The sequence below is a fragment of the Castor canadensis genome, chromosome 4, assembly GCF_047511655.1.
Source record: "Castor canadensis chromosome 4, mCasCan1.hap1v2, whole genome shotgun sequence".
Taxonomy (NCBI): Eukaryota; Metazoa; Chordata; class Mammalia; order Rodentia; family Castoridae; genus Castor; species Castor canadensis.
In genome coordinates, this window is record NC_133389.1 from 127,449,968 (window position 1) to 127,652,552 (window position 202,585).

The following is a 202,585-nucleotide window of genomic DNA, read 5'->3' on the forward strand; positions in this document are numbered from 1 at the left end:
TTTTTAAATCTTGCTTCACATCTTTATGTCTAGCAACTTTACATTATCTTCTTAATCTCTCAGCATTTTCAGTGCAAAGTTGAAAAACTAGATTACTAAGAAAAATCACAGTAAGCTAAGGGTAGGTTAAAGGTGAAAGAAAAGGCTTGTGTCCTTTTTTTTTTGTGTTCACTTCTTTTTTGTTCCTTCTTTGTCATCTTCAGTTTTAACTGCTTTGTTTTCATTGACCCTGTCTACTTAAAAAAATCTTATTAATAGTTCAGTTATCTCAAGGCTAATGGATTTCTGTTCTGAAAGTATGAAGATTAATTCAAGTAAATACTTAAGATTTGACTATTAAAGACTACTGAAAGATAGACCTAGGCATATAAGGTAGAGTCAACCTATAGGAGATTACTGAGTTTAATCTTAGATTTTGAACCTTATCCTTTATTTATTTGTTTATTTTTGGTGGGACTGGGGTTTGAAATCAGAGCTTTGCATTTGCAAAGTGGGCACCCTAGTGCTTGAGTGACACCTCCAGTCCTGAACCTTATCCTTTGACCACAATAAAACCATTATATTTTTTCCCCCATAGGAACACATCATAATGATCACAGTATTTTTGAATGTGTCATCTGGAAGCTTTCCCAGGATTAGTTAAAAAAAATTGAAAGCAAGAAAAACCATATGGTGACTTTGGGAAGAACCAAGTCATAAGGAAATGAAGACCTACTCTGGAGTGATAGCAGTGAAAATAATGGAATGGACTTTTATTACACAGCAACTGATAAATTCAGTTACTGATAAGGCTAATGGAGAAGGAGGAGTTAATAAGTCTATATATGTTCTCATCCCTTACAGTAATGAAAAGAAATTGGGTTAGTTTCTAATACCTTTCTAGTCCTAAAACCCATTGTTTTGTATCATTCTGTTATCTGAAGGTGAAAGATATATTTCAATGGGGGAAGCAATTAAAAGGAGTAGAGTGAATGTGGTTTTAGATCTAGAATCTAAAACTGTAAGAAATTATCTTCTATAGGCTCTCTTCTTGAAGAAATTGTCTCTGCATCTGAGGGCCTGGGAGATTAAGCAATTGTTCTAAGAAAATCCAGTTGGTAGGTGAGAGAAAATGTGGATGAAACATACCATTGTCCTGTGAGCTAACTGCTCATGAAAGATTCAGCACGTATGTGTACATTGAGATTTCTGGTAAAGGGCTGGTGATGTCACTCAGTGGTACTTAGCATGCTTGAGGCCCTGGGTATAATCCCCAGTACCATTAAAAAAAAACCAAAACCTTTGGTAGCTACTGAGAGATAAAAGAGATGCTCAAGAGAGAGAAAGGGCAGAACTAAAGATGTTGGTGTGAAGAGATAATCTGCATGGTGAATGAGTTTTCTAAGAAGAGCAGTTCGTGGAGGGAAACTCAGAACAAAGTATACACAGAAATGAAAGACTTCATTGAAAAGTCATCCTTAAATTTAAAAAATACTGATGAATGCCACAAGAAAATCATTTGATTCCACAATCACATCTACTAATTATTTTGTGGGATGCTGACCACTACTGGAAAAGAGGAAGAAACGATAAAGCTATGCAGATCAGTGGGGAGAAAACTATAAATTAATCTTAACTCTCACATAAATAAATGGCACCTATAGCTCTCAAACACACTGCCCTATTTATTTTTTTTTATTTTTTTTCCTTTTTCTTTTATTATTCATATGTGCATACAAGGCTTGATTCATTTCTCCCCCCTGCCCCCACCCCCTCCCTCACCACCCACTCCACCCCCTCCCTCTCCCCCCCCCTCAATACCCAGTAGAAACTATTTTGCCCTTATTTCTAATTTTGTTGTAGAGAGAGTAAAAGCAATAATAGGAAGGAACAAGGGTTTTTGCTGGTTGAGATAAGGATAGCTATACAGGGCATTGACTCACATTGATTTCCTGTGCGTGGGTGTTACCTTCTAGGTTAATTCTTTTTGATCTAACCTTTTCTCTAGTACCTGTTCCCCTTTTCCTATTGGCCTCAGTTGTTTTTAAGGTATCTGCTTTAGTTTCTCTGCGTTAAGGGCAACAAATGCTAGCTAGTTTTTTAGGTGTCTTACCTATCCTCACCCCTTCCTTGTGTGCTCTCGCTTTTATCATGTGCTCATAGTCCAATCCCCTTGTTGTGTTTGCCCTTGATCTAATGTCCACATATGAGGGAGAACATATGATTTTTGGTCTTTTGGGCCAGGCTAACCTCACTCAGAATGATGTTCTCCAATTCCATCCATTTACCAGCGAATGATAACATTTCGTCCTTCTTCATGGCTGCATAAAATTCCACTGTGTATAGATACCACATTTTCTTAATCCACTCGTCAGTGGTGGAGCATCTTGGCTGTTTCCATAACTTGGCTATTGTGAATAGTGCTGCAATAAACATGGGTGTGCAGGTGCCTCTGGAGTAACCTGTGTCACAGTCTTTTGGGTATATCCCCAAGAGTGGTATTGCTGGATCAAATGGTAGATCAATGTCTAGCTTTTTAAGTAGCCTCCAATTTTTTTTTCCAGAGTGGTTGTACTAGTCTACAGTCCCACCAACAGTAAGAGGGTTCCTTTTTCCCCACATCCTCGACAACACCTGGTGGTGGTGGTGTTGCTGATGATGGCTATTCTAACAGGGGTGAGGTGGAATCTTAGCGTGGTTTTAATTTGCATTTCCTTTATTGCTAGAGATGGTGAGCATTTTTTCATGTGTTTTCTGGCCATTTGAATTTCTTTTGAGAAAGTTCTGTTTAGTTCACTTGCCCATTTCTTTATTGGTTCATTGGTTTTGGGAGAATTTAGTTTTTTAAGTTCCCTATATATTCTGGTTATCACACACTGCCCTATTTAATTCAACTCCAGCTGATTAAGATTGACAGGAGGAATAAACCAAATGTTTTGACACAGTGACAAAGGTTGTGTTAAGACAATCTGATGAGTGTGAAGATTTCTGGTAAATTTTATTTTTTTTCCAAAATGATGTAGTTCTAATTTTTTCTGATTATTAAAGTGATAAATAATAATTATAAAATATTCAGGTAATACATAAAAAGGAAACAAAGTGAAAAACATTCTTAGAGGCAACTTCTGCTAATGTCATAATGAAATATCACTTCTATGCACATAGATTAAGAAAAATGGATTATATAATATGTATGATTTTTATACACATTTTAGTAATCTATTTCATTTAATAATAACATTTTTCATCAGTAAATACAGATCTATAGCATCATTTCTAATGTCCATCAAGTATCCTCTTGTGAAATTCTGAGGATGATCTTCCTTGAAAATGTGGAAACTCTAGGCCACTTTAAAAGCAAGTATAATCAAAGTTGACTAAAGAAGAGAAATTTAAGCCTGGGCACCAGTTTCTCATGCCTGTAATTTTAGCTACTTAGGAGGCAGAGATCAGGGGGAACAAAGTTCAAAGCCAGTCTGAGCAAATAATTCCTAAGACCCTATCTTGAAAATACTCAACACAAAAAAGAGCTGGTGGAGTGTCTCAAGTGGCAAAGTGCCTACCTAGCAAGTGTGAGGCCTAAGTTCAAACTCCAATACCACCAAAAAAAAAAAAAAAAGAGAGAAATTTCAAAAATGACTTAAAATGTGTTGTTTGAATATATTTAATATGTAGTTTCCTATAAAACATTTAGTTTCTTTAAAATGCCTTCCCAACAGCACCATTTTCTCTAGGGAGTTGTATTCTTCCAGTGACGCTGATTTCACTCCACCTTCAGGTGTGATGTACTTAACCTGGTCTATGTAGTCAGTGTGTTGCAACCATAATGGACTTAACGATTGAGTCAGAATGGGCATGACCATAAGGTAGTTCAACAGAATGACTCTTAGGACTTTTGCAGAGAATGTCCTCTTTCATGCTGGACAAGAGGAAGATAATGCTGGTAGCTATCTTGGGTCCATGAGAGAAGCTTAGAATGATGCAAAGACCAAGTTGGCACAGCAGAAAGGAAGAGGTAAATGGGGATTTGTGTGTGTGTGTGGTACTGGGGCTTAAACCCAGGGCCTCACAAATGCTAGATAACACTCTACCACTGAGCCACAATCCCAGCATGTAAATGGGGACTTTGATAATATATTGATTTGTGGGACATGAAGCAGTCTCCCCAGTCTTCAGTCTATCTGTGGATCTTTCATCCACATAAACCAGTGTTGGATTTCCTGTTACTTGAAATCAAATTCATAGAAAAAAATTCTAAAAGAAAATGTCAACAGTGATTATCTCTGATAAGAGTGCACATTTTTTTCTGCATAGAAAAGTTCCTATGATTTCTATTTTAAAATGTGTATTAATTTCACCAAGTAAAAAATCTGGAATAAAAGTCATTAAGTGTATGTTTTGGTTGTATGGAATGGTGAACAATACTTAATAATATATCTAAACAACTATGTATAAAATAGAACAAGATAAGACCATTGGTTTAGTACAGTATATAAGCTTAGAGAAGGCAAAGGTTTTGTATTTGTTAATATCTGTGTCCTTAGACTAGGGCTTTCTCTGGCACATTGTAGGCATTCCATAAATGGCTTTTGTATGACTGAATAAAACATAATTGCTTACCAGCTGTCCAGGAGGTTGAAGTGTTCTTCTATTCAATAGGAGCTATTTAATATAAGCAACTGTGATATAGTTCTTTTACAGCAACTAGATTTTGTAATTTTCACAGCTTTTCACTTGACCTGGGTTGATAGCCTTATTTAAATACTCCTCCAAATTGCTGACTTTTGTTACTGTAAATTTTTTAACTTAATAATTTAATTTCTTATCTGTCAGATAAAGCCCCGAAAAATATCTTTTAATACATGCATCTATGTATATGTGCGTTCACAAACACCTAATAGTTTTTTTTTCTCCCTTTCAATTTGCTACTGAAGTAATTATACTAAAGCCATAAAAGAAAGTGGAATGTAACCGTTTCACCTGGTTATTGATCTTGTTATTGACCTCTGGTAAGATTCAAATATGGTTAAATAGATTGAGGCTTTTGTCTGTCCAGCATTTAAGAAGTTAAAAAGGAAAACAATGAAATCAGAATTAGGTTATGAAATTAAAAGTTAAATCAGTGACTTAGATAAGACAAGTTGCAGAAATCATAAAAAGAAGCATGATAACTTTGGGGGCATAGCCTATCTATTTTACAACTTGGCTTCTCAACACTTGTGATTTTGTTTTGACCATATTTTTTTCTGAAAGGTCAAATCAGGAACATGGAAGTTAAAAAAAATACACTTGTTTTTATCCTACTTTGTTCATTTAAAAACAGGTTCACTGACAAATTTAGTAGACTTTTTTTATGTGTGTGGTGTTGGGAATGGAATTCAGGACCTCACACATGCCAGACTGAGCTGTATCCTCAGTCATAATAGGCAAAATTTAAAGAAAGAATCTTATAACTGCAGAGCATTTTCTAATTTGAATAGTGTCTAAGATGAAATACTAAAACGAACCAATAAAAAGAGGAAGTGGAGAAAACCTCAGATTTTAACGTTGACTTTGAAGTGAAAAGTTTTTTAGCTACTTCTAGGTAGACTGTAGATAGAACTGTTCAAAAAATAGCTAAAGGAGAAGATAGAAAAGAGAAACGAAGAACCTCTCACATCCTCAGCCTAATAACTAAGCCCATTGGAAACACTCTCCTGGCAGAATACACGTTTCAGGTTCCAGTCTGCACTGATTGAAGGGGAAGTTCCCTCCTCTGTGTTGATTTCTGTAATATTCTCAAGGTCCAGAACAGTGCTTGGCACATGGTAGGCACTTGACAAATACTTGTTGACCTCTTAACTCTTGGAATACAAGCTAAACAAATTTGTAAATTTCTGTATTTAGAGAATCGCTTAAAAATGGAAACACCTGCTTTCTTAGCCTGTTTCTTTCACTACCAATGAAAGCAACTGACAGAATCAGAACTCAGGTCTCTGTGTAGCAGCAGAGGAATAAAGTCATTTTTGTGACTGATAATGGCTGAAACAGAATAAATGATGAAGACTCATCATGACTATGACATAGACTAAGCATGATAACCCAATAATTAATTTTCTAGAATTGCAAACGTTACTGAGACTTCCTTTTACCCTAACTCTTCTGTGCAAGCTCTCCCTAAACCTTTACAAAAAGTAAAAGCAAGAAAGAAAACTTACAACCTCTGAACTACAGCAGCATTAGCCAGACCTAGCCACCAAAAGGCCTGGGTTTAGGATCTTTGTTGTTGGAATGTGAAGTTGATAAAAGTAAGCTTCCTGGTGCAGTGTTAATCGAGGCCTAGGTTTCTATAGTCTATAACTGTCATGATTAACTAGATCCTCAAGTCTGGCCAATTATTTGTCTTAATGACCTAAACTTCTTCCCCCACCCCCACTCCTCAAGTAGGCTTATTATATACATATATTTTGGAGACAATGTTTGCAGTCATGTTAACTTTGGTAACATTCCTAAAAAATCTTAAAGTTTTTATTTCATACGTTGCCTCCATAGTTGTTCAAGGATTTTTTCTCTCTCTCTCTCTCTCTCTCTCTCTCTTTTTTTTTTAACCCAACAGTCTTTTGTCAAACCAAGAATTAGTTTCTTGGTCTGAGAGTACATAGCTCAGTAATAAAGCACATATTTAGCATGTGTGAGGTCCTAGTTTCAATCCTCTTTCCATAGTAAATTGAATTGTTTGTCTTAGAGGCAAAAGGAGGAAATCCCTGAGGGCACGGAAACATTTTTAGAAATCTTCAAACCACGGATATTCCAATAAAATGGAATATTCAGAGAAGCCCCTCTGAATCGCTCCTTAAACACTGCAGTCTCACCCATCAGCCCATGAGTGTTGTAAGTATGACACTGGAGGGAGCGACTATGGTTCCAATTTGCCCAAAATCTCTCTCCTTACTTTGGAAGGTGGTAAACAGGGAAGTGAGCAGGGCCTCTGTTAAGGGCATGTAGCCTGTGAAGGAAGTTGGAGAGAACAAAGTCTTCATGGGAACAGCTAGACATTTTCAAATTATGTAGAACATTAGTAAACATACTTACAAAACAACTAGAGAAAGGAAATTTGTCTCCTCAGTTCTTGAAGAGGAAAATAAGACCTTTTATCAGTCCCGTTGAGGCGGGCCACCAATGGGAAGTTGTTGTAAAGAGAAAGCTGCTTGTAGGGAAAGTTCTACAAAAAGATATGGGTGGAATTTAATCATTTCCTCCCATTTGACAACAGTTATTCTTTTGTTTCCTCCTTTAGGCTTCAGTCTTGTGCTTCCAGGAATTCATCATTCTTTCCGTTTCTCAGCATTTTCTCACGTTCTCAGTCTTCTTTCATCATTATTGCATGTTAGTGATCTGGTGCTAACTGGCTACCTGTTTGTGCCACACAGTATTTATTCAATGTGATTTGCATTTATGGTTACTAGCCAAGGACCTAGGAAAGTCAAGTGAGCAAACAGAAGGAAGAACATGGGGTGGAGAGCAGTCATAAGGACTGAGGACTATAATTAAGCAGAATTCTTAATCACAACAGGGAATTCAAAGGTCTGTCCCAGTAGTTCAAAACCAGGCCTTCAAAGCAGAAACATCCAGGGAAAAAAATTTCTAAAAATACAGACTCTAGGGTGCCAGACAGATTTTCTAAATCAACATCACTGCAGTTGGGTCCAAGGTGTGTGTGTGTGTGTGTGTGTGTGTGTGTGTGTGTGTGTGTGTATGTACAATTTTTTTTCAGATTCTGCAGATGATTCCAATGCTGATTCTTGGTTAAAAGCTACTTATTCAGGCAATAAAGTAGATATTATAAATTGGTCTTAGCCAGGCCCTGGTGGTTCATGCCTGTAATCTTAGCTACTCAGGAAGGAGAGATCAGGAGGATGGCAGTTTGAAGCCAGCGGGGCAAATAGTTCATGAGACCCTATCTCAAAAAAACCCTTCATGAAAAAGGGTTGGTGGAGTGACTCAAGGCGTAGACCCTGAGTTCAAACCCCAGTACCACAGAAATAAATAAATAAGTTGTTCTTAAGGGCAATCGGGCATATTTGTAGAAGAGGAAGGGAGAAAGCTTTTCTAGAGTCTTATTTGGGGGTGGGGTTTTGAGATCAAAGATTCCATCCGAGAGACAAAGAGTGCTAGCAAAGCAGAAAGGTTTATTGAAAGTGAAAGTAATGCCATTAAGGGAGAGAGACGGTGACTCAAGCAATGCAGCTCAAGAGCATGTTGTCTGAATCTATCTGGTTTTTATGTGGTTTGAGTCAGTCTGGGGCTAGGGGGAGAAGAACCTGAGCATCTTTACAGGAGGAGTTAGTGTGATAGATAGGCAGATTTGATTGACAGCCAGATGTTACATAACTTATTTCTGACCTTGTATGTCCCTACCCACAATTCACTCTGTTATAATTGTATGCATGAGATGCAAGTAATATTTATGAAGTCTTATGGAGGGAAAAACACCTAAAAGGTTACTAAAGGTGACAAGTGGGTACATGCTTTCAGAACTGGTTGGAACCGGTTATCTTCCCATCCCCTCTTTGCAGGATGCAGGGGACCATAAGAACTGCAATTTTAGCTGCAAACAGGGCTGGGTGGTTTGGGGGAGGTTCAGCTCTTCTCTCCCCTGCTAGTCTTCACATTTATCTATGTGTCTCAGATGGCTACATCAGCCTTAGTGATCTGTGGGGACAAATGTGGGATTTTTCGTTTGTTTTTGATGTGACTGAGTTTTTGAACTCAGGGCTTTGCACTTGCAAAAGCACTCTACCACTTGAACTACATCTCCAGTCCATTTTGCTCTGGTTATTTTTGAAGATGGGGTCTTGTGAGTGATTTGCCTAGGCTGGCCTTGAACCTGATCTCTGCCTCCCAAGTACCTAGGATTACAGGGCTGAGCCAACAATGCCTGGCTGACAAATATGTTCTTATAGGAAAAAGGCACATTGAATCTGACATCTTCAGAAACCATTTCAGTAGCTGCTCCCATTTCTTTTTGGTTTGTGCTTTATGGGGGAAAGCAAAACAAAACAAAACAAAACTAACCACTGACCTCATCTCTTGTAAGTATACATATTCCATGTCTTCACTGTAGTGCTGTTTTCAAATCCCAGTTAGAAAGTTTATGTTATGGGTGAAAATGGGTAAAGTAATTTTCTGGCACATTCAAGAACTAAGCCAATACATTGAACATATTGTAGATTATGTAGCAAAACCCAATGCGATCATTTTACCATCTCTTAAAGCTTCAGCTTTTGAGAAACTATCATAATTCCTCTAATCTTTCTTCAGAGATGTTATTTTCTAAAATATGGCTTTTTGCTAATCTTTTCCTTTATAGTTTATGCATTTGGTATTTTATTTAAGATATCCTTCCTGCATCAACATCATAACAATATTCACCTACATTTTCTTCTAAAAGTTAAATGTCTTCTAAAATTGTTATTCTTGGTACCAGTTTAAAATCCCCATTTGTTATTGGAGCTCCACTCTAGATCCAAAGTATAGAAAGTTCCTGCCCAACACAGGAACAACTCTGCAGCTCCGCTGCAATCGAGATCAAAAGACCCTCAACAAATAAAATAGGAATGTACAAAGAGATTAAAAAATTTATAAAATGGTGTTCAAAGAAGATAGCAGAGTAGTATCAGCTACTGAAAATATAAACTATCTTAAAGTCAATGTATTTTTCCTGTACTGAAGAAATAAGGCCTACGGCATATGTGGTCGAATGACTAGCAATCACTCCTGCTGTGAATAAGTGTACCACATGTTCGTCAAATGTCTACCAGGGATCTGCTTATCATATGTTGAAATGTCTATCAGGGCCTTGAAGTTACCCTTGAGCAAAAGTCACTTCACAGTTCATACCAGGTCTAACGAAAAAAAAAAAAAGCCATCTCAAAGAAAAAAAAGAACTCTCTGGAAGAAATTCCTGGAAGGTATTCCCATAGCTAAACCCTGGTTTGGAGCTGGGTGTTAGATTTGGGGCTCCAGATCTTACATTGCTTTGTGAATACTTATTTTCTGCTGTCTTCTACCTGCCCCCAGGATTGCCTCAGATACCCAGTTGTGCTCATCTGTTGCTGACTTGACCCACTTATACACTGCTCCATCCCATCAGAATCAGAAAGACTCAGGGTAGGATCCTCAGTACCTTTCTCAAGCTGATAAGAATAAGCTTCCAGCATTACTCCCTACTGGAGACTACTTCTTATGCTAGCCAAGCCATACTCTAATGTGGTCTGATTGACAATCATCCTAGCAAAAGAGGCATCTCCATGGCAATGAATTCCTGTGTTTTCAAACTGTGAATAATATTGGGCTTCCCTGGGCTGAACAGCACTAGCCTTTGTGGATGGACCCTGTTTCTTCTCACCTGGTGACTCTGACACTTGGGTGGGCACAAAGGATGATCCCTCTCTTCCCCAGGAGCAGCTTTCCCTGCTGTCTACTATGAGAAGTGTCACTGCAACTCTACCCAGTTAGGGTGGGCCTGTGGATGTGAAAGTGAACTGACAGGCATGATGCAGTTGCCTTGGCTATAGAAGTGGATGACCCTTTCTTTTTTTTCTCCTCTTACTCTTTGTACTCTTTTTTTTTTTTTTTTAAACTAAGTCCACCTCCTCAGTCAAAAGGCAGACTGACACTTTCACATCGCTGCCACCTCCAGATTCTCTACCCTAGAATAGCCCAGGAATCTGAGGCCCTGACATCTTGCGCCGTGCCCCCCCCCCACACCTACCCAAACCACTGGTTTTCATGTGTGTGTTGTGCTAAACTTTCCCTGCTCACCCCCCCCGCCCCGCCACCAGTGGTTAGCATTGTACGTGGAGATAAGTTTTGTTCCTCAGGAGTCCTCAGGTCATATAGATCTCATCTGTCACCAGAGCCCTGGCTACCTTATTAGTTTCAAGAATTGTAGGTCTGGAGTTCTCTGTGTTTTCTTCACAGTCCTAGATAGACTACTACCACTCTCAGTGTTTCCTCTCTGCAGGTGAACCTCAACCCCACCAACCCGAGTTACAGACTCTCTGCAAGCCCCATGAGACATTCCAGTCACCTACAGTTTGTAGTTCTGTCCTGGGCATACAGATTGATCTCTTGGAAGATCATCATACTGTGGGAATGTCCTCAGTAGTTTTATGTATCTTATGCCAGGACCCAATGTGTGCTCATGACCCAGGTGAGTGGGCCTTCTGCCTGCACAGGAAATCCCCCAACTCTAGTAGAGAGATATGCACCAAGGCTCCCCAGATGATGTTTGTCCTGAGAGGAACCTGGTCTTCAAATAACCCTTTATTATTATTCAGAGTATACTGAAAACTTTGGGTCCCTCACCATCTGGGAAAACGTGCATATTATGTTCCATTGTTGATGTAATGAATTTTAAGCCACAAATTTAGTGGCTTAAAACCATAAAACTATTTTATTACAGTTTTTCAGGTCAGAAGCCTTAAATCTGTCTCAATAGGTTAAAGTCAAGTTGTCCACAAGGCTGGTTTCTTTTGGAGGCTCTAGGGAAGAATTGCTTTCCAGGTTTTAGAGGCCACCCACATTCCTTGACTTGTGACCCCTTCTTTCACTTTCAAAACCAGCAACGCTGCATCTCCCTGATCTTTCTTCCCATAGTCATATTTCCTTGTGACCTCAGTTTGGGAAAGGTTTCCACTTTCAATGATCACATAATTAGATTGGGTCCATCACAGTAATCCCAGATATTTTCCCCATCTCAAGGTCCTTAATTTAATCATGACTATTTTGAGTACTTTTTTCCAAATTTCTTGGTTAAGTTAACATGCTCACGGGTTATGAATTAGAGCATGGACGTCTTTGAAGGACTAGTCAGCCTACTATACATATAGCTGTGCCCACTGTCTTTGTATTAACACATTTGTTTTTTCAGCACTGGGATTTTCACACTTGCAAGCCTGGTATTTTACTACTTGAGCCACTCTGCCAGCCTTTTTTGCTTTGGTTATTTTTTAGATTAGGGGTTCACTTTATGCAGGGCAGGCCTGGACCACAACTCTCCTATGTGCTTCTTTGCATAGCTGGGAATGACAGGTGCACACCACTGCACTCAGGCATTGGTTGAGATGGAGTCTTGTGAACTTTTTGCCCAGGTTGTCCTTGAATGACAACCTTCCTGACAGCCATCCTCCCAATCTCCACCTCTTGAGTAGCTAGGATATAGGTTTGAGCCACCACCACTCCCAGCTATCAATTATATATTTTAAAAAAATTTTTTAGTGATTGCCCAAGTATTTGCAATATATATTTACAATTAACCCAAGGTTGCTTTCAAATAATACTATACCATTTCATGGGTTGTGTAAGGACCTTATAATAACAAAATAATCCTAACTCTTCTCTCCCATCCCTTATATCATTCCAGTCATTCATTTCACTTATACATAAGAATATATTTATATAATATATACATAAGCATACATAATCAAATGTATCAGTGCTGTTACAATGTTGACAAAACTTCTCTTAGACCAATTAAGAATAAGAAAAATAAAGTTGGGCACAGCGGCATGAGCCTGTAGTCCCAGCTATACGGGAGGCTGAGGCAGGAGGTCACTGAGTCCCTGAAGTTGAAGGCTAGCTTAGGCAACATAGCGAGACATCATCTTTAAACAACATTTTAAAAAACAAAAAAAGATTTTGAATTTACTCCCCTTTTGTTGTCTTTCTGTATGTAGATCTTAGTCTCTAGCCTATATTATTTTCCTTCTTCTCTTCAACACTTTCAAGGCATGTTTACTGGAAGCAAATTGCTTCTACGTTTGTTTGAAAACATCTTTAGTTCTCCATCACTTTTGAAGGACAATTTCCCAAGGTACAGAATTCTAGGCTGGTAGTTACTTTCTGTCAATATTTGAAATATTTACTTCATTCCATTATTTTCTGTTCTTTTTTTTTTGTACTGGGGCTTTAACTTAGGGTATCATGCTTGCTAGGCAGGTGCTCTGCCGCTTAAGCCATTCCACCAGCCCTTTTTTGTATTGGGTATTTTCAAGATAGGGTCTCATGAACTATTTGCCTCGGCTGGTATCAAACCATGATCCTCCTGATCTGTGCCTCTATTATTTTCTTGCTTGTATGTTTTCTGGGAAGAGTCAAATGTAATTTTTATCTTTACTCTTCAATTGGTGGGATGGTTTTCTACTCCCTTGTTTCATTCAGGACTTTGTTCTTTGATTTTCTGTAGCTTAAAAATGATACTGCTAGGTATAGATTTGGGGCATTTATCCTTCTTGGTATTGTCTAACTAAGCTTTCTGAATTTGTGGTTTTGTCTCTAACATTAATTTGGGAAATTTTTGGTTATTATTGCTTCAAATATTTCTTCTGTCCTTTTATCTCTTTCATTTCATTCTGACATTCCTATTATATGTATTTATACCTTTTGCAGTTGTCTTATGATTCTTGGATATGCTATTTCTGTTCCTTTTTTCATTTTGATTTTCAGTTTTGGAGGCTTCTACTGAAATATTTTCAAGTGCAGAGATTCTTTCCTCAGTCATGTCCTGTCTACCAATAAGTCTGTCAAAGGCATTCTTTATTTATATAACTGTGAGGTTTTGTTTTTTTTAAGAGTTTCCATCTCTCCATCTCTCTGCTTACATTGTCTATATGTTCTTGCATGTTGTCTGCTTTATACTTTAGAGCTCTTAGCACATTAATCACAGGTACTTTCCATTCCCTCTTTGATAATTCTAACATCTCTTCCATCTAGTTCTGATGCTTTGCCCTGTCTTTTAAATCGTGGCTTTGCGACTGTGACACAGGTTACTCCAGAGGCACCTGCACACCCATGTTTATTGCGGCACTATTCACAATAGCCAAGTTATGGAAACAGCCAAGATGCTCCACCACTGACGAATGGATTAAGAAAATGTGGTATCTATACACAATGGAATTTTATGCAGCCATGAAGAAAAACAAAATGTTATCATTCGCTGGTAAATGGATGGAATTGGAGAACATCATTCTGAGTGAGGTTAGCCTGGCCCAAAAGACCAAAAATTGTATGTTCTCCCTTATATGTGGACATTAGATCAAGGGCAAACACAACAATGGGATTGGACTTTGAGCACATGATAAAAGCAAGAACACACAAGGAAGGGGTGAGGATAGGTAAGACACCTAAAAAATTAGCTAGCATTTGTTGCCCTTAACGCAGAGAAACTAAAGCAGATACCTTAAAAACAACTGAAGCCAATAGGAAAAGGGGACCAGGAACTAGAGAAAAGGTTAGATCAAAAAGAATTAACCTAGCAGGTAACACACAAGCACAGGAAATTAATGTGAGTCAACTCCCTGTATAGCTATCCTTATCTCAACCAGCAAAACCCTTGTTCCTTCCTATTATGGCTTATACTCTCTCTACAACAAAATTAGAAATAAGGGCAAAATAGTTTCTGCTGGGTATTGAGGAGATAGCGGGGAGAGGGAGGGGGCGGAGTGGGTGGTAAGGGAGGGGGTGGGGGCAGGGGGGAGAAATGACCCAAGCCTTGTATGCACATATGAATAAAAAAAAAAAAAAGAAGCAACACTTCGAGTGAGAAAAAAAAATTGTGGCTTTGCCTTTTAGTACGCCTTCTCATTTTCTTCTTAATGGCCAAACATGATGTGTTGTGTAGAAAGAACTACAGCAAATAAGCCTTTAGTAATATGATAGTAAGGTAGAAGTAGTTAGGAAGCATTCTGTGGTTTTATGATTAGGTTTCAGTTTTTTAGTGAGCCCATGCCTCTGGACTGTGAACTTCAGAAATGTTTCTCAGCTTTTTTTCTCCCCACTTAGGTGAGACAAGATGACAAGGCTAGTTTGGATTGGAGTATTTCTCTTCCTTCAGGTTAGTTAAGTTCTGATAAAACAGCAGCAGGTAGGCTCTGGTGAACTAAATTTTCCTGAAGTCAGACCTGAAGAACAAAGGACTTTGCCATACTTCAAAATGGGTTCTTTTTCCTTTCCCCTACCAGAGGCATGTAGAGATTTTTTCAGATATTTGATATGAGAGCCTGGTTGAGCACTGGAGATAACTCATAAGAGTATGGGGGGCTCTTGATGACTGGGTCCCTCTGGAGTTCTTAGCTCTCAGACTCGTCCATGCAAGCCCTCCAGCAATTTGTTGGTTAAAGTCCAGATTTTCCTACCCCAACACTGGTTGGTTCCTGCAGAGGTTTCTGCTCTAGGCAAGTTGCCACCTATATCCATCTGTCTGTCTCTCCAATTTTAGAGGCAGTAGTTTACCTGGGGATTCTGTTTCTCTGAAGGATCTAAGAAGAGTTGTTGATTTTTCCATTTATTCAGCTTTTTACTTGTTAAGATAGAGTGGTGACACCTCCTTACATATGGAACCTAAAGCCAGAAGTCTCCAGCTGTCTTTTAAATACCTTCTTTTTAATGTTTCATCTGTTACTGCTATGTGTTTAGAAGCTCAAAGGATAAACTTACAGTGTCAGCTTACTGGGTGCCATATATATGTTTTCTTTATAAGTTTTTCACATTTAAAAATTTCTAATAATTTTAGCCTATTGCTCCCCAAGGCCTAGCATTATGACACTTTAAAGTTCAGTTCTTCCTTTGGATTCCTCTTTTCATGCTGATGTCTCAAGAATGTTATTCCCCAGCTTTAAATCAGATGAGTTTAGAAGATATTCAGAATTAAACGATACTTAGAATGAACTTAAGGTACTTTTTAAGGAAACAAACTCCATGTTACCTCATGCTTTCCTAACTTTAGGAACAACAGTACCCTATTCCATGATTAAGTGAGGTAATTTCAAAATAACACTTGTCTAATTTGGCACATCACAGACAGCTACATTAGGTCCTCACAATTGTCTTTTCCCCACTCATTCCCTGAGAAATGGACTTCCTATGGATGTATACCTTAATTACTTCTTCTGGAAATGCTCTTCCTCTATTAACAATCCCATACTCCATCCTCCACTCATTCTTTTCACATTTGCCACTGTCCTTCTTTGATTGCTTCTTCTTTTAAGCAGAAGCTCCCTCTTTATAAGTCTTTTCAGTTGTTCTCATCCACCTTTTCATCCCTGAATCGTTAAAGACTAAGTAATTCTGTGTGAGCCGTGGCTGGGCCTCTTTTTTCTAGCAACTCATCTGTTTCCTTCATTTGCCCTCTTGGTCCATTGGGGCTCCAAAAGAGTTATATGTCAATGGACTGCGTGTCTTCTAGCTAAAAATATGAAAGTATGAATAACTGGAATGGCTCAATCAGTCCTACCCCGGCTTCCATAAGAGCTTCATTATCTGTCAGCCAGTCACCCTCCTTTTCGTCCCTTTTGTTCTTAATGTGATGCCTCCTCCATGCCAGACACAACCTAAATGTTTTCACTAGTGACTGTGTTTTCACAGATGTTTATTTTTTTCTCCTCTTTTACCATAATTATGGTTTTGTACAGTGTTTTATGGACCCTGGTCTTAGCTTTTATGGTGTGTTTTTATATGTTCTAAGTAGTTACTGCCTTTCTTCTTTAGTAGCCAGAATAAGATCATCTGTTGGACTAGGATTGGACTAAGCCTTCAAATAAGAGTCTGTTTCATCTTTAACATTTCAGTTCTGTGTCTTACATGTATTTCTTTGTGAGTGGGCTGAAGTTCCCCATTCCATGTTCCTTAGGTTTTCCCCTTCGTCTCATCTTTAAAAGTGCTGGTCATATTGATGTGGATCATATTCCTGTAATAATTCTCCTTTTCTAATGATGCAGGCTGCCCCTCTCCCCCTTCTCATTGCCACCCTGTGCCTTGTCACTTCAGGCCTAGTCTTCCATCTGATTTAATTCCCTTTGGTGACCACATTATTTTGCTGTGACAGAGAACTCAATTCAGATGGATTCCAGCATTCAAAGTGATTTATGTGCCAATTGAACTAAAAGTCCAAGGTAAGATAAGCTTTGGGATTGGCTTAACTTAGTAGTTCAACCATGTCATCAAAGACCTGACTTCTTTGACTTTCCCTGCTCTGCCTTTAGTGCTACCAGCTTCGTTCTAAGACTGGCTGCTGTCAGAATGGCAAAATGAATCCATACATCCAGGTTTTATATCTATATACTATCTACAGAAGGTTAGAGCGTGTACCATTTTGTGGCTCTCTCCAAGAGGTGGGAAGCTTCTTTCACTTCAGAAGCCCAGGATACTTACTGGACAAAATTAGGCCAGATGCCCTCCATGAAACAATATCTATGCTAAGAAATGATATGTACCAGCTGGGTTAAGTCTGGGTTGCATGAAACCAGGGCTGTAGAAAGATAGGTGGGATAACCTGATGGACTTACACTTAGAGACCACTCCTAGAACTGGTTGGTCAATCAACTTCTCCCTACGAATGTGAAAGAAATAGACATCTGACAAAAGCCTGGAAAGCATGAGGAAAGAAGCTAGGGGAAATGGCTGCTGACTAAGCAACTAAACAATGCACACTGCTTGTATGTGGTTACTTCAAAAGTCCTAATAAAACACCATTTTTATTTAGTTGCCTCACTTCTCTAGCCTGAGGGCCAAGTCTGGTCTGCCACCTATTTTCATAAATAAAGTTTTAATGAAACACAGCCATGCACATTTAAAAAATATTGTCTATGGCTGCTTTCGTGATATAATGAAATAGTTAAGTAATTGTATGGCCTATAAAATTTTAACTTTACTATCTGGCCCTTTCAGAAAAAGTTTGCTGACCACTGCCAGCCTAGAAAATTAAATTTAAATATGTCCTGGATTTCAAAGCTTTGTTGCCAATCTTTACTTTGCTGATATGGCTTTATTTGCATTCTTCACTTCGTGGAGGTGCTCCAATCAATTAAACGAGTTATTCACCTACCCTAAATATTGGACATGCATTGTTCACACCTTTTTCAACCTGGAAAGTTCTCCTCTTTCAATCTTATGTATCTTCAAAGGCCCATCTCAGCTGGTAGAGTGGCTGAGGTTGTAGAGCACCTGCTTAGGAAGCGTGAAGATCGGAATTCAAATGCCAGTACTGCTGAAAAAAAAAAATTTCAAAGACCCATCCCAAATTTATGAACCCTCCCTTGTCATCTTTGCCCACACTGGAGCCTTCTTTCCTACATTCATGGCCTCTATCACACTATGAAGCATTTTGAGTCTTATATGCTTTATAATTTCATTTTATGTATATATCCTATGTGTCTAATTAAATGTAAAACTCCTGGATTATGTCTTATAAGAGTTTTTGTATCCTTAATAGAATTTTGAGTAATGGTGGACCAAGAGAAGGGATATAACTAACACTTTACTAGAGCTGTCAAACTCTACCTCACACATATACATATCTAGTCCACTTTTCTACAACCCCACTAAACTACCTAAATCTGAGTTCCACTCCCACTCATCTAGCCTAAGCCTACATTTCCCAAGCAGCCCATGCTCCTTATGCCTCATTGTCCCCTTTTTCCTAAACAGCATGATTGACTTTCCATGTTGAAATTAGATATTACTCTCTTACTTAACATCCTCTGCTTTCAGATGTCTTAAAAAATAAATCATCTCTGTCTGGATCTCCTAGTTTACCAACTTCCACTCATCGGTGGTCATTCTGACCTGGTTCTCTGAGTTTACTCTGCCCTGAATGCTCTTCCCTAAGGTCATGAATATCTGACCCATCTCACAATCAGATCTTAGTTCTCTCTTCCTGTCTTACCACCCGGTCTAAACAGGCCCTCCATTCCCCATTTGTCATTCTAGATCACATCATCCAGTTTTGCTGATCTCAACCCTAACATGTCTTGTTTGCCTTTTTCCCTTTGAATGTAAGCTCCTTGAGAGCACCCATTCAGTCTGATTATTCACCCTTATGAATAGATTGATGTCATCTTGCAGGAGTGGGTCAGGTCTCCTGTGACTAGATAGTGCTCTTCAGAACATGTTGTTACAACATAAAGCCATCCCCAAAGGTTAGCCCTTCTGCATATGTCTGTTTACCTTTCTACTTCAGCACCATGTTGTGACACAATCTAAGGGTGGGGTGGAAGATGCTCTCACCAGACTCCATACCATGCTGTTTGGATCTTTAGACACTGGAATCGTGAGTCAAATAAACCTATTTACTTTTAAAATACTCATCTTCAGGCATCTTGTTATAGCAACATAAGACACTGTTAACACTGACTTCCATTGTGTTACTTCTTAGGGTTTTACACAAAGAAACTGTTCTTACAGGTTTCATTAGTTTCCAAGAACTGCCATAACAAAGTACCACAAACTGAATAGCTTAAAACAACAGACATATATTCTGTTACCATTCAGGTCAGAAGTGGGCAAGGTTAATTATTCATGGAGACTCTGAGGGAGAAAGTATCCCCTGCTCTCTCTTAGCTTCAGGTGGTTGCCAGCAATCCGTGGCATTCCTTGGTTTGTAGTTATATCATTCCAGTCTCTGCCTCCATCTTCACATGGCCTTCTCTGTGTGTCTCTGTGTATTCTGTTCTCTCTCTTATGAGGACACTCACTGGATTTCCAATTCACCATAATTCAGTAAGATCTCATCTTGAACCATATGTCTGCAGTTACTGTATTTCTAAGCAAGGTCACACCCCGAGGTTCTGCACCCTGGGGGGGGGACACTGTTCAACCTCCTATAGAGTTTTACAATACAACTCAAAAATATACAATCTACTCTTTTTTGTTTGTTTCTTACATTCTACCCTTGCTACAGTGGTGCACATGGCTGTTTTTTTAATAATAAAACCCCATAAAACCTTTCCTAGGAGCACTCAGTTTCTTCTTCCCGTTTGTGGGCAGTCTTGGTGGAAATGTAAATCAACATTTCTTATATCACTGCATCAAAGAGCTACATGTGACCAAAGGTAAGACAACTGGACTCCTAGAATGTTTTCTTTTTGTAAATATATATATTGCCTCATATTTTGTCAACTTTCAAGAGGTACCTTTTAATCCATACTAAATTTCCAGTATTTTTAGCACTATAAATCTATGACTGCACAGGACACATTAACAAATCTGGATACTAGGCAATTTTCATCTTGAGTAGAGGCACACCAGGTTAAGGGGAAAAAAAATGAGAATACATACATTGGAGCAGTAGCACCCAGACAAGATCCTGAAGTTGTTCTTGCTGCCTAGGCTCCGGGAGCTGCCCTTGTTGCTGTCCTGTGTCCAGCTTTGGCTCCTGGCTTCTTTCTATCCTATGACTTCCTGGCTAGCACTCTATTGTGCTTAAGTTAGCCAGAATCCATCCTATCATTTGCATCAAAGAAATCTGACAGTCACACGGATCTAAGACTTTTTCAGCTCCGTGGCTGTTTTGCATATTTAGCTTTGAGTTCTGACAAGATGAGTTTACTACTGCATAAGATACTACCTTCAAAATGTCAATTTCCTCCTAAACCCACGAATTAGTGCAATTACAAGACAGCATATTAGCATTATTATTAATTTATTTATAACCCATCTTGTTCCCAAAGAGTTTCTTTGTGTTAAATTATCCCACAAAGGTACAGCAAGAAAAAGTACATTTAAAATAAGGAACAAAAATTGAAACAAAAGGAGAATAGGACAGAAAAGTGAGAGAGCCACTAGAGAGCCAAATGCATGAAATGGTTGCTGGGAAGGCTGACAGCAGGTAGAGGAATAATCCAGTAACATGAGAGGGTCTGTAGGCTACAGTTGCTGCCATGGTATTTGAAAACATTTTCTTGTTTAAATAGGACCTTTTTAACTTGCATCTCTGTTAAAAGCTATAATCTCACTACATAAAAGTGGGACCATGAACAACTTGCCATATGAACTGCCTAATTGCATAACAGAAATGTATTTGTTTAAAGTCTTTGTGTTAGTACTTTAAAGATGGTGAACTCATGAGATATCTGTTTTAAATCCTTCCTTTCTTCCTTCCCTCCTTCCTTCCTTCCTCCTTCCCTTCCTCCTGCCCTCTCTCTTCCTCTCTCTCTTTCTTTCCCTTTGTTGATTTTACTCAAAAGTCATTAAGTCATAATGCTTTATTTTAAATTAATGATGACCACTTATTTTGGTTTACATGATAGATGGATCTTGAAATGCATGTTTTGTAATCTGTTTTTTACACATTGAAATATTCCAAATGGGATAGAGGAGCTATAAAAAACACCTTTAGTTAATATCTGTGTAAATCAAACATTATTTTCTTTTTAAAAAATTGTCTTAGTGATGTGGGATTTTCATATATTATAGAGATCTCGGTTTCTCTCTTGCTGTTTTTAGAAAGCGAAGCCTGGATTTTAAATGCAAGCACTGCATAAAGATATCACTCATACATAGTAACATAGTAAACACAATCATAAGATTCTGATCATTATTATAATGATGATTTCCCCATTTTAATATTTATTGCATTTTTTTCCCTATCAAAACCTTTTCCAAAAAGGTTCTGAGGCAGTAACTATTGAATACGTCACAAGTGCCATCTAGTGCTTTCTGTGAAAATAACGTTCTTTTTCCTTCAAAAACAAAAATATGTAAGATGTAGAACACATATACACCTAGGCCACAGTGGCTTTAAATAACTCTTAAAAATGAATCTGTTTGTTGTCAGTCAAGTGAAAGAAAAATTTAGAAGTGATTTTCCTTGACTACAGTCAGATCTCCCAATACTGCTTGGTTTTAATTCCGTGTAGGTAGAGATGGAATTCCAAAAAGGAAGCAAGTTAGAGGAAGAAAGAAGTAATAGCAATGCTTTCAGAAAGTATTTTCTTCAAACTCCCAATAAGGCATCTCGCTATACTTTATTTCCATCACTCTTCCCAATTTTCTCGTCTTTAAGGCATTGACATCACTGTCATCATCACTAGCAACCACAAACATGAGCTGAGTGACTATTGTTGTAGGACCCAGTCTTGGCATCAAGGAAACAAACATGAGCTTAGTCTCTGTCACAAAGGAACGTAAAATCAACTTGGGGGAGGAATAGGAAAAGGAGGAGGACAGGGCAAGGGTTCAGAGAAGTGGGTGTGTAATAATAAAACAGCAATTCTAGAAAAAGTCTTCAATATTTTTCCTGCTCACAGACTCAAAAACCTTGGTGACATTCTCACCCTTTTCTTCAGCGTTAGTACCTGAGTCCTGCAGACTCCTCCTCTGAAAGGCCTGCCTGATAGTTCTCTGCTCCTTATTGTGGATCTATTTTCCTCCTCCTCCTCCAGCCTGGAAAATTGCAACAGACGCATCCTTTGGCTTCCTGCCTCTCCTCCTGCAGGCTGACATTACTAAAAAGCTGCCTTTGACCTTTTCACTCTTTTCTTCAAGAACAGGTTATAGTTCTCTGGGGCTAGTCAGACCATGGGCACAAATGGGCATAACTTTGAAGACCTTTTACAATCTACACAGACTGTTCAACTCCACAGGCCACTCACTCCATCCCCAAACTAAACTTATCCCAGAGCATAGGTCTCTCTTTGTACTGAATCAAGGGCTATACTATGTTTTTATGCTTTCATTTCATTTTTAAACTGTGGGGCTTTATCCCCTCTGCTATTTCTATCTTTTTTGACTTCTTGGTCATTTGTCTTTATAATATGTTTTATTTCTTTTCCAGATAATTCATTTTATTAGTTATTCTATTGAGGCAGGTTAGATTAGGGAAAATGAGGCATGGGAAATAGCAGTCAGAAATTCAGAGATAAACATAGTGGTAAAGAATAGCTTGAATAAAAGCACACAGGCACTATTTTCTTTGGTTTATGCCTTGCACTCCTTCAATAAGCTGCAACATTAGTAAATTTTTAAAAAAGGAAAAAGAATAGCTTTTTCTTTCTGGCTTTGACTGCTCACCCAAATAATTAGTGTGCTTTGGAAACTGATCAAGGATATCTTAAAGAAAGACACTTATCCTCGGGAAAGAAACACCTGGGAAAATGAGACCATTGGTCACAGAAGTATTTGCAAAGGAAAATATTTATCTCAAGGTAGGACACCTGTCTTTACGGGAGCATCTGACAGAGCCCATTCTTTGTTTAAAAGGGTGCTCAAGCCTCTATGTCATAGTAACCCAAGCTTAATAAAAAGACCAACCTTGATATCTCTGGGCCTAATTGATAATAATGTAACAGTAAGACAAAGGGGAGCACTTCTCCTAAGGCAAATTTGAACCAAACTCCTAACCCACATTTGCACCACAAATAGCCCTGATATCAGAGCATTCGTTGCACCTATTATATATGTGCCTGCACCCATATCTGGGTTGTGTACTATCATTTCTTTACTGGTAAGCTTTCTTGATTTCTACCTCGATATGTCCTAAAATTCTTTTTTTGTGACAACATCATGAACTCAACAGCCAGGTAGAGGCTTCCTCCCTTTTGCAGACATCCTCCCTATGGCCTCACTGGTTCCAGTAACAATATCACTTACCATATCTTCTCCAATCTCTACTGATGACTTTTTAATCTTGCTACACAGCAAGTCATACTGGAACTTCCCTTTCCTGCTTTTTGGGGTTGTCTTTCTGCTTCCTGGATCTTCCCCTTTCTTTTCTCTTTGTTTTACCACAGAAGAATTTCAATCAACTTCCCCAAACTGGGCAGGTAGGAGATAAATGTTCCAATTCCATGTGTGTTGGTGAATGTTTCTATTCCATCTTCCACTTACTTGTATCCATCTTGGTATGGTATTCTAGTTTATAATCTAGTTTATAATCATGTTGCCATGTTGCTGATGAGAAGTCTGTGGTCAATCTGACTGTTCTTTTGTAACATGGAAGATTCTTTCTGTTTTAGCTGGTCAAATTCTAACCATCGACTTTCTAAAACTGAGCCTGCACGTCTGCATTCTGTTTATAATGCTAATGGATGACAGATCAGAGCCTGGCTCTGAAAATACAGAAACTTCACTATTTAAAAAAGTCTAATGAAGAGTTTTGTTTTTTTAAAGTTTCTTTTCCACTGTAGCTGTAAAGTGAGAGGCATCTTTCTGCATCTTCAAATGTGGCCAAAGGATCCGATGAGGTCAGGTGTAAAGTGAACTCTCCCAAGGTCTTCAGCCTTTTCTCTTGTGTGATATGAAATATTGTGCAAATATTCACAACTGCTACCAGCTCATTCTTCCCTTCTTAAAAAAAGTTCACCATTGAAATTATTATTTGAACAAAGGAGTCTTTCAGATGTTGGAGATTTTAGAAATTGTTGCCATGTGTTAGCATAACAATGACACCTGTAATTCTGATTTAGAGGCTTATTTGTTGGCTTGTTGTCCTGCTGATAATGCTGTAGTTGGCACTTAGGTTCCCAAGGTATATAAATACTAGCAGGGTTGCTCAATCAAATTAGAAGAGGATCTTTGGTCATCTCCTCTTCCTATTTACATAATGGACAAATAAAAGTCTAAGATTCCTTAGAGTAACAAAGAGTTTAAGAGCCTTGTGATGTTTACATTTCCACATAGGTACACAGTTGCTTCAGCACCATGGACCACAGTGAGACTTTCTCACAGTTAGAGTTGATTTTATGAGATGTTTCAGCTCTAATACCTGAGCCCTATTCACAACATGGTGTCTTTTCAATGCCCTTCAGAAACTTTGGAGAAGGGAGGTATATTTGACAATAAAATAAAAGGCATAGTAACAGTTCTTTTAAATTTTAAGTTACCCTTCTCTTTCCTCCTTCCCCCAGACACACACCAAGGTACAGTACAACAACTTTCCAGAAATCTTTTTAAATAAAGTGAAAAGATTCCTAAGAAAACTTAAAGTAGTCTCCATAGATAATACCTATTGTATAAAGTAATCACCTCCAGGACACAGCAGAGCAGAAAAACATAATAATGTGGGATTGAAATTTTCCTTAGATCCATATGAACATCCCTGTCATCACTGAAACAGAGCTAATAGTTGTGATAAAACAGAATGGAGTGTAGAAACAGACCTGCACAAAAGGATCACTTAAGTCATCACAGAGGTGACACAAAAATCCAGTGGGGAAAGGAAGGGCCTTTCAATAAATGGTACTGGTTCAAAGAGTATTTGCATTTTAAAATTGAATAAATATTATCAATTAGGCATTAGAAAGCTTACACTAATTTATACTCTCACCAGCTTGGTTGTGCTCTCATCTTTGTTTAAGGATATTTGAAACAATTGGATATACTGTTTATTGAGCACAAAGTTCCCTTTCTATATGTGACTATAAAGCAATGTGCTCAGTATTCAATCAACAAATGTTGACTGCCTCAGATATAATGAATGCAAAATCAGATGTAAGTATATGGGGAATGTTCACAGGAAGCATTTACTTAGATAAATGGGTGTGGACCAGGCAGGTAGGATATTTTTATCAGTCGGAATTCTTGATTACAAATAACAGAAACTGGCTCTGGTCAGTTTATGCAGAAAAATAATTTATTGACAAGCTTTTGGGTTGCTCACAAGATTAACTAGAAGGTTGAGAATCAGACTTGGAAAACCAAATTAACCAAGGGGGCCACAGCAAAGGCTACTTTGCAGAAACAGGCTGGTTACGTACTGCTGCCAGCTGTGGGAGACATCATTTCAGCCAGCCTTCCAACTGCCAATCCAGGATGCAGAGGCATCTGCTAGGTGCCCAGTAACCACATACTCTTGGCAGAATAATCCCGAGTATGTAAACATGTTCCCTTGCATGGCAAAGAGGACTTTGAATATGTGACTAAGCTGAGGATTGGAGATAAGGATATTTTCCTGGGTCATCCAGGTGGGGCCCACTCAGAGGATTCCTTGAAGATACATTCCCTGTTGTGCCCAGAGGGAGAAGTGACCATGGAAGAAGGTCAGACAGATGTTGCAATGCTGGCTTTAAACATGGTAAAAGGGCTCAGGAGCTAAGGTGCTCTGATAGTCACTAGAAAAGTCTCTAGAGTCTTTAGGAAGGAATGTATCTTCCTGACATCTTGAATCTAGCTTGGTCAGACCTGTGCCATACTTCTGACCAACAGGACTGTAAAACAGTAAGTTTCTGTTGTTTTAAGTCATTACATTTGTGGTCTTTTGCTCTGATAGTGACAGAAAATGGATACCATACTCCTATAGGGTTTCTTTACCATGATGCTAAAGTAAGGAGGGTTTCTCTCAGGTGTTAGACTGTGCAGCTGTCCTTCCTTGTGAAACTGCTTTATCTTCTCCTAACATCTCTTCCTGCACATATGCCTCCTGTGCCCTTTTTCCTTCTGCCATTTTCAGGGGCAGGGAAGGCCAGGGACCCCATGCCCTGAAAATAGTTCTATAAAAAAGTGTACTGACGGTTGATTCAGAACCTTCTTCTGTATTATCTGAAATATCCTTCTGAGTATGAAACTTCTCTAAATTTGCTCTTATCTTCCCTTTCATTTGTTTGTTTGTTGAGACAGAGTCTCACTTGTTAGCCCAAGCTGCCCCCAGACTCTCTAGTTCTCCTGCCTCAGCCTCCTGAGTGCTCAGGTACTTTGACCATTTATTAGCTGTGTTTTCTTCAGTCAATTTTAGGATGTGAAATCTCCCCTCCCACCCCCATACACTCTTATTGATGTTGATTTCATTTAATCTATCTACTAGATACATCAAAAACTTTTTGATGACACACTTCCTGTTTTCCAGAGTTGTATATTCTTTAAAAGCACCATTCCCTATTCCTGTTAAAAAAAAAAAAGAAATTTGGATGGAAGGGGACACAGTTTTATGAGCTCAGTTCACCATCTTGAGGCAATTGTTTATTGTTTAGATTGGTTGTTCTGCACCAGGGACTCAGACAGAAGGGAAAGGACTAGGATATTCATGAAAGAGCAGGCACTTGGTCCAGGCTCAGCCACAGGCAATGAGAGAAATGTGGATAACTGGTGGGTTATCACTAGGGCAGCCCGGGCAGAGGCAGAGGTTGGGAGGATCCACATTATCATCAGGGAAGTCTTTCAATAGGAAAAGACAAGACAGACCTGGGTTTGAATCCTGATTTCACCCCTTGTCAACTATGCAAATTTAGTCTGTTGGAGCTCTTCAGTTTGTTCACTTATAAAATGAGGGTGGACAGCATCTACCAGAAGGTCAGCACATGGATTATAGGAGATAATATTGGTAAAGTGATTACCATAGGCTTAGTATAGAATAACACTATTGGATACTTCCTGAGTGCATTTACATGGATTAACCTTATTTAATCCTGATTATTAAGCCTGTTACGTAGATCAGAAAACTGAAGAATAGAGAATTTAAGTAAGCTGCTTACAGTTATAATTGTTAGTAGCAGAGCTGGGATTTGAACTTATGAAGCCTGGCTCTGTCATCTCTGCATATAAATCCTAGGCTGCAGGCCCCCAGTAGAGGAGAGCTCTTGGGCCGCATGCTCTCCTCATTTTAAAAATTTTCTGTACTATTTTGGGTAGGAGTTAGATTTATCTTGGGAATTGGGATGAGACTGAGTCAATGAGAGGGATAAGTAGTTCCAGGGATAGTCAAGGGGGACTTAGCAGGTAACTGTTCATTCTTATTTAATATGAGTGTTTGTTTAGTGGCTTGCTTGTTTTTATGATATATTTACTTTTGTGGAGGTAAGATTTACATAACAGTGAAGTACAACTCAATGGATTCTTATATATGCATGCAGCTATGTGATTGTAACCTAGTCCCCATAATGAAATTAACAGTTCTTTTCTCTTGTAAGAGATTTAAGTCATTCTTTCTTCCTAGTTAAAATTTAAAAATCAGAACACATCCTTGCTTTTAAAACTTGGTCAGGAGCCTGGGAATGATGGTGCACGCCTGTAATACCAATACTTTGGGAGGCTGAGGCAGGAGGATTGGGAATTCAAGGTCAGCCTGGGCTACATAGTGAGACACTGTCTCAAACAACAACAAAAACAAACAAAAGCATCCAGGTGTTCAGTCAGGGAACATCTGAATGGACCCTGTTATCTTTATTACAGATAACACCTCTGGTGCATTGTCATCTTGGTAGGAATTGTTTGATTTTTTGGGCTAGGATCTACTATATTGCCCAGGCTAGTCTTGAACTCCTGGGTTCCTCTTTCTGTTTCAGCCTCCAGTGTAGCTGGGATTCAGTCTCATAAAACCATACCCTGCGGATAGTGATTCTTTTAAGGAATTTGAGGAAAATCCTTGTAGGGCTCAAACAGGTTGATACCATGACCTTTTGATGTGAGAAAGTGCCCATGGGCGACCTTTTGATGTGAGAGGGGCAAAACCACAAACAAGAGGTTGACAGGTTATGAATCTGTAAAGAGATGACCACACTCTGTAAGATGACAGCTAAGATATCCCAGTGTGACCCCCAGGGCACTATACACAAGTACTACAAGCCCTGGCTACCTCTTGAGGGACAGCTAGCAGTGGGGGATTGAGACAAGGAAAAACCAGATCTGGCCACCATCTGCTCAACACTCCCTGTAGGCTCTGCAGACTCCCTGACCCTCAGCGAAAGTGGTCTTGGAACATTTCAGGTGTGCAGTGACTATTAGTCACTTTCTTGCTGGAGTTCCCCAGGAGTCAGATTGTACTTTAGACAACTGCTAAGGTTTGGCTGAAAGGTGGCATGTCCCTTGGCCCTTTGCAGCTCTGGTGGAGGGAAAGCTTTGAATTGCCTTTATGCACTGGGCACAGGAGCTGTCTATACCTCCCTCTAGCCTGGGGAACCCCATCTCTCTGGAGAGGGCATATCTTTCCTTCTCCCATTGGAGAGAAGCTTTGGCTTCCACTACCTTCCTTTTTAGGACAATCCCACTTTTTTTTTTTTCCAAGAAAAGAGCCAAAAACTCTTTAAAGTCCTGGTTGGGCCTATTCCAGAATAGGTTTTGAAACACAAAAAGGCCCTTAAAGCTCTTAGACTGGGCATATAAGGGTATTAAGCTTCCCGACAAAAGCCAGGTTTTCTTTTAAAGAGGAAAAGAAGGAGAAAATCACCTTTTCCTTCTATTGGTCTCAAACAGAGATAAGAACGTGGGCACTGGGTTCCACATCTCTGCTCTGTGACACCCCTCAGGGGACCCTGACAAGATCACACATCAGTTCTGTGACATGTTTCTTCAACTGCAGAATGGAGCTGCTACTAACCTTACAAGGGCATTGTAAAGAGTAAATGAATTAGCTATTTGCAGGACTTAATGCCTGGGGTCTTAACAAGTGTATTTCCTCTTCTTGTTTCTCTCTCCAATGGTTGCTTAGCCTTTTGGCTAAGATCATATGTGTTTTACCTCCAGGGGAAGAATCACCTGCTTTTATGGAAGTATGGACATCTGAACCCAATCACCCAGATTACAGGGTCTGAGAACAGAGAATTGTTGAACTGTGTAAGTAGGACGCCTAGTGAGGTTGGATTTTGCTGACTGTGTCCCTGTAGTGATGTCTACTATGTTACTGTTTCCCATACTTCCTATAAACTGGGTGTTAGATCTAGAGGCTTAATCTGATCTGCTTTGATGGGTTTTTTTCTTTTTTTGTGTGTGTGTCAAGAACACTTCACAGGTGGCATTATATACTGTCAGAGGAAGGCATATAAGGCTTGCTTTTCTCTGTTTTTGTGAGGGTAGCAGCAACTAATCATCACTATATAGATGATTTTCTTCTTTTGTTTTTGATCACCCTCAATCCAATTGTCAAGCTACATACCCCCTCAGACCCACCTTCTCACACATGCCCTCTCCTTTGTATTGCTTTTTTAAAAAATTTTTGTTTTTAATTTTTTTAGTAGTAGTAGGGTTAGAACTCAGGGCCTCATGTTTGCTAGGCAGGTATTCTACTGCTTGAGCCACTCTGCCAGTCCCAGCTTTGTACTGTTTTAACTGGGTAGAAAATGGCTCCTTGGTTGTTTGCTCATTTCACAGATATTATCTTCTTGGAAAATAGTCAGAAGGCTCTGTTAACCTTCATTATATGTAAGTGGAATTTTTCTAAATTCCCATCCATGGCAGACATCCTTGGCTCTGTTTATTCCCATCCCACTTCTCCCTGCCTTTTATGTGCTGGTGTTGCTCATCTCCCACTGTGGAGACTGACCAGCTACTCATCTTTTGAAGCTTGGAGAGTTTCTAGAAGCTCTTTCTCTTCTTAACATGTGCCTTTAAATGTTATTTGTAATGCTATGACCATATTCTGACCATAGGGGGCAAACTTGAGGACTAAAACCAATGTGCCCAGGATGATGTGTTGGAAATGTGGAAAGAGTCCAAGTTCTCAGTAAGTCATTGAGCCTGGAATTATTAAGTAGGAGAATTGGAATTTCTGATCTGAATCATCTCCTTTGTAATGAAACAGTACCCAAATTTCAAACTGAATGCACAAGATTAGCAGGCAGAGCCAACCTGCAAATGGCCAACTTCTAGTCTTCTTATTCAGGGCAATTGTGAGTTTATGCCACTTTTAGTTGATTACATTGACCATAAACAACCTAACAAATACAGTAGGTATATTCAAATAAATTTTTTATGCTGTTGTTTGTTAGTTATGAAGGAAAGCGACAGACACAGAGAGAAGCCTATGTATCTTTTCCTTGAACTCATAAAATTGAACTCTTACCACTCTAGGGATTGGATGTAGCTCAGAAGTAAAACATTTGCCTAGCATTCCCAAAGCCCTGTGTTCAATACCCAGCACTACAAAACAATTTTTTTTCTCACTTTAATACAAAGTACTGGGTCATCAAAATTAACCTATTGTTATGATGCTTTTAAGTAAAATCAGCTTTTGATGGGATATGAATTTCAAAATACACAGCAACTTAAAAGTGGAGATGGAGGCTTAGAAACCTCTGTGCTGGTGATATGAATTGGAACTAAAATATTTTCCAAGGATAACTTTCAAAGCACATAACTGAGAGCTGACGTTGAGTATTGGCAATAGAGGGAAACTTATCTCATATTATGCTGGATATAACATTCTTATTAAGTAGGATAATTGGAATTTCTGACTCTCCTTTGCAACAAAATAGCTCCCAAGCTTCAAAATCAATGTAGATGATTAGCAGGCAGAGTGATGAAGATTTAATTTAAAATCCATGGTATGAGCTGGGGATATAGACCAGTGGCAGAGCAGTTGCCTAACGTGGCATGAGGCTCTGGATTTGCTCCCCATGTAAATATGGTATGCTGTTTGAAATCTGTTTAAAACCAGCCAAAGAACTGAAGACCTAAAGGTCACTGACAATCCATACTGTTCTTGATTCCTGCTTCTCATATTTTGCCTTCCCAGACTGTGTTGTTTGGAAGCAAAACATTGTTGTTTTTCCATTTACCTTTGCATCTGCAGATGAGGAGATGACAGCACTGGTTCCAGGAAATCCTTGGTAACAAACCTTCTTTGTGTTGGGTGAGGAAGCTCTGGCTTCTAAATGGATGACATCAGCAAGCTTCCCACCCACTTAGCTGGATCCCTCAATTTACAGAGATTCATTGTTCATGACTTTCTCTCTGAACAGCTGCTGGCTTTTGCTGGCTTCATTCACTGTGGTGATGATGATCAAATACCCCAGATATCTAACGATCTATCTGTCCTATTATCAGGCAGTAGGACTTGGAGTCTGATTAGGAAAGTCTGATCGTGTAACAGTTTCCCTGCTTTCCCATTGTTTTAGACTATCACCATATGTGGCATCTCATCTCCTTTGCCCAATAAGCAAACTTCCCTATGTGTCTTCAGGGATCCCACTGAGAAGGGATTTCCATTTAGTCAATATTAAAATTAGACAAAGTAAGCCAGGAGTGTAACTACCTATGCAAAGCTACCTGCTCAGAATTGTAAGGGAATTGTGTTCATTATCACAACTTTGAAGCCTTTAAAAATGAATCATGCAAGGCATTCAAGTGGTAGAATATAACTGGTCTTGGAAAAGTTACTGAAGGGAAGAAGGCCGGCTAAAAGTTCATCTTTAGAGATTATAGAAGAGCAAAAGCAACTTCAAAGACTTTGGAGCACAGCTTGTGATCTGTGAGTGGTGGGGCTCTATGAGTGATGGGGCAGGTATGAGTTCACCATTTACTTCTATAATACTTAATGTAGCTAGCCAGGTACATCAGAGGTGCTCAGGAGATATTTGAGGACCTGTTTTTGACAATAATTTTTACTTGGATTGAATGTGTTTGCCACACAGATCATGCATTTGCTACCATCTTTCTGGTCTGGAGTGCCTGAAATACCACTAAGAATGTACTTGAAGATAATTTTTCAGGAGGTTAGGGACTTGATTTTCCTGATTTTTTTTCTTTGTAACCTGATTATGTAGGAAGGATATAAGAGTACATCTTGGGAGAGGACAATCCTTGGTGTAAGGCAATAACTTGGGACAGCTGAATAAATAACACATATTTATCCTGCTTTCTGGGTCTTACCTAAGCCTTTTTACAACTAACAGGTGTGTTCTAGACACATTTTTCTATGAAGTAGTCAAACTGTAAACCATGTAAATCCTGAGTGATAATTATGTCTTTAAAAAAAAAAACAAATGAAAAGCAACTGAGGCCAATAGGAGAAGGGGAGCAGGAACTAGAGAAAAGGTTAGTTCAAGAAGAATTAACTTAGAAGGTAACACCCACGCACAGGAAATCAATGCGAGTCAACTCCCTGTATAGCTATCCTTATCTCAACTAGTAAAAACCCTTGGTCCTTCCTATTATTGCTTATACTCTCTCTTCAACAAAATTAGAGATAAGGACAAAATAGTTTCTGCCGGGTAGTGAGGGGTAAGGGGGGTAAGGGAGGCAGGGGGATAAGAGAGGGGGCAGGTGGAAGGGGGGAGAAATGACCCAAATATTGTATACACATATGATAAAAAAAATGAAATAGAAAGAAGAGAAGCACTGCCAATTTCCCAAATGAAATGTCTTTTGTCTTTGTCTTCAGAAGCACAGGACCAAGGGAGCTTGCAAGCTCCCTGGGTACTGTCACAGGGCATTTGTTTTGGGCTCTGTTTAGGTCTGACTTTCACATATAACTGTGGTGCTCTGAGAGGTCACTGTACTCATCACACCCAAAGCACAATTCCAATGATTCTACCTTGGTGTTTTGTACACAGAATGGGAGGTACTTAGAAGATGTTTGCTGGGTAAATAAAGCATCATGTTTGGTTTTAGCAATATTTATGAACAGGCTAGGTTCTCCTTCATGTTTATAAGTTCCTTGGGTCAAGGATTACAACTCATGCACCCAAGTACCCTATAGTGTACCAATAACTGTTTGAAGCTGAGTGAGTGGAGGAAGGGACAGGTTCCTGCAGGCCACAAGTGTCCTGCATTGTTGATCTCCATGCCTGTATCACCATCCTTGCCTACTGGCAATAGAAGTGGTCTCCCACGTCCTTGCCAGGGCTCACAGATTCGTGGTAAGAGTTAGAAAAGGACCCAAGAGACTATTTAGACTAAATCTTTTATTTTATAAATGATGAAATGAGGGTCTGGTAGGTGGAGCAACTTAGTGGTCTTTTGCAGAATCAAGAAAGTATCTGAGTCTCCTTGAAAACCATTTTTTCCCCTGGAATATTTTAAAAGTTTATCTAAAACATCTTAATTTCACTGCTATATATGTTCTCAAATAGTTGCTATAATCAGTTACTTCTTAAGAAAACTCTAGAAGCTTTTAGCTAGTTATTTCCCATATGACACATTTCAGAATATTAAACAGAAAGTTCTCACCAAGTCACCAAGGTAGGATATATAAGACAAGCCAAAGAGAGATGTCATAAAAAGAAGACATTTTCAAAAAGGTAGCATGACTCAAATCTTCCCTGCCTACTACCTTCAACGTAAAAAGATGCTGGAGCTCTGAGGGGCTCAACAAGCACCACTTCTCTTCCCCTTCTAAGTTATGGACAAATTAAAAATCAAAATAAAAGGTAGCAGATGGAGCAAAAATATCACCTTCATTACTGAGAGAGGACAAGCTGAAGGGCAGACATGGTGTGGTAGCCAAGAAGGTGGAACCCCAGATTTTGGTTGGCCAACCTTTCGAGCAGAACAGGGCACAACTAGTGCCTGAGGCAGGAGGAGGAAGTCAGGGCTTGGTGAATATGTCAGTGTTCTTACAGGACTCTTCACAGCATTCTCCATAAGAAAAACTCATGGGGAGGATAGTGGGAGAGTGTGAAGTGATCCCAAGAGGGAACAAGCTGAAAGCTCCCACCCCAAACTGGCTTTCCTATGCAAAGGGCAGACATGGAAGGTGCTAGGGACTAGCATATGGTTCTTGCCTACAAAGGAAAGTTCCCAGCTTAGGAAATTTCTGCCTAACAGCAAAAGAGAGTTGGCTGGATTGAATGGGCCAGGGTTGGTTGAAGGGGGTGACGGGTGTGGAGGAGAAGCTTTGCTCCTGTTCAGCAGAGCCAGCTAGAAGGGACTATTAAGCGTCAACAGGGAGAAACCATAGTTTTGCTGCAGAGTTGAGGGCATTTTAGCTGATCAAGGGAATGTCAGGTGAGAAGTGTCCAGAAATGGTGATGGTAGTGTTTCTGAAGAACCCATTAGATCGTCCCACAAAGGAAGAGACAGCTTTAAATATCTGAACCCATCCCAGAAAGAGAGAGGCTGCCTTATGAGACAACCAATTAATTTAGAGCCTCCTGCTTGAGCCTGGAATAAATCATGGCTAATGAAATAGGGACAGAGAGTTGGAGCAGTAGGAAAAGATGGGCCTTGCTCCATTGCCTGCCTTTCTGGCTGCAAAAGGCTTCAGGTGAGCAATGGGAGAAGTTTCAACTTTAAATCAAATTTCAAGCATTGACTATTACACAAGACTGGATATTCTGATGTTTCATTAGACTGTTGGAAACATAAAGTGACTGTGGGACTTTTTTATTACCTAAGAATGATAAGTCACAAGATAATGGAAGCTTTCATTCAGTGGCAAGGAAGAACTTTCCCCCACTGAACAATTTGAAAAGAGACAGTGGGAATTAATTTGAATAGATTATTTTCTTCTTCAAATTGAAAAGCCTATTTTGTCAATTTTTTTTTTTGGCAGTACTGGAATTTGAACTCAGGGCTTATGCTTGCTAGGCAGGTTCTTACTGCTTGAGCCACTCCACCAGCCAGTCATTTTGTCAACTTTTTTATTTCTCTAACTCACCAATACATAATTGCTTTTGGTATCTCTAAATTTATTAAGCATGGTTCCTAAATCAGCATTTGGGACACAAAGTACCCTGGACACTTTAACCAACCAGGGCCCAAATTCCCTGGGTGGCACTTGCTACAGTTTCCCCACATGGCATGGGGCATTTGCAGCCATGCCAGGGCTCTTCCTTTAGCAAGTTATGCACTCAAGAAGGAAGGGATACATGCATTAGAGTCAGTAATGTTTTCTGATTTACTATGAGGCACTCTTAAAGATGATCTCTTTCCTCTCAAAACACTCTCCCAACAAACAACACTGCTCTTTAACCTGTTGGTGGGCGAACCAAGGAAACTTGCTAAAAGTCTCTGTCCAATCCTGTCCACAGCCAGGCAGAGGAGGCCAGCTGGCATTCTCACTACCATCTCATAGCACCCTTTGTTGTTTGATCTGAATAGCTTCCCTCTGTAGGATGTTAATGATCTCAAGCCTGCTTTAAGAAGTTTCTCTATTATCTGGGAAGTGATTGAAAACTGCCAATCACAATTCTGGCAGTCCCTGCTCATGAGCTTAAAGACTGTTCTGATTACGATAATTACATTTTTATGAATATCCTACCTAGAGAGTAACAATTTTACTATGTCAGGCTATACCACACAAAGATGCATCAATTTCATCTGCAATGAAAAATAGAGCCTAATAGCACAGTTCTATTTATATGATAGTCAAACATCAAGATGCAACATAAGTACTTCAACTAAAAGAATTCTGATCATTATTTAACCTTGAGATGATTAAGGGTGAAGGCTTGTCAGCTTTCATGAATTACTTTTTTCATGATTTTGGCTGTTTTGATTTGATTTTTAAAAATCTGTAATTAACATTTATTAACTTTTGGATTCCATTCCAATCCTCATGACATGTGGGCAAGGCAAAAAACAACAAAAAAGATCAATAGATATGATTAACGGTTGAAGAGAGAGCATTGGGTAGCTGTACGGCACAGTTATGTCTGGGATACAGTGATGCCATGCTGACTGTTTTTCTCTTTTCATCAGCTGTCTTCAACTATAATGCAAATTATGGACAACATATTTGTGTTTGATGCTATATGTATGTATTAGTTTAATGCAAAGAAAGCTGTTTGATTGCTACAGAACTGCACTCTTGATAGTAGATAGATAGGGCTACTTAAATTGTGGTGGTCTGAGAGCCAGCAGTACCAAGTACCATCTCAGGGGCGACTGGAAATGCAAATTGTCAGGCCCCATCCAGACCCATTGAGTCAGGATTTCCAGGGGGAGGTCACTGGATGGCAGGACTCTGCTCTAACAAGTCCTCCTGGTGTTTCTTTGAGATGTGAGTGCTGTATACCTGTGTTTTGTGACGATTTCCTCTGGCTACAAGAAGCACATAGGAATTCCCTGTGCAAGGGGCCTTGTCCCTGGCCAGGCGCCCAAATGAACAGGCTGGTTTTTGACCTAGTCTCTGAGGACAGATTCCTCTTCAGTGGATTTTCTCTTCTCTTTAAATCTCCTGAAGTTGCACTGTTCTTCAGGCCATGGTTTCTTCCCATTACCAGTCATAATCGTAACTCCATCTTTCCTGGTAGAAAGGGTGTTTACTATAACCTTCTTAACGACCAAAGACTTCTACCACCCCAAATCACTGTCAATCCGCTTTGTTACTGACCATTTCCTTGAAGTCATCGTTTAACTCATTTGTACGTTTTTGTCTTTTGAGACAGGGTCTAACTGTGTATCCCATGATGTCCTTAAACTCGAGATCCTTCTTCCTCTGCCTCTCAATTTCTGGGATGAACCACAATGCCTAGCTCTGAAGTCATTTTGAGCTGTTTTTTTTTGTTTTTTTTTTTTTAACCATCCATGGGTGGCAGAGATTAGGAGGATTGTGGTTTGAGGCCAACTTGGGCAAAAAGTTTGTGAGACCCCATCTCAACCAATGGCTGGATGCAGTGGTATGCACCTGTCATTCCAGATGTGTGGGGAAACACAAACAGGATTTCAGTCTGGGTTAGTCCAGGCATAACCAAGCAAAGAGGGCTGGTGGCATAGCTTAAGTGGTAGAGAGCCTGTCTAATAAGAGCATAGGCCCTGAGTTCGAATCACAGTACTGTCAATTTTTTTTTAATCATCCAAGACAGTATTCTGTATTTCTTTATGGCAGAATTCCTACTATTACCTTTTGATAGCATCACAAGTTATTTGCTAGAACTCATTAGAAGTCAACATGAAGAAGGCCACACTCTGTTAGCTCAGTCACTGAAAGACACAGTACAGCATGTACTCAGTACTGAGCACTGACACCCACTGGCCAGGTCTGAACAGTGCTGTTACCACACAAGTTGTCTTTGGCAGTTTTCTGAGCATGAGAGAAATGTCATATCAGAATTTAGTGATAGATAAATATAATACAGATACAATTCTTTATTGAGATTAAAAAGCATATTACAAAATTTACAGCCTTCACCATTTTTAAGTGTACAGTCAGTGATGTTAGGTGTATTCACATTGTTTTATCTAAACTGTTTCATCTCCCAAAACTGAAACTTTATACCTCTTAAATAATCGACTCTCTTTCTCTCCTTCTTCCACCCCTGGCAGCAACCATTCTACTTTCTGTTTTATGAATCCCTTTAGAGACCTTATAAAAGTGGAATCATACAGCGTTTGCTTTATTTTTGACTCATTTATTTCACTTAGAATAATGTCCTCAAGGCTCAGGAAAGTATTTTTGAGACAAATACTATTCTAATGAGTCGCACACAGAGCAGTATTAAATGTAGTAACACGGCAATCAGTGAAGGCCTTCGGGTGATTTAGCCTTATTGTTTCATATATGTGCTGTATCTGAATGTGTTACTTTTAAGTGCCAGGCCAAGGGCAAAATCTTTAGAACCATGATTCTGAAAGTTTGTTCCCTGGATTCTAAAGATTTTTATTTTGGTGAGTCTGAGGTGAGCCAGGAATCTGCATTCAGCAAACACTACAGGTGATTTTGAAGCAGGTGGCTGTTCCCTCCATTGTGAGAAATGCTGCAAGTTCTAGGCCAGAGAGGTGAGGACCACACATGAGCAAGAGCAGTCAGGCTGCACTGTGCTCACAGGAGCTGGACTTCTTTGGATCCTCGTGGTGCATTATTTCAGGCTTTTGAATAACACTTTGTGTATTCTGCCTAGCTCTGGAGTTACTTGTGTACCCTCCTCCACTACAGACCAGGCTTCATGCTGCTCAGATCTTTCAGCTGAGCTCATCCAGTGTCCTCTCAGTATTGAGAGGACAGTAAGAGTAAAACTGCAATGGAAAGCGTGTGAGTGACATGGCCAGAGAGAGGTTTGATCTTGGCGCTCTGTTACCCAGATAAAAGCTGTCCAACCTGAGGGGGTCACTTCATTTCTCAGTCACGTGCAGCATGAAGAAGGGTTCGCTCCCCCTGCAGAGGGCTGCTGGGGGAACAGATAGGTGACAATAGAACAGACATTGACACCATGGAGACACTTGTTTCAATTTTGTCAAATATGAACATGACTGTTTTTCTGCTTCTAACCTCATTTCCCCTATGAGCAAGTGCCAAGTTGTATGATGAAGGCACCCGAGGTTTACTTCTGCCTTTTACAGAAAGCAAATCCTATTATTTAGTGTTTAAAAGAGCCCTGCGACTTCCAACTCCAAGAAGAGTAAGAAATAAATTCAATAACACAAATGTATGATGAGAATGGTAGATGTACCCTATAAATAATGGACAGTACAAATGAAGGGAGACACACAGAAAAGAAAATTAACTTCACATTACAGTTTGACTCTGCCATGGGGACTTTCAGAAATCTGCACTGTTTAACCAAATGACACCTGAATTTTAGCAGCTCCTTTGAGATCACCTTGAAAGGTTGCAGGTTTCTGACAGATGAGCTGAAAAGTTCAAGAGTATACTATCAGGGATTATAACCACCCTGTAAACTGTGGAGGGAAAGAAGTTAGATTACATACAACAAGCAGTGTGCAGCTAGGCATGATGGGACAGGCCTGTAATACCAGTGCCCAGGAGGTTTAGGCAGGAGGATCCAAAGTTCCAGCCCAGCCTGAGTTATTTGACCCAGTGAGCAAACCAAGGACAATGTTGAGAGTTTTCCATGAAGCTAGATTTATCCACTTGAGCCTGTGATTTTTTATTCTAAGATTAGTTCTTCCCTTGTCGTGGCTTATTAAAATGTCCTTGCTTTTGTGATTGTCAGTATTTTTGAATTTGAATCCTGGATCTAGTCAAGGCAAATGGCTTGAGGTAAATGCCTAATCCACTCGGGCCTTGATTTCTTTAAGTGTAAAGATGTAAATGTTAGCAATAAAATCTGCAATAATATCTGCAAAAATCCTAGCTCAAATTGTAGTATGAAGTAGATGATTGTAGATGGTTGTGTGGGGAATAAATACAATTTGTAAATGTTGTTATTTAAGTAAATAAATCAGGTAGAGGATTTTTGTTTTGCTTTGTTTTTGCTGGGGTTTAAAGACAGGGTCTTGTGCATGCTAGGCAATTGCTCTACCCCTTGAGCTATGCCCCTAGCCCTTTTGTTCTGTGTTTCAGATAGGATCTTGCTGCTATCTCTGCCCTGGCTGGCCTCAAATCTGAGATCTTCCCGCTTCTGCCTCCTGAGTAGCACGGTTATAAGATTGTACCACATGCCCACCAGGCAGAATGTTTCAATGGCATAAAATCATTGTGTTCTCATGACTGCATTAGATGTTTTAACCTTTTTCTCTGGTGGTCTCATTTGGGACTTACCCCCACTTTTGCTGTAAAAACAATTCTCTACAGAACAAGGACAAAAGGGAATTTCCCCTTCATGTGAGTGCTCAACCAGACAGCTCTGTGTCAATAGTGAGGAGCATTCCAGACCCAGGGGTAAACTGTCCGAAGGTGCTGTTGGACCTGCAATTTAATCTCATACTCTTGGTTCTTACAACATTCTGTTGTGTAACATATCTTTTTATTCCCAGTGCTTAATAAATCAGTTTCTCTACCAGCGTTTATTGATGATTTGAATGGATAAATGTATAACAGGTCCATAAAGCATTTGGGCTTTCCAAATTATCTGCTGCTAGTGTGTTTAGGAACTATCTATTTTAGATGGCATTTTGATGAGTGACCTTTAAGTTACTTAAGACAGGCAGACAACGGGAAAAGGGTGGGAAAAATGACTACGTCACATTTATGTTACATCCATGACATATATTCCAGGAGTTCTGGCAGGCATCTTACTGGTCAAAATTTAAGCTAAATTGGAGCTTGATGTCTAGTACCTCCCAGATGTGTTTCCCAGGCACCTGAAAAGTCAGTCATTTTTCTGGATGGGTCACATTGTAGGGCCTTTGATTCTAATGCAACGTGGGGAGCTCAGTGACCAGATTATTTTGGAATATTTACAGGCCATGTGAGTACAAAAGAGGAAAACACTTCGGTCATCTCATCTCTCTCTGGGTCCTCACGGGAAGCTGGTAGTTTAAGAAAGTTTTTGAGACATTCATTCTATGTGAGAAGCTGAGGTGAACAGTAACACAAGGACAGATCTAGTTTTGTGAGGCACAAAGCTATGACACTTTAAGATGCCTGCCTTATTTAAGAAAAATAGATCACAAATAAAAAATTAGGAAAGTCCTGAATTCGTAGGGCTCCCCTCGCAAGTGGGAGTGCCAGCTTGAGCTTAATTAGCCTTTTGAAAATGTACCTCTGTAATCATGGAAGCCATTATTTCAAGACAAAGGAATTTGTGCTGTGCTGTTGATGGGTGGAACATTTCTTAACACAAGGAAAAGAAGCATGTATATGCTACATGGAGGTCCGGAGAGAGGCACTAAATGCTGTGTTCAAAGTGGAAGGAAACAAGGCTGTGTGGCTCAAGTGGCACTGTGACACGTGAAACCCAGAGTTCAATTCTCGGTACCACCAAAATATAATAATAATAATAATAATAACTGGTGACAATTACATGTCCAGGAAACTGGGAGTCCTTGAATTTATTTTTGAACTTAATCAAAACCAGACACCTATTAGTCATTGAAAACCTAAGTACTGTTCTCCCTCTCCCATTTTCTAGTAGGTTAAAAATTAAAAAAACAAAACAATGTAGCATGCAGGGGGTGGTACACATCTGTAACCCAGCACTCAGGAGGTTGCAGCAGGAAAATCACAAGTTTGAGGCCAGCCTAGGCTACATAGCAAGACCCCATCTCAAACAAACAAACAAGCAACATATCAATGTAAATTGATTAGTCCATTGAGACAACTGACTGGGTGAGTGCAGTCAGGCCCATGCATGGGGAATGAGTGGGCGCTGGCCTCCTGACTGCCACCCCCAGATCCTTCCACTGACACAGATGTGGTGGGAATGCCACTTTGTTTGCCAAGAAGCTGGCACACGGTAAATGCTCACTGAAAACTGCCGAGGGGATGAATGAACCAAGTAAGTGATTCCAGTTTGAGTAAATGAGGCCAGATTTGAAGTAAACTTTTTACTTCTGATTCTGTAATTAAATTGGCAGACTTTTTTTTGCACTGAGCATTCCTTTCTGAATATGGCTTAGGTTTGCTAGCTAAAGGATTAGCAAGTGAAATAGAACTTTCATTGAATGCTAAGCATATGCTACTTTCCTTGACGTCCGTATGTTTAAGCTTTGTAACCACTGGATGATAGAGACAAATCAGAGAGCTTAATTAAGCTACCTGTGGCCTCACAGGGGGAAGTGGCACAGCCAGGATTCAAAGCCAAGTTAGTGTGTGCAGAGCTCAGTCTGACTCTGCAGCCTCTTCTTTGGCCTTTTCTTTTCAATAAACGTGAGACACGTGTAACAGTGATGGAGGCACAACAGATTATAAAGCTGGAAGTGTGGGGTAGTAAGAGGCTATACTGCCTGCCACTAGTGTGTCATCTGGGATATTAAGCTGCCCATCTGTGAGACAACAGGACTGGACTGGATGACCTCTGAGTGGGATGACCACATGGCCCCGGCTGCCTGCTGGCAAAGCCCCAGTGGGTATGTGCTGTGCTACAGCAAGCACTACTAGGACCCTTTCTGTTCTCTGAAGTGTCCCATTGTGGAGTGAGGTACTTTCTGGCTCTTAATTTGTGCAACTTCAAATCGAACCTAGTATTTCTTTTTTTTTTTTTTCTTTGCAGTACTGGGGTTTGAACTCAGGGGCTATACCTTGAGTCACTCCATCAGCCCTTTGTGTGTGTGTGTGTGTGTGTGGTTTTTTTTTTGCAAGATAGAGTCTCACAAACTATTTGCCCAGAGCTGGCTTCAAAACACAATTCTCCTGATCTCTGCCTCCAGAGTAGCTAGGGTTATAGGCGCAAGCCACCAGCGCCTAGTAAACCTAGTATTTCTTTGGTGACTGAAGCAACATGAGTTCTTGTTTTCCAGGGAATCAACAATAGCTTGTATAGAGATTGCTCTGCATTTCTGATACTCTGATATTTTTTCTACTAGTGCTTCTTTTCTTTAAAAGTACACTGTAAGTCTCCTTCTAGCTGATTTGGTTCTAGTCAACTTGGGATTATTGCATTGCATAAGTATTTGTTTCCTGCCACTTACTGATTCTTGCATGAAGTCACTGCTGAGTGCCTCATCTTGTCTAACAAACATATGGATGCTGTCTGACAGTTCCTGTAGAATCAAAACAGGTTTAGAGAAGTGACTTTGCAAGAAAGAGATGGTGCCAGGTCTTCCTGCGCTCTCAGTTACTGTGCTATGTTGAGATATGTGCATACATCATGCATGCCCATACACGCACGCACAAGGTAAGTTCTAAAAATGATTAGGTTTCCTAAATCTCCAGAAGCTTTCCTAAAGTTATCAGTGTTCATGCTAGTCTTTGTCATGTCATTTTCTATTGCTCCCATACTTATTTAATAGACAGACTAACGTGTAGATTCTCAGAAAAAATAAAGAAAGGGTTAGTGAGGAGGCTGCAATGAATGCTGTCTTACTTATGAGGACCTGTTTTTAGTTTCTCTTTCTTTACTACAGTATAAAACAGAAAACAGACACTTGCTTTTTTGTTTATATTTCATAGACAATAAAGAAAAACCACCAATTTGACATCATATCATTCTGCTTTTATTTATTGTCTGGATAACTTACAAAGATGTAGATGTCTAGGGTAGATTCTACTTTACCATTTCAACTATCCTGATGACACAGAGACCACAATGTGTCTGTTTACACAGTGCAATGGTATGAAAAAATACTTTCATACCAAAAGTTTTGGACACTTTAACAACATCCCATTTCTGCTACTAAAATAACAAAATTGGCATTACAATTAAAATATAAAGGCCTAATAGTTTTTACAAATATGCAAATAATCTGTTACTTAGACATAAAAAGTTGGTTTTTTTTCAAATCACAAAGTAAGGCACCATTGGATTAACCATTTTTACTGAATTAAAATGCATAGTGAAATAAATACCATTGTATTTTAATACTGTAATACCTTTTAATATAAAATGATAGATGAATGTTGAAATACCGTATTGTGTTTTGAATACATTTACCTGGAAATTTTATGGAAAAAGCATACATATAAGCTCTGATTTCAAGGAAGAAAATACTCATTCTTGTAATTTGCCATAGTTGAAGATTTTAGCATAGAACTCATTTAAGGTTTTGGATGTAAGTAGGTTGTTAACTTTCAAAGAAAGGGTGTAAGTATACAAATGAAATAGTCCCTTAAAAATACATTCTGAAGCATCTTTATTCTGGATGAATGGCAAACTTTGAGCTGTGACCCTGTTTCAAACTTTAGAAAGGTACCTGCAGAGTTGAGATATACAAAGAACTGCCCAGTTCTCACAGCCCCTAATAAAATTAGGTTAGGCTTTTCTCTGCCATATCTGCTAGTCAGGCTAAATTCCATCTTTTGTGAAGTGAGTCATTAGGGCCTGTCATAGGGATATTCACATTGCTGACATCAGATCAAAGAATCCAAAGTAAAAGGACGCTGCTAAATGACCAAAATGTTGCAATTTTTAAAAAAGCTTTAAATTTTTTCCAAACTTGTTATAGCTTTTTATTTCTTGATTCTCTTTGGGTAAGAGCCCCAAGTGACTATATGAAAGGTAGATGAAGACAGACGAGAAGGGGGAAAACAAGTTCTCTAACGTACGAATTCCAGAGCTTTGGCAAGGAGAGTTAGAAAAATACGATATATTTAAATCAGTAACTTTATAATTTATTAGACATTCCATTTATTAGAACCCTAAGTTCTGCTTTTATATAAACAAAACAGTTATTTATTCTACAAATAGGAATGCATCCTTGAAATTTGTCTTTGGATTGATTTCTTGTTAGCATTTCCCAGTAATACACTGAAACCATGATACAAAGTTTAGGTAGACATACATATACATATGTGGTCATGTGCTTTTAAAAAATAAGTAATGATAATTTTTAAACATAACCATATAAAACATTAAAGTGGAAATATTTTTGCAACTCTACAGCTAGATTTAAAAGTCCCAGTAAAATTTTGTAAACAAAATCATATATAAAAAAGGCAAATCTGGCTCTTCCTTACGGTTCTTCACTAGAGCTTTACTTGCATAGATCCAAGACAAATGAGTCTCCTGAACAGATTCAAAATACATTTCCTCTAATTTCTTAATTAGCAAGATCCTAACTCACTCAACCCCAGAGTTAGGTTTTTAGAATTTTGCCCCTCATTTCAAATCTGCTCCCTTCTTCCATGATTCTGATTTGATCCCTTCCCTTACTGTTTTCCACACTACCTGGACTTCCTACTTCTCCCAGCAGGCCCTGAAGAGTCTGCTGGGGGGTGGGCAGGGGAAGAACAAAGACCATTTCAAATCTGCAAGGCAGGCCTTCAACTGACAACTGAGCATATGGCCAGCTGGTTCTGAGGGCAGAAGCCCCCACAGCTTCCAGTTTCTTTCCAATGGCTTTGTTCCACGTGACTGTAAACCATACCAGATCCTTTTCTGACCTGGGTACTGTGAAGCAACACTTGCACAGATATTGAGGGAAGAGAAACGACAAAGGACCAAAATCTAAGGTCAAGCTGTCTACCAAATAAGGTATTGGATCCTAACCCTACTTTTAGGAACCTCTTGAATTGCTAAAGATTCCTTGTTTTTTAAACAAGAGGTTTTGTACTAGCTTCTCTCTTCCAGAACCTGTGCTGCCCAATAGGGGAGCCACCAGGCACATGGGTCTCTAAGCACTTGAACTGGGACTAGTTTGAATGGAGATGTGCTCTAAGTATAGAATGCACAATGGATTTTGAAGGTTTAGTACCAAAAAAGAATGTAAACTATCTCATCAATAATTTTTATATGGATTATAGGTTGAAATGATATTTTGGATGTATAGGATTAAATAGAATATATTACAATTAATCTCACCTGTTTCTTGTTATCTTAAAAATGTGTCTACTAGTCATTTTAAAATTGTGTAAGGGATCACATTATATTTTTATTGTATAGCTCTGACCTGGAGCCAACCTCAGACTGCTAAAGACTGGACATCGTAGCCACAAAAGCTTCACGTGAGCCCTAGCTCAGCAACTTGCTTAGGTGGTCTGTGGTTCATGGAAACAGACAGGAGGCCAAGTGTGGGACAAAGGCCTGGATGAAAACAGCTCTCAGGGACTTTAATAATTATAGCCTGTAGAAACTAAGCAGTGAATGTTCGAGTTTGTTTGGTTGAAAGCTGGGATATAATTCATCTCTGCCTACTTGCCACAAAAGCCTATCGATCCCAGCAGCCAACACTGGCGGGCTGTAGCTGAAGCAAGCAATAGCTCTGAGAATATATACAACATAAAAAGCTAGGCACATTTCTTTACTGGATCCCCCCCGCCCCAACACATAGATCTTCCATCATCACCCTCTCTTCCTCCATCCTGCCATAAATGAAGGGGACAAGGAAAGGAGAGGAGGGTGTGCAATTCTCGAACAGCAACAGAAGCAGCTCTGGAGCATGGCTAGAAAGGAGCAGACAAAGATCACCTCTGGACGGGAGGGAGAGGTGGGGCACCCCTTTCTCTTCGGCTGGATCCACCTTGAAAAGAACAGACAATATAATTTTGGTTAGAAAGCTTATGTCTTTACTGTGGAAACTTAGGTGGTTGCAAAGGTGCCTACTACCTCACCTGCTGTGACCAAGGCTGTAAGCTAATTGGCACACGTGGATGGGAAAAGAAGCATGGAATGACGAGAAGAAACACAACTATAAGTAATGCCCACCACCGGCCACTGAGTGCTTACACAGAGCGTTTGTAAAAACAAATGCTTTTCTTCTGATCACAGTGTTGATTACAGATTTAGAGAATACAGCTGAACAAAAACAACAAAAATTCACCCAGGCTTGCACTTCCCAGAGATAACTAAGAACACTATGTGTAAATTTTTCAGTTAAATATGGTTCTCTTTTCCCCACCCCAGAAATAGGATGATACAGTTACTATTATCAGTACTAACTTGCAAGTACATTATTAATGGCGTGCTGCATTCTAGTCACTATACTACTGCTTATCTAGGCAATCTCCTTTGTACGGTAAGGCATTAGGTGAGGTCAAATCTCATGGGCTATTTACATCTCCACAGTGATTAGTGACGCTGAGCATCTTTTTATGTGCTTAGCAGCCATCTGTATATCTTCTTAAGAAATGTCTATTCAAGTTTTCTTTTTTTTTTTTAAATTTTATTTATTTATTTTGGCAGTACTGGGGTTTGAATGAAGGGCCTCATGCTTGCTGGGCAGGAGCTCTACCACTTGAGCCACTCCTCCCAGCTGTCTATTCAAGTTTTCAATCCATTTTTAATTATATATTTTTAATTGTTGAATTGTAGGAACTCTTTATAGATTCTGACTATTAATCCCGTCTCAGATACATGATTTCCACGCCTGCCTAGCAAGTGTGAAGGCCTGAGTTCAAACCCTAGTACTACTAAAAAAAAAGAAATAAAATTTCCAAATATTTTTTCCCATTCTGTGGGTGGCCTTTTTATTCTGTCTATGTGCTTTTTTAAAAAGCTGTGCACATTGATACATTCATGGGCTATCACTGCACATTTACCCCACACATATTTTTTGAGAGCTAACAGGTATAAGGCATCGAAGTCAGGTGCTCAGATGCCATGGCCAGGTCTGCCAGAGGCTCATGTCAGTGACAGGTCTGCTTGGCTACTGCTCTTGAGACTCAGTGGGCGGGCGGGTGGGCACTGGTGGATTCCTCAGCAAGCATCCTGATAGAAACCCTGTGGACTCAGAGACTTCTGAGACACAGCCAAATCTCTGACAAGGACAGGAGTTTAGAGGAAAACATGGCATTCCACTCTTTTGTCCCTTTCTTTTACCATCCCAACCAAATCTATTCTTGAACACGAGTAAAGACTTTTCTGGATGTAAACCAGACATCTGTCATGGAACTGAACTGTCACTGACACACCACAAGTGGCTACAGAAGGATAGCTGGCCTTCAACAGTGCAGTGGGGTGGCACCCAAAGTGTGCTGTACACTGCTCAAGGCTCTCGGGGTGTCCTACCAGGCAGACTTGGAGGCTGAGGCAGCTGTCAGAGCAGAAATAAAACTGGTACTTGATAGCACCTTTTTTTTTTCTACATTGGGGTTTGAATTCAGGGCTTAATCCGTGAGCCACATTCCCACTCCACCAGTCCTTTTTTGTGATTTTTTTTTTCGAGAAAGGGTCTCACGAACTATTTCCCTGGGCTGGCTTTGAACGCCAATCCTCCTGATCTCTGCCTCCTGAGTAGCTAGGATTACAGGCATGAGCCACAGGCACTAGCTCACCTTACTTTTTTTTGTTACATGATGTGTTATCACTATAATACATTAAACATGACCAAATGCTAAAAATATTTAAAGCAAATCTTCAAAAAATAAATTTCAGGTGCAGTAGAAATCTACCAATTAAAAAATATTTTTAAAATGCCTACTCTAATTCAGACTTTGTGACACTGAAGGAAGATGCAGTAGGGGGCAGGGCACTGTTTTAGCCCTAGATTGCTAACTCAAATCTTTTTTTCTGGTGGACTTTGAACTTAGGGACTAGGGCTTGCTAGGCAGGTGCTCTACCACTTGAGCCATGTCCACACCCCTTTTTGCTTTAGCTATTTTTCAAATATGGTCTGGCATTTTTGTCCAGGCTGGTCTGGACCATGATCCTCCTATTTATGTTTCCTGTGTAGCTGGGATGACACTGTCATGCCCAGCTTTAATTGGTTCAGATGGGCTATCTCCAACTTTTTGCACAGGATGTCCTTGATCCACTATCCTGATTTCTGCCTCCCAAGTAGCTAGGATTATAGGCCACCAGCATGGCTGGCTGCTTACTCAAATCTTGAAAGGGGGATGAGGAGAGAATGTGGTTAGCTATAAATTTAAATATCTAGGGGGTATGGGGAAGAAGGTTCAGTTATTGTTTTAAAAAATACAAGTAACATTCAAATTATATTAAGTATACTTATAAGCAAGTCAGGGAAAATATTAGAGTTTACATGAACAACTCCTTAAGATGAATCTATTTTAGTGCCCAAGAGTGAAGAAAAATAGGCTGTACTCATTAGATGGAGGCCCCTTCTGATGAAAACACAATCAAATCACACACACAAAAACACTTCACTTCCACGTGAAGACTTCTTTTTCAAAAGAATTTTAGTTGCCACTTTTACATGATAATTTTACTATACTTACACTTTTTTATCAGGCATTGTCTAGGAATGCAGTATCTTACCTAAATTGATTTTTCTAGGAACTGGTAGTTTCTCTTCCAAGTAGCAATGTTGGTTACTTTTAGCTCGGAAATTTTCCTAAAACATTTTCTAACTCTTTGAACTGTTGACAGAGGCACAAAGTGAAATCTAACTCACTTAATTTATCCTAATAGAAATGTCTCCAATAGAAAGTGCTTGTATTGTCCTGTGCAGGAACACTGAGCCCAACTCTGCCCAGCATCGCCTCTGACCTCAGCTTGCACCCGTCAGTTCTCCCCAGTGTCAGTGACTTGCTTCTAACTGGCCTTCACTTCAGCTGACATTAACCTCTGGGGTTGCAGACCAACCAACCAAAAGTTACTTAAGAACTGCATGTTTAGAGAAATCAGTAGGTTCTGAGTATGTGTAAGGTGCTTTGCTAGGGAGTAAGGTCATGGCTAGGGACATTGTGACCATTATTTGACTTGCTCAGTTTGGCTCTGAGGCTAAGCCTGAGCTTCTGAGGCAAGCCTGAACCTCCTCAGTAATATTTGTTTATTTAATGCTAATACTTTCTTAGTGTTGTGCATTTATTGTTGTGAAATTCTAGTGTATCTTTTTTTCCCCTTCTTGTTCACACTTCTTCTTCACCAGGGGAAAATTATCTACTTCTTTATGACAGCATTACATATATTAGCAAGCACAGAAGCAGTTCAAATGTGCAATGATAAATTAGTGTATGCTCACTTGATGGACTCCTATGAAATACAAACCATGTGATAAAGTGAGGAGGTGTTTACTAAGCAATGTTATGTAAAACCTACTATCAAAAAACTGTACACTGTCACTATAACTATATAAAAAAATCAGAATTATATGAATAAGAGTGGGAAGAGAATCTGGTAAAAGGAAAATATTTATTCCTTAGAGAGATTATGACATACTTAACACTATCATATAATGCACACAAAGCTATGGCTATAATACATTTATAAGATCAAGGAAGTTAGTGTGAGCTTTTGTTATAATTAAGACATTTTTTGCCAGCTGCAAACTTGTATGAATGGAAGATGACTCTACTTGTATTTGATCTCAGGAAGACCAAATGAGGGAAGACTGTCCAAAGAAGCAAAATAACAGGATTTACTCCTGCAAACCAAAGGTCTTTTGAGCTTGTAATGACACCTTAAGATAATCACTTCTCATAGACATTTCAAATATCTCAGTCTCCTTACTGCACTCCAGGCAAGAGGCCTGGGTTTCCTATACAACCCAAGTAATCCAGGCTATTCAAGCATGAATCTGCCAAAAGCTCTGGCAGAAATACTCACTCCGGCTTTCAGTTCTTGCCAATTTGCTGGGATAACTTTTGGTGGTTGGTACATATGGCTCTGGAGGTGGCAAATCAGAAATCGGATGGAAGTAGAATCTGCTTTCCCACTCATCTGAGGGAGAAACAAACAGTATCTTCAGACAGACAATCTGCTATGAAGACTTACATAAGGAAGAACACAGAAGGTAGTAGAAAGAGAACTGTAGAAATCACTTCTAGTTTCATACCTAGAAGTTTACAGAAAAGCTGCTAGTGCTACAAATGTCACTGGTTAACACATGGATAAAATGTACTGGTCTGCAAATCAAAGCACAGTGAATAGAACTAGAGTGGTTGGGATCCAGCCAGATCTTCTGAGGAGCTGGGGGCTCAGTTATGGGACACCTCTCTTCCCACCAGTGAGCCCAGGAATAACTAGGACCACAATGATCATGTGGCAGAGGGGAGTAGCTTGATTCTGCAGGCCATTGGGCTGATAGCCAACTGTTTAGATATGGTGAAAATATGAAGGTAAGCTGCAAAAATGGTTCTTTTCAGAATTTGGGAATTTAGGGAAAGTTAACCAAAATGAGACTTGAACAAGGGACAAGTTAGAGAAAAATGACCTGCCTTTTTAAGAAGAGGGAGAGAGGGATTCCTATTATTAATAAGAAGTCATAGTGGGCCCCCACATGGCTGGATAGATCAGTGCAGTACAGTGTAGTAATAATGAACAAGAAATGTGGACTCAGGCAAACATTACAAACCTTCACAGGATGAGTCCTGGAAGCCGTTTCTAATTGATGTCGATGGCGGAGGTGGGGGAGGTGCCCCAGCACCAGGTCTGTCAGGAGGAAGAGGGGGCCTGGGCCCCCCCCTGGAATTATCTACTCCACTCCTGGATGGCAACTGAGGGGTGGCAGGCAGGGCCCGAGACGTGCTGCCATTTCTGCTTATTGGAGGCGGTGGTGGGAGGGGACCTGGAACAAAACAGAAGACATTGAGTGCAACACTACCTTACATCCCTGTTGCTGTTGTGATTATCATCAGTATGCAACTAAGAGTGCCTGCTGGATACATGCCTTCTAACTAGAAACATAGAGAATGGTGGTGACTTTACAGGGCATGAGAAATAAGTAGCACATATAAACACAAAAGTGCCCGTGTGCTCCCACGTGTAGCTAAAGCAAGTGCTAAGTGGCTGTTTGGCTGAGTTTGCTCTGAGGCTGGAGATGAAACGATGAAATTGAAAACGGGTGATAATCTGTTTATATTGACAAGTGTATAATTTAAAAAACATTTTAAAGAGCTATTGAACTAATTACTGTACCATCATGAAAGAACTGAAAAAAGAATAAGATAGTTATGAAGTTATTTTAGGTTTTCAGAAGAACTAAGTTCTTCAACAGCACAGTACTATTGCTAATCACACAAAAATGTTTCTGTGATGTATCTGATGTTTCCAGACAGCAGTGGCATGAGGAAACTAAATACCAGTCATCCTGGGAGCAGCAGGATAGGTCTTCCTCCTGGGGGAGGTGGATGAGCACAGGGAGTGATGAACTGCTAATCAATAACCCTGGCTATAGATGTCCAAAACCCTTGGAACTTGACTTCCTATCTGTAGAATGCCAGGTAGTTGTTGCCTTTTTCACAGCATTGTAATTATTAATTAGTCAAAACGCAAATTAAAAGTACCATCTAAGAATCTGAAACCCATTTAATGCAATGGTTTTTAAGTTCCCACCCCCTCTTTTTTGTGGTACTGAAATTTGAACTTATGGCCTTGAACTTGCCAAGCAGGCACTCTACCAGTCCAAATTCTTCTTCCTGATAACAGAAAAGAAATCCATTTTGTTTTTCCCTTCCCTCAAATGCAGAGGCTATTGGGTAGTGAGTAAATTAAAGAAACAAAACCAACCTTGAACATTTTCCCATGTAAACCAAAGTGACTTTCCTGATCTTTAGTAGTGTGGGAAACGCTGTTAGATGTTGACATTTTATGTAGATCCAGTGTCTTATGGAATGATAAACATAACTATTTCATTACTTGTAGGTTCAGAATCTAACTGGGGACCCTAAATGGAACAAGGTGCTCACCCACTGCAGATATCCCTGACAGTGGATGTGGATGGGAGGTGCTGCCCAGCACTGGCTGGTGTCTCACCTTGTAGTACTCGGTGCCCCCTCTGTTTGGCATTGCTACAGCATCAGGCAGCAAGCACTGACTTTCTGCTATGGTTTAGCTTCACTCGTAATACCACCACTTGACTGTCACCAAATGCAAACTACATTTCCAAACATTATGGGGCCTGATATGATGATGCCACTTGATCAATTTCATATCATTTTTATTTTTTAGGTAAATGTTCATGTTCCTAACTCTCCAACCTATGGATCCCTGCTCCAAACCCAGGCTGACACAATAGAAAATGGGTTTCTATTTCCCACTGGCAGAGTAACAAAAATGGTCATTTATTCAATAATATGAACACATGCCAGAAAATAAGAGACCCCTATACACTCTTGTCTCCTCTAATTCTTTCAACTCTGAGAAGCACAGGCCAGAAGACAGGCCCTCAGAGGCGTTAGGAGCTTAAAAAGCCCAAATTAGATGGCTAAAGAGTGGGAGAGCTAGGATTTAACTTCAAATCATCAAATTCTATAGCCTGTTCCTCTAACAATGAAGGCAAATTACATTTCAAAATATAGATGGCCTCTCATATGCTCCTTGTGGTAATATAAACTGGTAGGAATTTTCTGGAATGCAATTTGTCAGTTCTTATGAAATCCTTAGTATGGTATGCACAAACATTGCTCCAGAAATTCCATCTCACGAATTCAACCAAAGCAAATTACACAGGAATGCACATAAATATTTAGGTTCCAGGATGCATCACTGCATTATCTGTGACAGCCAAGATCTAGCGATGGTGGTACATGCCTTGAATCCTTGTACCCAGCAGGCTGAGTCAGGAGGATCATGAGTGCAAGGTCAGCTGTGCTATATAGTGAGACCCTGTTTGCAAAACCAAAACCAAACCAAACCCTCCCCCCTACACCAAAAAAAAAAAAAATCTAGAAATGGCCCATGTGTCCAAGGGAGGAGACTAGACAAATAAATGAAGGTATACTTGTAGGACCGAATATTGTGCAGCTATAAAAGTTTGTAGAATAGTTCATCATATCATCATGTCAATGAGATCTTTTAAAACAAAAGGCAAATTACCACACAATAGTTTCCAATGCCAATGATGAAAAAAATTATATATATGCATCTTAAGAAGATTGGAAAGGGATATAAAAATGTGAATCACTATTTCTGGATAGTGGTGGAGGTGGGATTATAGACAGTTTCTATTTCCTATATACTTTTCTCTATTTCTAAATTAAACAGTGTAACTTTTATGGCATCCAAAGAAACAATACATGTTATATGTTATGCCTACCATATTTGGGGGGAGCCTTTACTTGTTTATTCATCCATTTGGTAGAGCCAATGCAATACATCCTCAATCACTTTGCAGGAAAATCCATAGATGTTGGATGAGAAGAAAAACATTGTATTTCATTCCTCTGACACCTGACTGACCTCATTTGTCAGCTGCAGAAACCCCAATGAGATGCTGATGTCTAGGGATTAGATCTAATGTACTAGTAACTTTCTTATATTTGTAGTCAACTCTCCATGGCAGAGTGTTTTTCACACTGCTGCGTTTACTGTACCTTCCTCCACATTCCCCTTCAACATCACTGGGGAACTTGCGCTCTGCTTCGCAGACCCATACAGCCGAAAGCTTTGAAGGGAGCAAGGTTCCTGTGGGTTTTTAATGCCTCCCAGGTGACCCTAACGTGATCGTTGAAGACTACTGGTTTAAAGACTGGTTTCTATTAGGTTCCTAAGGTCACAGGGTCAAAGGTCAGTTAACTTTGAAAGAAAAAAAATGTCCCAATTCCAGACATGATGAAGTATATATGATATTAAAATTTAAAAGTAGGGGCTGGAGGTGTGGCTCAGCAGTAGAGTGTTTACCTAGCATGAGTGAGGCCCTGGGTTTGATTCCCGGCACCAAAAAGACATTTTTTTTCTTGAAGTAGATACTTCTGGGTATCAAATCCACTGTAAATCAAGTGCTTGTAGTTTACTAAAAATGCTTATTATAATTAGGAGAAAGAGGGCAAATTCTATGGACTTTCTTCTCTTAGGTCAAGTTTTTCAACTGGTCTGGAGGCAGGACTTTCAATTCATGAAGTAGCATTTTATTTTTGTTTTGTTTTGCAGAACTAGGGATCAAATCCAGGGTCTCATGCATGCTAGGCAAGCACTCTATCACTTAGTCCAAATGCAAATTTTGAATTTATGATGCTGAGCATTTTTATGGAGAGAAGTTTATACCTTTGTTTGACTCTCCAAGGGCTTTATGCACCAGAAGTGTTAATGAAGGATATACTGGACTTTTAACCTTTGTCTTTAATGAGTAGGGAAGTGACCTCAAAGCCTGGCAAATGAAGTCCATTAACTCCGACATAACTTCCCCTGCTCCAGGAGATGAGAACTTACACAAATGCAAACAGCTGAGCTTTGCTGTAGGCAGGCAGGGTGACAGAGCTGCCTGTACCCACAGATGGAAGCTCCAGCTTCTTCCTTATTAATTTACTTGTAACCACTTACTTGTTGGTTACTCAGTCTCCTCACTTCTAAAACACAAACTGAAGTACTGGTCCCCTTCCTCAGAAGGTTTACATGAGGCCACGATGGCAAACAAGTCAGTGCTACTTAGAAGCATGAAGGAGTCTGAGAGTTTACTTGTTTTTGTTTGACTTATTTACCTATGCAATATTGGTGACATTTGGGCCAGCTGGGTTTTAGTGAGATGACTCACCCATGTCTTGCATACCTGATCTGCCTGGTGGGTCCCTCACTGGAGGAGGGGGCCTCTCATTGGGCAGGGGAGGAAGAGGGCCCGAGCGTCCTGGTGAAGGCAAGGGAGGTGCAGACGTAGTGAGAGACACATTCCGCTGTGGCAGCCTGGGGATCTCATCACTGCCGCTGGAACCTGGAGGCAGGGGTGGGGGACCCGGCCTGCTGGGTGGTGGTGGAGGTGGTGGGGCCTGCGACGAGGAGATAGGCCGCGGGGTAGAAGGCACTGGAGGCTTGTTATTCTGTGGGGGGGGAGTTGGAACCACTTCCCTGTGGATGGGGGGTCTGTTGCCCACTGGAGGAGGAGGTGGAGGGGGTTTGTCATCCAAGGCCCTACCTGGGGTGGGGGGCAGGGGAGGCCTGTTGGAGAACGGGGAGGAGGAGCCCAAAGGGGACTGGCGGATGGAGCCTCCTCCAAAAGCAGCACCTCGGCTTCCAGGGAAAGGGGGAGGAGTGGGCCCCAGGCTGGGCTGCCTGGGGGTTCCCGGTGTTGGTAGGGATCCCCGGTTGTGTGGACTTGACTGGATGGGTCTTGGTGTATTTGGTACTGGAGGGGGAAGGTTATCAGGCTTTGAGCCCACATCGGGCCTTGGGGGAGGCATGCGATTCCTGGGCGGCTCTGGGGGGCCACTCCTGTGGCCTGGGGAAGGCACAGGAAATCTCCCTGGGCCACTTGGGGGTGAAAAGGGCTTGGCAGATGTGGATCTTCCCCCTGGTGGCAAAATTGGTGCTCGGCTTCCTCCAGAATCTAAACAGGGAAACATACCCAGTTAGAAAGAGTTAGGAACCCTAAGGAAATCAGAGAGCTGGGGTCTATTCCCAGCTGCTGGAATTGCTTCCCACAGTGCAACAAATTACAGGTAAATAAATATATATGTATACATACATAAATAACAGTATTTATCTAAAGTGGGTTTTACGTGGTCATTCCTGGAAGCAGAAGAGTAGATCCAGCATTCTGTTTATCTTCTAACCCCAGCTTTCAAAAGATTCTAGAGAGATCACTTAGCATTACCTATGGATAAGAGCCAGGATGAAACTGGAAGGCATTTTGGAGATTCCCTGTTCATTATGAGAGGGCAAGAACAAGATGGCATAGGTGGTGGGATTTCTGCTAATGACTGCATTCATTGGTACTGTCATCTTTGTCCCTTGGTCTCTGTACCTCTCAGGTTTGAAAAATAATCCAGCCATTGTAGGTTAAAAAAAATGAAAAAAAAATATATACATATATATATATGTATAAATGTCTGCATCTATATCTATCCAGATAAGTGTGTGTGTATTTGTTTCCGTGCTGGGGATTGAACCCAGGGCCTTACACATAGGAGGCAAGGACTCTGCCATTGAGCAACCCTGCCCCCAGCCCCTAGAAATCCCAATATAAATCTCCATATGCAAGGGCTTACCTAGTCCTTTTAAAAAGAAATGCCCAAGAAATGGGAGAAAAGTTTAATGGAAGAGTTATGGCTAGATTCAAAAAGAACTAAGAAAGGAAAAAAACTGATAGACAAAGATTAATTGTAAGAATTGATCAGAGGAAGGAATTTATTTGTCAAAGAAGTAAGCAACCACACAACTCTTTTTTGTCCTACTAAGTCAGCTTCCATTTCAATACTGACACAATAGAATGATCCTAGAGCAATACTGGCTCAACCAATTAACCAATTTGCTTCCAATTTGGCTGAACCAATAAAAGCCAAAGTCTAGGGAGAAGCTTGAAGGGGGAAACAAAGATATGGAAAGTTTAAACACCCTGCCCTTTAAGTTCTCAAAACCCAAAGTAATTCTTTTTTTTTTTTGCAGTACTGGAGTTTAAATTCAGGGCCTCACACTTGCCAGGTAGGCACTCTTACCACTTAAGCCACTCCAGCAACCCAAGGTAATTCCTGAAAATGGTTAGCCTTAAAATATCTACCTCTTCAGTAATGACCTAATTAATGTATCAAATATTTACTGAGCACATGCTATTTGCCAGCCATTATTCTAGATTCTAGAGACAGAGAAATAAGCAACATAGAAAAGATCCTGCTCTCCTGTAGTTTATATTCTTGTGGGGGACATAGACAGTAAGCCAGTAAATAAATATTTTCTGATAGTTGTAAGTACTAAAGACAAATAAAAGAAGCTGATACAGAGTGTCCAGGACAGGGTGCTAGGGACAGTCCTTCTGAGGAAGTGACATGTAAGCTGAGGACTGACAGAAAGTAGCTGCCTATGGGAGGATGGGAAAGAGAGAGGCTCTTTAGGCAGAGGGCCAGCAAATGCAAAGCCCTGGCATGGGGGAGATGATAGAAAATAGAGCTTGAGTGCAGCAGGGGTCCAGTCACAGCAAGCTGTGCAGGTCAGTTCCTATTTTATCCTAGGCACAATTATTCAGTAGAGTAATATAAACTTGAGAGAATTTTTTTATTTTGACTTTAGCACTAGAAAACAGCTGTATTTTCCTTGAGTAAGAGGTATAATTCTATGTCACCAACTTGCGGTATAATTTATCTTTCAAGCTCACATTAAAGTTGTAGTTACCATCTACCTTAACACAGCTAAAGGCTTTCTTTTACACCATTTGTGCACTAACTTAAATTCCACCTTCATTTCATTCATTATTTTATATTTCCCTTTTGTCTTCTGCCTTAATTTTGTCACTGACTATTAAAGTACTGAATGTCTGCATTTGGCAGCTGTCTCAAATCCTTTTGGTGAGTTTTAAGTAATTTATTTTTTATTTTTGTTCCATACTGGGAATTGAACCCATGGCCCCGTGCCTACCTACCTAGGCAGATATTCTACCACTTGAGCTATACTCCGGCCCTTAAGTAAATAAATCTAAATTTAAATACTAGTTTGGCAAGACAGGAACTCTCCTGTCTGCATTTTGGATACTAACAGTATGTCTCCTGACAAACAGTATGCTCTAAGTCTCCAGATTTTAACCACTCAGTGTGAACACAGTCAACTAATCACAAGCAATCAGTGACTATTTCTAGATGAATGTGAGAATTTCATACTTTTTTCCAGAGGACATTTTAAAAGACTAGAGTTAGAAATAAAATTCTTCTAATGTGATAAGCACTACCAAAAAATGTGTTATGGCTGCATTTCTTGAGCTTCTTTCGTGATCTGCAGAACTGACCAACCTGCAGTTCCAAAATACTTCTGCAGTTCCAAAATATTTCTGGCTTCAAGGATTTTGGCTAAGGGATATTCAACCTGTTCCTTGAACCACAGCTACTGAATACCCAATGTCTGCCATGCACAACACCTTTTCAGTTAGTGAAATGCACAACTGTCTTTCCTTAGACGGACTCCACAGTGGATCACAAGTATTTCCTATACTAGACAGATGGAGGGCAAAGAAAGCTGCCCTTGCAGGTCCCTGGCAGAGCTCTGGGGTAATAGGTTCCATGTGCTCCTTCCTTTCCTCTAGCTCACCTTTTACAAAAGTACAAAAGGGCCAGTTCCCTGCGCAAGTATTCCACGGCTCTATAGAGCTCCTGATCCTGACTGAAAATAGAATTCTTACAACACAGTGGCAACATTTCAAACCACCTAAACTGTTTCAAAGGGCCTCAGTGTGTCTGATGAGCCTCTTCCTCAGTTACTCAGAAGCAAACTCCATACCATTATCCCTGCTGGCTGTGGATCTCAGCTTCGGCATTCCAGCCTGGAACAGTCCTCCCAATCCAGGAGGTCCGCCCCCTCCAAAACTGCCACCGCCTCCTCCACTACTGCCCCCGCCGCCACTGCCACCACCAAAGCCACTACTGCTACCAGCGCCGGCTCCTTTTGGTTCTGCAGAAGGAAGAAAACACATGAAGGAAAACACTGGTGTATTTCATCAGTCCCAGCCCAAGGAAGCCGCAAAACATGTGAGCGGAGCTGGCTGAACCCCAGAGGCCACGGACACACTGGTCAGGACACAGGGGAATGTCTCTCTGCAGGGCTGGCCCAGGCCCAGAAGTGGAAGAAACAGTGAGAGGCGATGATTTGTCCCCACATCCCCACCTGCCTAGCTGCCATGTGTGTTAATATCTATTTGTTTTATAGCCTAAGATTTAACAAATAAAAGTGTCTTCAGGAAAGAGGGGCCCACCCCCAGGGAGGAGGGATGCAATAAAACATGAGAAACAGTGCAGGAATAAAGAGAAGAAAGCTGTTCATAACGTAACTCCTTGAAAATGTCCGTTATTGAGGTATCCTTTTTCCTGTCAGTGTTTTCCATTTTACGTTTTTTCTTAAAAATCAGAAAGAAATCATTAAGTGGTTTTTTAGCTGCTTTTATCACTTTATTGTTAGCATTTCCCATGTCATTAAATACGCTTTGAAAGAGTTTCAATTAAGGGTTGCATTGTATTTTCAAGCATGAATGTATCATGATTTATTTAACCCCCACTTCTTTTATGGCCTTTAAATTTGATTTTAATTTTTTAATACAAAGTCCAACAGTTGGCTTTAGCAATTTAAAAATTCATTGCAATTTGAGAAGGTGTAAAATTTTGTTTTATTTTGCATTTATTTGCAAAAATCAGAAAGATTTTGAAATGGGAAACCAAACCAAACCAAACCATAAAAGAACATAGAGAGAGAGAGAGAGAGAGAGAGAGAGAGAGAGATACTGAATATCCTGTCTAGCTTGACTTCTGGGTCATTTCCCATTGCCTTTGAGCTATTTTATAACTCTGTACATTGTAAAAAACTGCTAGCAATACAAATTATATTTCCCAAAAATGGAAATTAGTTCAGTTAAATGCAATTGTTTCTTGACTAATTTTGCACCTAATTCTAGGTTCAATTCAGCCCTTATATGCCTTTTTATGTGTGGTACTGTATTTTCCTTTGAACTGATATCATTACTAATGAGTTAAATAAATATTGTGATATGTTCAGCTTATATCTGTGTGAGAACCACGTTTGTACCCTATTTAAAAAAAGTAACCTTTTAAATAATTTATGTACGTATGTTTTGTATTTATGACTTATGAGGTTAAATATTGTTTAAAATCCTACCCCCTAAAAGTCATTTTGAGTTTTTGATAAGTATTAACATAAGATCTACAAATTAGTCTGGGAGAACTGACACTTTCATGATATTTAAATTTCACATTTGGAAATGTGGTATATTTTCCTATTCATGTCTTCTGGATTTTTTGGGAGAGCTTTATAGATTTTTTTGGCAGTACTGAAGTTTGAACTCAGGGTCTTGTTTGCTAGGCAGACACTCTACCATTTGAGCTACACTTCCAGCCTCTTTTGCTTTGGTTATTTTTGCGCAGGCCAGCCTTCACCTAGACCATTCTGATCTCAGCCTCCCAAGTAGCTAGGATTATAGGTTTCTTGTTAGAGTTACTCTAAATATACTTTTGTTTGTTGAAACTTTTTGTAAAAGGGACATTTTTTCCTGTTATATTTGTAACTGGTTATTATTGGCATCCAGAAATTTCCCTTAATTTCTAATATGTGCTACATACGATCAGTTAAAATTTACAAAAAAAATTATGGTCTTGCATTTTTTGGTAGATCTATATAGTCTTTAAACAATAGTTTCCCTTCTCTTTTCCAAGAGTTGCATGTATTATCTTCTTTCTGTTTTATATAATCACTTGGGTGGATGTCCAGCCACCCAATGTAAATTATTAATGTAGCTAAAGGTCACCCTGCTCTGATTATAATGAGAATGTCACTAATGTTTCAAAGTTAAATATTAAGTATGAGTTTGAAATAGGCTTTTTTTTTTCTTTTTAAATATTGCAGTCAGGAAGGATCCTTTTATTTTAGGATTTTAAGACAGCATAGAATTTTATCAAATGCTTACTTGTGATCTACTAAAGATGATTTTTTTAATTTGAAAGGATTGATAAATTATTGATCTAGCATTAAAAATGGATAAATCTGGGTCTTGGTGAATTTTTCCTTTAACATTATTTAAAATTAGATTTTTAACTTGGTATTTTCTCATTTATGACCATAAGTAATCTACGATAGGGCTTCTTAGTTTTGGAGCTACTGCACTGACATTTGGTTTTGAACTGTTCTTTGATGGTGGTGGCTTCCATTCTTTATAGAATGTTTGCAGCATCTCTGGCCTTTACCCACTAAACCTCTTCCCTTACTGAAGTTGTGACAACTAAAAATATCTTCAGTTGTCTTCAGGAGCTGGGGGTACAACTCTGCTTGCCTAGCATGCCCTTGGCTCTTGTTCCATCCCCAGGACTGCAAAAGGAAAAAGAAAGAAAGAAAATGCTTGGAAAAATGTCTTCAGACCTTGCCACAAGTGCCCGGGGGGAAAAATCACCCCAGAATGAAAACCACTAATATACAGCTATCTTTTTTGTGTCTGCTGCCTTTACCAGCATTTGGTATTAGGACTATGACATTTCCTTTCACCTATCAGATAGCTTGCCCTTTTTTCCTCTTAGAGAATGATTTATACAGCATGTGAACTAGCTGTTACTAATAAAATCATCTGGCTCAATAGCTTTTTGGAGAGAAAGTAATTTGATAAACTTATCATCTTTGTCCTTTCTCATTGAGGCTTTCTCAGTAAAAGTTGGTAAATTTATGCTGTCTTAGAAAATTAATTTCTTTAAGATTTTAAAATGATCTGGGTATAGTGATGTATGCCTATAATCCAGCACTCAGGAGGCAGAGGCAGGAGGTTCACTTGAGTCTAGGAGTTCAAGATCAGCCTGGGCAATGTAGGGAAATCCTGTTTTAAAAAAAACAAAAAGATCTTAAAATGTCTTAGTATATAACTTTATTACACCATCCTTAATTTTGCTTTCTGAGTTCTCATTTTATTCATTGGTATTTCTCTTTCTTTTCAGAGTAATCATAGTTTGTGTGAACTCTCTGACTTTTCTAGGTATGGTACCTTCTGGGATGCATGGGGTAGCTCTGCTGATGGAAGTAATTGATGAAATTACTTCACTCAAAAGGTGAATCAATTTAGAATAACAATTTCTAGAGTATATGTAAACTTTTTTTCCATATAAAGTTAAAAAATTTTACTAATTTTAGTTATTACCAATAACATTAACATTGCCCTTTCCATCCAAACATTGTTCATCAATGAATAATACATTCTGGAATCCTACACAGACATGGGACACATTTACACGGTACTGAAAATTAAAGGCAGTCTGCCATATTATCAGATGTCATCATTAGTGTTCTTATAGCACATAGAGAAGTGCTATGGTTTGGATATGGTTGGTGTATATCCCTCAAAGGTTCATAGGCTGACACTTGGTCCTCATTGTGGTGAGGCCTACTGAGAAGTAATTAGGTCATTGGGCATTGCCCTCAGCAGGAATTGATGTAGTTCTTGTGGGACTCTGGTTAGCAATTAGAGAAGGTTGTTATAAAAGCAAGATGGGCCCTTCCCCGCTGTCTGGCTTCTTGTCTAGCCAGGTGATCTCTCCCTCTTTTATGCTCTCCCACCATTATAATGCCATTTACCATTAAGTTTTCACCAGAGTTGAGTCAATGCCAGTTCCATGCCCTTGAATCTCCAAAACTGTAAGCTAAATGAACCTCCTCTTTATAAAGTATTCAGTGTCAAGTATTTCATTACAGTCACAGAAAATGGACTAATATAAAAACTAAAAATTGAGGTCATTTTGAGTAAACTCTAGGGCTGAGCTGAACTCAGGAGTTATCATGTGCAATCATGCTCAACAACCTTGTAGAGAACCCAGGGTGGCTTCACATGCGAGCAAACACAACCATGGATGAACTGTGCCACTTGCAAAGCACTAATGACAGCAGTGTAGGTCTCTAATTAATTGCAGGGACAACTGGGACATCCACTGGGTTGCATCTTGCTTCCATCAAGTGAAGCGTACTCTTAAGCATTGCTGAGCCACTAGAGGGGAGAGGGGCCAACACTGTTTCCAAATAACAGGAGAAGTGGACCTTGAAGGTACAGTGGATTCGAGAATAGGCCCAGACTGTCCAATTTCCTTCAACATTGGTGGGGAATTCCCACCTTCCTCCCCAGGGTCCTGAGCTCCTTTCATAGTGAAGAGAGGCACTGGCCTCTGTCCTAGAGTTCTGTAGCTTCTCTGGCCCCACACCAAGGACCACAACTCAGATGGCTATTTGGCTGGGGCTCCACAGATATAATTGACTGTGCTGGGCCCCCTCCAGGGATTGTTTCTTTTTTTGAGAGGTAATGCATGCTCATTGGTACCACCTTGCCTGATAACTACAGCAGAGTTCAAAGACCTTATCTTCATTTTCCTCTTTTCCATTTTCCTCCCACACCCAAGTTCTCATCTAACTGACCAATCAGTCCTTCTTTTCTCTTCTTTACAATTTAGGCACTTTCCCCAGCAATCCCCCAAGCACTTCTAATCTATTTTGTTAGAATCCTGCATCATTCTTCATTTTCCACAGACCTCCATTTGCTGAAGCTCCACTTTTGGAAGGTCAAGTCTACTCCCTGTTGAGTTGAAATGTGTTCTGTAGTCTTGGGTGAGTCCTGGTGATATCAGATGGGCAACTGAACGTGTAGGAATGTGAAAGGCTGTCTCAAGACTTTATTATTAATTATCACTAGATTCTAGTCACGGGTAATTTTTATTTTGTTGTAAATGCTAATAAGTAGTCTTGTGTTGTGAGTACTCATTTATTTATACATACCTTGCCTTGTTGACTCATATGGGGAGCCAGCAAAGCTGTGATCTCACTTCCCTCTCTCCAAGCTCCTAGTAATCATATCTTAGACTTGAGTCACACTTTCCAGGTGACAAAGCACCTTTATAGGCATTATCTCATTTGAAGCTCACAACAGACTTGTGAGGTCAGTAGAACAGGTATCATCTCCACTTTACAAATGAGGACAGGTAAGGCTTGGAGATGGTAAGTGATGGATGTGTCCTTTGACTGCAAGGTCAGAGCCCTTCCATGTTGCATGCTGCCTCCTGATCTGTGGTGCCAGGAGCAATGAGTTAATCTCCACAAAGTGTGAATAATTTAGAGAATTGCTGCGGTGTATGTCTTGGACAAAGAATTATTATACTGGCTTCCTTTGGCATTAGAGGTGAACCCAAGCCAAAGCTGTGACCTACAATGAGTGATACAGTTTCTTATTTTCATAGCTTTGCAGCTGTTGTTAATAATCCCACTCCCCCAATTTTTTTTGTGTGTGGAAGGTGGTAGGGTTTTTAGGCAATAAGCCACTTATCTTCATAGAAAAGAGTGTTTTTCACTTACTGTCCAATATCGGTGCACTTCTGTCATTGGTGACTGTCTTCTTAAGTTTCTTCCCTTTGTTGATGTCGGAGAGAAGAGCATTTCTCCCAGCCTGCTCTGTCTTATTCAAGGTAGGCTTCTCTGTATTGGCCTGAAAGGAAACCACACAAGCTCACATGACACTCTTGAATCAAAGTCACTTATTATTACACTCAGCTGGGTATCAGAAGCTTATTAGGATGTAAATTCTCCAAAAGTTTTTGACTACAAGTCATTCTTTTTAAGATCCAAACCTTGGGAACAGAGAAGCAATAAATTTCATTCGTTTTTAAGGCAGGAAGAGTTTGAAAATTCAGACTACAATCTGGCTGTAACCAGCAGAGCCCAGTTAGGGTAGAGGGCTCACACAAGATGGGAACTTTAAGTCTGAAAAGATTCTGAGGGCGCGCTTAGGCTTCCCTCTTTGGAAGATGACCTGAGGGATTCAATCACTGCCCTATCTCTAGAACCCACTTGACACAAGGGAAAAATGGTCTCTGATAAACAAAAGTGGGCTTAAAAACTCACTAAAGTTTTAGAAAACAATTTCCTCTGAATACATTGACAAAGATGCTTTTAAAAATCTTTTTAAGCTAAATTTACTAAGGTGTAATTTATACATAGTGGAATCATTCTTTCAGTTTACAGTTCTATGAGTTTTGACAAGCAGATACAGTCATGTGACCATCATAGTCAAGACATTGAACATTTTCATTACCCCCAAAAGTTCCTTTGTGTCCCTTTGGCCTGAGGTGTTTCTGGCGTTTAACCCCTTTCAAAGCTTAGCTCAGAGAAATTGCAGAGAGGACAAAGGTGCTGCCTAAAATATTTGTGAATATATATATATATATATATATATTTTTTTTTTTTTTGATGGTACTGGGGATCGAAACCAGGGCTTTGTGCATGCTAGGCAAGCGCTCTACCACTTGATCTTTGCCCTCAGTCCTTTGTTTGCACTTAGTTTTTGACATAGGGTCTTTCCCCCAGCTGGCTTTGAACTCTCCATTCTCCTGTTTCTACCTCCTAAATTGCTGGGATTTCAGGTGTGCCCCACCACGCCTGACTTGGGTATTTTCTTAAATTCTCATTCTTAAATTCTCATTCCTTCATGGTTATTCTAGGAGTGAAGACAATAAGAGTCCAGCATGTGGACTTAGAAGTAGGCATCTGCCTGTGTCTGTCACATGTGGAAACTGATCTGACCTTGCCTGGGTCTATGAGATTATGTCTGTATGGTTGCCCTAAGGCCAAAGGTCCTTCCAGCTGAGCTGGCCCACCCTTCCCAAAGGGGCGTGACTTCAGATGAGCCATTAGGGTCACAAGAGGTAAAGCTGGAAAAGCATGTGGCTTGTCACCTCACCCAGCCTCTTATTATCAGAGTCAGAGGCAGAGGAGAATCAATAGAATTACTGTAGGTTAAGTTGCAAGCATCTTGAAATAGTTATAAAATATAACAATATGATAATAACAGCTAACATTTATATAGCTTTCACTCTGGCTCAGGCACTGTTTTCAACACTTTGGGTATTATTTCATTTAGTCCTCATGATTTACAGACAAGAAAAGTAAGGCACAGGGAGATTAAATCATATACCCGAGTCACCAGATAATAGAAGAAGGACTGAGATCAAACTCTGGTAGTCAGACTCCACAGCCTTCTCTGTAATCACACAGAAAGGTAAATGTGGGCTCTGATGTGCCCCTTCCCCAATAGCCCCAACTCTCCCCCAAAGTAGCCTGTTCAGAGGTCTGCAGCTATCCTTCCAGAAACATTCTTTGCAGATAGTTTGCTTTTGCTAGTGGAATTATTCTGTATTGCTCTGAACCTTGCTTTTTCAACTCCACAACATATCTTAGAAAGAGCTTTAAAAATTACTCACTGTCTTCATTTAAAAATGAAACATAAGTGCTAGAGAGGTGAAACTGATACATTCTCAATGGGTATTTTATAATTTTGAGTCAACAGTCTCCAGTGGCTTGTTGTTCTTCTTGAAAGCTTGTTTTGGCATGAGATCTCCTTAGATGCTAGTTTCTCTCATGTGGCAGGCTAGACCAGGTCCTTCACTGCATTATTTCACTAGAGCAGTGTCTCACGATGAGCACCATCTTTTCCCTTTCTCATTTCTATGTCCTGCTTCTCCAGGATCTTGCTTCGAGTTACATAATAATGGACAGAGATGAGTTGTTAGAATAAACAAGGCTTTCTCAAACTTTGATCATTCTGTACAATGTTCATGATTTCTATCTTCCCATGCCATCTGTGTTAAGTCAATTCACTGTATTACTTACCATATTAATTTTCATGAACATTTCTTTTAAATGAATTCACTGACTAGTAAACCCTAGGTTTAATGTTCTAGTTATGATGTTTTAGAACACATATTAAAATAAATACATGAATATTAAAAATTGTTTAATTAATCCATGCACTACAGGGCAGTGTCATACAGCTCACAGTTTGGGAGAAATATAGATAAACCAATGTTGCTATGCTAAGCAGGTAAGAGCTTCTCAAACTTACCAACACAAAATACCAGTTTTTAAAATTATTTTCCAATTCATCATGGACTAACATTTTTGAAAAATAACAATGAATTATTACAAAAATGAATTAGTTTAAAAAGATACAAAATATGATCTTAGAGAGAAACATCAAATTGTTATAAATAGTTCTAAATGGTTATTTTCAATTTTTGTCCTTATCTCAGTGGGGACTCAAACAAGCAGTAGGAGGACCCATGTTAAGTAGCATTGTGCTAGTTAATGGCCAATTAATGGCCAATTCTTCCAATCAGGTGCCTACCACAGATGAGTTTATATAAATGGAAACCTGAAGCAAGAGACTTTTTCTCCCCAAGCCTCAGTTTCCCCAGATGAAGGAAACTCCTATCAATGTGAGGCTCCTTAGTGGCGAAGGTTCATGTGTTGGGGAGGCCGTGGGAATGGAGTAAGTGTTGGAGTCTTTTCATTTCACCATGTGGCTTCTTCGAGGAGGGTGCACTAACTTTTCTGACAGGCCTATCAAAGGCCAGGATGAGTCAGTGAAGAAATTCCTTTGGGAAGTAAACATCTAAATGCAAGGACAGGTATAAAGGGAGATATGAGGGAGAGGTGACAAGGAGAGGATGATATTTGTCAAAAATAGTGCAATGAAAGAGGAGAGATAGCAGAGAGAAGAAAGGAGTCTAGAAGACACCTATTGGATGGATTGCACACAGAGACCGGGGTTTCCATATTGTCCCATACAGAAGTTAGAGGGTAGATGTTGAGCTCATTTGAGTGGAAACAAAGCATGCTGGCCTCCGAACTTTCCCCAAGCCCATCTTGGGCCATCTTGATTCCCTTGATGGACATGGCAGAGGAAACCTAATAGTGCACAATCAAGGCTTGTACTGTGCATTGCAGGATATAATTTTGAGTCAACAAGTCCTTTGTGTTGCTTGGATTCTCGAGGTCCCAGGTCTGGCCAACTCTGGGTCCCTGCAAAGCCTAATGCATCACATCAATGCCAGAATGTAAGCTCACTTAAATGCACAACCAAGTGCCAGATTTCAACTTCCTTTGGTTTGCTTTATGCATAAAATGTAAATGGAGAAAGCCAGGCATAGTGGCACACCTCCTTAATCCCTACACTGGGTAGGTGCAGGCAGGAAGATCACAAGTTCAGTGCCAGTGTGGGCCACATAGCAAGAGACCCTGTCTTGAGAAAAAACAAAAACCAAAACCCAAACCAAAAAACACTGTAGAGAGTGTCTACTCACCAGTGCAAATGTTGGCGGCGGTGGGGGCGCTGGTGGGGGAGGGACGGGCATCTTGGACGGTTATACTCTCAACAGTCTTGCTGATAAATCTATAAAGACAAAACACAGTCACATGTTAGACTGCTCAGAAACACTCGGTCCTAATCTTCCTGCTTTCAACAAAGTGACAGCTTCACACAGGTCAACTTGTAAAAAAGGATAGGTTATCTTTCTTTCCTTCACTGCTCACATCAGACTGTTCTGGAAGGATCCTAGATGGAGGTGGGCAACTGGGGCAGGCTTCTGAGTCAAGGGGTTTGAACACTTAAAGTCAAACCCAGTGATCACGTTGCTCAATTTTGCCCCATCACTGCAGGCCATAATGGAACAACCCTGTAGGCCTGTAGTTGCGTAAGCAGGAAGGCTTCCACAAGCCTACTAGAAATGGATCATAGTCACGTTGGATGAAAACAAACACTTCAAGTGGCTTCCTCTTACTCCTCCCCATGACAAAATCCTTTCTTTTTGTTCCACCTCTCAGCCCGCTGTGCTGGAATTAGTTTTTAGCACTTTAGTGAGACCTCTAGACAGTTGATAGGCTCTAAAATTTGAGAAATCCTGTTGTAGAGTTTGAGCCTTAAACCAGTTGGCATGCCTGAGACACTGGCCACCCAAGTGACATAATTTTGATGCAACACATCCCAAATTTCAAACAGAATTATTTTTTGTTTATTCTCAATAGTCTCCTAATTGCAGAAAACAATGTCTTGGAGCTTAACATCTTAATTTAGTTCAGCCACTAAAAGCCAATATGGACAATGTACACCTTGAAATAAACAGGGCCTATTAAAAGTGATGGATGGTTTGCTTTCTGTGAACAGAAATGGAAGGGAAAGGCTAAAAAACATCACTGAATTTGTCGCAGCTGCTGGGAAATAGGAATGAAGACAGTTGGGAACAATTCCATTTGAAGCAGGCTGTCTAGAAATGGAATTTACAGACATTCCAGAACAAGAAGGGCAGCTAATGCTGAGAATCCACTGGATCCTGGTGTTTTACCAGCATCCTCACTAATGCCTGCAACCACACTGCAAGCCAGCACAGCTGTGCTCATCTTAAAGCCGAGGACTCAGAGAAACTGAGTCACTCACTAAAAAGCCCTATGCCAATCACTTGAATCACGTCTTTTTGTTTTCTGCTCTTCCACTGAGCTACACTGCCTTTCTCTTTACCCTGCTACGAATTTTCAGGGATGTTAACCAGTTTTACAGTTCACCTGTTAACTAGGCCATAATCTTTTTAAATAAAAGGCTGACTCAGACCTGATTCTTTCCAAATGTGTTCCTTAAATCGGTCTTTTCTGCATAACACCTATCCTTCCTCCATGAGGTCAATTTGGTAGTTAGCTGAGTTAGGAACTCCCCCATAAAGGGGCTCTCCAACTGCAGAAGGTAACTTCAGAGACCTTGACATTTCCTACAACCAGGAGGAACGGCAGGAATCTAAAGCTGAATTCAGATGTAACAGTGAAAGATGCTGGAGCCAAATCAGTGGTGTTAACAGAACCAGGGAAGGCAACTTATCAAGGCAGATATAGCCTGATCTGCCAGAAGGGCCTAAGATACAGGCTCCACGGCACAGTTCACCTTTGTCTTTTTGGTGGCTCTGATGTCCCTCAAGACTGATTTATCTAATTCCTTGTTCACTAACTATTTGCCATCTGGTTGTCTTAATACCTAGGAAGGAGTAGATTCTGGTCAATTAATAGGAATCCCCTATGGGCTTGGTTGTCATGAGTCAGTCTCTGGTTGTACAGATCAAATTGAATGTCTTCTGTCTTGCACAGCTCAGAAGCCACCTTGTGGAATGGTGACCATTTCAGGAACTGCTATCCTAAAGGCCTCCTTAATTATCCTACAGTTTTCTGCTGTTGCTATTTTAGTACTGTCTGCACTAACTGACTTGTAAATAAACTTCTGGACTTCAGGGAGGACTGGTGACTTTGTGGTCTATAAGGCCAGTGTGGGAGAAACAGCAATAGTTTTGGCGAGGGCCAGGGCCAGAAACAAGCAGGCAAAACCAAGGCTCAGGGGGCCAGAAGCTTGCAAAGACTTCAGGACTTACAAGAAGCAGGGCCTTCCCCTATGGCCACCTTAGATCAATGGGGCAGAGGAAGCGGTGAGTGCTCTCATTTTCTGAGTGATGTGCAACCAAGTACCCTTGTTCTCCACTTTTGAGGAGTTGCTGCTGCTTTCCCTGCCCCATCTCTCACTGCTCTCAGATGAACCATTCCACGCCTACCACAATGCAAAAGCCTGCCAAGTTCAGCTCCTTACTCCTTCCTAACAGAACAGCTGCTGGGCACAGACTAGATTTCTCCAGGCTGGGCCTTCAGGGATTTTTTTTGTAAGAAACCCCAGACTCTAATCCTATCACCTTACTCACCACATGGATCAAAGAAGACCAGTCTTATGTTTTTGTTTTCATGCTGGGCTGCCATCAGGCCCACTTACTGGCTGTCTTCTCACCAGACCATGGACTCCACCAGGTCTAGGTCTCCCTAATACGTGGTATGAAGTAAGGTTCTCACTAAACATGTGTGGAGTGAGAAACAGACAGTGTTTGACACTGGAATGGCTCCTAGCCTCACCCCTGGTGCACTGTGAGGTTTGGGTAAAAAATCAGTGCTACTTCCGAGGGGCTTGCTAGCATTAAGTACTGGGACTTGCTTTCCTGGAAGTCCCCAACTTCCCCAGGGAAATAAAAGTCCAAGGTCTGGAGACAATAGTGGCTTCCAGCCTCCCACCAAGTTACAGCCCCACATCAGAGTCAGAGGTGGGCCTTCCTGAAGGTTCTTGGTACCAGGGCACAGACCTCAACAAATCAGGCATTCCTACCTGGACATTCACACCCTCAGGGTGTACAGAAAGAATCAGGGGCTCCCAAACTTGGATGGAAGGATGCATTTCCTTCAATTACAAATGTAGGCCATCAGTCAAGTACCTGAGACTCCTGCACCAATAGTTTTCACGTGGCGCTTACACATTATATACAATTGGTGCATGTTTCCTTTAAATTCAGGAAACATTTAGATCTATTGTTAGACCTTGTTGTTTAAACCCTTAATAAGGAAGTGTACATTTCAGTATAATTAACTTCCTTGTAATCCTTGGTGTTTTATTTTATGCACTTAAAAACAGTCACAGACAGGGCTGGCAGAGTGGCTCAACTGGTACGCACCAGTCCCTGAGTTCAAGCACCAATATCACCAAAAACAGTCACAGAAGGAGTCCTCGGGTTTTACCACACACCAGTGAGGTCTTGGGAAGGAAAAAAGTGAGAACACAAGACCTGGGTCAGGCGGATTTGGGTCTGAATGCTTGCTCTGCCAACCTGACAGCGTGCGACAAGAATGTAACCTCTCTGAGCCTCCCTTTCCCATCTGCTAAGTGGTGCATTGCTGGGAAGATTAACGTGAAATGCAGAGTCAAGCTTCAGCGTCAGTTGGGAGAGTTAGGCATAAGGTACGAGGGACAGGTCTAGGATCTGTCCTTGAGGGTGAGGTGCGTAAGCTGCTGAGCACCTGGCACAGGAGGTATGGCCCTGAGGCTGAGCGCTGGGGTCCTGGCCTTGGCTTGTGCAGCTGTGGGCAGAGCCGCACAGAGTGGGAAGGAGGCAGCCTGTCCCTGGTCCTCAAGCATTTGAGTCTTCTCTTAGGAGTGGAGCATGGCAGGGAAGGCAGCTCTGTCTCAGGACTAGAAGGGGCCCTTGAACAAGGCACAGGCCTAGGGCAGCAGAACACAAAGGGCTCTGCCACCTCCTGCATCAGAATGGGCTGTGCACAGTGGGAAGATCACAGACTGACCTATTTGCAGAAACTTCCCCTCCCTCCTCTAAACTTTCAGAAACACAGGTTGAGAATTAATAACTTTTTAAGAATCACTTCAATGTTTAAATAATATTCATCATATGGGAAAAAGTCACACTTTCTCAAATGTTCCCCCTGGTGTGCTGGGTTTTATAAGTGCAAAGAAAACTCCAGGGATAGAAAAGGTTTTAGTTTTCACAGTGTTAGGGACTGAATTGTAGCATATAAGAAGTGACTGTGTTTGGAGATGTGGCCTTAAAGAGGTGATTAAGTTAAACAAGTGAGACTATTAGTGTGGAGCCTAAGGCACTAGGGATGTGCCAGGCGAAGGAGGGATTGTGAACACAGTAAGTAGGTGGCTACACACAAGACATGGAGAGGCTTCCCAGGAAATCTACTTCATAGACTCCTTGATCTTGGATCTCTAGCCTCCAGAATGGTGAGCAATAAACTGTTACTTGAGCCACCCAGTGTATGGGATGTTGTTAGGGCAGCCCTAAGCAATTAACACACACAATGTTAACAATATACATTTGCTTACTACTCATGGTATAAATAGGATACTGTTTTGAATAAAATATTAACTGACTTTTCACTCAAGAACTGACAAAAACCAAAACAGCCTGAACCCTAGTATGTGAGTATTGTCAAGGCTTTATTTAATAACTAAGTGAATCATCCCCAAATCATCAAGTTACAGACGGGAACAGTTGAGGGGAGGGGAAGGATTTGCCAATAAGCCTTTCATAAAGGAGTTAGTTGGCTCTATGAGTTGAAAGAACCGAGCCAAATATTTTGTATAAAAAACTTAAAAACTTCATCCTTTGTTGTATGTGTACATAAGCACACACACAGTATACATTAGTATTTCAAAATTTTAGAATGTCTTAGTTCTGTTGCCAACAAAACTAATGGTTGGCACCATTGTTTTTTCTATAATGCTGTTAGCAAGTTGGAGGCAAGTCAGTCCAGTCCATAGCATGAGATGCTAGCTGAAAAACAAACTAAAAAGAAAACCACCAGGGACATGGCGCAAGTGGTATTTACCTAGCAAGCTTGAGACCCTGAGTTCAACCCCAAATACCATATAAAAATTTTTTAAAAGCTTTAGGAACATTATGGTGATTTTTTTGTTTGGTTGGTTTTTTTGGAGGTACTGGGGTTTAAACTCAGTTCTTCACATGCTCAATAAGAAACCACACACCAGCACATCACGGTTTAATACTCACCTTAGGTATCACTCACTGATTCAAGACCACCTGAGCATCTTGCAGCCTAGATCTGCTTGCTAACTATGTAATATGGTTACCAGACCTGTGAGAAAGAGAGTTGCTGGCCTACTTCCTTTGCTAGAGGGGACATATTCACCCTAATTGTACAGCCAACTGGAGAGTCAACCACAGCCTCACAGCCTCCCTAGCCCAGACTTGCCCCAGGAAACTCATGGTTTTTCTCTTCAATACGTTAACAAAACAGAATTATCCCTGAATGGAAAATGATCTCTTCTTAGGATCAAGGCTATGTATTTAAATAAACTACTGCTTAGTTTTCATAGCCAATTTAAAAATTCCTTGCAGAGCTACTGCACAAGCCCGCTTGCAGAGTGATTTGGGGAGGGAAGAGATTTCCAGAAGCCCAGTGTAGCAGCTGGCAGTCCTCAGGAGGTGGGTTTCTAATCTGGGTATGGAGGCTCTGCTAGAGAGGACAAGAAGCAGCCTTACCCAGTGGTGTGTTATCACTAGTGTGGACTCCTGGAAAACAAAGCATTTTGCTCCACAAATCTTGCAAACATTACCCTTAGATACTAACCTACCTAAACTGAACGGGAAAAGAGTAAATTTTTTTTTCCCCAAAAAGGTTGAATTAATAGTGGGGTATTTTATTTGTTCTCTGTGTGTGTGTGTGTGTGGGTTGAGGAAAGGGTATCGTAGAGATAATTCAGTTGGACAGATCCACAGGTCCAACTGCTCTCTTGTCCTCCTTATTTTCTATTCTCTATATTATTTTAATTTATATTCATTTATATTTCAGTATATTAACTTATGTATTAAATTTTATTTTATTGTTCTTACATTTACTTACATGTACAATACATTATTTGCCTCCCCCCACCCCAACGCCTCCAAGCCTTAACTTATTTTTATAAATTTCTTGTGTGCTCTTTGCTTCTTCAGCTTTTGTTGTTGTGATTTTTTCCCCCCTGGCTTCCAAAGGGAACATTGTAGAGAACAATACACAACACAGAAACGAAAATAAAACACTGAAGTTGTCTTTAGCCCAAAAGGGAAGCATTAGATAATAATTAAATTTTAAATGAAAGGGGGGGGTAAATAATACCCAGAGATACCTCTTGTTATTTTGATGTATAGCCTTCTGACTTATAAATACATGCACGTGTATGCAGACACACACTCCTCACTCATTCTCAGTCTCTCTCTCCTGTTTCACACACACACACACACACAGAATAGTTTGATCAAGAGATATTAATAGCAGGAAATTATAATACATGTAACTCAATAATGTTTTAATAAGAAAGTGTCATAATTTCATAGTTACTACCACCGTAAGAATAATTGCAAGGGCCTTCATTACAAAGGCTATGGACCCCACTCTGAGGTACACTGCAAAAATAAAATCATTTGGCAAACTCAAATTGCTGCTAAAATCCTGAATTTTAAAAAGTACCTAGTTTTGGGATTCCTACTCAAAATTATTCTTGATCGTATTCTTTCGAAGCTTCATAATGTAAACTTAGTTGATATCTTTAAGATCTGAAAACCATTAGAGCTAATTAAGATGAATTTGGCTTTGTTCTTCAACTTCCTGTAAAAATGCTCAACAGGAAAATTGATGCTCACAGTAAACCACAGCCATCCTGTTGCTTTAACACAATCTTTTCACAGCTGCACTCGCCTATAGTTTCTATTTAATGACACAAGTCACTATGCGACACCTCCGCCACCCCCACCTTTGGCCATTTTAGAAACCTAATACCTTTGCAGAAAGGTTTGTGGCTGTTATTGTTCTTCCCCATCTCCTCAGAGCAAGGACACAACCAAAACGTTGAACAGAAAAGGCAGCTGCACAAGAGGAAGCTGAGCGGGGAGAACAGAAGCAGCTTTCCTTTATAAGCAAATCAGCAGCCTCAGCCAGTTACTCACTCACCATCGTCACCCTCCGCTTGTGCCAAATGTGGAACCCATGCTTGCTGGGCATGGAATCCATTTCTCACAAGGAACTGGCTCGTTTCTCAGCTAATCATCATTTGCACACGGCCTCGGTGCTCTCAGTGGGAACCTAGAGGCTCTTAGAGGGGCCGTGGCCACTTTACACTCACTCCTTTTAGACTTCTTTTTGATAAAGAGTTGATTCTCTGTGGAGGGCAGGTGGAAAGACATTTTCAAAGACATTTTGAAGTATTTATAATGTCTTAAAATTGGACACAAACTCACAATCTTACTCCAAGAGTAATGCTGGGGATATTAAGGTTGCTATAAAGAAGAATTATTTTTTTAATTCACCATCATACATTTTAAATTTAAAAATTAACAGGAATTCATACACATTCAAGACTTTTGTGGTCCTGGGGTTTGAGCTCAGGGCCTCGCACTTGCTAGGCAGGTGCACTACTGTTTGAGCCACACCCCAGCCTTTCTTGGCTTTAGGTTATTTTTCAGGTAGGGTTCTCTTTCTGCCTCAGTCAGCCTGGACTGTGATCCTCCACCTACAGCCTCCCTCCTCGCTTGGAATACAGACATGAGCCACAATGCCCTGCTCATTAATGGAGATGGAGTCTTGCTAACTTTTTGTCCAGGGTTGGTTTCAAACTTTGATCCTCCTGATTTCTGCCTCCCAAGTAACTGGACCTCTTGAGAACCTTTTGGTAGTGAGAAAATGAAGTTTGGCAGAGTGACTCACCTATCTGTCATTTAACTGAAGGGACAATGAAAGGAAACACTTTTTTATTTTATCCATCTAACTAAAAAGCGTCCATTTTCCTTCACTGACTCCCATCTCCTCCAAGAACTGTTTTTATGGGCCTCAAATCTCAAATCTAAAATTTCCCTAACTCGTCAACCCCACATATTTTGCATAAAGGTCAACATACTTGATGTCATTTATTTTATCATTGAAAGTATAGACTTGTAATATAAGCACATGTGTCACCAAATTTACTTCTAAAAATGTCAAAAGCCTAAGGAAAATATCTTACTTGAGATTAATCATTTTAAAGATATTTACTGTTGCTATGATAATAAAAACAAAGTATTTTGTGAACCCAGATTCCCAGCACTGAGAAAGGACCTCAAAAACTGTTCAGTTTATCATGTGCGGTTCAGGCTGTGCTTGTGAAAAAGGCCCTTGAAATTCAGAAATCTTCCTCTACACCCAATGCCAGGTGCCTCAGGGAAATTACTTAGCTCCTCCAAGTCCCGTTTCAGTCAGAAGATGGGATAAATAGTACCTCGTTAATGGGTTATTCGAGAGTTCAATGAGGCAGTGCTTAATAAGTATTAGCCATTTGTTAAAACAAAATAAGCAAAGTAAAGAGCATAAAATATACTACAGGTCAGCAAATGGCAGCATCTCTCCCCCTTGTTAACCATGAGCAAGAGAAACTGGGCTGATTTCAAACTCAGCCCATGTGTGCCCACCCATGCACACCTCGGTGTCAGGAATGAATGGTGAGGAGACAAGTGTACCAAGTACATTTTACATTTCTCAGAAAAGCATACTGATTAAAGCAATTCTTATTCTAATTTTGTTGTTGTTATTGTTAGAGCACAAAATTCAGACAGGTATTTATGTAGTCCAGGGGGAAAAGCTCTTTCCAACAAGAGGCACACACAGGACAATGTGGTAAAACAAAATGAGCCAAACCTTAAACCAGAAATGTTTCACAACTGAAACAGCCAGACACTTCCAAAGTAAATGACATCTTCCTAGAACATGAAGGTGACTTCAGGGGTCCAGGATTTAGGCTGCTCACTTCCTCTTACATTGTAGCACAGGTTGGGGAACTTCCAGCTGATGGGCCAGATCTACAATTTGTTACCTCAACAATCCGAGTGAAATTGCCAGGGACTAACTGTCATGCTAGGATTTTCTCAATAGTACAGTCCACCTGGAGCACATGGCGCCCTTTGAAGTTTAGATATTAGAGCAGGTGAAGTAACCCGGGGCAAACTTTTCAGAGAGCCCAAGAAAAGCTAACTTTGGTTTTAGATAAATCACTTAATCTCTTTAGACCTACAAGAGGAAGGGTTTTGACCATGTCATATCACAGTTCAGAAGCAACAAGACTGTAAGAGGAGACGTAATATTCTAAGATCCGCCACCCGAGTAAGTGATCAGCGCACGATCACCCCACGCTCACATCCTCAGCTTCTCATCTTCCTCACTTGTTATCCTTAGTTCTTCCTGACTTCCTCAATCTACCTACCAAGCTGTCCTGCTTTTCATCAGAGCCTTTCTGCAACCTTGTCTTCACTTACTGCGTCTCCATTTTGTACTATATACAGTAGTTATGCCATTAAGTTACTGACAAGGCTTTACTTACTGACTTATCTGTGTCTTCTGACTTAAAAAACTTGTTTTTACATATTTCTCCAAGAGGAAAAAGAAATATAAGTCAAGTTACTTTTTCATACGTAACCTAAAGAATATTTTTGAATAGAAAAACTTTCCTTTATACTGCTCTGTGGGTTTCTAAGTAAACGACTTAAAAATTTTAAATTATACTTTATGCCAAAATATTAACCACATTAAATGTAAATAGATAAGACAAACGCTATGGAACCTGATTGGCAGTAGTAGTAGTGCTCTGCGCTATTTTGATGAAGCTATAGTTATTCAAATAGACAAGCTGAACTCTTAACAGACTGCTTAGAAATGGTTTAGTTTGGGAGTTGAACTTGACATGTTGCAGCAATAGGGCAGCAACAGCTTCATTCCAGCCACAGTGCTTTTGTTTGAAACTGCTGTGACTCCCTCCACTTCAAAGCACTGCTGCTACTGGTCAAACTGAAGATTCAAAGGCAGATCTGTGGACAACTGGACCTTACACCAAAAGGACATGTTTAAGTGATCTGAGCCCCATTTTAAAGGGGAAAGTGGGGAAAGAAATTTCTATGGATCCATATTTGTCCAATAATCATGAAAAATTCTACTGAAAATCTTGTTGTTTACATCTTAGCTCAAAACACAAGTTATGACTCACCTACTATCACCACAGAGGGCAACAATGAGAAACCATGTGATCTACTGAAAAATTAAACAACTTTATCTCGATATACTATGGCCCACTAGAAGTCATTCAGTTCTTCCCTCTTGCTGATAAAATAAACTCAGTTTGAAGACAATATTTCTTACCGTTAAAAGGTACTCACTGTAGTGAAGGCACAGTGAGGGACACGGGCAGACAGAGAGCAAGTGAGACATGAGCTAAGAGACAACATTGTCCCTGAAAAAGGCATCATCTTCTAACGCAAACGTGGGGTCGTTTCCGGGCAGCCATTTTGGACAAGCTCTGTCCTCTAGTTCAGTGTGCCCACGGAACACACTAGAGTCAGAGGCAGACGTCCTTCTGTGGTATTCACTTCCTGTCTGATTAATCTCTTGTTTGTTCCTTCCTCCTTTGCTATAGAAAAAGAAACTAGATTGGTTTTACTTAAGAAGCAGGCAAAAAAAAAAACCTAAATTAAAAAGTTTCCCCTTTTCACATGGTCTAATTGGGTCACTTGCCAGTGACAAATGGAGTTCAGCACTTCTTTCCAGTTACAGCCCAATGTTATCCTAGACACTTCTACAAAATAATTATTCATGGAACTTGAGATTCCTTCAAAAGAATTCTATTTGAAACCATCACTTTAAATTCTGACTACTTCCTTCAGTAATAAGCAGAAGAGTCACTCAAGAAAGAAAAGCTCTTAAGTACATTGATAATTAGTCTAAGTGATCCTTCCTCATTTACAGAGCATTTGAGTTACAGTGAGAAAGTTACAAATGCAGGTGAACAGAGTAGGTCAGGTGTATGAAGGCAAATGAGTTGTGAGATGTGATTTAGGTGCCTAGGTCAGGATAAATTATCTCCAGCCCAAGTCAGCTGTAGATCCATAGCCAAAATGTTTGTTTCTTCTCTCCATATTTATGGGATAACAGTAACTCTCCCAGGTTTTCTGACAAAAGCATACAGTAGATGAGGGCACAAGGAGGAGTCAGATTTCTCACTTTTACGGGACTTTACGAGGTAGATGGCAATGAAATATATGGAGATGACTCTGGATGAGAACTGTTATGTACAGAACCTGAAGATGCTCATTTTTTTCCTGACCCACCTGAAAGATTAAGACGTATATTTGTAACACATAGCACATAACTGAGAAAACAGTATCAGTTGACAGAAAGAAAAAGCAGGCATGGTTCAGAAACTAACTTCATTGTGAAAATGTGCACATTGGGTCTGATTCTGCTGGGTTCTGAGCAAAGACCACAAGTTACCTAACGTTTCCTTACCTACTCAGGTAGCTGAGAAAGAAGGAAGCACTTTCACTTGAGGGTGGGGAGTGGTGGGTGGGACTGATGGGACTAAGCGTCTGTATGATTTGATGGGTGGAGCCAAGAAGATGAAATTTCCTATGGTGCTTCAAGAGTTCACCTGCGATACCAGAAGTGCTCCTCCTGAGGAGTACTGGATAGATGACATCTAAGTTTGAAAGATCAAACTCTCCCTGAGGTATGAGTTGAACTGCATGAGCCGTTTCATGACGCCAAGCCAGGGGCACAATTCCTGGAAGGAGAGCATCCAAGGATCGGTGACTGAGAGTCCTCTACTCCTCTGAGCCACCTGAAGTCAGGGACCTCATTCCTCTTGCCTAAAGCAAGGCTTGGAGAGCAAGGGACATTGAACACAGGAATATTAAGTATGAGGCTGGGCAGAGAAGAGGCTGCAGCTAGCATCCACTTCCTCCTTTGCAAACCCTTGGGACAACAGAAAACTTGATCAAGTTGAAACTTAAATGCTTGAATGGATCTTTGGGGGAAGTCTAACTATAGTTGGGTCTAAAAAGAGAATATGGACAAAACAATGATTTCTCTATGTATTTACAGCATTATTTTGAAGTTCACTAAGGGAGGAACCCCAAACACATCTGCGAGCACACACAGACTCACTTAGCACACGTGCTGTTCATGGGTATTTCCACCCATTCGTGAAAGCTCAATAAGAAGGTTGTATGTCACCTACAAGGTAGGAGTCCCCAAGAACACAAGGGAGTAGTTGTGTGGAGATTTTGTCTATTCCATCTTTAATGAAAACTGGCAAATGCAGTCAACACTGGACACGTTTATGAGGTGTCTACTACGCAGATGGAACATGGAATCCTTTGCTTAAACCCCTGCTGTGTTCGCTCATTCACTTACAAAGTCCAAACTCTGCCTAGGCCACAAGGACCCCCACTTCAGCTCAACACTCTTGCTAATTTCCCTCCCAGCCCTTTCTGTTCCTTAATTGCACCAAGCTCATTTACATCTTGGGGCTTTATGCTTGCAAGCCCCCTCACCTGGGACACTTGTCTCTAGATGTCAGCAAAAATGCCTTCCTCAGGTCACATCTCCATTCCTGTTCCCTTCTTTGCATAGCGCATGACACCACTCAACATTGTCTTATTTACTCGTACGTCCCTCCCCACAAGAATTCAAGCTCCATGACGGCTTTTTTCCTGCTGTTGCTTCAGAATCTAATACAGTCTCCAACACCCAGGAGGTGCTTAATAATAGTGTTTATTAAAGAAAAAGAAAATCAGTATCCCTCAATGTCTTAACATGACATTCCTTTACAAGCTTAAGACTGTTCTCCTAGAATTGTAAATATCAAATGCCAAGATTAGACTTCTTGGGGAAAACTATTAGAAGGACAGTTTCCAGAGGAAAGGTCAGCAGGTAAGATGTGATAAAAATGTGTACGGTGTCATGCTGTGTGAGGGGCTTATCCACTCACACAATGGGGAGAGAAAAATGAACTAAGAAAGCTTTTAAAGCGTCAGAAAGGAAGGAGAGGAAATAAAGGATATAGGAAACCAGGCAGGAAAAGAGGGAGAGAAAGAGATCTACTGGTGTGTGTGGAGGGAGAGTTCCAACCACCAGCTGACCTGGGAGGCCTGGGAAGCCATCTGGGCCATGCAGGATGTAAAGGCGTTGCCTGTGGCCATGCTCTCTGTCCTTCCCCTGCGAAGTGGTGTTCCCGGATCAGAGGCAGCTTTTCCAGGAGGAGAATTCTTTTATAAAGGAATTTGTTTTTATGGCAGTACTGTGGTTTGAACTCAGGGCCTCCAGTCTCTACCACTTGAGTTACACATCCAGCTTTTATGCTTTAGTTCTTTTTCCAACAGGGTCTCACATTTTCTGCCTGGGGCCAACTTGCTTCTAGTGCAGCTGGCAATGAGAGGTGCATGCCACCATGCCCAGTTATTGGTTGAGATGGGGTCTCACTAACTTTTTGCCTGGGCTGGCCTAGAATCACAATCCTCCTAATTTCTGCCTCCCAAGTAGTTGAGATTATAGACGTGAAACAACTCACTCAGCCTAAAAAAAAAGGCATTTTAAGGCTGAAGGAGACTGCAGCAATCAAAGTCCACACATTCATTTACAGATGAGAGAATGGGTGTCTAGGGATGTACTGTGTCACACAGCTGGAGACAGCAGGGCTGTGCAGGAAACCTAGTCATCATGACTGTCTTGTCTTACCGTAGGCTCAGAAGGGCCACTCCACCCTACTCCTTTCCATAAGAATAAGAAGAGGCAGAAGCAGGAGGGGTAGGAAGAAAGGGGGTAATGTGGAGGAGAGAAGTGCACGTCACAGTGTCACTGTGGCTGTTAAATTATAATCAAAGGTCCACCATACGCGGGGCCTGAGAATTTGAGGTGAATGAAAACAACCATTAGTCTGGACCTGAAGGAGAATTTGGGGCACTTACACTCTCCCCACCCCATACACAGATCAATCTGAGGCTATGTGGGAGTAAAACAGTAATCAACAGGTTCTTGGGCCAACCATGTCAAAGAATCTTCCATAGTAATCTATGGGCAAAGAAAGCTAAGGGCAGACAGAAATCATACAACAATCGCCTAGGTCTTATCAGTCCTGGACTAGCAATAAAGAATCGTGTAACCAACTGCCCTCCTACAGCAGTCCCAAAGTCAGCGCCTCCTGAACCAGTGCCACGGCGTCATGTGAAATATGGGAACATTTGCTTTTCAATAACTCAGGTTCATCAAGTTGTGTTTCCACGACTACCTGTTTCGGGGTAGTATTTGCCCTGATAATGCAAAGATGTTTATAATCCTGTGTTCCCTCAATTCTACGAAACCTTCTTCAATAGCAAGATGCCTTTCATAGCTTTTTAGAGGACAGAAGAAACACTATTGGGCTGGAGGAGTGGCTCAAGTGGTAGAACGCCTGCCTAGCAAGTATGAGGCCCTGCATTCAAATCCCAGTACAAATAAAAAAAAAAGAAAGAAAAAGAAACACTACCAAATTAAGTGTCTGTATCTATTATAAGAAATGCTAAAATATGGGGGCTGGGAGTGTAGCTCAGTAGCAGGGTGTTTTCCTGGCACAGGAAAGGTCCTGGGTTTTTTTTTTTAACCACAAAAAAGGGGAGGAGTGTTGTGCAATTTAAACACTGCATGGTGACTTAACTTTCTCCTCCCTGAGCCCAGAGTTACTGGCTCCAAAAGATTGGGATCAATCCTGAATTATGTTTATGTGTTACATTTACTTTTACAAAAAAAGATTTACATATATACATATAAATAATACTGGTAAAAAACCCTTCTAGGGTTCCTAGTGGCGGTTGAAATAGTCACATATGTGGTCACCAGAAGATAAGTCATTCCTCACACGAATATGGGATAAACTCCTTTGGTCTCTAAGGGGCAGGAGTGCCTCTTATAATCCCTCTGTGTGTACTTAGAATCCCTCCACTGTCTTGTTTTGTGGCAGTGAAAAGCCTCTTGATCATGTAATGTCCAGTGTGTCTTTCACTGTGTCTGATTTCCAAGTCATGTTCCAGTTGCTTGGCTATGCCACATGGGTCCGGTACTCATTTTGAGCATAACTGTACTAAATCTTTTTTTCCAGATCAGTATAATAAAGGAGTGATGTGCAATAAAAAAAAAAAAAAAAAAAAAGCAGACATAAAAGGGTAAGCCAGTGGTCACGCCTGTAATCCTAGCTACTCAGGAGGCCAGAACAGGAGGACTGAAGTTCGAAGCCAGCCTGGGCAAATAGTTTGCAAGACTCTATCTCGAAAAAACCCTTCACAAAAAAAGGGCTCAAGGTGTAGGCCATGAGTTCAAACCCCAGTACTGCAAAAAAAAAAAAAGATAATCCTTTGCCCCATGTAATTATCACTCCAGTTATGTAGAGGGTTAAAACTGATCTCAAGGTCTGGGTGTGGTGGCTCATGTCTGTAATCACAGCTATGTAGGAGGATCAGGGTTCAAGGCTGGCCTCAGGCAAAAAGTCAACAAAGGCTGGTGTAGTGGCTCAAATGGAAGAGCACAAGCTCAAAGCCTTGAGTTCAAACCCATACTGAAAAAAAAAAAAAAAAAGAACTGATCTAAAAAACAGAGACAATAAAAACAAGTTTTGTAGTATATACCATGTAAATTGGATGAATCTTTCCTGGGGAAAAACCACAATACATTTCACTGTGCTTTGGCAGCTCACCAGCCATTCACCCTCTTTGTCTTTTTGTTTGCTCTTTGTCTGGTCCCTCTCAGATGGTGCGGATCCAGGGCACTCACTCCCACACCAACACAGTCATAGCATGTGACTCATGGCTGGCTAACAGGAGCCTTGCATTCACTTGGCTCTACAGACTCTATGCTGACCACCTGCAATGTCATCAGAATCAAGGAAACCTGTGACAGAGGTGAGCACCCTGCTGAGGACTAAGGCTAGAAGCAGACCTGTGAGGACGCAAGCATTGGAACCACGCACTCATCCTTTGACTACACGGGGATCAAAACTGATAGAAGAACAATGGGGAATTGGGATGGGGAAAAGCCAAGTCCCAATGCGGTTGACTGAGCCCTGATCCTATCTATACCTAAAGCTAGCCCTATTTCTACACTTGAGTTTACAAGAGGAAATAAGTTCTCTATTTTGTTTCAATTAGTACTGCCAGCTTCTGTCACAAACAATATAAACGCTTATGTGATATAGGAACCGGTACTAGAAGTGAGTGCTGAGTGTGACTAACCTTAAAATGTGTAACTGGCTAACTTCAGGTGGGGGAAAGGCCAGCACCAGCTCTCTTGGGCTAAAAGGTGGCAAACCTTGTTATGTGAAAGCCAAAGTATTAGGTATGCTGCTCCTACTGAATCCACGGTCTGAGACTGTGAGGCTTCTGATGGCATGCCATTAAAGAAGCTGGTAGAAAAACTTAAACTGTTGGAGTATCCTCTAGAAGATCCAAAGGAAAGAGATAAATGTCAGCTGAAGACAACTGGGAGCTCAGAGGGAACAATCCAGCTCGTTCTGTTAACTGAGGCCCTTTGCTTGTCATCTACAACCAAATGAGTGACTCTCAAATCATCTAGAGTCTCTGAGAGCAGAAAGCCCCATTTCCCCTCCTATGCTAACATTAGATAAAGAAGGGACAGGAAAGTAAGAGCCACATCAGGAAACAAGTCTGGAATGGAGACGCCTCATTCCTTGCTGTGTCTGCAAAGACATTCTGTTAACGTTCTCTCGTATGAAAAAAAAGGGACAGTTACTTTCACTGTGACACCGGGACGCATCTCATGAGCAAGGAGTAAATTATCAAATAAAGAGCTTGGATCCGGAGGTAGACCTGGACCTGCACTAGCTGTCTCTCTTTTAGGGGATGGCGGTGAGTGCAATTCATTACGTAGAGCCTTTTTGAAATGTGGGTGCTGGATAAGTATTTGTGCTTTGGGGCTGTCCAGCATCCATTGCTCCAGTACAGTACAAACTCAGACTTGAGAAGAGATCCACCAATGTGCCACTCTGCTCTGGCCACAAGTGGGCTAGCTCTGCTTGGACTTCGGGAGTGGAAAGTGACCAGCTCTGGTTCATGACATCTTGGGGTTCCCAGGCTGCAGTGACTGGTTCAGAGATGAACACGTGACTACTTCTGAAACAAGGAGCTGCAATGAGACTTATTCTAAGATGTGAACTCTGGGAGTGACACATTGTAGACATGTGGCGACTGAGAAGGAAACTGGGGGGGAGGGTGCTGAGGTTTGAGAGGCACAGCAATCACATGCCATGTGTGGATGTAATTTGGTTCCTGATTCAAATCAACTTTTAAAAAATGAAACAACTGGAAATCTGAATATTGATTGGGTATTTACTGATATTAAGATATTATGGCTAAGGTCAGGTAAGGTGGATCATACCTATAATCACAGCTACTCGGAAGGTAGAGATTGGGAAGATTGCATGCAAGAAGCTTGCGAGATTCCATCTCAACAAATGAACTGGGTGTGATGTGGTGGTGTGTGCCTGTCACCCTAGCTCTGCAAGAAGCTTAACTAAGAGGATCGAGGCCCAGGCCAGGCTGGGCATAAATGTGAGAACTTATTTGAAAAATAACTAATGCAGTTGGGGGTGTTGGTAGCTCATGTCTGTAATGCTAACTATTTGGGAGGCTGAGATGGGGAAGATTATGGTTCCAGGACAGCCTGGGGAAATAGTTGGAGAGATCCCATCTCCAAAATAACCAGGTGTGGCTCAAGCAGTAGAGCACCTTCTCTGTAAGCAGGGATCCCTGAGTTCAAACCCGGTCCCACAAAAAGTAGGAAGGAAGGAAGGAAGGAAGGAGGGAGGGAGGGAAGGAAGGAGGGAAGGAAGGAAGGAGGGAAGGAAAGGAACTAAAGCAAATAGGGCCAGAGGCATGGCTCAAGTGTAGAGTGCTTGCCTAGCAAAGGCAAGGCCCTGAGTTCTAAACCCAGTATCACCTCCCACAAAAAAGATACTACTGCTAATTTTTAGGTGTGACAGCATTATTGTAACTGTTTTATGTTTGACAAAGTATTCTTGATTTTTAGAGACTCATACTGAACTGTTTGTGGGTGAAGTGATACGATGTCTGGGTGGAAAAGGGGGGTGGGGTGGCATGGTGGGATTAATGAAACAAAAGTTCAGTGTGCAAGTCTGTCTTCTTTTCAGATATACTGCAATGTTTCCATAAGGAAAAGCTTTTTGAGGAAAGGACTGTGGTTCGTTCCCCTGTGTGCACTGGAGGCTGCTGGAAAGGTCTGCTCCTTCCACTATCAACCTGCTCAGATTTGGGATCCGGAAAAAGTTTTCTTGTACTTCTCAAAGTGATCTCTTTGCTCTTGGATAAGATGGGATTCTGAGGTCTCCCCCATAATGGTTCAGAACCCAAGGAGTTCTTCCCAGAGAAGGATTAAATTATCAAAATCTGAGACCTAGTAACGGTGGCAACAAAAAAGCAAGAATTTCAACCAGCCAGCTGACCAAAGAACAAGAGAAAACTCCCATTCCTCAAGATTTAGACTGTCCAGTAGAGAGATAATTTGAGCCACGTGTAATTCCATGTTTTCTTTCTTTCTTTTTTTGCAGGACTGGGGTTTAAACTCAGAAATCTGCCCTTGCTAGGCAGGTGCTCTACCACTTAAGGCGCACTCCCAGCCCACTCTTGCTTTAGTTATTTTTTAGATGGGGGCTCATGCTTTTTGCCCACAGATGGCCTAGTGCTGGGATCCTTCTATTTCCACTTCCCAAGTAGCTAGGATTACAGGCATGCACCACCAGGCTGGTTCGTTTGATGGGTTCTCACTAATTTTTGCTTACTCTGGCCTCAAACCACAATTCTCCCAATCTCTGCCTCCCAAGTAGCTGGGATTATAGGCAATTCTAGGTTTTCTACTAGTCACACTCAAGGAGTAAAAAGAAACAGGTGAAAGTGTAATGATATTTTTTACTCAACTATTGCAAAAAATATCATTACAACATGAACTAAAAACGTTCTTAAAAATTACTAATTAGGATTTTACATTCTTTCTTTCAAACAAATTCTTCAGAAACAATATGTATATTCCTGCTGGTGGTATTTCAAGTGCCCCAGAGCTGCCATCACAGTGGACCACACAACTCCAGATGGCCTGGGCCTGATGGGCAGGGGACATCGCACTTATTTTTTTTTTCCTTCATAGGATACTGTTGGGTGGGGACACTTAGATGGCCAATCAGTGTCAGTCCTGGGACAATCTTAGTCTTCCCAGAGCCAACTCTGGGCGATAGCTACAAATTCCTAGGAAGAGTTCATCAGGCTTGGAGCCATCTCTTAAAATAGGGTACCAACTAGGGGTTCTTGGGTTTGTGGCCAGTAGGATTAAAGACCTAGTTGGCTTCTCCTTGGAGTCATAATGTTAACAGTCCTAATACCACATGTGAATCCTTGGGCAGGAGATATTGTAGTATGTAATAGTTTCAAACTGGGGTCTCAGAAGGAACTCAGGGACTCAAAAACTTCAGTGGTGTTCCATTTTACCCTAAGTGAAATCTAAAGTCCTTTCATGTTTGGCGAGGCCTGCCAGGAGCCAGCCCTCTCCTACCTTGTCCTCTCCACATTCCCTTAGCTTCTGCTTCTGAGCTTGCTGTTCTCTCTTCATTGTCACCGGCCCCATCCCTCACTCCATTCCTGCTGGGCATTATTTGTGCCTGATCTGCTTTTCCCACCAAAGTGACAGTGGCTTGAGGGCAGCAACTTTGTCTTGCTCACTGCATCTCCCTGGCTGCTTATGACAGTATCTGACACTCACAGTGCTTGAAAAACATCTGTGAATGAAGTGTAAAAGCTCCTACTCCAGGTTACTTAACCTGGGGCTGTGATTACACGGCCCCACACTTGGCTCTGTGCAGGGAGAGGCCTGGGTAAAGTAGAAATGTGTTGACTTTGCTCTTCCAGAAAGACTGGGGGAGGCTCTTTCTTCTATGACAGGTGGGGACACAGGACAGCCATCCAAAAGACTCCTCAGGGACCTGCAACACAGTTGTCAGGTCTATTGCCAGTGTCAGGATATGGGAGTTTCTTACTCAGTTAAAAAACAGTGGAAGTGCTTGGACGGAGAAACGGACTCAATCGGGGTGGGAAAAAGAGGTCCCAGGAGTACCTAGAAAGAACATCCCCATAATGGGCTCACATACTCATAGTCAACAAATCTGTTTTATGTCTCTGGTGCACCCAATGCCCAGTGCCCAGTAGGGAGGACACAGTGGGGAGCTTTGTCTCTCCAGGCTGGCAATGGGACAATTTATCCTTAGAAAAAAAATAGAAACAACAAATAAAAAAATGACAAGTTGGAACATCACTAACCTTATATCTTTGTGGGAAAAAGCTTTTCACATGTGGAAAGACATTCATGTTTCTTTTGAAAGCTCTGTCCTGTCTTAGGAAATTTGATTAAACTGCAAAAATTTCCCAGTCTGTCACCAACATCCAATACAAATGCCCCTCTGCCCCGCAAGGGAAAACCCATGTGAACTACAGAGTGGTTACTTACAGTCCAAAGGGCAAGCTGGTGGAAAGCCCCCTTTCACCTCCTGCTATGTATATTCTGTATGCATGCACTGGGTAGAAGCTACTTGGATCTAGAATTCCTTTTGGTTGCCTATTAAGTTTGTAAAGCCCTTTACAATTATGTCTGGAGGGTAATTCCAGCCACATGGAAGGTATAGGTAGGAGGATCATGGTCCCAGGCTAGCCCTGGCAAAAGCATGAGACCCTATTGAAAAATAACTACAGCAAAAAAAAAAAAAAAAAAAAGGCTGGGGGCGTGGCTCAAGTGGTACAGAGTCTGCCTAGCAAGTTTGAGGCTCTGAGTTCAAACCTTAGTAGTGCCAAAAAACAAAACCAAAAAAGCCCAATTATTTCTGGGATGAGGACAGTGATCTAGGTCCTTATTCAGATTCCTCATTAGCCAGGATTACTCTGAAGGGAAGAGCCCCCTGCAATCTCAGGAAACAAGGGCAAATGCAGCTGTGGCCTTTGGGCTGACATCACTTGCCTACACACTGTGGGAGGAGTTCAGTGATCAGGGACTCCACTTGGGGACCTCTGACTGCATAAAAGGCAGGCCTGGCTGGTGATGAAGCCTGGGAGAGGCAGACTCAACTGCTGTGAGTGGACAGGAAATGGGGGTGCCACGATAATGGGGGACCTTCCTGGAATTCAGATGATTTGCATTGTTCTATACCAGACTGTCCCACTTAGTAAAAGAATTGTCCTAAGACTTTCAAAGATCCTGTTGGACACTGATGTAAGTGAAAAACTTGTTTACAGTATCTGACTCTAGACTTTACCTCCAATCTATACATAAATGAAGTAATTACAGAAGCTCCTTGAGTTACAATAGGGTTACCTCCTGGTAAGCCCCTGTAAGTTGAAAATATCATAAGCTGACACTAAGGTGTAGTGAGACAGGAGTGACAAGTTCTGAGTGCTGCTGTACTACAGTGGGTGACTGGAAATAACAATTATGTACTGTATATCTCAAAAAAACTACAAGGAAGGATTCTGAATATATGTATAAATTAATGTGCACATTATTTTTGGCAGTACTGGGGTTTTAAATTCAGGACTTCACACTTGCTAGGCACATTAATATGAGTCATTTTAATGTTATTAAATAAATTTACTTAGAAAATAAATCTAATTAGAAATGAAAAAAGTGAAAAATGCGTTTAGTGTCTCTAACCTACCCAATATCCTAGCTTAGCACCTCAATACACTGTTTCCAAGGGGAAACTCAGCTGTTTCCCCTTGTGACTGGGAGCAGTCACTGCTTCTGCCCAGCATGGAGAGAGAGAATCCTACCCAGGAAAAGATCAAAATTCAAAGCACGGTTGCTACATATTGCTTTTGTGCTATTGCAAAGTTGAAAAGCCGTAACTTGAACAACTGTAAGTCTGGGCACACGTGTACTGCACTGACATATTTATTCCTTCAATTTTCTAGGAATGCAAATGTCCTATCAATGAAATACCTGTTTTGCTCAGAACATGAAAGAAATGTGAAAGTTGTCGCTGTGGCAACCCCAACATAAAAAGAAGTAAATAACACCAGGAGGTTATGAACAAAGGGTTCTTAACATGATTGCCTGATAGTTACGATCACACACAACTCTTCAGAACCACAAGCTTGCACAGAAGCCACTGACATCTTGGAGAAAAAAACACTGTAGGAGGACATCTGCTCAGCCACCATCTGTTCAACCTGCACTGATGCCACTCTTGTTCATCATCTTGGCCAATGGTTACTGCTCAAAATATCTCATGTAAATCCTCATTTTTGCCCTTAAAATCTTCCCCTTACCTCCACGCTTTGAATACACCCAGTTTGCTACAGCACACAGGTTTCCATTGCAGTGCTCTGCCAGTCCTAAATAAGTATCAGCACCCTTTGGACAACCTCTCTCTGATTGCTTTTCTTTTTTTAGTGACAAGAGCTGTCCACCTCTTCTGGAAAATCGTGAGGCAAGGACATTACCAACAGTGGTCTTTAAGTCTCTAAGTAGAGTTAATCTGCAGTGGTGGCTGCCACACTCAAGACGCTTGTGCATATCAATCTACGTGGGACACCTGACCACTGGCTTCCTTTTGTTTTCTAAGGAATTGTACTTGATCCCTTAGAACAACTTATTTTACAAAATCTGCTTTCCTTCTACTTCTCTTTTAAATTTTAAATCTTTTGAAATTATGTGTGGTCAGATTATGAAGTTCATTGAAGACTGTGAAGGGGTGATACAGAATATTGCTAATAAAAGCAGGCACTGGGTCAGAGAGGGCTGAGACCACTGCCTCTGGTGCCTCAGGGATGCTGGCACATTCCCAAGCTCAGTTTGGTGACTGCTCATCCAGCCTGGGAAGCACAGAAGGAGACAGGGGCCACCACAGCTGCCACCTCTAGTCCTGGGCAGGATTTTACACTTTGTTCCCCAGTATGGTACAGAGGCCTGGGTGCTTGTCCCTCCTGCTTCTTAGCAGACTCTGCTTTTCTCAGTGGCTTGGTCAAAACAAAATTTGTTCTACCCAAATGACCCCAGATTCTCTCCACGAATTTTCCCATCCAATTTGGCTGCTCTGGAATCTCCAAATGACTGACTGGGAAACAGACTGTTGAAAAAACACCTCCAGATTATCCCTAATGGGGCCAGTGCCCTACCAGGCCATGGGAAAGACACCAGAAGAAACTTCATGTTTCCAAGTACGTACGCAGGGGACAAAAAGGTGCAATCGTGAGGAGATCTGGCTCCACCATTTTGTGCGTAGGGTGTGTGTGTGTGTGTGTGTGTGTGTGTGTGTGTGTGTGTGTTTTCCTTTTTCAGCACTGGCCAAATGACTCTTTTTCCCTGCAACACAGGAGCTGCTTTGAGTCCAAGTCTTGGACTATTTCACCTGTTTCAGTCCTTTCCAGCAGAATGATCAGTTGGTGGCTTTGTAAAAAACAACTCATAACTACATTTAAATATTGACTGCTTTGAGGATAACAAGCCACCACAATCTGAGGTGTAAAAACCACATATGGTTTATGTTTTGTAGGTCACCTTCAAGAAGATAAATGCACAGAGTCAGAAAAAATCTAAATGGTCTCTCCCTGCCTCACTCCCTACCACTAAATAAATAAAAAAACAAAATAAAACAAAAAAGCCATTAAACAAACCTACCTGGACCCTACACTTGGCTTCTGGGTAGGATTATGTCGTGACACGGCACATGAGAAGTTGCCTGGGTGCTACGGCCATGGTCAACATATCAGAATAACCTGACATAATTCCACCTCAGTCCACCACGCCACCCAGCCCCTGACCATGGCTTTACCCTGTCCCCACAGCTTCCTTCTAGATCAGCTTCTTCAACCTGGAGGCCTCGGTCATCCCTGCATTTCCCCGACCTGGTCCTATACACAAGCCTTTAGTCTTCTTCTCCAGCCTAAAACAACAACACACAAAATTGTAGGTTCCTGGAAACAGAAGTACCATCTACCCTATGATCTTTTTATCTGCTCACTCTATGTCTCTGTCTCTAACTACATTGTTAACCAGTGAGCAACAGTCGCACAGCTCCTACGTGCAGCAGTTATCCAACAAATACATAGTAACTGCCATGTGCCAGTGACTGTTTCAGGTGCTGGGGATAGTACAGTGATTAAGCAAACCAAATTCTCCACCTTCAAGGAGCTTACCCTCACATGCGAGTTCATGGTGTGATGGAAGTTAAATGTACACTACATTTTGGCCCAGCTTGTTTTATCTTATACAGAGTAGCCTCACCAAGATCACTGCCAAAAGTTCAGGCCAACTCCAATATAAACATACAGTTCTCCAAAGTCCTTTAGGGTCAGTATTTCTATTTAAGACTTGCATGTCTGGGCTGTTTTAATTCTCATTTTGATGGCTCTTATACTTGATACAAACATACTTGACGGTACACTGCTAGGCCAGCCTACAAAAATCTATTTAATTCACAATGTGACTAAACTAAAACTTCAGTTTCAAGTCCTCAAGGGAAGGGACTTAGAGGATGAGGAAGGGTTCATTCATGTCTGTTGCTTCCCCTACCCTGATTCTGCCCTCTGCCTCCACGTCTCCTGATCCCATTCAGGACATATTTACCCAGAGATCATATGTCCTCTTCCTTGGAAAAGATGATCTAATTGAAGCATCAGAAGGAAATCAAGTTGTTGTCTTTGGTTTTTGGTAGTACTGGGGCTTGAATTCAGGGCCTCATGCTTGCTAGGCAGACGCTCCACCACTTGAGCCACTCCACCAGCCCCTTGTCTTTTATTTTGAAAAAGAGGGGAAGTGATCAAATGGTGTTAAATTTTGTTGAGATAAAAGAAAATATTTGGTTGGATGGAGATATCATAAAGAAGAATCACGCCATCAAGGACCAACTTGTTTCTCTCACTTTTATAGTTTTCTTCCTTTGCTTAAAATAAATATTTTTTCTTATTGAAAAATCACACATGGAAAAGTTTAGATAACATAAATAATACAAATTTTAAAGTCACTCATTAGTACCCAGAAGGAGCTGGGGATATTTTGGAATTTCCTTCTGTTCTTTTTTCCCCCTTTCTCTTTCTGTTTTTTGCACTAATTGGGATCAAACTCAGGACCTCATGAGTGCCGGGCAAGTACTCTACTCCTGAACTACACCTCCAGCCAATGTGTATTTAAAGTCCGGTATGTGTATGTGTGTTCTTTTTCACATTTTCCCTGTATTATTATTTTCTTAACAATTTTAATCTAGTATTTCATTTTATGGGTGCTCTATTATCCATGTAAATATTTTTCACATTTAAATCACACCCTTCATTAATAAAAATCCTATACGATTAATATACTTGTATCTAGACACTTGGGGGTCTAACAGTAGTTTTAGATTATTTCACTAGGATGAACTTATCACAGTATAATGACTGGAATAGAAGACAGTAACAGTTTTTTTTTAAGAATCTTGATATATATATATATATATATATATAAAGTACCTATCATGTGCAATTATCACTTTTCAAAATCTTTCCCAATTCGATAGATGAAAAAGCATATGTCTGGGTTGTTTTAATTTTCATTCTTCGATTATTAGTGAGGTTGACAATGTTTCAAACATTTACTGTCTTCTCTATTGTTAGTGTATCTTTCTTTATTAATATTATCTGGGTCACTTCTTTTCCACAGGGTTTTAATCTTTTTTATTTCCTCCTATTTGAACCAAAAGATTACTTAAAAGCTCTATAATTTTTTTTCCAGTACCGAGAGCCTCACAAATGCTAGGTGAGCACTCTACCACTGAAACACACTCCTCTCTCACTCCATGATTTTTCAAAACCAAAATAAAATGTTTAACCACTGGGAGACTGGGTGGATAGCAGTGAGCATTTCTGTCATTTTATAAGGTAAATGTTCATAAATTTTGCAGCTCTGGCTAATTTTGTGCAGTCTATGAGAACTGTTTCTGGGAAGAGAGCAGCGGACTTCTGGGCACATCTTACCGCAGATCTCCCTGTCTCAAAGACAAGAGCAGGAATGCCTCGGTTTATAGACACACGTGCAGACAGGAAACAACCATTATGACCCTAAGTCACCTTACTCTATCTTTCACAAGACCAAAGTTCCCAAGAACTAAGCAATAATTTAGGCTGACCTAACGAGTATCCAAGCTTCCTTTATCTTAACCGTCTTCATTTAGCCATTATGAAGCCATTTGGAAAAAGTAAAATCTGATTTTGACATGTTTATGACTACAAACATGGCAATCAAAATCTTGTTCTGAGCACAGGTCATTCAAAGCAACTCTAGTGAGCTACACAGAGATGTACAGAGAACCTGGGCAGCAGTGACATCCTGTGGTCTATTTTCCACCTGGCTTTTCCCAAGACAAGACCTGGGATGGAGAGTTCCTCACATTCTGCAGTTCTCTCTCCTGAGAAGATGTTCAACACATCCAAATTTGATAGGCAGATGCTGTGGAGTGAAGTACCTCGCACGGCTGAACACTCAGCAACACAAGTTATCATTACTATTGTTAAATGAGCTGAACAACTCAATTAGTGTTACTTGGTAAAGGAGGGAACAAGAGTTGGCTGGCGGGGGGAGACACACAAGACTGAGAAAAGCTGAGAAGGGAAAATCAGAGGTAATAAGATTCTTTTTTTTGGGTAGTATTGGGGTTTGAAGTTAGGGCTTTACGCTTGCTAGGGAGGTGTTCTACCACTTGAGCCACTCCACCAGCCCTTTTTTGTGTTGGTATTTTTGAGATAGGGTCTCACAAACTATTTGCCTCGTGCTGGCTTCTACCTTCTGAGTAGCTAGGATTACAGGCATGACTCACCAGTGCCTGGCTGAGACTCTTTTTATTTACAGAGGGATAAACTTAACGCACTGTAAGAACAGAAAACTTGCTCTAATATTTGAAAACTGTTAAGTACTGCTAATTTCAATCTCCTTTTATATCATTTATCTGCAACTAGTTCTCGAATATACTTAGCCCCATTTCAAAAAGCTGTCATGGATCATTCAATTTGTGACCGTCCCATTCTTATTCACTACTGCTTCTGCATTTTTGTGTAATTCCAAATATCTCCAGGCTAATGAACACAAACTCAGAAAAGAAGGCCCACAAACATCCTAAGAATACAGCTTCTCTTCAAAGTCGAGGTGGACTAGAGATTAGTAAACTGACTGCATGCTCATTGACTTGCTTTCATGTCACCTGAAGAGGGTATTGCCAATCAACAGGTAAGTTTCAGAAGAGTGTGGAGCCACTGGTTCCCAAATCCTCTACTGTAAAGAACAGGATCTCTCCTCAATCCACCAAGAAAATGTCCAAATGCCTTTCAGGATAGTCTCAGCTGATAAGGGAATGGAAGACACTGCTTATTTTCAAAGCTGCTTTATTATAGAGGCTGACAGATAAACAAAGAGAACAGGAATAGTCTGTTTAAAGTTTCCAGAGGTGGTATGTAATGAGCCGAGAGAAAATAGGCCTTGAGGAAAGATCTGGTTTCTCTGAACAAGAAATCAACACGATTCCTAGCACTATGTACAAGTTCAGCCACCATCAGACAACGGTTCTCTGATGCGAAAGATCTTAGTGCCAAGAGTTGACTAAAGCTTCAGCAAAGTTGAACACCACATAGAAAATATGCAGTGTGTCAACTCTCATTGGCAGGGCATTCATGGAAAACCAGGGTGAATATCAACGTGAAATTTTATTTTCCAAAGTACAAAGGTTCTGCATATAGAACTTCCCATTCATCCATTTTTCCTCCTCTCTAATGCAAAACTGCCGTGGAAGAGCATCTGCAATACTCACCCCTTGATGGCACCTTCCACTGCACTTGCCAGCCTCTAATGACTCAAAGGTTTCTTCTATTGCTCCCCACCCCAATATCTTAAAAGTACAGATGAGTATCTCAGAAATGCTGAGCGACACACAGAGGGGAATACCTCAAAAATAATTATACTATGTAGAAGTTCAAACAATAGCAATTAACAGTAATAGACTTTTATCTTGGATCCACTAAAAAGAACTATCTATGATGTGTACATAAGTAGTCATAAAATTGCAACTTTAAAAAAAGTTTTAAATTATAATGACTTTACTCTAAAATGCTCCAAGGCAATAATGATGCCACTGTCCAATATATTATTCAGGGAAGTAAATGACACTTGGTATCACTTCACTAGAATTTGGGCTTTTACCAAAATAAAGTCCAGGAAAGGACTGGGCCGACTCAGCAGTGACTTTGCAGCCTCCTTCGTTAAAGAAGCAATTATATTCTTTAAAATGTAAAACCAGAGTTTGACAGGAATCCAATCAGCTTTAAGACACAAACGTAAGGATATAATAATAACGGCAAACTATGCTTAGATATGGAGCCCCTAGTTTTAGTTTCCATAGCGTAAGTGTAACATAAGTATAAAAGTATTTAAAGGTTTAGAATTTACTCTTGAAATGCCATAAATATTACTATCTTCATGGAAAAAGCAATTTATGGAAAAGGATTATTTATAAAACATGTTAGTAAAAGCACTCTTTATCTTGCTATGTCAACACTAAAAAGTATTCAAAGGTCATTCACTGATAAAAATATTTAAAGTTTAATAAAAGGAAAACTAAGAATGGCTTTACTCAAACTTGCAGCAGTTTCTAAAATTTATTAGGACCCAAGAACCCGAAAGTATGAAAGATTAAGTAGAAATCCATCTTCAAGAATTTCCATGGGATTCTCAGAACAAGAGAGCAGGCAAAGACCACCCAAGGACATTTGTGGCCTAACCTGAGTAGCATTCAAACAGGACAGCTGATGACATTCAGAAAACACAGCCCACTCTAATGACAAAAATTAGCGGCTTAGAAATTCAAAACATGAAATACACAGCAAAGCTGGACTGCCATCCGTCAATCATTGATTTGCGGGGCTGGCAGGAATAACTCCCTCTGCAAAACTATTTCAAAGTAATGACTCGGAGGAAGTGGTGTGCTGATACCATGAAATAAAAGAGCCCTCAAACACAAAGATAGTTCAAAAAGCATCTGTTTATGGCTCAGAGGAAATAAAGAGCTCAGCGAATTTCAACTCAAAAGTAAACCCAAGAGACCAAGTTTACCTTGGCCTTAGCTACACACATGCAGGGAAACTGAAGGTCTCGCTTATGCAATGAGTTTGTTCTGTGCTAGAAGGGAAGAGAGGGCACAGATACCCTGAGGTGAGGATGGAGTAGGAGGAGATACGCCCGCCCGCCCAGCGTGGCTTCAGAAACCAGAATCACGTGTATCTAACAGGGCTTCCCACCTTCTTCTCCGTAACACAGGCAGACCCTCCACCATCTTATCCTCCATGGTAGGGGACAGCAAGTTGGACACCCTTTCCTTAAGCTACTAAACGAGACCAGCGTTCACATGGTCTTCCCTTGTGGTGGCCTCTCCATGGGTTTTCCAGTGTCTCCTTAAACAGCTAAGAAGGGAGGATGATTCCTAAAATATGGGTTTCTTTTGTCAAGCTTGGCTTGACACACATCCACCATCTTTAAAACCACCAATACTGAATTACACTGTTTGTTCATTTAAAAATATTCTTCAAATTAAGCAAGCACATCAGTGACAAAGATCACATTTTATTTGGTTGTAAAAATCAGAGTTTTCTGAAAAAGCAATTACTTTTCTGAGAAAACAGATACTGGCTCCTACCAAACTTTCAAAAAGAGCCTTATTTTTATTTTCAAATAACTTTTACTTGAAGATCTTTACCAGCAAAGTCTTTAAATCGTTTTTTTGAGTCTTGGTTTTGTGTTGCTATTTTGAGGTGTTTATTCCTAATAGGGTTAAGGAAGCCCAAAGGGCCCTTTGGTTTTGGTCATTCAAAGAAATTCATCTCACAGCCGACAGTCCATTCATTTTATGTGTATGCACTGTATGGTGAGGGGGAGGAAACAGGAAAGGAGTGATTAAGTTTTAATACATGTAACTTGTGTCACTGACCCTCAGTTGGGTAGTCAGATTTTTAGTTAAAGACATTTAGGGCCCAGATCACATGTGGGGACAATTAAAATGTTTTAAATGACACATTTGCTTCTTGGAGGCTTGGTCACAATATTCAAGCAGTGCAGGAAGCAGAGGGTTTGCCCCAGTGCCATCACCCACTTCTGGGTGTTCCCAGCCCTGCAGTTTTGGCCGTTTCATCTTTAAAGGAGGAAGCCAGTCAGCAATCCTCCGCAGTTGGTAAATCCCAACAGAACCTCCTGGGCTGCTCTGGACAAAGTCAGTAAGCTGACTTTGTGTTCCATGTTTCCAGTGCAACAGTTCCCTGGTCAGAGAAGCAGCAAATCCAAGGCATCTGGAAGAGAGAGATGACCCAAAGGAATGAGGACCCACCCCATCCTGTGGGCACAACTCGTCCTGTGTCCACCTGTCCCTCCCTGCCATCTGCACAGTCTGGGATGCTGGCACCGGAGCAAGCAGCAACTTCTATCACATGTGGCTCAAGAGCTCTGGTCTGAAGTGACAGACCCGGACATCCTGGGAATGAAACTTTGTTCTGACTGCCTTGAAGACACAGGGAACGGTAGAAAGATGTGGGTCCTCAGCAGTGTCAGAGAAAGTAGAAGTATGGGCCACAGGAATGTCACACATGGTGTTAGTGTCCCCCACTATAGCTTCGTCACAGGTCTCACTCAGCCACAGAAAGTGACCAGTAGGCCTCTTGGCATCTCTCTGAGTGGTGTACACCATATTGTTTTCTCAGCTGCTCCATGAGAGGAAAGAACAGAACAAAGACACCAGGAAGAGAGAGGTGACAAGGTGAACTGATGCAGAGGAGGAAAGGACATGGCCTACAAAGGCCAGGGGTTGAGGAAGGCCTCTGAGGTTTCCTTTCACTTATGCAGTTCTCAGCCACGTAATTTCCTTGGTAGATTTTAACAATAGTTAATGAGCTTTTACAAATGAATCAGGCCCGGAGCTGGTGGCTCACATTGCTAATCCTAGCTACTAAGGAGGCAGAGGTCAGGAGGATTGCAGTTTGAGGCAAATAGTTTACAAAACACTATCTCTAACACAAAAAGAGTTGGTGGGGTGGTTCAAGTGGTAGAGCGCCTGCTTAGCAAGCATGAGGCCCTGAGTTCAAACTCTCGTATCACCAAAAAAAAAAAAAAAAGAGAAAAAATCAGTAAGCTAGAGGGACAATGCCAAAGTTCATCTTGTCTCTTCTGCAGGGTTAAGTCCTTTTTAACCTTTCTCTTCTATTCCACAAGCCTCCTTTTCAGAACAATTAAGAATTTTGTATTTATGAGAGCTTTCTCCATGTCTACTTCTGCTTAAGACAGCAAATGCAGCTGGACCCACCCCAGCCATGGCCAACTGGACAGGAACAGGGCCCTGGCATGGGGTGCACACTATAAGCCGGCATAGCCCAGAAAGCTCTGCTCAAACCAGGAAAAAGGGCACCCAATAGGCAACTCCAGGCCCGCCCTGCCTCCCAGTGTGAACTAGGAGCCCCCTAAAGGGGCACAGGAGAAACAAGAGGAAGAGCTGAGCCAGTGACTCCATAGCCACAGAGCACAGGGGAAGACAGCATCCAACTCCTTGGGACTGCAGGGCACACTGAAGTTTTCTCAAAACCTGAGCTGTGTCCAAGTCTTCAATAACTCTTAACTGTAACAACACAACGACAACGACAAGGGCTAGCAGTTCTTGAGCTCTCCCTATGTGCTAAGGGGTGTTCTAGTGCTTTTACAAGTACTGTCAACTACTTCCAATCTCAGAGCAACTCTGAGATGCATGTGCTAATGACATGGAAAGGGAAGAACAGAGAGGCAAGATAACACAGAGACAATGTGAACTTAACCACTGTGGCTCCAGTGTCCAGGCTTCTACCCAACATGCACCTCTGCATGATCGTGGCTTTCCTGACCCCTATGTGGCCCATCCTCACAAGACCTATCCCCCAATAAAGAAGCCTGACAGGTCTGTATCTTGCTCTCCTATTGTTTCACACTTAGCATTTTTTTCTTGGTCCCACTCATTATGAATTCATTAATCAAGAATTAATTAATGCTAACTGTGTGCCAGGAGCTGCCAGGAGCTTGGGAAGGGACAAAGAATACTCAGCCCCGTGTAGTCCTCAGGAACCTTATACTAAGTAGGGAAGGACTTGGTCTGCACACAATCCTGCTAGACATCGTACTTCCAGGGTTCATATTGTCAAGTCACACTTACACGACCTGATGCATGGTATGTTCTGGGTCCTATGTTCGAGCAAGTCTGTCCTGCTTTTGCATGATAATGTTCTACCCTGAGCTCTCTGGTACAATAATTTCTGAAAATAATTCTAAGAAGTCACCAAAACAAGAACAGACATAGTGCAGATGTCTGCCTTGAACACCTTCCTTCCTAGGACACACAGGCAGAGTAAGGCTGAGGGGATGGCTACCGGTCCTGTGCTCATCAGCTAGATCAGCTCCAAAACAGTACGAGTGTCCCCTCAGGCACTGCAGAGCCCCAGTGAGCTGTGGCTAGGTGTCACCTGAGACAAGACACCATGGCTGCTTCCTCTTTTCTCCCTTAGCTCATTGTGGGCAGCTGGGCCTCGCGTGGATCCACTGCCCTAAATAGGTATTGTGATGTTTCACAAGATAGTGTCACCAGACACCAGGCATCACAGCCTCTCAGTTTCTACCTACTAATCCCAGCATGCTTTGCATTTGACAGGCATTTCATACATGGTAACTGATTGTTTTCCCAAAGTATGACAGTTGCACAGGTCTCCTATGGGGAATGGTGAACACAAGTAAGTTTAAAGGAAATAAGTTACTCACAATGCTACTGAGTAAAAATGTACATCATCAGTTTTTAACTATTGTTAGCTTCTAGTCCCTATATGGTTCTACAATACTTTAAAATTAGAATTATAAGGTATGTAGTTTTGAATACAGCTTTTGTTATTTTTTTCATGCTACCAAGTATTCTTTGAAAATGGAATTTTTAATGACTGCATGATATTTCTTTATCTAACATTCTCCTGTTGCTGATCAGATGATTTAGTTGTTTCTTACTTTGCCTTTTTTTTTTTTTTTTCTTTTCGGTAGTATTAGGATTTTTTCAGCTTTTTCAGATACGTTCTTATGTTTTTGCCTGGACCCTAATCTTCCTATCTATGCCTCCTGAGTAGCTAAGATTACAAATGTGAACACTGAATCCGGCTTGTTGGTTGAGATGGGGTTTCCCTTACTTTTTGCTTATGTCTTTAACTGCAACTCTATCAATCTCTACCTCCGAGAGGCTGGGATTATAGACGTGAACCACTGCACTTGGCCCCTTACTTTTTAAATTGTGCTGACATCAGAATCCTTTTTAAAAAAACTTTATCATTTTCATATTTACTCACATGTGTATACATTGTTTGGGCCACCTTCCCCACCCTCTGCCCTCAGAATCCTTAAGTACAAATACTTGTGCACAGGTAGGATTATGCTATAGAATAAATGACAGAAACAGAAATAGGGAATCAAAAAGTCTGAACAATTTAAACTTGCTGGATACTTAGTGCAAATGGCCTGCTGGGAAGGCACACACTGCCTCTGACATGTGAAAAAAATGGTCCATTCACAATAGCCTTGTCAACATGAGAGATTACAGTTTTACAAATCTTTATCTTAGCTTGATTTCTTCGGGGGATCAGAACAGCGATTCAGATACCTAAACTGTATGCTCTAATTTTTTAGAAGGAACAGTTACATAGTATTAAGTGCAAATATGCAGCTGGGCACAGTGGCTCAAGCTGGTAATCTCCTAGCTACTTGGAAGGCAGAAATCAGGAGGATTGTGATTTCATGAGATCTCATCTGAACAAATGGCTAGGTGCAGTGGTGCACGCCTGTCATCCCTGTTACATGGGGAAGCACAAACAGGAGCATCACAGTTCAGGCTGGCCTGGGCACAAAGCAAGACCATATCTCAAAAATATATGACACAAAAGTGCAGGCAGAGTGGCTCAAGTGGTACAGCACACGCCTGGCAAGTGCAAGGCCCTGAGTTCAACCCCCAGTACTGTCAAAAAAAACCCCAAACAAACAAAAAATAGCAAACGTGCCTGCGACTAGTTGTCCCCATCTCCAAGACCCTCTGAGCCTTAAAACGCTTTGAATTTTAGAACTGGAAATTATTTAGAGATCACCGAGTAAACTGTCTCAGGGTATAAATAACCAAAGTTCAGAGCGGTTCAGAGGCCCAGGTAATGCACCAATCCGAACTGGACCTGGAATCTGGATGCCGGCTCCCATGAGCCATTCCTTTAGTTCAGGTTGATGTGTGGCCTGGGGTAGGGGGGAGGGCTGGCAAGAGATGAGGCTGGAAAGGTGTCTGGGGTCAGGAATTTGGACTTTTGCCTGGAGACATCAGGGACCATGCAATCTATGTGCGCGATGTGATCGTGACCACAGTGAGTGTTAGCAAGCTCATTCTGATGCCAGAATGGGACAGAACTAGACACTTTGAAGGCAGGGTCCAGACCACAGGGTTTGAAGGCCTAAATTAGGGCGAGGGCAGAGGAAAAATAAAAGAGGAGATGGACTGCAGTGGTAGTTAATAGGAAGAAGCAATAAGACACAAAGACTGAGTAGATGTGGGGGCCCTCAATGAGACAGGCAAGGAAGGAGGAGGCCAGCTTTCCAAGGAAGGGAACTGTACACACTGAGCTTGGGAGCCAGAAGTTGTCAGGTGTGTCCAGAGGCCAGTGGAAATACAAACCCAGCCATCAAGGGAGGGACAAGCAGAGCCACGGGTGAGCATGATTTAAGCTATGATCGCCCGCCTGCCTCCCTCACACACTTGGGTACTCACCTTCTCTGCCACCGGAAATAAGAAAGCCAGCCAAATGCACAAGTTATAGTAGCCGCAGTTTTAAAAATGATGTAAAGCAAGGGAGATTAACTTTAAGAATATATTTTATTTAAAATATCATTTCAACATTGATTCAGAATTTTTGAATGAGGTATTTTCTTCTTTTCCTTCTCTTCCTCCCCCTCCCCTTTCCTGCAGTGCTGGGGGTTGAACCATACGAGGCAGGTACTCTACCACTGAGTGACATCCCAGCCCTATATTCTTCTTTGTGTACTAAGTCCTTAAAATCTGATCTTTCTTTTGAACATCCAGTCCAGCCTGACTCAACAAGGCCTGGGTTGTGTAGGGTTAGGCAGTGATTCACAGGGTGATTTCAGCCCCAAGATGAACGTTTTTAAGCCTTGGAATTTGTGGAATTAAATTAAATGGAATTTAATTTTACTGACAAGAGAACAATGAGGAAGTCTGTTTGGCCCCACAAGTCACTGTTCACCCCTTCTCATGCTCTCCGAGCAAGGGCAAAGGGGGCAATGCTACATTTCCAGAAGTTTGGGAGACACTAAGCACAGAGGGTCCTTTCCTCTAAACCTTGCCGTCTAGGTTATCCCACACCCTGACAGCAATTTGACTGAACGTCAGATTCTGTACACACAGATACACGTCTGTGTCTTGTCTTCAGATAAGTGTCCAAAGGCAGTGGTTTCAAATTTCAAACGCACAACTGCACAACTGTGCAACGCCTGCATACCACCAAAATAGTGACGTTTCAATGACAGATTACATAGATGACAGCGGTTCCATGAGATTACAGTGTTTAGTGCTGCTATACTTTGTGCAAGTTCACTCTGTGACATTCCCACAATGACGAAATCACCTAACAACACATTTCTCAGAATACGTTCCCAACTTATGATATGTGACTGTAATTTAATTAGTATTTTTTATTTAATTTAACCTAAGTACATACTTCGGCGTCATCCTGAGAAACCATATCCATGAAGTCACAAATCTCACATGGCATCATAATTTTAGTGCATAGTATAATGAGTAATAATGTTTATCCATATGTCTCCTGAAATCACCTCACAAACCAGCAGCAGTATGACTGTTGAACCTGGAAAACATTGTCCTGGGAGGGAAAGGGAGGCATCCTGGCAGACCCCCTCTTGGCACCAGGATGCTCAGTGGGTACACTCAGTCCCCACTGCTCGTTTTTGGCTGGCATTTATTCTGGCTGATTGGCACTTGTGCCTACCAGTGTGTTAGACATTTTAGGTATCAACTCCTCCTGTAAGGGAGTTATTGTTTTCATTTTAATTTTGTGGAGCTGGCAGGTTTAGAACTGAGCTTTTAACTATAAACCTCACAAGGTAGAGACAACTACAACACCTACCATAAGGCCCTCCTAACATTTCTTCTTGTTAAATGACTGATTTTCGATTATGAACTCTCCATAAAGCGTGAAGACCTTAAGAAATAAGAACTGGTAAATTTCAATAGTGGAGATACATGGCATCAAAATGGTTTAAAACAAATCTGTCATATATTTATATGTAATTCTTTATGCATTAATTAGCAAGATCTAGTGGTCAGCCTATTAATTATTTCAGTTTTAAAGTAGTAATGAACAAAAATGGTATTTGAAGATACCTGCAATTGTAATATGTATTAGTTAATCTATGCTATATAATAAATTATCCCAGAACTGAGCAGCTTAACCCAAGAAGCATTTATTAGATCATAGTGCCTATGGGTCAGGGATCTGGACACAGCTTAGCTGGATGCCTTTGGCTCAAGGTCTGTTAAGACTACAGTCAAGGTGTCAACAGGGTTGTGTTCTCATCTGACGGTCTAGCTGAGGAAGAAGCTGCTTCCAGGCTCACTCACTTGTTGTTTGCAGGATTCACTTCCTCACTGGCTATTGATCAAATGCCTCCCTCAGTTCTTTGTCTCTCTATAAGGCAGCTCATACTATAACTGGCTTCCCCCAGAGGGACTAAGACAGTGAGAAAAAGTCCCAAGACAGAAGCCATAGTCTTTTTTTATAACAAAATGTCAGCAGTGACCACTTATTCACCAAAGTGAAACATTAAATGCAGTCTGTACTCAGGGAGAGGGGTTGACACAAGGGCATGAATTGCAGGAGGTGGGGATCACTGGATACTATGTTAAGCTGTCTGCCACCTGATGACATAAGACATGTACCATTTCTGTTAGTGATGATGTCACAAGTACCAGTAATGTTACTGTAGTTTGTTGGGTACCTTCAGAACGGAAGGCAATGAAAATTTTCAGTTAGGCATTACTGAACATAAAGAACTATTTTTGGATTTTGGGCTTGGCTCAAGTGGTAGAGCAAGAGCAAGGTCCTGAGTTCAAAGCCCAGTATTACTCCTGCCCTCCCCCTCCAAAACTAAATCAAAATTTAAAAACCAGAAGCATTATTTTCCCTATCCAGTTTAAAAACTTCAGGTTAAAGCCCTCTATTAAAGTATGCAATATATCTGGCACCATCTAAAAATCAGACTGGCAGTTTGAGGATGGACACAAGGATTCCTCACATACACCTGGAATCTACTATCTGAGGACATTTACTACAAGAGATTTAAAAAACAAAACAAACAAAAAACCCAGGTGATGGTGCTGGCCCACTCAGAAATAAATCAACTTTGAAAACTTCCCTCGCAGCTGCAAAAAGCAAGTGTCTGGCACCAAGTCAGGATCAGTGGTGCTTGTCCTGTAATGAACCCTTTACCTCCTCCGGAGAGCCACTCAACTGGGGACAAGATGGTAGGTTTCAACTTTCCCTTCTGGATCCCAATCAAAGTTTCTCATCACCTGCTCACAAATGCCTTGTGTTTCCTTTTTATCAGGAAGGGACACGGGCCATATTCAAAATATTTAATGACCATGAGACAAAGGCACTGAGCAAACAGGACCATATCTGATGCTGGAGCAGCATCCCGGGGCACTCATGCTGTGGAATTATGGGAGAAGTCTTAGGGATCCTGGGGTGCACTGGTGCACCCAGATGACTGAGGGCACTGACAATTCATCCACCGGCTTTGAAACATCAGGGCAAACAAGACTGGGAGGGAGAATGCTCCTCCTGACCTTCGCTCCCCTGGGTGCCTCCAAAGGGCTACTGCTGTGGTTGCTGACCTGGCTGCCCTACAGCTCTCTGACTGACCTTCATTGTGGGGACAGAGCCCAGCCCTCCTTCCTGAGCTCTGAGCTAAGGCCAGAGCCTCTAGGTCCTGGGCCTCTCATTCAGGTCTCTCCAGGGTGGCTGGCTGGCAGTCTCCCCATTACCAGGTGCCTTCTGGAAGCAACCTGGGACAGCTGCTGCCGGTGGCACCATCAGGCCTCTGGAAGAGAGAGCTGGCATTCCCTGTGTGTTTGGTGGAGTGGCATGTTCTCAGCCCATCAATGACAGTCCACCCAAGCCCACTGCCTTATGGGGCACAGGCCAAGCAAGATTTTGTTAGTGATCCTTCTGCCTCCAAGGCTGGTTTAGTGACTATCTGACTGCCATTTCTGAATGGTACCCCAGGCTGTCGGCTTTTTATGGAGATCAATCTATACCACGACTTGGTCTACATGGAAAATCATGATGTGCTTTATGAATTACTGACATGCTCTGGTTTGTTTTACTTCGTGCTTCTGGGAAGTGCACTAGGGAGAGCTCTAGATACATGTAGTCAGGGGTCTGAATTTCAGTTCTTGCCTGTGGAATGCAGTCAAGTTCCCTTCACCTCTGAGGGAAATTGTTAACCTCTGCATATGGGGCTCATCCCAATGTCTGCCACTGGTGGGTTAAGGGTCAAATTAGATAATTTTATGAGACAATTTCAAGACAAATTTGACAAATGTTGTTCTTGTAAGGTGAAGACAAGATTGAGAAATAAAAACTTTTGGTCTAAGAGTACCAGTGTCATCCCAGTGTATGAATTATAGGTACTTTGAAACAGATACTTTTTGTTCATACAAGTTGATTAAAAAGCAAAGACAAAAAAATGGCTTTATAGGTCAAAATGTAAGAATAGTCTTGCGCGGAGTCAGATCCAATGCATGAGAACTCTGAGTTCTCTCTCTTGAATGAAGATAATTTTATCTCCTTTTCCCTAAGAAAATAGTTTAATTATTTCATTATAATTTGTGTAACTACACAATATCTGCTTTAATAACAATAAATATTTAAATAAACAAACATTAAAGATAATATTTACATAAACATGGAAGTCGTAATAACCTTGCATTTCCTTTAATCGCCTTGACATGTAAGTGAAGGAAAGCTTGGTTTGTGTAGGCATTGTTTGCCCATTTTGCAGTTCTTTTTTTCTTAAAATAAGAATTATGGAATCACTGGGACTCAAGCAATGAAAGATAAAGTTTGAGACAAGAATCCTGCCCCTTTAGCTGGGTGCCAGTGGCTTACGCTTGTAATCCTAGCTACTCAGGAGGCGGAGATCAGAAGGATGGCGGTTTGAAGCCGGCCCAGGCAAATAGTTCACGAGACCCTATCTCAAAACACCTTATCACAAAAAATTGGGCTAGAAGAGTGGCTCAAGGTGAAAGCCCTGAGTTCAAGCCCCAATACCGCAAAACAAAACAAACAAACAAAAAAAAAACTGCCCCTTCCCCTCTGGCCTACCCAAAAGAACATCTTCTCCCATTTCAGTCCCAGAAATCAAGCAATGAATAAGACATGTACAGTCCATCTCATGTGTTTACAGGAATTTTAGAAGCCACAGATGAATTCAGGAGTGATACTATACCACTAAGACCACCAAGAAAGATGAATTCCTTCAAGGATCCTTGCCCTAGGCGCAGACACGCACATCCAACTCTTCACTTGACATCTGAATGTTGAAGTCTGCCTACACTAAACTAACGACTGTCTCCCCTCCACTCCAAACGGCTCTGCTTACAGCCTTCCTCACCTCATTTTGATGGCATTTCCATTCTTCCTGAACTTGTCCAAACATCTTGGAATCTTCCTTGACTCCTCTCTTCCACAACTATTGTTCAATCCAGCAGTTAATCTTGTTGGTTCCACCTCCAGACTCCAGTCCTCCCCACCTCTACTGCTGCCAGTCCAGGACGAGGCTCCCTTGGCTCTCATTGGCACACTGCAGTAGCCTCCTAACTAGTCTCTTCTCTTCCTGCACGCCTATAGTCTACTAATACAGCAGCTGAAAGGACCCTCAAAATGTCGTCAGATCACTGTCCCTCTGTTGCCCAGAGTCCTGCTAAAAGCTCTCGCTCCCTCTGAGTGAAAGCCAGAGTCCTACCCTGGCCTATACTTCCCTCCTCAGTTACTCTGCCCAAGTCACACTGGCTCCTTGTTATTCTCTGAAGATGCAAGGCAATGCTCCCGCCTCACTGCCCTGGGCTTTCCCTCATGTCTGCATGGCAAATTCTCTCATTTCTTCCATCTTCTCTACGACAGTCACCCTAACTGTCCCACTTAAATCCATACACCTTCTACTGTGCCTTTGCTCTTCTTTACCCTGCCATATTTCCTCTTCATAGCATTTACCACCTTCCGACCTTCTAAGAGCGCACAGCACATAAAGCCAGGTGTGGTAGTTCAAATCTATAATCCCAGCACCTGGGAGGCTGAGGCAGGAGAAGAGTTTGAGGCCAGGTTGGACTACACAGTTAAATTCAAGGCCAGCCTGGGCTACATAGTGAGACTTGTCTCAAAAATCCATCATATAATATGTCTTTGTTTTATTGCTCAATGTCCACATTCTCCAAGTAGAACTGGGCATGGGGTGCTCAATAAACACTACTGATTTAAGGTAAAACATAAAAAAGGAAGGAAGGAAGGAAGGAAGGAAGGACAGACCCTCCAAAAGAACACCAGCCAAACTATTCACAATAGTCAAGTTATGGAAACAGCCAAGATGCCCACCACTGACGAATGGATTAAGAAAATGTGGTATCTATACACAATGGAATTTTATGCAGCCATGAAGAAGAACGAAATGTTATCATTCGCTGGTAAATGGATGGAATTGGAGAACATCATTCTGAGTGAGGTTAGCCTGGCCCAAAAGACCAAAAATCGTATGTTCTCCCTCATATGCGGACATTAGATCAAGGGCAAACACAACAAGGGGATTGGACTATGAGCACATGATAAAAGCGAGAGCACACAAGGGAGGGGTGAGGATAGGTAAGACACCAAAAAAATTAGTTAGCATTTGTCGCCCTTAACGCAGAGAAACTAAAGCAGATACCTTAAAAGCAACTGAGGCCAATAGGAGAAGGGGACCAGGAACTAGAGAAAAGGTTAGATCAAAAAGAATTAACCTAGAAGGTAACACACACACACAGGAAATCAATGTGAGTCAATGCCCTGTATAGCTATCCTTATCTCAACCAGCAAAAACCCTTGTTCCTTCCTATTATTGCTTATACTCTCTCTACAACAAAATTACAAATAAGGGCAAAATAGTTTCTGCTGGGTATTGAGGGGGTGGGGGGAGAGGGAGGGGGCGGAGTGGGTGGTAAGGGAGGGGGTGGGGGCAGGGGGGAGAAATGACTCAAGCCTTGTATGCTCATATGAATAATAAAACAATAATAAAAAAAAAAGAACACCAGCCAAAAGGCAAAAAACAAAACAAAACAAAAAACCTATAAAACATCTAGTGTCTAAAAAGGGCCTTGTGACTTCCAGTGGCAGAACCTATGTATCGTGTTTCATTTTCTTCTTCTAATAATGCTTGTGGAATTTGAATAGGAGCAGAAAAGAAGTAAGACACTGACAAGAGACTGCTCAGGAAAGACCCTGTGATACTATGATGTGTAGTTTTGGTCTTCCTCCACAGCTCCTGACTCATAACCCCTTCCCCAAGGCAGGCCACAGCAACTAACATTTCGCTTCCCTCAGGCGGTCATGGAAATTCTAATCCTCCTCTGTCTTTTGGTCTTGGATGGGGCCATATGGAAATTCTCTGACTTAAGCTTATCTGACAGTAGGTCATAAGACCCTCCTCATTCCAGAGGAGTCCTGTCCCATACCCTGGAGGAAGGAATGCTGCACAGAAAGGCCCAGAAGACTATAGCAGCCGGGTTTCCCCATCCAAGCTATTAGCATTAGATATGCAATAAGGTCTCTAAAACCATCCAAAGGACACAGTGGCAAGCTCCCGGATAGCTGGACCATGGCTCCTGGAGGCTCCTGGAGAGCTGTTCCTGTTCTACCACTCCTCAGTCAGTACATCTCTTCATCTGGGTCCTGGGCAACTTCCTTTACAGACATGAGCGTAGGCGTTTCCCTGTGTTCTGTGAGTGGCTCTAGCAACTTAAACCTAAAGAGGGGATCATGGGAACTCCAGTTTATAGCCAATCAGTCAGGACAGGTAGTGGGGTTTGTGGCAGACGTCTAAAGTGGAGGGTGGGGAGCAGTCTTGGGGACTGACCCTGCAACCTGTAGGATGTGACTCAGTCTCCAGGTTGACAGTATCAGAACTAAATCGGATTCGAGGACACTCAGCTGGTATCCACTGTAGAATTAATTGCTTGCTTGCTGCTGGGGAGATATGCTCTCACTTTCTAAAGCCATGGAAGTGATCTGTGCTGTGAGTATGTGGTCAATGAAACTGAGTCTTAATCAGAGTCACTCTAAAGTTAAGATTACCAAACTTCAGACACAGCTAACGTCATTGAAGTCCTAAAACCTCCTTTTTTTGTGGGGACCACAGTGCTCAAACTCAGAATTGCTGACCACCATTAAGAGCTCACAAGAGGCCGGGCATACCAGAATTTATAATTGATGTCACTTCTTTCCATTGACCATGCTCACTCTCCACACTATGCCCTTCTAAGATAATGGTCCTGAATCAGGACTCTGATTCAGTCTTCAAAGGTGGTTCAGAGAACTTGGAATCAATCAATGCAAAGGATGGCTAACCTTTTTGAGGATTGCTTAATCCAGGCCATACTTCGCACACATCTAGATCCACACTTCTCAATGCATATCTGTGACAACAAGATTCGGGATCTCTTTCCCTGGCCTATCCTGGGCCCATTAGCAATTTCTCCTCCTTGGGTCCATTCTCTTCCTTGCTCTGAGGAGCAGTTCATTGTACATAAACTTTCTCTAGGTAGGATGGATTAGGTTTCTGCCTACAAAATCACAACCATATTGGTGTGTCTCAGGGAATTAAGCAGAGGGAGGTTACTTTGCCGAATCCTTAATTTCTCAACCCACTCCCATTGGGCATGGGTTAGGCCTCTATAGATGCCTAGATACTGGGGCACCTACATCCAGATGCCAAGTTCCTTCCACATTGTTGCCTTATGTGGTGAGCAGGGCTGGAATCAGGAGCTTTGTTCTCTGCGCACTGCTATCATTAATGAGCTATTTTGACCACAGACAAATCACTTGACCTTTCTGGGCCTTAGTTCCCAAATCTAAAAATGAGAGGATAGAATTCTCCTAATGTTCTCTTCTTCTTCTTTTTTAAATCTTCATAAGTTTTTCAATAATGACAACAGCATCTGAAAGCCTCTTTTCCTAAACTTTTCCCGAAACCAGACGTTCCTGGCACTGAAGTAGAGGAAAAAATAGCTTTTAAATAACCTGACATTTTTGTCTTTTAGAGCAAATTATCCTCTGATCTTTCCAATTCTCTTTCCCTTACTGCTACTGCCTTACGAATGCTTAAAAGAAGTTTTAACAAAATACGTTATTCCTCCTTCCTGAGTAAGCAAGAGCTCTCTTACACCAACATTACTTTCTTCCAAATTATTTTTCCTATATAAAGTTTCTCAAATATTTTTATTGTGGTAACTATGCTTATCAGCATTGATGTCTCCCTGTTTTCCAGGGAAGGTTTTTTTCCAATAAACATTTATTGAACTTCTAATCTGCCAAATAGTGTTTTTATTAGTGCACATTAATTGTACAAAATAATGAGTTTCATTATGATGTTTTCATCCATGCATATGAGTACTTTGATGATATTCTCATTACCCTTTCTTGTCCCCATCCCCCTTCCCAAATAGTCACCCTTCTACTTTCATGTCTCTCCCTTTTTTTAAAAATCTAGATTCTGTACGAGAGAAAACATGTGATATTTGTCTTTCTGAGCCTGGATTACTTCGCTTACTATGAAGATCTCCAGTTCCAACAAGTTTTCTTACAGAGAAGGTTACTAAATGCTCAGGAGAAAGAGGCTGGGGAAGGAAACACACTGTCCATGCACAGAAGTTCTGGCCTGAGTTTTCAGAAGGTGAGGGGCAGCAAAGGCAGAGGAAAAGCTGGGAGATGAAAGAAGAAAAGCAGTGGGAAGAAGAGAAAGGGAAACACACACTCATTTCCTTTGAAAGAGACTCCTGGGGCAGCTCATCAAGAATGCTCACTTAAATGACTTGAGAAGAAGGACTTTGCTAAGAAGCCTCACTGCAGTGAGAGGCAGAGCTGGAGGTCTGTTCTCATTCTTTTACCACTCCCTCTGTACAACCTTCTGCGTAGCAGGTTGGCCAGGTGCTAGTCAGTCCCTCCACTGGGCCCACCCCCAGTCCTCAGGAGTCAGGATCATTCTATAGGTCTCTAATGTCTTTAAGGAAGACTAAATCTTTCCATTGCTGGCCTGGAAATCAAAGCAGTTACTCCAAATCACCGCCATCCAGAAATCAGTGGTTTACTGCAAGAACAGCAAATCAGGAGTGAACCCTCCAAATGAATCCACATGTATAACACAGGCATAACCTCCTAGTCTGGAGTTAGCAGCATATTCCAAATAAGTGTAGACTCCAAGATGTGTTCTAATGACGTTTAGTGGAGGGAGTGTATACCCTAAAGAATTCCTGCCATTATAGTAAATATATTTACATATATACATGTATGTGTGTACCCTTCCACAACAAAAGACTCTTTTTAGCCACACTAGGATTACGAACAGTTTGGTTATAACACATCATCAAAAAGGCTCAAGTGTTGGAGGTTTGGTTCCCAAAGCAGCAGTGTTCAGAGCTCAGGTTTTTGGGAAGTGACTGGATCATGAGCGTTCCGACTTCACGAATGGATCAATCCCTTGATGGATTCATGACATGATGGCACAATGGGAGGTGGTGGAAAGCAGGAGGCAGGGCCTAGTCGGAGAGCACGGCTCACTGGGGCATGGTGTACCTTACACTGGCCCCTTCCTGTCTCTCTTTCTTTTCTTCCTGGCTGCCATCAGGTAAATATTTCCTGGGCCATGCCATTCCTCCATGATTTTTGTGTTTCTGCCTTGCCAAGGGTCTAAAAGCAATGGAGCCAGTCAACCTTGGATTGAAACCTCTGAAATTGTGAACCAAAATAGATCTTTCCTTCCTTAAGTTGTTCATATCAGTTATTTTGTCACAGCAACAAAAAGTCTGACTAACACACAAACCAATACAATGAGTTAACTAAAAATATGGCACTGAAATCTAGGTATGAACACGAATACAAGGAAGCCTAATTTATTACAGAAAACTTCAAATCTGACACTCTGGTAAGTATCTAGCTAGTTAATCTCAAAGCAGGAACTCATTAGCATGAAGAAAGGACAGCAGCAGTAGTAGTAGATGAATGCCTCCTGGAGGAACTGGACTAGGGTGTCATATAAGCTAGGAATAGGTGTTCTTAAATTCAGTTTGCTGCACCATGACCGGGTTCTACTTCAAGGACTCATTTTTTCCTACTTTATTCTTTCTAAGGAAAGAAATTCTATGCCCTTTCATAAATGTAGCCCTTCTTGTTGTTTGTATAAACAAACAAATGCAACTCTTCCTGTCATTTTCTGAACCCTCTTGGAAGAGGTTTGTGGACACTTAGGAGCTTTTTAAAAAAAAAAAAAAACAGCACCAACTTTCCACCTGATGAAGAAACAGGGAAACTAAAATGGACAGTGATAAAGTACACATACAGCGATCTCTTCCCTGGTAGTGGAATAGCGCCTCCGACAAAAGAATCCCCGTGCTACCCAGCATTGTGTCAGGCTGCCCATCACATCTTCCCTACTAGTTCCTTCCAGAAAATCTGTAATCTAAACACCTGCCATGGTCACCTCTCCAGAACAGCCTTGCTGGGCTTACAAATTTTCTAGAGATAACGTCTCTAATCATTTCTAGATCATTACTACTCAGAACCAAGACATGCATAAAGGAAAATGATAATGATCTTGTAATCAGAGGTATCTTCAAGTGTGTGTACTTGGAAGGAGGGTGGTATAAGAGGACTGGATGATTACCAGAAAACAAACACAGAATCACAACATGACCTAGTGATACAAATTCTGGGTACACACCAGAAGGACTCAATACTGGGCCGCAAACAATTGGCAAACCCATGTTCATAGCTATCATTACTCACAAGAGCCAAAAGACGCAAGTAACCAAAAGTCCATTGGTGGATTAATGGATAAAGATAAATACATACAATGGGATATTTGGCCTTAACAAGGAAGAAAATCCTGACATGCTACAACACAGCTAAGCCTTAAAGACACTATGTTAAGTGAAACAAAGAAGTCACATGAAGACAATCACTATGTAATTCTGCTAACACGAGGTACCTAAAGGAGGCAAACTCACAAAAACACAAAGTGGTTGCCAGGGACTGGTGGGGAAGGGAAAATAGGGAGTTGTCTGATGGGTACAGAATTTCAATTTTGCAAGATGGAAAAGTTCTGAAGATCGATTGCATGACAATGTGAATATAACACTAGTGTGCTGTACACTTGCTGGCTAAGATGGTAAATTTTATATTATGTGTATTTTGTTACAATTTTAAAAATACAACAATTCCTAGTATTTCCAAGTGTGATGGTTTCTCTCTGAGAAACCCAGAAAACCAAGCGTCCAGATTTGCTCACACCAATTTGAAATGATGACCAAGGATGAATAAAGTTGTAAAGACTGCACTCATAGAGGTTTGCTTTTATTTTCTTTTCCCCTACTACTATGAAGGTTTTATACCTATCCCATTTTATCCCTCTGAGTGCCAGGCCATCTGAACACCTGTGGATGCCGACTCAAAGTGTTATTCTTAGGTCGTGTGGCACTGAGGAGAAGAGGCTGGGCAAGAGAGATTTCTGAAGTCTGCCCTGATCTTCTTCTTATCTATAGTCTCTCCCCATAAACCCCACCATTTCCAGATAAAAGTGACCATTTATTTCTGTCCACTTTTTACCTTCAAACTGAATTCAGTGTTCAATGTGGCAGTAATTCCTGTCTAAAAATTATATGCAAAATGACAGTCTAGGCGCTCTCCATCCTCCTGCCTAACCCACCACTCTCTTCCCTCATGCTTCATCCTTTTTCTCAGAACCCTTGCAGCATGGAGCTTAGAGGTGCTACAGAATGATGACCCTTCATCATAAACCTTTTCTTGCATCTCAAACGCAAAGGAACACAGCAGAAGCGGAAAGCTGGAGACAGGGCCAAGAAACAGCCAGGCACAGAAGAACTGGAAACAATTTTGCATTCACAAAAAAAAAAAAAAAAAAACTTCAGATCCATCTGGAAAGTATTTTAACAAAATAAAAAGCCCTTTTCTACCATGAGCAGCAGATCAGCATAACACAAACCTCCCCGCACAGCAAAGGCTCTGCAACAAAATTTAAAAGCAGAACAAAACTGAAAGAGCTCCTTCAAGGACAGCTAAGCTGTCAGTCTTCCTGGTGCCCCAGGGTAGCACCAGGGATGTCACATCCTACCTTGGTTTTCATTTGGGTTTCTCCAGGCATTTAAGTCCAGGGCTCCAACAGTGGGAAGGTCCAACCTGCCCCAGCCCACTCCTGATGAAGAAGTCGTGTGCTGCTCGTGTCAGCTAGTCGAAGAGTTTCTGAAGCCACCAGGGCTGAGATCCTGCTTAGAACCCTCCCCTACTGTCAGCTTCCTCTCCATCTTCTTACACAACATGGTAGTAAACATGAAAAATGTGTGGCAACTTGAGGACATAACCAACAGTGAATTTTTACTTTCATCACTGTTCTGGTTCCTTTGCATTACTGGAAGATAAACAACACGTGAGTCGACTAACCCTAACCCTGAGTCGACTAACCCTAACCCTGAGTTGTTCTTAGTACACACACATTTTAAAACACTCAGGCTGGAATGAAGAATCAGGAAGTTCTGAATTCAAGTGTCCCCTGCTCATTACCTCTGTGCCTCCATTAACACAGCCAAAGGGACAATCTAAGGTGTTTCCTAAAACTTCCAGAAAGCACCCTCTGGCTAACTAACCTGCTCTAGTGCCTAATGACAGCTCAATGAGGAAGTAACTCCCTTCTAACTCAGACTTGAGACGTTTTCCTTGCTCACCCTGGGTCTGAAATTAGCCCGTCATTGTGTCAGAACGTTTGGTGACCTGCTTTTCTTCTTGAAACTGTCGCTCATTGGCCATAGCATAAGTAATCCTGGGTCCTTTGCTGAGCCCTTCTTTCCCCCTCTTCTTGGTTTTTGTGCAAACTCTTTAAATCCTCCTTTCTATCAAAGCACAACGCTCAAGGCCTCTCCAGAGCCCGCTGGGCGTTAGCTCCGGGTTGTGCAGCCTTGTCAACTGGTGCAGGCAAGGAACTTCCTCCTCTCATATTCAAGCTGCCTTACCCTTTCTTCTCTACTCCCATTTTGTATTAGCAAGAAAAGGAAGGAAAAAAGAAAAGAGAGCAGAAAAAAAGAAAAACAAGAATTTACAGACATGAGAAATTATTTCAATATGAAATAAGATGTAAGCCAAAAGATGTAGGCGAAAAGTACGTAAGAGCAAGGAACTTTTGCATACAGCCTTGCAGCTTTTTTTTTTTTTTTTTTTTTTTTTGTCGGTACTGGGGACTGATCTCAGGGAGGCAGGTGCTCTACCACTTGAGTCATGCCTCCACCTCCCTTGCAGTATGTTTTTACACACAGTATTTCTGTATTCTCTAATGCCCTGCGGATACCACACATATGCCTGCAAACATAAGTTGATCTGTCCTGTTTCAGATTTAGCTAATAAGCAAAAACGAGAAAAGGCTTAGTTGCATTCCATGAAATAAGTTATTTAATAAACATCTGACTTTTTTTTTTTTTAAAGCACTGAAGTTCCACACAGGGAAGAAGCAATTCTGAGAACTTCATTTTCACCACGATGGCCCAATGCTTGTTCCTCCAACAACGTGAGGTTACCAGCTATGCACTGCTCTTACATTCAAAGCCAGAGCGATTTCTTTTCATTAGAGAAATAAAGACAGTTCAAGGAGAGGGAGTCAGGTACTTCAGAGCAGCTATGAAAGGTTTTTCAGAGGAGGAAAGGCACTAACCTGTGTTGTTTTAATCCGATGAAGCGACCAAATACTCAAGTCCCCTGCTATCTTCTGGCTTCCTGTAACTGGCATGTGACGTTGCACTTCCTCCCGCACCTTCTTCCACTTGCCTCTCTAATGGCTCAGAGGCATGTGAGAGGATCCGCTGGCTGCTTTTTCACAGCACGTAATCCTGGGTCTACAGAAATGGGTGTCTCCCGGCAGGATCCCCCAGCTTCTTTTGTGGATACTTCCTGGATCCCTGGCACTTCTGACTCCATTCCAGGGGACGGGCAGAGGGAGACTCTTGGGCTCCAGGGTCTCTAACCTGGAGTTGGAGTTCTGCAGCTGAGAAGAGACCTCTACAGTAGTCTAGGGCCTGGGTGCTTGTCTATTGCCATAGCAATACCTCAGGGTTAAAAAAGGGCCTCGATGGTGCTGCTTCCAGGATGTCCCCAGTACTTTTCTCTGGGGTGTACCACTACCACCAATGGAGCACACCCAGGTCTCACATTTCGGGATCCTGCAGCAACCTCAGCCATTCACCCTGAACTTTCTGAGACAGTCTTAAGTTCACATGAAGTCTATTTAGTCATGCTGGCAGAGGGGTGCCCTAATTCTTGGTTTAGAAAACAAAGCCAGTGTATTGTCAGCTTCTTGGGCTAAGTAACTTTGATGCTAGCCTGGCAGGAGAGCTAGGGAGAGTGCCTGGATGTGTCTGTGCCTCTCTGCCCCCGGCAGTGGGCGAAGACCGGCTGGGCAAGAACTAAGTAAGAAGCCAGAGGGCGCCATTTCTTCTAGCTCTGGTGTTGCTGTAGTTATGCCCTCCTCTTTTCTTTCTTAATTCCTCTGACTTCAGGAGGGTCCAAACACACTGGAGATTGTGGATGAGGAAGTGATGTGTGGGAGTAAAATCCTGTCCTGGATCAAAGGGACTCTTCTGCAAATTGTACAACTTGACCCAATGCAGAAATCCCAAAACTGTTTCTATTTGACTACCCTAGCATAACTCTTTAAAAATGTTTTTAAAGGGATGTTTTGTTTTTTAGCAAGGTAACTGCAGACAAGTTCCAAGTCTTGAAAATATTACCCTGTAATTCCCCAATGAGGCTCTCCATGTGACAACATTGGGTAAGGAGACGTCCTGGGGATTAGAGCTGTGGACAGCAGTCAGACTCTGAAGTCTCGCCACGTGATAGCAGCTCTGTCCTTGAAAACATTTAGCACTGCTTTCCCATCCTGACAGCTGATGGTTTTCGGAGTGAACTGTACATTTAGATTAGCCAGCTGGGCCAAGATGGCTTTCCAAGCTATAGATACAGCATAGCTTTAAAATAGGAATAACGGCAAACTTTGCCATCTTGGAGTCAGTCATTGTAAAAAACTTGGAAAAAATACTTTGTGCATGAAAAATAACAATGACTATATCTGAATGTATTTACAAGTGTCGCATTCAGAGTTCAGCATACAATTGTACTTCTCAACTAAGCAGTTCTGTATGCTCTTGCTTAAAACATGCTTTGTAATTCCTAGCCAGAGCAATTAGGCAAGAAGAAGGAATAAAAGGAATACAAATAGGTAAAGAAACTGTCAAAATATCCCTATTTGCAGACGACATGATCCTATACCGTAAAGACCCAAAAAACTCTACTCAGAAGCTTCTAGACATCATCAATAGCTATAGCAAGGTAGCAGGATATAAAATCAACATAGAAAAATCATTAGCATTTCTATACACTAACAATGAGCAAACTGAAAAAGAATGTATGAAAATAATTCCATTTAGAATAGCCTCAAACAAAATCAAATACCTAGGTGTAAACCTAACAAAAGATGTGAAAGACCTCTACAAGGAAAACTATACACTTCTGAAGAAAGAGATTGAGGAAGACTATAGAAAGTGGAGAGATCTCCCATGCTCATGGATTGGTAGAATCAACATAGTAAAAATGTTGATACTCCCAAAAGTAATCTACATGTTTAATGCAATTCCCATCAAAATTCCAATGACATTCATTAAAGAGATTGAAAAATCTACTGTTAAATTTATATGGAAACACAAGAGGCCACGAATAGCCAAGGCAATACTCAGTCAAAAGAACAATGCAGGAGGTATCACAATACCTGACTTCAAACTATATTACAAAGCAATAACAATAAAAACAGCATGGTACTGGCACAAAAACAGACATGAAGACCAGTGGAACAGAATAGAGGACCCAGATATGAAGCCACACAACTATAAGCAACTTATCTTTGACAAAGGAGCTAAAAATATATGATGGAGAAATAGCAGCCTCTTCAACAAAAACTGCTGGGAAAACTGGTTAGCAGTCTGCAAAAAACTGAAACTAGATCCATGTATATCACCCTATACCAAGATTAACTCAAAATGGATCAAGGATCTTAATATCAGACCCCAAACTCTTTAAGTTGATACAAGAAAGAGTAGGAAATACTCTGGAGTTAGTAGGTATAGGTAAGAACTTTCTCAATGAAACCCCAGCAGCACAGCAACTAAGAGATAGCACAGATAAATGGGACCTCATAAAACTAAAAAGCTTCTGTTCATCAAAAGAAATGGTCTCTAAACTGAAGAGAACACCCACAGAGTGGGAGAAAATATTTGCCAACTATACATCAGACAAAGGACTGATAACCAGAATATATAGGGAACTTAAAAAACTAAATTCTCCCAAAACTAATGAACCAATAAAGAAATGGGCACGTGAACTAAACAGAACTTTCTCAAAAGAAGAAATTCAAATGGCCAGAAAACACATGAAAAAATGCTCACCATCTCTAGCAATAAAGGAAATGCAAATTAAAACCACGCTAAGATTCCACCTCACCCCTGTTAGAATAGCCATCATCAGCAACACCACCAACAACAGGTGTTGGCGAGGATGCGGGGAAAAAGGAACCCTCTTACACTGTTGGTGGGAATGTAGACTAGTATAACCACTCTGGAAAAAAATTTGGAGGCTACTTAAAAAGCTGGACATCGATCTACCATTTGATCCAGCAATACCACTCTTGGGGATATACGCAAAAGACTGTTACTCCAGAGGCACCTGCACATCCATGTTTATTGCGGCACTATTCACAATAGCCAAGTTATGGAAACAGCCAAGATGCCCCACCACTGACGAATGGATTAAGAAAATGTGGTATCTATACACAATGGAATTTTATGCAGCCGTGAAGAAGAACGAAATATTATCATTCGCTGGTAAATGGATGGAATTGGAGAACATCATTCTGAGTGAGGTTAGCCTGGCCCAAAAGACCAAAAATCATATGTTCTCCCTCATATGTGGACATTAGATCAAGGGCAAACACAACAAGGGGATTGGACTTTGAGCACATGATAAAAGCGCGAGCACACAAGGGAGGGGTGAGGATAGGTAAGACACCTAAAAAACTAGCTAGCATTTGTTGCCCTTAACGCAGAGAAACTAAAGCAGATACCTTAAAGCAACTGAGGCCAATAGGAAAAGGGGACCAGGAACTAGAGAAAAGGTTAGATCAAAAAGAATTAACCTAGAAGGTAACACCCACGCACAGGAAATCAATGTGAGTCAATGCCCTGTATAGCTATCCTTATCTCAACCAGCAAAAACCCTTGTTCCTTCCTGTTATTGCTTATACTCTCTCTACAACAAAATTAGAAATAAGGGCAAAATAGTTTCTGCTGGGTATTGAGGCGGGGGGCGGGGGGGGGAGAGGGAGGGGGTGGAGTGGGTGGTAAGGGAGGGGGTGGGGGCAGGGGGGAGAAATGAACCAAGCCTTGTATGCACATATAAATAATAAAAGAAAAATGAAAAAAAAAAACATGCTTTGTGTGAAATTAGTTACAGTCTTAACAAAATGCCTTGTGATGTTCATTTAAAATCCCTAACCTGGCTTTCCATCTGTGATTTTTTTTCTGTTTAGGCAATTTTTAAATTTTTAAATAGATTTTATGTTTCAGATTTACAGGAATTTGAGACAATAGTACAGAGTCCCTATACATTCTATATGCAGTCTTCCTATTACTAACATTTTTATATGTTAATAAGATACGTAAGCAACAACTATGAAATCAATACTGAAACATTACTATTAATTACAGCCCAACATGGAAATGTCACAATGAAACACCTGGCATAGTTTAAACAAACAAAAATATTAAAAAAAAAAAAAAAAGGAGAACAGGAAGACAAAACAGGTCTTGTTTGGGGGCTGGCACCAGAGGGAGGGGAGGATATAGTGAGAGCGTGTAGGAGGTGAAAGTGATGGAAATATTATGTACACGTGTGTGTAAATGGGAAATGAGACCTGGTGAAACTACTCCAGGAATGGGGGGAGGGACGATAAAGGAGAATTATGTAGGGGGGTGAATTCAACTATGATATATTGTAAGAGCTTTTGTAAATGTCACAGTTGTACTCCTAGTACAACAATTTGATAGTAAAATTATTTTTAAAAAGTTAAAGCTCATAATACATAATGTACTTTTCCTGTGCCAGGATACCACATTGCATTTAGTCATCAGGTCTCCTTGGTTCCACTTGGCTGTGACAGTTTCTCAGACTTGCCTTGCTTTTGAAAACTGATAGTTTTAAGGAGTACTGGTAAGGTATTTTACAAGATATGCAATGGGACCTGTCTGATGTTTTTCTCATGGTAAGATTAATGTTATTTGTTATTTGAAAGAGAACCACACAGGTAAAGGGCCATTTTACTCACCTCACATCAAGTGCACATACTATCAGCATGATACAATATTGTTAACGTGGCCTTGATCACCTGCCTGGCTGAGGCAGTATTTGTCAGGTTTCCCATCTCCCATAATACGCTCTTTGGAAAGAGGTCTTTGAGGATGCATATCCATATAAAACTACTTGGAATTCTTCTGAATGGAAAATCTGTCTCAACTCCACATTTATGAACTTATTCAATCATTTATTTATGTCGGTATGGCCTCATGGATATTTAATTTATACTTTGGGTTATAACTCAACACTACTTTATTTGGCTGCTCAAATTGCTTCAGCTTTGGCCACCGGGAGTTCTTTTAGCTGGTTTCTGTGCTCCTTACATATATATCCCTGTCAGTATTGTTTGTTGTTTTTGAGCACTTCTTTTTCACACTGTAAGATTCTACAGGCTCATGATGTATACTGCTTTCCCAATTGTCCAAAATTTTGCCTTGTTTTAAAAAAATATATATTATTTGTGCTTTATTCTATATATGTGCAAATATACAGATGTATATATAGCAGTACTGGGGTTTGAACTCAGGACTCATACTTGCTAGGCAGGCACTTTTACCATTTGAGCCATGCCATGCCAACAAAAGAATAAAAAAAAAAACTAAATTTATAGGCTTAAGAAAACTTTCACTTGCCTTCAGTTTTCTTTAGTTCTGCCCATGTGCATTAATAAAAATCTTTTTTTGTTAAACTGCATTCATAAAACCAGCATCTAAGCAAAACATCAAAACCGAGACAAATGAGTAATATTCTGTATTTGCTTAATTCCAAGATGCATGATTGCATTTGTTAGTGCTTATTCCTTCACATTTTAACATTCATGGAATGAGTGTACATTTAATAATGTATTCTTTTTTCCTGCATCCCTTTCATTAATTTGATGGGACGCTTTACAATTGATGTGTCTTGGGAGTGGAGGAAGAGCAATCAATTAACTCTTATTGAACTACTAGATATCATTGAACAATTTGCACTGCTTTTTTTCTCCTACTAAACAAATATTTTTATTAAAGTGGTTTGATGTGTGGCATCTACAGACATTTTAAATCCCTAAGATTTCTAAATACCTCCAGACACATTCTGAAGTTCAAAAGTTACCTCAAGCCACAAATTATCATCAAGTTTTAAATCCAGAGAAAAAGGGGAGGTGTTAAATTCTTTTCTGGAATTACTATCTGGATCCTTTTGTTTCCATGTCTCTCCCCAGGTCTCAGGATCCATTCTTGTGGCTGAGGAGCTAATGGTGGTGCTGAAGGGCTGGGAGAAGGGTTTCAGTCTGTGGAAGGAACAGGTAGGTGGGCAGACCTCCTTGCCTGTGTTCCCACTTAGGACAGCTGGACAGCTGTGGGGTATAGTACCAGCTGTCCCCTCATCTGTGGCAGGGTCTGCCCTCCAGCTAATAAACCACTGTTGCTTTGGGAGAATCATGCTTTTTTTTTTTTATGAATAGAGATTAATTCAGCCATTCACACTGGCATATCTCCCTAATGGTCATACATAAAATGCCCAATCTTTTCATCTAGTAGGCAGATCCTGACTATTGTAAACACTACTTCCTGTTTCACTAGGTATGAAGACACCCATAATACCCTAATAATCTCAGCACCCAGAAGGGATGGGAAGAGGTGCTGCACTGGCTTTTCTCAGCAATCATTTTTTACCAAATCCTTCCCACAGGCACACCCTGAACTAAGCGCTTCGCATACATGCTTTCATTTAATTCTCACTGTGATCCTATAAGGCAGGAACTGACAGCTCCACTTCATAGGTAAAGTATCCCAGCTTAGAAAGATTAACTATCCAGGGTCCCCACGTGAGTTTGAAGCCATCTTGCAAGCTCAGATCTGACCCTTAAGAAAATGCAAATTAAAACCTGCCATGTGATAACTATCTCACCCCAGTTAGAATGGCTATTACCAAAAACCAAAAAATAACAAATGCTAGTAAGGATACAGAAAAAGGGGAACTCTCAGACACTGTTGGTGGGAACGTAAATTGGTACAGTCATTATGCAAAACAGTATAGAGGTTCCTCAAAAAACTAGAAATAAAGGTACCATATGATCCAGCAATCCCAATTCCTGGGTATCTATCCAAAGGAAATGAAATGAGTATGTTGAAGAGACATGTGCACAGCCATTCGTAATAGCCAACCTATGCAATCAGCCTAGGCGCCCACCTGTGGATGAAGAGATAAAGATGCGTTATATGTACACAATGTTAGCCACAGAGAAGAATGAAATCCTCACTGTGGCAACACGGAGGGAACTGGAGGATGCTGTGGTAAGTGAGATAATTTAGGCACAGGAAGAAAAACACCGCATGTTCTCACTTATATGTGACGGCTAAAAAGTTGATCTCACAGAAGTAGAGAATAGAACTGTGGCTACCAGGGCTGGGAAGGATGGGGAGGATGGAGAAAGGAGTGTAGGAGTGTAGCTGGATGGAGGAATAGCTTCTAAAGTTCTCTAGAACAGTAGGGTAATTGAGGCTGACAACAATTAGTTGTATAGTTCAAAGTAGACAGTAGAGAGGATTTTGAGTGTTCATAGCATAAATAAATGATAAATTACCCTGATCTGACTATTACACACTGCATAAAATGAAATGTCACACTGTACCCCATAAATATGTACAGTTATTATGTACCAACTAAAAATAAAAATATTAAAACAAAAAAATAAAATAAAATTGCTGTTGTATGTGGCCAATACATGTCTATTTTTTTGGTTAACTGAAAATTTTCTTTGCCTAGTGTTCAGTGAGTAACTGTGAATACTTCATGGTCTTTAAAAAAAAACTGTGTATATGTATTTCTTATTTGTTGGGTTAAGTCAATAATGGTAATAATGATACTGATATTATTCAAATATTCTCTTGCATTTACTGTATCTATTAGATAGAATTATGAAAGCATTTTGTTAAATTCCCCAATATAATTATGGGAAACTTTGTGTTTTGAAATTTTTATTTAATTTTATATGTTTGTATTATTTTATTTACATCTTTAACAGATTTTTGCTTTAACTAAATGATAGGATGTTCATAAAGGATAAAGTGATAGGATGTTTCACATGGGACTTATACTCTTATTCTTCCATATTTTTAGGCTTTTTACATTTAATCATACTTTTTTTTTGCAGTACTGGGGTTTGAACTCAGGGCCTACACCTTGAGACACTCTGCCAGCGTTTTTTTTTTTTGTGATGGGTTTTTTCGAGATAGGTCTCACGAACTATTTGCCTAGGTTGGCTTTGAATTAGGATCCTCCTGCTCTCTGCCTCCTTAGTAGCTAGGATTATAGGCGTGAGCCACTGGTGCCAGGCCAATCCTACATTTTTAATATCGTTATTACCATACCTATATTTGTTCAGTTAGCATCCTTTCTGTGTAATTTTGGCATATATACAACTCCTGAAGTCCACATATAGCTAGATTATCTTTGTTTTTCCCCCTGGAGATTGAACCCAGGACCTTGAGCACACTAGGCAAGTGCTCTACTACTTTCCCTCAGTCCTTTTTTTTTTGGTTTTAATTATTTTTCAGATAGGTTCTCACCCTTTTGCCTGAGGCTGGCCCCACATTGTGATTCTCCTACCTCTGCCTTCTATATAGCTGGGGTTATAGAGATGCCAGCAAACCTGGCTTGTTCTTTGAAATAAAGTCTCCTTAACCCTTTGCCTGGGTGGCTTTGAACTGTGATCCTCCTGTGTCCACCTCCTAAGCAGTTGGAATTACACCTGTGCAACACTGCACTGGGCCTCTGTATTGTTTTTTGAGATAGGGACCTACTAACTGTGCCTGGGCTGGTCTCATAATTTGTGATTCTCCTGCCTCCACCTCCTGAGTAGCTGGGATTACAGGTGTGTACCATCATGTCCAGCTAGGTTATCTTTTTAATGAATCTGAGTCACTGAGTTTATTAGAGGAATTTAACCTGGTCACATTTGTTATATGTTTATCATATTCCCATCATTATATATATATATAATCTTATATTGCTTTCTTCTCTTTTCTTGGTTTTTTGCTGATTGACTATGCTTTTTGATGTTGTAGTGTCCTCTGCACTTGGCTATACATATTAAATATCCAGACCTTCCTTGGTTGCCACAAGAATTGCCTCGTAGGATCCTGGCAACTGGTAAGGTAGTCCAGTTTTGTGAAAGGAAATGCTAAGTTCATGATAGTGACAGTAATTGTATGTTGAGGGGTTGATATTACACAGCATTAGAAACTTCTAAAAGGGGGTGCCGCCAGGACTCCAGCCACTCCTCCCTTTCTCTGTGGATCCTGGCTACAGCTCTCACCAGTAATGTGGGCAGGTGTGGGGAAGAGGGGCAGCCAGCAGCCCCCTGGCTGGGGCATAGCAGAGACTATCTTGGGGAAGGCTTCTGCAAATCTTGGGCTTTGGGACTTGCAGGCACCATGACCTACTGAAGGGAGGTGGGCAGGTGGTTCTGATCACCTCAGTCCCTGTCACCAAAAGTCTCTCGTTCTAGAGTCAGACACAATGATCAGAAGATAAACACATCCTCTGCAGAGTTAAGAAATTCAATTGAGAAAATTGTTGCTTAACCTGCCAACAGGCTAGATCTGAGTTTCCCTCTAGCTAAGATACACAGTAATACACAGGAATCCCCAGCCTCTTCCGAAAAGGAGGTGGTGTCATTTTTTAAAGCACTGATCTAGTGGGGGATGGGACTGATACTGATATTGATTGCATGCTTTGTACTTGCACATGTGTCTAAATGAAGTTAACATTCAGATTCCATATTTGACTTTTCAGAGAATCTTGGGGTGGTGGGGGAGAAGGAATAGGGATAAAGATGGGGCAAGTGTTTAAATACCTGCCAGCAACTCAACTTACTGTAAGAAATCCCATTTAGGACCCCAAAGGAGTGGTAAAACATATTAAAAGAGTGTTTCTGTTTTAAATACTGCGTTAAAAATTATTCATAATCATTCTTATATTACACATGGAGAGTAAGTTTCCAAGAGCTGTAGAGGTCTGTTCAAACTACCAACTAAGTGACAGAACTGGAATTTGAACCTGGAATTTCTGACTACAAGTCCAGCATTGTTTCCAGCACACACTTTAACTGTCCCCTCGCCGCTCTGTCTCTGAGGGAAGTTTAAGTCACGCACACCACGTGTGGGCTGTGAAGGGAGAAACGGCTGTGCTGTGAAGCCCATGCTGGTCAGTGCTTCACAATGGAGGTCAGACCATCCAGCTGGACCCCAGAGCAACTGCTTTCCCCAGAACAGAGGGGGATTTTTGGAGCATTAGGTCATGCAAAGGCTTTCTTCACTAGCAGTCATACAAAAAGATATCATGAACCACAGTTCTGAGCCCTTGGAGCAGCTAAAGGGAAGTTAAAAGGTCAAGAAAGTTCTCTTGCTGGTGCACGACACACTGGCACATTGTTTCTGCCATTGTAATGTAATGTAAGACAGAATTACCAAGTCTTTGGACCATCTGGTCTCAAAGCCAGAGCCCTACCTAATGGGGCCGTTCTTCTTTGGCATACCACAGGGCCTGGTGCCAACATCCAAGTAGGAACTTTTCAACATCACACAACTGAATTCCAAAAGCAGGGCCCCTCATTCATCTTTTTTGTTAATCCAAACACTAAAATGAAATGGCAATTTCCTTTGTCCATAAAAAGGTTGGCTAGGGCACACAGAGACACCTTGCTATTAATCCAGAATGAACAGTAAGAAGCCTCAGAGATAAAGAACTGCACAGGCAGCTGAGGGACACTACTGAGAGCCAAGGCTCCCTCATGCATCTGCTGCTCTTATTTTTTACATTGAATAGAGTACAGACTAATACAAGGTAATGCAAACAATTCAAAAGTTGCCAAGAGTATTGATAGGGATCAAGAGTGATAAGGTGCCCCTTATTATACAGACTTGTGACTTGTATTTAGAATGTCTTTTCCTCACAAACACACAGCACATGGGACCAGGGCAAACCCGATGGTCTATATGCACAATCTTCCTACTCGGGTGCATCCTTCCCGCCCTTGCACACGTCAGCACACACAGAACAGGGCCACAGAGATAAGGAAGTTCATATCACTTCTAAATGGAAAGATTCTAGAATCACAGACTGCCTGGGTTCAAATTTGTGTCTGATCATAAAGTTCAATACACAGTACCACAAAAAAAGGGAAGAAGATGGCACATGGATTACATCTCCATGATTTTAAAAAATGAGGAAGTCTTCATGGCTAGTGAGAAACTGTGGATGAGAGAGACAGAGAAGCGGCCATGTATGGACAAAGGAGAAGGTGCATTCTCAGAAGTTTGGAGAAGCTGTTTATGTGGTGTGAAGTATGAAACTCTTAAGCCTTGCCTTTTAGGAAAAGTAGATTAAAGAGATATGTTCTCCTTCAAGGCTCCTGGGATTGGAATGTGTGTTCTTTGACTGAAACTCCAAGCAGAATCTGGCCACAGGAAGCCTCAGGATTTATTCAGGTTACAATTACAGGGTGAGTCAGAGCCAGCTGAGCAACATCAAACCCAATCTCTTGTGTTTACCACATTTTTTTCTGGACTATGATTTGAATTTTGAAGTGGCTGCAGACAGGCAGAATCACATGATTCTGCAAAGGAAGCAAATTTACAAAACATAAACATCTGTCAGGAGTTTATTAATTAGTAACAGTCATAATGAATGGGAAACATGGTATTTTGTGTATCAGCATCTATTATTTTCTTTGCCTTCAATCAGATTCTAGAAATAAAGTTGGTGTTCTGGGTAGTGCCTAAAATAAAACAAGGGTGCTATTTTCTAAATTACTCTTGCATACCTCCCAATGATACACTTAGGTACTGAAAGCAATATAATATCCACCAATGAGTTCCCAATGACAAATTTATATACAAAAATAATCAGCAAAGTCTCTGTGCCTAATGCCATTAAGTGTGTTTCCTGAAATATGTCTCCTGAACATTTTGAATAAGCTCCATTTTAACTTTAGGGGCACTACAGAGCACTCATAAGACTCAGAGAAGGGACGGTAGATGAGGAGCTGATGGAATAATACAATAAGTTGATGGTAGGTTTTGTTTTTTAATGAACTTCACTTTCCTTATTATTGGCAAATCACTACCATGAACTGCAATATTTATCTAGTAACTAGATTTTGTAGGTGTGAAACTCTCCCAAGCAGTAAGGAATAGGCATGTAGGTCATGTCCAGTACAGTGTACTACTGAATGTGCAAGATGTATGAATTCAGTTTAAAAAAATGCAACTAGCTTGATTAAAAGACAAGAAATCAAGGTTACAAAAACAAAAATAAACAAAGCAAAACCACTACCACCAGGACTGACAAACTGCCTGAGACTATCCAAATTAAAAATCAGAATCCAGGAGGCCCCAGCCCATCTGTGGGCAACACTTGGAGGCATGTTTTGTTCTGAAACTCTTACACGTTGTGTGGATATAGTAGACTGTGGACAGAATGCAGGAGCGAGACTGTGGGTTGTGAGACTAAGGGATTCCTCTGTTCTCTGATGCTGGGAGGCAGTCATCTTTCATCCATTCAGAAGACACCCACAAGGTGCCAACCCTCCCGCCCCCCGCAATGGGGACGGAGAGACCCATAAGCGAGGATGTGAAGCACCCCAACAGCGGGGAAGTTTGGGGCCTCAGACCTGCCTGGGTTATATTTCTCATTTGTGCAGTTTGCATAACAGCACATTTAACTTATCTAAATCCAACAGGCAGGAGAGAAAAGAGTTTTAACAGCGATGCCATTTTGCTCCCCACCCCCACAGCAAGTGTCCCTCAGAGAATCCAGAGGTGGGCATGAGTCTGCAGTTTTCTCCTCAGGGTGTCATTTCCATCTTTAAAAATATGTTTTTCACATATCAGGGCCTATAAACAGCAGCCAGCTATTGCATCTACGTAGTGTGTGTGTGTGTGTGTGTGTGTGTACATGAAAATACAAACACATATATAAGATGTTTTCACAGCTCAGGGCCAGTCATTGTGGCTCAGACCTGCAATCACAGCAAGGCAGAAGGCTGAGATGGGAGATTGGGAGGATCTTGATCAGAGGCCAGCCCCAGGTAAAACTGCAAGACCTTATTTGAAAAGTAACTGAAACAAAAAGGGCTGGGGACTTGCCTAGCAAGCAGGAGGCCCTGAATACAAACCCCTGTACTGCCAAAAACAAACAAACAAACAAACAATAATTGACCAATCCCAGCAGACCTCCCAGGAAGATATGTTCCTCAGCCTTGGTCATTCCAGAGCCAGGTACCAGGCAACTAGGGACCCACCCGTATGGCTTGGAGTCCTTTAGACTAGCTGACTCTAAATTGTCCACCCTTCCCTGCATTGTCCTTCCTGCAAAAACCCCAATAAAGTTTCTGGCCTAAACACTTTTCTTGCTCCCATCTTGCCTTCTGGCCACCCTCATGTCTTTCCAAGGTGGCACCTCGGTACACCATGCCTCCTTCTGTCTAGGACCTGTAAATATAAGTCTATTCTTGAGGCCAGACCTGACTAATGGTCACATAAATGTAAGAATCTGAAGCAATCTGGGGGTCAACCAAGGAAATGGTGATCAAGAGTAGCTCTGAACAGATTCTACCTCACCATGCTGCAAACCTTAACTTCACCAAACTGCTCTGGACCCAGGGAGTCCATCTCTGCACGGTTCCCCCATTCTGACACGAACAGATCAGAAACTATGCTATGGATAAGTTATAAGCCACACTTCCTCTGGCAGCCCCTCCAAATTCAGTTCTCCTTCTGCCAAGTTGACACTGTACAGGTTAGTATCTGGAGTCTGTCGGCCCTTAGGGTGGTGTTCTGTCTCCTGGGGTGACAATTTTGGCCTCAGTTCAGGGCTCAGCCTTTTCCTGCTGGTCTCTCCCAGGTAGGAATGTGTCCTCGTATTTCTCTATTGCCCCAGTTCAGTCTGCTACACATCATTCCTCATGGATCTATTCCCCCCTGGGAGGGAGAAAGGGGTTGGCACCTTGGAGTTATCTTCTAAATGAATGAAAGATTACTGTCTCCCAACAACAGAGAACAAAGGAATCCCTGAGTCTCAAAATCCATAATCTAGCTTACAAGTTTTATCTATAGTCTACTATGTATACACAAAAAAATATAAGATCTTCAAAACAGGCCAAGCATGGTGGCTCACACTTGAAATCCTACCTACTTGGGAGGAAGAGACTGGGAGGGTTGTGGTTGGAAGCAAACCCAGGACAGAAATTTGGAGAGACCTCATCTCAATCAATAGCTGGGCACAGTGGTGTGGACCAGTCATCCAAAGCTATGCAGGAAGCATAAATGGAAGGATCACAGTTCCAAGCCAGCTGGAGCAAAAATAACAAAATATTTCAAACATAACTAAAGCAAAAAGGGCTGGGAAATGGCTCAAGTTGTAGAGCACCTGCCTAGCAAGTGCAAGTTCTGAGTTCAGTGCTCAGTACCACCACCAACATCAAAAAAAAAGAGCTTCAAAATAACAACTGCTAGACCAGGTGTGGCAGTATATGCCTATAATCCCAGCCCTAGATAAACTGAGGCAGGAGGATTGTGAGTTAGAGGTCAACCTGGGCTACACAGTGAGACCTGTCTCAAAAAGAAAAAAGAAAAAAAATGGTGATTCAGCATCTAAAGTACCCTGCCATAGTAAGAGCTACGTATAGTAAGGCCTACAGTGGGGTATAAACAGTGCCTTTGTCCTTCTACAAGCTCCTGATTATGAAAGTGCTTTCTAGACCAACATTTTCTGAATCTTAAGGCTATCCTGACTGCTCTTCTAAAAAATGATGAAGTCTCTTCAGCTCTTCAGTTTTCTTTTTAGTATTACACAGGACACTTCCAGACAATATTTTTAATACAAAGACAGTTTCCAAAAAGAAAACATCCAAACAATATCTATTCTATACCAGCACTAGGGACATTCGTTCTGGCTCTGTGCACCCCTGGGCTCTTCTCAGAAGGATGGGCAATGAGGAGTGCCCAAGCCAGTCCTGCCAGGAGAACCTGAGTGACGGCCACATAGCCTGGATGAGACCACCAGCATCGGCATGGGGAATAGCTGTCTATGACAGCCCCTACTGACTGGTACCGTGTGCTGTGGAGTGGCTTTCCTTGGCCGAGGCCCACAGAGCTGGCTTTCTATGTTGCTTGTCAGGCTGCAAAGGCAGTGAATGGAAAGAATAAAGAAGCGCCACACAGCCTCTCAGAGGTGGTGTGCCTTGTGAGCTGCCACACTTCTGACTCAATGTTCTGTTTGTGCACAAGACCACTCAGCTGGCTCCAAACGGAAGCACTGAGACTGTCATGACAGTCCAGCTGCTTCTATAGCACAAACCACCTCAGGCCACAAAAGTGCAGGCTTCCTGTATGGGCCCAGATTGTTACTAGCACAAACTATCAGTGTTATCCATTAACCCAGCATAATTATTACATTAAGTGCTTATGCGTATCAACAATATCATTTTTTAACCCCACAGTGCTTTTTTATACATTGTCTAGCTCGTTATTATAGAGGAAATCATTCCTGCTTTGGAAACAATGACAGAGTTACTGCTAAGTGAAAACAACAGGCACAGCCTTCCAAAAAAGCTAAAAAATTGTAGGGTGTGTGGTTTTCTTGCCTTTCACCTTGGTCCCAGTTCAAAAACTGTCAACTGATTAGCCAACTGTTAGCTTTGTGCCACTATAACAAATACACCTGAGACACTCAACTTACAAAAAGAAAAGTTTATTTTGGCTCACAGTTTTGGAGGTTTTAGTCCACAGTCAGTCTTCCTCATGGTTTTGGGCCTGTGATGAGGCAGCACATCACAGTGGGAACATGGAGTGAAGTAAAACTGTTCTGCTCATGGCCAGGAAGTGACAAAGTAAGGACCGGGGCCGGGTCCCACAATTCCCTTCAGGGACAACCCAAATGACCTAAGGATCTCCCCACAGTTCAAAGGTTCCACTCCTCCCCTCCCATAGTTCCATGCTGGGAATCAACCTTTTAACACGCGGACCTTTGGGAGACACTCAACACCCAAACTATAACAATAACTGTCCCACGGTTATCTTGCATGGAAAACAGTTAGCAGTAATATGGCACATTTTGAAAGAACCAGGTGGCTTTCACAGTCAAGATCTTGCAAGCACAGCAATGTATTATATGGTAACTATCCAAGCTATAAAGCCAGGCAACCTTGATAGGTGAATGCTGCAGTTATCTATTGCTGTACAGTAAATGACCTTAAAAGTTAGCTGTATAAAGCCACATCACTTCACATCTTTGTGGAGACTATTCTCTGTTCCATAACATCTGTGGTCTTCCCTGGGATTACTGACAAACTGGAGGCTAGAATACTGGGGCTAAAGAATCCTCTTCCAAGAGGGCCTCTTCATTTACACATCTGACACAAGGCTAGGAGGGTTAAAGAAGAGGCTCTACCAGTCAGACACTAGTGGCACATGCCTGTAATTCTCACTACTTGGGAGGCTGAGATTGAGAGGATCATAAATTGAGGCCAGCCCAGGCAAATAGTTCACGAGACCCCCATCTCCAAAAATTACCAGAGCAAAATGGACTGGAGGTGTGGCTCAAACTGTAGAGCGCCTACTTTGGAAGCAGGAAGCTCTGAGTTCAAACTCCAGCCCCACTTCGGGGGCGGAGCGGGGACACTGTGTGTCAAGGCATTTACATGGGCCCTTTCTGACATGTTGCCGGACTTCTTACCTGGTGGTTCAAGGAAATCTCTAAATGCAAGTGTTCCCAATGAACAAGCAGACGTCCAGCACTTCATGACCTAGTCTTAGAGGTCACGTAGGTCATACTCAACTGGTAAAAGAACCACAGCGCTCTCTACCAGGTTCAAGTGAAAGGGACATAAACCCACCTGTCACTGGGAAAACAGTTCATGTATCTTCAGTCATGTTTCCAAACACCTATGATGAGTCTTTAGCTTCCGATTGTCTGGTGCACCAACATTTTGAACCTCAACTCTAATTGGTGAGCATGTTTGCATACAGAGTAGCAGCCACGAATGGTGGCAAAGATGCTTCTAGATGTCAGCTTTGGATTGGGAGAGGTACAGTCCCAGGGCCCTGGAGCCTACATGGGTGTTAGATAAATATTTATTTGGAGCAAAAACAAAGAAAATAACTAGTGGAAAATCTGTTATCATCTTTGCCTCTTAAGTTTTACTGAAATTTTTTAGTTGGGTAAAAAGTTATTTTACCCATCCCCATTAAGGCTATATAGCAATTAGATACTCCAAGTTAAATTCAAGCACTTAAGAGCTAGGAGACTTACGGGAAATTATTTAACTTGTAGAGCTAATTATTTGACTGTAGATGGCAAACTCAAGTTCTTATCAGAGCTAAAAATCAGGCTGGAGTATGCCGATGAAAGGTATGTGAATTAAATTTCCAAAAAAATCACCCTATTTTCCAATAGTTTATTATCTTTGGTTTAGATTACAGTATGGGTATTTCCTAGATTTATTTTGTTTTGTCCTGATTCAATTGGTCTATTTTGCAGTCCTCTCTGACACTATAAGCATTTCAATATCTAATAATAAACACTTATTGAGAATCTATTCCGTCCCAGGCACTGAACTAAGGAATTGCCATTTGTATCTTATTTCATGCTCAATATTACTTTTGGATGGATATTTCTGGACTCATTTTGCAAATAAGGAAACTGAGCCTCAGGGAGGTTAAATTAACTGACAAAGATCACAAAATTAATAAATGGCAGAGGTTGTGTTCCTACAACATGATGTTTGGCCCCATTAGCTATACCCCTGACCACTGCCAATTATGTAAGAGAGTACTTTGGATGAATGTGCCTCCTCTAAAGTGCGAGTTCAACAAGATAACGGTCTTTGCTAGCGCCTCTCTGGGTGTTACCTATCCAGATTTTTCTAATTTGGAGATAGAAACGGAAGTTTATCAAGGCAATAACTATGCTGGGAGAATGCCTCTTACCTAGGAATCCTGGAAGTCTAAGACTGTGCAAGAGACAATTCGGTGTATTCCTGGTTAGTGCATGTCACCCAATAAGAGTACCAGCCACCAGCAAGATGCTTCTCACATACTTATCAGAGAAAGCACAAGATAAAGGACCAAGGATGTCAGGCATTTCTGTGTTCAACAGTCTTTCTCGGCAGACCATCACATGGTTCTCCCTTTAATAAATCTGTCTCAAAAGAGATCCCTTTAAAATCCTGCTCTATTTCCTTGAAGAAAAAATTCAGAGTTCTCATACATCAAACGTATGACAGAGGCAATTTTTAATCATTTAAATTATTTATCCCTCATTGTTTAATGTTTCATACTACTCCTCTATACATAATTTATTATAGCATTTACGTTTATTAAAAATTGATCGTGGGGACACGCTCCCTCTCCAGTCTCTGAGGCTACAGATATTTCTCTGTCAGATCAATTGGGAATAGAAAACAAAGTATTCTACTCAATTTCTTCTTCATTCACTTTAACTGTTTGGTGTCCCTTTCTTTTCCTAGAAGCCCTCCCACAAATGGATAAAAGTTTATTTTAGTGGAGTAACTGCTCATTTCCTTTTATATATAATAGGAAACCTTATCTGAAGGCCCCTTTCCTACCAGAGGCCTTCAGAAAAATGGCTTATTTTATTTTTCTAAGTTTGCACTCAGAATGCCAATGTAAAAAGAAGGCACAAAAGAACAAGATTCTTTAAAAAAAAAAAAAGAAAAGAACAAGATTCTAGAGTCTTCCATGACAGAGATACAACTTGTAGAACTACCTCTTTTTCTTTGTCATGTCTATTCTGTCCTCTCTCGTTCGCTCTCCCTCCCTCAGATGATTCATTTTTCTTGCCTTTGTTATACTTTCAGCCACATGCTTTCTATACTTTTTTTTTCTTTTTCCCTATCTTCAAGTTCTTTGTAAACACTCTCATCTTCAAACTTCTCAACCCTATGACCTGAGCTGCGCTCTGCAACTCACCAAGTCCAAATCCTGTGACTCTCCATCACCAGAGCCTCCAACCCTCCCTCTTGAACATTCCTCCTCAGACCTCATCACCCCATACCTCTCCAAAAGGGCAGGGGAGAAGCAGAAAGAAACAATCTGTGGGAGAAGTGTAGAAGCTAAGCTCACAACATATTATTCTGAAAAGGGTTTGCAGGGGCATCCAATCTGGTGGATGTCTCATGGGGGCCAATCCTGTCTTTCTTTCAGGGTTCTTTGTTGTAGTGGATGAGACCATCACTGACTGCCCAAGCCAGAAACCCAAGGGTCACCCTTGCCTCTTCACTTTGATCTCCAATAACTAATCAATCAATTGATAAATCAATCAATCAATCAACACTGTACAGTCTACTTCCTAGCATCTCTGGAATGCATCTCCTGAGTGCCATCCCTTTGGCAACACCCCCCCTACTTGCCTGGCCTTTTGCCGAGTTTCCATTCTCAGTCTGCAATGGCCAGTGCAACCTCTTTGAAAGCCAAGTCTGCTTAAAATCCTTTTCCCATCATGATGAAAATCATCCAATGGTTTGGTTTTGTTGTTTGGTTTTGGGGTTTTGGTTTTTTTGAGATAGGGTCTTGCTATGTAGCACAAACTGGTTTTGAACTTGTGATCCTCCTGCTTCAGCCTCCTCAGTGCTGAGATTACAGGCATGTTCCATCATGCTGAGCTTAAGTCCAATGTTCTTAATATGCTTACTTGGCCCTTAACGTATGATGAGGCCCCGCTTACTTCTAAGGTTTTTTATTTTGCAAACTCTCAGTGTGATAACTCCTCTCCCCAACCAAACACACCCACACAGATCTATTCTCTGCACTCTACTCTCTACAAAACTCCTTTCAATTTCAAGAAAGGGCTATGTTAAAAAAAAAAAAAAAGAAAGAAAGAAAGAAAGAAAAGAAAGGGCTATGTTTTCTCTTATCCCTTGGTCTGGAAGCATGGTGTTTCTCTGCCAGTAACCTTCTTCACCCATTTCCACTGGATGACTCCTCTATCCTATCATGAAGTCAGGGCCTGGGCTATATGTGCCTCTCCTACCATGCGCTCACACCGCCCATTCCAGCACTCACCACACCATGTATTAATCTTTCATTATTGAGTTGTGTTTCCCCTGGACTATAAACTCCATGATGGGAGGACAATGTATGGCTTGTTCATCATTGTATGTTCAGTGCCTGGCCTAGAGATACACTCAACAAATACCAACTGATTGAAGAATGACTGTGTGGTCATCCGTTCTACTGATGGCCTCCACTGATATTCATATCTTGTATATGAATATCCCCTCTCTTTGAATCTGTACCTGTGACTTGTTTTAACCACAATGAGACTTCAGAGGTGACACCCTGCTTTTGCTTTTGTAATCCTTGTCTACATGGAAAAAGAAAGAAGTCATTCCTGTTTTCCAGCAGAGTCCTATCTGGATAGCCCATTACCTGAATACAAGATCAACCTCAAGAAATAGCAGCAGAAGAGCAGCCCAGCTGAGCTCAGCCCAGATGGCAGAACTGTAGGTGAGTAAAATGACTGATGTTTTAACTCACCAAATTTTTGGGTACTTTGCTACATAGAAATATGTAACCATAATATACTAATCCTATAAATAAAAAGGAGTAAGAAATTACTGCATAGAATGAATTTCATGCAAAGATAAGTCAATGTTTCTAAGAAACATTTATAAGAAATTGCAGGTTCAAAAGAAAATAGCAATAGGACTAAAAGCAAATAGAGGAACTCATACCACTAGCTTCCATTTACAATACATCACATTTTCCTCTGCTATTTTCTTTGGTTTTAAGACATTTTCCAATGAAAATATTTTCCTACTCTTTTTTTTAAAAAAAGAGATTCCAGGACTGCCATTAAAGTTAAGGAGATTAACAAGAATGGCATGAGAACATTATTAAGATACAAGTGGAAACTGCCAAACTTCCAGTGCTCACCCATTCCTACTGTTCCTTCTCTTCCTCACCAGCAATACAGGGCTGCAGAGCTCAGTGGGGCTAGGGGTATTATGGGGCTCTAGGCTTAGGTGGACTAAACACTGGTTTCACACTGGTGCAGTATGAAAAATCTGTGACCCCCCCAAGGAACAGAATGGCCTGCTTTTACACAATCCCATGACTTGTCATGGGGTAGTGAAAATAAAGTAACAGTTGCACAATGTCTTTATCCAATCAGCTTCATACACAAATAGCATACATTGGCACTGCATGGAGATAGCTGATGGCCATCACTGTGTAATCTAGAATATGGATAGATTATTGTTAAAACCCCAAATGTCAGACATTTACATTAGCATGACCATTTGGAGAATGAGAACGACTGCTAATTTTATACTGGCTTGATAGAATTTTGGATTACTACTTCTAATCACTGCTTTTCTTTCAGAAAGAAAAAGGATTGTTATATAAGAACCATGGCCTAAGCAAAGTATATGTCTTTTGATTAAAAAAAAATCAAAAACCAAAATGCTAACAATTTCTAATAGTTGACAGTAGATTAATGGTTTGGATTTTCTAAATGACCTCTTGTAGGTACAAATATCATGTATTTGTTAGCACAGATGCCTCTTTTAAAACTACTTCCATTTAACAAATGTTATATGATGGAGATTTAGAGTGAGGAAGTGGATTTAGGAAGGATCCAGCAGCTTGAGTATTCCCAGGTAGAAAGAGAAGGATCTGCTCCTAGCAATTGCAAAGCTCCAGACCTGGAGTGGGAAGCACACACAGGACTCAAGCATAAATGTCCACGTCCTGCTCACTGGTGAGACGGAGCACGACCTCCTACTAAACACGGCCAGGAGCAAACGCTATTAAAATGGAAAGGACCTCCCATTCTTTTTTCTCCTCCTAGATAATGGCTCTTTGAACAGATGCCACCTCAACTGCTCCTGGGACTCCAAAATGCCAGAGAATGGAAAATATATTCTTTTCTTTTTTTCTTCAAAGTAACTGCAGGTGGAGGCATCAGGCTTTGGGGAAGAGGGCAGGACAAACAGACAGTACAAGGAACCAAGCATCCAATTTTCGCCTTCTAGGGAAGAGACAGGCTGGCACAGGAGTGGTGGGCTTTGTAATAGATGAAACTTGGGGGATTAACATGGTCACCCCAATCACCTGTGATACAGGAAAATAAAGCAGCACTGGATTTTGTAGATGGCAAGGATGGACCTTACTTTTCTTCTACGCCAGCCACTAGACTATGTCTTCTCATGTGAAACCCAGGGTCTCGTACTTGCTGAACAGGCACTTTACCACGTAAGCCATGCCCCCTCCCTCACATGATTTTATTTAGCAGGCATTCACGAAGTGTTTACTGGGAGGTGGATGAATGGTGAAAGCAGAAAGTAACATCTAGATTCCACGTGTGGAACAGGTGGAAATGGGACTCATCAGGACACAGTGGGGAAATGCTGGGGAGGGTCCTAACTGCATCCCAGAGAGGAGGGATGACGGACCCACAGGGACTGTGCTCCTGCCACTGGCACAAGCTCCATGAAGGTCTGAGCAAGTCACTTAGAAATATGAAACGCAGCAAGTTTGCGTAGAATGAAGTTCTGCAAAACCCCATTTTTTATTTCCTTGAAGTGAGCGGAATAGTGTGGGGCTCATTGGAAAAAGTGCAGAGTTGTTCAAACCATGCTCAGTAGGGAGCCGGGGATACTGTGGAGCCTCTTGTAGAGCACCACAGAGATAGGAGTTCCACCTGTACTACAAAGGTATCTGAAAAAATCTGTTACTGTTTGAGAAAATAAGCTCTCTGCTTACAAAAATCACAAACCGAAAACTATTGGTATAGTAGAAAGATTACTGGATAAGGGTCATGCAAACATGAACTTGAACTGCAGTTCCATCACTACCTGTGTGTCCTTAGGCAAGTTATTCATCCCTTGGCCCTCGGTTTCAAACTCTGGAAAACAGGCAATACTACCTTACACAACCATTTGAGAGATCTAGTGAGAGAAATTAATGAAAATACTTCAAAATTATTTCCCAGGCACAAGTTTTGGGGAAAACGATGGGCAAATCTTTTAATTAAGAAAAAAATTCTCAGGAAGGCAACAGGTACTGTCAATGGAAGCTCAGTTCTGTTTCCTGTGTGTATCATCAAAATCCATGGGGATCCAAGCATTATTTCAAGACACTTAGTGCTTCAGACAATTTCACTGACATCTCAAAAGCATGTTGGATAGGAGATCTTGCTGGCACTCATTTAAAAAACAAACAAACAAAAAAAAACCTCTACAGCTTAGCAAGCAATGGCATAAGAACTGCTAAACTGATAGAAAAGGGGTTAAACCCCCAAGTTTCTTGTCAGAGGCTTCCCAGTGAAGATGTAGACTATCGTTTGCTGTGTCAGAGAAGGCTGACATAGCATCCGAGCTTTAGAACTGGAAGGGAGGGCTGGCGGAGTGGCTCAAGTGGTAAAGTGCCTGCCTAGCAAGCGTGAGGCCCTGAGTTCAAGACCCAGTACCACCAACAATACCACCAAAAAGTTTGTTTAGAACTGGAAGGGACTTTCAGATTATCAACCTCTATCAGAAGACGAGGAAACAGAACTCAGGATGGGAGGCAACTCATCCATGATCACATTAGAAACTATGTGACTTAATCTCACATCCAGCACTTTTTGTACCAAGTTTGACTAAAGGCACACTCGTAAAACCTAATCATTTCACATCCACAATGTATCTGTGTCTGTAAGTACAGCTTTCCCACATCCACTGAACAGTAGTCAGAAGCCACTCTACCATGGCCTGAGGTCAGGCTGAACCACATCCTGGTTTGCTCAGGACAGTCCCCATTTATGCTTCTTGTCCCAGCACAATTACTAATAATGCTCCCTTGCCTCTCACAAGTGTCTGGATGTAGATGATAATAATAAAGAACTCTTTGAGTTTTCTGGGAAGAAGAGAGAGATCCAGGGTAGAACTGCTCCCTGATAGCTTCAGCAAGGTGGTTAGGAACCAAGAGATATGTGATAACTGTCTCTAAGTCTTTATAAGTGTAGCTCATGCTAATGAAATTATATCGTTCTGTGGCTACAAGGATTAGCACCCGGACACCAGGTAGAAACCACAGGGAGTAGAATTCTTCAATATGAAGCAGTGTGCTCTGAACAGCTACTCTGAACCAGACTGCCTAGGTTCAAATCCTGGTTCTGCCATTTACTAAGCTCTTTGACACTAGCCTTTTTGTACTTCAGTTTCTTCATGTGTAAAATGAGAATATTTTTAAAGCAAGCCAGGTACATAGTAAGTGCTCTACCAACATTTGCTACTACTGTCACTCCTGCCACACAGCAGGTAGGAAGTTCCAAGTGAAGGCTTTCACAACCGGATCAGAACAAGACTGTGGGACTCATCCTGGGGAGGACAGTTAGCACAGGCAGAGCTGACATGGGAGATACCATCCTGATGGTGGACCTTAGTGGGTCTTCTTGGGAAATTATCCTACTTTGTGAGCAGTGAGCAAGGAGGACCTACTGTCCCTGATGAGGGCTGCACACTGGCACAGCAATCTGGAAAAGGGACCCAGTGCAAGACTGTCAGGGGTGGCAAAGAAAAACCACTCCCACACAGAGGGGGGAGGAATGTGTGCATGAAATACATCACTCTCTGTCTTGAATCCTGACTCGATGACACTCTAGCTGCTACCTCAAGATGCTTCCTCTCTAAAGTGCAGTCAACAGCAGGGCCAATCTTATGGCAGTAAGAGTGAGTGCAGTACACAAAGCTCAGCACAGAACACATGCTTGATAAATTCTGTGACTATGACCATGTCACTGAAGATGAGGGTGGGAAGCTCCTGAACCAGAGGCAGTGACATCATGAGGGGCCCCTCTCCTCCCTGCCTCTTGCTGCAGCGTGGCTCACAGCAAGGAGACTGATTTTTCCACCCTGTGAATCCCAATTCCATGGCGGAGGTTTCAGAAGTGACCTGAATGAGGGCAGAATGTGGTAGACAGTGCTGAGGGGCAACCTGCTAGGCAAAAGGTATGAGTTAAGGTGTTGGGCCATGAGTCAGAACTGGGCAGATGTGGGACTGAAGCAAGAGTGATTTAGCAAAACATAAACCAGATTCTATCATTGCCGTGGCTATTCCAATTAGGCTTTGTCCTCTAAGGGCCCCTGCCACTGTTCCTGCCTACATCTCTGACTTGGTCCCTCACTCTCACCATACAGCCACACACTCCCTCTTTCTATTTCTGGGACATGTCCAACAGGGTCTCACCTTAGGGCCTTTGGATTGGGCATTCCCTCAGCCTGATGCACCCTTCCCCCCAAATCATGTGTCTGGGCCCTGGTCACTCATCTCAACTCTTCTGTCACTTCCTCAGGTGGGCCTTCTTTGGTAGCTATATCTGGAGCTGTGGCCCCATCATTTTCCAGCCCACCATCTTGTCAGCTTTTCTCACAGTCCTTATCACTACCTCAATTTATCTGGGTCACCTGTTTGCGGGCTTACTGTGTGTAAGCTTCGGGGAGACAGGGCTCTTGCCTTCAGCAAGACTTTCTAGTGCATATTCAACAAATGCCTGGCATGAACAGAGGAAGCAAACACAGGCTATAGAGGAATGAGGAGGCCAGGGTGGCGCCTTGGAATGCTGGGCTCAACTCCATGGGACAGTGGGTACATGCTGTCTGGGTGGGTGTGGCTGCCTCAAAGCCCAGGGCCAGGATATGGCACTTGCCCTGGACAGGGGGAGAATCCTGGAGGGGAAGAACAGATGAAGTGAGTCTTCCTTCCCCAGGGGTAAGGAGCTGCAGTGCCTGGCCACACAGCATTCCTGCCCTGCAACAGGTAAGCCTGCATACAGCTTTCATTCAGCCACAGTCTGCTGGAGTGTGTTTCACTGTTAGCCTTGAGAGGGCAATGAGCACACTGGACAGACTGACTCTGATCAGCACTGGGGAGCATCCAGCACAGAGTCCTCCAGAGATGGGGCCCACTCAAAACAAACACTTCTGATTATGTTCTATAGAGTACCAAAAGCTATATATAGAATTAGAACCTTACTCAAAGCCAAACACAGCTAATCTGAGCATTCTGAAATAGGGGACCAGCCTCGTGAGGTTCTGATAAGAACTTTTATCTTCATGTCCTGTGTGATTCCCAGCCCTCCAGGGCAGCAACTCCAGATGAAGCAAGCTAGTCACATAAACACATTTCCTCTGAAAGGAGCAAGCGACCACTTGGGCTAGAAGGCTCTGCACTAGAGGCCCAGAAACAAAACAAATAAAGAATGCGTTCCCCAAGAGTCTTTTGGCATCCATCAGCCTACTGTCTTGATTTGGAGAGATTTTTTTTTTCCCCCAGAAAGTATTTGGAAGAAATACACCAGGTCTTTATGAGAACATTAATTCAATACCTTTAATAAGGGTTGGTAAAACATTTCTAGATCCTTAATTACTGAGATTTCATTTCTAGGAAAAAATATCTTTGCTTTACAAAATTAGTTTTTAAATCTTCCCATCAGTAGGGGATTAGGCAGTAGAGAAGTGAGAGACAGGCTGAAAGAGGAACAAGAACCATTTCTGTAAATACGGCTTTTTCTGTAATCTCCTTTCCCTGGAATTAAGGTCAAGAGTGGAGACAGAGTGGGTGGCAACAAATAAGGTCTATAGGGCCATTTATGGGGGCCAGGGCAACAGAAGAGCAAAGTCATGCTCTAGAAAAAGTCACTGTCCTGCCCTGCATTTAGCAGCAAATGTCCCACAACACTAGGCTACAGACATCACTATCAACCCCGAGTCGTTCAGAATGGTTCGCTTGTCAGAGAAGGAATGAAAGACACGTTTTCCTCTCCAAAGCTCCTGGCTGATTTTCCCAGTTCAACTCTAGAGGGAACCCTGCAGTTGTCCTTTTAACAGTCCTCGTTTTAACAGACCAAAGAGAAAAACTGCAGTAAATGTGGGAACAAAACTCAGGAAGTGATGGTCCTTTCAGTCCCCCAGTCTTCAGCCTGTGGAAAGGAGCATTCACTTTGTTTATTAGAATTTTTCCATGAAACCCCCAAACCCTACCCTGGCCGGGCATGGAAAGCAGATCACATCCAGCAAAGTCACTGCGGTAGAAAACACAGGAAAAGGCATGCAGGGTTATTCTCTTTTTCCACTCACCACCCCCGAGCTCCTCGGTCTCGGGTGAGCTCAGCAGCAAGTGCCTTGGATAACCTAGAAATTGCTTCCATATGCGGGCACAGGAAGAATGTCCTCCCGCTGCCTGGGAAGGAAGCTCGGCCTTCCTGCCAGAAAACGCTTCTCAGGCCAGAGTCAGTCACAGGCATTTGAACTGAGGAGATCATGGCAGCATCTCCAGCCTCCCCAGTTTATGGATGAGGACACTGAGCTTAGGGCCTTCCAGACAGTGGCACAGCTGGAGGAGGAACCTGGACCCCTCGTTCCATCTCTAAGTCATGCATTGCCTTTCCCTCTCCTCCCTGCAAAGCCCTGTTCCCCACCACACACGCACACACACACACACACGCACACGCACACACACACACACGCACGCACGCAAACGCACACGCACGCACACACACACACACAGCTTGAAAGGAGGCCTGCAGCTCATTTAAAGCTGAACAGAGCTTGCTACAGAAGGAGGAAGCTCTGGGAGCCAAGGAGCTGTCCTCTGCACTGGGTTCTCCGAGGCCTGAGCCCATAGACCCCTCCTTTGGGGTGGTCTAGGACCTGGAACAAGGACTCCACTTAGGGTGCACCCAGCACCCTATTCTCCACAGACACCCGGAGTGACTGGAGCCGGAATCACAGAATCCTTAAAGCTCAGAGCAGTTTCAGAGGAATGGCCCTGGGCAGTCAGGATACAGTGCCCTACCGTGTGCCCTGTGGCCAGCATCGGGTCAGGCTCACCACAGATGGCCCCTCACTCCGAGCCAAGAGCCAGGCAGAGCCTGCCACACCAAGGCCGGGCTATAAATGAAACTTTGTAAAGACTTGCTCTGCAGAGGACCTCAGCCCCAGACAGGGTTTGGCAGTTCTGCTACATGACCCTAGTTTTTCTGGGTCTTCTGTATCCATCCTGTCCTATCCTATGTTCATAGGAGCGAGTGTGTTAAAATGCCCTTTATACAATGCCTTTTTTTTGGTGGGGGGGGACTGGTACTCTGGGGCTTAAGCTTGTTAGGAAGGCTCTGTACCACTTGAGCCATACCCCAACCTTTTTTCCTTTAGTTATTTTTTGAATACAGTTTCACATTTTTCCTCAGGGCAGTTTCCAGTCACGATCTTCCTACCTATACCTCAGTATCTAGGATTACGGACACCTGCCATTACATCTGGCTTATTGGTTGAGGTAGGGTCTTCCTAACTTTTTACCTCAAGGATTGAACCTCAATCCTCCCAACCTCTGCCTCCTGAGTAGCTTGGATTACAAGTGTGAGCCACTGTGCCCAACCTCAAATAATGCTTCATTAACAGTACTGCCACATGTAATTAGGATTATTACTATCTTAGTTGCAAGAATGCATTAGGTAACATGGTCTCTTTCTGGTGCATGTGTGTGTGTGTGCTGCTGGGGATTGAACCCAGGGCCCCATACATGCTAGGCAAGAACTCTACCACTGAGCTACACCCACAGCTCAATATGGTCTTTCAATAAACACTTATTGAATACTTGCATACAATTCACAGAACTAGGGACATGACACTGCATATATGTCTATATCATGGTTCCTTCTTTTAGGGAACTCAGAAGGAAGGGGCTTCAGGGTCCCTGTATCATTCTGTTTATGTTTCTAGCTCACTATAAGCCACACTATTTTCACATAGAAAGCCATGGGAATTATCTCCAACCCACTGGGCAACCATGGACTATGAGCAGGGTCTCTGCTCATTAGGACAATGCATCCCAAACAAGCATATGTTTCCTGTCAGAGCAGAATTAAGACTCAGCCTCCTCCTCCATCCATCAGCACCTACGCTGTCTCTTGGGGCCTCCATCACCATCCACCTCCCTGGGCATGTTAGACTCCTGCCCTGAAGGTGGCTTCAGCTCTCCCTGTGACAGCCAAGGAGGAGCCCACCGAGGGCTCGTCATCAAGCACCCCATGTTCTCCTGAACTTACTGTCTCAGCCCCAGCATAAACCAGCGAGCTCTCTCAAAACCACGCTTGCATGCTTGGAGGAACTAGAGAGAGGGAAATTTGTAGCACCACAAAGCCTGTGACCCTGGCTGTCCTGCAGAAACCTGACAAACCTCATTTCTATTTAAATAAGTATTTTTCAAACTGCAAGTAGCTGCCCATCCTCTGGCCACCATTCTCTGGTGGGCTCCAACCAGTTTTTTTTCCTTAATGGACTAGCATAGAAAACGTGTTCTATTTGGGAAACATGGGAGTTGTTTCATAAAACTTTTGGCTTTGTTTCTGTCTATCATCTAGGAGTGTGTGTGTGTTGCTGGGCATCAAACTCGGTGCCTTGTGCATGCTAGGCAAGCGCTTGACCACTGAGCTCCACTCAAGCCCCTACCTATTGTCAATGAAAACTATTATCTCTTGCTGTGAATCATGGTGGACTGGTTTCAACATACTGGTTTATACAGTGCTGCTTTACATGCTGGACTCCGCTCAGAAGGTCCTTTTCCGATACCAGTTCCACATCATCCCCCTTTAAGTCTGCCATTCCAGTATAGGAGCAGGGCTCTAGTCTGAGCATGCTGCTTTTTTGCTTTTTAAACTCTAAACCACTTGCAGCCTCTTAAATTTATATTTCTCTTAAAAATATTTTGACTCTGGGAGAGCTGAGGGACCCCTGCCCCCTCTTTCCCCAACCCCTGGGATCTACATAGTGCAAAGTTCCTTGCTTACAGCCCCAAACGAGGGCTGAGTTTATTCCTACAGTTTTTCTGCCTTGGGCCCTTTTGGTTTACCTCATGGGGAAAAAAGGAGGAAGTCCCTGGGCCATCTTACACAACAGGGTCAGTTACAGCACACCCTGCTCTCTAGTTCCTCCAAGCAAGCAAGCCATACTGCTTTTGAGAGAGCTCACTGGTTTATGCTGGGTTGGGGCAGTAAATTCAGGAGGAGGAGGGCCAGCCTGACGATGACAAGCCCCCTGCAGGCCTCTACTTGATTATCCAGCTCTGAGGCAGCAGCCTGCACAGGCCCAGGGAACTGGCTTCCTGGAGCTGGCTGATAGGGCACAACAGCACACTCAAAGGCAGCACACAAACTATCCCTTTAATCAAGGAGCAGGTGCGAGAACATAGTTGTGGGGAGACCACGGGAATCAGAAACCCCTAAATTTGAATTCTAGCTCCCCTTCTAGTTCCTTGCTTAGTTCTAGAATGGTCAGGACAACATCAGAAAAAGAAGTGGCCCCTTTGCTCTCTGAGAAAGAGCAATGACCCATGGATTTGGGGCCAGACCCCATATCAGATGGGGCTGAAGAGGAGAGGTGGCTTTGTTTGATCTTCTGCTCTTGGGAGTTTTCTTTTGTCCTTCCCTAGACTTGAAAAGATGACCAGGTCAAGTGCCAGTAGAGGGAAGTGCCATGGGCCAATGGTGCTGGGGGCCTGACAGAGGAGGGAATGGAGGGAAGGAAGGAATGGAGCGTTTCCCATCCATGGACAGTCTAGCACAGGGCTCTGCAGGAGCTGTGCAGAATTCCCTTCAAGTCTTTTCTTGGTCTTACATCTTCACTTCTCCCAAATGCTCTACAGGAATGATGCAAAACCAGGGTTGAAGTCAGCCACCGGCCAGTGAGACTTCACAGCTCCCTCAAGTCCACTCCACTGCCTGGACCTGTTTGGAAGCCCCTAGCAGAGGTGGGCCCTAGGTTTCTGATACAGCGCTACCTTCCTTGCATTCTTGCTGTGAGGATCCTGGGCCACTGTTCTGCAGGTACAAAGGTGGTCTGTACTCATCCTGTAGTTCTGGGCCCAGGTGAGCTGTCTTAGTCCTGACCAGGGTGTTAGGTGACGTGGAATGCTGTGAGGAGGAGGCCTCCGCAGGCTGCGCCAGCCACCTCCAGGAGGGGCTTCAAGCCTTGCCATAGCAGCCTTGTGAGAGGCCACAGCTGACCGGCCTCTCTGGTGCTCAGGCCACATGACCACAGCTTGCTGAGTCCAAGCTGCCTAGCAACTGCTCTCTGCAGCAGAGCTTTTTTTTGTTGTTTTGTTTTTTTGTGGTACTGGGGCTCGAACTCAGGGCCTACACCTGGAGCCACTCCACCAGCCCTTTTTTTGTGTGTGTTAGGTATTTTTGAGATAGGGTCTTGCGAACTATTTGCCTGGACTGGTTTCGAACCGTGATCCTCCTGATCTCTGCCTCCTGAGTAGCTAGAACTACGGGCATGAGCCACCAGCGCCCGGTTTGCAGCAGGGTTTTGAGATCCATTTCTCTTTACGGACAGGAAGTAGCATTTCCCTCTTGTCCCTGCCCCCTTACTGAACTCTGCTATGAACAGAGCCACTTTGACTCCATCGCCTCCACGACAACTACTTGAGCCAGAAAACGTGGGGCACTGGTCTGTGTCTACAACATAGGCTGTCTAGAAGGCAGAGGCCAGGCTACACAAACTCCATGGCACAGCTGCACCCTGGACACCACTCTGCTCCTCACTGCACTTTCTGTGCTCTGCAGTCTAGAGCAGACCTTGCCTTCACATTGAAGGCCAAGCTAACGCTAACCTTGGTCCTGCCCGGTAAGAAAACAGACAGTGCTGTTTCACTTGTCATTTAATAGGAAAATCATTTATAATACTTTAAGTAATCTTGGGCAGTGGGAAGAGATTTGGACTAGGACTTAGCAGGCCCTTGTTTTTGTCTCAACTCTACAACCAATTGGCCACAGGCATGGGCCAGACCCCCTAACTTCTCTGTGGCAAATGGCAAAATGGTCTTCACGTGGTTTCCCAGCTCTACCGTCCGAGGAGGTTATATTTTTTAGTTTAAAAGAAGTTCTACATTTTTGGTTGAGTATTATATTCCTTCCTTAATAGCTCAATATAGTTTATGTTTTATATTTATTTTGACAGTACTGGAGTTTGAACACAGGGCCTTGTACTTGCTAGGGAAGTACTTAACCATTTGATCCACACTGCCGGTACTTTTTGCTTTAGTTATTTTTTTAATAGGGTCTTACATTTTTGCCCAGGCTGACCTGGACCACGATCCTATTTACACTTTCCAAGTAGCTGGAATGACAGGTGTGTACCATTATGCCTACATTTTTTTACTGGTTGAGATGGGGTCTCGCATATTTTTCCCGGGCTGGCCTCAAACCTCGATCCTCCCAATGGTCTCCTGCCAAGTAGCTAGGATTACTGGTGTGAGCCACTGTGCCTAGCTATGTTATTTATTTACTCTTGAGGACATAATGTGACACTAATCAACAACATCAGTCTTAGAAACACCCAGGATGCTCAGGGAAGATTTTCTTACTTGTTAAGGACCGCTAAAGTCTTTCAGAATGTGTGTCTGTGAAGGGTGTTGGTGCTAACATGGCCAATCCATTGCGAAGTTAATTCTGGACTCAAAACACCCCCGTGGTGCAGAGGGATCTGCAAATGGTCTCCATTGCTCTTTTCTCATGGATTGGTGGCCCTAACCCAGAAGTATGCAAGAAAACATCTATGCCTTTTCAAGTGAACATCTTTTCTTGGACAGACAGGAGAGCTTCGTGGTTCAAGAGGTGCTGACCTGAACTGGATCTTGACCCTGTCAAATTCACTGAGTGAAACTGGGCAAGGTGATTAACCTCCAATTCCTCATTCGTAAGTGGAGACACTAACAATGTCTGTCTCATGGGATTGTGTGGGGATCCAATGAGTTCACTTACTTAGAACATGCCTACTACATAATAAATAATGTTTTATTGTATTATCATTACTTCTCCAAAAATGATTACTAGAAATCTGAATAGAAAAAATTCACCTGGTTTCCGTGACCTTTGCAAAGTACTTTTGAGTGGTTTCTGGACAGACCAGAAATCAGGAGACCGTAGACTCCAGTGTAAGCATTTTATGTTACTGATGCATTCCCCAAAAATAAGTAAAATGTTTGTGAATCAACTTCATAATTGCACTGACTTCTAATATAACTGAAGCAGTTCTACTCCTAGAGCTGTTTAACTATCAATAGTTTCTAACATTCAGTGTTCTTGTAGTAGTTAATGAACATTAAAGCTAGACCAAACTGAGGTGACAGCTTTAGAACACGCAATCTCACCCAGGCAGCATCCATGAGCACCTCCTCTATATGCCAGCACTGCGCTTGGTGAAAAGCTGTGATTCTCTGCTGTTGAGAAGTTCAAAATCTGATGGGAAGACAGAGACTCGGCAGACTATCAAAAAAAATTATGCTGTGCTGGAAAGGAGTGAGGAAGGTTTGTAAGCTAAGATTTAAGGATGGCACAGGGTTTTCAAGGTGACCAGGGGGTGGAAGGAGCTTCTTGCACAAAGGACGAGGCCAGGGTAAACATGAGACAGGCTTCCTCTTACTTGTGTTTCCCAGTGAAGTTTTTCTAAAGGTAGGCCAAGCTTAGTCCAGTGCATCTGTTTCTGGCACTGCCTGGGCTCCCACCCTGCAACCTCATTAGCAGGAAGCCTTACACTCCTGTGAAGAAAGTGGGGTCCCACTCTTTACTCCTTGCCTCCTTGCCCCTCTGCTGGGCCTCTCTCTGCAGCTCAGAAACACCTGATTCTTACCTTCTTTCACTGCTGGCTTCTGCACCCTCCCCATTGCAGGAGCCTCCTCCCTCCCCTACCCCCACACCATATTACTAGGACCTGGGATGACAAGCTCACAGGCAGAGCTACCAGTACTCTGCTCTCTTGAGCATCTGAGCTCAGAAGTCACTTTCTCCTACACAGCCCCGTCTACAGTGGGCAGGCTCTGTAGGACACTAGTCCCAAGGTAGCTGAGTTTGTGTAGAAGCCCTCAGGGACACCATATACCAGTATACTGGAGGTGCTGCCATGTCAGCAAGAGCAGTGCTCGGTTCCTGCTGGCTGCCTGCCACCCACAATGGTCCAAGCTGAGCCAAAACAGCAATGTGTTATTCTTCAACCATGAGTAAGAATTACAAGTAAGAGACTCAACCAGCAATGGCCACCGCCACCAACCAACAGTGTCAGAAAGAACTCTCAATGGTGCTGTCCCACATATTTGTATGGGGGCGGGTAATTCTTAACCACCATAGTGAACAGCCTCCAAAGCAGGCTCTAACAGTCTCCTGCATGTGGTATTGTGTCCAGGACTCTACAAAGCACTCATCAGAAGCAATGACCTCTCTTTCCTAGCAGTTGCAAAGGCAATGTACAACTTTTCCAAGGAAGTCTACAACTGGTACTTCCTGGATGGACCTGGGTAGCCAGGGATGATGTGTGTGTGCATGTGGTATACTGTGAGGGCTGATGGTTTCAGAGTTGTGCACAGAATACAGTGACATTAAAGGATCTATGATTTTTACTGTATGTAAGTAAGAGAAAATCTGCCTAGCATACCTGGACAACATCTGGCTCAAGTGTCATCCCCACAAATAATAGTATTTTAAAAAATTCATGGTGTAATAAAAAGAGTCAGTGTTTCAGCTAATGTTATTTCATTCATTCTTTTTTTTTTTGGCGGTCCTGGGAATTGAACCCAGGGCCTGGCACATGCTAGGCAAGTGCTCTTCCACTTGAGCCATGCCCCTAACCCTTTATTATTATTATTATCATTTTGTTTTGGAGATAGTTTCCCTACCTTTTGCGCAGGCTGGCCTCAAACCCTCAGTCTTCCTGCCTCCACCTCCCAAGTAGCTGGGATAACAGGCGTACGACACCATGCTGGCTTAGTGTTCTTTCTTAGCAGTATACAATGAAATTTCAGTATAAATGAAGAATTCCGGAATTTGCTAAAATATAATTTGACATTTCTAAGTTATGCATACACTATTTTAGCTAAATGAGAAATGACAGGCATACACTTCTCTCCCTTATTTACTAAACACTTAGTAAAAAACAGCAAAGCAGAACTTCAGGCCCATGGAATCTCTGACTGATAGGTTACCATGAAATGGAACTTACTTGCATATTAACAGTTTGCCCCATCACAGACAACAGAGCCTTTATCTTCTCCACGTTGCTGCAGGTCCCTGTCCTCTACTTCTGCAAGTGAGGTATTGTGGTCAGGGCCATCTGACTCCTGAGTGACAGGGCTGGGACTAGAACACAAGGTTGAGCTCCTAGTCCACCGCTCTCTTCACTTTCCTACCTCCCGTAGCAGAGGATGCCAAGTGAAAGGAATTACATCAGTAAGCCAGTGGACAATCAGGTCTCAATCTGAATATAACTTCAGTCTTTAGAGTCTGCACAATCTCTGAGGATTGGTGGGCATCCAGGTCCAAAGGGAAAGCAAAGGGGACATCTGCTTTCAGGGATCAGCATATGGTGCCCCAAGAAAATGCAACTGTTTGCAAGTTCCAGTGTCAAAACTGTGGTGTGCAGCAAGAGAAAGAGTGGGCTGCATCCTCCCCTTGCTAATCCCTCTCACTGGCCACAACCTAACAGAGCTATTTCCCAAGGTTAGTGCCACATCAGAGTAACCAAGCCCTCAAACTCCAGGTCAGCCCTAGGACTCTGGCTAGTGGGGGCTGTGGGGTCTTGAGTGAGACCTGTGGTTTTAAGTGGTGGTAAGTGCAGGGTCCCTCAGCACTGGGTCACAGGTGGAAACTTGGGGTCCAGAGATTTTCCTGTGTCAGCAGGCCTCCTGTCTTACAGTACTGCAGTTTCCACTCAGACTGTTCTTAGAGTTGAAGAACAGGACCACATTCTGTGAACTCACACAGCTCCAGTGGGCCTTTGAGGATCTGCGCAGAGACATGTGGTTTTAAGCACCCTTCTGATTCGACCCAGTCAGGACTTCGGCTTCAGTCTCACTTGGGAACAGTGTCTTCTCTCTGGTACAGCACAGCACCCCCTGGTCAGACATGTCAGTGTGTCTGCCTGGTCTGTGGCATTTTTCCAGCTTGAGGCCCTGAGTTTACCTTCGGCCTAGCATTTTGACAGAATAAACAGACTTCTTTTTTGGGATGTTGACCTAGACAATTCAGCCTTACTCAGTGGACCCAGCCCTTAGGGAAGATTTAAACAGGACACCCCTTTATGAATCTCCCTAGCCTTTAAAACACTAACATTAAAAGCAGAGGATCACTTTATTGTGGCCGCTATCAAGGATGCACAGGGTTTCCTAATTTTCAATTCCAACTTCTGCCTAAACAATCTTTTTGCCATCTGTGTCAGGTTAGTTACAAAGCACTGTTATTATTCTGGGCTACACAATGTTGGTCTGACCTACTTGAACACAAGAAGTTTTGCTGATTGATTTAGTTATTTTGTATGAATAAATGACTCCAGTGTACAGCTGTTTCTGATTAGGTCAATGTACTGCTGGAGTTATATACAAATAATTTTATAATGAACTCAGCAACTACAAGGATAGGAGAAGTGGAACCTGGTCTCACCTCCCAGAAAAATAAGCAGGAGCAATGAGGGCAGGGATTTTCAACAGAGGCCAGGTTTAAATTCCGATCTGCTATGATTCACTTTTTCCTCTTTATATAATATAGCAGAACTTACAACTAATGCTCTCAAAGAACTTTTTGTCTTCAGACTTCTGGATTCAAGAGGAAAACCCAATTACCTCTGCAGGCTTTAAAACATCTTTAAAAATTCCCATCTTTGTGTTTTGTAAGTCTCTGTTTTTCCCATTTATATCTCTTGAGACAATGTCCTAAATAATATACTTTTAGAAGGGGAAAACTGAGATTGAAAGGTCTATATTTACTTTAAATATAAATAGAAATCAAGTGTTCTGTTTCATTTCAGCACAGAACAATTAAGCTCTGTGGGCTTAGGCACAAATTTTTCTTCTCTACTTCTGCAAAACAAATCATATGCACATTAGAGAAATTAAGAAAAAGGCAGAGCATGAATAATTCAAATGAGTGAATTTTTTTTTAAAGGCAGAGATAGTGACAACTGCTCCCAAAAGAAATCATTTGAAACAAAACAGGAAAAGGAGATTAGAAAGTTTATGCTTCTAAAATGAATTATGCTGGCAAAGATGTGGGGAAACAGATCTGTTCAAATAGTGTTAGTGAGATTGTGAATTACTACAGCATTTGGAAAGTAATAGCACTTTGGGGATGCTGAAAGAAATAAAAGCTTCTGTATGTCAGCACGTTCTGTATGTCACAGATATAGAGGTATGTTCTAAGGACTACTGTAGTCGATAAAAACTGGAAACACAATGAATGCCTAAATAAAGTACGGACTAGTAAGCATCCATGCCATAAATGATTTTTTTTTAATTTGGAAAAATGTCTATGATCCTACATTATGTTAAAAAAACTCTAGCCTGGGATGGGGGTGTAGCTCCATCCCAGAAGAGAAATTGCTTAGTAATTCATGAGAACCCAGCTTCAATCCCCAGCATGGCAGAAAGAAAAAAAGAACTTACTGACTGGTGTGTATAATTCTATTTTTAATACTAGAAGCTCTATGTGCAAATATATTTATAAATAGTTATAAGCAAAGAGAAAGTTATGGACCTGATAATATTATTTTGAGGGGTTAGAATTTAAGGGAGAGGAGAGAAAAATTATTAATTTTCTTTTAAATATTTCTATCTTTTCTGTCTTTTGAAAGCACATAATATTTTCATGATCTAACAAATTAAAAACTACAATGTAATTTTTTAAAGTGATAGTGTCAAATTATCAGCAAAGGCTATGAATTACAAATGCTAAGCACCTGGCCTGGCGGTGAACAAAAACCTCTTCCAGGCTCTAAACGAGCTGCTATGTTTTTCATAGCAAAGTAGAGAGGCATAAGAGAGTTCTGGGGCTGGTGGAGTGGCTCAAATGGTAGAGCGTCTGCCTATCAAGCATGAGGTCCAGAGTTCAAACCCCAGTGCTGCAAAAGAAAAAGAAAAAAAAGAGAGAGAGAGAATTCCGTACAGAAAGGAATTTTTATGGTTAAAATGATACCACAACATTATCCCCACAGTTCTTTAACCAAATGAGTTTTTTTCTTCTACTTTTTTTAGTTTCTCATTAAAAAGTGAAGATTAGAGGAAGGGGAGATTATAATACCTAAATAATGAAGTTCTAACTCTAAAATCTTATAAAATACTACCCAAAGTAAGTGCCAATTCTAACAACAATTTAAGTTTTGGATTTGCCTCAAACAAACAAACAAATCACAGTGGTAAAACAGAGAAAAGAACAGTGTGGAATTTTACTTTAAAAACCGAAAATGATTTAAACTGACACTAATGGTTCTTTCTTAAGCTATGCATACCAGTCAAATTCCAACCCCAATGGTCCAGCATAAACCTTGCTTTAAGTAAACTACTTATTTAAAAAAAGAAAGAAAAAAAAAAGGTTTTAAAAGGCTTTCAACTACTTTGCCTTTTTCTAGATCCTCAAAAATCTAATTAAGACGAATTTTAGCACTATCTGAAAACCTGTCCTGGCGTCTCTTAGCCTGTCTTCTGAGACCTGGGGAAGAAAACTGGCTTGGTCAGTTTTCTTCTCCCTTCTCTGCCCTCCTCTTGCTCAACCCACCATGGTCCTTCCTGGAAGTCCCACCCTAGCATGCATAATGGTGCACATACGTATGGCTGCCTGTGGGAGGTGGGCTTCTTGAAGATCAATCCATCTCTTTTCTCTTGTATCTCGGGGCCATCTGACTGTCTCCATTATTTAACTATTCATCCCACAACACAAGACGATTGTGCGCAGCACACTGATCTCATGTTCAGTTCTCAGAAAGTAAATAGCCACGGTACATGTTTTCTCAAAACCTTCAACCCTTGAAGGTTCTCTACTTTCAAAATCTAGGGGGAGTCTCGGGGTTTCCTGAACACTTTTTTTTTTACAGCATGTTCAACAGATCAGCATTACATTACTCCAAGGTAGAGTCAGATTTCTCTCTGGGGCCCTCCCAGGCTGACTTCATTGAATATGCACAATCTCTGCACACGTCATTAGAAAAACGCTGGGGTTCAGAAATGGCCTACAGTGATTTCACACACCAGTGTTGAAAAACAAGAAATTCAACTGCCCATTTGGTCTAGGTGGTGTCAACTAATAAATGATGGCATTTATTCTGTCACTTAAATAAAAGGCTGCTTGTTTGGGCATCATTAGCAAGAGCCCACAGATGAGCTCAGGGTCACTGAACTAGTAGTACAGTCCGATGAGTGGCTGTGGCCAACCAAGGGTGGACTTGTTAAATTCGTCCCTATAGAAGAATGCAATGCAGCTGTTAGATCATATGGTAGGAGGGCTGGACTGGCAGAGTAGGTGCTTAGCATGCACAAGATCCTAGGTTCAATTCCCCAGCACTAAAATAATTATAATAATGTAACCATATGGCCTAGAAATACTAAAAAGTGGAACAAGCAAAATGCACAGTATCCATGTAATACAATCTTAAATATGTGAGAACAGGGGTAGAACAGAGGAGGGAGAAGAGGAAGAATGTAACTTAACTTAGCTGTTACAAATGAGGCAAGTTTTGCTTATGAGAGAATATATGCAAATATAGACACATATAGGTACATGTTTTTAAAAAAACATGCATTGCCTAGTTAGGAAAAATTAAAATATAAAAAAACCCTTTAGGTTACATTTGATTCCACTCACCCAGAAAACTGGCTCTGAATTCCTCCATCTTATTCCCCATTTCCTTCCCATTGCAGACACCCCTTCCCTGACAGGACAGCTGATCTCCCCAAGTACAAGGCAGTGCGGGACTACAGTGTTGCCTAAACTCCTTCTCAGCCAGAGCAAAGGATGCACAAACCATGGGCAGAAAAGTCTCAATCCTCATTTGTATGCAAGTGAAGCAAACCCAGGTATCAGACCAGGAAATGTCACTCCCTCAGTTCTGCAATAACGATTTTCATCTTTCCTACCAGAACACAGGTCCTATTCCTTTTATTAGTGCAATCACTGTTATTTTCCAATTTGAAAGATAGAAAGATAAACAGAACTTAAGGCTAATTATGTACATGAAGAAAAATGCCACATTATACATATCAGTCATGGTGAAGAGCCATTCCAAGAGTGAGATTTGTGCCCTAGCATCTTCAGAAGCCAGACAGTCTTTTGCAAAATTCTGACTTGTGGAAAATTCACTCATCTCAACTCTTACAAAATGACAGAAATAAACTACCTATTGACAACCTCCTCTTTTGATGGAGTATAAAAATGAATTTTTAAAAGCCAGTGATTGCCTTGAAAAAGCTTCTGCTCTGATGAGGGAGAAGGGTCACAAGTGACTCCAGTATGAGACACAGTGGATTTCAAGTCACAAGTGAGGCCCAAGCCAACGGAAGCTGACTAAGGGAGGAGTCAGTGAGTGGAGAAGGGGCCATCTGGGCTCTTGGGGAGGAGCATGTTCTTTGGATGCAATTCAGGTTTTTCCAAGTTACTGAACTACTGAGATCTGTAGGTAATTGTGGCTCCCACTTACTCCACCTATGTTCTTTCATTGAGTCTTAGTGAAGTCTGTTATTTTTGGCTTCTTACCAAGTACTTGTGACCAATCTGAAGATTCTATAGGACTCAACAAACAAGTGAAAAGAAGGGGCAGTGTGGAGAAAGGATGGGGCAGCCCAAAGGCCTATAGAGGAAATAAGAAAGTATGGCTTAGTTAGAGTCTAGACCATGAAAAGTACTGTGCAATAGACTGCTGGTGAAATTAAGAGTTAAAAGAGCAGGGTTGGAATCTGACTATCCCAGGTCTGAATACTAGCTCTGTCACTAGCTGTGTAGCCTCAGGCAAGTGACTAAGAGTCTCTCAGCCTCAGATTGCACACAGATAAACAGAAATCTCCCAGGGCTGCATGGATATTAAATGAATCAATCAAATGATACAGGGAAAAAGGAAGGAAGGGAGTGACGGAGATGGGAAGGAAAAAGAAGGAAGAGAAGGAGGGAGGAAGAAAAAAATGGGAGTTTTTTTTTTTTTTTTTTTAAGCTTGAGGCAGATCTTAGAAAGCTTTAGAGAATTTCACTCACTTAAGTTAATATAATTGAGCTGGGGATATAGCTCACTGGTAGAGTGCTTACCTAGTATGGGCAAAGCCCTGAGTTTGATCTCCAGCACAGCAAAAAAGGAAAAAAAAAATACAAATTAGTAATTGAGAGATAAAAGGAAATTAAAAGAAGAAATTAATTTATACTGAAAAATGGCTTATTAGGAAAGATATTCATAATAAGGAACACTTAAATGTTCTAGGATAACATGTTCTTATAATGCAAATCATAGCAAGCCTACTAAATTAACAAAACTTGTAGGTAATTATATCTCCTGTTTATTTTACCTGCATTCTTCTTTCACTAAACATTAGCAAAGGGTATTATTTTTGACTTCTCAGCAAGTATTTGTGATCAGTGGGCGAATTCTACAATTCTAAGCATGCCTCCCAGGACTCAAAAGTTCCATGGCTCCTGGCCACAAGAAGCAGAGGTGCCCAACTCCATGGGCTTGGGTGCTGTACCTGGGACCAAAACAGCTTGGCCTGGGGCAGGCAGTGTACTCTAATGGTTCTCCCTTTCCACCCCCATCCCCCCATGGATTCTGGCCAATATGTGACTGCCACAACATGTTAACCTGGTATTTTCTGGTGCCAAAGAGCCAGGAAAGTGATACAGGCTGTCTTTTCTACCTTGTCCTCAATCTGGCCTGATAACCTCAGCAGAGTAGGTTCTGCTGGGTAAGCAGATACTGCAGGCTGGCGGCCCTCCAATACTAAGACTCTCCTCGCTGAGATTTCTCCTTCTGAGGGCTACATGAGGTGACTATGGAAAACATTTGATAAACTTCAGACAGCTAAGGGATTATGATATGCTAATTTACAAGTGCCTATGTTTAGGCTCTTTCTATCAACCATATTGGATACATATTAATACTGATAATAATACTAGACCACAAACACTGAGCAGCAGTACTGTTGCAGACAATGTGCTAGGTGGCCCACCTACATGACCCTCATTCCCATCCTTTGAGGCATTTTAAAGTAAAGAAACAAAGCCCTTGGAAGAGATAGTACTGGCACTGGAAACAAGACTGTTTGGCCTTTGTGGTCCATGCTGCAACCATTAGGAAGCCCTGACCTTGGCAGCACACTGCATCACCTAGGCCTCACCCTTCACTCACAGCATCAAGCCTTTATAAGCTGCTAGTCACAGTCACTGCTAAGGACCAACATATTCAATACTAACTTATCTGTTATGGTTTATAAAATTTCCCCACAGACTCTCATGTTCAATGCTTAGTCCCCTGCTGGTGGTGCTATTTGGGGGAGGTTCTAGAAACTGTGAAGGTGGGGTCTGGTTGGAGGAGTAGATCACTAAGGGCAGGTCTTCCAAGGTGTATCTTGAACTGGCTCTTGCTATGTCTCTGCTTCCTGTCCACCATGAGGTAAGCAGCTTCCACTACATGTTCCAGCTGCCATGGTGTACCACCTCACAACACACCCAAGAAACCATGTGTCTCTAAAACCATGAGCCTAACTAAATCCTATCAGGCATTCTGTCACAGTGACACAAAGGTAACTAATAGAACGTTAGCCAATACAGCATGTGTTAGCAGATAGCATTACTTAACTAAGTGAAGGCATTCTGGGGCTTTGGTGAGCCTAGACTTTTTATTACTCAAAAGTATTCAAAAGACAGAGTTGATTATCTCAATCTGACATACCAACAGGGTGAGGAGCAACTGCAACTGTTAGGGCTGGGCAATGCATGAACCCTAGTGAGGAAGTCTTCCTTTGTCCCAGGGAAGTGAAACCTGAATTGTTCCTCAATTCAAGCAGAGACAGAGGGACGATGTAAACAGGCCTATTACTCTTTCCATGCCTGGCACATAGCAAGCAATACATATTTGTTAAACGGATAAAATCGATGACGGACTGCCTCCCTCCAGCTGGAAGTAATTTCACTGTCCTGGAAATTCCCTTCATTTGTTTAGCACCTTGTCCCAGTATTTACCACATTCTGCCTTGACACCCGCTGTTTGAAGGTAAGCATTCAGGGGCAAACTCCATTTATTTTGAGGCGGGTCTCCCCTCTACTCCAAGCACAGAGCATAGCTTAGATCTTAACTGTAACAGGGACTCTCAATACTCAACAAGCATCTGGCTTAGCTCCAGCTGTGACCTGACTCACATTTGTAGGTCCCAGCTAGTCACAAGGCATAAATTAGCCTACCAAACCTTCAAGAACCATGACATAATGGTGGATTCCTAGGAAAAGGCAGCAGAGACCTCTGTGTGAAATCGTGAGGACAGGCCTCAGGAGGACCACAGTTCTGGGAGGTAGAAGTGAAAGGGTTTTCACAACAAATAAAAAATGCTTCTGTTTAGTTTTATTCTGTGGTTCTATTGTGGACATTGCATGCCCCAAATTACAACCATAATTAGGAGCACCTTGGAGCTAAGGAAGAGCCACCTTCTCTCCCTGCCACCCCATTTCAGCTCATTATGCCCTTGTGTCTTGGTGCTGCACTCTGCCTGTTGTCTCAGTGGCCCTCCTATCACACTGCTTCTTGTGCTTCACACCCCACTATCCCACATGATCCTCACATACTGTGACAGAGGAAGTACAGAGGTTATCAATCCACTTCTGACTGAGATAAGTGGGGCTCAAGCTGCATGACATACCTAGTGACTAAAGTTGGAAGGGAAGAAGGGGAGAGGGCGATGGGGGATGGGAGGTTGAATATGATCAAAGCATGCTATATGCATGTATGAAAATGTCATAATGAATTGTAAAAAAGGGATGAGGGAATCAATACGATCAGAGCACACTATAGGCACATATGGAAGTATCACAATGTAATCCCAGATTTTGCACAATTAATGCATGCTAACAGAAAAGAAAGTAGATAAATGTATAGTATGCACTTAATTTGTGAAATGGACCAAAAATAGAAAGAAAGAAAGTTAGTTTATTTCCTGCAGCTAGAAATAAGCTCATTCTCTTTAAATGTCCCAGAACTGGCTCTTACCTTGCTTTCAAACCTCTCTGCTCTGCATCACACAACCTAAAAGAGTTTATGCAATTTGCCGGCAGGAGTTGGGCCGTCCCAGGGAGGAGGATACTGCTGCTGAGCTGTTGTAAGAACATCAGGGAAACCTGGTGTGCACACTTTTGATCAGCTAGTAATGACCTCTGCAGTGCTTGGGGATCTTTGAACATAACACCCCCAGGCCCTAAGAATCTCAGCCTTGTGGAGATAACTGTTAGGTAAATACCCATTGCAAGAACAGTCATTGTAGAAGGCAATGTTGTAAGATGGCAGAAGACAGTGAGTGCTGATAGCATGTGCAGGGGTTTCTCACTTTAAGAAGTCAAAAGATTTACAAACTGAAATAAAGAACATCTTATTTTATCCGCTACAAGAACAAACATTTTTAAGGAGGCAAAATCTACCAATGACTCAAAATAAAGATACAGTATTGTTTTGAAATTGCTTTGGAAAACTGGTAAAAGAAAACTCACCCAGGGTGCAAATCTGCTCACAGGCTCTCAGGGTGCCTGAAGCTGCATGGGGGCCGGATGAGGAGCGGGAAATGAGATGGGGTGCAGAGAATATCCTGAGGGCAGAACCGCCCAGCAATTGCAGAAAAGAGGACCAAGTCCACTTGCTCAGCTGACAACCTGAGAGAACTCAGATAAGTCTGTGACCCAGGGAGCATACAGCATGGGGATTGAGCAGGACCAGAAGAACTGAGGCTGGGTTCCTCACACACCCTTTGTTAATCTCAGAGTTCAAAGTCTAGCCACAAGTTGAGGATCTGGGTCACCCCTACTGGGTCAGCTGGTTTCCCTTATACTTGCAACTTTCTTCAGCAGTTCTTTCTTTAAAAATGAAAGTATGTTAACAGAAAAAGGTAGGGGTAGAGAGACTGAAGTGAAGCTGTCCGGAGAATAAGGGAGAGGCCCGGGGCGAAAAGCACTGATGGGGACGGCAACGCCTGTAAAGGCAATGCAGTCAGTCACCTCTGTGTGCGCGTTTACGCGGACCACCGATCGGGCTGTCTGGGAGCACCCGGAGGGAGCTCGTCCGGGAAGCCGAGATGAGGGAGGGGCTCTCTTCCTTCACCGAGGAAGGCAGACGAGGCAGCGCCAGATGTGCCGCCCTCCGCCCGAGCTGAAAGTGTAGGTGACGCCCCGAGACATCGCCGCGGAGCCCTGCACGAAGACCACGCGGGAGCGGGTCCGGGGTCCCTTGGGACAGCCCAGCTGCGCCCGGATCCGGTCCGGGAAAACCGCGCCGTCCGCCCCTTCCTCCCGCGCTACGGGCCGGGATCGCGCCCCTCCCGTCCCAGGCCTCGACATCCCAAGCTGCCCGCCCGCGTCATCCGCGCCGAGCGGAGCAGAGCGGAGCGCGCTTTCCAGCCTGGCCGTCGAGCTCCGCGCCCCCCGCACACGTCTCGGGCCCCGGCCCCGATCGCGCCCCGGGCGGCGCGCCCCTTACCGCGCAGCGGCTCCAGGCGGCTCCACGGCCCTGCGGCGCGCCGGGCATTTTTCCTGGGAAACTTCTCGCAGGGTCCGAAGGGCTGAGCCGCGCGGGCAGGAAAAGCGCTGGGCGCTGGGAGGCTGCGACCATCCGGGAACTTGGCCGGGATGTAAACCCTCCCCCTCGGCCCCCCACGCCCCCCCCCCCCGCGGCCCCGCCACATGTGGACGCGCGCGAGGCCGCCGACTCTGCGCCCTCCGCTCCCCGCACGGCCCCGCGCCTGCTGGGGTACACCGAGCTGGGGCTCTCGTCCTCCTGCGACCCCCTCGCAGAGGGGACCAGGCCGTGGCGTCCGCGACAAGCGTTTGCTTGGGACCTGGAAGAGCCCTTGCCCCCAAAGACTTCCTAAGGCTGCTGGGGTCCCCTCCTCCCACCCGAGGAGAAGTCTTTTCCCATCACCTTCCCATCCATCCTCAAACAAGAGGACCCCCCCGCCCCCGGCTTTGGAACACCCAAGTTCAAATTCACTTAAAAGACGGATTTTTAAATGGAGTGGACCGCACAGAGGCCCACAGTCCAGACACATCTCATTCCCCACCCCTGGTGTGCAGGCGGCGCGCGGCTCTTCCCGTGGAAGAGTGCCACTTCTCCCTACCGATCGGTCGGCTGTTTTGCAGTAGTTTTGCCTCTAGCACGGATGGATTTATCATCACACACACACACACACACACACACACACACACGCACGCACGCACGCACTCTCTCAAATTCGATTAGGTCGATGGCAAACTTTAGCAGATGGCTGAGGCCCTGCTTCACTGCCAAAGCTTACTTACATTGGGAGGCTCGCACCAACTCTGAAAGCCACCACTTCCAGGCCTCAAAGAAAAGTCAGCAGCAAATATGGCACTTACTAGAAGGTGTACATTTGAAAAGGAAAGGCAAGTTATGGTCAGGTAATAACCATTGGAATTATATTGTTTAAACAGCAAGGCTGTGTATCCCTTTGAGTAAAAGCAGAGAAGCGGCAGATAGATGCTCTTCAAAATTTGGTGGCTTGGATGAAGAGCCCTTGATTTCACGCTTTCTCTTCTGCACCATTCCCATGTGCGCATTTGTATCTTGACATGCTTTTAACAGATGTAACAACTCTTCTGGGAAATACAGTAAGTGATTTTTCTCCCAAGTGCTGGGGTTACAGGTGTGCATCACTACACCAAGCTATACTCATCTTTTTTAAGGGATATTTTATATTTGCCCTTCTTTTAAAGCCATTTCTGTGGAACTATGTGCGTGTTCTATTTTATATAAAATAAAGGACTTTAGCATTGAAAATATACCAGTAGCACTTATCCAGTGCAGATGAAAGTTAAGCCCCACAGCTGCCTGGTTTCCTTACTAGCTCTCTAAACCTCCATTGTTGCTTCAGTTAAACAGATGACAATAGTTCCTGCCTCCTAGGACATCGCTAAAGATGAGTGGTGACATTAGGAATCCTTACACGTCTGTGACTACCAATGTCTACAACCCCTAGCACCTCACAATGAATCATGGAAGTATTTGTTGGGATAAGAACTCTCCTGAGTTTACGTCTTTCAGGAATCTCTGATCATTTAGCATTCATCTACACAAATGGAAATTAGGAAAGTGCAAGGGTTTGAATGTCCCCATCAAAATTTATGCTGAAATTTAATCTCTATTGTGAGATATAAAAAGCAGGACCAAGGGGACCTTTAAGAGAGTATTAAGTCACGAGGAGTCTGCACTCACGAATGGATTAATCCATTTGTGGGTTAATGGATTATCTGAAGTGAATTTGTTCTGCAACGCTGTTGGGCTCTGTCTCTTGGATGTGCTGTCTTGCCACGTGAAGATGTTCACCACCATACCATAATCAGCAGGAAAGCTTTCACCAGACTCAGCCTTTCCACCTTGGGCTTCCCAGCCTCCAATACCATGAGGTGATTAAACCTTTTTTTTTTTTCCTTTTGGCTTTTTGAGACAGGGTCTCTCTGTGTAACCCAGGCTGAAGTCAAACTGGTGATCCTCCCGCCTCAGCCTCCTGAGTGCTGGGATTGCAGGTGTGTACCACCACGCCCAACTTAAACTTTTTATTCTTTATAAATCACCGATTCTGTGATTTTGAGTTATTTCAACAGAAAATGGACTAATTTAGAAGGTAAAATACATGCCTGCTTCATTTCATCATTGGAAGCCAAAAATAAATGGCCTTCAGCATTGCCCACTGTCTTAAATCACTCATAAAGTCGGTGATCAGTTTTCCCAAATGCCCCTGGATCGCTTCCCTCAGACCTCAACACTTTTTTCATTAAGATTAAACCTTAATAATATTTGACCAATGGTAAGTCTATGGTTTCAGTAAGTGGCCTCTGGTTATGCAGGGGAAACTGGGTGAAGTGCATATAGAAACATTTTTCTTACTTTTGAAGCTTAATTGTGAGTTTAAAATTATTTTAAACTGAAAATTTTTAAATGTGAAGATGAAAAGGATAAGAGTTTAAAATTCTAGGATAGAGGGCTTATTCCCTTAGTTGATGCAAAATTATAACTTAAAATGAAGATACTGAAGGAACTGACAGGCAGGGGTAAACCTTACAGTCTTGTATACTTTGATATAAATGAGTTAACAGGAAAAAAAGAAGCTTCTTTAATGCTGCTTGAAAACAAAGGTAGGCCACAACTTTTACAATGGCAAAAATACATAAGTGCAGGAGCTAGAATGATGTTGAAAGTTCAAAACTAAGATAAATTTACCAGAGTACAATAATATTAAATACAGATGTCCCTGGACTTACTATGGTTTGACTTTCAATTTTTTTGTCTTTACAGTGATACACAAAAGATAGGTATTCAGAAGAAACCATCCTTTTTGGATTTCTGTTTTGTTTCGAGACAGGGTCTTAATATGTAGCTCAGGCTGGTCTTGATTTTGCATTTCTCCTGCCTCAGTCTCCCAAGTGCCAGGAATATCCAGTATGTGTCACCAAGGCTGGCTTTTAATTTTGGAGTTTGATCTCCTGGGCTAGCGAGATGTGGTTCAAAGCTCTCTGGTGATTGCTTGGAAGCAACCAGAATCAGGACCAGGGCAAACAGTAGCTGCTCTGTTGCTAAGCTGTGGACTTTGGTTGGACAGATGTATTAAATGAATTTCCAACCTCAGATGTTCTCAACACTGGGTGTCCTCAGGATGTAATCCCCTTGTAAAGCAGGGAGCACCTGTCGTTATATCTGCTCCTCATTTCATAACTTCCATTTGGGGGTGCACGCTAACCCTTAACTCATGCATGGTACCTTAGAACTTCCCCTCTTATAATGACAATGCAGTTATTGCAATTGCTTTTTTCTCAGTAGACAGAAGCTTCCATTTGCAGGGAGAGGGCAGGCAAAGAGGCCTACCTGCCTCCTGACTGGATTCTCACAGCAACCTTGTGAAGTAGCTATTTGTCACCATTTTACACACACCCAAAGAACTGGTGACTTGGGGAGCTTAGGTAACCTGCTCAGGATCACACAGCTTGTGAAACTCTAATTCCTTGCTCTAACCACCATGCAAAACTGTCTCTTGCCTTTGCTTCCTATTTGTTCCACCTCCAACCTTCAGCTGGTGTGAATGATCTGAATTGACTAAACCCAGGTTCTTTGAGGGCAAATGCTATCATATGCCTTTGTAAAGCTTTATTGACAGATCTGGTTAAAGGCTTTGGGCTGGCTTTGGTTCTCTCTCCTGAGTTAATGCAGGCAGAAAAGTTTGAGCTTTGTGGCTTGAGAACACCATGCTAGGCCAGGGGCTGCTGCAGAGAATTAGGAAGTGCTGGGGAGGACAGTGTCTGCACACTCTTCTGCATCTTGTGGGACACAGGATTATATTTAATAGATATATCCAGAACTGAAAGGACTGGGCCCCTGAGAGCTGAATATTTTATTTATTTATATCATACCCATTTCAAAAAAAGTCTTGAGACAGTAAGAGTTGAACGCGATAAAATTTAAATCTTACTCTGGGATTGCAAAGTCAGTAAATATTTTCACTGTTCATCATTTCCTTTCCTTACTAAAAATGTGTTCTCATTCTAAACAATTCAAATATTCCATAAGAATAAAATGTAGAAAATGAAAGTTGTCTGCATTCCCATCCTCTAGAGATAATCTCTATGACTGGTAGGGATGTATTCTCCCTCATGTTTTTTTCCTATGAGTTTTTAAAATCAATAAATATTTATGGAAGCCAGGCACTGGTGGCTTATGCCTGTAATCCCAGCTACTCAGGGGGCAGAGATCAGGAGAATCTCAGTTCAAGGCCAGTTGGGCAAATAGTTCATGAGACCCTATTTTGAAAAAACCCATCACAAAAAAGGGGTGTAGGTCCTGCAAAACCCCAGTCTGCAAAAAGTGAAAAAAATTATGGAAAGCCAGGTGAATGGGGTCATTCTATACATCTTCTACCATTGACCTTTCTTTTCCCAGTAAATAATGGATCACAGTAGTTTTCTATTGCTATGGAACAAGTCATACATTTAGCAGCCCAAAATAATATCCATTTACTATTCCAGGGCTCTGAAGAAGTCTGAACGTGGTATGACAGACTTCTCTGTCCAAGGGATTCCAGCCCAGGCTGAGTTTTCAACTAGAAGCACTATGGGAAATCCACTTCCAAACTTGTTCAGGTCACTGGCAGAATTAGGTTCCTTATGGTAGTAGGACTGAGGCCCCTGTTCCCCTGCTGACTGTCTCTGGGAGGCTGCTCTCAGCTCAGAAGCCACCACATCCGTTTGCTACGTGGTTTTTCTTTGTCTTCAAAGCCAGCAATGGAGAACCTTCTCATGTGATCTCTCTCATACTTCCAGCCTATTCCTAGGAAGAGACTTTGAAGACCTCAGCTGGTTTCACGAAGCCTAGTAAAGATAATCTCCCGATATTAAACCCATTTTTAATTCCATCTGCAAATCCATTCACAGAAGTCTGTAGATTAGGGCTTGACTGAACAACTGGGAGACACACCAGAAGTGGAAATCTGAGGCTTCTACTGACCATAGAGATCAAAGTTCATCTTTCCTTTTCTCTGATACAAATCTACCTCATTTTAAAGAGCTACATAGTCTTTCATTGGATGATGTACCATAATTCAACCAAGTCTTCTAGTAGTGATATTTATGTGACTTTCAGTTATTTGCCTTTTTTAAATGCACAATAAACATTCATGCTCTTAAGTGCTCTTTGTGTGTGCACTTCTGTATTTAGTATTGTTGTTTACAGAAATTAGTATCTCAGGTTAACAGAAGTAACTTCTACAAGCTAGGTGGAACTGTAAGACTTGGAAAAGGGGTTGCACCTTTTGACAGATACTGACACATGGCTCCCCAAAATGTTCATGAGTACTTCCAATGACAGTGTCTAAGAACTTAAATAGATGATTCTTACAAAGTCCATTCATTGCCTGTTTCATCAGGAGGCCATATGCAAACCACTTAAGTGCATCTAGCTACCAGTCTAGGCTCTGATTTCCTATATGACCTCAGCAGGTGGCTAAGCCTCAGTTTCTGTATCTCTAAAATGAGGTTCTAGTTTTATTTATTTATTTTTCTGGCATCACTGGAGTTTGACCTCAGGGTCTCATGTTTGCTAGGCAAGAAGCCTCTTACTGCTTGAGTCAGTCCACCAGCTAAAATAAGGATGATAATAATTGCACGCTTAGTATTAATTCCCATTGCTGGATAACAAATTACCTTAAAAGGTAGTGATGTAGCACACACATTTATTATCTCAGTTTCTGCAGGTTAGAGATCTGGGTATAATTTGATTGGGTATTTTTGGCTCATAGTCTCCCACAAGGTATAATCAAGGTTCCAGCCAGGGATGCAGTTGTCTCGAGGTGTGACTGGACAGGGATCCACTTTTCAGTTCACTCACATGGCTGTTGGCAGGATTCAGGTCTTCACTGGCTGTTGGCTGGAGGCATCAGCACCTTGCTCACAGCAAGGCAAGTGTATTCTCCCACTTGATCACTTGCCAGAGTGAGCAAGAGTGGGCACCCAAGATGGGTGCAACCTAATCTAGAAAGTAGCCTTCCATCACTGTGTCATATTCTACTTGTTAGAAAAAGTCACCAGGCTAGGCATGGTAGTACATGGCTGAAATTCCAGCAATTCAGGAGGCAGAGGCAGAAGAATAAGTTTGAGGCCAGCGTGGCTTACACAGCCCTGTCTCACACACACACACACACACACACACACACACACACACAAACGGAGGAGGAGGCACTAAGTCGGGACTTAGGGTGAGGTGTTACACAGGGATATGAATGTCAGCAGGCTGCTATCGTGTGATTATCTTAGAGGCTGCTTGCTATGGTCCTCATGAAGGTGTTAAGTGACTTAAGTATGTAAAATAATAAACATGGTGACTTACTTTAGTAAGCACTCAAAGAAGTGTTTACTAACTTGCTAACTTACTAGTTTGCCAACTAATTTATTATTAGTTATTGTTGTTATCATTATCATCCATCACTCACCCACTTTCCCACTTGACTTAGTATCACATTAACAACCAAAGAATGGCATTTTCAAAAAGCGATTTGGATTGTATAGCAGGAAGTTTCTACAGGGAAGCAGAAGCCTTCCCAAAGGAGGCAATGTAGGGAATATATAAAGGAGTCATTTTCTCAACTAGCAAAAACCCTTGGTCCTTCCTATTATTGCTTATACTCTCTCTTCAACAAAATTAGAGATAAGGGCAAAATAGTTTCTGCTGGGTAGCAAGGGGGTGGGGGGAGAGAGGGAGGGGGCAGGGGGGTAACGGAGGGGGTGGGAGAAGGGGGAAGAAATGACCCAAACATTGTATGCACATATGAATAAAATAAAAATTAAAAAAATAAATAAAGGAATCATTTACAAAGATGTCTAGAAAAAGGAAATGAGGATGGTGCCATGCTCCTGGTTAGAACAGCAGGGCCCTATGCCTAAAGTGGGTCAGTTAACCAGACAAAGGGAGAAGGGCTAGCTTTAGGAGGGGGCTGCTGGTAGGTGTGACCTTCAGCAGAAGAGTGATGCCAGTCACAGTGACCCTGCAGGGCAAGGGCTAGAGGAATAAGTTCCCTGACTTAATCCTTTCCTGCCAGTGTCACCCCTCATGTGCGCCCAGTTGGGAGCCAGAGGACAAGGAAGCCACGATGCTGTCCAGTAGGTCACACTCATCGGACTGCAGCAGAGTAGAGAACAGTGACTGTGCACTGCAGGGGTAAATGGAAAATGTCTGGTAGGGGAAGGCAAAGCTAACAGGACATTTCCTGGGAACGTGACACCACAGTCCCTTCATATAAAGGGGGAACTAAAGGACAACAATTCTGAGTTTCCAGGATAGTGGTGGGGAGGGGAACACAATGCCAGAGGCATTTGGTTCGATCATTGGTTAGGGCACCCCTACAGGAGCTTACACTTGTGCCAATTGAGGAAGGTCCAAGAATTTAAATTCATAGCTGAGCTGGCTGGTATAGCTCACTGGTAAAGCACTGGACTAGCACATATGAGGCCTTGAGTTTGATCTCTAGCACTGTAAAACAACAACAATAAAAACTCACAGCTGGAAGACATGCCCAGAGGAGATGCCCCAGGAAGCCCAGGTAGCTGCAGGTTTTATTGTAACTGCAGAACGGATGTAACAACATGCACGGCGTTTGTTCAGCTCAAGTCTTCTGATTGCACAACCTGATGGCTGACTCAGGGTGACACCTTGCCTCATTAGTCAGGAACCCGTGCAGCTACCCTCATTGGCTGTCAGAGACACAAGATTTTCCAAACCTAATTCTCCTCCCGTAACAGAGATCCAAGAGCCACGTTTTGGTGAGAAGGAAGACAGTGCAACTGTAGAGCCAAGGGAGAAGTGGAGACTTAATACAATGACCAAGAAAAAGGTGAGCCCAACTCTCTAGTCACATGGGAGTCCTTGTGGAAAGCTCAGTGTTTTTAGACAGCTGTTTCTGTAAAAATGGAGGATACTGCAGAGGTCAGGATAATTTGAATTTATTCAAATTATTTACTTATGCTTTCGATATTTATTTTTAAAATGCCTTGAGAAGATGCTATTAAGATATGAGTGATCTGGAGGCAACCCTTTAAAAGTTGTTGAAGACACTTGCTAAAGCATCCCCAGCATGTTTTGAAGAGTTAGGGATGGTAAGAGGTGGAGTGTGGAGAATGTCAGAGGACAAAAGAGACAGCCAAGCAAGAAGGTCAACTAACACAGACTTAGATGAACTCATATTCAGGCCCATTACATAAATACTAGCAACGCCCCCCCCCCCCGCACTGTGGACATTTAGGAGATAAAAGTTCCAAGGCATAAGTAGAGAAACATCTGATAAATGCTTAAAAAATAAAAAAATTAGAGATTTCCATATGAATATAAGCCCAGGACTAGCTTTTGAGTCCAAAGACAGAATGTTCCTGTCCTGCTTCTTCCTTGGTTCCATTTCCTTTCCCCACTTTCAGGGCTCATTACCAGCTCTGGCAGCCCAGGGAAAGCAGAAGAAGGAACTTGCTCTGCATTCTTTTATGATATGGTCGGTCACATAGGGCCTGTGGAGAAACAGGAGGCACAGGGTATCTTTCCCCAGCCAGAAAGGTTTTTAAGATGCTAAAACATCATAATAACCAAAATGTTAAATATAAACAATACAGAGAGAGAAAGAAGTATGAACAGGAAGTTGTCCTTGGAAAGTGACTAAGAAGGAATAAAGTGTACACTTGGGCCTTGAGCAATCTCTAGAATCAAAATGAGGAAATACAAGAAATATTTGGCAGCCATCTAGTTCACTTTCCAGATGAAGAAACTGAGGCCCATGGTGCAATGGTGGGTACCTGCTGTCCCAGGTACTAGGGACACTGAGGCAGGAGGATCACTAGAGTCTGCAAGTTTGAGGCCAGCCTGGACAACACAGCAAAAACTTGTCTCAAAAAAATAAAACTAAAAAATACAGGAAAGAAGGGCTGGATGTGACTGTGCACTTGTAATCTCAGCTACTTGGAGGCAGAGACTTGGAACATCACAGTTTGAGGTCAGTCCAGGCAGGGAGTTCAGGAGACCCAATCTCAACCAATAGCTGAGTGCAGCAGTACATGCCTGTCATCCCAAGCTGCATAGGAGGCTAACATTAGGAAGATTCCAGTTCCAAGCCAGCCCAGGCAAAAAACATTGTGAGACTCCATCTCAACAGAAATAAACTGAGTGTGATGTTGCAGGCCTGTCATCATAGAGACAGTGGGAAGTGCTGACATCCAGGCTGGCCAGGGCAAAAGCCAGACCCTGTCTCCAAAATAACCAGAGCAAAAAGGGCTAAAGGTGTAGCTCAAGTGGTAGAGTACCTGCATAGCAAGCGCCAAGACTCTGAGTTCAACCCTCAGTATCACCAAAAAAAAAAGTATAAGACTAGAAAAGACATGAATTTAAAACCAAAAAAAAGTGAAAAAACAAACCAATATTTTTAAAAAAGTCCAAAGGGAGTGGAGCACCCATTGCAAACTGGCTAAAGCAAAAGGCTCATGCAAATGAAGCATCCAGAGACAAAGGTCAAATTGGGACTGGACCCCAGCTTCCTTGACATCCTCAGGCTCTCTCCAGCTCCCTGCTTCCGGCTCTCCTCCCTGCTTTTCTCTGAATGGGCTCCACTGTCAGGCTGCTCCTCTCCTGTTATCCTATCAGAAATCTCAACAGAAAGACTATGTGTCCATTCCAGGACCCATTCGTATGGCAGGATGAATGGAATATGCTGATTAGCCAGGACTGGTCATGTGCCCACTGCTGTTGTGGGTGTGTCTGTTCCACTCAAGACACATGCACTGAGATGGAGGCAGAAGGAATCCTAAAGGAAACAAGAGATGCTGTTTTCCCAAGAAAGGTACTCGCACTGCCCTTCAATGTGTACATGAGCGCTCCCTGTCACAAGTAGAGGACAGAGATTTACTGCAGCCTGTGCAGGTGCTCCTCTCCCAGACAGCATCCTCCTGTGGCAGAGCCATGGCAAGGCAGTGAGGCTGCTATCGTGGAATGGCTCAGGCAATGTACTCAAACCCTGATCTCCAAAGTGAGGTGTGTGCTCCCCGGGGTTGTGCTCTAAATGATGCTTTGTGGTAAAGGAAGAAAACACAGTGATTTCTAGGGATCATTTCTTCTTAAACATAAAGCATAACAAAAGTCTAATGGTTAACAGATTGACACAGATGCTGTCACCAAGCCCGGGGCAGGCAAGCCCACAATATGGAGGGGCCGATGTTGGTGTCAATGTTCCTTGATTCTTTGTTCTTCCTCTGCTTATTCTCACATATGGCTGTGCACATGATCTGTGGTTTTCTTTAATGGGGTCTCTCTATGTAGTCCAAGCTGGCTTCAAACTCAGCATCCTTAGCCTCTCCAGTGCTGAGATTACAAGCATGTAGCATCATGCCAAGCTGTGCCTGTGATCTTTACATGCTGTCTTGAATGTGTTTTTTAAAAAAATATATCTTCAAGCATATCCATAAAATGGCCTGTATGAAGATGCTTACTGCAGTATTGTTTATGTGGCTCCCTTCCCAGAGAGACTGGAGAGGTAAAGAGCAGCAGATGCCCATAGGACTGTGGTGTGATAGAAGTGATGGATCCAACATTCACAAAGCAACTTGGGTGGGTCTTCAAACCCAAGGCTTAGTGGAAAAACTAAAGAAACTAAGAAACTAAATGTGATATGTAATCTAATAATAAAATAGAAATACTTACATACAAAACAATAATACCCATTCTGTAAGAACACATAAGAACAAAATCATGTACATTAAACCACTAGAATGGTTACCTATGATGGAAGAGGGATAAGTCAACCAGTACAGGCCACTACACATACAGATATAAAAGATGCTTACAGAGAACCATGATGATAATGTATCATGACCCAGGACAGTGATAAACTCAGCTCTCTGAAATTACAAAATTAAATATATATTACAGTATTAATATCAAAATATGTGTGTGTGTGTGGCATCACAGGCCTGTAGTTTAAACACTTAGGAGGCTGAGGCAGGAGGATCAGGAATTTGAGACCAACCTGGGGTATATAGTGAGAACTTATTTCAAAACAAAACACTCACACACACACACACACACACACACACACACACGGATAATAAATTTAACAAATAGTAGAATCTACGAGGTGAGAACAATCATGAAAATCTGTAATATGCAAACGTTTGTTTACTGTGTGTGTTAAAATACTAACAAATGTTAGTAAACCTAAAAATTTTGTGAATTGATAATATATTCACTCTTCTTTTTCAAGAAGGCAGGTGTTCTAAATTTGCTCTCTTCTGTGGTGATAAACAGCTCACCAGTGTGCTACCTGTTTAGTAGTTTAGAAATAGCAAGTTCCCTCAGGTGACCTTTTAATGTACAGTGACATTTCAACAATGGGAGAGAAACGGCTTTTGAAAATACATTTCAACTATAGAGAGGGTATTTTTTAAAACGGGTGTTTAAAAATGCTTTCATCATCCTTTGGTCTTGGTTTGAAACACAAATTTACTCTTAAAAAACCCTTGTATCTGTATACTTAAAAAATGCAGACGAGCTGGTGGAGTAGCTCAAGTGGTAGAGCACCTGCCTAACAAATGTGAGGCCCTACGTTCAAACCCCAGTACTACAAAAACAAAACAACAACAACAGCAAAACACTCAGAAGAACTTTTGATCTGTTTAAGGATCTTCCATAGTATTTTGGAAGGAGGAGGCATGTCTGAACCTTTTGTTAAAAATATAAAATGCAAGCTGGGAGCCCGTGGCTCATGCTGTAATCCTAGCTATCTGGGAGGCTGACAACAGGATGTTCACAGTTTGAGGCCAGCCCAGGCAAATAGTTCATCTCCAAAATAACCACAGCAAAATGGATTCTAGGTGTGGCTCAAGTTATAGAGCACCTGCTTTACAAATGTAAGGCCCTGAGTTCAAACCCTAGTCCCACCGAAATAAATAAATTATATATATGTATATTTAGTGCAGGCTGGGGATGTGGGGATGCAGCTCAGTAGCAGAGTCCTTCCTTGCCTAACATGTTCAAGGCCTTGGGTTAAATCCCCAGCACCACCTGCCTAAAAAATAGCTATATGTATATGCATATGTATGTGTATATACATATATCTAATGCCTCCAGTTGTAGTAAAATTTTAAGAACAAATGAGTGACTTTAGCGAAGAGAAAATTTCATCAGTCAAATTTCAACTAGGACCTTTGGATCCCAGTGGCTGGAAATGAACACTCATAGCCACTTGATCCCGAGGCCTCCCTTCCTCCATCTGCAGCTCAGATCCTTCCACTGTGCCAGCCACATAGCTCACAGTTCATAGTAAACTTAGAACTGGACCTTCGAGTCCCTTTGCAACAGAGGGTTAAAGGGCTAAACTGAAGGAGCCTTTTTTCTCAGATTTTTCTTTTTTAACTCAAGGTTTTAAAAAATAATGAAGCAGTTAAAAAGATCAGTGGTTCCCAGTGGATTAGGTGGGGTAAGGGGGTGGAACACAGGGTATTTTTAGGACAGGAGAACTATTCTGTATGATAGTATAATGGTGTGTGATACTGTTGTGATTTGAATATGAAATGACCCCACAGGCTCACATGTTGACGGGTTGGTACCCAGCTGAGAGTGCTATTTTGGGAAGTGCTGGAAACTTTAGTGACTGGGGTGTAGCTGGAGGAAGTAGGTCACTGGGGCATGTCCTTGTCCCCCACCCCTTCCTCTCTCTGTTTCTGCTTCCTGTCTGCCATGAGGTGAGCGGCTTTTCCTCATGGACCTGCCACCATGATACTCTGCCTCGCCACAGGCCCAAAGCAAAGGAGCCAGCTGACCATGGACTGAAACCATGAGACATAATAAATAAAGCTTTCCTCTTTTTAAACTACTTCTTTCAGGAATCTGTCACAGTGATGAAAGGTCTGACTAATACAGACACCATCATAGTAAATGCATGTCATTACACACTTGTCAAAATCCAGAGAACACACAACACAGAGTAAACCTAATGTAAACTAAGAGCATTAGCTAACAATAACGTATCAACATTGGCTCATTAATTGTAACAAATGTACACACTAATATGAGCTGCTACTGACCGGGAAACTCCAAGAAGGATAATGAATGAGGCTGAGGTGTAAGGGAACTCTGTATTTTCTATTTGCTTTTTCTGTAAACCTAAAACTGCCTCCAAAAATAGTCTGTTTTTGAGAGACAGAGTATATTCAATCATAGTTCTCTTAGGAAGAGTATTTTCATTTCATTGTTCTTACACGAAAGCAAACATTTTTATACCACTTATAAGCAAAACACTTTAAAAAACATTGTTTGCAGGACTCCAGTGGCTCACGCCTGTAATCCTAGCTACTTAGAGGCAGAGATCAGGAGGATCACAGTTTGAAGCCAGCCTGGGCAAATGGTTTGCAAGACCCTATCTCAAAAAAAAACCATCACAAAAAGGATTGGTGGAGTGGCTCAAGGGGTAAAAACGCCTGCCTAGCAAGCATGAGGCCCTGAGCCTGAGTTCAAACTCCAGACCCAAAAAAAATTGTTTATCTTTAATTTGTTTTTGTTTTTTCTTTTGGTGATACTGGGGATTGAACTCAGGGCTTTGTGCTTGCTCTACCACTTACACTGTGCCCCAGTCCCTTTGTCTTTAATTTGTTTTTTCAGGTAAGGTCTCATGCTTTTTGTCTGGGCAGGCCTCAAACAGAGATCCTCCTACCTCTGCCTCCTGAGTAGCTGGGATTACAGGTGAGTACCATTACACTTGGCCTTAATCTGTTTTAATTTGCATTTCCATGTACATTTAACAATGTATGAAATGGAATCTTACAGTGATGCATGGTTATAATTTATAAATGAATCAGTATCATTCCATGGAGATATGTCCTTTAAAAAGTTTTATTGATATTATGCACATTCAAAATGTGCAGTGCTCTCTGGACTAATGTTTTCCTATCAAGAAAGATTTCATATGACTCAGTGATTCCCCAAGGGAGTGGCAGTGATGTGTTCTCTGGAAGGTGGCACTAGAGGTTGGCTTCCTGGGGGCTTCAGCAGCACCAGTCAGGCAGGAGTACAGCAGATCAGCAGTCACAATTGGGGGATGAGGAACGTGATCCCTGTGGAGAGCATTAAAAAAATGGGACATTTCATGATCTGATGAAGTGCAGACAGGCCAGGGAAGCAGGTGTGGAGTGCGGACCACCCAGGTCCTCTTGCTGGTATGAGTGAATGAGGCAAGGAAGAGTGGGGAAGCACCCAAAAAAAAAAAAAGCATCTAAAATGGGTAGATTTCATCAGCAGGGTCAGTTCCAGCAAGCACAGTGGGACCTGTCCATACCTGCAGTCCCTAGCTTTGCGTTAAGGACCAGGAGTGATGAGACCCCCAGAGCTGGGCTGGAGAGAAAGGAAGCAGCTCCTGCCTTCTCTCTCATCACAGAATGGAACTGGGAAATGAAATGGTGACTTCCTGCCCTAGGGAGAGAAGGCTCTTCAAGGCACCCACCAATGAGTTGAAACCCCAGATGAGCATCTCCCAGGCCCATGGAACCCCAGGTTCCTCTCAGATGCTGTCCTGTCAGGCATGGCAGTGGTTTCACATGTCCTTCAGCAGGAAGTCCTTCCTTCACAGAACACCAACACAAGAGCAGCAGACAGACATAGGCAGCACTGTCCTAGGGAGGGCACTGAGGGCTGCAGTGCATGGCGCCTGTGTCCCACTGGTCCTGCCAGTGTGGACCTGAGACATGGCTTGAGAAACACATCCAGCCCCCTCAATGTGGCAGTCAGAGTCTTCCCTGACATCACCCCTCTTTCTCCTTTCCACCATCCTGTCCTGGGCCACCCCCAGCTTTCCATTTTATGACCCAAATTTTAGAATGGCTCTCGCATACATGAAGTTTTCTTCTCACAGTCCCTTCTGTTCAGGCTGCCTTTTCCACTGGCTGCCTCTGACCCAGTCCTTAGAATTCACTTGTGACATCACCTCAGATAAGTCCTCTGGGCTCCCCCAGTGCCCTTGATGTGCCTATCTCTGAAAAGTACCTCTCTCTACTGAAATTTGATCTAGATCTGTTATCACTTACCCAATAACTCCCCAGGTGCAAGCATCTGTGATCTCTGAATCATCGGTTTCCGTTCCAGAATCTGTCATAATTGATTCTATTGTTTAGATGCTGCCAGGCATCTGCTTAGTATAGAAAGGATTTGTTCTGAAGCATATTTGAGAAATGAGGGAAAGAGTGGCAAGTCATGAAGAAGAAGGGTGGTGTCCTGGGGAGGCTGAGGCAGGAGGTTCACAAGTTTGAGGCCAGTCTAGGCTGCATAGTGAGAACCTGTCTGGAGGAGGAGGAGGAAGAGGAGGAGTTGTTGGGAGCCTAATACCAGAGAGGAGTTGGGGAACAGAGAGAAGCTGAGAAGTAAGGGGCTGGGGACAAGAAAACAACTGGCTTCATGGATTTTGGCACAGTGTCACTAAGAGTTCAAGTCAGGTCTTGGACTTGGACTTGGCACTACAGTTACGAACCACAGCAGTGATCAGGATTAGGGAATAGCATTCCAGTTGCAGTACAGGAACCTTCTAGAAGTCATGTTGCAGGACTCCAGGGCTGAAATAGCATAAAGGACTTTGGAGAGAGAAACAACTGTGCTAGGCAAGTAAGTCCCTGGAGATGATGACAGATTGGTTAAGAACTCTTTAGATCTGAGAGACCAGCTTGGGACACCATCTCTCTTACTGGATTCTTTTGCTCATGGTTAGAGAGGGGGAAAGGTTTGTTTGCTGAGAACCAGATGGACCCAAGCTTTGCTTTACATTGTCGTTCAATTGCTCCACCTTGGTATTCCCCACATATGAGATGAGCTAGCATTGCCTCGACTTCCCCAATTCACAGACATGTGGCAAGAACAAATGGAACCAGCTCTGCCACCTGCTCAAGGATGACCTTGAGCAAGTTCTTTAAAGTCTCTGAGCCTCAGTTTCCTTGTGTGTAAAATGGACACAATGATTATCTCCTACCTCATTTAATCAATGAGAGCTGAGAGTACATTGTACGCAGATATGGAAGTGTCACAACGAAACCCCCTATACTAATAAGAACGTTACAAAAAATCAATGAGATCATCCATGTAAGGCTCTTATGACAGAAAGATTAGGGGAAGTCGTTACTGCCAACACAGCCATTTGGGACAACTGAGGACAAAAAGGCAGTGGGACAATCCAGAGACAGTATGCAACATGTGGCCTGCACGCCAGCAGGTTGGCGCATAGCATGGAAGCTTGTTTCAAGGGCGGTGTCTTGAGTTCTACCCCAGACCCCCTGAGCCAAAGCCTGCTCTTTAACGAGCTCACCCACGTTCAAGTTCAAGAAGCAGTGACATGACCTCATGGTGCCTACGGTTCATGACAACCTATTGCAGACATGTACATGTTAAGTGTTCTCACCACACACACACACACACACAAGTACATGAGACAAAGTGTATGTTAAGCCACTCCACAATGTACACAGACATCAAAATATGTTGTACGCCAGAAATATATACAATTTTTACTAGCCAAATAAAAATACATTTGAAAAAAGAAGCATTGAAGTCTCTGCCACTTGCTAACGTGTCGCTTTGGGCAAGGTGCCATCTTGTGCTTGTTTAGTCATTTATAAAACCTTACCTCAGAGGGTCGTGGGTGGCAGTGGTTAAATGACTGAATAATGGAAGGTGCCCTGGGGCCCTGGCTCAGCACCTGGGGTAAGGTGTAGCTGTGCAGCTCAACAGTCACCTAGTTGTCTGAAGACTCAGTTTCCTGCCTGTGAAAACTGGAGCAATGGCTGTGCCCTGTTTTCATGGCTGTCAAGGCCCCAAGGCTCATTTCAGTTTTATCAACGTCGCATACACTGGCTAAAAGCTACACTGTGAGCTCAAGCGTGTCCCTGTGCCACAGGGACTGCATGCTTCTTGCTGCATGAACAGAAGGTGAGGAGTTCTCAGGGGCTAGAACTTCAGTAGCAGTGGACAGGATCTAAACTATTCTAGGCAAAGGAGGAAGAGAGGGAGGCCGGGTCTAGGAGACTACACTCTAAGCCTCAGGAAGGGCAGAGCCTTTTTCTCTAGCCCCCCATCAAGTTTGTGCAGAGTCTAGCATTTCTCCTGGCATATAATGGGTGCAGAATTATATTCTTCTATTCTTCCTGCAGAATAGAAGAATGCTGTGGGGCTGGAGTGGTAGAATGCCTGTCCTATAAGCATGAAGCCCTGAGTTCAAATCCAGTAGCACAAAAATTATACCTCTAGCCCTTCCCTGGACTTTATACCTGCTAAGCTATACTGTTAGGATTGAAAGAAAGACAGCTATACTTTTCTTGTCTTACTGATGCCACTAACACCCAGTCTCCCAGTGCCCCAGCTGTGTTCTGTCTGAGGCTATGAGAGTCCCTCCTCTAGTCCACCTAAGCTGGTGGGGAAATCCCATTGCTTGGAGAAGAATCTTGTGTATTGAAGGTGGGCATGGTTTGATTCTAAATTCAGAAGAGACTGCTTGGTCTCCCCATGCAGAGCGTGAGCCACTACAGAAGTTGGGGTGCCAGCTCTGCCATCTTCCTCTTCAGAGCAGTGGTGTCTTCAGCAAGAAGGGCCTTGGAGTTGTGCCTATGCCCTGGTGTTGCTACTTTTTTGCTTCCTGTATAATTTTAAACTGATGATTTGTTTCTCCTGAAAACCAATTTCCTTGTTTATAAAATGAGGATAATAGAAACTTCCTCGCATAGAGTCACTGTGGGAATTAAAACGTAATGTGCTTTAGAAGTTTGCAGGCAAGACAATTGAGAGGTGGTCCAGGGTGCTAGGAGTCATGGCCCCAGGGCTGCAGGTGTGACAGTGACTGACTGTGACAGACTGGCGCACATGGTCTCCTAATTAAAGGCATGCTGCTGGATAGTCAAGGAGCGAGAGTATCTTTGTTTTGGAGACAGCGTCTCACTATGTGGTCCAGGTCGGCCTTGAACTTGTGATCTTCCTGCCTCTCCTTCCTGAGTTCTGAGATAACAGGTACACACCACCACCCCTGGCTGGTGGTATCATTTTGATCGTGACATCTGCCTAAGGTAAGATTGCCAGATTTAGCCAATAAAGATTGTTCAAAATATTGCAAGAAACATACCTATACTAAAAAATTATTCATTGCTTGTCTGAAATTCAAAATTAGCTGGATGTACTGTGCTTTACCTGACAACCCTTTTGAAGACCATTGATCCCAAGAAGTTAGGCTATAAAGGTAAAATTCAGCCAGGTGAGGTAGCACGTGCCTGTAATCCCAGCACCCTGAGGCTGAGGCAAGAGGATTGCTGGAGACCAGGAGTTTGAGACTAGCCTGAGTAACATGGTGAGACTTAGTTGCTGGGGATTTTGGATGCCTAGACAAACAAGTAAAAGGAGCGAGAAGTTTATGGGGACACAGAGAAGCAGTGGGCAGCTGAGTGCAGGGAAGGGCTGCTGCTGTGCTGGTATAGGGCCGGACAGGTGTATTGATGTAAAGCAAAGCAAAAGTGCACCCGTACCGGGAGGGTGGGCAGACTCAAGAAGTCCAAAGACCTCAAGCTTTTATTGGGGTCTGCAGCTATGGGGGTGGTCAGTGTGTCATTAAATCTTAGAGACTGAGCTACATGTCATCAGCACCTTCCCTGTGTCAGGAGAAGGAAAGGAGAGAGTTTTGGCCTTCGTGGGCTCCAAGAGCTGCAGGTCAGCAAGACCTTGCTGTATGTCACAGGCCATCCTGTTAGCGTCAGTATGTGATTCCTTGTCAACATCCAAGCATAGCTCTCAGCCATCAGGTTTCCTAACTCCCTGCCTAGTCCTCCTCACCTATCTCAATAAACACAAACAAGTAAAACAATGCTACAATTCATGTCACATTGCCATGCATGTTTACAAAATGTACCTTGGTTAGAGTCACCCCTTCATCATTCTCTCTCATCCTCCTCCCCTGCTTAAAAGAATTGCAACAAGTTTCATTGCTCTATTTTTGCACAGATAGCTAAAGTACATTGAACACACCTTGAGCCATGCCACCAGCCCGTTTTTGTGGTGAGTTTTTTTGAGATAGGGCCTTGAGAACTATTTCCCCGGGCTGGCTTTGAACTGTGATCCTTCTGATCTCTGCCTCCTGAGTAGCTAGGATTACAGGCATGAACCACTGGCGCCCTCTCCTTTACCCTCATCATTTACCCTCCCCCTCCCACTAGTACCCACCTCCTGCAGAACCTGTTTTTCATTCCAGTCTTTCATTTTTCATGTGTATGTTCCTTGTTCAAAGGGCTTTTTCCGTGGTATTGCACCAATGAGCATACCGTGCTTTAATCAGACTCACCCTCCTGTGACTCTCCCTTACCCTTCTCCCCCACCTCTTATTAATAAACAGTTTTCATTGTGTTTTGTTATGTCATCTTCCTACACACATGCAATATATTTTGATTATATTTGTTCTGTTTTCCTGTCCTTCCTCTCCCTAGTCCCCTCAAACAGTCCATGTTACAGTCATGGAACATAAGATCATGTTTGTATTTGTGTGTACGTTTGTCTTTTGGATCTGTTTTCCACATATGAGAGAAAACTTTGGCCTTTGTCTCTCTGAACCTGGCTTACTTTGCTTAACATGATCATTTTTAGTTCCAGCCATTTACCTGCAAATGACATGACTTAATCTTTCTTTATGCCTGAGTACTCTCTTGTGTATGTGTAGCACATTTTCTTAATTCATCCATCAGTTGTAGGGCACCCGGACTATTTCTGTAGTTGGCTATTGTGAGTAGTGCTGCAATAAACATGGTTGTGCAAGTGTCTTTATTTAACCTGATTCACATTCCTTCGGGTATATGCCTAGGAGTGGTATTGCTGGATTGTATGGTGGGTCGATTGTTAGTTTTTTGAGAAATCTCCATACAGTTTTCCATAGTGGTTGTACTAATTTACATTTCCACCAACAGTGAATAAGGGTTCCTCCTCCAACCCTGTCCTTGCCAACATTTGTTGTTGGTGGTGGTGTTCTTGATGATAGCCATTCCGACTGAGGGGAGGTGAAATCTCAGTGCTGTTTTGATTTGTATTTCCTTTATGACCAAGGATTTTGAGCATTTCTTCACACATTTATTTGCTTTTTGTACTTCTTTTGAAAATCGTTCAGTTCATTTGCCCATTTATTCATTGGGTTGCTGATTCTTTGGGAGTTTAGTTTTTTGAAGCTCCCTATATATTCTGGTTATTAATCCCTTGTCAGATGTGTGGCTGGCAAAGATTCTCTCCCATTTCAAGGGTAGGCTATTTCTTCAGTTTAGTGACTGTTTCCTTTACTGTGCAGAAGCTTTCTAGCTTGTCAGTCCTTCCTCTCGTTTGCTGGGCTATTAGAGTTCTATTAGGAAGTGATTGCCTCTGCCTAGGTATTCCAGCGCTTCCCTGGTTTTTCTTCTTCCCCCCCCACCCCAGTAGGAGCTTCAGTATTTTTGAAGTCACCATAGGAGAAGAGGAGAAGGGCCAGATGAGGTGAGGAAGGCTCTGGGAATATCCGGGAGCAGTGATTGAGACATCTGCAGAGGACAAAGGAGACATCCTTAGAGCCTTCAGGGCCTGGAGGTTTACTAAGAGATTCAGCACAATGATCCCTTCAGGGAAAGATGGATGGAGATGGAACGGTAGAGGTAGGTGATGAGTTGCATGTTCAGTGTCCTGAAGGTAAGAGGACAGTATGGGTCATAATATCTGATATTATGGCATGGGTGCTAGCTCTTTCAAACCCAACATTGACAGAATGAGTTCTTCCCCTAGAATGTTCAGAGGCCTGAGACCTGCCGGGCAAAAGCGTTAGCAGAAGAAAAAGCCCTTTTCCTTTTTTTTTTTTTTTTGGTTCAAAGGTGATTCATAACTTTTTTTTTTCCTGTTGATGTGAGAAAAGGTGAGGTCCGGCCTCCTATACCCAGTACGCTATGTGCTTAAGAAAATCCCAGGACTGTACACAGGAAGGAATGGCCAGTGGGGAGACCCTCCACAAGCCACCAAGGAGGACCAATTCCTACAAGCCTGAAGGCATCCTTTCTCATAAGAGTGCAGGGAATTCAATCTCAATACCTTCCTGCAATCAGGGATCACGTAGAACAATGTGGAAGCCTTAGAAAACAAACGATTTCTCCGCCAGGAAAAGAGAAACAGTGGAATGAAGTCCCTGGTCTCTTCTTCCTCCCTCTAACTCATACAGGCTACTGCCACAAACTCCCCTACGGTCCACCCAACCAAACCACACAGCTGGATCCAGAAATTGGAGAAAGAAAGAGCAGAGGGGGGTGGGCTTGAGGCCATAGCCCTGACTACCTTCTGCCCACTTTTCCCTCTATTGGCACAAGCATTCCTTCTATTTGCTAATTTCCTTGCTCAGGTCTGGGTACCAGCTAGTTTCCACCCTAGCTCCTGTCCCAGTGGATATAATTTCTCCATCACTCTCACATACTACAAGGCCACAAAGAGATGGCTTATTCTAGGGGACTGTCACTGTTTGAGCAGGACAATTCTTTGTTATGGGGCTGTTTGGGGCATTATAGGACATTTCACAACATCTTTGGCCTCTATCCACTAGATGTTAGTAGAATCCCACCCCATCAGGTGGCAACTGAATCATCCCTAGTTCAGTCCCTCTGGTCTATGTCATAAAAAGATTTTGGAACCAATGATGGCTTCAGAAGACTCCAACAGCTCCTGAGCAATCTTTAAACAATCTGTATTTTTGTGTTTTCTCATTCCCCTAAGCAAGGTCAGCACTTTGAATTTCTACCAGCTTTGCGGAGGCAAGACCTATGTAAAAGTAAGGCTTTGCAGAGAACAGAGAGCAGGTAAGGCCAGCTACTGTTCCTTCTAAGGGAGGATGGTCTATTGCCATGCCAGACTTACAAGGCCTGAATGTGGCAAACCTGCACGTGGCAAATTAGATGGGGCCTGAGGGTAGGGAAAGGCAGGCACGAAGCCAGGTGTGCTTGCTGAAGAGCTTGGTTCTAGGTCAGCTCTCCCCCAGATAGCTAGCTATCAGGATGACTTAGGGCCAGACACTCACCTGCAGAGATAAGCAGCTTGCCCTAGTTCACGTTTCAGTCTAAGTCTCATTTGTAATGAGGCCCTGAACTGGAAAAACTGAACTCTTTGAGCAAGCTACACCAGACAGTGAGCTACTGGTGATTAGTGAAGAACTAGGGTTAAATGCTTTAATTGGAAAAAAAAAAATGAACCCAACCTCCTCTTTATTCTGAGATTATGACCTTCCTACCTTTTGGTGTTAAATTATGATTTTTTTCATAAAATACTGGTGATAATAAATGATAAGTTTAGAAACTGCTTTCCCTTAACAAAGCAAGATCTTGGCAACCTCATGCTAGTCCCCAAAAAACTTATTATAGGTATTTTACATAAAATCCCACAGTCTAAGAATCACTGACTAGGCTCTTGGTGGGCCAGAATGGACAGTCACTCAGGCGCCCACATGGAGGCCCCCACAAACATTTTATGGCAGGCAGGATTTCTCTGACACCAAGGATTCCAGGATAACACAAATCTTACCTTCCATTGCTGTCCTTATTATACTACGGAAATTAATGAGAAAAATTCAACATGCATTTTGGCAGTAACAAAACAATAGCTGCACACTCCACATTTGACAGCTATGTGCACAGAGCAGCTGAAATACAGCTCTGCATTAGACCTGTTTTTAATTAGCCCTGGAGCTCTGTTGCTCTTGAGTTGGTTGAGTTAAATGAAGCTGAACAAATATGCATTGGAAAACAAACTGGACAAATGCAGACTGAGGAGCTGTGGGAATGGGTCAGACATGGTTGCTGCCTTCAAAGGGCTTAGAGTCCGTAGGGTGAAATGACAAGAAGACCACTGTGATTAAGGGAAGACAATGGGACGAGGCATGAGAGGACAGCCTCAGTGTGAGGGAGGAAGATGCCACCATTACAGGAGGCCAGCATTAGGAGAAAAACTGACATTAGATGAACAAGACCCCATGAGAAATTGGGGGGCAGCACCTGTGTAATCACCTGGTATACCTGGTTGCTGGTAAGTGCTAAATAAACATTGGGAGAATTAATGAACAAAGATTAATGGCAGTGGATGTGCTAGTTAAAATACAGTTACTGAGCGCCTTGCTTTCTTGGACTTAAAGCTATTTGGGAACAGCTCTCCTGCATTTTAAGTAATTACTTTTCAGCACAAGAGGGCGCTATTGCCCAGTTTATTTAAAATAGTATTTATTCTTTAAAATGTGATAGTGTATTGTGCCATTTAACCACCTTCCCCAAGAAACAGCCCACCAAACACATTCTATTGTATTTCAATAAAATTTTTAGCCACAGTGCATTATTTTCTAAAATGAATTTCTCCTAAATTACATGATTAGTAGAAAAAAGATAACATTATTATTATTATTATTTTTTAAAATAACAGATACCCCTGCGACAGGCTGGAGGATTTTTCAGTCTTAAATAAACCCAAGGCATCCCAGTAATGCAATCTATTTTATCAGAATACCTTGGCGACTCACGTGAGGGCAGCCGGGCTGAGTTAAGAGTTACTTTACGTGCCCAGCATGGGGAAAAACATAAGACTCAGACATTTGGTGTTCAAATCCCAGCTCTGCCACTTCTCTCTGTGTAGCATTGAAAAGATTCATGTCTTTTCCATGTCTCAACTTCTTTGTCACAACAGAGATGATGATGGTGGCGACCAGATGCACCACATGAGGTTTGCAGTGTAAAGTAAATCAGAAAATGCCAGACACAGTGAATACTATTAGTGTCTATAGAATAATTACATTTAGTGAGATGTCAAAATGTATGCTGTTATTAAAAGCTAAATAAAGCTTTAAAATGTGTAATGGAAATAGGGTGATAAAAACATTCTGGAATTGTGAAACACTAAATTTTATGCCACTCAAATATATAAAAAAACACCAATTAAGCACCTTTTTTTTTTTTTTTTTTGGTGGGACTAGAGATTGAACTCAGGGCAGGTGATCTACCAGTTGAGCCACACTTCCAGTCCATTTTGCTCTGGTTATTTTGGAGATGAGGTCTCGTCCTGGTTGGCCTTGAACAGCCATTCTCCTGTTCTCAGCCTCCCAAGTAGCTAGGATTGCAGGCATGAGCCATCAGCACCTGATTTGAGCACTTTTAAATGGTGAGTTTTCTGGCATGTGAATTTATATCTCAACAAAAGACATAATGGAGGGCTGGGATGGGGCTAAGTGGTAGAGTGCTGCCTAGCAAGCACAAGGCTCTGAGCGCTTCCCCCACAGCCCAGTAACAGGAAAACTCAACTCAAACAAATGTCTGTGGACACATAATATGTACTCAACCCCTCCTGGGTTTAGGGGTATAAAAGAAGTTTAGGATGTAAACCTCGCCCTGGAGGGCATTATTTACAGATTACCTACAGAGGAGAGTGTCAGCCATCTCTCTCTCTCTCTCTCTCTCTCTCTCTCTCTCTCTCACACACACACACACACACACACACACACAGGGAAGAAGTTGCTGTCCACATATTCCCAGACTCAGAAGTGTTAAGTAACTTGCCCAAAGTCCTACAGGAAGTATGGAAGTGTGGGTGTCTGGAACCCCAGTCTGCTAGCTCCACCAAGCTGCTCTCTTCAGGTAGGGACAGTCTTGTTGAACACAGAGGACTTACATTCACAAAGTCATTAGTCAAATAGACATCTTGGGATAACATTGGGTGCAGTCTGTGCAGTAAGGAAAATCAAAAGGAACTCAGACTGAGAGGGGCCGGTGGTTGGAAGGTTTTCTGGAGGCAGAGGCCTTGGAGAAGGGCTTGCGCTGCAGGTCAGTGGCAGTGAGGTGAAATGAAGCAGGTTGAAAACCCTCATGGTGATTACATTGACAAACAGTGATGCACATCATTTTCATATGTACATCAGAATTTCTATCACTGCAGCTGAAACCATGCACATTTATTTGGACCAGTTACACAAAGGTAGGACACTCTGAGAAGGAGAGGCTGTGTAAAGACATTCAGTTTGCTTAGCCATCCAGCTGCTGATCTCTTCACTTAGTCAATAAGCTATTTTTAGCACCTGCTTGACTAGTACCTGAGACTATAAACAGAAATAAACACAGGCGTTGTCCTTCAGCTGGGAGCTAAAACCAGAAACACAAGAAAACAGTATAAAATGGCAAGTTGTATGAACAAAGGGCTATACAGAGGAGAACAGAAAGACAGGCTTAAAAACACTGTGATATATTGAAGTTCAAAAAATATTGTTAAAATATTGTTGTCTGATTAAACGGAAATACTCCTTAAATGTTCCTTAGCAGAGCCTTCACTGGCTGATAGAAAGGGAAAGAGAGATTCAGAGAAGGAGTCTTTCCTTACTGTGCTTCCTGCTCTCCCCTGTGTGTCCCCCCCGCAACCTCCCTGCCCCCATGGTGAGTCACTTGCTTAAAGGTGGGTTTAAAATTGAATCTTGATGATATCCTTGCTCCATCTTCCAAGGTGACTTCCTGAGTTAAAAAAAAGTCTGTCCAAGTTTGGTTCCAGGAGGAAACTAGACTCCTTCAAGAACATCTGTAAAGAGAGACCATCGGCCTCCCCAAGAGGACATGGGTTTTTCTGTTGACTGTGCCCATTTTGTCCCAATCCACACCTAAGAACTATTTTCAAGGATAAGGAAAGAGCCATTGCTTTTTTTTTTAAAAAAAGAAAAACACCCTTTTATTGTGGCAAGATATGCATAATGTACAATTTGCCACCTTAACCATGTGGTGCTCACATCCAGTGTCTGTGACCATCTCCACTAGCTCACTCCAGAACTTTTTCATCGTCCCAAACTGAAACTGCCCCCATTAACAACACCCCTCTCTCCTCCCAGCCCTAGTAACCTCTCTTTGCCTTTCTGTTTTTATGGACCTAACTTCTCAGGGCATCTCACAACAGTGGAATCAATCATTTGTCTTTTTGTAGCTGGCGTGTTTCAGTTACCATTAGTGATTTCAAGGCTCATCCATGCCGTAGCCAAAATTTCATTCCTTTTCAAAGACTAACACCCCATTGTGTGTATATATTTTCCTTTATCCACCCACATGCTGATGGATACTTGGGTTGTTTTCTTATTGTGCCTATTGGGAATATGCTACCAACATTAATATACAGGTGTCTTCAAGTCCCTGTTTTCTGTTCCTCTGGGTGTGTACCTAGCAGTGGAATTGCTGGATCCTCTGGGGACCCTATGTGTGACTTCTTAGGGACTGCCAAACAGATTTGCACAGCAGCTGCACCATTTCACATTCCTCCCAGCCTTGCTCAAGGTTTCCAATTTCTCTACATCCTCCACAACAACTGCAGAAGACTGTGGAAAGAATCCTGAACTTTGAGTCAAAACAATCAACTTCTATTTCTGCCTTTTTCTTTTTATTTCCCTCCATTCCCAGCTCTGCTGTTTTCTATTTGTTTGTTTTGCTTTGCTTTAGACAGGGTCTCACCATGTGGCCCAGGGTGGTCTCAAACTCATGATCCTCCTGCCTCAGCCTCCCAAGCACTGGGATTCCAGGCCTGCACCACCATGCCCAGCATCCAGCTCTGCTGGGGGAGGGGGAGGACGGAGAGTTGAGAGAGAGAGAGAGAGAGAGAGAGAGTGAGAGAGAGAGAGAGAAAGCTCCCTGGTCTCTCCTCATAAAGGTACACATTCCACAAAAAGCCCCACCCTGGTGACCTCATCAAAAGCTAATTATCTCCCAAAGACCCCCATCTCCAAATACTGTCACACTGGTAGTTTAGAGCTTCAAGACATGGAACAGAGAGAGACACAGTTTGGTCCATAGCGGGCATCTGGAACTGAGAGAATAAATTCTGTTTGCTTGCAGGCTCCCGTGTTGGGGTAGTTTGTTGCTGCAACCCAGGAAACTCCTACAGGACTCCTCTGACTTTCCTGGAGTCCCTCCTTCTTACTGAGACCACCACCCAAAAGAAGACATAGGGATTTAAGTCCTGAAAAATTCCTGCTCCATTTTTAATCTGTAAATTCACAATGTCACAGCATACCTTGTGTTCCAGTTCCTCAGTGTGCTTCTTATTACCCAGGCTCATCCACAGAGCACGCAGGGCTAGCGGGGGGCTGGGGGTGGGGGTGGAGGAGTACATCTCCCCTCCAGTTTCATCAGTGACCTTCTGGAAACCAGGCTGCGACAAAGGGAAGAGATGCCAAAGATGAGGTCTTTGGCTTGCCAGCAGGTGGATGGAGCAGATTCAGCGGCTGGGGCAGTGCAATGTGGCATTGTACCCACTCGGGGGGTCAGGGCTGTGGCTCCCAGGACCAGGTGGGGAGGGGACATGTGAAAGACACCACTTCTTGGGGAGAAATGGATTTTTCAGTGGAATGGAAATAGCGTGAGAGCAGGAGTTAGCAGATCTGGCTTCTTGCCAGCTAGCTTTGTGACCCGAGGAAGGTCACTTCTGTAAGTCTTAGTTTCCTTGTTCATAAGACGAGGGAAGTGGACAAAGTGGTTTTCAGTCTCTTTTCTGAATCTGTAGCCAGTGCTTGGGTACTGGGGCCTTTACTTTGCTCTTTTCTCAAAGATGGTGGTAAAATACAAACACAACATTTATCATTTTAAGCATTTTTCAGCTCGTGGCTCAATGGTGTTAAGTATTAATAATGCTGTGTGTTTTCATCTTCCAAAGTAAAACTCTACACCCATGAACACTAAATCCCCACCCCACCCTCAGTTCCCAATAACCTCTATTCTGTTTCTGTCTTTATGAACTTCTAAATATCTCATAATTATACACTTTTTAATCCTTTGAATCTGGCTGATTTCATTTAGCATAATGTTTTTGAGGTTTATCCATGTTGTAGCATGGCCCAGAATTTCATTCCTTTTTAAGGCTGCATAATACTCCATTGTGAGTAGACCACATTTTGTCTTTCCATTCCTCCATTGACGGACCCTACTTCCTTTTTTGGGCTATTTGCTGCTATGAACATCAGTGTACAAATATCTGTTCAAGTCTCTTAGGATACACCAAGGAGTGGAAGTGTTTAATCATACAGGAACTCCGTGAGGGACTTTTTAAGGAACTGCCAACTCTTTCCCCTTTAGACTGGGAAAACGGTTTTACTCTTGAATGACAGCACCAGCCCTATTATGGGTGTGTGATGGAAAGGCCCATGAGAAATGGATTGAAACCACCAGGGCTCACACTTGCCCCACAGTTGTGCAATTTACTGCTGTCCCCTAGAGCTGTCCTGGATCAGTTGTGTTCCAGTGATTCAAAGGAAGCTAGAGCCACACCGTTTCTCATTCTGAGGCTTGAAGTTTACTGGTGAGAAATAAATCATTTTCTCTCTTGATTCCTCAGAATTTTTGAGACAATGGTGATTTTTACATACATTTCTGCTTTCATTTATAAAACTAAAACCTCAAACATGATTGGTGTAAGGACGGAGAGATAAAGGCAGGCAGTTAATTGGGAAAGCAGAAAGATGACTGTCACTGAGGCTGAACTCTCAGCAGCACAGACCAGAGTTATAGAATAGCTTAGATCGAGCTAGGAGTGGTCAAGAGAGCAAGCAAGCAGATGACTGAGCCAGCCTGCAGTTGTCTTGGGATCTCAAGGTCTGGGTTCAAATCAGTTCTTCCAGTTTCAGCAAAGAACGTCACCTGTCTGGAATTCCATTTTCTTCTTTGCAAAATAGGTACTGTCTGAAATTATTAGGATGAAATAAAACATAGGTAAGATGGTTCCCACAGGGCCCGGCATACACTCAGTCATGTTACGACCTGTTTTCCTTCAAATCCTGAGCATAAAACCAAAGTAGGGGTCTTGTCCTTTAAACTGGGAAGTTTTGGGATCCAGGTGCAGCTCAGGGGTACAGCGCATGCTTCCCATGTGCAAGGCCCTGGGTTCAATCCCCAGCACCCTCCCCCCAAAAAAGCCCTCAAAACAAAAAACAAAACCACCTGAGAACCACCTCCCAGTTCTAGAAATCTATTTTAAAACATGTGTTTTTGATGCCATTTGCATTTGGTAGCAATTCTGAAAGTTACCTTATTTCTACTGTTTCCTGTTTGTCCAAATCAAATGCTTTATTTTTTTGGGTCTAGTAGATGGGGTTTTCCTAGTAGGGTCTTAAGCAAAGCGCACCCTGTGCTTTAAAAAGTAGCAATTAGCAATGACAACACAATAGAAAACCTTGGCCATCCAGACAAAACTCCTGGATCGCACTTGGAAGTGCGCACTTCTTTTAAAGATCCATTTTCAGTTACTGAAAGGATTTGCTCTCCAGGGAGACACTGCCAGGCTGAAGGGAGAAGCCAAGGGAAAATACAACCTTATGTAAACATAAAGCACTACATTCGTAATGAGTCCAGAAAGTTGCATGTCTGATAAGTGAGCGTGTATGAAAGTAGACAGCCCTCTTCTTTCCTGCCTTTCCCTCCTCTGGCTGCTCCTGAGGCAGAGCTAGGCTCATGGTGGCCTCTGCTCACGTTTGCTGATTTAATTCAATGAGCCGGCCTGCGAACACAGCCAGGGTTCCGATGAGACAGACGATCATGAAGACGCCAAGGAGGATGTGGTCCATCACCATCGCGACGAACTTCCACTCCTCGGCCGCCTGGGAGGGAGAATGGTAGATGGAATTCCCCTATGGTCATTGGACTCACAGTGCTCAGGCCACCCATCCTCTATGGGCCCCTCAATTTGGGGATCTCAAAGCTCTCCACACCCCTGAGCTGGCCTTATGATCATTAGTTTGGAATATTGATTCACAACCTGATGAGTTCCTAGGATGGCCTAGTGGTGGGTCAGTAGCCAAGGCTTCAATGTCAGCCTACCCATCAAGCCGTGACCCATCTACTCATAAATTCGATCACTGAACCCAGAGAACAGACTTCAAGCCACAGAGCTTACGTTATTGGACTCCTGGTCTGACTTCATGGTCTCTGCGATGTACTTGACACCTTCAATGGCACTTTTCACCTCAGGGTGCTTGATCAGGGGAGAGTGGAAGCCCATGGGTGGAGGCCCTGGCTTCCCAGAAATGTCAGAAATATCAATGTCTTCTGTAAAAATCTTCTTCTCTTGTTTGTCTCTGGATGGTCTTTTCATTGTGGAGAAAAACATGATGTTTGGGATAGTGTCGATAAAAACCTGACAACAACAACAACAAAAAAGACATCCATGGTATGAAAATTATTTTGAACACAGACAAACATCACACTCTGAGTTTGAATTAGCAATGCGATCTTGGGCAAGTCATTTGGCATCTCTTGGCCTTATCCTCCTTATCCTTCAAACAAAAGCACAACACCGGATGTTCTCGAAGTCTTCATGCGCATCTGACAGGCCTGTTAAATTACTGCGTCAGCACGGATGACTCGGTAATGTGAGACGTTCACCGCTGGAGGGAGCCTGCGTGCAGCCATCTACCCAGGCAGCCTGCGCCTCAGCCTCAGAGCCGCTCCCCTCTGGCAATGTACTCTCAGGAGCTGATAGGTAAAGGGGCCCCTCTGCTTCTAATGTATAAATCTCCAGCTCCACAAAATAGCTAGACTTTTTTCTTGTGTTTCTTGTTCCTAAAAAAATGGCAGCAGGGATATTGTCAGGAGTCACCTGACCGTCTTTATGGGACAGGGATTGCTAATGTACTTCAAACAGCCGCATTGCAAGCAGTAATTTCCTTGTCAATTCTACGCTTCAGAGTTTCTGTGAAGTTTTATCAAAAAATGGACATATTTGGGCTGTAGATGTAGCTCAGGGGCAGAGGCCCAGGCCCTTAGCACAGACTAGGCCTTGGATTCAAACCTCACCACCCCCCAATTAAAAAAAAAACAAACCACACACAAGGATATATTTGAAATGTTAACACATTTTTCAATTCAACAATATAAATATTTGAGACCAAATTCCTCATTTTTGACACTCTCTTCTCAAGCCTCTCCCCCATTTCTAGTACTTACTTTATTCTCAAGGATGATTTTATCAGCAAAAAATAAACAAGTCTGTTCAGAAATTGGAAGACACACACCCAGAAATCTTAAGAATGTCACAGCATAAATACATTTGGGGATTTATTTATCTCTAGTCAAAGAGATTCTGTGACCTTAAATTTAGAGTGAGCTTTGCTAATTTTATTTTTCTTCTCTCTTTGCGTAATTCTACATGAATTATCCCAAGAAAGAAGCTGAGGAGAGTTCCTTCCCCAGGCCCCCAGAAACCCAGAAAGGACTTTCAGTTCTAAATACACACAAGTGCCAGCTACAACTCCACAGGCTGCGTTGAAGGGGAGATGGCAATGCCCTCCCTGGTGAAATCAGCACTCACCTTCCGCACCCACCCGGGCATGTCGTGGGTGCTGGGAGAGCGGTGGTGTGTGTTGATGACTATGACAGTGATAATGATGGATGCGATGACGAACACCATTGTGAACAACATGTATTTCCCAATCAGGGGCACAGCACTGGAGGTGGAAGGAATCAACTCCACGATGACCAGCAGGAACACAGTCAAGGACAATAAGACCGAGATGCTCAGCGTCATCTTCTCCCCTAGAAAGACACAAAGAAGAAACACAACAACCCACCCGTGATGGGCTGGGCTGCGCCCCGACCCCAAAGCCCCAGGACAGAGTGTGACTGTATTAGTGCCTTGAAGGAGATAACTAGGTTAAAATGAGGTCCTAATCCAATTTGGTGTCCTTGTAGTGGGAAATTTGAACACAGACATGCACAGGGAGGACCATGTGGGGGAGGAGAAGTCAGACATCTGACAGCCAAGGAATGGAGCCTCAGAAGAAACCAATCCTGCTGACACCTTGATCTCAACTTCTGCCCTCCAGAACGCTCAGGAAATAAATCTCTGCTGTTCAAACCACTATCTGTGGTACATCGTTGTGGCAGCCCCGGCCAACTCATGAACCACAGAAACCCAAGGGGGAAGGAATATGACTGGTTTGTTCACAAATAATTATTCTGAGAATTTTTTTCTGCAGAATTTCCTGGGTGACCTCAGCATTTTAACTCTAAGGAACCAAGAGGGGTTCCTGGGGTGATGAGCCGGGCCCAGGGTGACAGCTCTTCCTTTGGCAGCAGAATGTATAAAACCTCATAAAACTGAAACGCAACTTGGACTACTTTTACACAGATTAGTGGGAGTGAGCAGCAAGACCAAAACCCAGAAAAAGATAAAATCTGCAAGGCCACAGAGTTGTTCCTGGTATCCTGAGTGATCGGATCTCTGCATCCTTTCTCACTGTCATTTAAGAGGAAGTTGTGTTCTTACTTACTCCTTGCTATGTTCTGTTTTTCATATCAAGGGAGCAGGGATTCTCCTGGCACTCCCCTTTTTCTTTGGACCCTGAGTCTCAGGAGTCCTGGTTGGGGCAAGTGTGGAGACAGGAAGGCCAGGGTTGAAGGGCTCTGGAGTGTCTTTTCGGGGTGTGACCACCGTAGATGCAGTAAAGGACCTTAGGAAGGCATGGCCCTTGGGCTGGTCTTGCTGCTTGCTCCGTGGGAAAGCCTAGTGTTGCCCTGCTTGGAAGTATGAAGCTTCCCACACTGAATGCTTCCAGATGTTAGAAGAGAAGAACAGTGGGCCCTCTGTATTGTGGCTTCTGCATCTAAGAATTTCGGCCAACCTTGGATCAAAAATATCAAGGAAATATGGGCTAGAGATGTCACTCAGTTGGTCGAGCATTTGCCTAGCATGCACAAGGCCCTGGGTTTGATTCCCAGCATATAAAAATTTAAAAAAAGAAGAAAAAAGAAAAAGAAAATTGCATCTATATCAAACATGTAAAGAATTTTTTCATGTCCCTGTTTCCTAAACAATACAGTATTATAGCTATTTATATTCTATTTGGAATTAGACATAATCTAGAGACAATTTCAAGTATATCATAGGATGTGCATGTGTTCTATTCAAATACTGTCATTTTCTATAGGAACTTGAGCATACATGGATTCTGTATCTGCAGGGGTTCTGGAACCAATCCCCTGTGGGTTCCAAGGGACAACTGTAAACTCTTGATATGGATGGGAGCAAGCAGAAGTGGTTGATTCTACCTGGTAGGAAGGAAAGTATTTGAAAGTAAAAAAGAAGACAGAGTTACAAATACATTTACCAAGTCACGTGTCATTTCTTGATTAATAATGACAGTAATAGCAATTACCAGGCGCAGTCTAGTCATTGTACTAAATGCTTTTCAAGCGAAAATAGACACTAATTAGTTTCCATATTGCCCTGGCAGTGTGTTCTCTATTCATTTTAAGAAGCTTCACTTGATTAGGAAGTTGAAAAAAATATGTATTTGTGCTTACTTGTTTAAAAATGGGTACAGGCTGAGGTGGGAGGATTGTGAGCTCAAGGCCAGCCTAGGTAACATAGAAACCCTGTCTCAAAAAAAAAAAAAGGATTAAAAATGAGGACAATGACAGGTACATGGGGTGAGGTACTTGCCTTACTCTCTACTTTATCCCTGCCGCATAACAGTTGCTTGAGTGTTTGTTGAATGAGTGAACAATCTTTTTTTCTTATTGGCAGGTTGGATTTAAACTTTTTTTTTTAATCATTCTGATAAAATTGCTCCCTGTCATAAGTTTGAGAGCTATCTGTTCCCTCTTTGCTTTTCCTACTTGTCTGCCGTAAATTGTCTCTGAGTTGGGACTTGCTGGCAGGCATATGCGTGCCCTTTCCCCTCTTCAGTAGAGGGCTGGTGCCTGATGAAATTACACAGATGTGATTACTCAGAAGGAGGAAAGTAAGTTGTCCAGGCTGATATGTGAGAAAGGATGGCCACTTGGGAAGTCTGGTCTCGTGTGTAAAGATACCGCCATCTGGAAAACAGATTTGCACGAGCTACTTTCAAGTGGCAGGCAATGATTACAGGAGCTAGACCCAGAGTAAAATGTATCTAGAAAGTGATGGCACAGAGACAGTCTGAGTGCCTGCGACCCACACGCCTTCCCTGGCACATTTGTGGGCACACAGCTGGTATCCAGTCAAAGGTATCAGTTAATACCTAATTCACTTTAACTGGACCCAGGTAGGGAGGCGCATCTTGGGGGTCATGTTCAACTCTCCGCCTGTTCTGGACATCTACCCAGCTATGTGCTCCACCCATGGTCACCTTCCACTGCACATGGCTGTCTGGTAAATGCCTCCTCTCCATGATGATGACTTGGCTCTCTGCACCTGTGGTTGTTAGCATATGATTATTTATGGCTGTCCCTGAAAGAGCACCACGGCCATGTGGCTGCACCCACCTGAGTCCGTGGGCAGGTAGAACACCAGGCTGGTCAGGAAGGAGAAGAGCAGGCAGGGAATGATGACATTGACGATGAAGTAGAGGGGCAGGCGCTGCATGACGAAGTGGTAGGTGATGTCCAGGTAAGGGGTGTTGGGGCAGCAGGAGTAGAACACCCAGTGTTTCCAGCCCCGGGCCTCCTTGATCACCCATTCCCCACTCTCCATGAAATTGCTCAGGTCTGGCTGGTCACTTTCCTGAGAAATGAAATGAGGTCACTCTGAGGAGGGGCAGGGTTCTGTAAGCAGCAGTGACAAGGTAGCAGTCCCCTGTTCTGAGGATGACATACTGGAGGGACGCTGGGCCACTTCTGCTTTGGATCTCAGGTGGCTTTCTGATAACATAAGGGGGTTCGCACTACTGGGATTCTTCATTTTGGCTCCACATTCAAGACACCTGGGAGCTTTGAAACACCGGACTTAATCCACCTCACGTGGATTAAGTCAGAATTCTTGAACCTTTCCAACAATGGAGAACCATCAAAGTAGATGGTTCCCTGGTTCTATCAGTGCCAAGAGCCGATGCTTATCCAGGGGCAGAGTCAGAGAGCTGGATTGTACTTTTCCTGAAACTAACTCCTCGCCACCTACCGGGTTGATGGCCACCACAGAACCATCGTAGGTCCAGGTGCCCAGCTTCATGCTGCAGTTCTGCTCATCAAAGGGAAAGTGGGTGACGATGATCTCGCAGTAGCTTTTAAAGATGGCTGGAGGTGTCCACGTGATGTGGCCTGTGTAGTCCAGCAGCACTTTGGTGAACTTGACAATGGCAAAGTCTCCATCTGCACTATGGTTGGGATAAGAAAGGAAAATGGCTGCAAGCGACAGATGAGCCTTCCCGTTCTGCCTGGAGATGTTAGGAGGAGATAGCTGCTAGTTATTCAGGTGCTAATTATAGAAGTTTTCTCTCAGGGATGCTGCTTTTTAATCTATAGCAATGTTTCCCAAATGTGTCTGATAATAAGAGTCACCAGGGTCTTGTTAAAAATACAGATTCCTGAGTACTAAGTGAGCTCTGGGTCAGAATGTCAGGGACAACTGTGACAATCTATGGGTTTAAGGAAACACCAGGTAACATGGATCCACTGTGTCTCAGGTTTTCTTTTCCAGCACTCAGTGGTATTTGTAATATCCATATTCAGTTATCCCTTCCCAATAGGCTTTCACAGTTAACTGGGAAACTCAGGACTTTAAAATAAAACACTCCAGTGGCTCCTTACTGTGATGAACAGGCTAGGGAGGAAGGGGTCTTTAGCCTCTGTAAGAACTATTAAGAGCTGTGGTGGTGGTGCACATCTGTAATCCTGGCACTAGGGAGACTGAAATAGGAGGATGGTGAGTTCCAGGTCAGCCTGGGCTACATAGCAAGACTCTGCCTCAAAAAAATAAACAAAGAGTTGCTTAGAAACTTAGTAGGGTGGGGTCACAAACTCAGATGACTCCAGGGCAAGGTGGGGGAATGAGTGTGAGTGGAACTGGTGAGCAGAAAGCCCCTCTCTCAGCACAGTGTGTCCACAGGGAGGGAAGGTCAAGGTTGCCAGCTACTTGGTTTCTTCCTCAGAAGCTGGGGTTTTTGTAAATCAAAAATTTCCAAGTTTTTGAATGTCAGATTTTTCTAGAGAGGCAAAAATCCAAAATTTAATGTGATTTTCCAATATTGGCAATAATTACTCTCTTTTCTCTCTTGTGTGCTGAGGATCAAACCCAGGGCCTTATACACATTAAGCACATGCTCTTCCACTGAGCTACACTTTCAGCAATAATTTCTTATTTAAAAAAAAGACTATGTTAGATGCTAAAAAGTAAGAATAAGCCACTTCCTCAAGCCTAGTCAGTGGGTCCTTGGCAGACAGCAGTTACAATAGGTGTGGAATTGGTGTGAGTGTGTGTGTATGACCTCAGTGGTATTTCAGAGACAAAATGGCATGTGTTGATCCCCATCATAAATCAAGAGATTTTCTTCCTGTTGATTTATCCTTGGGGCTGAAGTGGGGCTCTTTATCCAGAAAACGGCATAGCATTAGATCCCTTCCAAAAGAGCAGAGGGCCCTAGGTTGGTCTCTGTATGTCCCTCAGGCAGGTTACACAGTTCTGCCTCTCCATCAGTGTTCCTGAGTAAGCTTTCCCAAAGGATCAGAGCACTGTAATTGCTTCCCCAGGTTCTTCCTGAAGAGGAACTTAACACAGATATTGTGCTCTATCAGGACATTTGCTGCAAAATTCACACCAGCGATTGAGTAATTTGGCTCAAGCTTGATTCCCAAGTATAACTGGGCCATGTATGGCAGAAAATCAAAGTTGGGAGGACCACCAGAAGTGGCATCATTTTCATACACTGGCCCCTGCAACTCCCACCCCCTTATGGCTTGGAGACTCACATGCTTCTAGATACATGTGTGATGTCAGACCATAAGACCTCTAGGCTCACAACAAAGGCTTCTGCCTTGGAAGGACACTCTTTTGAAATGAATATTCCCTGACAAATGAAGGGTGTATAATAACGAGTGTGTCATTAAACTAGGTGTCTTGAATTGCATTATAATTTCACAACATGCAGGCTGTCTCCGGGCCCAGTGCACCGTCAAGGCAGGCATCCCAGGCATCCGTGTTGGGATGATGTTCAGGATGTCCTGAATAACAATGCTGGGAGTTGTGGCAGGGAGGATATTTGATTCTAAGGAACTCGGGACAGGAAGTTTGGGTGATTGGATGGTTGCCACACCCCCCGCAGGAGCTCTCAGGGATTAAATGTCCCCACCCACAGCCCTGATTCAATTTAGCTCTGATAATTGTTTCTATTCATAACACCAGACACCATATGGCGCCCCTTGCCTGTCAATGTGGCTCTGGCTCTTCAGGGTTATTTAATGTTGACTGTGCTAAGAAGCAAAGTGGCAGCCCCTCCATGAAGACACTTGGCTCCACCTGCCCCAGGAGGGCCCCCACACGTGTGGCCTTACTTACTTGTTATAGAGAACAAAGTCTGGGTGCCAGATCTTTTCTGAGGGAACATGAATTTTTTTCACACCACCATAGTCATCTGGGTTCCATTTTAGGTTGATATCCACCCATTGCTAGAAATGAAGACATTTAGCTAATTAAAAAGCCAAAAACATTTTTAAAAGCTAGGGTGACCAAGAGCCCTGACAGGCTTGGTCATTTAGATACTGTCAAGTGTTTACAATTCAGAAAGAAACCTCTGACTCAGAATTCAGTGCTCACTTTAGCAAACCATTACAGTGAAGGTGGTGCTGACTAAGCCTGGCCTGCTCTAAGTGCTTTATTAACATACTTAGTCCTCACAACAATCCTTTGAGATAAGAGTGATTACTAAGCAGGATTTGCTGGCTCACACCTGTACTCTCAGCTACTTGGGAGGCAGAGATTGGGAGGATCACAGTTTGAGGGCGAGATGCTAGCTCAAAAACAAATGAGTCGTGGTGAATGCCTGTGGTCCCTACTTGGGAGGTGGAGGTAGGAGGATCGTGGTCTGAGGACAGCTTGGGTAAAGCTCAAGACTCTAAATAAAAAACAAACCAAAGCAAAAAAAATGGTAGAGCACTTGCCTAGTGAGTACAAGGCCCTGATTCAAACCCTAGTACTACCAACAAATAAAAAGAATGATTGTTGACCTCATCGTACAGATGAGAAAACAAGGTATCCATGAGTCACACAGCTGGCTGGTGGCAGATCACCAGGCCATACTGTGTGCCTGCTGAGAAGTTCAGCCCAAGTGTGAACATTTTCCTAAAATACATATGTTGAAGTGCTAACCCAATACTTCAGAATGTGACCTTATTTGGAGATACGGTTTTCTCAGAGGAATTAAGTTTAAATAAAGTCATTAAAGGTAGGCTTGAATCCAGTATGAATGGTGTCCTTATACAAAGGGGACATTTAAAGACCTGAGTGTATGTGTGTCCCTCATATACACAGGTAGAACTGAATGTGAAGATGTCATCAAAAAGCCAAGGAGGAAGTTCTGCAATAAATCTTCCCCTCATGGTCCTCAGAAGGAACTACCCCTGCTGGCACCTTGCCTTTGGACTTCTAGCCTCCAGAATGGTGGGAGGATCAATTTCTGTGGTTGAGGTCACCCTGTTTGTGGTACTTTGTTTTGGCATCCCTAGCAAACTAATACTCAAAGGAAAAGTCTTAAAAATGAAAAGCAAACTGGACCTATACTCCACCATACATCCCTGAAACCCAAACTGTTTTCCCCTGGGCCCAGGTTTGATTTCAGGGTTTAGCTGACTCACCTGTTTCAGACGAACATTGGTTGTCACGATCTGATTTACTTCATCCTGAAAAGAGAGAAGGTTCCTCTTTAGGGGGCAAAGAACAGAGATGAGGGGACAGTGCTGGTGTGGGTGGGGGAGTATGCTATGGGGACCCCATTGTGTCTTACCACATTGATGAGCTGGATCAGCTGCAGGCCCACGGTGACCTCCACAACCTGGCGATGGTCCGCCACTGGCCGTACCACACTGCTGTAGTCTTTAAATAGCTTTGCCACCAGACGGGTCTCATGTTCGGAGCCCAGGGCGAGGCCAGCTGCACAGCAAATGACACATACCCTGTCGGACTCTGCTCCTCACCCTCCACACACTGAGGTGAGGGATGAGGTGGAGTCAGCTAATGGCAGGGACTCAAGGCCCCGTCCAATGCTCCCAGGTGCAGTTAGATTGCTGTAAGTCCCTTCCCAAGCACAGTTGCTGGTGTGCCCCTGTACCAGGCAGCAGTGGTTGGGGAGCATGCCAGATCACGGACAAGTGACCTTCCTTAATATAGCTCCTGGCCAAGTCAAGTTTGCCAGGAACATGCATACACAAGAAGGGTCGGTTCACCAAAAGTCAGTCTGTGTTTCAGAGTGTGGTCACGGTGTAGTGAAATCTTTGGCAGGCTGACCTCAGATCTCATGACACCATGAGATAGTCAAAAGTGACTGCTGGCTCACATTCCTTAGGATGGCCAGAGTTAAAAAAAAAAAAGGAAAGTAACAAGTAGCAGTGACACTGTGGAGAAAATGAAAGCTCGTGTGTTGCTGATGAGACGATAAAATGGCAGTTCCACTGTTGCCAGTGGCTCATGCTGTAATCCTAGCTGCTCAGGAGGCAGAGAGCAGGAGGGTCTCAGTTTGAAGCCAGCCAAGGTGGTTTGTGAGACCCTATCTCGAAAAAAACCCAACACAGAAAAGGGCTGGTCATGTGCTGAGCACCTGCCCAGCAAGTGTGGTGAGGCCCTGAGTTCAAAACCCAATACAGCCAACAAAATAAATAAAAATTAAATAAAATGGCAGTCCTTCAATAAGTTCAACAGTTACTTTGTGACTGAGCAATTCCACTTTTAGTTATATACCTGAAAGAAAACATCACTATTTAAAATAGTCAAAAGGTGAAAACAACAGTGTCCATTGAAAGATAAATGGATGAACAAGTAGTAGAATTTCCAAACACTGGAATCTTATTCAGCCATAAACAGGAATGACATACTAACACATGCTATGACATAGATGAACTTGAAAATAGGCCGAGTGAAAGAAACTAAACACAGAAGGGCTTATAGTGTATATTCCGTCTATATGAGATATCCAGGATAGGTAAATCCATAGAAAGGGAAAGATTGGTGGTTGCTATGGACTACAGGGTGGGGTGGGGGAGGTTTGCTTAATGGGTAAGGGTTTCTTTTTTGGGATGAATAGACAGCTGTTCACCACAGTAAATATATTTAATACTACTGAACTGTAAACCTTAAAATGGTTAAAATGGCAAATTTTATGTAATGTGTATTTTTCCACAATTGAAAAAAAAAAAATCACTGCTCGTAGACACATGTCTGAGTTACTCTGTTAGAGTGTGAAGAGCCTGCGTTTTGTTGACCTAGGTTTGGAGTTCCTATTTGGAGTCTAAGTGACT

The 202,585-nt window shown here is 42.2% G+C and overlaps 2 protein-coding genes across 9 annotated transcripts in view; both read right to left on the reverse strand.

The window, feature by feature from the left end:
• Positions 1-43,135: 43,135 nt before the first annotated feature.
• On the reverse strand, positions 43,136-162,447 carry Wipf1 (WAS/WASL interacting protein family member 1). 8 transcript variants are annotated; one of them, XM_074071132.1, is made up of 9 exons: positions 117,042-118,699; positions 75,021-75,228; positions 68,006-68,094; positions 64,224-64,353; positions 58,629-58,799; positions 54,985-55,755; positions 50,854-51,066; positions 50,106-50,219; positions 43,136-46,119 (listed from the first exon to the last, which is right to left on the reverse strand). In XM_074071132.1, exons 3-9 carry the CDS (start codon positions 68,054-68,056, stop codon positions 46,064-46,066), a joined length of 1,506 nt encoding a protein of 501 aa, XP_073927233.1. In that variant the 5' UTR covers positions 68,057-68,094; positions 75,021-75,228; positions 117,042-118,699; the 3' UTR covers positions 43,136-46,063. The 8 variants fall into 8 exon arrangements, with proteins under 8 accessions (XP_073927233.1, XP_073927232.1, XP_073927231.1 ...); XM_074071131.1 differs by lacking the exon at positions 75,021-75,228 and adding an exon at positions 115,458-116,359 and having other exon boundaries at positions 117,042-118,698; XM_074071130.1 differs by lacking the exons at positions 75,021-75,228; positions 117,042-118,699 and adding an exon at positions 162,294-162,447.
• A 24,851-nt stretch (positions 162,448-187,298) lies between these two features.
• Positions 187,299-202,585, reverse strand: part of Chrna1 (cholinergic receptor nicotinic alpha 1 subunit) — a 20,056-nt gene continuing 4,769 nt past the window's right edge. Inside the window, exons 2-9 of the mRNA XM_020168889.2 lie at positions 201,079-201,224; positions 200,930-200,974; positions 199,635-199,744; positions 197,262-197,457; positions 196,631-196,868; positions 193,692-193,915; positions 192,279-192,518; positions 187,299-191,982 (exon numbers count right to left, since the gene is read on the reverse strand). Of these exons, the coding sequence (XP_020024478.1) occupies positions 191,851-191,982; positions 192,279-192,518; positions 193,692-193,915; positions 196,631-196,868; positions 197,262-197,457; positions 199,635-199,744; positions 200,930-200,974; positions 201,079-201,224 (1,331 nt within the window). The 3' untranslated portion in view covers positions 187,299-191,850. The remainder of the gene's footprint in view (positions 191,983-192,278; positions 192,519-193,691; positions 193,916-196,630; positions 196,869-197,261; positions 197,458-199,634; positions 199,745-200,929; positions 200,975-201,078; positions 201,225-202,585) is intronic.

Bases quoted from the DNA above. Each gene is read 5' to 3' on its own strand.
- Wipf1 (XM_074071130.1), bottom strand. From the start codon at position 68,056: ATGCCCGTCCCTCCCCCACCAGCGCCCCCACCGCCGCCAACATTTGCA. The intron at 55,756-58,628 runs GTATGGAGTTTG...TTCCCTGTTTAG, and splicing joins CACAGCCAGCAGGGATAATG to ATTCTGGAGGAAGCCGAGCA. The intron at 46,120-50,105 runs GTGAGTATTTCT...GTTCTTTTCAAG, and splicing joins GGCAAGAACTGAAAGCCGGA to GTGGATCCAGCCGAAGAGAA.